Source organism: Pogona vitticeps, chromosome 5 (genome assembly GCF_051106095.1).
Source record: "Pogona vitticeps strain Pit_001003342236 chromosome 5, PviZW2.1, whole genome shotgun sequence".
NCBI classification, from domain to species: Eukaryota; Metazoa; Chordata; class Lepidosauria; order Squamata; family Agamidae; genus Pogona; species Pogona vitticeps.
This window is the reverse complement of record NC_135787.1, coordinates 176,633,782-176,877,574: the sequence shown is the minus strand read 5'-3', so window position 1 is coordinate 176,877,574 and position 243,793 is coordinate 176,633,782. Positions and strand designations below refer to the sequence as shown.

The 243,793-nt window shown below is 41.8% G+C and overlaps 3 protein-coding genes across 6 annotated transcripts; 1 reads left to right on the top strand and 2 right to left on the bottom strand.

Annotated features, from left to right (window-relative positions):
• The first annotated feature begins 397 nt into the window (after positions 1-397).
• DNM1L (dynamin 1 like) lies at positions 398-52,253 on the top strand. Of its 4 annotated transcripts, XM_078376268.1 has the most exons (20): positions 398-655; positions 13,559-13,706; positions 17,825-17,863; positions 19,677-19,723; positions 27,460-27,531; positions 27,970-28,056; positions 28,518-28,680; positions 33,423-33,543; positions 34,461-34,592; positions 37,261-37,467; positions 37,649-37,769; positions 37,966-38,121; positions 39,231-39,320; positions 41,097-41,189; positions 42,098-42,157; positions 42,361-42,438; positions 44,790-44,957; positions 46,127-46,236; positions 47,099-47,258; positions 49,369-52,253. In XM_078376268.1, exons 1-20 carry the CDS (start codon positions 554-556, stop codon positions 49,423-49,425), a joined length of 2,211 nt encoding a protein of 736 aa, XP_078232394.1. In that variant the 5' UTR covers positions 398-553; the 3' UTR covers positions 49,426-52,253. The 4 variants fall into 4 exon arrangements, with proteins under 4 accessions (XP_078232394.1, XP_078232395.1, XP_078232396.1 ...); XM_078376269.1 differs by lacking the exon at positions 17,825-17,863 and having other exon boundaries at positions 399-655; XM_078376270.1 differs by lacking the exon at positions 42,361-42,438 and having other exon boundaries at positions 399-655.
• A 4,611-nt stretch (positions 52,254-56,864) lies between these two features.
• On the bottom strand, positions 56,865-61,992 carry YARS2 (tyrosyl-tRNA synthetase 2). The gene is made up of 5 exons (XM_020792198.3): positions 61,151-61,992; positions 60,501-60,668; positions 58,994-59,149; positions 58,628-58,798; positions 56,865-57,351 (listed from the first exon to the last, which is right to left on the bottom strand). Exons 1-5 carry the CDS (start codon positions 61,966-61,968, stop codon positions 57,180-57,182), a joined length of 1,485 nt encoding a protein of 494 aa, XP_020647857.3. The 5' UTR covers positions 61,969-61,992; the 3' UTR covers positions 56,865-57,179.
• Positions 61,993-80,663: 18,671 nt separating this feature from the next.
• PKP2 (plakophilin 2) lies at positions 80,664-153,312 on the bottom strand. The gene is made up of 13 exons (XM_072999937.2): positions 153,021-153,312; positions 131,082-131,197; positions 126,642-127,330; positions 123,966-124,101; positions 115,852-116,059; positions 107,900-108,077; positions 93,069-93,186; positions 91,227-91,388; positions 90,251-90,424; positions 89,228-89,381; positions 87,932-88,121; positions 86,050-86,125; positions 80,664-84,820 (listed from the first exon to the last, which is right to left on the bottom strand). Exons 1-13 carry the CDS (start codon positions 153,226-153,228, stop codon positions 84,752-84,754), a joined length of 2,478 nt encoding a protein of 825 aa, XP_072856038.2. The 5' UTR covers positions 153,229-153,312; the 3' UTR covers positions 80,664-84,751.
• Between the last annotated feature and the right edge of the window lie 90,481 nt (positions 153,313-243,793).

Here is a 243,793-nt window from a genome sequence, read left to right as displayed (position 1 = left end):
TACCCATTTTACTTGATTATTCTTTGCTCTTCCTACTGCTTCAACAGAGATTGTCTCTTATTTCCGATTTTCTGCTGAAAAGCTGCTCTTAGATAAGGTATTCTGAATTTTAAAAAGCTCTTTGCTTTGGATCTTTCATTCACCCTTATGGCCAGCTCTCACTTCTGCCCCGGAGAAAATTAAAAAAAAACTAAATTAAAACAAAACCAAAACAGAAAATTGCAATGAAAACAAAACACTCAACCGACTGTTCCTGAAAACGCCCTAAGCAAGGCCATGCCCTGCAATATGTCCTCTCTAGGGGGAGCAGGCGAACATCAAAAAAACACCGCACTACAACTCCCGGCAAGCCTTGCGGGGAGCTTCTCTTGGGATGGCGGGCCCGCCCGCGTAGAGCCTGCTGGGAGTGAGCGGGGCCGGCGTCAATGGTCGGCGGCCGGGGAAAGGTGGGATCGCGAGCGCCCTTCCCTGCCGCCGCCTCCTCCCCCATTCATTGCCGTCACCTCCTTCTCCCTCCTTTCCCTCCCCTCAGGCCGCCGCCGCCGCCGCCGCCATGGAGGCGCTGATCCCGGTCATCAACAAGCTGCAGGACGTCTTCAACACGGTGGGCGCGGATATCATCCAGTTGCCGCAGATCGTGGTCGTGGGGACGCAGGTGAGGCGGGGAAGCCGGGCAGCGGGCGGGCGGGCGGGCAGGCGGGGCCTGAGCCAGGGTGACCTCAGCCTCGGGAGGGGGGCCAGGAAAGGCCCGCGGGGGGCGGCAAGAGGAAGAAGGGATGCCCTTGGGCCGAGTAAGGGGGGGAGAGAGGAGAAGCGGGGAGGGGGGTCCTCCAAAGTCGAAGCGTGAACTGGATTTTTAATGGTTTTTTTTGGGGGGGGGGCAGCTACCGCAGGGTGCCTGAGAGGGTCGTGAGAATATCCCTCTCACTCCTCCTTGCGAATATTCCTGGGGGTTATGAATTATTCGTTGTCCCAGCAGAGCACATGATGATTAGCGTGCAAAAGCACTTTACACCCTCCGCCTGGTTTTTCTCCTCACAACGCGTTCAGGTCATTTCCCAGATGGGCGAACTGGGGCGGAGAGCATCTGATTTGCAGGTCTTGCCCCCTCATGTCGATATTTCAATAGCAGTCCTTAGAAGGAAAAAGGATGTCTGGGTAACACCTTGAAGGCGCCGGCTGGAGTTTTTTTTTACGGTTTCGTGGTGTCACAATAAATTGCCTCCTTTAAGCCTCCCGCAGGACTCCGTCCTTCTTTGCATTTACTGTAAGGGATGTAACTGTTCCTTTGAAGGGCTTGAGTTTTAAAAAACCCGTTTATTGATACTAGGGACTAACATAACAAGCAAGTGGCTATGGCTGTGGCTCCCTGGTTGTCCGTTTTCCTAACAATATCTGAGTGGTTGTTCCATTCTTGAAAGTGGGATGTTGGGGCTTAGATAGACCTTTGTTTCAGGCACTTGGGAAGTTGTGCTCTTTTTAAAGATAAGGAGAAAATATCTCAGTTCAGTAAATGTAAAAAGAAAGAAAAGTTATTGCAAAATCTCCTGCCTTGTGAGCTTGGCCCTGTACTGATCCTCAGTAGTGTGTTAAATCTTGACCTGACAACAACCCTATAAAGTAGGTCAGTGTGCTGCCTTTTTGTAAGCTAGGGGAACCAAAGCTGTAAGAATATAGTGGTATCAGTTCCTAGACAGGAATGGATTTGAATTTGGACCTCCTAGATCCAAGCTCTCTTCAGCTGTGTGAGTTGGTTCAGGTGAAGAGAACAAAGCAGAAGGTGTGAGAAGAACTTTGAGTCCTTTCATATATAAACTGGCTCTCCTAAAGGGCAGCAGAGTTGGATAATAAGGAGGGAGTGCCGTGCCTTTTTGGAGAAAGGGCATCACTTATGAGATGTGGTCAATAAACTAAGGATGTAAAACTGGAAGCAGTAAGAGTGTGGTTAGCCCTGAAGAATAAGGAATGGGAGAAATTAGTGTATTCGCGAAGGCTGTCCTCTGAAGATGCCGGCCACAGAGACTGGCGAAACATTAGGAAGAACCACCTTCAGAACACGGACAAGAAGCCCGAAAAACCCACAACAACCAGGAGAAATTAGTGTTGCAAAGGATTAGAAGGCAGGCAGATCAAAAGATTCAGAGATATGGGTTTGATAACAGTGCTAATATGAAGAATGAGGAGTGGATCTCAGTGGTAGATTATTACTGTGAGAGTTGTACAGTATGTGCATCATACTCAAAATGTGTCAGTTACAGACAATCTAATTTGAATTGAACTGAACTGAATTCTGCAAACTCTTACATGGAATATATTTATTATCCCATATAATTTTAGGATGTATGTCTCCTTTCCTTGCTAGTCAATGCTGGGCCAAGACAGTTGGGTGCTACTTTCTTTCTTCACTAAGTAAAAATCTCATTGAGACATTTCTCTTACACTCTGAAATACCAGCAAGTGTGAAGGATAGATATTTTTGCAGCCAAAAGGGTTAGAAAAAATGACTTGAAATAGAGAAGGAAGGAAGGATGGGATTTTGAAGAAACTGAGTTCTATTTTCTGTGATGCTTCTGAGTTTATCTAAGTAACAGCATGCACATATCAGTGATCAGTGAACATATATGAAAAGTATAGACATTAATGAGGAGAAATGAGAGGATATTGGTAACAGTTTTTATCAGTTTTTTCTCTTGCTTACAAAATTCATCAATATGCTCATAAATGAAACTGTTTCTTATAATTTTGTAATCTGAGTCCTTGCTTTCCATAGCAAAAAACCAATTCAAATATACATGCTTTTAAAATGTGCAACAAAAAAGTTAGAGAATTTCTGAAATGTATTAAATTTTTCACATTATAGCAGTGGTGGGCAATTGTTACCCTCCAGATGTTGTGCTGCAATTTCATCCCTCACTGTTGGCTATGCTGATTGAAGCTGATGGAAACTGTAGTCCACCAGTATCTCCAGGGCCACAGTTGCCCATTGTTGGGCTAGAGTGACCTAGCTATGCAGAAAAGGGAGGAGGAGTCTCCAGCTTCAGAAATTACTTCAGTTTCTCTTTCATATATAAACTCCTGACCTTCCAAATGGTTTGGATTGTTAGCTTCCAAATTCAGCAACAGATTGTAGTGAGTGCAGCCATTAAGTCAAAGAGATTTCGTTTTTGGCAGGAGTACAGACTTAATCTTGTTTGGTGGTATTTGAAAGAATTAGTATTAGGGATTGACCATTACTTCTTATGTGACATATGCATCCATTGTTGATATGAAAATACAGTACAGTATTAATATACATCATGTTTGCCATGAAGGACATATATGTACACATATCACTGCTTTTTTCTTTAAAATACACGTTAGAAGGTTCCTGACCCTGTTCCTGTGCATTCTAGGTAGAAAAATTGAAGTGGTGGAAGCATGCTAGCCCTCCTTTCTCTTTGTTTTGCTCATTCTTTCCATATGGAGGACAACATTTTCAAATTGAGAGCCTCCTCTCTCCACTCGACCAACAGAAGCCAAGGCAGAAGTAGACAGGAGTAAAATTCTTCCTTTCCTCGTATGTTTACCCGGCTTGGAGAGACAACAGCTGAAAATTGCTACAGCAAATTGCTGTCTTGTTAATTCTTGTAATATATAAATATAAAACTCCTTAAACTTGAACTGCTTTGTTGATACTGCTGTTAATCAATACCTGATACCCATTTTTTAAAGAGTAAGTCTCCAATGTAGTGTATTGGATAGAGCAATGGACTACAACTCAGGCAACTTGGGTTTGAATTCTCACAGGACCATGAAGACGTTGATGGCACTTGTAAATCCCTTCCTTATGTATCACAATCATCTTGCAAGCCCTGTTAAGAGTCCCTATAAGCTGGTTCCAACTTGACAGCACGTGACAACAGCAATAAGAATTTTGTACTGTATTTTAGATTTATGGAAAAGTGCAGTTCTGTGCATTTTAATGCAGAAGTAAGCCCACCATGTCCAGTGAAGGTTATGTCTTGTTTAGTGCAGACAGGATTATTGCTCTGAAAGGTTCTAAAATGGTATACATACACTGCCTACAAAGATGAATTATCTTATCAGAAGGGAATAATTTGATTGGGACTTTATAATCTTGGTGTGATGATGCCTTCTCCAGTGCAGTACACCTAAACTCACATTTCTAGAACTGGGAGGGAGTATACAGATTGGTTAATTTAACAGATTTTTTTGTTATCATTTGCTTCTGTAAAACCCCTAGGATAGCTAACAATTAACGTGGGTACATAGTAGAACAAATGCATAAAATTAAATGTTTTAATAAAATTAAATGATCAAGGCCTTTGTGATGATGGGTTCCTCAGCCCTGCTTTGGAGGCTGTAGTTACTGTACTTAGAGACGTTGACTGAGACATTGACTGCTCTGTTCAAGGCCTGGTTTATGGGTCTTCAGTTTTCTTGATATTTTAGGAGGGTCTTCTACATCTGTCTGTCCTAGCCTTCATACTTATTTTGTTCTGTATTTTGATTTCTTTATTCTCATGTACTGATTTGCTTGAAATACCACATTTCCTTTGGATGTAGCTTAACTCAGTGCTGAATATTTTCAGTGTCCCCTGTGTTTCTTCCTCCTCCATTATCTTCCTTACTTTGTGCTTCACTGATACAACTTTTCCTTGAAAATACGCTCTGTTGAACTTCAGTGACCTAATTTTTTATTCTCTGTAGACATGGTTTAGTCCTATTTAGAATTAGTGCAGTATTACACAGATGCCTTCACCTTGCTTTTTCAGCTGTGTTTTATTGCAGATGAAAATTTAATGTTAAAATTATTTTTTTTAAGATCAAGGGACTTCCATATAGTCATTGAGTGATCTAATATTTTTATATGGACAGGGAACTACAGTAGATGAAATGTATTGTTGTTGTAACTCCCCATTCTAAACAATTGCTTTTGAGGAATTGCAATCTGGTCCTGAGGAAGGCATGAAGGTTCATATGAGGTGAGGCAACTTCATTCCCTTTAGGTATTCCCAGTCTTTGGAAAGATTGTATCTCCTATTTATATCTCCTATTCAAGTGGTGTTTCTTGTCTCTATTGGAGCCTGCTGCATCTCTCTCTCTCTTTTTTCTGTCTCCTGGAGAATTTCTACAACAGAGCCCTTAATACAACAATAAGCCATACATTGCTGTATGTAAATGTGCCATATGTATATTTAGAATATTCACTTATGAAACTGATATTTCATTCAACTTTTCACTTTGTTCCCATGTCTGATGAAGCTGACATGTCCTTGAAAGCTCACATTAAAATATTTATTTATTTAACTTATATACCACCCACTCTGCCCAAAGGTCTCTGGGCGGCTTACAACAATTATAATACAATAAAAAAGATAAAGCAATTAAAATACAATTAAAATATATACTCTAAAAATTGCCATCAGGACCCACAGTTGATATTATTTCAATTAAAAGCCTTCTGGAACAGGAACGTTTTGACCTGGCAGCAAAATGTCCTCAGTGTCGGCGCCAGACGAATCTCAGTCGGGAGGGCGTTCCATAGTCTGGGGGCAGCTGCTGAAAAGGCCCTTTGTCTCCAAGCCGTCCCTCTTACCTCCTTGAGGGACGGCTCTTTCAAAAGGGCCCCCTGGCTAGATCTTAACTGCTGGGTAGGTTCATATGGAAGGAGGTGGTCCTTCAGGTATCTAAGGCCCAAGCCGTTTGTTTGTTTGTTTGTTTGTTTGTTTGTTTGTTTGTTTGTTCGTTCGTTCGTTCGTTTATTTATTTATTTATTTATTTATTTGATTTGATTTGATTTGATTTTTATACCACCCATCTGGCTGCCAAGGCACACTGGGCGGTTTACAAACAGGACAAACAATCACTTAATAACAAGGGAAATCAACAACCTAGCAGTAGTCCTGCCAACCTAGCGGTTTGAAAGCATACCAAATGCTAGTAGATAAATAGGTACCACCACGCTGGGAAGGTAATGGCGTTCCATGGCTAGTCACGCTGGCCACACTTTATATGTCAAAACAAGCACTTTGAATTGGGCTTAGGCAACAACTGGTAGACAATGCAATTTAAATGGATATCATAGTCTTTAAGGTGCCACATGTTTTTGTTTTGTTTCTGTAGATTTGCCTGATGCGCCTGCTCAGACTAGCACGGCTACCTCTTCCACTGCTGCATCTCTGCATCAGTATTGATCATTTGGGCTAAAGGGTTCTTTTTACGGAGAAGACAGGGACAAGAATGTACAGTGACCTAGTCATCCCAAGAGCAGAGTTCACCAGATGTGATTCTTGCAGGCTGTTAAGAACATAGTTATCAAAGAGACAAGGTGGAACGAGGGCAGGACTGAGGAGTCTTTACAGAGTTATTGGCAGCCGATCGCTACAGCTGTATCTGTTGTGTTGTAGGAGAATAACTCTTTACTGGTTGCTGAAGATGGTGTGCAGTGTAGCAAACTAGGCTTGCCTATGTACAATGAGCAGAATGGCATCATTATTCGTTTCCTGCTCTGTCATTCTGTGTAGATGGTATTGGTTGCCAGGTGGGTCCTTGTGGGATGGTAGCCTCACAGTGCACAGTGGCTTCAGTTCCATGAACTCTGTCATTTTATTTATTTACTAAATTTATATACCGCCCCATGAGTGCAGATGCACTATGCTGGGTGGTTACAAAGAACTAAAAGAATATATAAAAATAAAAATGAAATACAAAATAACAATAAAAACATCAAATGGCAGGAAATATCAAATAAAATGTGGCATGGGGCTTATAAACTTTTAGAGCTGCAAGGAATGGATCGTGCAGGGTTGCAAAAAAAAAAAAAAGGCCTATCTGTAAAGTACTGTTGTCAACGATCTTTTAAAGAATGGGAGGGAGGAGGCCAGGCACAGTTCCACCAGCCGTTGATTCTGTAGTGTTGGAGCCACTGCAAAGAAGGCCCTACTTCTAGTAGGATTGGCAACCCGGAGGATCATCTGGTGGAAGTTATTTATCAGGATAGATTCGCTGTCAGCAGGGGGGAATATTTTAGTCTCACTCCTTTTCTTCTATGTTTTTCCAATCCTACATATGGATGATAATGATGAGGGAGAACAGAGCTCTCCTCCTTCAGACTCATTATCCTCAAGGGTGTTGAAACCATGGATAGAGGGCTGAGGCTAGACCATACCTAAATATAGCTTGTGTCTCTGTTCCAGTGGAAAAAGACAAATCTGGGATGACTCCTCCTTTGTGTGAAACCCCTGATTTTGCAGTGAGATCTATTCCTTTTGATAATTTCCTTGGCTCACTTACACTGTCATCCTTTGGGTTTGTAATCTTTCTGAACACATTTTGAGTGAAATCCTGTTGCTTTGCATAGTAAAGAGATGGCTGGACAGTGTCTGCGAAGCAACCAACATGAATTTGACACAACTCCGGGAGGCAGTGGAAGATAGGAGGGCCTGGCGTGCTTTGGTCCATGGGGTCACGAAGAGTCGGACATGACTAAACACACTTGCATAGTAAGTTGCTCTCTAGAGTGTCCTCATTGAATCAGTGGGGATTTGGTAAATCAACTCCTCTCTAAGAGCCATTGATTCAAATAGGCCTACTCTAGTTGCAACTTCTGCTAAAGTAAGTTGGCGCCAGAGTAGGTCTATTAGAATCAGTTGAATTTAGAGAAGAGTAATCTCACCAACTCCCCACTGCTTCAGTGGGCTTACTTTAGTCTGACTTACTATGCAAAACAACAGGATTTCCATTAATATATTATAGTAGTTTTACTTTTAAATATCCTGAGGAGGTCTCACCCTTCATTTAAAAACCAATTTCAATAATTTAAGTTTCATTTTTGTAGTTAATTATGACTTTGTTGATAAGAAATGGAAATAAATTAGATACACATGTGCAGTTTGTGATGTTTAAATGTATAAGTGCTGTTAGCCACTGTGATTTCATTCATTTAACTGATACATTTCCAAATTAACTATAGTTTGTGTAACAGTAAGGGTCAGAAAGACTTAAAAATAGAAGCTGGGTTTTCTTTGAGGCTCTGGAAATGTTATTTGTTCCCTTTAGATTTTTAATTCATCTCGTTCCTAAAAATTCTGGCTAGATTCAACTGCCTGGTGTTCAGAACCACAAAAGGAGATATAAGCTTTTACTAATGCATTATAGATGATAAAAAATACCTCTTAATCGTTCCCTCTGATTTTCAGCCCCACTGGGCTGGGCTCTGCCCCTCTTTCCACGATTGTGTCCCCCTGCAGGATTCTGTTACAGCCAGAACCAAAGACGTTGGGTGCATGGAGGATGAGAAAAGCTGTGTGGACAGGGCGGAATCATGCTCGCTTGTGCAGCCACACACCTTACAGCAGGAGTCCCCACCCCCGGTCCGCAACCCGGCACCAGTCCGTGGCCTAGGCAGGAAAGGGCTTCGGACACAGATCTCTTCCCCCCCGCGAGCGCCCCTCCCCATGAGTGCGCCCTGCGCATGCGTGTGGGTGCATGCAAGCGTGTCGTGCCCCCCAACCAGTCTGCGGTTGAGAAAAGGTTGGGGACCCCTGCCTTGGAGGGGACCTTGATTCCAGTGCATCATTAGAGGAAAACTTTTAGGTCTCTAAAGTTTGGTTCTGGCTTTATTTGGGTGAGGCATGTTCAATCCTTTGGGGGTGTGCCAAGCACATTTTCAAAATGGCCTCAGGCTTGTGTACTGCTTCTTCTTCCATACTACAGCCACTAAGGGGATTAAACCTTAACGTTGCATTCAGTAATGTCAGGAATGAGCGTGACAGGGTAGAAAAAGATACAGTGATTTTTAAAAGATGGTTTTTAAATGTTATAGTTTAAAAGACTTTACATCACATTAGCTTTTAAATAAATAATCTTAAAATAAGATTACTGTATATTGAATACAAACGTGTATGTCAGCCATCAAAGTAGTTATATTGAATACATTTTGTCTGATTTTGGGGGAATTTGTGCTTGGTGGGGGCAATTTTATTTATTTACTTATTTCCTGCACTTTTGTGCCACCTTTCTCCGGGCACTGGGACACAAGGTGCCTAGTTTTCTGCCTGGTAATAAAAAGAAAAGAAATAAAATGTGTCATGTTACTTTGTAGTGTAGCATCACAATCCACCTAGAGCATGTCCTTGAGAAACCTCCGTTCCTTCTGTTTGTGTGCTTGCAGGATAATGCCTTTCCTGTTCTGGCCTGTGTGCGAGGGAAGAGCAGCAAAGTGAAAGTGACACTAATTGCCTTCTCATCTGGTAAATTCTTGACAGCGTGCAGGAGGCTGTTGGAGACTTGATGATGGATAGCAAAGGCAAATTTCTGCTCCTTTTGTCAATTGATTTTAAACGTTTGGTGCAGAGATGCTAATTCAGGATGCATGTGGCCCAATGTGGCAGATGAGTCAATTGGTTGTAGGAGGGTGTATTGGAAAGTCTTTGTTCCTATTATTTATACTTGGCCTCCAGAGATCAAATAGTGATACATTGTCATGATGTACAACAGTACTGTAGGTGGAGCATGAGATAAATGTCATGATGATTTAGATACTGTTTATATTTTGGAGGATTAAAAAAAAATGGTCACAAGGACATAAAGTAAGCACAAGGACTTGATACCCTCTCATATATGAAGAGGAAAGCTAACTTGGTTCTTTATTTCTTTGTATTAGAGCACTGCACAATTTAAAATTATTACTATATATGAAATATAGGTAAAATTAAAACAAATTAAAATGTTAAGATAATTAGGCTGTTTTTGACCAGAAGTGGGCTACTTCTACAGTTATCTCTGCCAGTTACCATGTTTTCCCGAAAATAAGACAGAGTCTTATATTAATTTTTGCTCAAAAAAACACATTAGGGCTTATTTTCAGGGGTTGTTTTATTTTTTCCATGTACAACTATCTGGACTTATTCAGATACAATCATGTCATCTTCTTCTGGTTGCTGCACAATGGTGGAGGGTGGGGTTTCACTTAACTGGGGATTTTTTGGGGGGTAGGGCTTGTATTACGAGCATCCTGAAAAATCATACGAGGGCTTATTTTCAGGTTAGGTCTTATTTTCGGGGAAACAGGGTAGATCTTTTTGTACATATGGTGGAGTATAAACTGCACGCATGTAAGTGTTGCATTGATTGAATTTGTCAACAGTCACAGAAAAAATGGTCCTGTTTCCAAGTGGTCCAGCTAGAGTCTTGTCATGTTGGACACTCCAGCATCCATCCATTTGGCAAGCTGTACAGTGGTGCCTCGACTTATGAACTTAATCCGTTCCAGAAGAATGGTCGTAACTCAAAATGGTCGAGTTGAAGCACCAGTTCCCATTGAAATGTACTGAAAGCCCATTAATCTGTTCCAGATGGAAAAAATAATAAACAAACAAAAGGCGCATAGCCAGCCCCATCGGAACACGATGGGGCTGAAAAAAAAACCCACACACACACAGTCAGTCAGTCAATTCCATTGGAACGTATTGGAGCTGAAAATAAAATAAAAAACAAAAATAGAGCAAGCCCCATCAGAACATGATGGGGTTGGAAAAAAACACACCAAACACACCAAAAAACAGCACAGCACAGAAACATAACCCCCCCAACCCAAACCCACCCTGCAAAACCCTTTAAATGTCCTCACCCTGAAGCAGAAAGCAGCACCAGGCAGTCTGAAGCCTCCCTGCAAACGCACACTCTAACCGTTGGGGTGAAAGAGCTACAAAGAAGCTCTTCGCTGACCAACAGTTAGTACTCTAATTTGAATTCCCTGCCTTTTCCCCTTTTTTTGCATGTTGGGACAGTCGTAAATCAAGGCACCACTGTATTGTTTTTGTTCTTCATAGTTTTATATTATCCTCTTCTGGTTTACTATTTAGATCTAAAGATGTGTGCAGAAAAATTTTTCCATGAAGTGGATGGGTTTAATGCTGTATTATCTTCTTTTGTTCATTATCTGCTTACACCTCTCAGCATACTTCTGGAGGGGCAATGCCAAGCAAATAAGAGACTTTTTCTAAGGGGGGGGTAGGTTTCTGCAGCCAGTAATAATACTGTGTGACCCATTAACAGCTACATCCACTTGTTTGGAATGTGCTATTTATACTATATGACACTAGCATATTCTGCTGTGGAGTAGACCAGGGACAGAGTAGATTTTATTTAAATCAAATTGATTTAAATCACAGTTTAAATCATGATTTAAATAAAAGAAGTTTTTTTCAATTTAAATTTAAGAAGCAGATTTTTATAAATCACTAATTTTTAGCCATCCTGGGGACATATAGTTATTCTTACTATTTGTGGGTATGCACCTTAGTCGGACCCAGGCAGTTTCCTAAGTACAGTGGTGCCTCGCTTAGCGATCGCTCCGTTGAGCGACAAAATCGCTTAACGACGGACTTTAAGCGATCGCAAAAGCAATCACTTAGCGATGGTCCCTATGGGGAAAATTCACTTTGCCCCCATTTTCGGTCAGCTGATTGCCGGTTTCAAAATGGATGCCGGGTAAACAAAATGGCTGCCCGCTGTGTGTCCTCGCTTTAGAGGCACCGAAAATGGCCTCCCCTATGGAGGATCTTTGCTTTAAGGTTAGTTTTGAAGCCCATAGGACTGCATTAATGGCATTTTAATGTGTTTCTATGGACTTTTTAATTCCGTTTAGCGATGAAATCGCTTAGCAACGTTTTTTTCCTGCACGGATTAACGTTGCTAAGTGAGGCACCACTGTACGTTATTTCTGGCAGCTACTTTCTATTCAGTTATGTGACATAGCCAGGAAAGACGGCTGAGGGGCCTAACGCCAAGAGAGTAAGAAAGAACAAGAAATCGGCCCTTTTCGGCCCTTCACCAAAGCTACCAACATGAATTTGACCCAAATCTGGGAGGCAGTGGAAGACAGGAAGGCCTGGCGTGCTCTGGTCCATGGGGTCACGAAGAGTCAGACTCGACTAAACAACAACAAGGTTAAAAACAGCACTTTGAATTGTGCCCAGAAATGGATTGATAACAAGTGGAGCTTCTATACTAGGGGAGTTATATGTTCCCTGTAACTAGCTCCAGTTAGCAAGCTGGCTGTGGCATTTGCGATCTGCTGGAGTTTTCAAACACTTTCCAAAGGCAGCCCCTCATACAGCACGTTACAGTAATCCAGCTGAGATATAACTAGGGCATGTGTCACCATGGTCAGATCGGACCTCTCAAGAAATATAAAACCCTTTCACATATCAACAAGATAGTTGGGGTGTTAAAATCATTTCGTTTGCATTTTAATAACAAGTTAGCAGCAGACAATGAATGCCATTATTTATTACTAGTCCACTGGTGCAGTAAACACAAATGCTTTAGATTTTGTTTCCCAGGTAGTATTTGTAAGAGAGTATTTGAAAGTTTGCAGCTTGATCCTATGCCTATTTGGAGGTTCCAATTAGGCCAATGGAAGTGTGTTGAGGTGTGTGGGTCTTTGTCTTTCGTGTGTCTGTTACTGTCAAGTGAAAACTCAGTGAACGTGGAGAGGACCTGGAAGCTGCTCTGTGCATGTGTGCGTTTGTACAGTATATAGAGAAGAAAATGAGTTTTTGAGTGTACTGTGAGGACACTATGATAAACATCAGGAAGAACCTCCAAACTGTTAAGAGCAGTACGACAGTGGAACCAGTTACCTCAGGAGCTGGTGAGTGCTCTAATGCTGGAGGCATTCAGAAAAACTTAGATAATCACCTGACAGATATGCTTTGATTATATTCCTGCATTGAGCAGGGGGTTGGACTTGATGGCCTTGTAGACCCCTTCCAACTTCACTTTTGTATGATTCTATGGAAATGCAAACGTAAGCACCTAAATATACTTCACGAATTTAGATTGTGAACAGATAAAATACATCTCAAATAGCATGTTTTTTCCTGTGTTTCTGAAACTCAGATGTTAGGCATCTGAGGATTTCTATGAGGAAGGACTTCCACAAATGTCAGACTAGAATGGAGACTCACTTGCTTGACATTTCTCATGCTACTCCCATTTCCCTGCCTGTGGAAAGCCAGTACAGTGGACCCTCGACTTACAGACGGTTCGACTTACAGACTTTTCGAGTTACAGACTTCTCTGGCCGCAAAATTTAGATTCGACTTGCAGCCAGAGAATCGACTTACAGACCAGAAAAAAACCAAAATGGAACAAAATTAGAATAAAAACTGCCAGTTATGGGATTAATCAGTTTTCAATGCATTGTGGGTCAATGGAGATTCGACCTACAGACTTTTCGACTTGCAGCCACCATTCCAATACGGATTAATTCCCTAAGTAGAGGGTCCACTGTATGGCTTGCTTGATATCCATATGCAGGGAGTTTAACTGAAGTAAAGTGTGGTTTAAGTGGAATTTCTAAAAGAGGCAAGGCACTCTAGATACCTAGATAGTTCAGTAAAGAAATCCTCTTTTTTAGAAACTTGGTATTCTTGGGGGACATTGGTATCTATGAGGGATCTGTAATTGATCAAAACGTATTTTGCTTCAGTGTCTCTGAAACAGTGAAATGAAGAGTTGAACCCTTGGCCTCTCTGTCCATTTTCAGAGCAGTGGCAAAAGTTCTGTGCTGGAAAGTCTAGTTGGAAGGGATCTGCTCCCAAGAGGCACAGGAATCGTCACCCGGAGACCCCTCATCCTGCAGCTGGTGCATGTTTCAGCAGAAGATCGCCGGAAAACAGCTGGAGATGAAAATGGTAAGGGCTGCCATGAATGGGATTTGATTCTTAAAAGGGAATAGTTGATCATGCAGTTTTTTTTACTATTGAGTCAAGTGAAGAATCACTTAAACTTCCTTGCCTTGTGCCCCTTAGCATTTCTCTCTCTCTCTCTCCTGATGGCAAACAGTCTCTGATGTGTATTCGTTTGTTCCTATACAACAATTTTGCATGAAAATCTTACTTCTTTGCCCTTTATGTGGGTTTCTTTTAGCTTTGTTTATTCACTGTACTCAATCTGGTTTAGGTCTAAAGGAGCTCTGAGGTGTTTGTTTTCATTGCCTTGTTTTGGATTTTCTTAACATTTTAATGGGTCTCTAGGATATTCGAAGTATTCAGAATATAATATCTCATTCTACCTAAGGACAGTTTATACCTTAGAAATGGGAGATTGATTGCCCTCCTGATTTTGTTGGATTTAAGGGATGCACTCTCCATTACCAATGGCTTTTCTGGCTAGGCTTATGAGGGTTGTAGTCTGTCAACATCTGGAGAGGGCCATACATTCCTATCCCTGCTTAATATTACATTTTGGATAATATTACATTTTGGAAAGTGAGCAGCAGAAGCTGAGCTATAAGCAGCTGCATAAAGCAGTGGCAGTTAGACAGTGGATCAGGATTTGCTGAGCCATAAATTACTGTTCATGTGTGATAGTTTTGCAAGGATTTGTCGGCCACAGTTTTTGTAACAACTGCAGGATTGAAAATTGTCTTCCAAATTAGGCCATCAAATCAGTTCCCTCAAATAGACTGAGAATATATTATCTATAATGTACATAGAGCATATTAGAAAAACATATATTATTAGAGGAGGAACCATGGACCAGTGGCAGACCACATGCTTTGTATGGAGAAGATCCCAGGTTCCGTCTCTTGCATCTTCAGACTAAGACAAGGAAAAATCATGCCTGAAACCTTGAATTGCTGCCAGTCAGTACTGTCAATACTGGGCTCAATGCACCAGAGGTCTGACTCAGTGTAGGACAGCTTCCCAAATCACATCAATCTGGGTTTGTTGTATTGATTCTTCCAACTCTCTTAGTGAAATGATTACAGAGATTCCTCGCAAGACGATGTTAATTCGGTCAGTGGAAATCGCTGTTAAGCGAAAACATCGTCTTGCGAAACATGTTTTCCCATTGAAATGCATTGAAAACCTGATAATCCGTTCCAATGGGAACGGATTGTCATCGTTAAGCGAAAATTTCCATAGGAAACATTGTTAAGCGAAATGGCGTTCCCAAGCGAAGACAGCCGTCTAACGAAACAGAGACCATTAAAAGACTCGTATAGTGAAGCAAGACCAAGCTGTCAAAAACATCATAAAGCGAAAAACAGTGACCTAAAATTTAATTGTCTTGCGAGGCAAGGTCCCTAACATCGTAAAGCGAAAATCACCCATAGGAAACATTGTTAAACGAAGTGCAAGATCGCTCCAAAAACCTCATCGTAAAGCGAATTCGTCGTTAAACGAAGTAATCGTCTAGCAAGGCACCACTGTATTTTGATGTTCCATTGTCCATTTCACTTTGGTTTTTCAGGGTGGTTGTTTCTATTAATGGCCCAGAATTTATTGTTCAGGATTATGAATAGCTAAGAAATAGTTTGAGTGGTTATGACCTATAAAACCATATATGACTTAGTCCAGGTTATTGAAAAAATGGGCATTCTCCGTTATAAGTCTCCCTGTGCTCTAAGATCTATTGAAGAGCCCCTTGCTCACAGTTCCACCACCTTCAGAGGCTCATTGAGAAAAGGCGTTCTTTGCTCTGAAAGTCCTTGCCAAGAGAGGCTAGGTTTGCTTCTCCCTGCTGTTCTTTCATCAGCAAGTAAAACCTTTTTATTTAGGCAACATTTTGGCAGTTAAGAATCTCTAATTATACAGTCTCAGCAAATGTGCTAATTTTTACCGCTTTATGATACATTATTATTACTGTTTTAATTAAGTGATTCTAAATTTAATTGTGTTAGAATTACAGGACAGAATTCAAAAATTACTTTCATGTCTGTGATATTGTTGTATTGTATTTTTCGGTTTTAAATAGATCCAAAAGCAACATTGGGCCCCAATTCTAGGAGAAAGGTGGTGTATAAATGAAATAAATAAAATGTTAACACAGACTTATTTTAACACGAGGTTCTGTGGATTGCAGAAAGACCTTGTAAGATTGAAGTCTACCCAATATGACTCTAGTCAGTTCATGTATCCGAAGACTTTATGGAGAGTTAGAGAAGCATCAAGTTAGCACTGGGGATATATTGTCAAATCAAACATAACACTCGTAAATGGCTAAATTGTGGAGAAAGGACAGTAGAGCTGTACCCATAGCTATGCTCTGACTTCTGAAGCAGGGAAGCCTTTGCATACAGACATCTATGAGCAGAGGTGAACCTGGAAAGGCTGTTCATGCACACAAGCTTTCCCACATAGAGGTCAGCATAGTTGTCACACATGAAAAAGATATACAAAAATAATTATGAAATGTGAGGGGGGATGTACTCACTTCTGTGATATGCTGTAGTTGCCTATTCAGTGAGCTTAATAGGCAAGCTTAGTAGTCAGAGGTCACTTTAGTGGTTCCAGCAGTTCCAACCTATCTGATTTAATTGATCTTTTAATACTAAATTATTTATTGGTGTGTTAATGCTTCAGAGAATTTGCCAGCTGTTCCTCTACTTCACGCAGTTCCTCTGTCTTGGCCTTTGTGTGTTAGCGTCACTAATGACGAGCCCTTGCCTACTATGGAGCATAGAAAGTTGAGCAAAGTAATTGTGGTGGCACCTGATGCAGCTGCTCCTCTTGGTTCCATCACAAATTGTCTTTGTGGTGCTCTAAATAGACAAAGATCTGTTTTGGAGGGGATGTAACTCTTTTCTCTGCCCTCCCCCATACCTGCTTTTGTGTATATGGAAGTTGCTGGATAATATGATTCTACCAACTGGATAGATTTCTTGGGTGCTTAGCTGTACGTTTGGAAAGTGCTGATCCTTGAGAGAGGACAACTGTTGAACCAAAATTTGTATGAAAACAGTTTTCTGAGAAGCACTCTGATAATGTCTTTTCATTTTTAGTCTTCTGGAAATAGACTGCTTTGGATGATTTCTTCTAGTATGTCACTACCACTATTGGGGGGGGGTGTAGATGCCACCCCACCCCCCACCAAAAAGCCCCAGAATCCTGGTAGGCCCAAGACCCTGTGGAAAAAGTAAAGTGATAGCCCAGCTGTCAACACACTTGCTGATAGAGGTTGTTGTGTCTGTGTTGTCTTTTTCCCCTAGCCCAAAATAAAATTTGTATTTTGGATGCAGGCAGTGTGGTGATGCTTGGGGAGAAGGGTAGTCTCCGAGTAATTAGCAAACCCTTTGTTTGGAGTTTGCCCAGCTTAATGGGTGGTGCTCAAGACCACACTCCTTCAGTCTTGACATTTGCCACCTAAATCTGAACTCACCTCATGCAAGCAGTCACGGTACGGTCTTCTGTCATGATGATTTTTGGGGGATTCTTCTCTATAATTTTTCTGTGCCATCCGTGAAGGGCTGGTGCCCAGCTTGATGTGGTGGAATTTTCTCCACTAAAGCTGTACAAATCTGAATCTATTCTCTGTAAGTGTTTTGGCATGTAGAAACACGAATAGGACATTCCTTCCCAGTAGGGCATACAAGTGAATAGGATATGTCTTGGACAGGATTAGGGGGAGGACATTTGTCTGGCAATTTGTTCATTTTGTAAAACTGGTGATTCTTTAATAAAATTTCATTCTCAACTCATAAAAGTGTTTATTACATTTTGATAGATCATGTTTCTACAGTGTGAGGTATTTGAGGGAATGTATTGATCGCTGCAAAGTTATCAACAATTACCATGCTTCAATATTGTCGTCTTGTTACTAATACACAGCACTTAATTCTGATTGTTGTTTGAATGGAATCTAACTGATTTCTCAACCAGCCACCAGCATGAGCCTCTTTCTGTGTGTTGTGATTCCAGCAGAGCTAGTAACAAAAGAGGGTAATGCAAAATGGTGTGGAGAGAAAATAAACCAATCTCTGTAGAAGAATAACTAAACTTTTGATGCTGTTTCTTTCTGACTGCAGACCCTGCAACATGGAAACATTCAAGGCACCTTGCTAAAGGTTTCCTGTTCACTTCTTTTTCCTCTCCTACACAGAAATTGCATGCTTATATGTTCTAGCCACTAGCATTTCATGCCACTTCTATGCTGCCTGCTGTCCTTATTTGCACATTTACACACTGGCTGCTGTGTTAAATAGCTGGTTGTAGTGTGCTTGCTGGTTTTGCTCACTCTCTTTCTTCTTCCTTTATGTCAAATGGAATGAAAGAAATCAGCCTCTTTAAAATGCTGTATATAGTGCTTTGTCATAACTGTCATGGTTTCTTTTGTTATCAAATTGTATTTTTAAATATGTAGACGGATTAGGTTTTTTGGAAATACCACAAAATAGTATCAGCTAAGTAATACATAAATGAAAAGCTGCACCGTCATGTAATCTGGTGGACTGACACGTACTTTGCTGTTTAGCTGTAGCAAAGAATCTGGCTTTTGGTAGCTCTCCTGAACTGAAGATACTGCTTCCCAGGGTGATGTTTTGTAGTCATACCACCAATGCTCTTGTGATCCAGCTGGTCGACTGCTGCTGGACTGCATAGTCTTCGTAGCCTAAGGGCTAAGGATGTTCAGAAACACACCATTCCTACTTGCTGAGTGCACTTTTACTAGCAACAGTTCTGAAAAAGTTTCCAGCCAGCCTGCTTGCTAACCGTTTATTAACCAATCCTCTGAGCATAAATCACTTAAGAAATAAAGTTGTATGTCCAGAGTTGGAGACAGCTTTTCTTTCAGTTACACCTGGTCCCACGGGTATTAAAAAGAGTGCATATCCACAGTGGGCCACATCCGCTTTGTGGCTTTAGAAAATAAACCCGAATTACAACACTCAGCTGGAAAGAGCTGCCATCACACAAGCAAAGGGGAAGCAATCCAATTTAAGATTATAGGAAGGAAAAACACCTTCCTAATCCCTATCTAGACTAGGCGAAACAGGACAGAGGTATTCCACACCTGTAACAATTGACAAGAAAAGTAAGTTTTTAGCAGGCACTACTTATTGTGCAAGGTGTGTTTGCTGGAATTCTCACTTCCACTCCACTGCATAAGAAGTTCTCATTTGATCATCCCTCGTATACCCAAGCTTATAGTCATTCAGCTGGGCAAAACTGAGTTGTTGGCCTAAAGGGTATGATGTTCCTTGAACAGGATATTCTTAGATATGTATCATCTGCTTTCAGAGTTTATTTTAATGCATCTCTTAATGCATTTACTCTCTTAAGAGTGGAAGAACAACAAAAGTTTCATCTTGCACATATAGAATGAAATACTGAAAACTGTTTTTGTTCATGCCAAATTAAACAGTAACAAATCAGTATTAAAATGGAATGTTTTTGCCTAGCTAGCTCAATAATAGGCCCAGATTCAACTATGGTTTAGTCATGCTAAGGTCACATTTCAAGCCATATGATTTGAATTAGTGACTATTCATTATTTCCATTTATTTTCGTGAAAGTCCTAGGTGGATTGGCATAATTTGTAAATGATCTGGTGCTCCTCTTTGTATACCTACGTATGTAAACATTTTCTCTTATGACTACTTTAGAACTTCTGGTCTTAAAATATGGTAAGCAATATATTTTGCGCCCCAGGTTTAGAATTGTCATGTTAGCATATAAATAGAACAGAAGATATTAATCCGTATTGAGGCATTTAACTTGGAAAATTTATGTTCTCATTTTATTAATGCCACAATGTGCTTGCTTTTAGTTTTCATCTTGAGAATTTGGGAGTAGAAAAACTCAATGGAGCAACTGTATTTGAAGGTGAAAATATTTGCCTTTTACCTCACTTCTCATCTCATGAATATCTCTTTCCAGGGGTTGATGCAGAAGAATGGGGAAAATTTCTGCACACAAAAAACAAGGTAGTTTTTTTTTCCTGTGAAGCTGTTGAAGTGCATGGGTGTTGTATATGCGTGTACACAATGTGGACTGGTTTTGACAATGAGAAGGTCTTGAGCAAAGTGCACACACATTTTAGAGGTAATTTTTAAAGAACAACTGGTGAAATGTTATTAGAAGTCCAATCCTACATAATGAGTTTGACATAAATTTGTGAGGTTCAAGGAGTTTAATGTTCCTTTAACAAAAAGGTGCAGGAGTATTGCCTTTTGTGGCTTGCAGAGAGGTTGGGTCCAGAAAAAATGGGACACCACTGCGCAACTGTAGATTTGTGGGAGTCCATATTTGAAATTCAGTGGTAAGTTGCACCTACAGTAGCTGCACTGAATGAGTGGAATTTATAGAAGAGTTGACTCACCAAACCTCCACTGTGGAGGTGAGCCCAGCACAGTTATTTATTTTATTTATTGATTGATTTGATTTTTATACCACCCATCTGGCAGCCAAGGCCACTCCGGGTGGTTCACAATAAAGTAAACAATACCAGCAACAGAATAAACAAAAGTATACAACAATTACCAAATGAAATGCAAGAAACGCATAACAAATAACAATAAAGTACACTGTGAAACATCATGAGATAAAACAAAAGGAAAATAAACCAAAGTAAGAATAAAAACATGGTGGTAGGTTGAATGTTACGATATTGAGGTACTATTGTATCATGCTGTTATAAGATCCGAGAAGGCCTGTCTAAATAGCCATGTTTTTAATAGCTTTTTAAAGGTTCCCAATCAGGGGACCAGGCAGATTTTGGGCGGGAGACTGTTCCATAGTTGTGGGCCGACCGCCAAGAAGGCCCATTTTCTGGTAGTTGCTTTTGGGGCCTCTCTTGGGGTCAGAACTCTCAACTGCCCTGCCTGCGACAAGCTCACGGAATGGGCAGATCTAATCCAAAGGACAGCCCTGTTCTGACTTATGTACTGGATTTAATTGTAAAGTGGTGCCCTGCTTGACGCTTACCCCGCATGATGTCGAAATTGCTTAACGATGACTTTTTTGCGATTGCAAAACAATGGTTCCAATCAGATTTTTCGCTTGACGTTGATTAGGAGCCTGCTTCGTGAACCGTTTGTTCACTAAAAAACGATTTTTCTGGCTCCACAAAATGGCTTCCCTTCATAAAATGGCTGCCCTCCCTTCTCAAAATGGCTGCTTTCCAGACGGAAGCTTCACATTACAGCAAATTAGAACAGCTGATTGGTGATTCTCTATGGGCAATCTTCGCTGGACGATGAGGTATTTTTCCCATTGGAACGCATTGACCGGTTTTCAATGCATTCCAATGGGGATTTTTTTCTCTTGACGACGATTTCGCTTAACAGCGATTTTAACGGAACGCATTATCGTCGTCAAGTGGGGCACCACTGTAACAAAACAGAGTGTTTGCATCACTCTTGATCTTCAGTTCACAGATGCTTGTGCAGAGAGAATCTTAAAAAATAGCACTTTGTGTAACTCACCCCATTCCACCCTATTTTTCGCACCATAAGACGCACCTTTCCATAAGACGCACCAATTTTTTAAGAGAAGAAAACAGGAAAATATAATCTGTTTTCTTTGCTCCATAAGACGCACAGACTTTCCACCCCCCTGTTTTGTGGGGAAAAAGTGCGTCTTATGGTGCAAAAAATACGGTAATCCCAGAAATAGTGTAACCTTTGCAGATGAAGCAAGACTCAAACCATTTATATCACAGAATATAGTGATGTCTCTGTGACAAACCCAGACCTACTGGGATCTGCCACACAGTTACACTAAGCTGCCACCAACCATTCCCTTTAAGAAGTCACACAGACCAGGGATGGATTTTCAAACAAATAAGGAATAAGGTTTATTTAAATACACACATGGAAAAATAAAACGATCAGGTGAATAAAATAAAGTAACGTGGCTTATTCTCACTCATACAAGCATACAGTTTGGTTCACCCAGAACCCTTAACTTGAAGCACAGACCCTGAACCTATCAGTTCTGGCTAACCAACAGACACCTGAACCTATCAGGTTGGTACTCTGACACACAGAAGTACCCTGTCTGACACACAGACTCCCACAACAGCTTCTTCTTCCCAGCTGCTGCTTCGTCACATCCCAGTGTCTCCCAGCGTCTCTCTCACCACACAGGCATCACATATTTATACAGTACAGCCCCTCCTCCTGATGTCCCGCCTTCCACTCCCCATAGGATGGAACTTTCCCTCCAAACCCATGACAGACAGGTAACATCAGTGCTGTATGTAACACCTCCCCTCTTTATAAGTTGTTTTGTAGGGGGAAAGCTAACGTGCTTTTCACCAAAAAAACAACCTGAATAAAATACACAACAACAGTTATACATACCATATAATACTTACTTATCCTTACACTCTAAGTTAACCATAGCAATTAGGCATTTAAACATTTACCATATACATTACATCAATTTACCTTTATTCATACAAACCAAATTCAGAAAACAGGTACATTAACTTTTTGTTCACCAAAATATACACATAGTCCATGTTTCTTTCGCCGTCTTCATTCTTCAGGTCTTCTTGATAAGGCGTCAGCAACACAGTTCACTGACCCTCTGACCACCTTCACTTCAAAGTCATAGTCCTGTAGGTTTAAAGCCCACCTCATAAGTTTGCTATTGTGGGTTTTCATTGTCTTTAACCATTGCAATGGTGAATGGTCAGTACACAGAATAAAATGTCTTCCCCAGATGTAAGGCTTGGCCTTCTGGATCGCGTAGACTATGGCCAAACACTCCTTCTCCACGGTTGCCAAATGTCTCTCACCTTTTTGAAGTTTCCTACTCAGGTAGGACACTGGATGTTGGTCACCATTCTCCTCCTCCTGGCACAGAACTGCTCCTACCCCGCTGTTAGACGCATCGGTGTAGATGATGAACTCCCGGTCGAAGTCTGGAGCCCGCAGGACTGGATAGTTGATTAACGCCTCCTTCAACCTCTGGAACGCCGCCTCACAGTCGCTGGTCCACGGGATGCGGTCATCAGCCTTCTTCCTCGTCAGATCGGTCAGCGGAGCCGCAATCTCGCTAAACCTCGGGATGAACTTTCTGTAGTAGCCCACCAACCCAAGAAATGATTTGACCTTTTTCTTGGTGTTGGGTCGAGGCCAATCACGAACAGCTTCTATTTTGGCCTCCAGGGGTTTTATCACTCCTCCCCCTACCATGTGACCCAAGTATTTTATTTCTGGGCTACCCAGCTGACACTTGCTGGCCTTTACTGTTAGCCCTGCTGCACTTAACCTTTGCAGCACTAACTCCAGGTGTATCAGGTGATCTTCCCAGGCATTACTGAAGATCCCTATGTCGTCAATGTAGGCCACTGTAAAGTCACTGAGCCCTGCCAAGGTCTGGTCCATCAGCCTTTGGAATGTGGCTGGTGCATTTCTGAGACCAAAGCTCAGGACTCGAAACTCATAGAGACCAAAAGGGCTGCAAAAGGCAGTCTTTTCTTGATCCCTGGGATCAATTCTTAATTGCCAATATCCCTTTACCAGGTCCAATGATGAGATGAACCGACAACCCCCTATGGTTTCAATCAGGTTGTCTAGCCTGGGCATTGGGTAGGCATCAGGAGTGGTTACACGGTTTAATTTCCTGTAATCGACACAAAACCTAATGCTCCCATCAGGCTTGTCCACAAGGACTATCGGAGAGGACCAAGGACTAGAAGAGGGGACGATTATGTTCTCCCTCAGCATCTCGTCCAGCTCCTTCCGCACCTTGTCCCTATAGGGTCCCGTTACTCGGTATGGGGATACTGCCTGCGGGGGTGCATCCCCTGTGTGGATCCGATGCATCACTCCCTTCACTATCCCCGGCTTGTTGGAAAACACCTGTTGATATTTACTAAGCAGCATTTTTAGTTCTTGCTGCTGGTCTTGGGTGAGTGCAGGACTGATCTTTACCTCCTCTGGGTTGTATTTTACTTCCCCTCTACCCTCCCAGAAGGGTAATTCCGCTTCCTCACTCTCAGCTGCTTTTATCGCGAATAAAACCCTCTGTTCCCCTCTGTAGTAGGGTTTTAGGGCATTCACATGAACCACCCTCCTTGCTTGGTTCTCCTCCTGCTCTATTAGGTAATTCAGGTCTGACATCTTGGAAATGACCCTATATGGTCCTGCCCATTTGAGCTGCAGTTTATTCTCTCTGCAGGGCCTAAGCCAAAGCACTTCCTCCCCTGGGTCAAAGTGCCTCTCTCTAGCTTTGTGGTCATACCATGTTTTCTGTCTGACCTTCTGAGCTTGCAGGTTTTCTGCTGCCAGCTCTAGATTTCTCCTTAGGTCATTCATCAAGGTGTCTATGTATGTCACAACGTCTTGTGGGTCATCCTGGGTGATCTGCTCCCAATTTTGTTTGATCAAATCAAGGGGCCCTTTCACCCCTAAGTGTGCAGCAGACATGTCAGAGTGACCCCTTTGTAAGATCATGGGGCGATACTTTTCAGGTACCACCAGCTGACTTCTGATCCCATCTCCCCCTTTTGAGATATTCCTCAGGGTTTCTCTATATAAAATCCCCTTTTTCTCCAGAAATCTCACTGGGGTTTCAGGTGTTAGCTGGGCATCAGTCACCTGTTCAAAACACTTTTGGAGAGTGGCGTCTGCCTTTTGCTCCTGTCCAAATCTGCTGTCTGTGGTTAAGGTTTCCACCACAGCTTCTGAACTCCCCTCTGCTTCCGTCTCTGGCTCATCATTACCCCCCTGAACTGTCCCCGTGGTGTCTTGTGAGCGTGTAATCACTAGCACCCGTTTCACATGTTCAGCCAGGTCATTTCCCACGAGCACGGCTGCTGGCAGAGTCGATGAAATCGCTAGCCGCCAATCTCCCCTCCAGCCTTGAAAGTTGACAGGTACCTCTGCTACTGGCAGAGAGATTACCTGCCCCTCAATCCCTGCCACCTTCATGCTCTCATTTGGGATTATAAACTCCCTAGGAATAATATCTGGATGGCACAGGGTTACCTGGGAACAAGTGTCCCGCAGCCCCCTATACTGACGGTCAAGTATTCCTACGTCCACCCCTGCTGTCTCAAACAACTGAGAATCTGTTTTTATCAGCAAGCAGCGCTTTACCTCCACAAGAGGACCATTTTCCTCAGCCTGATCAGCAGAGGTAGCTGTTCCAGACTGAGTAGCCATGGCAACAGGCTCCCTCAGTGACACTGAGCCTTGCTCTTTCTGGACACAGAACACAGCTTTTGGCTTGGTCCCACTAGAATTCTGAGGCACCATTCCTTTTAGCTGCTTTAATTTCTCACACTCTGAGATTAGATGACCCTTTCCCTGACAGAAATAACATTTTCTGGTGTATTTTGATTCTCTCTCATCTTGTTTTGGTTTTCCCTCCAAAATCTGAGGTCTTGGTTTCATGTCTGAGGGCTTCCCTTCACCATGGGCCCCTCCCCCTTGCTGGCTTTTCCCTGGTCCCTGAGAGTACTTGCTGTAGGTTTCTTTGGGTTTACCTACAGATTTCCCCTCACCCAAGGGCTTTCTTATTTGGGAAATAAAATCTGCGATCTCTGCGGCTGCTGCCACAGATTTCGGTTTCCTTTCCCTCACCTGGAATTTCAATTCCCCCTGCAGGACTGAATAGAACTGTTCCAGTGCTATCAAGTCTTTAAGCTGTTCATAGGTCTCTGTCCCCTCCTGCGATAGCCATTTCTCAAGCAGCCTCACCAATTGGGCCCCCACTTGGGTAAAAGTTTGTTCTGGTTTCTTGGTGAGGGACCTGAATCTTTGTCTCAGCTGCTCCGCATTTATCCCATGTCTGGCAAACACCAGTTTTTTAAACTCTGCAAAATCTTTCATCAGTTCCTCAGGCATCTCGGCATAAACCTCAGCCAGGCTACCACTGATTAAAGATCGCATGATGGTCATCTTCTCAGTTTCCCTCACTGAGAAGTCCACAAACGCTCTTTCCACTAAGGAAAAGAACACCTCGGGACAATCTCCCTTGTGGTACACAGGGAATTTCTTCAGGTCAGCTTTAGACAGTTGGCCTCCCTCAGAATCCCTATTGTTATTATTGTTCTGGTTCATCAGTTCCAATCTCCTTAATTCAAACGCCATCCGTTCTTTTTCCAGAGCAATTTTCTCTCTAATCTTTCTTCTCTTTCCCTTTCCTCCATTTCAAATTGCCTCATCCTCAGTTCATGCTGTTGGACTATGAGCAATTTTCTGAGTTCTGGGTTCTGCTCTCCTGTGCTGTCACCCTGCACTGAGCCAAATTCATCCTCAGAACCTTGGTCAATCTGGGGGTCTTTCACTTCACTCATTTCGGCCATCTGGCTTCGAGTCAAGGGCATAATCCCCCCTCAGAACAGGCTGCTTTAAAAAGTCAAGCCTCAAAATAAAACGACCACTTTTTTTTTTCCTTTTTGCCTCAGAACCAGCTTTCTCTAGGCTGCTGTTCTTCAGCACTAACTTGCAACAGTATCGAGTCAGAGCCTACCCCCCTCTGCTGGGCCTCTCAGCTGGCAAGCTAGATCACTGTTACTACGCAGTTTTGCCTCAGCTTTTTCCCGCCAAAACTAGGCTGCCTCAGAGCACCTTAATCTAAGTCTCCCCAGTTGGCACGTTCTTCTACTAGCGCACCTCCCCGTGAGGTACACCTAGAAGATTACCTACGCGCCTCAGACTGTCCCTGACTAGACCCCCCTTGCTCTGGGCACACTTGCCAAGGCTTTGCTGGACCACTGGACAACTGGACCAGTCGTATCCCACACGCTGGACACCAATCAATGTGACAAACCCAGACCTACTGGGATCTGCCACACAGTTACACTAAGCTGCCACCAACCATTCCCTTTAAGAAGTCACACAGACCAGGGATGGATTTTCAAACAAATAAGGAATAAGGTTTATTTAAATACACACATGGAAAAATAAAACGATCAGGTGAATAAAATAAAGTAACGTGGCTTATTCTCACTCATACAAGCATACAGTTTGGTTCACCCAGAACCCTTAACTTGAAGCACAGACCCTGAACCTATCAGTTCTGGCTAACCAACAGACACCTGAACCTATCAGGTTGGTACTCTGACACACAGAAGTACCCTGTCTGACACACAGACTCCCACAACAGCTTCTTCTTCCCAGCTGCTGCTTCGTCACATCCCAGTGTCTCCCAGCGTCTCTCTCACCACACAGGCATCACATATTTATACAGTACAGCCCCTCCTCCTGATGTCCCGCCTTCCACTCCCCATAGGATGGAACTTTCCCTCCAAACCCATGACAGACAGGTAACATCAGTGCTGTATGTAACAGTCTCTACATGTGGAGTAGCTATTTTCCTGTTCCAAATAGTGTCAAGAACATTCTCTACAAGGGAAACCCTGTTGCATCTGGAGAATCTTCAGTATTATCTTTTCCACCATGCTCACTTAGGCAGAATGTCTGTGTACTTGTGCACAGAGCTTCAGGAATTGACACACACATATCTCTCCATCTCTGGTGTGCTTCCTTGGATCTTGGCACAACTTGCCTCCAAGAACGGTTGCTGCCTGAATGGTTTGTTCAAAATAAATAAAGCCATTCATGATAAATCAGCTTTCTTTCTTTCTTTCTTTCTTTCTTTCTTTCTTTCTTTCTTTCTTTCTTTCTTTCTTTCTTTCTTTCTTTCTTTCTTTCTTTCTTTCTTTCTTTCTTTCTTTCTTTCTTTCTTTCTAACATTTCAGCTCTATACAGACTTCGATGAAATTAGGCAAGAAATCGAAAATGAAACAGAAAGGATTTCAGGAAATAATAAGGTAGGCACCTGTTTGGCTAAGCCTTCAATTGCAAATTGTTTCTACACAAAATCTGGTGGGCACAGCTGGGAATTGTTCTACTGAGATATGTTAGTTTTCTGTGTACAGAGACAAAACCTTCATGTTGATGTTCATAATGTCTACCTGGAGCATATCACCCAAGCGAGTTCTGCATCTTCAGTGCATTACCTTGCTCTGTAAAGTTTTTTAAAGTCATTTTTTTTAAAAAGGGATATTTGCCGGCTGTACTTACAGAGAAATAGTTGAAGTGTTCAAATCTGAATTAATTAAGAAGGCAGATTACCCACAGATACCCAATTTCATACCAACCTAAAGTCAGAGATTCAGAGGTAGTGGCAGGTTTTTGATAGGTTCAATTAGGAAAAATAACTCAATATACTGTAAATGAGTTTTAATTACTTTTCTTTGGCTTTCTAGGGGATCAGCCCTGAACCTATTCATCTAAAGATTTTTTCACCTAATGTTGTTAACCTGACCCTTGTAGATTTGCCAGGAATGACAAAGGTAAGATAATAAATAATTTTTGCCCTATGAGTTAGTGAAACTTACATTTTGCAATTGAGTGAAGTATACATAAGATACCAATTTACAATGTAAAGCAGTAGCTTGCTGTGTTTCTTCCTATGGTTCTGGTTGATTCTCCTGTTCAATTCCCCAACACTTCCAGTGTCCCTGCCACATTGTGTTGGGGCTTCGTAATTCTGTTTTCCTCATCTGTTGCTAATTGGCTATCTCATCTTAAGTATAGCATCAGAAGCCTAGCTGAAGACCTGAGAGTCAAAAGTTCCATTTGCCCCCAAATAACCTTCACAGTTAAAGTCCCCTTCTTGTCTTACTTTATCTCCTTGCTGAGAATGACTTTCAGGTGCTCTATTTTTAAAAAGATGGCTGCAGATAATCAAGTGTTAACACATGACTTTGAAAGAAGGCACATAAAGGTTTCACTGACTTGTTTTCTGTCCTAGGTACCTGTGGGTGATCAACCAAAGGATATTGAACTTCAGATCCGAGAGCTAATCCTTAGATTCATTAGTAACCCCAATTCAATTATCCTGGCAGTTACTGCTGCCAACACAGATATGGCCACTTCTGAGGCCCTTAAAATAGCACGGGAAGTAGATCCAGATGGTAAGTAGAAAGAACACAACTTCTGTTTTGCTCCTCCCATCTCATAATATTTCCTCATAGCACAATTGAGAGGGGAAGTTCTTACCTTATAGTAGTGTACTTGTGATTGTAACTTGTCTTATTAAAATGGCAAGATGCCTTCAGTCAGTCTCCTAATTGAAATCCTTCAGGCTAAAGACAAGTTCGGGATGTATTCCATGAAGCCACTGAAAACACCCATGAAAGCTGTTGACCCAGTTCAGGATAGTTTCTGCAGGGTTTGTCAATGATGATTTCCAGAGCTTCAAAATTTTTTAGAATCTCTCACCAGTCAGTCAAAAATTTCACCAGTTCAGCATGAACAGACATAGCCTTGCAATTTATTGGGATTGGGAATCACTGATTTATACCCTCAGACGTGGTTTGCTTTATTACTTGCATCCCTCTGGGGTCATGAAGCTTGTATTTTGAATGCCTTTCTTTTGAATGTCTCCAGCAAAAATAAAACTGAAAGCAAAAGCGCCCGGCCTCTTAAGGAGCCACGGTTCCCTCCCAGCCCAGGATGTGTCCTCGTTCAGTTGAAATTGGGAGCAGGGAATCTCCCTATTCTCCAGCATGGGACTGCTCTACATTCTCCTGCAGAACTATATTTTTATGTAATGCTCAAACTCTCTTCTCATGAGAAGAGGGCAGTTTTCCTTTTGCAATGGGAGGGTGGAGGAGAGGACTGCAGGATTAGAAAGAGAGAGACAGCCGGAGGGAAAGGATGCAGGCAGGGAGGGAGCTGTGACTCGTCCAGCAGCATTTTTCACTCGTCACAGACAAGTGGATGAGTGCATTTTTCAAACCCTGATGATTTCTGAAGCTGGGAATGGGGATCAGGACCAAGAACTCCTCTCTTTCTTGGCTTGTGAACCTGCTTTAGTAACTGACAATAAAAGTTCCCAAGGTTAGGCACAGTGACTTGTATCCTGGTTTGCAGCAAGCTGGAAGTGGAGCACTAAAATGTCATGGGCAAGGGGAAGAATCAGTATGAGTAGTGCTCAGACTGATGTTTGTCCCTAGCTTCATAAACAGGCATTCATGGTGTTTCCAAGGTACTTGGAATATATTGTGTTGTTTGTATTTTGTAAGATAGCTGCTTTCGTGAAAGATTATGACAAACAAAAATGTAACCTTAATATTTAACTGTGTGGGGGGGGGCCGGGACGGAATATTTAGACAATCGTTCAGACTTTCAGGTTTTATTAATCTTTTATTTCCTGATGAAACATACCTTGGATATAAATACTCTCAGAGAATAGTGGATTTTAAAACACCTCGGTTTTTAAAGAAATATTGATACTGCTGGTTGATGAGGTGTAGTGCAGGGGTTCCCAACCCCCAGTCCGTGGCCCGCTGCCAGACTGTGGGTTTCCTGGAACTGGGCCATGGAGATGGATCTCTGCCCCCCCACATGCACGTGGGGTTGTCACGCCACAGGTGGGCATAATGTGCTCGCGGGCATGCGCACAAGTGCAACACGCCCCTGCACATGGAGCCTGACCCAACCAGTCCCAAAAAGCTTGGGAACTTCTGGTGTAGTGGATGTGGGTGTAAAAAAACTTGTTTGATAGGAGCAACTCTGTATCCTTGTTTTAACCACACAGTTAACTATAAGCCTGAGAGCAAACACACTTTTAATGGTGAATGGCTTTTCTGTTATGGCTTAGTTTTTCTTTGTGGTCTCTGGGAATACACACAAACGGGTTAAACTGCACCTGCGCAGAACTCTTTGGAATAGTCTAGAGCGCAAACAATTGACCAGTAGAACGTTTCCCCGTGGTGCGTATGCTCCGCCTGCTCATGATACCTTGGTTCCTTTTTGGTGCCGATGCAATCTTTTGCGACGCCTAGAGATGTTTTCAATTCTTTCATGTCTTCTGGTTTTGACTCTGGGCTGGTTTCTTGACTACGTTTCTGATCTTTGGAGTATTTTGACTTGGACTGTCTCGATTTACGATTTTTGGATTTTGGATTGGCTACCGTTGTGTCTGGTTTTTCTGACTGTAGGACTGGTTACCATTTGCGATTTTGATTATGGACTTTGTCGTAATAATTTTGGCCTCTTATTTTCTCAGTTTTTGATTCTGGACTGCAATCGTTGATGTTTTCCGTGAGTTCTTCCCTTTCCCCTCCATCCACCTCTTCCTGCCAAATTTTATAGCTTTGTCAGGCCCTTTCAAACGCTGTACATCATGTGCCAATAAGATCCCCTTCATGGACAGCCACAACCACTGTTGATTCTGTTTGGGGGAAAGACACCAGACCCACTGTCTGGAGTGTAAAAAGTTAACCAAGCCCGCCCATAAGCTCCACTTATAGCTGCTCCGCTCCTATCTTTGAGAGAAATCGTTAACACCTCGAGCTCGGCAGCCATGGAACCTATCGTGACTCCTGCTCCTCCCACTCCTCGTCCCAAACTCACTGCCTGGCCCGCTCCTGCTACCCCTTCTTCAAGAGCTTCTTTGAAGGCATCCAAGCTGAAGAAGTCGTTGACATCTATGTCGATATCAATGTCAAAATCAACATCTGTTAAAGACCCCAAGAAAAAGGAGGTGGTTAAGCATAAGAAGGCTAAACAGTCTTCTAAGTCTATTCAACCTAAGGAACTCCCTCCAGTTCGAGTTTCCCTGCCTTCACCGATACTTGAGGAGTCATCCAGAGAGCTTCCTGATCCTGACTCCCTTTCTGAAGGGGACGGCTCTGTACCTCTGCTGCAGTCGCAGGCTTTGGTATCGATTCCGAGGCTGTCTCCAAGTCATGGCCATTCTGAGGCTGATGCAATCTCCAGCCTGGCCTCGGCCCATTCGAGCCCTATGTCAATCAGACGGGCAACAGAGATTCAACTGTCAAACTTGGAGGTGTCGCCACAGCAATTCCCTCCGCGTAAATGTCTGGCGAAACATCGGCATGTTTCTCCAGGCCAGCAGTTTCCTCAGCATCAGGAGGTCATAGTTCTTCCACCTCCATCTCAATGTCATGCTTTTGCTGAGTATGAGGAGCCCCTTTATGTAGAATTTGATGATCGGCGTGGTGGTCGATGTCGGTACCATGGGGACGATTCTGATCCCTTATACGACACTGGTGATTATGTCAAGCCCAAGACAGTGCAATATGTCTATGCCTCTTGTCTGGATCATCTCCATCGCCCTCAGCGTCGGCATCGAGCCTAGTTCCAGCACGAGCCTATGACATCAAAGCCTGCTACTAAACACCATTTACCGCAGCAGGGTCAATAAGTATCCCATCCTGCAAGGCGTTCCCAGGCCTCATCAATACCGTCACCTTCGGTATCCCATCCAAAAGTGTCTCACACTCAGTTATGTCACACTGCGTCTTCTAGTACTGCTCATCCACTTGAAGTGGAGACGTCCGTATTGATTCCCCGAGCTTCAGCCTCCATATCAAGAAGTCATCCTCACTCATCTTCACCACCTCTGTCTTTTACTAGAGGTTCCTCGGTTTCATCGGTCTCTGTGCAAGATCCACCTTCAGAAGCATACAGGGAATCCCCTTCAAATTTACCAACACCTGATTCAGATGTTGCTGATCTTCATCCCCCATCTCCATCTGATGACTTCACATCATACTCGCAGTTAATTCTCTGCATTGCTAAATCCTTGGAACTTGATATAGAGCAACCTCCTCCTCCCAAACAGGACCTTGTTTTCGATGATATAAACCAAGATAAGTCCCCCCTGCTGAGTTTGGCTTTCATTCCAGCTATGTTGGACTTCATAAAGGAATCATGGAATCAACCGCCTATGTCTTTTCAAATCTCTAGATGTGTTGAAAATCATTACAGGACACATGGTGGCGTCACTACCTTCCTCGCTAAGCACCCTGCACTGAATTCCATTATAGTGTGATCCAATCAACCAAGGGCTGGAAATCGTTCTAAGGTCACTCCTACCTACCGCGAAGGCCGGAAACTGGATGTCTTAGGCCGTTGCCTCTATTCTCTGGCTTCATTTGTCATGAGCGTTTCAAACTACCAGGGAGCTATGGGAGCCTATCAAAGGCAATTATGGAACAAGGTTTTACCAGTTCTTGTATTGAAGGTACATTCCACTAGAGCTGTGGCTACCTCTACTGCCTGGCTACGTGGCATTGAAGTCTCTGACATTTGTTGGTCAGCTGCTTGGTCTACACCATCGACCTTTGTGACACATTATAGGCTGGATGTCAGAGCCAAAAAGGAAGCAAGTTTTGGAAGGGCTGTGCTGACTTTGGTTTTACCGTGACGGCCCTCCTTCCGGTAAGTGAGTTTGGTAGTCACCCATTCATGTGCATTCACAGAGACCTCGAAGAAGAAAGAGAGGTTACTTACCTGTAACCATGATTCTTCGAATGGTCCTCTGTGAATCCACACATTCTGCCCTACCTCCCTGCTGTCCGTCACAGGTTGTCTAGAACTTTGTAATTATCAGAGCTATGACAGCCGCGGATGTTTGGAACTGAGGTATCACGGGCGGGCGGAGCATGCGCACCACGGAGAAGCGTTCTGTTGGTCAATTCTTTAAGCTCTAGAATATGCCGACGAGTCCAGCGCAGGTACAGTTTAACCAATTTGTGTGGATTCACAGAGTACCATTCGAAGAACCATGGTAAGTAACCTCTCTTGGTGGGTGACATTTCTACTTTCCTCTTTTACTTTGGTTTGCAAATTTCATATCTGACCAGCTTAATGTAAAATGACAGTTTTCCTGCCGCTCTGATAGGGCGGCGCACCCTTGCTGTTATCACAAAGCTGGATCTCATGGATGCTGGCACTGATGCTATGGACGTACTAATGGGAAGAGTGATACCAGTTAAACTTGGCATCATTGGTGTGGTGAATAGGTGAGTCTGGGGTGGCATGAGTACTAAAAACCATTCCTCTTACTTCAAAGCAGTGTTTTCGCTCTTGTAGAGAGAGGTCAAACCACTTAATACAGTTCCTAGGTGATTATTTGGTACCAGAATTCGCTGGTGTCATTCTCTGCTTCTTCGACTGGTCCAGGAGAAGGGCATATGCCAATCATGACTTCTTAGGATGGTGACAGCATATGAAATTGGGAAAACACAAGAGTTTTGGCCCTGATCTCTTGCCAAATCTGTAATTCAGTGGTTAGGGTATCTGGCTGGAGAGCCAGAGATTGGGAGTTCAGTTCCCTACTGTGCCTCCTTGACAGGGGCTGGGCTTGATGATAGAATCCTTTCCAACTCTGTAATTGTATGATTCTAATACTATAGTTGGCTTGAGGCACCTGGCCGCATCCTCCCACCCTCTGGTTTTCCATTAACTACTAGCTACCAAGACGCCGGGGTGACCTTACAAAGGATTTGTCTAGCAGTACAGTAGAGCTCAGATGGTGCAATGCAGGAGTGGACAAGAAGGCGCATATCTGCTGATCCCGTATATTTCATCTTTGCCCTCTGGACTTACTCTGGAAAGATCAAGGCAAAGTATAGGTGCATGGAGTAGAAGTGCAGATGGGACATCATGCAACTTCAGTGTTGTGCAGATGGCTGTGTCTGTCAAGGCATCAGGCCTCGCTGCCTTTTTCCTGAGTTTGTAGAAATTGAATCCAGATGGGATTGCCAACTCTGTACTTAAACTTGCAGGTTGTTTTTAAAATAACTATATATTGAAATGGAACCCGGTTAAAAATTACAGTAATGACTTGTGTCTGGTAGCAGCCCAGAAAATAAAATACATATATAGCACTCTACTAAAAGATACATAATAATTAACTAATTCTTTCTTTTCCTATTAGGAGTCAACTAGATATTAACAATAAGAAGAGTGTGGCTGATGCAATTCGTGATGAATATGCTTTTCTCCAAAAGAAATATCCCTCTCTAGCCAACCGGAATGGAACGAAGTACCTTGCGAGAACTCTTAACAGGTAGGAGAAACTTCTTTGAATCTCATTAGCGAGTTCAGATTTTTTTCCCTCCAGTTTGCATTCTCTTTGAATTTTTTCAAAATATCTGCTGGTGGTGAAGGTATTTTCAAGAACAAAGGAATAGTAAGGACCCATCTTGAGTCTTTTTAAGGAGAAAGGCAGGATAAAAATATTTTAAATAAGTAAGTATAGATATCCTGATAGATACAGTGGTGCCTCGCTTGACGACAATAATGTGTTCCGCTAAAATCGCTGTTAAGCGAAATCGTCATCAAGTGAAATTAAAACCCCCCTTGAAATGCATTGAAAACCGTTCAGTGCATTCCAATGGGTGAAATACCTCATCGTACAGCAAAGATCCTCCATAGGGCACCATTTTCTTGTGCCTGTATAGCGAGGAATCCGTCCTTAACACAGCGGGGAGGCATTTTGCACAGCGGGGAGCCATTTTTAAACCCGACGATCAGCTGCTTTTAGATCGTCATAATGCGAAGAATCGGTTCCCAAAGCAGGGAACCGATCGTCGTGAAGCGAATTTTTCCCATAGGAACATCGTTTTGCGATGGCAATAGCGATCGCTAAAACCCCATCGTAAAGCGGATTCGCCATTTAACGAAGTAATCATTAAGCGAGGCACCACTGTATTTTCATCTTGACTCTCCCATGCAGAGTGCATGAATGGAAAGCTATTAATTATTTATGGGATATCACAATTTGTTGTCATGGAACAACATCTTCTGATGGATGGCCTGCATTTCTTTGATTTCTCCTTGCTGCCTGTTTTTAAAGAAGTCAGTTGTAAAGTGGTTGAGGACTGTCCTTGCTGGATTAGTTACAGATTAAAATTCTTAGCCTTAGAACAATCTGTGGGCTATATTTTTTGATTGTGTGCTGAGTTGTACTGTATTTGTTCAACATAGCATGTTTTAAGTGCTGTTTCATCACTTGTCATCTGACTATAATGAGGAAATCTCCAGCTCATTTGATAATAGCAATTTCCCTTTAAAATTCTTCTCTTTATTGTCTTTGAACTTCATTACTTCACAGTTTATTCAGGGTGGATTTGATTTAAATCACAATTTAAATTTAAAAATTGGAATTTTTTTGACAATTTAAGTTTTAAATCAGTTTTATTTTTTTAAAAAATCATTCATTTAATCCAACCTGGATTTATTTGTTTTAAAGTGACAGTGGCAGAAATCTGGTTCAATTTGATGTAATGTAAAGTTACACCTATGGAATTGGTACAGAGTGTTCTGCCCAGGCCGTGCCCACCACACAGTTTGATCACATGATTCATGCCATGACTGCTGTGCAACATCCCTGTGGAAGTGCTTTGTGACTAGTGCTTCTGCCTTGGCATGATTAAGGCTAACTCTTGCCTCACTTCGAGTGATGCACATGGAGCTCCACAGTGGGATTTCATCCAGTATTTTTAGTCTGTTAAAGGTTATGGATAATAGCAATAATGAGAATGAAGAAATACCAGCAAATGTATTCTTTACTCATGCTTCAAAGTATAAGAAGAAAATCAGAAAAGACAAATCAGCAATTAAAATATGCTGTAATAATTGTGATTGATTTTAAAGAATCAGCAGCTTCATCTGTTGAAGATTAGTACTCTGGGATTAGATTTTAATATTTATTCCTTATACCTAACACAAAGCATATCCCATCTCAAGCTGCTATTAGCTTTGCAGGCAGCTGCTGCTACTGTTGTTGTTTGGTGCTGTCAAGTCACTTCCGACTTATGGTGACCCTATAAATCAGTGATCTCCAAAATGTCCTGTCCTTAACAGACCTGCTCAGCTCTTGTAGACTCAAGCCTGTGGTTTCCTTTAGGGAGTCACTCCATCTCATATTTGGTCTTCTTTTCCTGCTGCCTTCCATCTTTCCCAGAATTACTGTTTTTCCCCCAGAGAATCCTGCCTTCTCATGATGTGCCCCAAAGTAGGACAGCCTTAGTTTCATTGATTTGTTCTTGCACCCACTTATTTTTCTTTCTTCCAGTCCAAGGTATCTGCAAAGCTCTCTTCCAGCATCGTATTTCAAACAAATCATTTTTCTTTTGTCAGCTTCCTTTGCTGTCCAGTTTCACATTGATGGTGATCCAGTAATACCTGTTTTTGGATAGATTGCTTAAATTTTACAAGGAGGAAAGGCATGACTACCTTGTTGCGCCTCTGTTTCTCTAAATTTCAGAGCAATGTGGTGTAGCTAATTACGGGGGGGGGGGGAACCAACTGCAGAATTCATATATTTCCTGTATTTTGATTTGAAAGCGCTGCTTCGCTGCCTGCAGCATTGTGCAGTATTATTTATTTCTGTTGTAACCTTGAATATTCATGTCTTATACATGGGTCTGGGATCCTTTTGGATCAAGGTTCATCTAGTAACTCTTTGAACAATTAATGAATGAATACAGTTTCTAAAGCGCCTACAATTTCATCCATCTGCCTTACAAACCACCCTGTATGGTAGCTATGTGGATTTTTCTGCCCAACAGCAGCAACCTAGAATCCTGATAACTGTCAGATTGATGAAATGGCAGGCTGTGAGTTTCACTTGTTTACCCCAAAATAATTTTTTGAGTCTGAAAGAATGCTCTGTAGACTCCTTTTTAACGGTGCAGCTAAAAGTATTATTTCTTCCTCCTTTCTGCTTCTAGGTTACTCATGCATCACATCAGGGACTGCTTACCGGAACTAAAAACCAGAATCAATGTTTTAGCTGCTCAGTACCAGTCTCTGCTGAATAGCTACGGGGAACCTGTAGATGACAAGAGTGCCACGTTATTGCAGCTTATTACCAAGTTTGCTACTGAATATTGCAACACCATTGAAGGGACAGCAAAATACATAGAGACTTCAGAACTGTAAGCACAAGTTCTGTGTTGGAATTTGTTGCCATATATTGTGGAGTTATTATTTTGAATATTCATGGAACTCAGAGGTAAAATTTACTACCTTTTATAAACCAAATGGGCCCAAGTACAGGAAATACAACCTCCCCATTTGTCTCCATGTGTGACAGTGATTTTTTTCCCATTCTCCCAGGTGTGGTGGAGCTAGAATTTGCTACATTTTTCATGAAACCTTTGGGCGCACCTTAGAATCTGTTGATCCATTGGGTGGCCTTAACACCATTGACATCTTAACAGCAATTAGAAATGCTACTGTAGGTATTATCCTTTAACTTTCTAGTAAGATGCTTTGTTGCCTTTTTAAAAATAATATACCATGATGTTTGATGGGTGTGGAATGTAGTCATTAGTGCTGCTTTGGGAGTGGCACAAGGGTTGGGTGAATGTGATGGGTTCTCTTAAATCTCAGAATAAAGGAAAAACTATTCCACTGTCTTGTTGCTCTACTAGGGTCCTCGGCCCGCCTTGTTTGTGCCCGAAGTTTCATTTGAGCTGCTAGTGAAGAGGCAGATCAAGCGTTTGGAAGAACCCAGTTTGCGATGTGTGGAGCTTGTTCATGAAGAAATGCAGCGGATTATTCAGCACTGTAGCAATTATAGCACACAGGTAAAAGTAGGGGCCATCTGCATTTTTTACATATGTCACAGCATGTAAATACTCCAGAAACTAGGAGAATTTGCCCTGTTAATGCATCTCCACATATGTGAGATTCATAGGCATAATGGTCCTTTTTTTGTTTAGAGGATTGAATGGAAAGCTTTGACAAAATACTTGAACACTATGTGGACACACGTGCAGAATAGTGTATATACGCACAAATGTGTTCTGGTATTACAGGTGTGCATGCAAATTGCTTAGCTTGTATTCATAATTATCCACAGATGCAGAGGTTTGTGTGTTCTGATTTATTCAGATTGGTGTGGGCTTTGCAGATTGTGGATGCAGTGTTGAAATACAAAGGAATGGGCAGTTCTTCCCATTCATTTCTACCCATTGAGGTTTTTTTGTTGGTATTCTTTGCCTTAAGAGTAAGCAAATTAGTTTTTCAGAATGGTCCATGCTTCTGATGCTGTATGAGATACTTGCATTATCTGGATTGCAAAGAACGTGCCAATGCAGTCTCCACTTCTTGGAGGCATAGCAGTGTGCAAATATTATAAATAAATAAGAAGCGAACATTTGTGTAGTGAGCAAGTCTTTCTCAAATGGGCACCTTATTGTTGACCTGTTAAGTTCTTCCTTTGATGCTGGGAGTGTACAACCAGGAGCCAGAATAGTTGCTGAAATCAGTGTTGATTATGTGGATGTTGTATAATGTATTTTGATCTCTTGGGAGTTGTGAAAACCAGTATGACTTAGAATATACATGTCTTAGTACTCTATTGCTTTTAAGTGCCTCCTGCAAGTATCTTAATTTGGCTGCCACGGACAGCAGCAGATTGAACGTTGACAGAGTATTGATCTGATGGATTAGATAGTTCTGTTTTGCCACTTTCTTTGGTTCTGTCATCGCAAATTCTTCTGATTAGTCCTTGGAAACCAGAAATGCCAAGAAACGATTCCTTATTATCTTCATTGCTGTTGTTGTTTTTGCATAGTGTGAATATTCTGCCTGTGATGTATTGTGATTCTTTCAGTTTGATAGTTAATTGGATGATACTTTAAGAGATTTGTCCCTTTAGAAAACAAACTGTTCCTTCTTTGCTTGTGTTCAGGAATTGCTGAGGTTTCCTAAGCTCCATGATGCCATTGTTGAAGTTGTGACCAGTCTTTTGCGTCGAAGGCTACCAGTGACAAATGAAATGGTAATTGTTGCAAAGGCTGTTCTGTACAGTTGTGTGCTTGTGGAAATTGCATGGTCTGGTTGGTATCTGTCAGCAGAGTACATTCCCTAGTAAGCACCCTTTGCTCCTCCAGGGGCCAATCATGAAACTCCAACAGGAAATTTTAAGCCCAAAATCTGGCTGTTCAAATAATTAGGCCCACACTGGAATGCACTGAGCAGATCATGCATGGTGTTGTGGAAATAATGGCCTAGCATAATGTAGATAGATTGATAAATTTGGGGCAGGAGTAATTGGATTCAAACCTCATCTACTTCACAGGGTGTTTGTTTTGGCAGTTTGTGAAAACTTTCCTCCAGTATCTCCTAGCTGCAGTCCTGCAAAAAATGTGTAAGTCTGAAATCTTTGACAGTTATTTTATACACATGATGTCTAACCCAGCTTACACACACACGTAATGTGAGAACCCCTTTCTTAAGGGAGCAGTAATTTTCTCACTGCCAAAATATGCTTCCAGTTAGGAGCAGTATTCTTTTCCTGCAGCTGCAGTCTTCCAGTTTCTCTTGCCCCACCTTCCTTGGCTCTGCTTGGTCAACAAGCTCTAAAATCAGGAAAGAGAACATTAATACTTGTATTCTCGAAGGCTTTCACAGCCAGGATCCGATGGTGGTTGTAGGTTTTTTAGGCTGTTTGGCCATGTTCTGAAGGTTTTTCTTCCTAACGTTTCGCTAGTCTCTGTGGCCGGCATCTTCAGAGGACAGGAGTCAGAACTCTGTCTGTGCTCTGGTGCAGTTTGTGGGATAGTTGAGTATTTATAGCTGTGGGATCAGCTTTTTGTCCTTTTCAGGAGATTGGGTGATTATGGTGATCAGTGTGTTTTTTTGTTGTGTGTAATATTGTTGTGATAAGGGGGAGAGATAATCTGTCACTGTGATTGATGGGTGTTATGCAGTACTTTTGTGTTTTGAAATACAGTATAAACCACAAAACGCATGATCCACACTAGAATCAAAGAACATGAGAGACACTGCAGACTAAAACAACCAGAAAAATTGGCAGTAGCTGAATATGCCCTGAAACAAGCTGGACATGAAATTTTATTTCAAAACACAGACGTACTGGACAAGACCAGCAATCATTATGTTAGACTGCATAGGGAAGCCATTGAAATCCACAAATACCAGCAGAGCTTCAACCAAAAAGAAGGAAGTCTAAAACTCAACAAAGCCTGGCTCCCAGCACTGAAAAACACAGTGCAAAACATCAACGAACTCTACCCAGCCACAAGGACTGGTGATCACTGCACACAAAAGACTATCTAACGACACCCCATCAATAACAGTGACAGATTATCTCTCTCCCTTGTCACAACAATACACGCACAACACTGATCACCATAATCACCCAATCTCCTGAAAAGGACAAAAAGCTGGTCCCACAGCTGTAAATGCTCATGTATCCCACAGACTGCATCAGAGCACAGACAGAGTTGTGACTCCTGTCCTCTGAAGATGCCGGCCACACAGACTGGTGAAACATTAGGAAGAAATACCTTCAGAACATGGCCAAACAGCCCAAAAAACCTACAACAACCATTAATAGTTTGTCAGAGGAGTTGCCCATAGTTATTGTTTATCTTGGAGTCTGGGGGGGGGGTTGTTGTCATGTATTGCTTAATTCCATTGTTACAGATCCCTGTGAAAAACAAGAAGTTCTAAGAGATTCTGCTGTGCACTGAACAGAATGGACACACGTCTGAACTCTGAATTACTTTGCCCCTTTACTTTTTTTTCCTAGGTTCACAATTTGGTAGCCATTGAGTTAGCCTACATTAATACCAAACATCCAGATTTTGCAGATGCCTGTGGACTAATGAACAACAACATTGAGGTAAGGGAGGAGATTCAGTTTTTCTGCTGTGCTTAGGTCCAGCTCCATGATCTGCTGAAGTTTAGTGACAAATATAGTGCTCAACTTTGCTTTTTCCTTCCCAATCCCCTTTCCATTCCTCAACACTTTTTTTCAAATCACCTGTGAGTAAGGACTGCCTGATTTCTTGTCCCAGCATGCTGCTCTTGAAGCCTTTTTATTAGAGGAGTGGGGTAAAAATGCTTAACAATATTTTATACTCCAAGAACATTATTGTCTAGAGGCTGGGTTAAAATAGAACTAGATGGCTGTAAATGACTTTGTAAAGCAAGTGCTATTGGACCAGAATTTCTGGTACCATTATCTTGTTGCATTCCTTCAAAGTAACTTGTTATCATTGTTCATTATAATTTCTGTCCAAATCATTGTGCCATTATTTGTTATTTTCCATTGATTGAAATTCTGCTGTGTAGATATGCAGGCAGAAAACAAATGGCATAATATCCACTCACTTCCAGCCAGAAATTAGATCAACTGCTGTGATTCTCCAGGGCACATATACCCATGAATCCCAGCGGGGAGTCTTTAATTGCCATCTGGAAGTGAATGAGTGGCATCTAATTTGTCTTATGCCTGTGTTTAAAACACATACATAAACACCAGAGTTTTAGTCATTGTGTATTACTTCCTTTTGGTGAGGGAATTTTTTTTTTGAAGGTCTTAAAATTTTGGGGAAAATGTGTTCAAAATAGTCCCCCGAGTTTTGTTTTTTAAAATCCCAAACAGTAATGTTATTCATTACATGAGGTTAGATGGATAACTGTCATTATATCACTAGCATCAACTGCTGCAGTGTTGATCACTGTCTCTAAGGCACTGAGACACGAATGCACCCAGAATTGATTCCTAATGCACATCTTTCTTTAAAGGAGCAGCAAAGGCGGAACAGGTTAGCTAGAGAGACACCTTCTGCTGGATCACGAGAGAAAGTAAGTGCATGCCTTAAGTTCTAAATAAAATTGCGAGTTGAGTTGAGAAATACTCTTTAAAATCAAAGCTGTCATGTAATTTCAGTAATTATCCCCAAACCTTCCTGTTTGGGAGCTCTGCTCAGAAGTTCAACTGCAAACTTCCTTTTGCAATGGAGCCATTGCAATGCTGATGTCATTTTTGCCCTTCTTGCCTTTTTTAGTCCACTAAGCCTCCTGGTGCTTTGGCACCATCCTCCCAGGAGACCTCTACTGCTGGTTCTGCTGAGGTTGATGGCAAGGTCTGTCTCTGTTTCTTCCTCTAAGCACTGCATGCTCAGTCATTATGTGGTGCATTTTGGCAGTGGTTGAAGATTCTCGTAAGCCACCGGTACTTGTCCATGACTTGTTTGAACATGATCTGTGTTGCCATGTTGTTGAGGTGTTTGATTTCTTTAGTTGCTCCAAGGAAATTTTGAATCGGTTCTGGGAAGCTTTGGGATGCTTACACACTTATCAAAGTAGTTCAATAATAGTGAAGAGACTCTCCTAGAGGATAGCTCGCTTTTTACTTGTAAATTTTCCCTGCTTTGTGTATCTATAGGAGAGGATGTTCTAGGCATAGGACCACAATGCATTTGTGCACAGTACTCTGCATGAGTTGGTTGTGTGCCTTAGGACATAATCCCCAATCTTCTGCAGATGTTTAGGGATTCCCCCGAGCAGGAAAAGCAATGTGTAAAGATTCCATCAAAGGATATTTGTAAACTGCTACTTTAGCAGGCGTGGGAATAGCGAGGTAACCTTTAATAACACACTTGTGTTGTCTATTTGCTTTCAATAAGCTAAATTATCTTTGGACAGAATCCACATGTGCATGACGCACTGCATATGCAGCTGTTTCCCTTCTGTGAATGTGCAGGCCCTGTTGTTTTCAATGGGGGATAAGTCTTTGGCTTGTGTAACTGCAAGTCAGTCATTGATGGAGAAATTGCAGAGCACTCCACCTGCAGGACAGTAATGCTTTCCTGCTGTTAATAGGTTTCTACTCCTCACCTTTCACAAAATCTCTTACTACTCTTTCATTCTCCACACAAACATGTATTTATTTGTGTTTGTGAAGCTCATGTGCTAGGGTTTTTTGACAAAAGGTACAAAACCTGGCTACAGTCGGTGGGCTATAAATCTCTATTCATTAGATTCTTGAGATTCCCAGAGTCTAGCTTTTTACCACCTTACAGAAATGTAAGTGGCTAATCCCCCATGAAAAAAATTCAGAACGTAATTTTAAAAAGTGCTTGAAGCTTATTCTGTTACGTATCACTATAAAAGTACACAAATTTACAATGCTGCATTGTGTGTGTTACTTAGCAGGTAGGCTAATCTTTGAGCTAAATTCTTATGCACTCTTAACAAGTGGCTCCTTGACAGAAGTGAAAATTTCAAAATATGGAAAAGAATGATTTATAAAATTTTTTTTGATAAGAAAGGCAGGGTTTTTCTGCAAAATATATCCCATATTCTGAAAAAAACTTAACATAGGCTTTATTTATTTAATTATGTAAACATCTAAGTCCTTCAAAGTGATATGCGGATTAAAACAAGAAAACATTGTGAAATTCATATACATTTAAAAACAGATTAAAAGTTCAGCAGGACATTTATGACAGTTGAGTCTTTGAGAAGGCACTGTATCTCAACAATGTTTAGTTCTTTAAAAGTCAAGATGTTATATTCCTATAACAGAGGCTGTCTATTAACTCAGTGGCTGAAATCCTGTTGCTTAGCATTGAGTAGCCCATTAAATCAGTTGCAATTTATCTACTCTATTTCAGAAGAGCAAAGTAGATTTAGTTGCAACCTACTCTATTTGCAACTTGTTATGCTAAGCAACAGTTCAGCTATAGAATCATAGATCTGGAAGGGACTCGCCCCAAAGAGGTATAGTCCTACTCCCTGCCAGTGCATGAAATCAACATCTCAAGTATCCCTGACAGACAGCCACCAACCTCTGTTTAAAAAACACAAAAATGTCCAGATCAGAGCACCCTTGAAGACTGCAATATGCAGCATATGTTTTGCTTGGAGAATGCGGACCATTCCTTCTTGATTCTAGATGTGCACATTAACACAAACCTAGAATAAACCTTCAGATTTTGAACAGGTGTTTCAATTTCAGCATTTTACCAGTACTTTTGTTTCATGGAATGTGGTTTTTAAAAGCTAATTTTTGAAATAATAATCTATTAATATAGTTGTGAAGATTCTAGAAACAGAAGTGGACAGAGAAGTTCTAGTGTCTTAGAAGTGGAACTTCTTATAATAAAATTTGAAGCCTTGTCTTGTGATTTACTGGGTCAATTCAGTTCAGTTCACAGTGTGATGAAATACCACATCATGAAGAAATGGTCACTTTTAGACAATCAGATCTTGGCTTGACAAATGAGCCATTTGGCTGCATGCTTATTATTTTCATTCATGTGAACAATCAGATTAACTGGTCTTGTGTTTATTATGGGCTCCTGCTCCCTAAATAACCAGTAAAGAAGTAAAGCATTTAGAACAAATGGGCAACAAGGAGGAACCATGCAAGTCATTTTGATTTGCAAGTAACTGATTTAAATTGGTAAGTTCTGTTCTTGCCTGCTATTAGGTGTCCCCTGCTCTAGGAGATGGAGCGCCAGAATCAGGAACAGGCAACTGGAGAGGAATGCTGAAAACCTCCCGAGCAGAGGAAATATTAGCGGAAGAAAAATCAAAACCAGTAACAGTACTACCTGCAAGCCCTCAAAAAGGTCATGCTGTAAATTTGCTGGATGTGGTGAGTTTCTACAAGGGCAAAACTTGTACTGCCTGAACAGATTTGGAATTGAGTACTAGAAAAAGAGCAACAATGACCATTGGGTTTTTTCCTGTTGAGATATTTTATTGTTTCTGTAAACATAGCTGCTACCTAAATAGCAGCCATGCGCATGTGTTTTTTGGTGAGACTAGGCATGTTTTCCAGCTAAATTATCTTCTGGAAATTGGCAATATGATTTCATGCACAAAGAGATAACTGATAGTGGGTAGAATTAAATTGACACATTATTATTAATGCAGAATATTTGTTAACTGCATTTCTGCCTGTTAGAGCCTCCAAAATGATGTAGTACAAAATTTTGAAATACTTAAAACACAGGTTTATTTTATTATAAAATATTCTTTACCCTGCCTTTCTCCTTAACAAGGACCCAAGGCAGCTTCCATCATTAAAAGACAATATTAAAAGCTAAAACCGTAAGTATCCAGATACTTAAAAGGACAAGGCAAATAAAATTTCGAAATGGTAGTAAACAAAGGCAACACCAATAGCATATTCAAAGTGGTAAGGCACAATCGTCCATTTATAAAACCCACCCAGGCAGGCAGTCATTAAGGGAAAAAGTAGCCTGGTCTTTGCCTGTTTGCAGAAAGAGACAGCCAAGATGGGCCAACCAGGCCTATGGGACGGATTTCCAAAGTCTGAGAGCAGCAGCAAAGAAAGCCCTCTGCCAGGTACCAACCAAATGCACCTGTGAGAATGGTGGGAGCGAGAGTAAAGCCTCTCCTGATGATCTTAACATTCAAGCAGGCTCATAAAGGGAGACGTGGTCCTTTTTAGATAGCTTGGGCCCAAGCTATTTGGGGGCTTTATAGGTTAGAACTGGCACTCTGAATTCAGCTCGGAAATGGATCAGTAGTCAGTGAAGCTGCTGTAACGGGTTTTGTGATCCCTGTGGCAGCCCAGTCAACCATTTCCAATCCCTGCCTTAAAGTGGAAAGTCTCATAGTACATCAAATGGTAAATAAAATTAAATGCCATTTGCCAGTATTGATTAGTTCATGATCTCGTTGTACTATGTGCGAAATACGAAACATCTGCACCTTTCTTTAATTTAGTTTATCTGAAATCTAATTTGAGAAAATGTTACTCCTAATATTTTTATTCTTACCTTTTCTCACCCTTAGCCTGTTCCTGTTGCACGCAAGCTTTCTGCCCGGGAACAGCGAGACTGTGAGGTGATTGAACGCCTAATCAAATCTTACTTTCTAATTGTAAGGAAGAATATTCAAGACAGGTTAGTTATGTTAGAGCCTCAGAAGCTTTACATTTTTATCCATTACTGTTGTAAGGTGCTATCTATTCATTACCAAATTAAATTTAAAGTCTAAATATGGTTGATCAGCATTGTGCAGTTAGATAAAGTCGAAGGTGTTGTGAAATCTTTGCCAGATACAAACACTGCTGTGACAGCTACAGTGGTGCCTCGCTTAACAATGTTCCAGAAAAATCGCCTTTAAGCGAAAACATCGTAAAACGAAATTAAAAACCCCATTGAAACGCATTGAAACCCGTTCAATGGGGTAAAAGTTCACAGTCCTGCGAAGATCCTCCATACGACGGCCATTTTCGCTGCCTATATAGCGAGGAATCCGTCCCTAAACACAGCAGGGAGCCATTTTAAGCACCCGGTGGCCATTTTGAAAACCCGACGATCAGCTGTTTTGATCGTCATAATGTGAGGAATCGGTTCCCGAAGCAGAGAACCGATCTTCACAAAGCAGAAAAAAACCCATTTAGACCATCGTTTTGCGATTGCGATCAGAAAAAGGTTGTCGTACAGCGATTTTGTCGTAATGTGGGGCAATCGTTAAGCGAGGCACCACTTTATTAGGCTGTAGAAATATATTTTACCATTTTTAAAAAGAAACTAAAACCTTTGCCTCCCTTCAGTTCTTCAGCAGCTGGCCAGCATCCTGTTACATACATATGCCAGCATAAGTCAAATAGTGAATTGCTGCTAGTTGTGTGGTAGATGCCAGTATTCCTTGTCATGCAACTGTATATAAGGAATACCAGCCGAAACTAGTGGTAATTCACTGTTTTATATATTTTTGAGTCTTACACAATGCACTTGAAATATTGGTGCTTGCTTGCAGTGTGCCAAAAGCAGTGATGCATTTTCTGGTGAACCACGTGAAGGATACACTTCAAAGTGAGCTAGTGGGACAGTTGTACAAATCCTTATTGCTGGATGACCTCCTGACTGAATCAGAGGACATGGCTCAGCGCAGGAAGGAGGCAGCTGACATGTTACAGGTACTGCAGATCCTTTTTTCTAATTTTAGAAAAAACTATAGAGCTAAATCCAGTTTTTAGTTCTAGCCAGAATATACTTGCTGGATGAATGAGACCGCCCTAGTTGAGAGTTAACAGAATTTGAATATAAATTATTTGTAAAATGTAAGGAAAAAATGAAAGATGTTTGCATTTTGTGATATATTGTGAGGGTTCATTAGTGAGCACCATTGGAATGTTCCATTTCTCAGTAATTACATCAGTCGTGGAGTGCTTTCTCAACCATGGAACATTTATTTCGTTGTAAAAGGTAAAGGTTTCCCTTGACAATTTTTGTCCAGTCGTGTTTGACTCTAGGGGGCGGTGCTCATCCCCGTTTCCAAGCCATAGAGCCAGTGTTTTGTCCGAAGACAATCTTCCGTGGTCACATGGCCAGTGCGACTTAGAAACGGAACACTGTTACCTTCCCACCGAGGTGGTCCCTATTTATCTACTTGCATTTGCATACTTTCGAACCGCTAGGTTGGCAGGAGCTGGAACAAGCGACGGGCACTCACTCCGTCGCGTGGATTCGATCTTACGACTGCTGGTCTTCTGACCCTGCAGCACAGGCTTCTGCTGTTTAGCCCGCAGCGCCACCACGTTGACAAATAAACCAGTGTCTAAACTCAAGAGTCTTTGTCTCCTTTCACCAATGGGGGTAGACAGGGGCTTCCAATTGTCCATAACAAAAGGGTTCCTGTAACTGGAGTTCCAAGGTCCATGCTGGTCTGGCAGGGTCCATTCTCTTAACATGGTGGTCAGTGGTACTGACAACAAGGGCACAGCCACGTCTCCAAGTAGATCCTCCCTCTTGGGACTCCCTTGCCGATCCAATGTCTCCCAGACCCTTTCAACTCCTCCATCCTCTTCATCTCCAGAACTCGCCATTCAGTTCTCCTACGTCTTTCTTCCTCTTTCTCTCTCTACTCCTCCTGCGCCACTCTCTCGCTTCTGCTTCACCCCAGTATGAAGGTTGGTCAGGAACAGTGGCTCTCTTTCTATAATCAGCTTCCTCTCTTGGTACTGTCAGCCTTTTCCATCTTTTGGTCCACGGATCTCGTGGTAATGTCTCCTCTCTCCTTATTACCTCTCCTTCGCCTACTTCTATCTCCTCCCTTTTTCTACCAGTCTTTCCCACCTTTTCTGACTGCTCTTCCTGTATTCCTGTCCCCCTCATACATTGGACCAATGACTCCTCCTCAGCCTTCTCTGTAGGCTCACTAAGGTCTTGGTCATCTGCGCTTCACTCTGCCCCTTAACAGAGGATGGACGGCACTCCAGCGAGTGATGGTTCTGACTCACCTCCTGCCTCGCATGTTTTTTCAAACATCTATTTTCAGACTGTAACACTCGGTGTTCCTGAGATAGAGACTATTTAGTATAACCAAAATTTAAGACATAGCCAATAACTGGGTCACAGAGGCCTAATTTATTTACTTTATTTTATAAGGGGTTGTGCCAGTCCTTTTTCACACATAGAAAATAGGTTTTGTGTAACAAACTGTGCTTTTGTTTTCTGGGACAAAGGATTAGAGATGGGGGTATTTGTAGATGAATATCCCTGCATAGCTGGACTTAACGACTGTCCACTCATGCATCTGGCAGCCCTGCTCAGCTGGCCACTCCAGGCAGGGGGAGGGAGGACGAGTCTCCCTGCAAGGCTGCCAAGTGGCTAGATGAGTGGAAAGAGAGCTGCACTCTGGGAGCAATTAGAAGGCTGACCAAGGCTGCTGCTGGACAACCAAGAGGACTCTTCTTAAATCCAGCCGTGCAGAAGTATTTGTATTCGTATACAAATACCCCCATCTTAACAGGACATCCCACACTATGTTATGTATTGTGATAAAAATGTCTGTTACTAGTTATGACTGAATACAAAGTTGAGCTCAAGTGCCTCGACACCACTGCTGTCATTTAAAATAATTTAAAATAGTGCTGTGCAACTGTTGGGGTGGGTGGGGGAACCCTATATGCAGGTGTTAATTGGAAGGACTGTCATATGAGGACTCACAGGCATTTGGTCTCTGCCTATGGCTTGACTTAACAAGCAGAACAATAAAGCTACATTATTTCTCTGTCCCTTCCACAGGCCTTGCAACGAGCCAGTCAGATTATTGCTGAGATTCGAGAGACACACCTTTGGTGATGGCTTTTTTTTGCTGGATGAAGAAACAGATGACTTGAAAACTGCTAGGCGTTATATACTCATGAACTCTTTAAGTGTACTGCAGTATGTATACATCTGTTCATGCAAAGACTTTTGGTTTGGCTTTTTACACAGAGGTATGCTGTACTTTGCAAAACAAGTCATATTTAATCAATATTTTCCCCACCAGTTTCCTGGTACAAAGAAGAACTCCTGTGAGGAACTGGATTGAAGTGAAAGTGGGAAAGAACCATGTTAAAAGTTCCAGTGCCTGGCTTGCTAAATGAGTTGCCTGTGGATAGGATGACCAGTGTAGTATTGTGATGTAGCTTTTTCAGCTGCTTTTGCAATATTAATTTATCAGCAATGAAGAAAGAACACGTTTTCTTTATTATTAATTAAACTGCATGCACTGAAGTCTCATGTGGATAAAATGGCACAATAGAATTACTGCCTTCATAACTTGTGTAATGTGTGGCCTCATGTTTTAGAACTTTAAAAGAATTACTTCAATAGCTTCCAAACTACAGTGGCATTTTTTTCCTTTAGCTAGATAAATCTGATGTATTTTAAACGATGGGACTCATTAAGAGACAGTGTCAGCCAAAGAACAATCAAAGTTGGCAAATATGTGTAACTCTCTCTCCTAGCCAGGACCAAGATGCCGGGACCAGCCACTGAAGAGTTCCAGGCTTAAAATTTATCAGCATTAACAGATACAACAACTGATTGTATTTCACTAAAGTAACTGTAGAAACAGTAAAGCAACAATGGTCAACTTGTAGCCCTTCAGATGTTGGATGGAAAGTCCTCATCCATGGAGCTAGCTAGGGCTGATGGAAGTTGCAGTCTAACAATATTTAGAAGGCTCATACGTTTTGCCCACCCTTGTAGTAAAGAATGTTTAAGAACTACTAAAGTAGAAGAAGCTGGCTGTTGGGTTAATGTGGATTGTCCCACAATCCTTCTATGTCCAGATTTCTTTTCTCTTCTTTGCCCTAGGTCAGCGTGAACCTAACTGCTTGACAAACTCAAGACCAATAACACACTGGTTTCTTGAGGATTCTGTTGAAAGCACACTAGGTTTCTTCACAGATAACACCATGCATGAAAAAGTTGTACTGTCAGGTCTGAAATAAATGTATTTAGCTCAGTTTGATTTACTAGAACACATAATGTCCACCTCAGCCTTTGTACTTGTGGAGTTCAAACATGATGTATAGGATTCTGTCCACTCAGTCCTTATGCAGCAGACTTTAAAAAGCAATTGGATATTCTGAAACACATGATGACAGAGAGATATGGTATTTCCTGAGAATATTTCATACTGGTTTGAAACATATTTTCCTTATTATGTTACAGTGGAATTTATTTTATTGCTTTAACATTTTTCTATAGTCTGACCTACGAAAACCTCATAGCTAGAGCCAACGTCCCATACAGAAAAATAAAGCTATGTTTAAAGATCACTTCTGAGGCTTTGGCAAATCTGTGGGGCAAGATAACTACCAAACAAACAAAATCTTTGTGACAAATATCCATCACCTTATGTACAACCCTCATGATTTTAAATTTTATCTTCCTTCCTTCCCCTTAATATAAATGGCTGAAAGATGTCTTCATCACCTGCATCTACCATATCGTAGTTTGTTATACTGTACCAGGAAATACACTTTTGGCTGGAGAGCCCAACTGCTATCTGTTAACTGTTCATGAGGTACATGCAAACCATGGTGCTAATATTTGATTATGCTTTAATCACTCTACCAAAGAGGAACCTTTTGAAGTCTGCTAATTTTTATGCTTAGAAGTCCTACAAGTACAAATCCAGCATTTTGCTGAAGACTTATGTGTGTTGGAAGTAATTTCCACTTCAGAAATTTGGTTTGCTTCACAAAACTCTGTTGCAGCTGAGTAAAACACAGAATAAATTTATAAACTCTTCTGAAGAGAAAAAGATGAAAAGTGGATTAAATATATAAAGAGCTCAAATTACTTTACTCAATCTTCCTCAGTATAATTTGCCCACCTCTGTAAATGATTCTGCTATTTATCAATTTTTAAAAAGGATCTGTGTATATGCACTTCCTGGAATTCAAATGTTTTCAACCGTTTATCCAAATTACGGTAATCATTTTAGGAGAGGTTTGCTATCTTTATTCCAGTGCCAGTAATCATGCATAAATGTTTAAGCTTAAAACTGAGTGGAGGATATGGAGTCAACAAGTGGCACTGTCTTTCTCCAGTTTGGAAATGATATGTGCTGAACAGGGATTATGAAGCACATAAGAAACTTCAAGGGCCAAGTTTAGTGTGATCATGTCTCAGAGTAGCACACATTAGAAAATGAAAATCTCAGGCTCGGACAGGTTCCTCAAATTGCTGTGGAACTTCCAAGGGGCTGGATTCAAATTTATATAATTGCAGACAGCGTGTGGATACTCCCAGCAGCTAAGAATAAACTTTACATGGCACCTCTGCAGGAGAAGGAAAGCAGGTTTTTAAAAAGTTTAATGCTGTATAAATGTTTCACATTTTGGGGGTCACAAGCGTGTGGCTTAATTTACAGTACTGTTTCTTCCTGTTATTACTAGATTTTTGCATCTAAGGCTTCGTGACTACCAAAGGCATTTATCTTTGCCATTATTTTTTAAATTGCTATTTACTGCAGTTTCCAATACCGTAAACCTGTCGAGGAGGCAGACTTTTAGCTTATACAAATGGAAGATTAAGAAATTTCTGACAACAGTACCTTCTGTAATTTTGTAAATAAAGCTGATTGTTTTAAGGTCACACAATTTTACATCAATAAACCATCTTTTAAAGTATTATTAGTTTTAAACTTCACTTATTGAGGCAACCATAAAAAATGTGCATAAAATACAAGGCCACAACTCCATTTATATAAGAGAATTTCAGAAGCTATAAAGTCAACTATTTGCATAAATATAGCGATCATAGATTTTATTCAAGTGTTTAATTTTTAACCTTTAAATTATACTTGTACATGTCTAGCAGAACTCTTCAGAATAAGATTCTGCAAATACATTAATTCTATGTTTCACTGTCTTCTTATTTTAAATGACAGGACAATCTTACACAGCACTTGTTGGTAGTGTGCTGATGAAATGAATTAAGAAATTTAAAGAGAGGAAAAAAGCTTACAAAACTCTGTGATGACTCCAAATCTGATTATTTGTTCTTGTTGCTGTGCTTTCCAGCTGTAATGGGCCTAGTGAAAACATCTAAGCCTTTTGCAAAAGCAATAATTCCAACATAGCAGAACACCCCAGCATCTTTAAAACTTTTCCTTAATGGTAGTGTTATCACTGGCATCTGAGACCAGACCAAGCCAACTGATTTGCAAAGCCAGTGGGCAACATTTATTTATTTATTTATTTATTCAATTTATATGCCGCCCAAACTACCCAGAGGTCTCTGGGCGGCTTACAATAATTAAAATTCAATATAGCAAAAGATAAAATAATTAAAATACAATTAAAATACAATTAAAATTGCCATCAGACCCACAGCTAATATAATTTCAATTAAAAGCCTTCTGGAACAGGAAGGTTTTGACCTGGCGCCGAAATGTCATCAGCGTCGGCGCCAGACGAATCTCAGTCGGGAGGGCATTCCATAGTCTGGGGGCAGCTGCCGAAAAGGCCCTTTGTCTGCAAGCCGTCCCTCTTACCTCCTTAAGGGACGGCTCTTTCAAAAGGGCCCCCTGGCTAGATCTTAACTGCCGGGTAGGTTCATATGGAAGGAGGCGGTCCTTCAGGTATCCAGGGCCCAAGCCGTTTAGGGCTTTATATGTCAAAACAAGCACTTTGAATTGGGCCCGGGCAGCAACTGGTAGCCAATGTAACTTATACAGAATCGGCTTGATATGTTCCGTGGCAGCTGCACCACTCACCAGCCGCGCAGCTCGATTCTGGACCAGTTGCAATCGCCGGACCGTCTTCAAAGGCAGCCCCACGTAAAGCGCATTGCAGTAATCTATGCGGGATGTTACCAGTGCATGTGTGACTGTCATGAGACTCTGCTCGTCCAGGTAGGGCCGTAGCTGGTATAATTTCCGCAGCTGAAGGAAGGCGCCCCTGGCCACCGAGTCCACCTGGGCTTCCAGTGTTAGACTGGGGTCCAGGAGCACCCCCAAGCTGCGGACCCTGTCCCTTAGGGGGAGTGTAACCCCATTCAGGGCGGGGAAATGGCCCTCCAGCCTGTCCGGCGAAGCACCCACTAACAGCACTTCCGTCTTGTCTGGATTGAGTTTCAATTTATTAACCCTCATCCAGTCCATTATCAGGTCCAGACACGAGTTCAGCACAGAAACTGCCTCACCTGGATTGGTGGAAAACGAGAGGTAGAGCTGAGTATCGTCAGCATATTGCTGACTCCTCAGCCCAAACCTCCTGATGACCTCTCCCAGCGGTTTCATGTAGATGTTGAACAGCATGGGGGACAGTATTGAGCCCTGAGGAACCCCATGACATAACTGCCATGGGGCAGAGCAACTGTCCCCCAGCACCACCCTCTGGACACGGTCAGCCAGGAAGGAGCGGAACCACTGTAAAACAGTGCCCCCAACTCCCAACCCAGCCAGCCTATCCAGAAGGACACCATGGTCGATGGTGTCGAAAGCCGCTGAGAGGTCCAGGAGTATCAACAGGGTCACACTCCCCCTGTCTCTCTCCCGGCAAAGGTCATCGTACAGGGCGACCAAGGCAGTCTCTGTACCAAAACCCGGCCTGAAACCCGATTGAAATGGATCCAGAAAATCCGTTTCATCCAGCAGCGCCTGGAGTTGCCCGGCCACAACCCGCTCCAACACCTTGCCCAAATAAGGGAGGTTTGCCACTGGTCGGTAGTTGACCACCAGCCTTGGGTCCAGGTTAGGCTTTTTAAGGAGTGGTCGAATCACCGCCTCTTTCAAGGCGGTAGGGACCACTCCCTCTCTCAGAGAGGCATTCACGGCCTCCTGGACCCAGGTGCGAACCCCCCTGGCTGATCTTCCAATTAGCCAGGATGGGCAAGGGTCGAGTGGAGTGGTGGTAGAACGGACAGATCCAAGCACCCTGTCCACATCATCAGGTCTCAACAATTGAAACTCATCCATTAATACTGGACCTAAGCACGGCGCACTGGACACATCCTCTGATTCTGCAGTAACTGTGGAGTCCAACCCACTGCGAATCTGAGCGATTTTTCCCTCAAAATGTATAGCAAACTCATCACAGCGAGCTGATGAGCAGTCCGGGACCTCCACCGGATTTCCCGGTTGAAGAAGATCCCGGACCACCCGAAACAGCTCTGCTGGACGACATTCTGAGGAAGCAATACGGCTGGAGAAATATTGCCGTTTCGCCAGCCGTATTGCCACGAAATAGGCCCGATAATGGGCTCTAAGTCGTGTTCGATCGGACTCCCAGCGGGATTTCCTCCACCTGCGCTCCAGCCGTCTCCCCTCTCGCTTCATCGCCCGCAGTTCAGGAGTATACCAAGGAGCTGTCTGGGCTCGGCGAGCAGGGAGAGGACGCTTAGGCGCAATCGTGTCAACTGCCCGGGTCATCTCCCTATTCCATAGGGTGACCTGAGCTTCGACAGGAGCGCCGACCATATCAGACGGATAATCCCCCAGAGCATTCAGGAATCCATCTGGATCCATTAGTCTCCAAGGGCGGATCATCTTAATAGATCCCCCACCCTTGCAGAGGGAAGAAGACGCTAATAGACTGAACTTGACCAGGAAGTGGTCTGACCATGACAATGGGGTCACGACCAGCCCCTCCACATCCAAACCACCATCTTCCAGTCCCGTTGAGAAAACCAGGTCCAAGGTGTGGCCCTTCTCATGCGTCGGACCGATGACACATTGAGACAGCCCCATGGTTGTCATGGTGGCCATGAAGTCCTGAGCCGCCCCAGTCAAGGCAGCCTCAGCATGGATGTTGAAGTCCCCCAGCACCAACAGCCTGGGAGTCCTCAACATCAGGTCCGAGACTACCTCTGTCAGCTCAGGCAGGGAGACTGTTGGTACGCAGCAGGGTGGGCGGTACACCAACAGAATCCCTAACCTGTCTCGCGAGCCCAACACACAATACAGGCCCTCGAGACCTCCTCTCAAAGGGACAGGAAGCCTGGTCAAGGAGATAGAACTCCTATAGACTATAGCAACTCCCCCTCCACGACCCTCTGAGCGACCCTGGTGCTGGACTGAGTACCCAGGCGGACATAGCTGGGAGAGGGGAACACCACCCTCCTCTCCCACCCAGGTCTCAGTAATGCACACCAGGTCAGACCCCTCATCCAGAATTACATCATGGATGAGGGCAGTTTTATTTTGTACTGACCTGGCGTTCATCAACAGCACCGTGTGGCTCGAGGGTTTGCTGATATGGTCGCCTGATACCATCTGGTTGGGGGTAGAACTAGAAGAGGGGATAGATGTAAGATATCTAACCTCTCTTCTCCTACGCGGGCATGTCCTACCCCCACCGCCATTCCTTCCCCTACCCAGCACCACCTCAATGGCTGCCCCCTCCAACACCCTCCCCCCTTCCTGTTCCATTAGATCCACTGTGGGTCTCTTCTTCATTGATGGCAATTAATAACAATTTAAAAACATTTAAAACATATATAAAATAAAACTTTTCTAAAGCCCCTTCTCTCCCTCCCAGCCATGTAGCTCATGTTGAGAGGGGGATGAGGCAGCCGGGAGCAGCAGGGCCTGATCCTGCCAGCACAGGGGAAGGTTGAGCCAGCTCCCTTGAGAAAGGGCTGGCATCCAACAGGGGCCCGACCACAGTTCCACTGCCTCTCACCCAGTGGGCTGTGGCCAGCAGATGGTCTCTTGTTCCCTCTGTCAGCAGGCACGCTCGTCTGGTCAGGTCCCAACATGTAGCCCTTCAAAGGTTGCTACACACCACCTCTCCACATCCATAGCCAGAATAGGCAATTACGGGGAATGATAGCTGTTCTAGTCCAAAAGCATCCGGAGAGCTTCAAGTTGTGCACTCCAGTTCAAAAGCTTGACTGTGCCAGTATGCAGATCTTGTCTACCTCTCATAATTAACCCTTGACCATTTAATCTGAAGAGGGATGAATTCAAACGGATTACACTAAGTGCAAAACAAAAGGAGTTCTCTGTACAACACTAAAAATAGTGTACTTTTACTGTATTTCCATTAGTGCAAGAGTAAATTAGTCTGTAAATATCATGCTTCAGTCCCAGTGACTGTTAGGTCAGTACTCTGCTTCTGTCCACAAACTAGGCTTTCAGGCCTGATCCATGGTGTACATACAATATTCCCCCATTTTTCACCATCAGCTGAATATTTTTAGTATAAATATGAAGATAAAAACCCTATGAAATAAACGGTAAGGAAGATAAGAAGCACAGTGCATTCTTACATTAATTCAGAAACAATTGTGAGTACAGTAATTGTAGAGGTTTATTTGGCTGTTTTTATTGCAGACATATATTCTATGACCAGTATCAGAAAAAACAAATTATTCAATCCAATCTTTGGATAGTATCTAAACAGTATCAGTTTTTCTATGTGTCATGATTGAAGACAAATACTCCAACCTCCGGACGATCCTACAGTAACTCTCACACAGTGAGAAAAGGCTAGTTACACCACAAGAATGTCATTATTCTTGTGAGTTAAATTACAAATTAGTTATATGCTTTGTTGAAGTCCTTGCAAAAATGTGCAGTTTCATAACATACCTGAAAAAAGTTAACTTTTTCACTCTGTGTGTGACAGCTGAAGCCATTTCACAACGTAATAATTTCTCTTTCCAATCCGAAGGAGGGATAATCCATTACTGAGAATATGTTGTCCAAGAACAAGAACGGCATCAGGATTTGTAACTTGAACATGATTTACAGAAACTCCACCATTTGTTATGGTTTCATACCTTGAAAAGAAATTGTCGTCAGATGTAATCAGCAGAGAGTTAAGAAATATGCTTCTGAGACAATTACCAAATTAGAGCAGCCTCCCCAACCTGATATTGTCCAAATGGACTTGAATTACAAATCCCAGCATGCTGAATAGATGAGAAAACTTGCAATCTGTGTAACTGGAAAGCACCAAATTGGAGAAGGTTGTGCTAAATGCTAGACAAAGACTTGCAGATTGAAAGACGGCTGGATGGCTCTCATGAGTTTTTACTAGGGCCCAAAGTTTCATAGGCATAGAAAATACTACAGCGGTGTTTTATACCAAATAGCCACCAAACTGATTTAGAAAAGTATGTTCTTTCCGTAGCTACCCCTATTACTCAAGGTGGCAGTTATGCTGATGTACAATGAATAAGCACTACAGAATGTGTCTGTTTGTGATACCTCCCCACCTCTGGAGAAGAAATCAAAAAGCACTATTACTTTAGATGCCATTTTAATCCTGGAAATCAGAAACTGAAGACATTACAACTGATAACTGTCTAGCCCAAAATAAAAGAAACTTAGTCAAGATATATTTGCGAAGGCTTTCAAAAAGGCACTCCCAAAGCCAACTACACCAGAGCGCAGAGTGCTGTCCTCTGAAGATGCAGGCCACAGAGACTGGCGAAATGTTAGGAAGAACAACCTTCAGAACACGGCCAAAGAGCCCAAAAAAACCCACAACAACCAGTAGTCAAGATACTTGTCTTGCACAAACATGAAGTGCAACATGATCCTTTGGTATCTCTGCGCATAGGCAGAACCTTTTTTTACAGGTTTTGCATCCACGTAAGATCATGCATTCTTCATATCAGCATGACATAGTTAGTCTTCTATATATAGTAAAGTTTAGCCTCTTAGAAGCACTCATTTTTGCAGGTAATTTTCTGTGTCTTTTTCTAATAGAAACAAAAAAGGTATCAACACTACTAGGGAATTTTTTTGGACATATGTTTAATGTTGCAGTTTTGGTTTTCAATCGACATGATCTCTGCAGCACTTTTTTTTCTTTTACACATTTTGGATCAAGGACTATTAATGCCTCATCTAAAAATTCAGAACATTGCTCCTGAAAAATTTGGAACTTGGTGGCCTAGATCACATATATCAGAACATTGGTTTCCTTTAAAAAAAAAAATTACACTGTAGCTTTCATTTGTGAATGAGGAAATCCACAGGTGTACCATATCAAAAAATGTAGCATGAAAAAACCAAAAGTTTGCTCTAGCAATGTAGATGCATGCTTACCCTATTGACCCATCTGCAATAGCATTAGCTTTCCGACATAAATCAAGTACTGTCATCCCAGGCTCCAGAAGCAACTCAACATACGGTGCTTCACGAAAGAGTTCCTGTAGCTCTTGGTCAGACATGCCCTCCAGTGCTCCCACATCATTTGAATACAGCACCTTTGTGCACCTAGGTTAAAAATAATCAACATTTACACTATGATCAAGATTTGAGGTGAAAGTCCTGCTTTTCATGATTTAGGCAAAAACATTTTCACTTAATTATCTTTACTTGATATTTGTGAAGCTAACTGTTTCATATCTTTTTGTATCAACAGAAGTTTGGTCCAACAGATAGTATATTAGCCATTTGATTTCTCTTTACCTCTTAGCAGATTCCAGACCTTCCTTGCCATGAACTAACTTAGTTACTTCAGCAGCAAGGCGCTTCTGTGCTCCCCGTAGCTCGCGCTCTTCAGCATGCTTTTTCATAATACAACTGATTTCCGGAAGAGGGAGGAAAGTGAAAAGCTTCAGATACCTTGGAGGAAGATAATGACATTTCATTTCAGTATAAAGCAATATTTATTTATTTAAAATATTTTTACCCTGCTTTTTTCCTTCAAAAGGACCCAAGGCAGCTTATATCATTAAAAGACAATATTTAAAGCTAAGAACAATATGCATAAAAAGGCAGCTTAAAATATTAAAACTAAAACAATAATTATACAATTATTTAAACGGAACAAATAGTAATCTGAGAGATGGTAAACACAAGCAGCACTAAACAACCAATCCGAGCAGTAATGCATAGCAATCCATCTAAAAGACACACTCATGTAGTCAGTAATTGAGGGAAAGATGGCCTGAGGAGAAAGGTCTTTGCCTGCTTGCGAAAGGACAGCAAAGACGGAGCCAGCCTGGTCTCCTGTGGGAGGGAGCTCCAATGTGTGGGAGCAGCAACAGAGACGGCTCTCTCCCGTGTCCCCATCAGACACACCTCTGAAAGTGGCAGTACCAAGAGAAAGGTCTCTCCTGATTATTTTAACACTTGAGCAGGCTCATAATGGGAGACACTTACACTTGTTTGCAGTCCTCAGTATCTCTTGTTTTATGTTAGGTACATTTTAGAAAATTTAACTAATCCAAATTTGTGAAAGGGATTAACTAAACAATTTTTTTAAATTTTTCTGTCTTGTCCAAAAGCTGATCTAAGACATGCTGCATTAGTAGTAAGTACTTAAGCAGCGATAGGACGTCATATGGAAGAATACTTTGTGAAGTAAATTCAGAGCTAGTAAGAGCCACAGGAGAATCTCAAAGCATTTGGAAATTCCTGGAAACTCTTAGGTAAGAAGTGCATAACACACTTTACATAGAAAACATAGGAAACATTATTGTTTGAAATTATTTCCTGGCAAATTCAAAACCTATGAAACATTTTAAGTGCTGCATTAATTTGTTCTAACATTTTAATTTATTGGAGTGTTTGGCTGGTTAATTACAGCCAATATGTTCTACTGGAAGTCTGACATTTTCTTCAAACCTTCACCTACTTCTCACAATTCTTTCAAGACACCCTAGGTGAATTTAAGCAAACTTGTGCCAACTCAAGTTTTTTTAGTGTATGCTTCAGGGCTGAGCAAGGACTTGAATTTTATCTCCTCAGTCCTAAACTGATACATTAACCTAGCTTTCTGATGCTCTCCAAATGCTAGAAACTGCAATTCCCACTTATCTCCAGCCTGCATAACTATGGCCAGGAATAATGAAACAGGTAAAGAGTACCAGTTGGCAAAGTCTTCACTAACCACTATACTATGCTCACCACAGTGTTATTTTGTTCTTAGCGTAGGTTTCTAGAACACCAACACAGAAAGTGCTATACTTGCCTTTCCACAGTTTTATCTGGTTGTCTTACAAAAAACTGGTATAGTTCAAAGGGAGAAGTCCTATTTCTGTTAAGCCAAACAGCATTGCCAGCAGATTTTCCAAGTTTATCTCCGGTAGTATTCGTAATAAGAGGCACGGTTATTCCAAACACATCATCACCTGTTACTCTGAACAAAGCAAGTGTTAAAGTTGTATTACATGTCAACAGAACAGAGATGTATACATCAGTAGAAGCTCAGCAGCCTACATGCTTCTATGAAAGAACTTTTCAGCATCACGTTCTCTTTTAGAAACAGGGCCCCTTTACAACCCCTTTTTTTAAAAAATTCCAATTCTCAGATTAAAATTACACCTGCAAACACTAGTTTAAAAAAAATACAAAGAGCAAAAAATAAATCTTCTTGCCACAAATAAACAGTGTGAAGGACTGACACTTCCTCCCATAGTCTCAAGCCTTCTTTTGAACACCCACCTGCAGAATGGCACCCACCCACACATTCCTTTTTTTTAAAAAAAGCAACCAACGCCTTCACATCCTCACAACAACCCTGTGAGGTAGAGGAAGCCGAAGGCGGCCCAGCGAGTTTGCGAACCCGGCGGGGCTTGGCCTCCCGAGCCGCCCCCTTTTTTTTCTTTCTCCCTCCCTTACCGGGAGACCAGCTGGTATCCGGACATGATGTTCCCGACCTGGTCGGCTCCTCCCAGCTGGACGAGGCAGCCGTGGTGCCGGCGGAGGTGCAGGAAGTCGTAGGCCTGGAGGGCCGGGTAGAGGAACTCGGCCAGGCTCATCCCCTCCGGGCTGCTCAGGCGGTCCTTGCACGCCTGCCGGCTCAGCAACGTGCTCATGCGGAGGTGCGGGCCGACCCCGCAGAGGAAGCTCACCACGGGCTCCCGCTCCAGCCAGCCGGCGTTGTCCAGGAAGGTGACCGGCCCCAGGCGCGGGTTGCTCGGCGGCCAGAAGAGCCGCCGGTGGTTCTCGAACAGCCCCTCCAGGGCCTCGCGCAGGGCCCGCGCGTGCTGGCGGACGCGCTCCTCCGGCAGCAGGGGGCGCGCTTTGGTGCGCCCGCTGGGGTCGCCCAGGCGAGCCGTGGCCCCGCCCACCAGGGCGATCACGTGGTGGCCCGCGCGCTGGAACTGCAACAAGCCCATGACCGTTAAGAGGTGCCCGACGTGAAGCGAGTCGGCGGTTGGGTCGAAGCCGCAATAGACGGTGACGGGCGGGCGGCCCGGCTGGAGCAGGTCGAGGAGCTGCTCCTCCGCTGCCTGAGGAGGGAACACCTCCTGGAACAGACCCCGCTCGCACTGAAGGGCCAAAAGGCCCTTGGCCGCCGGCTTCTCCTGGGGCTCGCTCTCCGGGCAGCGGTCATGCTGTTGCCGCGTTTTCTCGGCGGCCCAAAGTCGGGGGAAAGCCGCCCTCCCTTCTGTCAAAAGCCGGCTGCAGCCAGCTCGGAGTACGGGCGCCGCCATCTTGGTTCCCAGCAGGCACGTGGCCGCGGCCGCAAAGCATGCTGGGATTGGGTGGGGGAGTCGGAGGGCTCTGCCATGGCGAGGGCGGTGGGCGGGTGAGAATGGGAGGCGACGTCTCTCAGGACAACGGCTTTAATTGCCCCCACACTGAGGCCTAAATTGGATCAGGTTATGAGAATTAGAGGTGTCCAGGTTTCTGCTTATAGGCCATAACTCCCAGAATTCCCTGGGTGTCTCATTTGTCTGAGGGATTATAGCACGCCTGCACACCTCTGAGGGGCTGGGACGATTAAGTAATGTGACACACTGAATAACAAGGGATGCAGCAATTCAGACTTCTGCTTTAGGCATAGATGAAGAGCTAACCATCAGAAAAAGCAAGGAATTTTTTGAATGGATCTGCTCTCAAAGTACTTTGGCGACACTAGGCTTCATAGGTTGCCTTGTAATTTGCACACTATAGTACACTGTTTCCCCAGTTTCCTAGGATGTGTTGTTTAGGTTTGAGTTGTTTATTATTGTTGCTATTTTGGAAAATCAGGCAGTGAAGTTTTATTGGACAAGGATATCAGTTTGCCTTCATCTATATATCTGCCAGCAGACTATGGGTATGGTGGAGTTGAGTCAGAGCTCAGGCCTTCAAAGCCCCTGGGACTTTCTGATAAGCAGGGGCTATGGTGTCATCTGCCACTCCTTCAGACTTCACTCTGGGCATAGCTAGAAGAGAAGTGCATATTCCCAGTAGCTATATATTTATGCAGGCTATGCCTGTTGTAATCTTTGAGATTGATTTGCTCGAGTGTGGAAACAAAAGCAGCTAGACCTCATCAGTTGATAAGGTTCAGTTAAGCTGCCTGCAAATATGGATACTTTTTTCAGATTTGTCTTGGCTTAGATCTTCTAAGATAAAGTTGATCTGAGGGGGTTTATGAAAGGATAATACAGTATTTTCTGTCAACTCCTTACTGCAGTTGCCTGTGTGCTTGGAAACCTATCAAGAAGGGGGAAATGACCTGAACTGGGGTCCAGTTCAGGAGGTCATTTCCTAAACTGGAAATAAACAGTTTATCCTAAGCTGGACAGGGGTCAACCCAGTTTGGGTTAGTTGTCCTTTCTCATAACAGTTCCATATTCAAAATTGTTCAGGAGAGCCCCCAGACATCTGGAGAGACATTTCATGGGAATGATCAGTAGCAGGGTTGAGTAAAGGATGGAAAATTGTCCTTTGAGAACTTCCTTCAGGTGAATTAGCTGCAAGCCAGTGTAGTTAAGCTCAAGTAAATAAACATATTACATTAAATAAACGATTGCACCATACATTAAATAAATATATTTCAATTAAATAAATACTGACTATTATATTTGACTGATTGTGCAGAGTTGTTTCCATTTTCCAGGAGATGGCAGTATTGGATTTAACCTGTAATGCTCTGTGGTAAGCAGTCACACCTTTGTTTCAGATATTTGGTGAACTTTTAGGAAAGATTACAAGTAATTTAACACTAATATATCAATGTTTAATTACCATGCTATTGCCTTGGATAATCTGCAAGAACATGTGCCAAAGAAACAGAAGTTGGAGTGACACTATTGAACTAGACTATTTTCATTGACAATACATTTAGAAATGGAACTGTTACTAAATACTATTTCCCCATTTTCTTGGTAGTGAGGTGCTTTCCTACTGCATGGTGTTTTCATGTGTCTTGAGTATAAGCCAGATAGCAGAGCTAGTCTGGATTATACAGAAGGAGCAGTAAAGCAGAACTGCATTCCATCCACCTTTCCCCAGCTCATTATAGTTTATAGCGGTTTGATATGAATTTATTTTGCTGTTCAGTGTTGTTTTATTTTCAATTTGTTATGTGTACTTTAACATAAACTTGTTTATAATTGCAGAAAGGCCACATTTAACAAAACCAATTCATCACAAGTTTAGTTAAGAGCATGCCCACCAGTTGGAGCATGTAGCCTTTTTTGGCCCCAGGAGCCCTACAAGGCTCAGGTGTTGTCCCCCATGAATTTCTCTTTCCTTCGTGAGAAGGAGTGGTGAAACATATTTCTATTTCTTCCACCAATATGAAAGGAGTGAAATCTGTGGGGATATCAGATAGAGGGGAAGAAAAGGAGGTTGTTATTCCTCCCTTCCAGAGACTCTCATACAGATCTCTCTTTTCTTGCTGGAAAAGAATAAGGATCTTTGGCATCCTTTGAGGGAAAGGAAGCATTTCTCCCCACCCCTCCCTAGATTTCCAGATACAGCTTGAAAATTGCAGCAGCAGAGCAATTTTGTGAGGTTGGATGAGATAGCAGTTCTGTAGTCACAAGGTGCTACAGATTATGCACCTCTGACCTATGTTCCATAACAATATATTAATACTGACCCATTAATTAACTGTTACAGGCAGTTCTGGTGCAGACAGATAGCATAGGGGATCCTAATACAGCACACTATTAATGGGAGCTATGAACCCGTTTAGAAATTGCCTTCAACTAATTGTGGGTTTCAGCAGCATTAAAAACTTCTTCTTTAGAGTGAAAAGAGTTAAAGAAGAGGGAAGGTCATGGTTTTGTAATGACTAGTGATAATTTCTAGTGGAGTGGAATGATTTAGATCTCTGATTTCCAGTAACTATCTTACTGTATATTTATTCAGCTAATATTCAGGTGAGTGTAGACAGAATTCATACAGTCGTTTGGTTTTTGGAATGGTTTCACAGGATCTTAGACAAAAGCACCTGTGAATGTGGGATCACAGGATAAAAGCACCTGGGAATGTAGGATCTCGACCGCAGCTTGGAGTTCAAGAGCCCTACTCAAAACTAGTCCAGTGGATACAGTATGGCTAAATAAAGTTATTTCACCATGGATGCTTAATGCATCTGATTACATGTGCAGTCACATCAGAGCTGATTCAAGATGAAGCACTATAAGGCCTTATATTTTATAGCATTCATGCAGTAATGGTGATTTTTTTTCCTGCCAGTATTGAAAATTTAAATGGTGTTAAATTACATGGCTTTTCATACAATAAATAAAATATCAAGCACGGTATGGTCCAAATGAATTATTAATCTGGCTCAACTGGTAACGCTCAGCATTTAAACATAGGAGTCCATGGCCTGTGACTTCCTAGTTTCTCCTCCGGAAAGGTCTATATGAATTGCCTTTTCCAGGCCAGGGGGAATGGGGGAGGATGGCAACAAGGCTTCCTCAAAGAGGAAGAGATCACTGAGTTATGCAGATGTGTGCATCTGTTTTTTGTCCCTGTTTTGCACTTATATGGTGACAATCCACCCTCATCTTTTTCCAGCCACGTGATGGTATTTATGTGTTTCTGGAACTGTGTGAAAAAAAAACCTTTCCTGCAAACGATGAAAAAAAAAAACACCAAATGGCTATTATCTGGAGGGCTACAGGGGGATTTTACATCTGCCTGTGGGCATCCATCTAGCAATTACAGAAAGGCCAGCAGCCAGTGGGATTTGCACAATTACAAGGAAGAAAAACCAGAGACTGGGAAGAGCGAAGGGAGATCATAGTACACCAATTCTGACCTTTCCACTCAAAGACCATACAAGAGAAACACAGGCATTGTTCAACAATCTCACACTTGGCGCTAAAAATGAACTGCTTATTAAAATAAATTAGAAAGAAAAAATAAAACTGTAGCAAAGCATGCTGCTTATACTTTATACCACCCCATAGTGCTTAAAGCATTCTCTGGGCAGATTACAAGTTAATTATGCAGGCTACACATTGCCCCCGAGTGAACTGGGTATTCATTTTACCAACCTGGGAGGGATGGAAGGCTGAGTGACCCAGCCACCTGGGATTGAACCCCAGGTCGTGAGCAGAGTTTGGCTATCGTGCTGCAGTTTAACCACTCTGCCATGAAGGTCCCAGAATGCGAATCCTAGCTTGCAATGATGCAGGTCTTTCATTTAATCCTACACCTCAGTCTGAGTGGTTGGAATATCCAGGGGAGATCTTTGACTTTATTGTTTGGGATCAGTTATTTGCCTTTGTCGCCAGCAGCTCTGTGTGGTTTTTTTTTCCAATTTTTATTTCCTTAGTTCAGATTGCTGGGCATCTTTGATTAAAAACATTTTAATCCCACAAATGCCAGATGGAACACAAAGAATCTGTAGAGGCATTACTCTTCCCTCAATTTGCAGCTCAGCATCTTATGTTGCCCTTGAAGCCAAAAAGACTGAGTGCTCCTTTTTAACTATACAATGTTCATATTCTATAGGGAAATAAAGGCAAAACGTTCTAAAACAGTCTTGGGATCAGCACATCTCTAAACTCCTAACTCTTGGATCTGATCCTGCTGTCTTGGGCTCATTATTCTAGATGTTTTAAAGCCCCCATCTTTTGGATCCTCACAATGCCCCTGAGAACAATACTGTGGAGAATTGAATGAGGGTGACATTTTATTTCCCCACAATTCACCAGATATATATATTTTGGGGACCTTCTAAGGCAGTGGTCAGGGAACAGGGGTAAATTACACCAAAAATGAAAATCCTGGGGGTAAGGAGGATGAGAAGAGCCCCAATATTGATGCTCTCATATCCAAGATGAAGCAACATCGTAAGTTGAAGCTTTCAAAGTAATTTTGAATAGATTCAATAAGATTTTGAATTCAAATAATGAACGATTTCCTTCCTTTCAAATCAAGGGGGTAATGTCGGTGTATATAATTTTTTTTGGGGGGGGGGAAAGGTAAAAAAGTTCCCTGATCCCTGTTCTAAGGAGTTAAAACAGATTCTAAGCCACCTAATGTTGATTACAGTGGTATTGCTGTTTGCTAATTTCACTAGAACCAGATAAGCCTATTACAGCCCACTGGAATGTGTTTTTATAAGTGCGTCTTCATACCCTGGGGATGAATCCCCAAATGGCACTTTGCTCAGAGCCCCATCAAATTTATTCCAAAACGTGAAGAAGGGGTTGTCAGGCTCTTTGGCAGTTTGTTTGGGTAGTTGAGTATAGCTGTGGGATCAGCTTTTGTCCTTTTTAGGAGATGAGTGATTGTGGTGATCAGCGTGTTTTTTGTTGTGGATGTATTGTGATAAGAGGAAATTATGTCAAACTGCACCAGAGCACAAACAGAGTTCTGACTCCTGTCCTCTGAAGATGCCAGTCACGGAGACTGGCAAAACATTAGGAAGAACAACCTTCAGAACATGGCCAAAGAGCCTGAAAAACCCACAACAGCCATCACATCCTGGCTGTGAAAGCCTTCGAGAATACAGTGAAGCAGGGGCTCTGATCTCAATCCCTTTTGGCTTGATTTTGCACTTCAGCTGAATTTTCACTTGTACGTAGCTCTGTTCTTAAGTTTTAATAAAGCCCAAATTAGATTCAGTGATATGAATTCTGTGATTGCATTTTCTGTGGTTTTTAAAAGGCAACATATGCAGCTTCTGACTTCCCATTTCAGTTAAGAATGATAGTCTAGTCATCTTTTTGCATGATTTATGCTCCCATTTAGGAATAGGATTAGAGCTCATGCATGGATGGGGCAACTAGCATTACTGGATGACCTGCTCCAGTCAGTTTTGGGTCAACATACTAAGGCTGTTAAATACCAACAAATACATTGGGTGCATGTTTAAACAACTCAGATACTTTGTTTACAAGACAGGTCAAAACTAAGAGCAGTTTTCCTCTAAGAAAAAGTTCCACAGTTCTGGCCCTTGTCTGCTAAACTCTCCATCTCTTAACTGCACGTATTAGCTCTGTGCAGTCATACAAACCTCATCCTGGGCTCCTGGCAGATTTCATAAGATAAGCGGAAAGGAGCCTGGTTAGTGTTTCTGTGTTAAATTTCTACAGATGCATTCCAGAGAGATAACACAATGTGATGTATTGGGAGCTGCTGACAGTTTTGTGCACCATTTACTCCAATGTAGTGATGGTGATAAAATATCCCTTTTTCCCCCAATCTTGCAAGTATGTGGTCTCTGACCACATAAATGTAATTCTCTTCCTTACCCAATGTGCTTCTTTACATCCTTATTGAAGTTCACCTTCTGAAATGGCATAGCATAGTATGCAATGCACTATTGTAACTGATGATCTGTTTTCCTAATTCAAAATTACTGAATTTTAATCTCAGAGAGAAGACACTTCCTTCTGAAATAAGCATTAAAGCTCAAATTCAAAGCATATACATACACGGGGAGAGGTATTTAAAGAAGAATGTGTCCTCTGCTTTGGAAAAGCAAAGATAAATACATGTTTATGATAAATTGCAAAACAGCTGAGTAATTGAAAGCTATGTAGTACAGTAGAGATAATGGAATCGGAGAAGGTCAAACATACCCTCTTTTGTCTCACAGGCCTTCAGAACTGTGCTCTTCCATATCTATAGTTTACAGTGACAGATTAGAACTAGTCACATTCGATGTTTACATTTAGGTATGACTTCAAGCCTGCCAAAATACTAGTCCAAGGTACTGCCCATTATCAATTCTCAACACAGAGTTCCCATCAGAGGGGGTGCCAAAAATACTTGAAATATGGTGGAAATTATGTTAAAAATTGAACTTAACTAAGAATTCATGAACTAATAGCAAGGATACTCCTTTCAGCTAGAGGCCCATAACAAAGCCATTACAGTAGTTTGTTTTTTTGCTGCATTGGAGCAAACCCGAGTTCATGTTGAGATATAGTGAGTAGTCATGCTGCACTTCTGACATGTCTGAGCTGTGCTGTGCTGATTTTTTGAAAGGAATATGAAGATGTTCGGTCATTTACTGGCCCAGACAGATTACGGTCCAGTTAGTTGGAAAGTAGTCAAAAACTGATGTCACCACCTACCAATTAAAGCTCTGCATTTCAGACAAAAGGGGAACTTTTGCCATGTTTTCTATTACTCATTACTTCTGTGTGTTTGCAATGGAATGTGAGAATTGCTGGATGGGGGTAAACTCTGCTGGATCAAAATACAATAACATATATCTATAAGAAGTGTATATCTCTAAATGCTGTTCCTTTTGTAGCCAAAATGGCACCACCAATATCCACAAAGGGGTAGACATCAGAGGAAGCTTGTAAAAATACACATCAGATTGTTTAACTTATACTGGGAGAGCTAAATTACTATGTTTAATTAGGTAGCTACAGATGGGGCTGATACTAAAAGGGCTGCTGGGGTACACATCAAGTCGATTCTGTTTAAATTAGATTGGTTATCAGTTGCTGCCCGGGACCAATTCAAAGTGCTTGTTTTGACATATAAAACCCTAAATGGCTTGGGCCCTGGATACCTGAAGGACCACCTCCTTCCATATGAACCTACCCGGCAGTTAAGATCTAGCCAGGGGGCCCTTTCGAAAGAGCCGTCCCTTAAGGAGGTAAGAGGGACGGCTTGGAGACAAAGGGCCTTTTCGGCAGCTGCTCCCAGACTATGGAATGCCCTCCCGACTGTGGGTCCGATGGCAATTTTTATATATATTTTAATTGTATTTCAATTGTTCTAAATTTTATTGTATTTTAAATGTTGTAAGCTGCCCAGAGACCTTTGGGTAGCGTGGGCGGCATATAAAACAAACAAACAAACAAACAAACAAACAAACAAACAAACAAACAAACAAACAAACAAACAAACAAACAAACAAACAGAAGCTAGCCTGGCACTCCCAAATAAATTTATGGTTCATGTGAGATCTGACCATTGAGCTATAGCCTATTAGCGAGTTTAACCTGTGGCCTTAAGTAATTTTTGGAACATGTTGGATTTGGCTACATCAACTGGATTTATATTAGCACAGATCTCCTAAACTCAAAATTCCTCTTTTGGACTATTGTTACCATGTGCTCTCAAGTGTACAAAATGTTGTTTGTCATGGCAACAGTGTGTTTCCATGGGCAACCAAGGATTTGAACTCCCGGGCTTCCAGGTTTTGGCCCAGTGTCCTGTCCTCTATTACATTGGCTCTCTTTTCTAGGCTGCAGCCCTCATCATACTTCAGATGTCATGGCCCTGGGGCCATGCTAGCTGGGGTATTTTGAGAGCTGCAGTCCAAACCAATAACCTTGCCTTTCTCTGGCATGTTCTAAAAAGGAATCAAATTAATTCCAGAAAGTCCACAGTTCAAACACAAGTAAAACATACCATTACACATTTGTGTATTCTGCTAGACCTCAAGGTCACCGTATTTGTCTGACTGAAAAGCTAATATGTGTAAGACATTATGAGGACGCTTTGTGCCCAGAACAGTGTCCTTCCATTATTTACTTATCTTCAGCAGTAAAACAAAACAGGTCTATTAAAGTAGCCACCCTCAACCACCAAACCTTGCAGTGTAGTAAAAAATACTATGTAGTAGTCGGTAAGAAATGTGATATGAAGAAAAAGCCACACTGAACATCCTGCATTGTTCTTTGCTCTGTCTAGATCAGATAAGAGTCTGGATTCTGGATAATCCAGTTTTGCAAAAGACCTGTCACTGTCACTGTAAACTTCTTCATTTCTTCTAAGTTTCAACTGGCAGCTTTTTTTAAATTCAAGAAACTGCTCTTCAGTAAACTGCTATTACTGAAATATTTGGGGGCATTCCCCCTTTGTGAGTAACAAACGGTACCCCAAAACAAGGGTGAGTAGTACTATATGTTGGAGCTGACCGGGTGCTTCTCAGGTTATACTGCACAAGATGTGTGTCTTTGCATGAGGAGTAGATAGAGTTGACTCCTCAGGTTTTCTAGGTTGCCTTTTACATGCTGACCTTCCTTCAAGCTAGACCGGCTCTCCTCACCTATCCTGGCAATTAACATACTGTTTGGAAAGGGCCAAAAAAGCAGGACACTTTGCTTTGCCTGGGCGAGAAAGTGGTCAGTTTCTTCTGTCACGCTGAAATGTTTCCAACATCTAAATCCACATGCTCTTTTTGTAAGATGTATGAAGACCTTTTCAACTATTGAGATGCTCTTATCACAAAGCGAACCATATGAAATTATCATTATTCTGTAGGGGCCACTTAGCCAGTTACAGTACTTCTGGAAACCTTACAGCAGTGGAATTAATGTGCTTGGAGCTGCACTGATTGAATGAAGTATGATACTGCCTGTATGATTCCTTCTATACAGCCCTGGCTTGCCATATTAATTTTCTTAGTCCATTTTTACTCCACCCTTATCAATCTGGTCATATGAAGTGGTCCTCAGATGCAGCCTCAACTCACTCTGCTTTAAAGCTGCACTGCCATTTGCTGAGTTCAACGAGGTAATCTTTTTGTTCTTCCTGTTACTTTGCACTGTCAGGATTTCTGCGAATCACCAGAAGGTGTCCCACTGCGACAGTGCTAAATGTTCACCTGTGTCAAAGCTTGCGGAATGGAGCCTGTTCGTGGAGTTTATGTGGCCATCTCCAACTAACCAAATACAAAGACCTGGCAATCGAAACATCTTGCCTCTGGATGAAACACACTTCAGTGGTCCCTGTAGTCATTGGGGCTTTAGGAACAATATCAAGAAATTTCACACAGTACTATAAGCAGTTGCAGATCTCAGAAATCACACCATAGAGCTACAAAAAAACAAACAAACCCCGTAATATTAAGAACAGCACACATACTGCATCAGTATTTAACAGATACTTAGGTTTTAGGTTAAAACTTGTTATATAATACCAGTCAATGTTTTTATAGTTTTCATTGACTTTGCATCATTTTTTCTAATAATAATAAAATCACTTTACAGAAATAAAATAATCAGAGCTACAAAAAAAACCAGCAGTATTAGGAACAGCATATATACTACATCGATATTTAACAGATACTTAGGGTTTTGGTTAAAACTTGTACCTGTTATGTAATACCAGTCAATGTTTTTGCTTAATCAGATGCCAGAAGGTGAGTGGCCTTTGATTGATAGTTCCAGCATACTATCCAGAAACTACTGAACAATAGAATAAAGGAAGGAACATTTTGGAGGGTTTGATATGAAGGATGTGTGACAGAGAACAGTCAGTTACTTCAAGGACTTTCAGAAAACAGCCTCCCCCTTTTAAGGTGTCATCTACAGATATAATATTCTGAATGTGTTTAAATCACAATAATATGGTTTGGTTTATAAGGCACTGAAGCCATATATTGTACTCACATACTACAGTTAAAATTTAAAGTGGTCTGTAAAACAACACTGTAATGACAAAAGTACTGTGTTGGTGCATCTCATCAAGCTTTAGATAATCATAAACACAATGTGTTTGTTTAATTAATTAACCTCATTTATTCAGCCTTTCTGCTAAAAATATAGCACTCAAAGTGGCTAACAAACTTAAATACAAATGTGTGAACAAATTAAAATCATTAAAATAATCACCATCAAACGTGTCCTAGGCCAAAGACAAATTGGGACTCTAGAAACATGGTACTTCTGTGAAGGACAAAAAATAAATTACATTCTGATATGCATGCCCTCTCTTTGATCTCATAAGGAGGTAATTAGTTGAGTCAAATTTTCAGAAAAACGGAATGTTGTGTAGCTGCATCTATTCTGTAAAGTGTGTTGGCAAATGTTCTGAAAAAAGTCTGCCTGAGGCAAAAGCAGTTGTGAAAATGAGGCTGTCCTTTAGAATTTTGGCAGTCTTCTGCTTTCTCTCTGTCTAGGCTTTTTTTAATGCTTAAGGGGAGATAAGACATAAGACATAAGACATAAGAAATTTATTTGTCATTGCGCTCACAAGTGGGTGCAACGAAATGAGGTGCTCTTCCCCAAGGTAAAACTGGACAACACTACAAAAAAAAAGTTAAAATATACACAACTTTCACCATCCAAATATAGATACCCCGTTTTCTCTCAGCAATTAAAATTCCACCAAAAACCTATGGCCCCGCATTTAAACTCAATACTGCACTTGGGTAAAAACTGATAAAGAGCATCGTCAGGGTTCAATCTGCAGTGGTTCCCAACCTTGCGTCCCCAGAGGTTCCTGGACCAAACCCCAGAAGCCTTCACCAGTAGCTGTGCTTGCCAGGACTTCTAGGAGTTGTAGGCCAAGAACATCTGGGGACACAAGGTTGGGAACCACTGATACAGAGGGGAATTATGGTAGCTGAGATTCTATATGTGGGTGTAGGGGAGGTTTAACTTCTTTCCACTGTGTTATTTTTCCACTAGAAACTTCCCGAAGTCGTTATTCATCCTACAGGACAAAAACATTCTCAAATCCATGCCTTCTCCTTATTAAATGTCCCCATTTACCAATGTGTTTGCATTTATACATATTTAGATGAAAATATAAGATATACTTTGAAATAATGTGTGAAACAATCTTAAATTTGGAGAATATTATCCCATGACAAAACACTTATGAGCAAGCTTCTCATGTCTGCCTCTCCTTCAGTAGGGAGAATGGTCCCATAGGCTGATTAAGATACTTGCAGTCCTCGGATCTATATGTTTTCTCAAAACACATCTCCACAGGGACAATAATGCTTAAGATGTAATTTTACTTTAGAGAAGCCAGATGGCTCCATCTCTCTAGCCCCAGCCACAAATATACACACTCTCCTTTTTTCAGCTTTTGTTTTCCCACTGGAAAGAAAGTCAGGCCTTTCCTATCTTATCAGGTAATTTCCGCTTTCTATTCTTCCAACGAATAAATAATGGCCACAGTGGATGCTGTGCAAATATTTTAATGAAACTAATGCAAAACAGCTGGGTCCGATTTCAACCCCAGCCTGTGCATGGGTGCGGCTCGCCGTGTGTGAAATTCAGCCAGCCACCCCAGCAGAACCTCTCACATAAAGGTTCACGCACAACAGGCATCAGCTATTATTCATGAAGCACAGATGAATTGTTCTGTACAATTGTACTTGCCAGGGTAAAGCTGCTGACCCGATGTCCAGGAATGCCAGCTCTTTACACAAAGCTTGACTCTACGCTCCAATAGCAAACACACAGACAACAGAGTTTCGGAGTTCTCTCCAGCTAGGCTGAAGATAGATACGAGAGAGAATAACGTTAAATGCAATGGAGGTGGTCAGAATGTCCCTTCGCTGTTCTGGGGGAAAATGTATACACCTCTGCCCTTTGTGGATAAACAAATAAAGGAACAAAACACAGCTGTGCAAGCTGCCAGTGCATTAGGAGAAAGTTGGACATAACTGGATTCTGTTCTCTAGTACTTGTGACATTACCAACCTCTCCCTCTCCACCAGCCCAAGTTTTGCAGTTCTTTTGAACATTTTTTTAAAATAATGGGATAGACACTGTTCTTCTTCATGGTCTCTGTGAATGCACACGAAGGTGTTTAAATGCGCCTGCGCAGGACTCTTCGGAATATTCTAGAGCTTAATTAAATGACCAATAAAACGTTTCCCCGTGTCGCGCATGCTCCGCCCGCCTGCCGTACCTCAGTTCCTTTTTGCCGCCGCCGCAATCGGACTACTTCGAGTCACTTAGAGCTTATTAATTAAATTAATTAAAAGCAGGTAGCCAGCCTAAAGAGGAAGGGAGGAGTAAAGCTGAGAGGTAATCCGACATTCAGCTTGTAAGACACAAATGTGGGTAAGGAAAGATAGACGTCTAAGTACACTTCATGGGTGACTGATCTGTGTTGAAACCATAGTCTTTTTAAAAGCACCCAAGAGAGCCAGGTGTGCCAGGACAGATGTCAAGACTAGACCTGCTTGCACAAGGTTGCTCTGAAGTATTTACCAGGACTGTGATGCACTGGAACAAACCTTTTTTTAGTTCACAGAGCTTGAAAGGAGCACGTCTACTGAAAACCATTTAGTTCAGTGGGTCTTGCCCCTAAGTATGTTTACATAGGACCAGTGCCAAATGACTTAAGTATCTGGCTCATGCTTTTCAGAGAGGTAGCTGTGATATTGTTTCAGCAGTGCCGACCACAATAAAATCAATAATATTGCGGCACTTTTAGGATCAAAATTACATTTCAGTGGCTGAAATCCTGTTGCATAGCTGGGAGACTTATATGAAGACTCTCACTTACCTGAGAGTCAGGTGCAGCAGACAAGGAAGCCTCACGGAATCTGTGCAAATGCACAGAGGTGTTAGGCAAGGCTGCCTACTGGCACCAGCATTATTCATCTTTTATATAAATGATGTATCAAGCTGGCTAAACACCACTGATCTCCATTCCCCTAAACTTGGAGACAGAACAATGCCAGTTCTACTCTATGCTGATGACACAGTACATTCTATCCAGAACCCTCCGTAGGGTTGAGGAGGGCACTTAAGAAGCTCGCCTCATACTGTGAAAACAAATCCCTGACTATTAACTATCAGAAGACCAAGATAGTTGCCTTTGGACGTAGACCCAAGATTCAGTCCTGGCAAATAAATGGACACAGTATCGAGCAGGTGAACAACTCAAAATATCTGGGGGTATTTCTGCAGGCCTCAGGATCTAGGCTTCAGCATAGTAAATATGTGGCAAATCAGGGAGAAAGATCGGCAAATAGTATATAAAATGCCATCTCTCTCAAGGAGGGTCCTTTATACCAGCAGCCTTCAAACTCTACAAAGCTCAGCTGTTGTACGGCTCATTCATGAGGCCACCCAGCTCTCACTTTTCATCACAAGAAATAATTCAATCTAAATTTCTAAGAACTATACTCCAGGTCCCAAGATGTGTGTTAAATGCAAGGATAAGGCTAGAAATGGGATACCTCAAAGAAGAAGCCTGGATTAGGATCCAATCTCTATATATGTGGCTAAAGGGACAGTTAAACCCCAAAGACCTGTTTTCTTTGATATTTAACAATAATTATCAATCCAAGTGGATCAAATCTGTCCAGGGTTACTTGGGAAAAATTGGCCTCTCACCTCAGGCATTTATGTCTTCTGGAATAGAGCAGGGAAAACAAGTAGTCAAAGAATAGAGGACAATGAATATTAAAACAGACCTCTCTAGCATTCAAAACATGGCAGTAAGGAGTTACATCAAAAACTATGTGGAACCGGCCAAATGACATATTTGGAAATTAAAGGAACTAGCCTTTACCTTGGCAAGGTGTTTGGCCCTCCCCTCTGCTGTACTACAAGGAAAGTATAAAAATATTCCTTTTGCTGAATGGTTATGTTCCTGCCACCTGAGGGAGATTGTGACCATACAGCATACGTTTTTCACCTGCCCATTGTATGATGTAGCGCGCAAAGAGACTGTTACCCCCTTAATAGAAAGAATCCCAGGACATTCAGGGGGAAACAGGCTTGAATTCCTTCTCTTGGATGCTGATACGCAGATCACCTGTCAGGTTGCAAAATTCTGTGCAGCGACACTTTGACTGCAGAAGTCAAATTCCAACTAGATAGTAGCTCCCAGCTGTATGAATGCTAACATGTTCTAATCAAATATTGAAAGTTAGAAATTATAAGGTTTTATACATATGTGACTGGTCTAAGGACTGTAAATAAACTATTCATACAATCCTGTTGCGTAGTGTAAACCAAAGAGTAATTTTTGGTCCATTCCTCCCTGGTAAACCAACGATCCCTGCCACAGTTCTCAGGGATGTACACACATGTTGGCTTGATGTATGCACACACAGGACCCAAGTATTCAAGGACTCTTTGTTTAGCAGGAAGAAATGGACCTCCAGTTACCATTTGGCTATGCTAAACAATACAATATTGGCCAATGTGAGAGTTTGTTGATTGTAACCCACAATAATTGATAGTTAAAATTGATAGAAATAATAATTGATAGAAATTAATTTGCTAGTCTTAAAGGTACCACAGTACTTTTTGGCCAGTTTTTCTTTTTGTTGCAGCCCACATTTGTCCACAGCAAGCAAACAAGGGCTATATGGACACTGCAGCATCCAGGTGATAATCTTTGCTGCAGCTGTTTAAGTTGCTCCTGCTTAATAATAATATAATCATCTTAGAACTGCAGAGTTCTAAGATGATTATATTATTATCATAATATAATCATTATGATTCTGTTATCATTATATTATTATATATTATCCAGCTCTGCAGTTCTACGATGATTATATATAATATAATCATCTTAGAACTGCAGAGCTGGAAGGGACGCATGGACCATTATGTCAATGTGCTACAGTGGGGAATGAACTTCCAGCCTCTGGCTCTGCAGCCAGATACTTAAACCGCTGAGCTATCCAACTATCTACATTTGGCCTTTTTTCCAACCTGGTGAAAAGAGCTAATTTCTTCTTTAAGCTGCTGTTCCTACTGCTGAGCTGAAACAATTAAATAAGAATATGTGTTTGTTGAAATCCAATAGTAAGTTGCAACCAGAGTAGGCTCAATGATTCAGTTGAAATTACATAGGTGTTAACTCACCAAATCCCTGCTAATTTAATGGGCCTGCTCTAGTTGTCACATGCTATCCTGTTTCCCTGAAAATAAGACCTAACCTGAAAATAAAAATAATGATTTTTCAGGATGATCGTAATATAAGCCCTACACCCAAAATAAACCCGTTAAATGAAATCCTGCCCTCCATCATTGTGCAGCAACCAGAAGATGATGACATGACTGTATTTGAATAAACGTAGATTGTTGTTCATGAAAAAAAATAATAAAACATCCCCTGAAAATTTCATCTATTGTGTCAGGTGTACTGTACTTGGGCACAGGAAAAGAACCAAGTCTTGTATTATTAAATACAGCCAAAGCGGTACTCTTTACTTTTCTTTCTTCCATCTTTTTTCTTTGGCTTGTCAGAAGTTTTGTTAGAGTCAGATTAGATGACAAGGGGAATAAGTTCTCCACTGTTTTCCCCACTCCACTTCTTTTGAGACACGTCTCGGCATTTGGTCTTCCAAATTAAGCCCTTGTTTACCTTCTTGTAACCAATACAAAACACAAAGCTAATGAAATTCAGGATATGGGTGGGTGGGTCGGGAATCCTATGGTATGACAAATGTCACCACTGGGCAGAGCACCTCCACGAAACCCATGATAAACATACATATCTTCTAGTCTGACCTTGCTAGGCGTCCATGAAGAGCCTTACCACAGAGCTTTGAGAGGTCAGATTGGTGTTTTTCCACATATTATTAAATCAATTTTAAAAAAAGTTTCTCTCCCACTGAAACCAGTGAAAGGGAATGAACTAGACTAGCTTCAGGCCAGTTTAGAGCCTAGGATCTCATGAATCCTTGGCTTCCTCTGAACTGCTTCTTTCAGTCCTGACCACCATTGAACACCATGAGTTTTCCTGCCTCATGCCAAGAAGCCCACCATCTGTGAACCTCCTTCCCAGCCCACGATGTAGCATATCTCCAGGATCCAGTGTCAGGATTGCAACCCTAACAGACTGTTAACGATAAAATTAGAATGTCCCATGTACACCGCCTCTAACTTCTTTACAACACACACAAAAAAATAAATATGGAAAACATGTCGCTGTCCAGATGTTGTAGGACTGCCACCTTCATCAACCCTACCCCCCATAGCCCATAGTGAAAGAGGATGGGAGCCACCGACCAACACCTGAACGGTTACTCTTTCTCCACCTCTGCCTTAGAGGAAGTGTGCAATGGGATATAAGTGTAATATGTGAATAGCCATCCCATACAGATGATATACAGTACAGATTAACATGGCTGGCATATATTGCCTTACTGTCTCAGTTTACATCATGGGAGAAATTCCAGTTTGGGAGCAAAATGAAGGAGAAAAAATGTGGTTAGAATGTGGATGGGAATTTCTACTATAATTTATCTGGTTTTGCCTGTCAGTGGCTAAAATTACGATTGCAGAACACAGCAATTATCTGACCCTGAGGGCTCTTGATAGAAATGCTGGTCATATTTTGAAGGCACCAGAATACTTGTGTGCAGCTAAGAGAAATGTTGAGCCTTCTATTACTTTTGTGGGCGGATAGAAGAATCCTTTTCCTTTTCTTCCTCCTCCTCTGCATCAGCAATTGTCAAGATAAAATACACTATCCAAAATTAGTTTAATAGCAGTGATGTTGACACTGGTGGATGAGGAGAGAAAATCCGCAGCCAAAGTCTGATAGAAAAGCCCCCCCCCCTTTGTGTTTTCTCCTCAGTTCTCTCACTTCTCCACAGCCTGTGGGCTCACAGTGATGGGCACTGGGCTGTTTGGTATTTCCACTCGTACATGTGATGCAACGCTTGGAAAATACCAGGTTTTTTTTTTTAAATGTGTAATTGGTTACTGTTTCAAACATTTTTGGAAGATATTATTTTTCTCTTCACTTGCTCTTCAGGCAGGCTTTCCCTTAGTGACTGGCTGTCTGAGAGGGGTTTTTAAATTTTTCGCTCCATAAAACGCACCAAATTTTTAGGAGAAGAAAACAGGTAAAAAATAATCTGGGAATTTCGGCCTGCTGGGCCAGCGGGGATGAGGGTGGGCGAAGCCTCCAAAGGGTCCGAGTTTGCCTTTGAGGACCTTTTGGAGGCTCACCCAGACCCCCTGGGGCCCAGAGCGGGCTAAATCGCCACCTTCCGGCACTCTTCTGAAGCTTCCCAAGCCTCAAAAGAGTCCCAGAAGGTGGCGATTTCGCCCCCGCTGGCCCCATTGGGGGGGGAGCCTCCCAAGGGTCCTGGAAGGCAGACTCGGACCCTTGGGAGGCTCCCCCACCCCCACCCCACGGGTCCAATGTGGGCAAAATAGCCAGCTTTGCTCCATAAGACACACAGACGTTCTCCCACACTTTTTGGGGTGTGTGTGTGTCTTATAGAGCAAAAAATACGGTAATATAGCACTGTTATGATGCTAACCAACAACATAATGGAATTAATTAATATTCATTATAATAACATTAATTAACAGAGGTGGCATGTCGTTGGAGCAGGCTGCCTATGTTAAATTAATTTTCAAATCAACAATGACACATTAGATTTAGCACTGGTTATAAGTTCTGTCCCAAGAGAAAGCGGTGCAGAAGTCTGTTGCTGAGCTGTTCCTTCCCCTCCTCACACTATTAATACGACTACAGTCCCTATAGCCCATCTGGTCTACCCTTATTGATGTCTTCAGAAAATTGCCTGTCTGGTTACTGTGTGTATTTAATTGCCACCTACAACAGTTGTGTCACAAAGCTGACTCATAAAAACGCTGTTTCTTAGCTGAATGTTTCCCATACTCTTCCATGTTGAAAAAAAATTGAGGGCTAAATTCAGCTGCACCAATTTTAATGTGAATGTCCAAGTTACTTCCACATTGAAAACGTTGACAGCAGAAGGAAAAGGCCCTGCAAAACACCTGCCACTGAGGCCATGCAATACATTTTGCTTCCCTCCTAAACGTAGGGTCAGTCATAAATAAATAGAACGGTGCAGGGTAAGGAAGTGGAGTAATAATTTCAACAAAGTGCATTGCTCTGCAGACCAAGTAAGTCAATCAAGGCTTGGCTAAGTAAAACCTTTCTAACAGATTCATATCACAACATGATACTGTATGATGGGATAACAGCAATGGATTTACAGTTTTTACTCCTGCCTGATACTGTATTGCTCCCTGAAATATCTAAATGCACTTGAGTCTTTTTGGTTAATAATCACATGTCACTTTATAGTGTGCTTCTTCGTATTTGCTCCAGAATACTGTGGCATAGTACAGTGGTGCCTCACAAGACGAATTTAATTCGTTCCACGGTTAATGTTGTCTTGCGAAAAATTCATCTTGCGAAAAACGTTTTCCCATAGGAATGCATTGAGATCTAATTAATGCGTTCCTATGGGCAAAAAAAGTCAAAACAAAGTCAATTTTGGTTCACAAAGGGTTTATTAAGTGCTCTTTAAAGCCATACATATTGTGCAGATGATTTAAAAAATTTCAATAAAAAACTTTAACTTTTTAAACATCATAGAAAAACATTTAAAAATCAGCAAACATGAGGCAGGAGCAAACATTGGAAAACATTCGTCTTGCGAAGCACGGCCATAGGAACATTTGTCTTGCGAATCATCAACCCCTTTGCCAAAACCATTTGTCTTGTGAGTTTTTTGTCCTGCGAGGCATTTGTCTTGCGAGGCACCACTGTAAATCATTATTTTTCCAGGTAGATTATAGATTTACTATGCCACAATATTACATCATAGTCAAGAGGTTAAAAATAGCTGCTTCTGGTGATCCTTTGGTTTATTCCACATGGTCTATGAGTAACAAAGTAGTGGCAGAGGAGTGCCTGCTTTCTGACTCCCTAATGTGTTCATGGGACCTCTTGTGAATTCTCGAACATGGCTTGTGAATATACAGCTATATTCATATGCTGGATCAGATTATTTATTCATAGAGTGGGGGATTACACTCTACCTTTCTACAACAATATTCTGTCCCAGTTCTTTTAATGGCAGATGTCCGACCTTCTGTGGACTTCTATGTACCTAGAGAGGTTTGGTCTAAATGAAGGTACCTGAAACCTTTGTAGTTCCAGATTAGTGAAGTAAAGACTCCTACAGAGGAGAGATGGGCCTAGGGCTTGACATTGCTATTAAATGTTGTTCCCGGATCTGTTGGTTGGTTGGTTGGTGTGTGCGTGCATGTGCGCGTGCGTCTCTGTCTGTCTGTCTGTCTGTCTTTCTTTCTGTCTCTCTCTCTCTCTGTGTCTCTCTGTGTGTGTCTGTGTGGTCCATGTTATAATTTCTGTCTGATTGGGATCCAAACATGCATTTATCAATTTGAAAACACAGCCGTTAGGTTACTACAGGGTGCGGGCAGAATAAGCATATTGCTGTTGTTTCAGGACAGGTAAAACCAGTTGAGCTTTCTCTCCAGGTTTGTGCAAACTCGAGGCTGTGGTTTCCTTTGTGTAGTCAATTAATCTCCTCTTTGGTCTTCCTCTGTTCTTGAAGAACCCCTCCCACAAATCTTACTGCTCTTTGCTCTTTAACATTGGTATCCTTGTTCCCTCCCACTTGGAAATAGACATATAACTGGCCATCAGTTATTTACAGGTAGTGGTTAAACGGCTGCACTGCAGCCAAAACTGTGCTGACAACCAGAGTTCAATCCAAGGTAGCCAGCTCAAGGTTGACTCAGCCTTCTGAGGTTGGTAAAATGAGTGCCCACCTCGCTGGGGGGGGGGGGGAGTGGCTATGTGTGGCTTGCATAATTAACTTTTAAACTACCCAGAGAGTGCTTTAAGTGCTATGGGGTGGTGTATAAGCAGCACACTTCCCCCCCCCCAATTCACTCTTCCTCTTTTCTCTAGTGGTACAATGCCTGTGCAAGGAAATATCTCCTCTAAAAACTTTGCTGATGCATCATCTTCAAATTTTCCTGTTGTAGTTTGGAGAACATCTGCTTCATATACATGGACTAAGATAAACACAGAGTTCTTAATCTTCAACATGCAGGATCTGGATTTGCTGCCATATTAAGTGTGCAAAGCCCATTCAGTATACAAACGCACCAGAGAGGGAAATCAAGGCTGTTGTAAAACCACTAGCAGCTGCAAAGTGGATTATTAGCATTGCATGGACTGAAGACATTCTCTTGGCTCTTATAGAAAAGGAGTCAGCATAATAAAAAGATGGAACAAACAGAATTCCACAGCATGATAGAAAGAAGGTCACACCCTTTGGTGACTCTCCTAGCTTCTTTTAGAAAGAAAGCATTGTTGAGATGGGTGGAGAAAAGGCTAAATAAATATTTCTCATGCACACACTTCTATAAACAGCAACCACAGATAACTTGGATAGCTAGAAATCAACCCAATTGCCGGGCAGAGGCTGACCACTCCTTTTCTTAGCATTTACACAAAATGAGGGAGAAATATGAAGGAACAAGAAGAGAAATTGCAGATTCCAGATGAGAGATTCTTAAAGGAAATAAAATATGAAAATGTTGATCCTCTTACAAGAACCGGTAAACAAGCGGATCTGTGAAACAGTTTTAATTTTTCTTTCAGAGGAATTGGTGAAAAGTGTTGTTAAACATAAAATGATCACACATATAGAAGGGTAAAACCCCTCTATCATTCCTCTATTTGTTGGTGATGACGGATTACTTCATGGGGGGCCGATTAAGATATGCCGAGGCTAGCTATCACCTTTAGAAGGCCACATACCATCCCTCCAACAATTACGTAAAACTTTACACTTAGTTAAAAAAAATCTTTAGTACTCATTTATAATTTGAAGCCCTAAACTGTCACTCACTTAGAATGTGTATAAATCTGGTGCCAGGTCTGTGGGCAGGGAGCACGTTGGCAATGGATGTTAAACATTTGTAAGGATTTCTTGAAAGCAAGAGCTTTTGACGGTGGAAATCAACTACAGTGGGTCTTGACTTGAGAACTTAATCCGTATTGGAAGGCAGTTCTCAAGTCAAAAAGTTCTCAGGTCAAATCTGCATTTCCCATAGGAATGCATTGAGAACCATTTGATCCGTATCTGCTCTTTTCCGTCCATAGAAACTAATGGGAAGCTGCTATTCTGCCTTTGACCACTAGAGGGGGATATTTTGTTTCTTTTTTTCTTAGGTCAAGAAAGGTTCAGGGAAGGCAGGGAAAATACAGTCCAGGCAGTACAGTACCAGGCAGTCCGAAGACTGTCTCCCAATCCACTCTCTAAACGCTGGGAGGAGTGAGGAAGCAGACAGGCACCCTTTTCACTGGCCAACAGTTAACTGAAAGTTCAAATTTTGCACTTTCCCTGCCTCCCACGTGGGTTTTTTTCAGTTTGTAACTCAAATCTAAGTATGTAAGTCAAGTCAGTATTTTCCGATGAGAGTGGTTCTTAAGTCAAAATGTTCTTAACTCGAGCCATTCTTAAGTCAAGACCCCACTGTACTTCATAAAGTACTGGACTCATCTCTGTTAAAGACGGGTTGGATAGCTGTCTGTCTGGGAATGAGTTAGCTGTGCATCCTTTGCACTGAGTGGGTTGGCTAGATGACCTCTAGGGCATTTTCCAGCTCTACAATTCTAGGATTCTATGGAGCCAGGTTCCATGGCTCTCTTCACAAATTCTTGGAACACTTCATTGGTGGTGGGATCATCTGGTATGCTTTAAAACATTACAGAAAGAAGCAGGACAAAAGTGCCCCTCAAGTCCAGTAAATTGACCAACTGAAGGGGAATAAATAATCATAAGTGCATGTGTGTTTAAAATAAATACAGAAAGATACTTCCAAGTTTGTAGACATTTTAAAAATTGCTCTTTCAGTACACACCTTCAATTCCATACTGCTTGAAAATCAGGTTTTAGCAGACAGGTTTGCATGAGGTAATGACAACTGATGTGTTAAGGTGGGAAAAAAAAAATCAAAACCCAGGAAAATGTCATAATTCAAAAGGCAGTTTACAAATAATTTTTCTGCATTTTCTCAAACTTGCAAAAATCCCTGTAGACTAGATTGTTTTATATGAAGCCCTGATTAGTACTAGATTTAGCAAACAAACAAAAAAACCCCAACACCCCTCCCCCCCAAAACACACCAAAATAAGCAAAAAGAATTCAACATTAAGTCCCAAATCCAGTCTTCTTTGGCTATTAATTTATCATATAAAAAAGTAGGACATTGATGTATATTATTGTCCAAAACTGGGCTGAATTCCAGTAAAATGTGTGAAATGCTCACCAGTGTCAGATTTTGTACTAAAATTGCTTACTATATCGCCTTGACATTTACAAACAAGTCCTGAATTCAGGAAGGTAAAGAAGCAGTGATGTAAGGCAGATAATATGAAGGGAGAACACTTTTTTCCTGGTCATCTGTTAAAAATATTTAAAACTGCTATCACTTTGAGGATGATGGACAGTTCTTGCTGGTGAATCAATCTTGTTAAATATGGCAGCGTTAATCTCCATAGAGTGTCACCACGTCTCTAAGTTTCTTGTAGGCTGTTTTAGTCTTTTAGTGAATTGTAGGCTCTTAATGTCCGATTATTGATGAAATCTGTCTTCTTGTAGTTAGCCTTTCAAATAAAACACAGTAAAATATAAAAGAGATTAAACTATAATTGAGAACAAAGCTGGAACAGTTAGTCATCAAGCATATTTTAGGGTTGAAATCCATATCCTGCTGAAGATTCGGGAGGGGGGGGTAGACAGATAGATTTCTTTCTAACCATCTATCAGTCTGTTTATTTTATCTATCTTATTTATCTAGCTCTTTTTCTGCTTAGGTGCATGATGCAGCATTCAAGGAATGTGCAACTTGATGTGACCAAGGAGGTTCTGGATCAGGGCTGAACAATCTCAGTGGTCAAGAGGTTGCATAGTCACTCCTTAAACACACTGGGGGATGCGCCCCCTTCTACACTCTACCAAAGCTATTACAGCAACAAACAATTGTTCCAGTGTGGCTTTTTTTAACAGATGTCAACATGTGTGGAGAAAGGTATCAACAGGAACCTAGAATACTGATTCTGTTTGTAAGCATATGAAGCATGCCCCTCTTTAGCGTCCACCACTATGGCAGCAGCAGGGGCCCAAAGTGTGTCTGTAAAAGCTTTGTTCAACCCGATGGACACACCTGGGGCCAGTTTTGTGCCTGGCAAGTCTTTTGAGTGCAGGCTGCCAGACATCATTTTGCCAGGAATGCATGAAGAACCAGCCAATGGGAAAGAGTCTGGCTTGGAACAGGAGGGTGGGGCCATCGCTGGCAGAGAGTGAAAAGTGGTATTTTTCTCTCTGGTCCACCCAGGAGGAATAAAAGAAGACCTGCCCCCCAATCTCTGGCAGTCTTCAACTTATCTTTGCCTGCCCACCCCTCGTATATGGCATCGTATATAACATTGTTCTTGTAGTTTTTTGGAAGGCAAATGGGGGAATTGCATATATTCTGTATCTTAGTGCTTATTTTGTCATGACTTTATTGAGGTTTTGTGCATAGGAGTGGATCCCCAGTAACTTATAGAGGAGTTGATTCACCAAATCCCCATTGATTCAATGAGCCTACTTTAGTGCAATTTATTATCCTAAGCATCTAGATTTTGCCCACTGAATGAAGAAAGAGCATTGCCACCATATTTAGCTGTGTCATTGCTGAATGTCTCATAAAAGCAAATTTTTATTGATCGTCAAACTGCAAAGCCTTATGATCTGATGAACTTAAGATGCAGATGTCTAAAAGAAATATAGAAGGATAACCTCAACTTTATAGGCACTTGAAAAATAGCTCCTAGCTATTGTCCTGCCTTACCTTTTTGTAGGCGCTGTGGAGATCAGCGTGTGACCATAAAGAATACAGGAGAATCGAAGCAGCTCTACCAGCTTTGCTGAAGGATATAAGAAGAAGAGTTATCATAATATTTATTATTTATCAAGCTTCTCAAGTAGGTGCAGTACAATAACAAGGTAAAAGGGAACAACTCTGCCCACCGGCTTACAATCTCAAAGGACAAGGTGATTAAGACAGAAACACAACAGAAGTGTGGCGGGGAAGAGGCATGGCAGAAAGTACACATTTTTCATACTCTTGTCTAAATATTCCCTCAGAACAAAATCCTGCCTTCAGTGCATTTTTCACTGGAGAATGTGCATGTATGCAGACCTATAAGGCAGTCCTCCTTTGATGCTGCTCCCAATGCAGCAGTAAGCGGTGTCCTCAATTTTGAGCTACATACCATTTATACTTTTCCTTCTGAGGAGAGGGGGAAAAATCTCTGGGGTATCAAATATCCAGAAAAACATATTAATTCCCCCCCCCTCAAGTCACTGGAAACTGCTAGGCTTTAAAACACGTTCTGGATGGATTTTCTGACAAAAACAAATCCAGGGAAGCATACATGTGTCCTTTCTCCTGATGGTAAATGTACATTTGGTTTGGGACATTTTTTTTCCACAGTGAGCTACACTGGAATTTGTGGGGAGGGGAAAGCCAACAACAATATTTAAGGATTTTGTTTCTTTCTCTATTGGTGAAAGTTTGAAATACTTGAGGGATGGAGAGGCGTGCGTGTTGGGGGGAAAAGAGGGAGGAAACAGGAGCATGAAATGCAGGAGTCACCTGAGTTTCAGCCAAGAGGAAATCTTAGAAGAATCTTAGACCTGCAGAGCTGAAAGGGACCCTACGAATCATCGAGTCCAGGCCTTGTCAAGGAGGCACAGTAGGGGACTGAACCCCCCAACCTCTGGCTCCTCAGCCAGAGACCTAAACCACTCAGCTATCCAGCATTTTAAATGATGGGAAGGGAAGCAGGAGAATGAGACAGAATGTGGATTTAAAAGAAGCAGCAGTCACTTGTCCTATATATAATAAAGGAATGCAAACCAGGGGAGAGACAGTAACTAAGGAGAAAGGTGTGCAAACCTTATACAGGAAAAAAGGTCAGGTTCAATCTGAGAAAAGCTGGGATGGAAAGAAGAGAATGACAGACTAAATAGTATGTTTGCAATGCAGTGAAATTAAAAGCTTAAATTTTAAAAACTGGAAATGGCACAGTCCAGATACAAGTTACTGCCTCAGCAAGAATATGGATTTGCAGTCCTATGAGTGAAATAGAGATAGTAATTATGTCATGTAACTGTAATGAGAAACAGTAAGAAAGCAACATAAGGTTCACGTGTGTAGGACAATATTGAAAGGTCTTTGTTTTGCATGTGAAACTACTGATTGCTCTAAACTGCACATGAACACCATCCCAAGCAATTTCCTTGCCTTTGGAACAACCTACCTCCTGAGATTCGCGTGGCACCCTCGCTGGGTATCTTTAAAAATCAACTAAAAACATGGATGTTTCAGCAGGCCTTCCCTCCAGACAATTCCTGATGCCCTCTTCTTTCCTATTGTTTCCTCCCTTTCCTAAAGTTTTTTCTATTTAAAAATTTTTATACTATTTTATGCTGTTAGCCGCCTAGAGTGGTCTTAACCGACCAGATAGGCGGGATATTAAATAAATAAATAAATAAATAAATAAATAAATAAATAAATAAATAAATTTGTTGCTTAGAATGAAACATTGTAAGTGTCTTCAGACAAGGCATTTCTCTGGTATTGCTGGGATAGAAGAGTGGAATTGCAAGACCAGAGTCTAATGCTAGGATCCCTTGGAACTTGCACCTTTTCGAGTACAGTGGCTCACCTCTCACTTGAGCTGATATTCATAACCTTGGAGAGGCCATCAGAGTTCAGGAGGAGCCGAGCATTCTGGGAGTTGCTCTGAGTTAGGTTGTACAAAGCATAGCAGGCAGAAGCAGTTGTTTCGTTGGCCACATCAGATGTTTGGACAGAATCCGGAAGTATGGCAACCAAATCAGGCAAAACGTCTCTTGCTGGAAGACGAATGTGGTGTGTTTTATTCCAACTTTTCAACATAAAGCTTTTCACCTACTGTTCTAAACTATATTCACGGAACACCATTCAGAAATTACACAGCAATTTCATTTTGATATCTCTATCTATGTCTCTATTTATGCATGTTTATAGTACTAAGAACTCATGATCCTACACTGCTATTATTTCCGTGCCAATAGTTAGTTAATGTTATTTTCATTGCAATGGATCAAGACTGTCCCATCCTTCACTGAAAGGAGTCCTTCTATTAGAGGAAATGACTCAACCCAGGCTAGAAATGTAATTATTTGACTGATTCCACCTGTCAGCTTAAATTTATTTCTCCTAATGTTAAGGACTGCAATCTTACAAATGGTAGAATGCATCTCTGGTATTCAAATTCATTTTCTCAATGGATCAGGTTTTATAGGGTGAGTTCATATACACATTTATTAAATCTGTAGCCCTACAACATGTGCACTGGAGCAATTCTGATCATGCTGTCTTCCCAAGCTTTAAGTTAGGTATAATATTTTATTTATCTATTTTTTAAAATATTTTTACCCTGCCTTTCTCCTTAAAAGGACCATTATTTGCACAGAGGCTTAAACACAAATAAGTCAACGTCTATGAAGTTCTGATGTACATGACTTGCATACTGTAAAAGCCATGTGCAGAGTATATTTATAGTACACCTTGACTATATGTTGGTATAATGACATAGGTTAGGCTTACATGTATTGAATTCTGTACATTTAGGTTCTTATGCAAATATTAAATTCAGAACATAACATGACTGGCAAGGAAGACCTGCAATGGGTGACAGATTAAGCTATGCCAGAGCAATGTAATCCATGGGATTTGACCATTATAATTAGGTGAATGAAAACAGCCATCGTGGCCTGGGCAAACTGAGCTTTTATATAATCTTAATGGAAAAACAAAAAAACCTCACACAATCCATACTCTCATATCCTGTGTTTACTGAGATAATTGCTATTTGAGCTGAAAGGTGTTTATTTAATTCAAAATGGTTGATATACTGCCATGTGCTTAGCATCCACACAACACCAGGTTAATTTTGTGTCAGGCATTGCGTATTTACCTATTTCATTTTGCAAGGAGGTGTTCCGAGATAAGTTCCTAAGCAGAGAAACTGCTGTTTTGCGGACACTTGAATTGGTCACATGTAGCATGTTTCGAATACTTGGGAGGCCGTTGGCTTTCTTGACGATGATGTAGGCTACGCCAAATGGCATCTGTCAGAAAACAGCCTTGGTGAATTTCAGCATAGACAAAGCATCATTTTCTTTCATACAGATTATTATTTTTGTTATTTGTTGATCCAGAACTTGCTAAGGCACATCTACAACACAGGTTTTGAAGCCATCTTTCGTGCTGTTACCATGTGGGGTAGGAATTCTCTCTGCACCCGTATCAAGCTACAATGATCAGATCATGTGTGTGGGCAACCATGCTAGTTACATTGATGATAATAATAACCATCATCATTGAGTCCAGCCCCTGTCAAGGAGGCACAGTGGGGAAACGAACCTCTGGCTCTGCAGCCAGAAGCCTAAACCACTGAGCTATCCAGCATAACCATCATCATAATGTGCTGTCAAATCAATTCGACATGACAACTCTTTTATGGGGCTTCTATGTACAGAAAACTAGAAATGGTTTACCATTCACTTCTTCTGGAGATGCAACTTACCCAAGGCCACAATAGACTGGCTGTACTTGCAGGAGGCACAGGGAGGATTCAGACTCCCAACCTCTGGCCCCATAGCTAGATATCTCAACCACTGATCTGTCCAGTCAGTTCATTGGTCTAAAGCCAATGTACATTTATTATGTGTCTCTAAAGAATGTAGTACAGATGTAGATAAAAGCAATCCATTTTTTTTGCAAGCTGATTCTGTTGTAATGTATTTTGGCATGGCTTGGTCTTAACTGGGCAATTCAGGCCTATCAGTTTGATAAAAGACCTGCTCCTCCTGCAGATAAGAACTGCTAGAACTGGTTAACTGATGGCAGTCCATGAAAGATGGCTACCCACATTTCTGGACTCTCTTTGGGAGTGTGGCTTTGAGGACTGAAGAAAGGAGACAAATAAATGACTTACTGGACCGCTGCCCGCTGTGAGGTTCTGCAGAGCCCCCAGTGAAGCTTCTCGGGTGTAGTTCCTTGTGCTTTTCGCTATTAAGGACAGATATATCCTTATTAGTGTGGAATGCCAGAGTGTTTCAATGCCACTGGGAACACTCTTTTCCTCAGGGAGAGGCATGTCCTGTTGTTTCTAAACAGGTAAACATAATAAACAATCAGAAATAAAGCAGTTTAAGAATGCAAGAGTCAGCTCTTTGGAGCAAACCAAAAAGGGGCTCAGTGACCCTGTTATCTAGCATTGACGTTCCACTTTATAACCCTGAGACAAATGAAACTACTGACTGTCATTCTATACACTGTAAGGCATTGGAAAGCCTGGCCTTCTTGTGATCCATGTTGTGGCCACCCGACAGTTTGGGGAGTTGGACTCATAATTGTTCACATTTGCAACTGAACTGATTGTTAGTTCTTTTTGGTCAGTATATTTGACATACAAAGGACCCAAATCTTCTCCCCCAAACCAATTATCCTTTCATCTTCTTACGTACACATCACACCATAACCTCTCTCTCCTCCTATACAAACATACAAGTGTGCAGTGTCTATACGTAAAACATTTACTGCCATTTTGTCAATGCATCCATCGCCATGTCAAAAAGCAACCCACTAAGTCATCTTGTGTAACCTCCCTAGAAAAACACAGGGCAGTCCAATCAGCAGCATCTCCTGTTCAGCCAAGTGAACCCATCACTTAGTCATAGGAAGAACTGAGTTCCAGGAGATGACCTTAACCCTTTCTCCCTGGTAATAGTTTGGACTCTCCTGTTGGCTGTGGAGCAGAAGCTTCTAAGGAAATGGGCATTGACTTTCCAGGGATTCAGACAGAAGTCTTTTTCAGCTCTTCCCAGAGATCCTAAAGATAGAATCCATGACCATCTACACATGACATAAGTTCCACAAATGAACTCCAGCTCCTTCAACCCTCCGAATACCTGCTTTACTTTCCTGCTGTTTAAGCCAAAGCACCCGATGCTGTTGTTACTGGAAGGTTCATCTCTTCTTTGCATATAGATTCTTTGGGCATAACTGCTGGGGAGTTCAGACTCTAGCTGGTACGACAGATTATGAAGAATGCACACACAGTTCTCTGTGGCCTGAAAGAATGATGAAATGTATATTATTTTGTCTGCCAAAACGGGAAGAGATGATTAAACTCCTGTAATGTACTTGAGGTTCAAGAACTTAGATGTCTAGCCTCACTGTAGAACTTTTAACAGAATGCATATGATTGCACTATTGCCTTGAGCTTCTCCAGTAGTAAATGGGGTAAAATGCACCTTCGTGTGACTGATATTTCAGGTCAGGTATTTGAGTTTCTAACCAAACAAGGAGTATGGGAAGGAAAGGGTCTCTCTGTGCAATTGATTACAATGATGATTATTTTTAATATATTCTAGAAGTGTCAGATCCATTAGACTGGCCATTTTGGATCAGAACTTAAAATACTAAATTCTGAACTGAAATGTCTGTGGGTTGTTGTTGGCTTTTTTGGACAGTCACACAAATTGGATAATATAGTCCTAATGTTTTCTTTTGGAGATAACGTCTGGTGTATGTCACCTTGCTAGCTGCTAACCAATTATCATGTGAGAGGGATGTCCCTAAAGCTCTCCTTTTATCATGTGACCAAAGTGAAACTTGCCCAGTGAAGTTACAAAGGAATTGATTTTGGAATACAGGAAGGCAGAAATAATGCATGGATAAAGGAGCCAAATGTGTATAATTCACAAACTGTTCAAAGAAAATGTGCAAATTCACATATCAGTGTTGTTTCCTTAAATCACTATTGAGAAATTGACTATGGAATTTCACGTTGCCCATTTGGTTCTTAGATAATGAAAACAGATGCAAACAACACGAGTATCTGTGTGTGTCATATGATTCACCACCTCTTTCCTAATACAGAGCACTTAAGACAGAACATGGAAATGCTGTCTGATGTGCTACTTCTCAAACCACATTGATTGCAATGGTGTCTTAAACTTCATCATTATGAAATTAATGATGAAGCCTGTCACTTTCCTCTTAGTGGAAGCTCAGTTTTTTCTGATGGAAATTTGTGTTTAATTAGAATACTGTACATTGATAAGAAATTCAGTTCAGAGCCTTGTACGATGTTTTGTCTGATAATGTATTGTAACAGTTTAAAAATTTAATTCTAGATTTTTAAAAAACAGTAACATAATCTACCATATATCATGGCGGATTCCTTTAGCTTTGCAGCAGCTGATTCAACTGAAAAGTATCTAGAATCAGGCATAGTTTTTGAAATTCAAATATCGTCTCTTGCTGTATGTTCATATAGTGCCCTTTTTAAATTAAGTCCTTCATGTACTGTATGAACATTATACATATTCATTCAGTCTTTCCATCCTTTAATGATTTCATTAGGTACTGCTAATGGCAATACCTTGTGTATTCATTTTTGAAGGATATTCCAATATCTATGTGCAAATGGGGATGAAAGCAAGGCAAAGTGTTAAAAAACAGAATGGGGGGAAATATGAATTGGAGTATTCTTCCTTCTGAAGAATACTCCATTGGTAGAATAACACAAGTCCTGAAAGAGATCAGGTTCATTGACATCCTGGTAAGCCACAGTTTGGTGTAACACTGCAACACAGCCAGTTTTGGAAGTTAGTTGCAAGAAGTCCATGTTCAGCTTCCTGCTCAGCTACGATGAGTCTGTGAGATGGCCTCAGACAAGTCAGCCTAAATAATTAAATTGCCCTCATCTGAGACTCAGAAAACTCATTAAGTGGGGACCCTGTTACCTTATCATCCGGTTGGTGGTCTGCAGTAGTGCCTTGGATATAATAAACCAGGGATTCAATCAGCCCATTACATTCTCTCATCTTTTTCCTGCCTTCGGGGCCAGCAGAGCTCATGTTCCTGTTAAAAATGAATTGAAATTTGGTTACAAAAATATGCTAATTAGATTCTTAGAAATTGGTTCACACAAACCAGTTCTTTGTGTCTTTGTTTCTGCTCTTCTTCCTTGGTTGAAAATATATATATATATATAAAATAAGATGTCCCTAAGTACAGAATCACTTAATGCTGCCTATATTCAGAATCTCAGTCATTAACATTACTCAATACGCTGGGAAATTCCAAACATCTGGTTTTACAAGTAACACCCTCTGATTTCAGAGGGGCTTGCATCTTCCTTCACTAACAATAATGGAAAACTGTTTGAAGTCTGGAGTGTCATAACAATCACAAGGAAGAGCCATTTCAAGGAGACTAAGCAAGTAAGATTTATGTACAAGGCAGTCAATGGTAAACTGAGTTCATAAAATAAATTCCATATATCTAGTTATTGTAAAACGTCCACTTGGCTGATGTAGTCCAGATCACCAACTGTCCGGTGAGAATTTGCCTGTATCTCAATAGATGGCACATCTTTTTGAAGCTTTATCCACTAATAGACTACTGTTTCTTTGAAAATAGGGCACACAGCATTCTACAAGTCGTTGCCACTAATAAGAACATTTAAGATTACAACCTCATACTAAACGGAGTTGCAGACGGCTTCATTTAGTTTACAGAAAGAAAGGCAATGTGATACAAAGCCCCCATCTTTTCTTTATTGTAATCTGTGTTGCAATCCTATACACATGCAATAACAACAACAACAACAACAACAACAACAACAACAACAACAACAATAATAATAATAATAATAATAAATTGTATGCCATCAAGTCAATTCTGACTTATGGCAACCCTTTTCAGGGTGTTCTAGGTAGTGAATACTCAGAAATATATTCGCAGAGGCTTTCACAGCCGGGATCTAAAGGTTCTTGTGGGTTTTTCGGGCTCTTTGGCCGTGTTCTGAAGGTTGTTCTTCCTGACGTTTTGCCAGTATCTGTGGCCAGCATCTTCAGATGTTCCTACTCCAGTCCCCTGAAGATACTGGCCACAGAGACTGGCGAAACGTCAGGGAGAACAACCTTCAGAACACGGCCAAAGAGCCCGAAAAACCCACAACAACCATACTCAGAAATGGTTTACCATTCCCTTTGGGTAGGGTGTCCTGGGAATGTGTAGCTTGCCTAAGGCCACACATGCTGGCTTTTCTCTCGGGAGAAACAGTGGGAAATTCAACTCCCAACCCCTGGACCCGCAGCCAAAAAACCTAACTCGCTGGACTACCCAGATAGCAATTCCTATATGTGTGTGTTCTGTGCCATCTGCAAGTTGCCTAGAACAGCAGTGGCCAACATGCAACTTGCAGATTGCATGCAACCCCCTCCCCTCGAAACCAACCTTCTGGCCCCCAGCACCTCACTCTATATGGTTTTTCTGGGGGTAGGGAATTGCATTTTTAGCCACTAGTGGGGCATGAGGGTTCTTTTTCAGCCAAAAAATTTTTATAAGTATGTGTGCCTTTTAAAAATAGCAAATGGAGTATTTTGTGGGTGAAGTGTATTGTAAATGCAAAATCATCATTGGCACCACTGAGATCACACATCCCAGGTCTAGGTCTTTAAGCCCTTTCTGAAATTTCGAGTCATCTTGTTGCAAATAGTGATGAGGGGAAGGGAAGGAAAATTACCCACAGTTGCCCATAGGAGCTCCCGGCTGCATTTACAACACAGCTGGACTTTTTTATGCAAGGAAATGAATATGTAAATCTCCCTTCCTTGTACTCTGCAGTCTAATTAAAAGTTGTCACTCCCTGTTCTGTGTTAATTTAAAGAACACCCCAACACTGCTCAAAGAAATCTGTTTAATGCACCATGTATTTGGCTCTTAAAGTTTTTGACCTGTCTTCATGGACACCCAAGGATAGCTCAGTGGTTTAGGCACCTTGAAGGTTCATTTCCCCCACTGCACCTGCTTGACAGGGGTTGGACGTGATGATCCATATGATCCCTTCCAGCTCTCCAGTTAGAAGATGATTAATATTATTAATTTCTTTTCTAACACAGCAGGAGGCATTTCATTTCCTTCCCCCATCGAATCCTACATGGTTATTGACATAAACAAATTCCTTCTGCTCTGTTCTGCTGAGATATCACTACACTTGAAAGAATACATTTACCTTTTGGTTAGTTGGCAAGCTTTGTTGACCATAGGGTATTCGCGATAGCCTTGCTTATACATATTGAAATAGTTTTGTGGGTATGTAAAAGCTAAATAGAACCAGATTGATAAGGATGGCATTTCTAACACAACTGCTCGAACTGGACTAGAGAGGGGAGGATTTCCAAACTAGGTTTGTGGCTCAGATTACAGGAAACAAACATTGCTGGATATTGTACAAACATTTCTGGATCATAGTTTTGCAGCCTTGCCAGTCCATGATGTGTTGTGGCTTTGCAGTGTGGAAAATTTATATTTCTATTGCCTATGTTCTAGTTCTCCAGTGGAAATGCCTTCCTAATACCTATTTGTCTCCTTTCTCGATTTCAGAAGATATTAAAAACATGAAACATCCTTTGAGGTTCCCTTGGTAAACCCTGTTCCGTTAGCCCCCTTTCCACATTCCTTTGAGAAAATAAAGCTCTAGCCACCAGCTTACAATATGTACAGGTTCCTTGATAAAAAGGTGTGGATAGTAACAAACCACCACCAAAGCACCTCAGCATTACATGGACTTCTTTTACTGTTTAATCCCAAAATCGCAAATAATAATTTGTGCCTCCACTATACAATTAATGGAGTATGGTAAGGTATTATTTTTTTTCTGCAAGGTGGTTTGGAGATTTACAATTTGCCACGGTTTAATAATACCACTACCACCAGGCAAAATGTGGGGTATGAATGTTGTTGCAAAGGCAAGGATCAATTAAAAGAGCTATGAAAAGAACCAATATGTGCTTTCTATGGTTGGTATAATAAGAAAATATAAAAAGCTGAAGGAATAGGACATGCCTAAACGGCTTAGGGCCTCGATACTTGGTGGAACGCCTACTTCCACCAAGTTCTAGCCGTGTCACTCGCGCGAGTCAGGAGGTGAGGCTGAGGAGCCTAACGCCGAGCGAGGCCCGGAAAGAAAAGACAAGAAATCGGGCCTTCTCGGCGGTGGCTCCTCGCCTCTGGAACAACCTTCCCCAGACATTCGTGTGGCTCCCTCGCTGGGTATTTTCAAAAAACAACTAAAAAAACTGATGTTTTGGCAGGCCTTCCCCTCAGCTAAATCCTGATCTTCCCTTTTCTTCTCTCCTAGCGTTTCCCCCATCCTGTCTAACGTATTTTCCTTATTTAAAAATGTTTTAATTACAGTGGTGCCTCGCACAGCCGTCCCGGATTAACCCTCGCTGTGTGAAACATCGCTGTGCGGTAAGAAAAAAGCCATTGGAATGCATTAAACTTAGTTTAATGCGTTCCAATCGGCTGATTTAATCACCGTACAGCGATGTTCCTCTATGGCCGGCAGCCATTTTCGCGCCCTCCCCTCGCTTAACGAGGGCGTGAAAACGCTGAGATCAGCTGTCCGGCGGGTCCAAAATGGCCGCCGGAACAGCCGAAAGGGCCGGGCGCAGCGTTTTCACGCCCTTGGTAAGCAAGGGGAGGGCGCGAAAACGCTGCGCGCAGTCATTTCGGCTGTTCTGGCAGCGTTTTCGCGCCCTCCCCTCGCTTACCAAGGGCGCGAAAACGCTGCGCACGGCCCTTTCGGCTGTTCCGGCGGCCATTTTGAAGCCGCGGAACAGCTGATCGGCGGGTCGCAAAGCGAAGGTCAGTAAGCGAACCGCTTACCGACCTTCGCTCTGCGATTTTCGCCCATTGGGGCCATCGCTCTGCGATCGCATTAGTGATCGAAAAAGCGTCACCGTAGAGTGAATTCATCGCTCTGCGGTGCGCTTGTTCTGCGAGGCACCACTTTATATTGTTACATGTTGGTTGTAAGCCGCCTAGAGTAGTCCTGAGGGACTAGATAGGCGGGATATAAAATAAATAGATAGATAGATAGATAAATAAATAAATAAATAAATAAATAAATAAATAAATAAATATTATAATTACCAGTTTGGACATTTATTATTTTTGTAGCACACATTCGAGCTCTGTCCCCTGGTGGCATCCCTTCCATGCCCTCCTAGACACTAAAGGCAGAGAGCTCTATCTATCTATCTATCTATCTATCTATCTATCTATCTATCTATCTATCTATCTATCTATCTATCTATCTGTCTGTCTGTCTGTCTGTCTGTCTGTCTGTCTGTCTGTCTATCTATCTAGCCCATCTAGACCAAAGGTCTACTCTGGGTTATTTACAAATGTAAAAACAATAAAACCCCTAGGCGCTTTGTGGCACAATGCTTAAACTGCGGTGGCCCCTTGGCTGTGGAACACCCTCCCAACTGAAATTCGGCTTGCACCCTCACTGGGTGTTTTCAAAAGCCAGTTAAAAACTTGGCTATTCAAGCAGGCCTTCCCTCCAGTCAATTAAGTGATTTCTATATATTTTTTTTCCTTTTCTCCTTGAGTCATGCCATCTTGGTAGTGTGCTGTTTGGAACTAATTGTTATAACTGTACTTTGAATGATTTTATACATGTTATACTGTTGTGTTTTTATCTATGTAAGCCGCCCTGAGTAGACATTGTCTAGAGGGGCGGGGTAAAAATCTAACAAACAAACAAACAAACAAACAAACAAATACTGCAGTCAAGACTCATGACCTGAGTTCCATCCTGATGGGTTCAAGTAGCCGGTTCGAGGCTGACTCAGCCTGACAAAGTCAGTCAATTGAGTTCTCAGCTTGCGGGGGGCGGGGGGGGGCAATGTGTAGCCTGCGTAATTAAACTGTAAACTGCCCAGAGAATGTTTTAATGTATATAGGGCAGAATATAAGCACTACACTTTATCAAAAGCCTTCAAAACAATTGAAAGGTGGAATTCTGGCTCACTCAATCCTGACAGGTTTACATGGTCTAATCCCAGATTCCCAAACATCTTCAGACATGGGTAAGTGAAGGACAGGTAAGTGTTTAATTAATTAATGTACTGTCCTTCTGCCACTTACAAACTTCATCCTGATGTCAGGGTTGTGTGTGTGTTGTGTGTTTAGTCGTTTAGTCGTGTCCGACTCTTCGTGACCCCATGGACCAGAGCACGCCAGGCCCTCTTGTCTTCTACTGCCTCCCGGAGTTGTGTCAGGTTCACAATAACTGTGTTCCAGCAACTGTCAGGCACTAACTAGGTCTTTAAACAGAAAATTTGTTTACGGCTCAGGGAGAAGAAAATATGGCAAGGTGCCATGAGCTGTCATGGGGAGGTAAATCATAAGGGATATGCCTAAACACCTGGCAGAATTGACTACTGTTTATTGAGTTTGTTGACAGTTTATGTAAAATGTTCTTACCATAAACGGTGTGTCTTTACATCTTTATCATATGAAGCAGCCTTAATATTATTAGGGTAACTTTGACTAGTAGTAGTTCTAGGGAAGTGTCATAAACTGAATCCGGAGCTTTCTGAATACCAAGCATCTGCTCTACTACTGAACAATGTCTCTGTAAATTTCAGCCATAGAAAGGTCCAGCCTTAGCAAGAAACATTTCTTTCAGTTAAAAAATTCAAGAGAAAACATAATAGAGCATTATATTTTTGCAAGCGGGCTGTATTATGCATAATGTATGATATACTTAAAATACAGTCTTGTTTCTGCAACAGAGAGACAACATAAGTTTTCTCTGCCCTCTACCCTCCTACTTTTTAAATTGGGTCAATTTAAAAAGTAGAAGAGAGGCATTATTTCATGTTTTCTTTTTACCTCATGAGTAAAATATCTGAGGCAATGATGGTAATGCATTTTGCTTTTGACTGCCCATGGACTATACTGTCACTTGAAGCTATTTTGCTCAACATGGACAGCCATCTTCCTTTTTTCATTAGCGGGGGGAACCAGTTATCTTTGTTCCTAGAGATGGGCATGATCCAAACTATGAATTGGGAAAACCCACAAACCAAGCTGGTTCATGGCCCGCTTTATTCAACCCGTTTGCCGAAATGAAACAAAGCTTTTTCCGCTTGGCAGTTTGTATTGCTTTGGCAAAATGGATGCCCGCCTGCCCCCTTCCCACTGCCTCCATCGCCTTCCTACCTGGTCCTGCCTCCTCCTCCTCTGCGGCCATCTTCAGAGATAGTGGGATGGCTTCCCTCCCAACAGCTGGGTCTGTTGTCTCTGTACATGCACCCGCTTATCAACTGATCAGGGTAATCAGCTGGGGGTCAGGCACACGCACACAGGAAGCACCCAGACTCCTGGAAGGGAAGCCGGTTGCTGCCTTCTGTGCCCGCACCTGCCTCCCAGCTGATCAGAGCAATTAACTGGGAGTTGGGTGCCTGTGCAACGGCAGCACCTGCGGTTCTTTAAGGCTGTGCTACTGTGCCACCACTGCCACCACTGTTGTGCTGCCATTGCTACCAGCGCAGTGGCAACAGTAGCATAGCAGTGGCATGACAGGAGAAGGTAATCGCCCCCACTGGGCATGAACTGAAAACCAAGCCATCATTAAAAAAAACAACAACAATTTTTCAGATTTGTGTCCATCTCTGTTTGTTACTCCTTTGCCATCCTGCCTCCAAAGTGCAAACTAGTGCAGGCTAGATAATTTGCTCAAGCCTATTATATTTTTGCAAGCAAGATAACATTAGTAACCCAGATGCATAATTTATATGTAAAATATATTTTTCTTTCTGCAACAGAGGCTGCAGGCTATAGACTTTGTAAACATCTGAGCAAGGAGTGTGTCAGCTATTAGAAAAAGGAGAACTAATTAGGGCTTTGTAACCTGGCAGATGTACAAGGAGTTAAGGAAAAGTATTTGTCAGCACATTTCCTTCATATGGGTTGTCAGATGCCTCTTTAGATTTTCCTCTGCTTTGCTTAAACATGAATTGATGTAATTTTCTATACAAATGGGGCCCAAGTGAAAAAAGAAAAAGGTGGCTTTTACTGCTCCTGCAGTTAGTGGTTTCAGAAGCTCATTGTGCGCAAGCCAAGGAAATGAGGAACACATATAGTACAACAAGCCTCCTTTTTGCAGGAACTGTCTTTCTCTCTCATCATCTTCCTCCTCCTGCCAAGCTTCCTGTAACCACCTCTGTAATTCCGGGTCATCTTGCTGCCACATTGCAATTTCTTTCTTATCTATGCCTTGGATATTCTCGTTTCCTGCCAACCCTTCTGCATTAATTTGTTCTCCCATCTCTGTTAATAGTTCGATTCCTTCCCAACCCTTCCCAACAACATTTCGTGGACTAGGATCGGCATTACCCCCATTCGTAATTTCCACCTTTGTTCTTGTATAGTCACTTCTATTTCTACCCATGAACATGGTTTCACATCTCTGTGAATGCATCGCACCATCATCTGTCCTCCATGTTCCATGCTGGGATAATCTTGAATCAGTGTGTTGCTGCACCCTGTGTCTACAAGGGCTTTTACCATCCACCCCACTACTTGCGCCATCACCACCCAGCCAGGTGTTCCTTACCACCCACCTTGCCTGCTGCCATGAGTGTTGATGCCCATGCAAAGTCCACTGGGAATTCCCTTCTGAAATGCCCCTCTTGGCCACATCCGTAGCAAACCCTTTTCCATTCTTTTTCCGCAATCAGCATTGGTCCAGTTCTTTATCTCTGGATCTGGGGCCACAGTCACGAAGGGTCGCACAAACTTGGAGCCCGTTGGATTCATCGGCACTGGTCTCGTATTGCCCAAAGACATTGGGTTCCTCATCTTGGGTCATATCATGGCTGATGCCTGGTCTTTATCCTGTCTTTATTCTTCGGTTTCTCCTGCGTTACAGTTCCCCACTGATTCCCTCTCTCTTCTGCTTGGGTGTAAGCTTCCAATAACATGACCGCTTCCTCCATCATGGTTGGTTGGCTGCACAGCACCCAGCTTTTGATGTCTGCTCCACCTGGTCAGCGGTACGTATTGCCAGTCATAGCCATCTTAATGTGCTAGCCTTCATCTGTTGCAACAACGTATAGGGTGGCATACCAAATTTGTATCGTAGCCCTCAAAAGCGATGGCGATATGCTTCTTCAGAGAAGTCTAAAGTGCCCAATATTGCTGCTTTCACCTTAGCATAATCTTGCATTTCCGTCGGTTCCATTATGTGACTACTTCTTGTGCCAATCCTGTCAGGTATGGCATTAGAATCAGTGTCCATTGGTCGAGGGGCCATTTGGCTGCCGTTGCTATTCTTTCAAAGGTGTGTAAAAACGCCTCTGGGTCGTCTCACGGGCCTAACTTTGGTAACTTAATATGTGCCAAGCTATGTATTCCCAGTGGCTTTTCTGTTTGCATCGGTGGTTCAGATTTCTTTTTGTCTGCTTATTGTGGTATTTCCATCGTCTGTTCCAACATTGCTTTTTGCTGATTGATAAGATCTGTCAAAATGGTGTCTTGTCATTCTGTCGCCCACAACATCCACTTTTCTGTTGTATCCAGAGGTAGGGACAAGCCCCCACGCTGGTCGCCAGTGTGATCTTGCTGCCTGACATCTACCTCCTTTTTCTTTATCCAAAGAAGTAGTCGTCGCACTCAGTTCTTCTAATAAAACCGGTTTATTGTTTAACATGGCTTCATCAGTTTGTGAGTCCTGTTTATGATTGTCCAACTTTAACAATAAATCATAAGTCTTAACATTATTAAAACTGGGTATCTCTTCACGGGAAGTAATAGTTAACTTCATGGGACCATTTGGGTCTGGCACCCATCAACTCAGGCGTGTTCTCAGCCCACTTCAAGTTTGTGGACTGGATGTCGAACTTTCCTGGTGTTCCCCTTTTATTGAGCTATGCATCATTCTCCGACAGGGTCTGAAGGGGCTGGGTCCACAGGATTTCCCTGGACTCACTGTACATCTCTGCCTTTCTCTCCTCTGTTCTTCCCTGTTTACCCACACTTTGTACTCCTTCCTTTGCTTTCACTCCTCAGTCTCCCCCCAGTAAGGTGGCTTTCTATATATCTGTCATCTCCATTCCCTTTCAGTGTACTCACAAGGCACCTTGAATTCTACCCACTCTCCTGTCCAAGGGTCTTCTCGGACCAGTTCTACAAGTTCTTCTTTTTCATCTCCTTTCTCTTCTCTTCCCCAACATGCTTCTGCCTCCAGCCCTCCTTCTCCTTCCTTCTCCTCTTCCTTTCCCGCCTGATTTTTCTATCACTACTGTCTCTTGTGCTTCTGTCTTTATTTGAGAGTCGAACAGTACACTCTACTGATCCTGGGCGAGTTGGTTTTTCGCCTCACAGATTGCCTGATTTGGAGACCTATGGTTCTGAAAACAGTACTTAGTTGTGCCACAGGTGTGGCCATAGTGTGATTATACTCCATCCATGCAGGAAACTAGCACTGCTTAATTATTCAAAGTGCTATGTTTTTCTTGACATCTTTAGGTTGTCCTTAAATTATTGTCCGTGTAACAGCAAAACATCAAGAGAATTCAAGCAGGGATTTGCAATGGAATGCCTCACGTTTTCCTTACAGGATCTCTTGAGTCTGACCTTGCCTATAAAAGGGCAGCAGCACATTGTTTCCAATAATATGCACAATGCAGATTCCTGCTCTTTCAATTTTACAAAGCATGTATAAGAATGCCTCTTTAATTCACAGATGTCAAGGTCACTATGATACAGGGCCCAATAATTAGGACGTTGACATTTATGACACTGAAACTCCTCCATCATCATAAAACAAAGTTCCCCTCTGTTTTATTTGAGTTGATCAAAGCCAACTACCCATGTTCTCTCTGTTTACTGGTTAATTATTCTTCATTGAATGACATTGGTGGCCTTGTAGCACTGCTGCAGCTATGCAAGTCTAACTGAATATGCACCGAGCCAGCTCTCTTGCATGATACAAATTCTGTTCAAATCTTGGTGTATTCAAGCCCCAAGCAGCTAAAAAGATAACACTGAACTGCAAAATTTGAAGTGAAGGACTGCACATCCTGGCCATATCTCTTTGCCTGCACACTCTCCATTATTTTATGCTTTGTAAGAAATGCAAGATATTATGATTTGCTTTGGAAAAAAAGAATTGGAAGTTAAAATTCTGTGCATGTATGCCAGACTGTTCAATGCTCAAAATTTGAAGAAACCAACCCACTGTTATGAGTACGAGAAAATGTTTGGGATAAATAAGTCTACTTCAAGTACATATCACTTTCTTATATGTTCACCTATGATCACTACTTCCACACAATGTTCCATTAGCATACATATTTAAAAACTGCTATACAAAAATGCACATTTAAATATGCAGTGTATTTTTTCAAATTGCACATTTTAGATGGCTTTCTTTCAACACATGTTTCTCAGTGAATCTCTTCTAAAATAAAATTTACTAAACACATTTTGTTATGTTTTCCAGGGTAAGAATCATATCAGAACATATTGCAACCATAAAAGCTGGTGAATAACTTAACTGATCCACACTCTAGCCAAAGAGATGCCACATACTGTATTAGGTAAGATTAAATTACTTGATCATCCCTATAAAAGATGACACATCTGTCATAGCAATGGGCTTATCTGTGTCATTCATTATGTTGTCAAGGAGTGATTTTTTTAAAAAAAATGTATACAGTGTTAAAATAATCAAGGGATTGTAGAAAATACAATCCTGAAAACGTACATGGTGCTTTAAAAATGAGATTTGAGCAGCAGTTTACTAGAAGTCACTTTGAAATAACCAGCCACCTCTCCAAGCAAGTCCTGAAGCAAGATCAATGCACAATGACATTCTCTTGCAAAATAATCTCTTTCATGGTTGTTGTGGGTTTTTCGGGCTCTTTGGCCGTGTTCTGAAGGTTGTTCTTCCTGACGTTTCGCTAGTCTCTGTGGCCGGCATCTTCAGTGAACTGGAGTAGGAACTTTGACTGAAAAACCCACAACAACTATTAGATTCCAGTTGTGAAAGCCTTCGCGAAATCTCTTTCATGGTTGACATGAAACAACTGATAAGAAATACAAAACCATTAGGGTAAAAAAACAATAATCCTAGAGTTCTAAGGAAGAAATGGAGCAAACTGGTATCTGTCCAACTTGGTCCACCAGCACTTTACACTTTAAACAGAACCTAGGCAACTTACTATTCCCACAGGTATAGAAACCTATTTAGTCAAAATAAGGCTATTATATGCTATAGTGGCAACCAGCCTCATAAGTTATGAAAGTTCTATTTTGTCACCCCTGTAAAAGTAATAGAGATCTCCATCTCCATGAACAATTCTTACTGCAGTAGCAAAATTCAGTTATTTGTATTTGAAATGAAATACTGTATAAACAAGTGAGAGAAATATAAACGTAGGGAAGAAAGATACATACCACGCCACATCACATACACCAGATACCAACTCAGCACCAGACATCAAAGAGCAGCAGGCATGTAGCAGCATAACAGCAGACTTCAATTCCAAACGCCAGTGACACAAACATAATGGAGTTCCTACCACAGATGCAGTTGGGCACAAGGCATTATTTAATACTTGTTTGTGTAGCCATCCTTCAGTCTCGAGAGACTATGGTAACATGCTTTGAACAGAGGTCTTGGAATAGCATCTAGTGTGGCCGAGGCGGCCAATTCAAGAGTGACAATCCCTTCTACACTGAAGACAAATACAATCTGTTCCCTGTCCAGCTCCCTTATTTTGCTGGTTTCGGGACTGCCTCTTTGCCTCGGCCTGCTGGACAAGTGTCTCTTCAAAATGGGAGAGGCCATGCTGCACCGCCTGCCTCCAGGCTGTCAAGGTTTCCCATCTGTTGAGGTCCATTCCTAAGGCCTTCAGATCCCGCTTGTTGATATCCTTGAATCGCAGCTGTGGTCTCCCTCTGGGGTGCTTTCCCTGCACTAATTCGTCATACAGGGGATCATTTGGAATCCGACCATCAGCCATTCTCATGATATATCCAAGCCAACATAGACATCGCTGTTTCCTCCTCCTCCTTTTGTGTAGCCATGAGGCAGAAGGGATTGAGGAGCAGGATAATAGTCAACAAAGAACTAAGGAGCCCCATAATCATGAGCAACCCTGATACTGTCAGTTAGATATGTGAGAGATTTCTTTTATTGCTATTCAGGTCACTCTGAAGTTTTTGCATTTTAAAAATTAAGTTGTGTCAGGGAAGAAGACCTTTGAGATGATTCCACCTTAGTATTGCTTGTTTTAAATTGTGCACATTGCTTTTCCTTTAATATATAATGAAAGATAGCTTCATTTAAAATTAAGATGCTGCCTGACCAGTGCTGGCTTTGCTCTGCATACATACCAAAGACTGCCTTGGTTGATAAAGGGACCTGGGGTTTTGTTTACTGAGTCTTCTTATCATAAAGAAGGAGCCCTCTCCTGCCTGTTCTACAAAAAGAGGGAAGAGAGAATTCTGGCAGCAGCTTTCCTACTAGTCCCTGTGTGAGACAATGCCTACTTGTCAAAGGAAAAAGTGCTTATATCAGTGACAAACTAGATGTTAGTAGAAATACGTATTTCCTATTGACCTGTAAGAAATTCCACCATGAAATTTCTTCAGAGGTGTGAGCCATTAGACTTGCAAATTCAGCTTGCGTTTATCTTTCAATGACCAACCATAAAACTAAGCACACTAACGAAGATACATATGCACAGAAATTGCATTCTATGACACTCATACATCTTCATTTGCGGGACTATCTCTTCTAGAAACATGTTAAACATTATTCAAGTCTTAACCAGCTGGGCCTCTTGATCTTAGAATGCTCTGCTCTAATGCCCCTCAATATTTTACTATACAGCAGAACTGCCATGTTTAAATGGTGAATAATCTCCTACACTACATCTTTGAGGCAAGGCTCCTCAGATAATCCTTTAGAAAAAATGAGAATTAGCAAGCAAAAGCAAGAATGAGCATTCAGGGTTCCAAAGCATGTAGGGAGTCAACAGGAGCACAGCTGTTCTCTCTTGCAGATGTTCAGCCTAGACATGTAGAAGGCTGTGACATGGGAATGTAAGAAAGGGGGGAATAAACATGTTACCATTTTCTCTCTTCACTCAGTGCGGAATGCTTGAAAAGGAATGCATGGAATGGACTTAGTCCCGAAGAAAATCCCATTCAAGTTTTTTTAAAAAAAATGCCTATATCACAGCTATACTTTTCAATCACATCCATCCGTCTGTGATCCAATTATTTGCCCTCTGCTGAACTGGCATCTCAATTTCCCCAGGAAATAAGAGGTTACAAACATTTCGAAAGGTGCATGAGTCACCAAATAATAACACCACTGATGTTAAAACCTTCCTAATATGCAAACTGCAGTATTTTGTTGATCATGTTTCACACAATTTAGCATCCTTAGGAAAGAAATTTTAATCACTGTATGTAAGCTTGTATGTAGCGTCATGTAAGAATTTCATGAGATGGCTGAGCAGGATTTCTAACTCTCAAGGGATCATAACTCCATGGCACCTGAATATTATTTGCTGTTTCCACGTTTATGTATGCTTAATTTGCATGACTTATAATAGGCCAAACCCTTCAACTTTTATCTGCACAAGCGTATGAGCGTCCTTGGCAAACATACTGAATACATGGTTGTTGTGGATTTTTTCAGGCTCTTACTGAATACACTTTTTAATGTACACTGTATACACACTGTACAGACAGCCTTGCTTATAGTTAATATTAAAAATTGTCATCTAAGAGATGGAAATTTGCCTATGGGCTTTTCTTCTTAACTGGGTAGTTTTAATATAAGCTTTGGGACAGAAATAGCATAGCCGTGCGCGGCAGGACTTGTCACAGAATAGCTCGTGATTATGGTAGGAAGAGATCCTTCTTGCCTCTGTGTATGTTTCTTCAAATCACTCCCACTGGTGGCAGCACTGGTTGCCTGGACAATGATTCCCTTAAAGACCATGAACTATCAAGGATTGGCTAAGATCCTCTACGGGCAAAACATTTGTTCTGGAAAAGTGTCAATCGGAGGGAGGTATCTGAGCTGCCAGAATGCTCTGCATGGAAAAACTACAGTCTTGTGGAGTCTAAGCCAGCAGCTACAGAATTAAAACAAAACATATCCCCAGGGTCTGCACAGGATTTTGATGCCTGAGTGAGTAGCAGCAGCAAGTGGTGCCCCCTGCCCCATGTCAGCATACCTAGTACTCAGAGCCAGCCAAGCTACTTTGGCACAGGAGACACAAGATCTCTCCATCTTTAGTAGTAAAAGCTCAACAATAACAAAGGAGCTATTTGCTGCCCATTTTAACAATACTTTACTGTGACTGTGTACATGTATGTTTAAATTCTACACCAACTTGTGTTCCTTCATTGGAAAAAAGGTGGGATATAAATAAAGATGATGATGATACCATCATCCCAAATCTGTTGCCTGATGCAGCTTGGCTTACTTTTCCAGATGGTGGGATTGCCTATCTGGCAGCTCCATTCGACAATGGGCAGAACTACTGTACCTAAGCTATTTCGCAAGAGATCTTCAACGTGTAAAGAAACCAATCAGTTCTACCTCTCCAGGATGTTGCCGGGCAAGGCATTCCGCGAGGCCCAGCCACATGCCACACACTGCTGATGTACACACAGTAGAAAGAACAACATTTGCTTATGCTATGAAGAATTCAAGACCAGGTCGTCAAGTTATGCATACCTTAGGCATCCCGTAGCGTTGTAGAAAATATCAGGGTCAGGTATGATACTTGATTTGGGATAATCTCTATCCGGCCAGCCCGAGTAAGGGATGAGAACAGTTTCTGTCAGTGGCTTCAGGGCCTCTCGAATCAACACGTTCTTCAGTTGGTCGTTAGAGGAGAGGTTCCACAGTAAACCTAAAATAGACAGAAAACAGTTTCACAGGAACCAAGTCTTCCTTCACAGAGGTATCTGGTATTAACTGAAAAGGTTAAAAATCTAATTGTTAGAAAATATATGCATTTTCCCACTTACATATTTCTCAACTGTTATAGAGAGGCTCTCTGCTTCAATTATTAGGTAAAGGTAAAGGTAAAGGTTCCCCATGACATTTAGTCCAGTCATGTCCAACTCTAGGGCACGGTGCTCATCCCCATCTCCAAGCAGCCATAGAACCAGCGTTTGTCCAAAGACAGTTTCCGTGGTCATGTGGCCAGCGCAACTAGACATGGAATGCTGTTACCTTCCCACCGTGGTGGTCCCTATTTATCTACTCACATCTGCATGCTTTCGAACTGCTAGGTTGGAAGGAGCTGGGACAAGCAACGGGAGCTCACTCTGTCGTGTGGATTTGATCTTACGACTGCTGGTCTTCTGACCTTGCAGTACAGAGGCTTCTGTGGTTTAACCCACAGTGCCACCACATTCCACACTTCTATTATTAAGCACCATCAATTCAATTCAGATTTACAATGACCCTTCCCAGGATTTAGATATTACTAGCCACTCTTTCTGGTGGGGGGCTCTTGAATTGTGCAGCTTGGCCAAAGCCACACAGGTTGGCTCTTTTCCTAGTAGTCACAGTGGAGAGCTGAATAGCCAACCTCTGGCTGTGCAGCCAGGTGCTCCAACCCACTGATTCCAGCCAATTACTGCTTCTCATGCCAGAGGTATTATACAGCCATCGTGCCTACTAGCCTGCAAAGCTTTACCCTTCATGAACCTATCAGTCCCCTTTTAAAACAGATTCAGGTTGCTGGGGGCCATCATTATGGTCAACAGCAATGCATTCTACAATGTGACAGTCTTGACTTGGCGTACTGCAGTACTATTGGAGTACTGAGCCTTGTTATGTGCTACCAAGTCATTTTTGACTGATGATAGACATTACAGGGTCATCATTGCCATCCCCCACTCAGCAATTTTCCAAAGCCATGTACCCATCTGTAGTCCTACACTCCATCCACTATACCATATTGGCTCACCTTCTTTTCTTAATACTTTCCTTAATACTGTGATAAAAAAAAGCTTAGCTCCATTTTATGGAAAACTTATTTTATAATCTGGTCATGGATCTGGTTCTCAAAACTCCCCCACCCCAGCCTAACTTTTTTATTGTGTTGAGTGCCTGGGAGAAGGAAAACTTGGATCTCACTGAAGATCGGGGCATTTAAAAGAGTCTAACCACAAGAGCTTAACAGCACTATTTTTCTGTTTTTTTCCCATTTATTTGTTTATTTTAGAAAGAGGTTTTGTAAGTATCATCTGGCAATATATCATAGCACCAATGGCTCCACTCTACAAAGAGAACTATTGTTTCTTCTGCTAACTGCTCTGAATTCCAAAACACATCTTTTAAATCTTATTTCAGTGCAGATGGTATTTAAATCTCGGCACAGAAGCCCTTGGCTCGTGGATAATCATTCTTTTGTAATAAGCAGATACAGTAGATGCATTGTCATGTTAGTAAAAACGGAGAAGAACAATATTTATGATTTCGACATTACAGCCAGACCTGTGTATTACAACAGGAGAAACTTTAAAAAAGAAAAAAGGGAAAATAAATATACCCAAAACAAGCTCCCAAAAGGGTCAATGGGATGCTGTGGATATAATAGTGGGGCATGAGAAAATTGACCCTGGGAAACAAGTATTTGTTAGATCAGGGTGAGCAACTATAAAAGGCAAACTGCTGCTCCTGGAGCCATTTTTTTCCCTTGCTAAGGGAAACAATTTCTTCTTTACAGACGTAGTAGGAGAGCTGTATGGGACAAGGTGCTACAAAGACCATTTTGGGAGTAAGCACTTTCCCCACTCTTGTGTTAGACAAAAGCAGTTGTTCCCAACCTTGGGTAGCCCAGGTGTTCTTGGACTGCAACTCCCAGAAACTCCAACTCACACAGCTGGTGGTGAAGACTTCCAGGAACTGCAGACCAAGAACACCTGGGTTACCCAAGGAAACCACTGCCTTAAAAATTCAATATCCTTCTACAAACAGCAGTTTGGCATGCAAGAAGTGGCAGGTGAAGCTTGTTGAGGCACTGATAGAATAAATATAATCACCAACTAACTGCTGCAAAAGAAGCTACAGGCAGAGCCAAGGGGATTTCCAGGAAAATTAAGAGTGATGGAGACACAACTCAGCACACATTTCTTACCTCGAGGCAACATGCCTCCAAAAATCACACCACTTGCATTTACACTGGCATAGTGTGTTTTGGCTAAAATCTGGCTAGCTATATCCACAAATGTATCATAAATGGCATAATCTTTGGAGACAAGGTGCCTCAAGAAAACACTGTAGATACTGTCCTTTGGTTACTGAGTTGGCACAACTCAAGACACAACAGATTTCACTTGAGGCAATACACCTCTAAAAGCTTGCATTAAAGCAGAATCTCAGTAAGATTTTGGTCATTATTTGTTTTGTTTTTTAAATCTCTTGCAACTTTCTTCCCTAAACAAGAGTCACGGCACCTCACAACAAGACTGAATAAAAACAAAAAATGAAGACACAAACAAATTCAGTATTAAACCATAATAAATTTTAAAACATAGTATGAACCCATGTCAAACAGTACAGAAGAATAAAGCATCCATGGCTGAAGGTCCACATGAATGAAATAAAATGAAATAAAATCTTTGACTGCTAGCAGCAGGACAACAGAAAGGTGGTCAACCTGTTCCTTAGCAGGGAGCTTAGGACGCTGTGAGAAGACGCCAAGAAAGCACTCCTTGGAGTTCCCATTATGAGGTGCCCCTAAGGGTGGTGATTCTGAGAGAAAGTTCTCTTCTTAAAGTCCCAAAGCCTGACTATCTGAACCTCTGCTGTTCCTCTCCTCACAACTAGAACAAAATAGGGAGATGCAGACATTAAGATCTGTACAAAAGAATATACGTATTCCTCTCAGATAAAATGAAGGGATACGAGGGTAGAGTCCCTGGCAAGGTTTTGATATTGTCATGAGGTCAGAATTTATTAACTCAAATAGATATGTAGTGAAGGTCAAGCACAGCAGGTGCAAGTAATCAAGAAAGGTGTGAAGTCATGCCATACAAGCAGATGTTGTCAGGTGCCAGAAGCTGATGTAATATAATTTGTCATTGGCTGATAGGAATATGACTATGTATGAAGACATGTACAATTCGGTTCCGTTTGAGAGCCTGTGCTATACTGAACTAAACTGCTTTGCGAGCTCATTTTACTCAGGGGCAGAGATGCTGGCAGTTTGTCTTTTTGTCTGCATGTTTGTAAATAGACTAGTGAAGGGAACTATTTTGTCTGAGTCTTTTATTCCACTAGAACTGGAGAACATGGGTGAGAATGCTACAAATCCTGACAGTCCCTTCAAGTAAAGTGCTCTGAATATCTGAACAACAACATGAATGCTTAATATTAGCATCAGCCAGGGAAGGGGACTCGACTCATGGGATTTGCTGTCGAGTTGGACTTAAGTCACACCAGTAACTCGACCCAGGTTTCAATAACTCAGACTTGACTCACCCATTCCCTCCCTTTTTTCTGGGGGGGGGGGGGAGTTCATTTTTAATAAGGACTCAGGCATGGGGATTAGGACTTGTGGTAGAGGTAAAGGTTCCCCTTGACAATTTTTGTCCAGTCGTGTTCGACTCTAGGGGGCGGTGCTCATCCCCGTTTCCAAGCCATAGAGCCAGCGTTTTGTCCGAAGACAATCTTCCGTGGTCACATGGCCAGTGCGACTTAGACACGGAACACTGTTACCTTCCCACCGAAGTGGTCCCTATTTATCTACTTGCATTTGCATTCTTTCGAACCGCTAGGTTGGCGGGAGCTGGGACAAGCGACGGGAGCTCACTCCGTCGCGTGGATTCGATCTTACGACTGCTTGGTCTTCTGACCCTGCAGCACAGGCTTCTGCGGTTTAGCCCGCAGCGCCACCACGTCCCTTTAGGACTTGTGACTTGGTACCAAAGACTCAGCTTCAGACTTGGGACTCACTCAGACTTGGGACTCACATCCAAAGACTTGCCAACATCCCTGGAATTAACACAGTAGTACTAGGGTGGTTGCATTATTTTTTTATTTTAAAGATTGTACAAGGGACTAGAATGGTAAACACTGATTCCAGCTCATTTTCTTACCAGCTGCCATTCCCATGGGCCCCTAGCTTAAAAGAAGGTTCCCACTGAAAGACAACCTGCTGAAAGGAGATTTTAGAAGGAGCTGTACTGTACACAGATGACCTTCAGAGTAACACACTGCTGTCACTTTCCATAGTTGGGACTTGGTATAAGAGAGGTGTGACTCCTTCTTGTATTTATGCTCTTCCTCGGGACAGGTCTGCCTCCCTCCCTGCTTTATAATTCTTCCTGCACAAGGAAGGATATGCCATTGCTTAGAGGTATGTTGTATGAGACAAGTTCAAGAGGTTAGCCACACCCTGAAGGCTTTGCTGGCTCACCTTCAGAAGCTTGTTTTGACTGCCTCAGCTCTGCGCCTCTCTCTGTTGCTACTGAGCCGAGACTCTGTAATAAAGCTTCAGCTCCTATCAGTGCTAGCAGTCGTTTTCTCATAGATTCGTTCCAAGTGCTATTCAGCCCCTATAAAGCATTTACTGCTAATGGAATGGGAAACTAAGCCGACTCTCAGAACACCATCTACAACTTCGAATGACCTTGAAAATGTTGCTTAAGTAGTCCCATCAGTTAGAGATTGACGTTCTTTTATTCTGTATCTGAAAATATTTACCTTCCGTTATTTCAGCTATGCGTATATATACTGCTTAATATGTTTAATATTAAAATGGTGAAGAGTGACAGTACCATTTATGACATGTGTAAGTAACTCTAAAGTCCAAACAAATTTGCTTATTTCTCATAATTTAGTCTTCTGCTTGTTAAAAGGAAAAGTAATGAACCATTACATGCACTGAAATCTCATTTCTTTAGCACTGGACATGTGCAGTTTTGATAAGAACTTGGAGAAGTTACTTTTTGGAGATTACAATTCTCAGACATGCTGGTTGGGAAATTTTTTTAAAAGTTTTTACAAGAGCTGATTTTGGTGGGCTGAGAAACAGCCCTCCTTCAACTTTATTCCAGCATTGTCCAACAGCCCCAGCAGAAAAGTAGGCATTTGGGTGAGCAAATAGAAGGCAAGGATTTATCACACAACAAACAAAAATGGAGAGAAAACAAAGCCCATATATGTGAAAGGACTGCATTTCCCCAAGCGCTTTTGTATGTGTGTGAAACTGAGGTTGAGTTGTGCGAACATTTCTTGTTAAGAAATGTGCCCCTTGGTTTTGACCTGATGATAACGACCGGTCTAAAGGGCTTTAAAAATGACTTAGACAAATTCATAAATAGTAAATCTATCAATAGCATGTAAGTATAATAGTGACAAGCTACATGCATGATCAGAAGCAGCATCTGAGTACAAGATGCTGGGAAATAACAACCAAGGGAAGTCAAGTCCTGAAGTTGCATGCGTTTGCATGCAGAGGAGTAGACACAGAGACATGGACTTTCCTGTGTTTCCTACATTATTGTTTACCTGCTCTGATCTATGATGATTTTCTTGGCACTGCTGATGCACTTCTTTGCCTCCTCATGTTCTCTCTCTCTTTCAAGAGGAAACATGTTGGCTTTACTCCTAAGAAGCAGAGGACAGCACAGGCTTCTTGCCAAGCATCCCCACTGTTCATAAACTAGGACAAGGATAATCTTATCTCAGAGCATTTTCTGTGACTCATTAATCACCTTGGTGGCGGGAAACACAACACTGAATAGTATAGGTCCTTGTTCTGATCAAGCAAGGCTTTTATTTCATTCTGTTACTGAGATATGCAATTGTAAGCACAACAATAGGAGAGCTGTTTTCTGTGGGCGGTGGACTTTACAGTTCTGAGATGGAAAACAGTGATGCATCTCAAGAATAAACAAGCCCTGCATCGGGGTGAGAGAGACAAAACCAAGCAGGGAGATTAGATCTATGTAGATAACAAAGAACAGGTCAGTAGTATTCCCAATAGATTGTGGTCTCAGCTCCTAACAGAGTAATAAGGTTTGTAAACTACAGCAAGATATCCTGATTTTTTTTTTTATTCTGCCTTGGAAGGCAGGCAGGCAGAAAAGGAAAAGGAAAGAAAACTTAAGGAATGCAGAGTTTCCTGGATGCACTAAGAAGACACATTCCCCCCTCCCTCAACTGAAAATTTCAATTACTGAAGAAAATCTTCAATGCCTGGAATGCTAGAAATGAGGTGGCCACGTGGGCTACCAGATTCTAGGAGCCTATTCCAGAGAAGTATATTTTGCAAGTTCTGTGAGGAACGTGAGTTTTATAAGCCTCCAGAATTCCTGGCCTTTGACATAAGCACTAAGCAATCTGGAGAGGTGTTACCAGAGGAAAACTCTCACAATCACTCTCTGCAGACCTCCCCCACCAACCAACTAATCTGGGGTGATTAATCTGAAGGGAGCCTGTCAGCATTCAAGAGAGTGGGATGTTTTGGCAGAAGTTTTGGAGTCCAGCCCCTTCCTTTGTTTGTAGAAGTTACATTGCAACACCATGACGTGACACAGCCGAGTCATGGGATGCTGTTTCAGAGCTTGCCCTGGGATGGTTTAGGAAAAGAAGGGCACTGGGTGCTTGATTTAACTTCAGAAGAAGACATTCAGAAGTTTTTGGACAACTGCTAAGTAAGGCGGCCACTTGTATATTGCCAGACAAAGGGAAATGTATCACGGAGAAAGGGGACTAAAGAAAGGTCTGATGTGCATATGCTGATTTATATATATGGTTATCTATTTAGAAAGAAGGACTACAATATAAACATAAATACAATACACACATCTCACCATAATGGGGATGACTATGACCAAGTCAGCTCTGCGCCTGCTTATCCTACGTACAGTGGTGCCTTGCTTAACAACGATAATCCGTTCCAGGAAAATTGCCGTTAAGGAAAAACATTGTAAAGCGAAAATAAAAACCCCACTGAAATGCACTGAAACCCATTCAGTGCGTTCCAGTGGGGTAAAAACTCACAGTCCAGCAAAGATCCTCCATATGGCAGCCATTTTCACTGCCTCTATAGTGAGAAATCTGTCCCTAAACACAGCAGGGAGCCATTTTAATCACCTGGCGGCCATTTTGAAACTGTCGATCAGCTGTTCGAAAAACGTCGTTTTGCGAAGAATCAGTTCCCGAAGCAGGGAACCGATCATTGCAAAGCAAAATTTCCCCATTCAGACTAAGATGGTCGTTAAGCGGATTCTTCGTAATGCGGGGCAATCGTAAAGTGAGGCACCACTGTAGTAATTATTGATGGGCAACGTAAAAGCCCCACTCCAAATCAGTTGTGCAGGCAAATTGCCTCCCGCTAAGAAGTCACTGCTGACATTGTGTGGTGTGCACAGAGTTCCACATGGCGATCTTCTAACTTGAAACAATTCAACTCTGAAAATTATGCCATCTGAATTATGCTTCTGGGTAAAACCTAAAAGGATTCAAAGGATTTTTGACAACATGCATTGTGCTTATGGTACGGGCCAAAAGTTTACCAAACGCATAAAAATACTAGGAAATGTCCCGCACCAAAGAACCACCTTTAAAATCTTGGGTGTTTCCTAATAACTTAGAACATCAGTCCCTGGTGGTACGTATGCTATGAAAGTAGCAGTCCAATGGCTCGACATCTTAATTACCTGTGATCTGTTTTTTGGTCTCCACATCTCTGGTTTGCTGTAATAGCCTCAGGAGGCTGGAGATCCCTTTCTGCTCTGAAACTTCCAGTTTGTTGTCATTGTCTTCATACACCAGGTTCCTCAAAGCACCACACGCTGCCCTTTGGACATCCTCATTCTGCACATTTAGGAGTTCTAGCAGTCTGGGTATACCACCAAGTAAATACACCTGTAAAGGAAAAACAGGCCAGTGTTTAAATAAAGAAAAACATTCTTAGTTGACAGTAAACATGGAGGTCAGTAGGTGAAGATGCTGAGGACTGTAATATTTGGAAGTACCTGAGGAACTAGTTAAACCAAGACAATTCCTTTCAATACCAAAATGTTTTATCTCAGGGTTTATCGGTTTCTAAGACAAAGTCAGTCTTTCCAGAAAAAAAAAAAAGAGTGTGCAGTTCAGTTGAGAAAACAGCAGGGCTTGAAATAAGGTAGGGCAACTGACCTTTCAGTGGGAACAGGGAAGAAATTTGATTTGTATTTTAATACAAACAGAACTAAATCATATTTCCTGAATTAACATGTAAACCAGATGTAACCATCTTTCAGGTTTTGCTCTTCTCTGAATGTTGTCATGTAGTTGTCCAGTAAAAATGTTTACACCAGGGAAACGTGAAAAGGCACTTGTCAGAGGAAGTGTTTTTTCCCCAATTAAATAAATATATAATTTTAAAAATTTAACTTGGGAAAGTTACTTATTTACACAGACATTTATTTAATCATTCATTAATTCCTTTAATTTGTAACCTGTCTTTCTCCCTGTGGAGGGACTCAAGACGGCTAGCTTCCAGCTCTTATGTCTTCACGAAAGGAGTCGCTACACAATCCACAAAGCATGTCCAAGAAAAATATCAGGATTTCAACAGAAACACAGCTGATCCAATGGAGTGTTCTCATCTATCACTGTTCTAAGAAGAGTTCACTTGCTACTTTCCTCCTTTATATGAGTAATATGACCATCACCCTGTAACAGTGATGTAAATGTTATAACATAAACCATAAGTCTGTACCTTTATATTATTTGTAAATATCCCCTGTACAGTTTCACCATTACCTTTCCATAGCTGGTATAAATATTTTATTTATTTTTTAAAAAATATTTTTACCTGGCTTTTCTACCCAACGCAGCTTACAACATTGAAAGATAATATTTGAAGTTGAAAACAATTAGTATACAATAGTGGTTAACATCATGAAAATATAATATTTAAAGCTAAGAACAAAGAAGCATCTTACATCATTAAAGGGCAATATTAAAGCTAAAAACAAGTATACTATATATATGCATGCAGCGGTGCCTCGACTTACGAACTCAATCCGTCCCAGAAGAAGTTCGTAAGTCAAAATGTTCGTAAGTCGAATCAGCATTTCCCATTGAAATGCACTGAAACTCAATTAATCCGTTTCGGCTGTTTTTTGTTTGTATGTAGAGGTGCCGCTTGTAAGTCAAAGCATTAGTTTCCATAGGAACTAATGCAAAACTGGTTAATCTGTCCTCTACTACTAGGGGGAGAAATTTTTTTAACCTAAGATGACTTAGGTTGAAAAAAGGGCAGGAAAGGAAGGAGGGAATAATGGGGAAAAGAGGCTTACAAAATTCACTACACAAGATCAGAACTGAAGATTACTAGTTCAGATATGTAGCTTTAAAAAGGAACAGGTATATTTATTTATTATGTACTTGTTAATTGCATCTTTATCCTGGCTTTCTTCCAATGCACTCAAAATGGTATAAATGGCTCTTCCCACCACACCCCCATATTTATCCTCACAACAGCTTCATCAGGAAAGTCAAGCAGAGGAAGAGAATGGCTAATCCAAAGTGTCTCAGTGAGTTTCATGGCTCACTGGGGACAAGAAACATGATCCCCCCAAGTCCTATTCACATATGTTAGCCATATAGTGATAAACAAAGATGCCTTCCATGTTTATTTGATTTATATTCTACTCCCCATGCATGAATGAGATTCAACGTGGCTTACAATTTTGTTGTTGTTGTTTAGTCGTTGTGTCCGACTCTTCGTGACCCCATGGAGCAGAGCATGCCAGGCCCTCCTGTCTTCCACTGCCTCTCAGAGTTTGGTCAAATTCATGTTGGTTGCTTCGATGGCACTGCCCAACCTTGTCCTCTGTTGTCCTCTTCTCTTGCCTTCACACTTTCCCAACATCAAGGTCTTTTCCAGGGAGTCTTCTCTTCTCATGAGATGGCCAAAGTATTGAAGCTTCAGGATCTGTCCTTCCAGTGAGCACTCAGGGTTGATTTCCTTCACTATTGATAGGTTTGTTCTCCTTGCAGTCCAGGGGACTCTCAAGAGCCTCCTCCAGCACCACAATTCAAAAGCATCAATTCTTTGGAGGTCAGCCTTCTTTATGGTCCAGCTCTCACTTCCATACATCACTATAGGAAAAACCATAGCTTTGACTATGTGGACCTTTGTCAGTGATGTCTCTGCTTTTTAAGACGCTGTCTAGGTTTGTCATTGCTTTCCTCCCAAGAAGCAGGTGTCTTAATTTCGTGACTGCTGTCACCATCTGTAGTGATCACGGAGCCCAAGAAAATAAAATCTGTCACTGCCTCCATATCTTTCCCTTCTATTTGCCAGGAGCTGGTAGGACCAGTGGCCATGATCTTAGTTTTTCAGACAACTTTTTTGCACTCTCCTCTCACTCTCCTTAAGAGGTTCTTTAATTCCTCCTCACTTTCTGCCATCAGAGTGGTTACATCTGCATATCTGAGGTTGTTGATATTTCTTCCGGCAGTCTTAATTCTGGTTTGGGATTCATCCAGTCCTGCCTTCTGCATGATGTATTCTGCATATACGTTAAATAAGCATGGGGACAATATACAACTTTGTCATACTCTTTTCCCAATTTTGAACCAATCAGTTGTTCCATATCCAGTTCTAACTGCTGCTTCCTGTCCCACATATAGGTTTCTCAGGAAATAGATAAGGTGGTCAGGCACTCCCATTTCTTTAAGAACTTGCCTTAGTTTGCTGTGGTCCACATAGTCAAAGGCTTTTGTGTAGTCAATGAAACAGAAGTAGACATTTTTCTGGAACTCTCTGGCTTTCTCCATAATCCAGTGCATGTTAGCAATTTGGTCTCTAGTTCCTCTGCCCCTTTTGAATTCAGCTTGTACTTCTGGGAGTTCTCGGTCCACATACTGCTGAAGCCTACCTTGTAGGATATTGAGCATAACCTTGCTAGCGTGGGAAATGAGTGCAATTGTACAGTAGATGGAGCATTCTTTGGCACTGTCCTTCTTTGGGACTGGGATGTAGACTGACCTTTTCCAATCCTCTGGTCACTGCTGAGTTTTCCAAATTTGCTGGCATATCGAGTGTAGCACCTTAACAGCGTCATCTTTTAAGATTTTAAATAGTTCAACTGGAATGCCATCACCTGCACTGGCTTACAATAAAACAGTGCAAACAATGGAATGAATGAAAGTACAAAATCATGGATCAAGCAAATGACACTGAAATGTGAGGCTACGTGCAGAGATCAGAAGCATCCCTTTCAGGACATTCCTATCAGCTTCCTAAGCCATTTGGCTGTCAGGGTACAAATACAGATGATCCTTCAATGTGATCTTATCTTTATGAAGGGCTTGAGCGCTGTTATGTGTTATCTTGGTAATTCTAATATCCAAGCAATCACAGAGAATGGGCAAACCTTTTGGTCTTAAGAGCGGGGTGTAAATATTCCAACCATGCTACAAGGAATGGTGTTTGGCACTACATCCCCCAGGACTTTTACAAGTTGTAACGTGCCCAGAGTAGTGCTGCGACACAAATGGAAGCAGGATATAAACTGAACAAACAAACAAAAAATACAAACAAGCAAACAAACAAAGAAAAAGGAATCTACCTACCTACCTACCTACCTACCTACCTACCTACCTACCTACCTACCTACCTACCTACCTACCTACTTACTTACTCTATTTATACCCCGCCTATCTGGTCATTTCAACCACGCTAGATAGATAGTAAGTAAGTAAGTAAGTAAGTAAGTAAGTAAGTAAGTAAGTAAGTAAGTAAGTAAGTAGGTAGGTAGGTAGGTAGGTAGGTAGGTAGGTAGGTAGGTAGGTAGGTAGGTAGGTAGGTAGGTAGGTAGGTAGGTAGGTAGGTAGGTAGGTAGATAGATAGATAGATAGATAGATAGATAGATAGATAGATAGATAGATAGATAGATAGACAGACAGACAGACAGACAGACAGACAGACAGACAGACAGACAGACAGACAGACAGACAGACAGACAGAAAGAAAGAAAGAAAGAAAGAAAGAAAGAAAGAAAGAAAGACCTAAGCACCTGCATGACTAGATTTGCCCACAATGCTAGTATACCAGCATCCAAACAACAAAATAATGTTATATTACAGCAGGTTGAAGCTGGGGCTACAAAGTCTATCATGTTCTACGTAAGAGGAAGAAGAAGAGGAATACAGCAGCAAAAAATATTTAAACAACCCGAAAAGGCTTAATTTCAGAGAAAGCTATCATAGATGCTAGCCAGTTTTTGTAAAATCACACATATTAGATTTGCAAATAGCTTCTTTCTAAACAGCTGTTTATAGTAAATAAAATATATTTTAGTCAAAACTTACATATTGCAATAGCCTCTCTGGTGGACAACATCATCTTATACAGCCAGAAGTTCATGAAATTCTAGCACTAGACTTTCCTGTTATTTCTGGCCAAGTCTACAAAACTGCAAGTGCTTATTTTCTTCTGTTTTTCTCAAGATCCATCGAAAGGGGAACTCCCTCACATCTCTGTTTCCTTTAGTGCGACATCCCTAAAACCTGGTCCTCTCGTGAGGTTGAGTGAGGCAGCCGCGACAGATGGCAGGGGATGGGAGTAGGTAGGAAGATCCTGAGAGACAGAACTGGGCGTGCAATACCAGCAGCCTTTAGGCATGGTTCAGGATACTATCCTGTCACAAATGTGGAAATAAGATGCAAACGTCTAGCTTGCAGGTAGAATGGAATTGTCCTTTGTTCACCTCTACTTCCCAGGCAAGCAGAAACATGAAGGGCCAGAGGTGTTTGCCCATGATCTGTGCCCCTTTGTTTGAAGAACGGGTGTGAAATCCAATCCACAGCAGCCTGAACTGTAAGTTTAAACAACCTTCCTGCTTCCATCTAAGAAAGACTGCCTAGTGAAATCCATCTTCCTAAGAACTTTTGGAATTTACGTCTAAGAGTAACTTTCCTGGCATAATCCATCTGGCCATGAACTTTTGGAACTTTGCCTTGAAGAAGTGGGATTTACCCATGAAAATCTGCAGATCGTATTCTTTAAAAATGTTTTTTGAGTCGCCTATAAATGCCCTTGCATTTATTTTTTTCTTTCGGCCAGACGGCTCCTCCCTTTTTATTCCCTTGCATCAGGCAGCAAACTATCTCGGAATGCGCCTGAATAAAATATCTTGGGCTGGCCATATAACTCTGAGCTTGGATGAGGTACTTCTGCATACTACAGGTCCCAGTGTCCCCTCAGCCAGCAGAGGCTGGGAGATTCTGGTAACCCAGAAAAAGTAAATTTTCTGAAGTTTGCTAAAATTCCAGTTATCATCTATGTATGTAGCCTAAGCGTTAACCCATTTATAATACGTAGTAATATTTGGCCCTTTCCATCGTACTGTGTAGATTAAGCATGCTGCAAGAGAGAAAGAAATCAAGAATGAAAGCGAAGGCAGACAGAAAGAAAATGCATGCTTAACCAGAAAAGGACAACATTGATGACTAAAAATAAAAGTTCCCAGAGGGGTTGTCTCAAACATGTTACAATACCTTTGTTTTCTTTTGGTTTTTGCAACAAATAGCAGTAAAAATAGGCACAGGCCCATTATTCTACATGGAGACAAAAAGTGTATATGAAGAACTGAAGACTATTGCTGGATATGGCTTCTCTTTTAGTTTTTAATTTACCAGCAATAGGTGGAAGACTTTTACAAATCCACATGTCAGTGAATATTAACGGTTATGGAGAATAAACCTTGGTAAATCAGACCTTTGCATAGAAATGGGCTAATGGTCTCTGCTTAGCAGCATTTTTCCAGCTTAGATAAAGCATGTTCTGGCTGAAGGTGCAGATTTTAAACAAACAAACAAACAAAAGAAGACTCTTTAAAGAGCTTGCTTGGCAAATACTTAATGGTTTACTATGATCAGCATTTCCCCCTTCTTGATATGGTATAATCAGTAACTGAGATACAGAAGTGGTCTGTGTCTCATACCAAAGATATTTGATAGTGCTATCTAAATTACTTTAAGCTTTTATGCAAGCACTTCAGACATTTTCACAGGTATTAGTAAGACTAAATATAGGAGTGGAATAATAAACGGACTTATGAGGGCTGAAGTGTTTCAAAGACAATCCAGTCTAAATCTCTGGGTGAAGCGAGGACATCTTGTTTTGCACAGGAGAGCGGCCGGCCCTACCATTGGGAAGAAAGAAACAACAGCCTCAGGTGGAAGATGCAGCAACAACATCTCCTTATCTGTTTCTCCTGAACCTCCTGGCCATCTCCCTCTGTGAAAGGATACAGCTGTGCATCACAATGTATGCCTTAATTCCTCCATAAATTTCCTTGCTACTGTCATTTACAGTGGAGGTCACTGCCCCTTTGCTAAGGTCAAACACAATTCATTTCTGCAAACGGAATTGTGTGGCTGTCTGTGCGTGTGCATGCATAGGTGTCTCATCCTGTGCCCCATAGAGCAAAATACCTTGTGTTGGCCATGGAGAGAAATAGCTCGGCCTAACTATATCTCTCCTATTATGGTATACAGTAAATCCCATGAGATGAACAGTTCTAAAAACATCCATCCCTTGAATTAGACTTTATCAGATACCTGTTCAGGTACATGAAGTTTGTTCCCGCTAAAAATGCATAAACACAATAAACATTTTGGGACCACAGAATTCTTGAGCTTCAAGGCTAGCAGAGTCTTTGCTCAGCTTAATCCTTGGAGGAGGAAGCTGCCTATCCAAGAGTCCCTCTACGGCCTTTCCTCCCTCGTATCTCTATAAACTGCTCTATCCTGTGAAATGCTAAATGAATTTGTATTTATATTCCCACTTAAGTGAAACTGCTGGTGGTTTTAAACAGAACTTGGAAAAGTTTGAGGAATTATAGTCCAAAAAATAATTTTTTTCAGGTTCTGTTTCTACATACACCTGTGATGTTATCTTGTCCACTTAAAGAATTGTTATCTTGACTCTACTTAACTAGGCTGGGCACTCTGGAGCTTCCCAAGTGGTTTCCGATTAGCCCTACCTAATGGTGAGGGATGATGGGAGTTGCCATCCAACAACATCTCTAGAGGATCACAAGTTGCAATGACTGAAACAGTGTAATCAGTTTGAAGTGATTGTTTTGAAGTGTGCATGGTGTCAATTAACTCTTATCTGTGGGAGTTCTGCTGATTACAATTATGGTGAATGGATCACATGCCAAACTATGCCTTTTCAGACACTTGATACCAATCCCTGTATAAAATGTATATAATGTCCTGGCTAGCTTCACCTTTTGGGTGCCAGTTTACTTTGACAGGTTTGTGCAGAAGAAAGTCATTCCATGTTGATTTTACAGTATGGACAGAGGTATGAGTGACAGGAGTCCTTCAAGAAACTTGGATTCAAACAGGTTAGGGTTTTAAAGGCCAATAATAACAGTGTAACAAGGGGCCCAACTGAGATGGATGAATATTCACAGAGAACATGGTTCAGAATGTCCTTTCACCCTCTGTGAATCTTAGTCCCATACAGAGGGAGATCTACTATGAAGCTAATGAAGTTTAAGCTTCAAGGCCCCTAACTCCTGGAAGCAGCTTTAGTTCACATTTTTAAAAAAACAATTCTGGTAATCTGTCATGTAACAACCCCACTGAAGAAGGTAACAGTGTTTACCCAGACCTTGTTTGCTGGTTACCAAGGGGCTTTTATAATAGTTCAAGCTTCAGGGCCGCCAAAATATAGGTCTGCCACGAGTCCCATACCGGCTACATACTGCAACGCTTCCCAAGCAAACGTATTCTCCAAAATGAGAAAGCTGTATCTCACCTTCCTTCTGGCTTCTGCCCTTTGGAAGCTCTCATGCTGTATAAAAACGATTGCTGCAAGGACTCGGGGGGACATGGCGTTTTCAGTCTGCAATATATTTACTGCACGCTCCAGAGTCATCTCCTGTTCTTGATTCCTGGAGGGTTAAACATGGAACATATAGTAAGCCCAGAAATGCCACTGTGATCCATGACTAGTTCTTGTCCAGACTATATATAACTCTCTCCAACAAGATAAAAAAGGAAGAATATTGTGGCACCTTAAAGACTAATAGATATACTGGCTGAAATCCTGTTGCTCAGCATAGTAAGTCGCAACTAGAGTAGGTCCACTGAATCAGTCGAAAGGACAGAGAGGCTGACTCACCAAATCGCCACTAATTCAGAGGGCCTATTCTAGTCGTGATTTACTATGCTGAGCAACAGGATTTCAGGCAGTACACTTATTATAGTGCTTGCCAAACTTTTTTGAGTTATGGCTGCTTTTTATAGTAGCTGCAACCCCCCAGACCATATTTGCATAAAAAGGAATTTTATTGGAGATAAACTCATCCCTTCTCAGAAAGTAGAGGCTTTGTTTTTTTCCCCCCAAAGGGGGAAACTTTGACACTAACTTTAATATCCTGCTCTAAAAGGTCAAGAAAGAAATGATTTAACAAGGGCTACCACACATATGTGGTGACGCACAACCTCCCCGGAAAATGTTTTGTGACCCCCTTGGGCGTCCTGACCCCTGGCTGGAAAGACTGGTCTATTAGCCATACACTTTCAGCCACAAATTGAAATGTTCTATCTATCTATCTATCTATCTATCTATCTATCTATCTATCTATCTATCTATCTATCTATCTATCTATCTATCTATCTATCTATCTATCTATCTATCTATCTATCTATCTATCTATCTATCTATCTATCTATCTGTCTGTCTGTCTGTCTGTCTGTCTGTCTGTCTGTCTGTCTGTCTGTCTGTCTGTCTGTCTGTCTGTCTGTCTGTCTGTCTGTCTGTCACCTACCTACCTACCTACCTACCTACCTACCTACCTACCTACCTACCTACCTACCTACCTACCTACCTACCTACCTACCTACCTACCTACCTACCTACCTACCTACCTACCTACCTACCTACCTTTACACAACGCAGCTTGTGACACAGTTACAAAATGATGGTACAGGCTGACTGCATGTAATAACAGGACTCCCCCCCCCAAGGATTGCTGGTTTCATGCTAATGCATTCAGTTAACCTTTCAGAGAAGGTCTCATGCAGAGTGACTCGGGGAATGAAGGCTTCCTCTCTGTGTTGTTAAGTTGCTTGCAATTTATGGTGACTCTGTAAATTAATGACATCCCAAAGGTCCTATAATAGCTCTGCTCTGGCCTTGCAAACAAAGTGCTGCAGCTTCCTCAACTGAGTCAATTCAATAAAGTTATGCTTCCTCTTTTCCTACTATCTTCAACATTTCCTGTCTATTGCCTCTTCCAGTATGTCTTGTTCTTATCTTCTCTTATTATCTCAAATGAACATTTTAAATGTTTTCCTGTCAGCCAATAAGAGACAGCTACCAATTGGTCAGCTTCTGAACACAGAAATAAAGTGTGTGGGTGGTGGTGGTGGTGGTGAAAGGTGGTGACATCCTGATTTCATCAGGTAGCAGAATGTCTTGGGCCTGTCCCTGCCACATAGGTGAGCAAGAGGAAGAAGTTGACCTATGGGATATGTCTTAAATAATGGCAAATTACTGTTTCAAACCAAGCAGCTCTTCTCAGTCCTATCCAGTTCCCCTATAATTCCTCAGCAGTAGCAAAAATCATGATATCAGCTCAGCTGCTTCTGTCTGTACTGAGTTACCTGGAATGCATCCCCTTTTAGCAAACACTGCAGTCAACTCAATAATTCAACCGTTATGTTCAGTTCTGTGCTTATGCTTGTCATAAGCCATTCACTTCACAGGACCTGTTCTCCCTGATATCATGAATAACCCCCTTCTGTCGTCCTGATACTGTATAGCTTAACAGCTGCAAACTTAATTCCTGGGCACGCAACATCATGCAGTCAAACTCAGGGGAATGGAATGAGTCAAAAGCTCACTGTGAAAACAATACAGAGTCTCAATCACTTCTGAAATGAATGTGTATCTCTGACTTTTGGAAGACAGTGTACAATCTATAATACAGTATATAGGGGACGTGGTGGCGCTGCAGGTTAAACCGCAGAAGCCTCTGTGCTGCAGGGTCAGAAGACCAGCAGTCATAAGATCAAATCCACACGACAGAGTGAGCTCCCGTCGCTTGTCCCAGCTCCTGCCAACCTAGCAGTTTGAAAGCATGTAAATGCGAGTAGATAAATAGGTACCACCACAGTGGGAAGATAACGGTGTTCCGTGTCTATTCGCGCTGGCCACATGACCACGGAAACTGTCTACGGACAAATGCTGTCTCTACAGCCTGGAGACAGAGATGAGCACCACCCTCTAGAGTCGGACATGACTGAACTAAATGTCAAGGGGAACCTTTACCTTTACCTTTATACACAGCAGACACATAAGCCAAATTTCAGTGCTTTAGGGACTGCAAAAGCCCAATGGCCATGATGACTGGGGGATTATGGGAGCTGTAGTCCAAATAAGTAACTTTTCCTGATAATAACAGTGCACACATATGTTAAAACTCACCCTAGTTGTGATCCAGTGGGGGCTATCTTCTGTTGTTCTACGAAACCATTTCCTGCAGCTGCGGCCATAGCTGCAGTCATTGTCATCCTCTTCCCACCTGCCTCAGCTGTGGTGCTGGTGAGTGAAGTTGGCTGAGAGGCCTCTTTTGCGTTCTGTGACCTGAAGGTGCTCTGATGCCAGCTGGACTTCAGAAACTGCTTGTTCTGTGGCCCTGCTTGGAAACCGACGGAATTTCGGACTTGTCCTGTGGCAGAACCAGAAGTCAGGTAACTCTCTTTCTCCATGAGGTTGTTCATGCTCCGACTGTTCCCAATTCGCTGGTAGATGGGCATCCCCGGGCTGTTGGGGGCACTGTCAACTGCAGTTTCATTAGCCGACCCAATGTAGAAATGTCTTTGCATACTGTAGCCTCTAGGGGGAGTGTGGTTGCTTGTGTAGCCAAGTATCTCAGAGCGAGCATACCTTGGGGCCATGACACTGGATCTCTTGCTTTCTCCATGCCTTATGGTAGGCGCCCTGTTGTACAGGATGTCGTTTTGGAAGAAAGCCAGCTTGTCATGACTGCCGTCAGGTGAAATTTCTAATCTCTTCAATGGCTGCCTTTGAAACTTCTCTTCCATCGCTCTGTGGGCATTATACGATAGGATTCTAGGTCCCCAGCCATTTTCATAACTGCCTTGGGAGCCTATCTGTTTAGCAAACAAACAAGGACAAAACAAACAAAATTAATGTCCTGAAACATACATATATACATGGATGGAAATTGCATACTGTTGACTTACGTCTTAAAATATCTAGAAGTATCCTATTAAAAACAAATTCAGAGTAACACTCTGAACGTAAAGTTTGAATAACACTAGGGCGTTTTACAGAATGCTCTCCCCAGCCAAATATTTAATTCCGAATGTTTTTGGTTATGGGGAAATACATTTCAGATATTTTAAGAGGACATAAAATATATGTCCAGCAGTGTACAGTACTTCTTACTGAGACATGCATTTATGTCAGTAGAAATGTGCGAGCTGATTCCTATTTTCAGCACAGTCCTTGAGAACATGAAAGATACACTTTCTTCAATAAACAGGGCTCAGGGATTGATTCAGGCCTGGAAGCTCAAAAAGAGTTAATATGATATTGGCTGGATATGTCCCTATTTCTTGGAGACAAGCAGCCCTTTGGAGGATTTCAGCAGCAGCTTTGCAGAGAATATCAGCTGATCTAAAGCAGCAGCTCCTACCCTTAGGTCCCCAGATGTCCTTGGACTAAAACTCCCAGAAGCTTTCACCTCTAGCTGTGCTCACTCAAGATTTTTGAGAGTTGTACTCCAAGATTGTAGTTCATCTGTGGACCCAAGGTTTGGAACCACCCAAGATTTGGGACCACTGATTTAGAGACATGATTAAGGCAGGCTTTTGTCACAAACTCTCCATAACAATGGTATTCCCAGTTGTGTATAGATATGAAAACTTTACAATGAAGAAAGCTAGTAAAAAAAAGGTCTCATTTGACACGTAGTATTGGTGGAGAGTTCTGTAGATACAATCCACTGCCAGAAAAACAAATGAATGGGTTCTACATAAAATCAAGCTTGGACTCTTACCAGAAGCCACAATGGCTAAACTGAGCTTATCAAAATAAGTAGTATTAGTAACTGGAACTAGAAAAGATCCTTAAGTATAAGGATGTGCTGCTGGAAACCAAGGCCAAGTTGATCCATTTTATGATATTCCTGATTATGGCGGATAGATGTGGACATCGATAAAACCTAACAGGAAAAATTGATTATTTCAATATGTAGTGTTGGAAAAGAACGTTATGGATAGAACAGTCTGCCAGAAAGACAAATGAATGGATTCTAGATTAAATCAAACTTGAACTCTCACAAGAAACTACAATGACTAGGTAGTAGGAAAAGAGGAAGTTCTAACATAAATGAATGGACTCAATAAAGACCCAGTACTAGAGCAGGCCTGGGGGTCATTAATTCATAGGGTTAATGTAAGTCGGAAATGACTTGCAAGCATACAACAACAAGAATTTTGGAACAGATATTTCATCTGTCCAACAGATCTCTGGTGTGTCATTCACTGTGAGGGTCATTCTCATGTGGTTGGGTTACCTCTTTCCACAAGCAGTCTTTCAATTTCCATGGTATTTCAGCTGCTTTAAACAAATTTGTCCTGGCATTTCCTTATGGGTTTGTATTACGTTCTTAGTCTACCCTCTTTCTAGAATAGCTGCTTATTGCTGTAATCTGGCATGAAAGCTACATGAAATAATCTTTTATTCCGTGGTCTTGGAACACAAGTTCTGTTAAGCAGGTGCAAAATGGACTCCTGATGATGGAAAAAGGGAATGGCAAAGCAAGTAATTAGATAAATACAGACACTGTAATTAAAAGCTAGGGCGTATTTAGCTTAATCCAAACTAGATGGGCTCAGTCTACAGAGCCTGACAAACAGAGACAAAGGCGGAATTCCTCTTGGCTCCTCTACAATCAAAAGCTCCAGTGTCTGAAAGAAGGATTAGTTTTCTTCCTGGTACAACTAGATTGTATAAGGAAAAAAAATACATTTTCCCCAAAGCTTACCATTTATAAACCAATATCCTTTTCTGTCCTTATAAAATCACAGTATTTATTGAAATTAACATACAACAGTACATGCAACAAACAGTCTTGGGGCATCTTAATGGCTAACAGGTTTTTTATTTCGAATAGGTTTACGTGGCTTCATAAGATGTATTAAATCTAATGAGCTGCATTCTGCGAAACAAGCGGAATTCAGTTTGCTAGTCTTTAAGGTGCTATATGACTCTTGCTTTTGCTGAAACAAACTAGCATGACGACCCCCTGGAAATTATGCCAATACACATAGTTCATTCTTCCCAACATAAAACAATGGAATTCTTTGTCTCATGGTGGAATTTATCCAGTTATACAGTTGGAAGCTCTACTCAGTCAAATGAAGCTAAATGCTAGGTAAGTGGATAGACTTGCAGGTTAATTCAAACCAACTTCCCTCTCTCCACCCTATGAACATGATCAGGAAGTTGGTTTACAGCAGTGGTCCTCAATCTTGGGCCTCCAGATGTTCTTGGACTACAACTCCCAGAAGCCTTCACCACCATCTCTGCTGGCTAGGATTTCTGGGAGTTGAAGTCCAAGAACATCTGGAGGCCCAAGGTTGGGCACCACTGGTTTCCAGGATTATGAGACTAGTAAGAAGTCTATGTGGCCTTTGGTACCTAAAATGGGAGGAAAAAAAACAAGTAAGCATGCTCAGATGTTAAGACTGCACCTAACTAAATATAAACAAGCTCTCTTCTCTTGCAAAGAAGCAACACGTGCACATGTCTTCATATGTGCATCCAAGTGATTCAGGCTTTCCTAACCTACTGCCCTTCAGATGTAGTCGACTACAACTCTTGCACAAATGGAGGGCACCAGACTGAAGAAGGCATATATGTATATGTGTATATACTCTATACAGAGCTCATTGCAGGTGCTTGGTTGCATGATGAAAACAAAAAAATAATCTGATGTTACACTGAAGACAATATGGAAGGAATTTAATATTGACCATTTAAACTGGGAAACTGTCACTTGAGATAAAACATCTTCTGAAATGTTGTCCAACAAGAGGCTGGAAATGTTTATATAAAAACATCTCCCATGTTCTCATCTCTTCTGGGCTCCTATTGGGCTACATGCCATATTTTTAGTGTACACGATACCCCAATGTTTAAAACGACCCCCTAAATTTTGACTCTTGATGGAGGCGGAGGAGCAGTTAATGGGCAACTGCTCCTCCACCACTGTCTCCTCCTCCTGCTGCTGCCTCCGCTACCCACCTGATCACTTCCTCCAGTGCGACTGTTGGGGCTCACCTCCAGCTCATGTCGCTGCCTTGTCCCCTGCCCTAAGGAGATCATGGGAGGAGGTGGTGGCAGCAGGAAGAGGTGCCCGAGCGCGCGTAAGTGCTTGCTTGCGTCTATCTCTGCCTCCTCCTGCTTCCACCACTGGAGGGGACAAGGCGGGCAACATGAGCTAAGCCTGTCAGTCTCACTGGAGGTGGTGATTGGGCAGGTGGGGGAGGGAGCAGCAAGAGGCGCCTAAGCACGTGTGAATGCTCCTTTGCCTCCGTTTCCTCCTCCTCCTCCTGCCTCAGCCATTGGAGGGGAGAAGCCGTGAGGTGGTGGCGGTAGCAAGAGGCGCCTGAGTGCGCATGCGACTGCCTCCTTCCGTGTATAAAACAACCCTCAAATTTTCCTCTAATTATTTTAGGGAAAAGTGTCATTTTATACACAGAAAAATACCGTAGTCACCTGAATGTCCATTAATGTGATACTGTTAAAACTTAACTACTCAATTCCCGCCCTTTCTGAATGGTGACTATCATGGAAATGGTCTAAGACAAACTATAAATGAGTATTTCTCACCTGATGAGACTGGAGATAATATGAAGTTCCAAAGGAAGGCCTTGAAGCAAAATCTGTTTCAACGGCATCTAGTTTATACACATATTCTGGAACACTGTTTGTCCGATGCAGGCTTCCTGTAAAGAGACATGAGAAAGAGATCTCAACAAAGCATATTCTAAAATCTCAGCTATTGAGTTATAATAATTATGCAAGCAAAATGAGGCCAAATAGGTCTTAGAATAGCCCAAGGCTTGAGGAAACAAGGAGAAAATTTACCTTTTCAAAACAAATCTAACAGAGACTAGTCCCCCTTTCCATTCAGAACAGCAAGGATGATGGCCAAGTCTTTGGGTCTGAGTCCCAACTCCCAAGTTCTAAGTCCCAAGTCCCTTTGGTACCAGGTTCTAAGTCCCAAGTCCCTATAGAAAGCAAGCTTCTTCCCCACAGAAAAAAGGAAAGGGTGGATGGGTTCCGAGTCACAAGGCGAGCCCAAGCCATTGATAAAAAAACCCAAGTCGGTCCTGAGTTGAGTTATTGGTGAGACTCAAGTCCAACTTGACAGCGAGTCCCAGGACTCCTCATCCTTGTAGAACAGCCGACCTGACTTTAAAAAGCAAACAAAATGGAGGTGCCAAGCATCGCAAAATGTGTGAAAAACATGATTACTGATCTCTGTGGATCCCTCCTATCCCTAAAGAAACTCTGAACAGTATTTTAGTACTGTAGTAACTGCAAAATAGTACTGTAGTATTGTAGTAACTGCAAAGTAGTACTGTAGTATTGTAGTAACTGCAGAGGTCAAGGACAACACCTGTTCCCTGTGATGGTTTCTCTCTAAACATGCCATTCCTTCCAAGCACAACCAAACTTGCGAATACACCCCATGTTTAATTCCTGATGAATCAAAAAACAAAAACAAGCTAATTTGTAAAATGTTAAGTGAGTTAATCTTGCTCTAGATCTCTCACATGTCTTTTACAACTTCTGAGAGTTGTGATGCTAGTGCAATACCATCTAGTTTGGGCCTAAGTTAGGAAAGACTGAGTAACGCTACATGGTGAATTTCACATTTCAGCATAGCTTGAAAACAAGTCTTCCTACTAGGAAATGGAAAATGGGTCCATATCAGTCTTGACTGGTTCCCAACTTTTCACTAATTGTGATTCATCTTGCTTCTTCTTTAGATAGGAAATTATTATTTTTCCAGTTCACATAAACAAATATATACATCTTTGTATGTGTTTTTAAACATTTTGAGTGATTTTTAAGAATGCATTTTCCAATTGAAGAAAGTGTTTCTGCATTTTCCAGAATATATACTTTTCTGCACACTTTTTCAAATATGTGAGTCACATGACACCCCCACACACACTTTTTTGGGGGCTGCCCTGCATCACAAACTTCAGAAAAAATAAAGATTTTGTAATATAAATCTTTCCAGCTTGTGTTCAGGTTCAAGGAATGTGACTTTAGCAAAACTGCCCTGAAGCGCAAATTCATTTTTTTCTATCCAAGTCTAAAACTTTTTTCACTCCATCACATGCTGATGTTTTTCTTCAGCCGGTATACCTTTGCTGGATACTTCTGGTTTGGGTTCACCTTGCTCAAGCAATGAGAAGTCATACATAGGCTTTTTAAAGAGCCAGGTTATTCCAAAAGAAAGCACACAGAATCTCTTCAGTACTGCATTTCCCAAAGCTCTGACAGTCAAGTTAAAAATGGAGGCATTGTGCAATTAGAGAACAAAACAGCAACTAATATATTTAAGCCTTCATACATAATGAAGCCTTGGAATTCATGGTACTAATTCTTGCACATACAATTGTAATTAGAACTTGAAAACTAATAGTTGTTTTGAATTACTATCTCAGTGAGCAAGGAATATTAATTTTGTTGCTCTATAGGTTTACAATTTAATTGTGCAGGCCACACATTCCCCACCCCTACTCCATGAGCTGGGTATTAAATTTACTAATCTCATAAGGATGGAAGGCTTCAGTCAATCTTGAGCCAACTACCTGAATCTGTAGGGATCGAACTCAGGTTGTAAGCAGAGCTTTGACTGCAGTACTGCAGTTTAACCTCTGAGCCACAAGGTTAAAAAATAAGTAGTTTTCTTGAAGCATTTTAAATTCTAGTAGAGACAGCTATTAGATGCTGGAAGATGAGCCCCTCAGGTTGGAAGGCGTCCAACATGCTACTGAGGAATAGCGGAGGACAAGTGCAAGAAGCTCCAGTGCTAATGAAGCGGTTGGGCCAAAGCCAAAAGGACGCTCAGCTGCGGACATGCCTGGAAGTGAAAGGAAAGTCCAATTATGCAAAGAAAAATACTGCACAGGAACCTGGAATGTAAGATCTATGAACCTTGGTAACCTGGATGTAGTCAAACAGGAGATGGCAAGAATAAACATTGACATCCTGAGCGTCAGTGAACTAAAATGGATGGAAATGGGTGAATTCAATTCAGATGATTCTCATATCTACTATTGTGGGCAAGAATCCTGTAGAAGGAATTGAATACCCCTCATAGTAAACAAAAAAGTGGGGAAAGCTGTAATGGGATGCAATCTCAAAAATGATAGAATGATTTCATACGAATTCAAGGCAGACTTTTCAACGTCACAGTAATCCAGGTTTATACACCAACCACCAATGCTGAGGAGACTGAAATTGACCAATTTTATGAAGACTTACAACACCTTCTAGAACAGACACCAAAGAAAGATGTTCTTCTCATTCTAGGGGATTGGAATGCTAAAGTAGGGAGTCAAGAGATAAAAGGAACAACAAGGAAGTTTGGCCTTGGAGCTCAAAACGAAGCAAGGCAAAGGCTAATAGAGTTTTGTCAAGAGAACAAGCTGGTCATCACAAACACTCTTTTCCAACAACACAAGAGGCGACTCTACACATGGAAATCACCAGATGGGTAATATCATAATCAGATTGATTATATTCTCTGTAGCCAAAGATGGAGAAGCTCTATACAGTCAGCAGAAACAAGATCTGAAGCTGATTGTGGCTCGGATCATAAGCTTCTTATAGCAAAACTCCAGCTTAAACTGAAGAAAGCAGGAAAAACCACTGGGCTAGTCATGTACAATCTAACCCCAATCCCTTATGAATACACAGTGGAAGTGAAGAACAGATTTAAGGAACTAGATTTGGTGGACAGAGTGCCTGAAGAACTATGGATGGAGGCTCGTAACACGGTACAGGAGGCAGCAACAAAAACCATCCCAAAGAAAAGGAAAAGCAAGAAAGCAAAATGGCTGTCCAATGAGGCCTAATAAACAGCAGAGAAGGGAAACAAAATGCAAGGGAGATAAGGAAAGTCACAGAAAAATAAATGCAGACTTCCAAAGAACAACAAGGAGAGACAAGAGGGTCTTCTTAGATGAACAGTGCAAAGAAATAGAGAAAAATAATAGAAAGGGAAAAACTAGAGATCTGTTCAAGAAAATTGGAGATACTGTATTAAAGGAACATTTTGTGCAAAGATGGTCATGATAAAGGACAAAAATGAGAGGGACCTAACAGAAGCAGAAGACACCAAGAAGAGGTGGCAAGAATACACAGAGGAATTATACCAGAAAGTTGTGGGTTTTTCGGGCTCTTTGGCCGTGTTCTGAAGGTTGTTCTTCCTGACATTTCGCCAGTCTCTGTGGCAGGCATCTTCAGAGGACTGGAGTAGGGACTCAGTCCATGCGAAAAACACACAAAAACCATCAGATCCCGGCCCTGAAAGCCTTCGAGAATACAGTGGTGCCTCGCTTAACGGGCGCTCCATTTAATGACGAATCCGCATAGCAATTAAGTTTTGCGATCGCAAAAGCGATCGCATTGCGATGATTTAGATAGTTAAAAATCGCTTTGCGATGCTCGGTAAGCTGTTTCGCTTACCGATTTTCGCATGGCAATGTTTTTCTAACAGCTGATCAGCAGTTCCAAAATGGCCGCCAGGTTAAAAAAATGGCCGCCCACTGTGTTTTCGCGCCGATTCCTCGCTTATCGGGCAGCGAAAATGGCGGCCGTATGAAGAATTTTCGCATATCAGTGAGGTTTTTGCCCATAGGAACACATTAAATGGGTTTTAATGCATTCCTATGGGCCTTTTTATTTCACATAGCGACGAATCCGTATAGCGACAATTTTGGTGTACGGATTATCGTTGCTATGTGGGGCACCACTATACATATACAGTACCAGAAAGATTTGAATGTCCTGGACAACCCAGATAGTGTAGTTGCTGACCTTGAGCCAGACATCTTCGACAGCGAAGTCAAGTGGGCCTTAGAAAGCATGGCTAACAACAAGGCCAATAGAGGTGATGCCATTCTAGTGGAACTATTTAAAACCTTAAAAGATGACACAAGGTGCTATATTCAATATGCCAGCAAGTATGGAAAACTCAGCAGTGGCCAGAGGATTGGAAAAGATCAGTCTACATCCCAATCCCAAAGAAGGACAGTGCCAAAGAATGCTCCAACTACCGTACAATTGAACTCATTTCACCCGCTAGCAAGGTTATGCTCAAAATCCTCCAAGGTAGGCTTCAGCAGTATGTGGACCTCGAGGAGACTCTTGAGAGTCCCCTGGACTGCAAAGAGGAACAAACCTATCCATTTTGAAGGAGATCAACCCTGAGTGCTCACTGGAAGGACAGATCCTGAAGCTGATGCTCCAATACTTTAGCAATCTCATGAGAGGAGAAGACACCCTGGGAAAGACCCTGATGCTGGGAAAGTGTGAAGGCAAGAGAAGAAGGGGACGGCAGAGGACGAGATGGTTGGACAGTGTCATTGAAGCTACCAACATGAATTTGACCAATCTCTTGGAGGCAGTGGAAGACAGGAGGGCCAGGCAAGCTCTGGTCCATGGGGTCACGAAAAGTCGGACACGACTTAACGACTAAACAACAACAGACATTATACATATTTAAATTGATTTAACCCAGACCTGGACAAAGTACGGCCCAAGGGCCGCATACAGCCCGTGAGCCGCTCCTGTCCGGCCCGCAGACAGTTTTGAATATCAAAACCATTTATAGCTTTTTTGTCTAAAGTTGATCAGCTGCTTATCTTTAACTTGCCGCAAAAACCTCTTTAGTATTTGTGAAGATTAAAAAGTTTAAAATAAAAACAATCATAACATCACTGTTTCATTTTATTTTTAAGTAAAGTTTGTTCGGCCCCCGAACACAGTTCAGATTTTTCAAGTGCCCCCCCTATAGAAATTAATTGCCCACCCCGAATTTTAACCCCTTCTCTTTTTTAAAATGAAAATCACATAATCTCACATGCCACCTTTGAATTTTTCCGACTATTCCTTGGGGGCATGGATTCCAGACTGGAAACCAATGGTATACAAGATTATACTTGCTCGAGGCTATTTTATTTATTTATTTATTTATTTATTTATTTTCGTGGAGCAAATGCCCAATGGAAAAATACAGTTGTTGATTCTTGCATTGCTAGGGTTAACTTTTTCACCCTGCATTGACACACTGCTACCTGCTCCTCTGTTGCTGCTACAGTTATAGCCAATTCCTACTCCCTTCTTGCCATGCTTTGGAATTTCTCAGCAATAAACCAGAGGATTCAGTACTTCATTAATCCCCACCAGAATCAGACAGATGACTGCTTTAAAGGCCATCAGCAAATTCTTGTAGATTAGAAAGGAGACATGTGTGGGTCAGAACAGAAAGTTAATGACTTGTTCCATCCATACCTGGTAGGTTAAGTAATCCTACCGAAAAGAAAAGAACAAAGAAAAAAAAAACACTAAGCGAAAGAGATAGCACATTTTATCTCCAGTGTTCTGGAAGGTCAACTGGTTTTTAGCTGTTGTTCTATTTCCTTGGTTACAATCTGATTTCTGTTTTAATTTAGAAATAAAATTCTCCCAGGCTCTGTATATAGACATAAGGTCCCTAGCAAATCAAGTCTGTTGATTAAAATGGATTATTTGTCTACATGCAACGAAAGTAGATTTTGTGTAACTCTCTCAAGACTGCAAAGCTGTTAGCAACTGCCCTGGCAGTAGATAGAAAGCAGCAATGAAAGTGGTTATTTGGTTAAAACGTTAAGAAAATACAAAGTTAAGAATAGGCTCGGGCCTTCCCCTTACTGGATACTGTATTTTCAAATAAAAGGCTAGAAAAAGTATTTCAGTCTAACTAACTGGCTTTCCTGTTCAATAAGCAGGCGTGGCCAGTGAGGCAGGACCTGTTCACACATGCAGGGCTGGTCCTACTACTAGGCAGAATGAGACCGTTGCTTCAGGCAGCTGACTTCAGGTGTCACAAAAGGGCATAACATTCTTATCTATTTAATTTGCTATTATTAGATTTCCACTTCCAGATGAGCAAAGTGCTTGTGAGATTTTCTGCATCGTGTGCCACAGTAAGCGACATGCACTTTGACTGAAAGCACTAGGAAAATCACATGCTGTTCCACCAACAAGACGCAACAATCTATTAAATTGGTGCTGGACATAGGTGTAAATTGCCTCGTGCTGCCTATCTGCAACTGATGAGGAGGGCCTAATTCTTGACCCTGCCACCCACAGGTACCTACAACAACCTGTGCAAATTTTGATGGCATTGGTCCAATGTCAGGAAAAGCAGGAACAGCAAAACAACTGGCATTCAAACTGTAGCCCACTATTCTTTGCCATGTCACCATGTTGTTTTTAAGGGCGGAGACTTGACACTTATACTTTAGTTTTATAATGCCTGCATTCTGTGATTGCAACCACGCACTGATGTTGTGATGTTGTCTGATAGATAAGCACATCCAGTTGCCATCTTCAAAGTTGTGTCTAGGATTGATTAACTCTACCCTTTTCTGTCCATATCTATTTAGTACAAAAAAAAAAGGAGCACTGCTTATTCAGCTGCCCTCCCTCTCATGCCTCATACATTATACTACGGAGGACTTGGAAAGCGGACTCAGGAAACCATCTCAGGTTGTGGCAGCCCTCTAACTACTTACTGTGAATCATCTGGTGATTTCTTCCTGTTGGAGGATAGAGCTGTGTGGTGTGTCAGGGTGTGACGCCACAGAGGGAAAATGTGAATGGGTCTGCTGTGAAGTTGCACCCAGGAAGTTGCATTTCCCTGGGTTAATTTGCAACTGCACAAGAAAGAGCAGAGAAAGGGGAGGAAATTGGCACTCAGCCTTGTTTGCAGGTTGTTCAGGTAGCTCTGCCTTAGCCGTCCAGATCTGCAGAAAGCATGGGTGGAACAGGGCTACCTTTATCAGTCAAACAGGGTTGACTGATAACTTCCTCCTCTTTGTCTGCTGAATGTTTCCTCTTTTTTTCTCCCTTTGTGGTCACCTAATAGCCCTACCTATAGGGTGACAAGCTTTTAAAAGAAAGAAAGAAAAGAAACAGAATGGAATGGAACAGAAGAGAAAGGAAAGAAGAAAACAAACAGATTGAGGCACCAGGTTTGGGAAGAAGAGTATTTGAACTACAGCCAGTTCCTCTGGTGCATGGCTTCTCTCACTTTAACTGTGTGGAATTACTTCAGACAGAAAAGCTACAAATTACTCCAGATTGGCTCAAGCAGTCACACCATCCATATCAACACATATGCATTCACTGTCCAAAAAGGAGCCCCAGTGACAGAGGAAAAAGCTGTGGGCTGGTGGGAGGGGGGGAATTCTGGGCTGATCTGCATAGACTTGAATGTTGTGTAGTTAGTGGAAAAAACTGTGAATCTAAGTGTTCCAGTCTGAAGCATTTCCTGCCTTATATGTCAATGAAGTCACCCCCTCACATGGCCTATTCTGCACCTCCCAAAGCAGCTTGCTGCCCTCAGGGGCAGTGGAAGACAATGTCTCAATGCCAGTGTTGAAGTTAAATTCCTGGTCATGTTTGTGTCTGTGGATGGTGTTCACGTTTGTACGTCCATGCTTGCTAATTTGTCTGTATCCTTCAGGATGCAAAGGGAAGCCTGAGCAACTCTGAGGAAAAGCTGCTGGACTGCCTATACAAACTAGGTGCTGTATAGCTGATACAGCAAAATGCACTGGCCGTGTCTTCAGGCTTGCAATTTAAATAACAGACTACAGGTATAATGGAGGGCACTGGAAGGTAATGATAGAGGTGTGAGTTTAGGGTGAAGAGGTCAGCAATTTCCATAGCAGATGAATTATTGCATACCGTGCCACTGATCAGCAAACATAGGATGCCACTCAAGAACGACACATACTGCGGTCTGTTGTGATGGCATCTATGTAACTTCCAGCCTCAGATTAGATTAGAAAGTGATAATCCTTAAGAATGGTTTTCCAGATGATCAGCTGTTAACTGAGATTTCAATTTAAGCCTATACAGATTAGGGCTTAAAGCATTCATCATCTTAATCGGGGTTATGAATGAATTGGTTTCTTATCTCTTAGTGAACTAAGTCCACGATTGTTCCCTGGGAAGCTACGTTCACCTAGGGTGGAAGAGTAAAGCAGCTTCAGAGTTAGCCCCTGAAATGGAAAAAACATACAATTCCTTTTGAAATTATTGACATTGCTCTGTAATGCAGATTTGCAAGGAACTGGGGAGCAGTGACTCTGTAGGTTTCAAATATTTTATTATCCAAGAAAATGTCTAATGCCTTTTTCTGATTGCCAGGTAAATCTTAATATTAAGAAAAAAAAAAAACATGCAGGATAAGCGAGCCCTGTGGAGTTGTGGTTAAAGTGCAGCCATGCAGTCAAGCCTCTGCTCACAACGTGACTTCAATCCCAACGGGTTCAGGTAGCCAGTTCAAGCTGACTAAGTCTTGCATCCTTCCAAGATTAGAAAACTGAGTACTTGGTGGAGGAGTAAAGTGTTCCTTGATTATGTTGTAAACTGCCCAGAGAGGTTTTTTTAAGTACCATGGAATAGTATAAAAGTTGAAACAACAACAATAATAATAGTAACCCATGTGGTTTGTCTATTTCCTTCTTCTTGTGTGTCTGCCATACAGTACATGCATAGGAGCATGTTTGCATGCACCAGGAATGAAGAAAATGTCGTTCAGAGGCCATAAGCCTTTTCAGTTAACCCCATTTTTTTTAGTTAAACATTTTTTTCCAGTTACCAAAACCTGTATAATAATAATTACACAATAATAATTTTCGTTAACCACTGCATCAAATAAAAGAACAGGAAAAACAACATTAAATACCAATATTAGGGAGTAAAGCCCCTAGTAGTCCAGAAAATCTGAAAAATGGCCCTCAGTCTTGCTGAGGTTGTCCAAATCTGATCTACTGTACACTAAAAATCTCAGGCATATTCTCTTCCAAAGGCAGTTAGCTTTTCAAAAGCCTTCCTTTATTTCCCACTGCCTGGGCGAGGCGAATCCAAAATGAGAATGCTTAGCAGGGACTATAAAAACCGGCACAACCTTGAAACCGAAGTATAGCTGACAGAATAGCAGGACTCGGTGGTAACGTGTCTTAGCTTCAACATGTAGAAGGAAACCGAAGTGTTGTGGTATCTTTGAGAATGACAGATTTATTTCAGTGAGAGCCTTCAAAGATTGCAACTCACTTCTTTACAACACAGGAAAAAGGGGAAGCTGAGACACAACTTTCTGGTTTTCTTACACACACTGAAACAGGCTCTCGATTACCTCTTTGAAAACTTCACCTTTGCTCTATTTCACAGGATTTTTACAAGAACAAAAAGTTATTCTGAGATCTAGGATGAGTTTGATCCATGTTATCACTCCCACTTACAGCAAATTCAGGAGGGGAGCGCTGATAAGACTGGAGCAAAGCTAGAATTGCTGAGATATGTGCCAGCATAGATTTGAAGTTTGGAGAGGCATTAAAATTTTTTTTAAAAAACTTTTAAAAACACCACATGGGGCCATCTTCTCCACCCAACCTCCAGTACTGCAAAGGAGTTCTGAACATGTCAAGAGACAGGAGACAGTGCAACATTTCATTGCAGGACCCACTTGTGCTAAATGACCTTTACATACAGAAACTGGTTGCCAACATTCCATCCCAATCAGTTGTAACCGAGACACATTCCTGGGAAGAACTATGTAGATATAAACAAACACGTGGCCGAGTCCCCAGGGGCACTAAGGCCACTTGGCTCTCTCTGCAATCAAATGTCACAACACCCCTTTGCTTCCTCACATAGAAGTGAACCACAGCTTGTTTGGTGCGTTGTCAGTGAAAATATGATTTAAAATGTCGGCCTCAAAAGAAAAGCTTTTTCTACACTCCCTGATAGGGCTGCCTCAGCACTCATGGTTCGGAATCCTAAAAAGATAGGTGAAGCTCACACAAAGATACTCTCTACACCTTTCCCCATCTACTTCAGCATAGGATGTTAGGCAATTTGCCCGTAAAATGCAAGATATATGCTTGTGCAACTCGGGAGGTTGAAAAATCTGCCTGTGGAGCCAAGTGCCATGTCTTCAAATCTCCATTGTGCCTCTTGGGATAAGAGCCGGCCAAGATCACTCAAAACATCTGTGGCTAATGAGGTTCTGAGCTCTTAGACAAACTGCATAATCACAGAGAGCCATCAGGAGGGACTGCTAAACTATAGGAGCCTCGTTGTGCAGTGGTTACACTGCAGCATTGCAATCAAAACTCTGCTCATGACCTGAGTTTGATCCCAAGAGGTTTAGGTAGCCAGCTCAAGGTTTGCTCAGCCGTCCTTCTTTCTGAGGTTGGTAAATTGTGTACCTAGCTTGTTGCGGGGAGCAAGGTTAGCCAACATTGCTCCCCCCAGAGAGTACTTTAAGCGCTAGGAGGCAGTATAGAAGCAGCACACTTTCCATTGCTTTTACTTCCTACCTTGAAAACCCTGGGAAGGTCTCTATAAATTAGAACTGACTTGGTGGCATATTATTACTACTAGTAGTGCTACTACTATTACTATCAAGCAGAATGCAGATAATTAGACACACTCTCCAATGTGTGAAGTACAGTTCCATGTGCTTCCTGTTGGCAGCTATCAAAATACTATCAGGTAATGAGGTATACTTTCAAATGGAGTATTGTCAGAGTAATTGCTGGGAAGGTCCTGTCACTAGAGATGCCAATCTAACATTGCTGAAAGCAGGACTTGGAGCACTTTTCAAAATTGGGAGCAACAGAAAGGAAACATAAGCAAAAATCCCAAAGGGAAGTAAAGCTAATGAAAGCAGATGTTAGACATTTATTTATTCAAATAAGATTTCAGTGTCCATTAAAGACAAGTAAACAAATAATTTTCAGAAAATCTACATGCTTTATGTTTCTCCTGTTTGAAGGACAAACAGTAAACAAAGATATGAAGGCCAACCCTTGTGTCTTCAAATTTCCAAGCATTGGCACAAAATCCTTTTACTTCTCTTTATGCAACTTCTCTGCTCTGATCTGGACTAGATTAGTTTAGAAGCAAAGGGAAACCTTGTCTGTCTAGATAGAGATCTGGCAGCTGTGGTTTAGCAGCCTTTATCTCAATTCATTTGCAAATTAGTTAAGGAGTAGATCTGATCCCAATCTACCAAAAGTTGAGTTTACACAAAGTTCATCTTGCTTAGTTCATGCTACACCCATTTCCATCTGGCAAGGCGAGCTTTTGGAAGACCGTCACAAATAGCCAATTATGGGTTGTCTCAGGGTTTCCTAGAAAGCTAGCTAGTTGCAGAGGGATATCAGCCATGTTAGTCTGTTACAGCAAACATAATAGACATTAATCTTGGGGTGTTCTAAGAACACAGGCTGGCTATGCTGTCTAATAAAGTACAGTGGACCCTCGACATACAGACGGCTCGACTTACAGACTTTTCGAGTTACAGACTTCTCTGCCTGCAAAATTTAGATTCGACTTGCAGCCGGAGAATTGACTTACAGACCAGAAAAAACCCAAAATGGAACAAAAATAGAATAAAAACCGCTGGTTATGGGATTAATCGGTTTTCAATGCATTGTAGGTCAATGGAGATTCAACCTACAGACTTTTCGACTTGCAGCCACCATTCCAATACGGATTAATTCCTTAAGTAGAGGGTCCACTGTAATATTTCCATCCTCTGTAACAGACTCGTGTTTTATCATGTAGTAGTCTCTGTATTCTAACTCGAATGTCCAAGGAACTGCTGGATAACTTAGGCATCTAGCGGTGGAACCAGAAGTTGGGAGTTCAATTCCCCACTGTGCCTCCTTGAGGGGGGCTGGATTCCATGGGGTCCCTTCCTGCTCTGCAGTTCAAAGAAGTAGACTGTGTTTCATGAAAGTTTACATTAAAATATAGCAGTTACTCTTTAAGGTGCCACAATATCTTTTTGTTTTGTTTTACGTTTCTTGAAATGCTTGCACAGACTAACATGATCACATCTCTGAAAACTAAGAGTTATGAAAGTATATACATTTGGGGACTAGAGTCGGTTTCCATGAGAGGAAGGGGTTCTAATCCTTGAAGGATTAGGCCATAATAAATGTGTTAGCCTTGCAGGTGCCACAAGACGCCTTCATGTTTGTTCAAAGGGAAGAGCTATTATGTAGAACAAAGGCAAAGTAAAGAGATTAGATTTCAAAGTGAGAAGGGAAGTTTATCAGTCTTAAAGTTGCCTTCAAAGCTGAAGGTCTGGAAGGCTTGTCATTAAGATGCATGCAACTAAATCCAGCTTGTTACAGTTGCACAAATAAGGACTGGAAGTAAATTAATGGCATTTTTTTTTAAAAAATTAGCTTTTCATTTCAAGACAACAGATGTCTCCCTTCTTCAATCACTAGATAACTCTAAGGTCTCACTTTAGCACGAACACCCAGAAATCATCCTTATCTTCTTTTACTACCTTAGACAGCTTTTTGTAACTAGAACAAATTTTTCCCTTGCCTTTATCCACAATCCGTTATGGAAGAAACTCTATTTTACACTTAAATTAGCTACACCTTTTGCTTCGTATTAGCTTCACTGGCTGAAATTCTGTCAGCTACACTGTGTGCAGTTTATGACATCATCAATTTTCAGCAATTTTTCAAAAATACAGCATTTCCAATTTCCTTGCTGAATGTCCTGAGGTGTCTACAGGATCCCTTTTGTCTTCAGAAGATAGCTGATTTCCAAAAATTTCTGTCATTGATAAGAATAATTCCATACTGGTCATTTTTTTTTGGACATAAAAGATTTCTCCCTAACCTGCACCCCCTCCCTAAAGATTCCTCATGATCCTAAGGGAGATGCAATTGGAATTTTTAAAATTTCAAATAAACTGCTGCAGCTGACAATGTCATCAGCCTTACGCGGAGTGGCTGTGCAAACAGGATTTTAGCCGCTGAAATGCCAAAAAGTTGCAATAGCTTCACATTAACAGATGAGTTGATCTCCTTAGTAAACTCATAGCAAAGTCAGGGATGGCAAACATCTCTCCCTTGGAGTAGATTTGGGGCTTGGCAGTCCTAAAAATATCCCATGTGTGCCAGGAGAAACAAGCCAATTGCAATTTATAGAGAAAGGACTCCTTTTATTGTTAACATGCTTTACACAAAGATAAAGAGTGGTAGAACATACCAGATGGGCGGGATATAAATCGAACAAATCAATCAATAAATAAAATAACAGAAATTTAAAAATACAAGACTATTTCAGGGTAGATTTAATTTAAATTTAAAAATGGATGTTTTAATTATTTTAAAATAATCAAAAATTCTTTTTTCAATTTAAATAATGATTTGAATTAATTTGACTAAAAATCATTGATTTTTATCCACCCTGCTATTCATTCAGCTTTAAAAACCCAACAGAAAACTTTTCCAAAGGACAACAGAATAACTGCTGGATAGCTGAGTTAACTAATTACAGAGCCATTGTTCAGGAATTATCTGGTGGGCTCCCTTGAGAGGGGCTGGACTTGATTATCCATAGGCCTCCTTCCAGTTCCACAGTTTTGCAGGACTCTTGTGATGCAGTGGTTCACCTGCAGTATTGCAGTCAAGCCTGACAAGACTGGCTCAGGTAGCCAGCCGGCTTAAGGCTGACTCAGCCTCTCATCCTTCTGAAGTGGGTAAACTGAATACCTAGCTTGCTGGGGTGGGCGTGCAATGGGTAACCTGCTTAATATAATCATCACACTTTCTAAGATTATTATTATAATCTAATTATTATTATTTGTTCGTTCGTTCGTTCAGTCGTGTCCAACTCTTCGTGACCCCATGGACCAGAGCATGCCAGGCCCTCCTATCTTCCACTGCCTCCCATAGTTGCGTCAAATTCATGTTGGTTGCTTCAATGACACTGTCCAACCATCTCATCCTCTGTTGTCCCCTTCAGAAGTTATCTGGTGGGCTCCCTTGACAGGGGCTGGATTTTATTACCCACAAACAAACAAAAACTACACACAAAAACATACAGCAGGACTCCTGAAAGCACCATGTCTACTCCTCAGTTGACTAGTCCTCATGGAGCAATGGACAAACCTAGCCTTTATGACTGGAGAACACAGATATTCTTTCCTTGTGTTTACTGGATAAGCACGCAGCATACACAAGAACAATTGCACCTCTTGTTTGTTGCAGAGTATAATTAACCTCAAAGGTGCACTATGTCATTGGTCTTTTATAGATGCTGGAAACTATACAGGGGAAGAATTTGCCAGGTGCAAAGTTCATTTGTTGTGAAACTATCATAGTTTAATTTCCTTTAAGGTAGTTCTCGAAGCTGCCCCAGGTGCATACTGTCACATCTGCTGACCACACCCTTCATTGAATGTCCGTGTAATGGAAAGGTGTGTGCCCCCCAATAGACATATGCGCAATAAGCCACAGACATGTGCATCCACCACACCTGTCACAGAGCTTCCCCTGCTCAAAGGCTGTCTCATGTGGCAGAGTTGAGGCAATATTCTTCAGCAGCTGACATTTGGTTTCCTGAAAGTTCAGCAAATTGTTGTTGTTGTTCTTGTTAATTTCTTATTATTTTGTTTTATTTATTTTATTTTATTGAGTGATGGATTGATTGACTGACTGACTCCTTTTAGTGAAGCAGAGAGGTCTGTGGAAGGTCCCCCCCCCAAATTGCCCAAACAACTCAGCTGGCTTAAGCAATTTTTTACTTTCACTTACATACGGCATGTAGATGGAGGTTTGGCAGGATTAGGGGCCAGCCCTACTTCTGTGCAATAAATGTCCACTATGAAAGAGATTCCATATGTATAAAGCTTGCTAACATTTAAATCATGTGTTTTTGTTTAGGAAATGCAATACCTTCAAAATTCCATGGCATCTCAAAAATGCAAAATGTCCCAAAGAGCCACATATTGGAAAAATAAAAAATAACAAAACATTGCCAAAAGAAGAAGTCTATGTGATCAGAGTCCGGAAAAGTTACATTTTGGACCACAGTATTCTGGCAGGGGGTTCCAAGAGTTTGCAACCATAAAATAAACTTTTCTAAACAGCAGCTCTGCAAGTCAGACGCAAAGGCTATGTAGGAAGAGTTTCACGTTGTTGGTGTTGTTTGGCAGGTATGTGTACTCAGGCGTTGTTCCAACTTGCCATGTCTTTCCATTGGTCAGATTCAGATAAAGAAACACGTTCTATTGATTTTTGCTACGCTGTCTGCAAACAAAGCAGCCTGAGATATTGTCTAAAACACTGTCCAGAAACATCCAGCAAATTTCTTATCTCCTCCTGCTTTTATAACTTAACAACTATACACCCAGTATATGACACCACACAAGTTCAGTACATCCGAGTAGCACATTTCTCTCTGCAGAAAGCAGTATTATAGCTGTAAGGTCAAAAATGCTCTCTAATGAGTAGAGCAGCCTCCATGTAGATCAAATAATACATTGTGTGACTCACTGCTTATTGCAGAATGAAAAAGAAAATGCCTTGATTATCCCACCTATGACCAATGGTTACCTTTGTTTCCACAATATAAAGACTAGTCTCATGGATATAATAATTAGGTGCTATCAAGTAAATTCTTATTTACTGCAATATTTTCCATGGTTTTCCAGGTACAGAATACAGTGGTGCCCCGCAAGACAAATGCCTCTAAGGACAAAAAGCTCGCAAGACAAATGGTTTTGGCAATGGTGTGTGTGTGTGTGTGTGTGTGTGTGTGTGTGTGTGTGTGTGTGTGTGTGTGTGTGTGTGTGTGTGTGTGTGTGTGTGTGTGTGTGTGTGTGTGTGTGTGTGTGTGTGTGTGGGGTTGATGACTCGCAAGACAAATGTTCCTATGGTCGTGCTTCGCAAGAAGAATGTTTTCCGTTTTTTGTTCCTGCCTCATGTTTGCTGATTTTTAAATGTTTTTCCATGATGTTTAAAAAGTTAAAGTTTTTTTTGACAGAAATTTTTTAAATCATCTGCACAATATGTATGGCTTTAAAGAGCACTTAATAAACCCTTTGTAAACCAAATTCGACCTTTTTTGCCCATAGGAACACATTAATTAGATTTCAATGCATTCCTATGGGAAAACACATTTCGCAAGATGAATTTTTCGCAAGACAACATTAACTGCAGGACGAATTAAATTCGTCTTGCGAGGCACCACTATACTCGAAAGTAGTTTTATCATTGCCGTCTTCTAGCAGCCCTCTAGGGCTGGGGAGCTTTCCCAAGGCAAATCAACCCCTAACACCTCTGGTTCCATGGCCAGACACCTGACTGAGCGATCACTATGGGCCTCATCTAATCTGTGTCATGCTGATTACCAGCACTGCACAACAACTGATGGCTTCAAATATTAAAATATTTTAATAAACTTAGAACTGCAGGGCTGTAAGGGACCCTATGAATCACTGAGTCCAGCCCCTCTCAGGGAGCCACAGGGGGGAATTGAATTCCCCACTTCTGGCTTCACAACCAGCTACATGAACCACTAAGCTATCCAGCAGTTTTCTCGTAATAAATCCAGAATCCTGTAGCATCAAGAAGACAAACTGATTTTTCAAGCCATAACCCTAATAGGGCTTTCAAGGTAAATGAGGTATATAAGGAGTGGTTTTACTAGTTCCACGCCCCTAGTGAATTTCCATAGCTGAGCAAGGATTTGAACCCAGGCCACCTGAGTCCTAGTCTGTTACTCTATCTACTACACCATACTTTGTATCTCACCAGTAGAAGTCACAATCTCTTAAGTGTTGCAATCTGAAAAAAATTAACTTTTTCAAGTTCTTCACCAGTTTAGTAGTACGACAGGTTTTTTTTTCTTTTGCCCAAAACCAAGGTGGTGTAATGTCTTTTTTGGACCACTAAAATGTGAACACCAGGCAAGCTTTCAAGACTTGCAAGACTTTCTTCAGGCACTGCAGAGGTGGGGGAGGGGAAAGGATGAGGACAGAAAAGATCTACAAATCATCCAAGCCAGATTTTGAGGCTTCATGATCTGAAGTTAACGTAAAAGTTTCAGGATGGAGGTTCGAAACTTGAAAACCTCTCTGGATATATATTTTTAAGTAATAAATTTTACCTCCGCAGACGAGGAATGGATTGCCTTTGTACAGTTGTACAGAGAAAACGGCCTCTATAGCCGTTCGTCAAAGCACAGGATTTGTCCGGGAAGCGTGCGTCTCCAGATATTGCTGGGGACACCATTCCCACCATGCCTTGCCAGGACTGGGGCTCATGGAATTTTAAATCCAACAACACCTGTAAACTGACAAATTGCCTTTTCCTAATTTAAAACACTTTCCCATTCAAATGCCCAAACGTGTTACAAGATTGTGTAAGAACTGCAGAGGTGGGATATTAGAGCTAGGTAGAAAAGTTATGTCCTTGGACTACCATTCCCAGAGGTCATATTGGCTAGGAGGATACTGGGATATGTAGTCCAGAAAAAGGAAAAAAAGAGAAGATGCCTGAAGTATTTTCAAGCTCTGATACACCCTATTCAGCAGACTACAGACTATGCCTACAGTTTCATCCTTAGGAAAAATATTATTGTGTAATTAGATTGCGAATGAATGGTACAAGGTCACATCCTTTTATTTATACCTGAGAGAGGATCTCAACCTGAATGCCACCACTCCAGTTTCAGGGTTTACAATAGGCATAAAAGAGCTAAACTTTCTATTCAGAACAGTTGAAAGGGCACAAATGACAGAGTGTACTGCTCTATAGCAAAATAACCAGGCCATACAGGATCAAAATCCCAGGACTTTCTCATTAGCAGAGATGATGACATCATGTGCCACTGCCTCCCAGACTTCCCAGTTCCCTCTGAGTATAGCTGCAATCCTCACAGTACCTGAGACATTGATTTTTTTCCAGGAGCAAATGGATTGTTGCAGGCTATCCCTGTTGTAATACAAAGTATCTGAGTATGTTGTGATCTTGAATGGGCAATCAACTTGATAAAAGACCTTTTGTTGATGTGGATTGATTTACCTGCCTGTATTTCTTGACTTTCCTTATTTGGCTGGTTATGATAAATAGTCACACTTTCAAATTTACCCCTACACCACTGCAAACCATCATTTCACCTCCACAGACAACTTAAGCAATCCAGGATAAGGCCACAAAACACTAGAATCCCAGAACACTCAAAAGCCATCAAGTCAACATCCTTGCACCGTTTACCTGGGCAGGATGCACTGTGCCTCAAATCTAAACAACACACATCCAATTTAGGGAAATGTCTACAGCACAGCAACAGATGTGTAGGTAATCAACAGGAGGGAGAAAAGCAGGCCCGTTTAGGGAAGATGCCTTGAGGGGAAGCAATAAATACAATGAAAGGTATTGTGATGAATCAAACAATGAATTGTTAGAAGAGCCAGCTACATGAACAGACAGCCAATCTAGAGGTAAAATCCTATATTCTATAATGAATGGACACCAAACAGCCCCAAAAGGTTAAGGAGAAACTTTATAAAGACTCACCTGTTTAATTGAAGGGACTTAATTTTTTTTGAAATTCTATTTTTCATTTGTTTTGTTTGCCCTTTTGTTTTCAACCCAGTATTTTTCAACTTGTTGAAACTCCACAGTTAACAGTCCACAGGTGTATGTGTTTCTATTTCTGTTTACGTTTTAATTGTGGTTGAATGACCATAGTGTTGCAGTATTGTAGTGTGTTCCAGAATTTGTTTCGCCACCTGTTTTGGGTTATGATTTATGTCTGGGATAGTTTATTGTGTATATTATTATATGTATGATTAATTTGTTGTACACTGCCCAGCATGGCAGTTTGCTAGATGGGTAGAATATAAAATGAATGAATGAATGAATGAATGAATGAATGAATGAATGAATGAATGAATGAATTAATTAATTAATTAATTAATTAATTAATTAATTAATTAATATAAAGATACTGCAGATTCATCCCTTGACTTTTTTCTTTTTCCAAAATTGGGAGTCAAGGCTGCTCACAATAACAGGCAAACAGTTAAAATGTTAAAACCCATTATTAAAAGCATACAACACTCGCACATTAAAAGCTCCTTTGTCAGCTGCTGGTCGGTTTCCGAAAGCCTGCCTGAATAAAGCAGCCAGCCAGCAGAGGACCAAAGGGAGTTGCCCTAGTAGACACTCATAATGATTATTTACCAAGTGCACAACCATAGCAGGCCCAACGATGTGGGGAGCAGGCCTTTGTAAAAATCAAGTCCCATGGGTCTGATTTGTGCATTATAGGATTAAAAGTTGGCAGAGTCAGGTAGCTACTTCGGGCAAATTATTTTGGGTACCGAAAAAGTGTGGCAAATTGTTCATTATTAAATTTGTTACTATATTTTTAAAGAAAGGTAGAGTGTATTCTCGAAGGCTTTGTGGGTAGAGTGCTTTGTGGGAATATCTGGTTCACGTGTTTCCCATTTGCTGCTGTGCCTCAGGCTGCAAAAGGTCCTAGGCCACCTCCACCATAAAAATAATTGCCATTCCTTCATAGATACGTGAGGAAGGTTAACACATGGAAGGAGGATGGGACAACACAGTCATTTCTCACAATTCATGGTTTTAGGAGACTGTATGGAAAGCTAAACAAACTCATATTCTAATGGAGCCAGAACACCACAGAACAGACTTGTGGAGAAAAATAACTATATCTGAATGCAAATTGTGAATGGGGTTAATAACTGTGTTAAGATCTGGAGTGACATATTTTCTTTATTATAATTGAAGTGGCAAAATAACGTAAGAAGTTTTATTGAATGCAAATAAGCTGGTTCTCAGAACTGTATTATTAAGTGCATAATAATTACAGAGCCTGCTTTTTAATAAATCTGACTGATCTTCTCCAGATTCTTTTTATTGTTAACATTTAAAAAACGTAACTCTGGCACTTCAAATTAAACTCTGTACTGTACTGCTGCCATTTGGAGATCTATAGATAGCATTTGCTTGCTCCTCTTGGTCTCTACCGCTTCGAGTAAGTGGGGTATTTCACATGTGCACTTTGGGTGATGTGCTTCTGTATTCACTTTACAGTAAGCTAAAGTCGCAAAAGTTGGTACAGAGCAAGTATCACTTTTCCCCCATAAGAGATCAAACAAATGAGCAAGCCGAGAAGCCATAAAATCTGCCACACCATGTAAAATTATAATCGCATGTGCATCGTAATACTATCTCTGATTTGCATATATATGAAACTCTGGGTCTCTCATGAGTTTGAGAAAGCCGCCACTAGATGCAAAGAAATACTCTCATTGACCTAAAATGAAGCCTGAATATCATCTTCTCAGGAAAATGAAAGAAAAACATGTTCTCCCCCACCCTTCTGCTTCAACATGTTTGCAAAGAGAGACGTCTGCAAGCCAAAAAAATTTAGAAGAAAGGAAAATGGGTAGAAAACAGGGTAGAAAAGAGGGAAAACATGGGTAGAAAAGAGAGGAAGCTGAAAGCAAATAGCTGGAAATGTAAAGAAGGAAATGAAAATGGAGGGGGGGGAATAGAAAAAAAGCAGTCAGTGGAAAGACCTGCTGACCTCGAAAACACCTGTCATGTGTTATCCAGTCACTTCCGACTCAAGGCAACTCTATAAAGGTGTAATGCCAAAATGTATTCTCCTTTTTTAAGGTACAAACTGTAGCCTTTGCATTGCCCTCTGCCAATCCTAAAAAGCAGCTTGTGTGCCTCATTTTAGGGAAATTACAGACCTGGAAGGGAGGGCAAGCCAGCCTTTTGTCTACAGAAGGAAATGTAAATCGTTACCTTTGTCACCTTCACCTCTATCTCAGGTGTAATTTGAAACTCCATTTTGCTTTGTTAGCAGTCTGTCTTCACCAGCCCAAAAGGGCATCACTCTGGGCCAAGTTTTTGAATTATTTACCTCAACCTCTAGTTTTAGACCACTTTTTCTTGATGGCAAGGGCCCCCTCAAAGGCCTATCTTCTCTATAACGTTTGAAAGACCTAATAAAGGCACTGCCCAACTTCAGACTTTCTTTTTACGAATGGAGCACCTGGCCCTTTTTATGTGCCTTTTTTACCCTTTACTAGGGAATAAGCACCATCCTACCCTATGAATTGCACTACAGACCTTTTTACCCTATCTTAATGCCTCAGCCCCAGTTGTCTGGGTGTGGAAAGGCCAATTACTTCCGAACAACCAGAAGAGGGATTTCCTGAGTAAAAATTGTGCTAGTAACAGTAAAGGAACCCAGGCGTAACGCTCCTGAGATGACACACTTTTAAAGCTGCACGGACTTCACCGGGAGAGTATTAACTCCCCCCCCCCCACCTTTCTGATCTAGGGCTAAGAAGGGGATTTTCATGATTTTAACCCTGAATGGATCAGGTCTTTTCCCCCATCCTTCAAAGTGGGGCGAGGCAAAAGAGGAATTTTAAGGGTTTTAATTTATTATTATTATTATTATTTGGTGCTCTGCAGGTAGGATGGGAGTAAAGTCGACGTGAAAGCTTTATTTCATTTCTCTCCCCCTCCCAGTCCTTTGGTTTTATTAGAAGGGGGGTTTGCAGGAAAGCACCAGAGGGAAGTTAACCGGAAAGTTTGAAGGAGGCGGAACACACCCACCCACCCACCCACCGAGATCTCTCTCACTCACCGTGGACCGAGGAGCCTTTGCTTTTCCTGGCCAGGGTCTGCTGGACCTGCCTCTGGATGCGAAGCGATTTCTGCTCCTGCCCTCGGCCGCCCGACAGCCGAGCGGGCAAAGCCAAGCTGGAGCTGTCCAGCTCGTTCAACTTCTGCTGCCCCAAGACCGTGCGGATGTAGCCGGAGCCGGCGTCGGAGCTGACGGCAGGAACGGCCATGGCGAGCGAGCCAGCCAGCCAGCCAGCCAGCGAGAGAAGCGCCCAACTGGCCGAGCGGGCACGGCAAGCCGTCGGGGGCGCGCCCGCCGCTTGGAGCTGCCCAGGGATTTGCGGGCCGGCGGGCGGGAAGGCGAGCGGGGCAGCCGGCGTGCAGCCCACGCCCCCTGCCGGAAAGCAGCGGGAAGGCGCGGCTGGCCGGCTGGCCCGCACCGCCTTCTTACCTGGCCCGCGGGGGGGGGGGAGAAAGAAAACCCGGCAGCGCCCGGAAAACAGCCTCCGCCCCGCCCCGGCCCGGCCCGCCTGGGCGCGGCGTGTCACCTGGAATCGCCAGGCCCGGCAGCCACGCCGCGACGCTCCTTCAGCTGCCTGACCACCGCCTCAGGCTGATTGCATAGATTGGGGGGGGGGGGGGCGGAAGAATTGTTATGTTTTAAATATGTAAGCCGCCCCGAGTAGACCTTGTCTAGGGGGCCGGGGTAAAAACCAAATAAAAGTTTTTAAAAAAAGTAAACAACGTGACGTGAAGTGACCCAGGTGGGGAGCTTGAGTTGAGAGTAAATCTCAACAGGAATCGACGCCCCACCTTTTTCCCCAGCCTCCAAAGGCGAGGCGGGTTCAGTGTCGATTCACTCTTTTTCGAAGGGCGGATCCTGCCCGAGTCCGCAGGTAGGGGAGAGAGCGAGAGCACGTAGCGCCTCCCGCCCGGGTTGGTGGGTAGACAAGGGAGAGACCTGGCAATGCACACGTTAACTGTTCTAGGCACGGACGCAGCACTTACATCGCCGATCTGCAAAGGTTTCTCCTAAACTCTTGACTCGGTTAAGGAAAAATATTCTGAGCCCCCTCGAAAGCGCTTTTACCCGCCCCCCCCATTTATTTCTTAACGTTCATGAAAGCTCTCTTTTCCTTTTGTCACTCATTCCTGTGCTAAAAATTTAGTTCTTCCCCTGGGTGGAGATTTGCCTGCTCGTTGCAGGTACTCTTGTAAAGAGGAAAAAACTTCACCCCGAGTTTTGCTGGTGAGATACACCTTCTTCTTTGCCATCATTGCAACTCAAAGGTTGTGGTGGCGACATGGAGGAAAGGGGAAGAGCCTGGGAAAGTTATCCTTTGGACTGACTACAAAGCCCAGAATCCAGGGACTTGTGGAGTTGGGGTCCAAAAAAGTAAGTTTTCCTATCTCGAGGCTGTCACTGTATCTCCCATTGACTGGTGACGATGTACGGAGGCCAAAAACATCTGGACACCCCCCCCCCCGTTTTAATACAAGCATGGTACATGCACATTGTGCATGTGGAACTTTTTATAGATACAGTACTGACAGTGGCTAAAGACTGGAGAAAGATTTGCAAAGTTAATTTTCCATGTCTGCTCATAAATAGCATTTTCACTGCATTGTTGAATTTTGTTGTAGATCACCCCTCTAATCATGAATCTAAGAATGATGTAAAAGAACTTTGAGTGAGGAAACATATTTAAATGAGTTTTCAAGCCAAAACAATCATTTCAAAATGTGTTGTTTTAGGACAGAACAAAGGTTGATAGTTATTTTTGATAAATGAGAGAAAAGTAAAAGACAAACAGGACAATTCATGTACATAACTTTACATCTTTTCACTCCCAAGATTTCAGCTGCTGTTCTGTAAAAACACACCTAAGATGAAATTCTCAGCAATACTTATTCTTAATAAAGTTTATTTCTTGGGTGGACATGCAAACTATTACACTGTTTGTGTCAGTTTCATTCCTCACATTCCAAAGAGGCAGGGAACCCTTAATCTTTCCAGAGTAACGCCAACATGACCCTTAACCCATAAACTTAAATGAAAATAACAAATTTAGGTTTCCTCCCTGAGTTACTATTTTCAGCCATGTTGGGATAGCAATCTTTAGGCTCCGGCATCCTGCTTTTTGTCCGTTGACTCAGGAGGTTTCAGGTAGAAGGCAATCCATCTTTGGAAGTCTTGAAAGTTTGCTTTCTCAGCCTCAAAGGAATGTATGTTGAATCACTCAGGTCTATCCCACATTCCCTTTTCCAGCTAGCATTCTAAGAATGTTCTCTTCTCTATAGTGCATTAGTGACGCCTGAAATGGAAATTCTTTCTTGAGTAGTATTGTGAATGAACGGGCAGAGACTTGATCAAAAGGAATATCATCACGCTCCTTAATGATGATGTTTTTGTTTATAATTTTTGCATGCTTTTGAGTCCTAAAATGCTTTTAAATACTTCATACTTATACAATCTCCTGCTGTTTAATGTTTATTTATAAGCCGCCTTTCTCCCCATAGGAGGACTCAAGGTGGCTCACAAAGTTAAAACAAGGAAAATTTAAAACAATAAATAACACGTTAAAAAACAAATTAAACTACCACCATAATTAAAATATTTTAAGTAATTAAAAACATTAGCTTTAAAAACCAACACCAGTTGAAAAGCTAAAAAACCAGCACCCAGGGACTCAATTTAAAAGTCACATATTGAAGTCAAAAACCTGCCTGAAAAGGTGGGTCTTCAGCAGTTGGCAGAAGGATAGAAGAGAGGGAGCCACCAATGTCACCCAAGGGAGAACGTGCCACAGTCTGAGAGCTAGGTAAAGGTTCCCCTGGTTATTTAATCCAGTCATGTCTGACTCTAGGGCGTGGTGCTCATCCCCGTTTCCAAGCCATAGAGCCAGCGTATGTCCAGTTTCTGTGGTCACGTGGCCAGCATGACTAGACATGGAACGCCTTCCCACCGTGGTGGTACCTATTTATCTCCTTGCATTTTTTTATATGCTTTCAAACTGCTAGGTTGGCAGGAGCTCGGACAAGCGATGGTAGTTCACTCCGTCACGTGGATTCAATCTTACGACTGCTGGACCTCTGACCTTGCAGCACAGAGGCTTCTGCGGTTTAACCCGCAGCGCCACCACATCCCCAGTCTGAGAGCTGCCACACTGCAAATGCAAATAACACAAATGGTCAACATAAAATTATTTCTCAAATTTTGATCATCTGTTTTCTGACCACAAATGGGACTTGAGGCTCTTGTTGTGCGTTTTATTCTGTTTTAGACTTTTAAAAGTTCATCGTTTTCTCTCTCTTTTTTTAGTGAAAACATTCCAGAAGAGCTTGGCTCTAGGGTGGTAAATAAGCATTACAAATCAATCAATCAATCAATCAATCAATCAATCAATCAATCAATCAATCAATCAATCAATCAATCAATCATTTCTTGGGTCTGGGAATCTAGAGGATGACATGATATAAGGCTTGATGGAGGAATTGAATTTGTTGCTTGGTCAACATGGCAACCTTTTGCTTTTTAAAGATTTTGCGGACATTGAATTTAGCTGTTCAACTCAATAGGATGTGCAAGGGTGGTGGTTTGTGCTGGTGGTAGAGGGTGCCTTCTCTCTAGTGCAATAAGTAACATTGCCTAATTGGGTGCTACTTACCTTCTTACCTAATCCAGCATTTAAAATTATCCTCAGCCTCAATAATGTTTCATATCTGTTTTTCCAGCAGCTCAAACAGGGTGGAAACAGCTCTGGGTTTACAGCGGGGACTTGGATTGTCTAAGTCAGATGACCAAACTTTTGAAACTTTCCAGTTCCCCAGGAAGTCTACGCTGCTCTGAGTGAAAATCACCCTTGTGTCACCTGATGAGCCTCAATGAATTGTTTGCTTAGTCTTCCTCCTTCATCACCTCTCAAGACACCATGCAGACTAAAAGGAATCACAATCAAGCTTGTTTGCTTTTTGTAACATCTGGTGTGATGAAGTGGTCAGTATTCTTGGAAGCTTGCATTCTTTTGTGTACCTTTGAGATTGGCCAAATAGAGGTTTCACCCCAATATGGGTATTTGGAATTTGGGAGCTTACAGTCTGAATTTAGTGAGAGAAAGTTGAGAGTGAAGCTAACAAGTTTGTACGCAGGCACACTTCTCTGAAAGGACCAGTTGCTGCCTGCTCTATTTGCTCCCAATACTTACTTATATTATTTTATTCCCCCCCCCCAGCCTTTCTCCCCTGGCTCTCCCAAGGCTGTATAAACAAAAATTAAAATAAAATAAATGTAAACTGTAATATACAAATATTTAAAAACATTATTTAAAAGCTTTAAATGTTAAAAGCTGCCCTTACCTTAGTAGCCTCTGACTCTAAAGAGGTATGCTTTCAGTTGCCAGTGGAAGGCAAGAGGAAAAGGGATGAACGGCACTTCCTGGAGGCTGGAGTTCCAAAATGTTGCATTATCTTATATAATAAATGTTGCAAAGGTGCCATGTATCTCCGTTGCTTTCTTTTCCAAATGGAGAAAACGAAGCCTAGGTATGATAATAAACTAAAATTTCTGGAAAAGACTGATGGTGTAACTTGTGTTGATTAGTTCATTTTTTCCAAATGCTTTAAAATAAAAAGGGAGAGGAGATGAAGAGAGCATACTTGAGGTCATAAAACTGTTTGTTAAATAATTGTTGATGTTTAGCCATTTAGTCATGTCCGGCTCTTCGTGACCCTATGGACCAGAGCACGCCAGGCCCTCCTGTATTCCATTGTTAAATAATAGCAAAGCAAAGTATTTCTGCAAACCACAGTTGTCAGAATCCGGTCTTTGATTGACAAAGTGCCTCTCCCTGACTCTATGCAAGCAAATGGATGACCCATCATTGCATGATTGGAAACCACTTCAAGGCAAAGACTGCACTTCAAAGAGAGAAAGGCCTATTTCTAAACATTTGGGAGTAATTGTTGGGAATAGACACAATTACATAATCTGAACTCATCGGATTTCTACTGGAACCTTTGCAATTCTCAGGTTAATTTGAGTTAATTTATGGGCCCACATGGAAATGGTACTTGTGGTGGTCCATGTTTGCTGATGTTAGGAAAGTGTGAAGGCAGGAGGAGAAGGGGACGACAGAGGATGAAATGGTTGGACAGTGTCACTGAAGCTACCAACATGAATTTGACCCAACTCCGGGAGGCAGTGGATGACAGGAGGGCCTGGCGTGCTCTGGTCCATGGGGTCACGAAGAGTCGGACATGACTAAACGACTAAGCAACAACAAGCCTTTGGTTTCAGCATCTCTCCCCACCCCCACCTCTTTTGTATTGGTGGCATGTGATTTTTTTTTTCTTTCCACTGCCAGTATCGCTCTCTTTCTGTCCTTTTCATATGGTTTAACTGCTGGCTTAAGTGACTTATGCAGGGCCTTGTGCTGCTGCCTTGTGATTTTTGGTGGCATGAGGTAGATGATAGGCATGCACATTTTTGTAGCAGAAGCCAGTGGCTAAAAATTCAGATTGGAAAAAAAGTAAATACAGTTTAGGGACATCTGAGAAGCCAGAAAGTCAATAGTCTTTAGGCGTAACTATAATGGTAATGGATTTGGCTGCGAGGGGCCAATTTTTTGCCTCTCTACCACAACGAAAGCCCTGGCTTACCGATGAAGCCTGTTTTAGCTCTATTTTACAGCGTACCAATGAGAATTCTCTGAATACACTCGGCAAATTTCTGTTGGATATAATTAAAACTAACACAGCCCGAGAACCCAATTTAAAGTTTTAGTGTTTTAAGGGCTGTTCCCATAAATTGCACTCTGTACCCTTTGTATGCTCGTATGTATTTATTATGCCAATAAAGGTATTTATTATTATTATTATTATTATTATTATTATTATTATTATTATTATTATTATTATTATTATTATTATTATTATTATTATTATTATTATTATTATTATTATTATGGTAATGACTGGACTGTGAGGGTGGAATTGGAAATGTAACTACAACAAGTTGCTCTGAAAAAAAGAGCACAACGTCCAATTGAAAGGGCTTCATTGGGTGTGAGTCCTACACTTATGCCTTGAATTCTTCTTTAGGAAAGCAGAAAGAAGACAGGGCAAAAACTAGGGCTTATTTAAAGGCCACTTTGGAGCTTCAGAATCTATCCTGACTTGGTGCAAAATAGTTTTGTCCAAGCGTATTTGATTTGTGTCCTGAGTTTGAATTGATTTGCAAAAGTCAGTGCATTGGAAAATAAAACAGGTATTGGACTCCTGCGCTGAGCAAGGGGTTTGATTTGATGGCCTTACAAGCTCTTTCTAACTCAATGATTCTATAAATTTTTTTGGCACAAATATACAAGAAATTTGGAGATGTGATAAGGAAGTAAAACTGCCAAGTTTTAGATAAGTGACTTTAGTGATTTGTGTATCAGGGACTTTTAAATTTAGCTTAAACCGGTAAATTGAAGTGACATCTGATCTGGTTTGGGCTCTAGATACAAATGGATTTGTAGATTTGCTTTGTTTTACCCTGGAATTGAATCTGGACATTCCCTTTTGATCTGAATTGCAGACACATTGGTCTAGATCAGATCTCTATATAAGTATATAATTTTTTTTTTTTAGGATTTGTCCGAAGTTAATGCACAATGCTAACAGAAACATTCCAAGACAATACAAAATAATTGGCAAATTCTGGCAGGAGAGCTTTTTTCTGAAAGGTTGACAAGTGAGTAAGGACAGTGGCATTTTGAGTGAGGTAAAATATGTGCCTTTTGTGGCCAGCCTTTTGGTGGAATGCATACACAAAGCACTGGCAGCATTTTTTTCCTACAGGAAGCTGCAATTCATGTTTTGTCAGTAATATGCGTGAGGTGAAATAATTTTTTAAAAAAAAAAACATTGGTTGACAATCCTTTATTTTAAATGTCACGCAGCAAGTCCTTCACAGAAAAAAGGTACAAGATAAGTGTTGAAATGTCGTCATCGTCATGATCATCAGTTTTATTTCCCATGAAGTCAATCTTGACTTATGGCGACTGTTTCCAGGTTACTTTTAAATAGAGAGAACTCAGAAGTAGGTTACCATTCCCTTCTTTGGGATGGGGTGGGAGACATTCTATCGCTGTGAAGCTTGACCATAACTACACTGGGTGGCTGTTCTTCCAGGAGGCACACTGGAATTCCCGATTTCAGGTTCTACAGCCAGAAACTTAGCTCAGTGAACTAGCTGTCCAGCAACTTAAATGACAGCACACAAGAACCCCAGTTGGAAAGCACATTGCATATTGTGGAGGGCAACGGTTTGTGGTACAATTATGGCTGAACCTTTGGTTGAACTAGTCCTGGGCTCCATCCACCACAAGGTAGGTTTGCACACTCGTTGAACCCCAAATTCTGGCCTCTGGCTGGGGTGGCAATGCAGGGAGAATAGGACAGGGGAAAGCTAGCTAGCTGGATTTCCAAACAGAGCCTCAAGCAGGTCTATGAAGGCAGGCAGAGAGGAGCCCATAGTGTGTTTAGGGGAAATACAAAGATGCAGCCTTTCACAAAATTTGACATCTAAGGTGTGTGGCTGTAAACAACCTCCAAACACTGACTTGCCCCTTGTTTTTTTGACAAGTAGCCTAAAAACAAACAAAACACTAGACTGCATAAAGTACCCCTCAACATCACTAACCAGTGAGTAAGGGAGGGCAGTGGGGAACAGACACAGAAACCGGCATCTGTTTCTTCTTCGTGGTCTCTGTGAATGCACACTAATGGTGCAGAACATTCTAGAGCTCAAGCACCTCCCACATGCTACCCTTAACCCCGCCCCGGCACCGACTGCCTCATTCCGTTTCTGCCGCCACTGCTGCAGCTTTTGTGTTTCCAAAAAACAAAAACCTTACTTCTCTGACCTCCTGAACTCTCGACTACGGACTGTTGATGATCCTTTGAACCTGTGAGTTGGACAAAGCATTGAACTGAGTTATATTCTTATCCTTTCCGACTGCTGTGTTTTTGTTTTTGGCCGTTTCGGGCTCCTTTCAAATGTTGTACAGTTAACCCTCGACTTACGAAGGTCCCTACATGCAAACTTTTCAATTTATGAACGGCTGCGTTGGCAAAAATTGGTCGAGGCTCCGCTTGCAAGTCAATGCCATTTTTGCAAACGGAGCCATTTGTAAATGGCTCCCTGCAAAAAGGCAGGGAGAAAAGGCTGGAAATTTGAATTGAAGGGCTGGAAATTCTCCCAGGGCTTGCCCACCACCAGGCTTGTGGGGAAGACTTTAATAGCCAAAAATCAGCACTAGATTGTGGCTGCCTAGGTCAGGACTGCTAGCAGCTACGCAGCAGTGACTTTTTAAAACTCTTAATGCTCCTCTCCCCTTTGTGCTCTAAGGTTCCCAATGGCTTCCCCAGGGCAAAAGGGGGACTCTAGGAAGCCTTGAAGCCTGAAAAAGATGGGATAGGAAACTTTCTATGAGATTAAATTGAATAATCCTTTTGCTGGAGGATGACCTTGTACAGCTTCTGCAGTGTATCTTCACACCAATAGGATTACTTTTGCTTATCTTTTGAATGCAACAAGTCACTGGCCAGTTGTAGGAAACAGACTCTCCTTCCATCCACTTCATCTTCACTTCAACACCCACAACAGAGTCTGAGGCAACACTTGCACCGCGTAATAATTCTCTACTCCTCAATGAAGCTAGCCCATGTAACTATAAAAGTAACTAAACATTTCATTCATTTAAGTTTGGAAAACTCAGCAGTGGCCAGAGGATTGGAAAAGATCAGTCTACATCCCAATCCCAAAGAAGGGCAGTGCTAAAGAATGCTCCAACTACTGTACAGTTGCACTCATTTCCAACACTAGCAAGGTTATGCTCAGAATCCTACACGGTAGGCTTCAGCAGTATGTGGACCGAGAACTCCCAGAAGTACAAGCAGGATTTCGAAAGGACAGAGGAACTAGAGACCAAATTGCTAACATGTGCTGGATTATGGAGAAAGCCAGAGAGTTCCAGAAAAACGTCTACTTCTGCTTCATTGACTATGCAAAAGCCTTTGATTATGTGGACCACAGCAAACTATGGCAAGTCCTTAAAGAAATGGAAGTGCCTGACCACCTTATCTGTCTCCTGAGAAATCTATATGTGGGACAGAAAGCAACAGTTAGAACTGGATATAGAACAAATGATTGGTTCAAAATTGGGAAAGGAGTACGACAAGGCTGTATATTGTCTCTATGCTAATTCAACTTACCGTATATGCAGAATACATCATGTGAAAGGCAGGACTGGAGGAATCCCAAGACAGAATTAAGATTGCCGGAAGAAACATCAACAGCCTCAGATATGCAGATGATACTACTCTGATGGCAGAAAGTGAGGAGGAATTAAAGAACCTCTTAATAAGGGTGAAAGAGGAGAGCGCAAAAAATGGTCTGAAACTCAACATCAAAAAATGGTCTGAAACTCAGCATCAAAAACTAAGATCATGGCCACTGGCCCCATCACCTCCTGGCAAATAGAAGGGGAAGATATGGAGGCAGTGACAGATTTTACCTTCTTGGGCTCCATGATCACTGCAGATGGTGACAGCAGCCCCGAAATTAAAAGACGCCTGCTTCTTGGAAGGAAAGCTATCACAAACCTAGACAGCAACTTAAAAAGCAGAGACATCACTTTGCTAACAAAAGTTTGCATAGTCAAAGCTATGGTTTTTCCTGTAGTGATGTACGGAAGTGAGAGCTGGATCATAAAGAAGGCTGGCCGCTGAAGAATTGATGCTTCTGAATTGTGGTGCTGGAGGAGGCTCTTGAGAGTCCCCTGGACTGCAAAGAGAACAAACCTATCAATTCTAAAGGAAATCAATCCTGAGTGCTCACTGGAAGGACAAATCCTGAAGCTGAGGCTCCAATACTTTGGCCATCTCATGAGAAGAGAAGACTCCCTGGAAAAGACCCTGATGATAGGGAAGTGTGAAGGCAGGAGGAGAAGGGGACGACAGAGGCTGAGATGGTTGGACAGTGTCATTGAAGCTGCCAACATGAATTTAATCAAACTCCAGGAGTCAGTGGAGGACAGGAGGGCCTGGAGTGCTCTGGTCCATGGGGTCACGAAGAGTCAGACACGACTAAACAACTAAACAACAACAACAACAAGAATAAATAGGGTTTTCAAAGGATGTGAGGTTTCCCATTGCCACTTCTACTGAATTTCTATGGCCGACTAAGGATTTTAACCCAGTTTCTTTATTTCTAATCCAAAACTCTGTCCATTATATACACTGGTTTTTACTAGGGGGCCTCACTCCAGTAACACGTGTAATTTCCAGTGAAACCTCAGTTAAGAACAAAAAGGGACCCATACAGGGATGTAAGATACCTGGAATAAGTACAGCCATGGTTTGGGGTGGGAGGAAGTGCTTTGCCAGTGTGCCCAAGATTTGATCAAGTACCAACTAAATTCTTTGCTGTAACATAATGATTATTATTAACAGAAAAGCTACAATGACATCTTGTGGCTAATCTAAGAAACACCATCTAGTATGGCTTTCCAGCAGTTTTAAATATCTTTCCCTGTAAGATTACAGGGCACTAATGGATATTTCCAGACAGGGCTCTCATCCTGTAATCACTGGCACTCCAACGTGAATAATACAGGGGATCCAGATACTAGCACCCTCCATTTTTAATGGTTCAAATTATTTCTGAACTGCTTATTTCACCTTTTCTTCCTACTGGAAAGAGAGAGAGGTAAAGGAGGATGTGATAGAATAGATGCACAATATCCGGTGACTGTATTTCCATGTTTAGCAATCCATTATTTGGATAATGTATATTTTTAAGCAGGCATGATCTTGTGTCATCTTATTCTACTTTGATGCATTTTACATTGGCTTTTGTATTTTCTGTTTATTAATTAAAAAAGAAAAGAACCATACACACTGTGTTTGCAGTCTGGCCAAAATTCCCTCCCTCCCTCCATCTACTCTGGAACATTTGCACCTGTTAGTTCAAGATGTGCAATCCCACCTACTAAAATTCATCCTTCAATTTATGATTTTTGATTTGCACCCCATTGTATTAATGTCGCCTTTTGCTATTTTGTTACTTTGTTGTTTTTTGTTATTTGTTGTAAACCACCCGGAGTGGCCTTGGCTGCCAGATGGGTGGTATATAAATCAAATAAACAAAACAAAACAAACAAGCAAATAGCCAATAATACTTATTTGAAGTCTTTTCTGTTTTGGTTGCAACACCCATTTTAATGTTGTAGAGCAGTGGTTCTTAACCTTTTTGAAAGAAACGCCCCCTTGAGCCATTGAGGAAGTTATCATCGCCCCCCTCCCCACGGTGATGATATCTTATTTATTTATTTATTTATTTATTTATTTATTTATTTATTTTATTTATTTATTTATTACACTTAAATCCAATGACCCCTGAAAACAAAATTCAATTCCAAGAAAATGAAATGCCCCCCAAAAAGTAACATTTAATGATTTAGTTGCAAGCGAATTTTAAGACGCAAAAAGAAATATAAAAAGGGCATAAAAACAAACCACAATGCAGGAACTAAAAATTTCAAGACGAAAACTCTGAAACTAAATTAAGATTGGAGGAACAGGTTTGGCTTGCTCCAGTGCCCCCCTACCGCCCCCCTTCTGCTCCAGCGCCCCCACGCTGCCCCTTTTCGTTCTACCGCCCCCCTGAAAAATTAAATCACCCCCTGGGGGGCATTATAGCCCACGTTAAGAACCACTGTTGTAGAGCACAGAACCAAGATTTTTGTCCATTTTGTATTTAGAGCATTTGGAGTCCGCAGTGTTGAGGTACTTTCTGCTCCACAATCATTCCCTCTCCTCCATAGTTAGGAACCAACGAAAATTTGTAAAGCTGTGCCCAGGACTGTAAATCCATCAACCCTCTTATGTAACACCCTTGATAATGATAGCGACTCAGAAGTCCCCAATGTGGATCCGTACTGGATCTTTCTAATTGGCTGAGGCTAAAGAGAATTACTGCAGAATCTTTTTATGATGACTTCGAGAGGCTTGTCCTGCATTGATTCAGAACAGCCAATATCGTTACTAAATGTGGCTGTTGAAATATCTCCTACAATTCCTGCTGAGTGTAAAACAAAGTTTTAAATATGTTCATTAGACCACACTGAGTTCCCTGAAGATACCATAATGGAGATATTGCATTACATTGCAGCTTGAAAGAGATTTCAAAAATATCAGCATTTTTGCTTTCCAGAGGAGTCCCTGAATATCTGCTGACCCCCAGGAGCACCGGGTGAGACACAGTGTCTGCTGCCACCTGTTGGATGCTCTCCCTGTGGGACTCTGGCCGAGGGCTCCTACTTTTGGCAGGACTGAGGCCCTGCTGTAACTGGCTGCCTTCCCCTTTCCTTGACGCTGGCTACCTGCCTCTGGGAGAAGGAGGAGCCTCTGTAGGCAGAGTTTCTGCACCAAAGGGTGGGTTGATTTTGGGGGCCAGACACTTTGCAGATAGGGATTCATGTTTATTTCCCTGCCTTTCTTTGTAGGGTTTATGTATAATTTTTGTATTCATAAGGGTCACTGTCTGGTGTGGAAGGGATGTGTTTTTTGAATGGAGAGGGTAACAAAGAGGAGCATGGAGCTGCCATTGGTACTATGCTGGGTAGAGGAAAATAAAGAGAGAGGAGACAATTGCATTATTATAGGAGACGGGGAAGGAATCATATCCTGGTTGCTCCCAAATTGTCTCCCAAGTCAGACAGCCTGGATAGCTTTGGCAATAGTCCCGCTGGGTTAAAACTGCTGCTGCTGAATGCCAGGGTCAGTGAAAGGGAAAACGTCAGCCATCCAGGAGTGGCAACTTCAGCCACAGGGAGTGGCAAATGTCTCATTGCAGCAGTGTAGAATCCTACACTTCCTAATGGAGGAAGCAGTAATAAAACCATTGTTGAAGAAGCCTGGATCCCAATTTACTGGACAACTATTGACCAATTTCAAATGTTCCATTTCCGGGTAAGGTTTTGGAGTGTGTGGTGGTTTTTCAGCTCCAAGGATTCCTGGAGGAAGTGGATTATCTAGACCCATTTCAATCTGGTTTCAGGTCTGGCTATGGGACGGAGACAGCTTTGGTCACCTTGGTGCATGTCCTAAGTCAGGAACTGGACAGCGGGAGTTTGTCCGTGTTGGTTCTCCTTCATGGTCTCTATGAATGCACACTAATGGGTTAATCTGTGCCTGAGCAGAGCAACTTCAGAACCTTCTAGAGCTTTAAGCACATGGTCCTGTGACTTCCCACCTAGTCTATATCCATGCCCCTGGCGCCAAGTGCCTCAGTTCCATTTCCTGTCGCTGCTACAGCAGCAAAATGAACCGGAGCTTGTGCGTTTCACCCCCTGCGTGGATGTTTTTGGGTCTCCCACCAACAAGAAATGCACCCGCCATTGCTCCCAGGTGGGAGCTGGCCTACATTCGTTGGGAGATGCCTTTAGGATACCATTGATGGGGGGGGCTGCTTTACATGTTTCCCCCTATCCTGCTCATCCAAAAAGCGATCATCAAAGCATGGCAAGATCGAGCAGACATGATATTCACAGCCCCTTGGTGGCCACGCCAGCCATGGTTCTCCCTTCTACATCAGGGCTCAGTCGATCACGTTTGTCTACCATTGCTCCCACACCTCCTCTCCATTCACGAGGGCAGGACTCTACATCTGGACAGCCTGGAGGCTGGTCCATTGATAGCGGATGTCCTGCGTAGAGCTTGAAGACTGTCCACGACTGCTACTTATGCCTGCAAATGGAAGATATTTTCAGACTTTGCTGTGAGAAACAACCTACCTGTGTATCCTATTTCGCTGGATGCTCTCTTAAGGTTCATCCTCCTCCTCTTCTAGCGTGGACTTTCGCACTCTACCCTCAGAGTTTACATTTCTGCAACAGTCACCCATCAGCTTCCATCATCTGATGCGGCCAAATAATTTCAACATCCAGCATTAAAGCAGTTCTTTTTTCCTAATCCGACTACAAATTTGGAGAAATCACTTCACTCTTTAGATGTCAAGAGGGCTCTTGCCTTCTCTCTGTCCATGACAGTGTTGTTTCAGTCCTCCCAGAGACTTTTTGTCACTTTCCAGGGACTGTCTAAAGGATCTCCTCTTTCACCACAAACTTTTCTCCAGAAAAAGAAGTTACCTACCTGTAACTCTGGTTCTTCGAGTGGACGATGGTGTTCCTGCATCAATGCCCTTCCTGGACATCTCCAGAGCCTTTGATTCAGTCTCCACCCATACCCTGCTTCGCGTGGCTAAGTCCTCTGGTATTCCTCCTCCTCTAACTCTGTATCTGGATACGCTATATGCCCATCCTGTTGCCCAATTGGAGTCGAGATCTACAACATGCGGATGTGGTATGCGTCAGGGTGATCCACTCTCTCCCCTGCTCTTCATCATGACAATTGAGGACATCCTTCGAAGTGCCATCCCCAACTTGGGCTTCAATTTGGACGGTTGCAGTATCCCCGCTCTGGCCTATGCAGACGACCTGGTTCTCTTTGCTGGGAGGTCTGAGAGGTTACAAGAGAAGCTCGATGGCTTGGTTACATCCCTTTGTTCTGCTGGTATGTCATTCAACGGCAAGAAGTTGGTTGGTCTTACAATCGGCAAGGACGGGAAACACAAAACTATGGTCCTTTTTCCATCTACCTATCGTCTTGGCTCCGACAAGATCCAGCCCATTGGTCCCTCTGATACAGTCCGGTACCTTGGTCTCGAGTTCAACTGGAAAGGTCGAGTTGTGCCCAAACACACCTCAAAGCTGGAGAGTATACTACAGGACATGACTCTGAAAATTGAAAACCATTTAATCTGTAACCGTCCGTTTTTGCTCCATAGGAACTAATGGAAAGCCTGCTAATCCGTACTTTACCACTAGGGGGAAAATTTCTTCTTCTTTTGACCTAAGGTGAACATAGGTAAAAAAAAAAGTTCAGGAAAGTAGGGGGGAGGCAGGGAACAGTTTTTAAAGCACTTTTAAATTTTTTTTTCAACCAAGCTGTTTTAAAGCATGTTTAAACACTGAGACATGACTCTGAACTGCATTTTAAGCCTATTTGCAAGCCAGAATTCTTCCTCCACAGAATTCCTCAGCACAGAGACATGACTCTGAACTGCATTTTAAAGCTCTTTTTCAACCAAGCCAAGCCAAACCAAAAGGCAGGAAAGGAGGGAGGAGGGAACAATGGGGAAAGAAAGGAAGGAAGGCCGGAAGGAAGGCATATAGACCCCTCAGACAAAGGTTTGTACTTTGAAGCACAAAAAGAGAGAAGACAGAGAGAGAGAAGACAATGGGGGGAGAGTTTTTGGAGGCTAAAACACACATTTTAAACAAAACACATTTTAAGAACAACATTTTTAAAACCAGAAACTTTTAAACAAAACACATTTTAACAGGAAACAAAGCAACTTTTAAACCAACCCAACAACACCTTTTAAAACAAAAGATAGGTGACATAGTTTTCATTGTCTTCTGGAGGACATCACTGCCAGGTAGAGGTCCCCTCCTCTGGGTAATCTTCTCCAGGGGGTCCCTGTCGCCGTCTCTTCGCTGCAGGCTCCATCCTGGTGAAAAATCTGTCCAATGTTGTCTGTTGTCAGGTATTAGTTATACCTGTTGAATTGTTAATCCAGTTTGTATAAGATTGTAGAAGTGCCTCGTGGCACAGTGGTTAAACCGCTGTACTGCAGCCAAAACTGTGCTCACGACCTGGGGTTCAATCCCAGGTAGCAGCTCAAGGTTGTCTCAGCCTTCTATCCTTCTGAGGTTGGTAAAATGAGTACCCAGCTTGCGGGGGGGGGCAATGTGTAGCCTGCATAATTAACTTGTAAACCACCCAGAGAGTGCTTGAAGCACTATGGGGCGGTATATAAGCAGCACGCTTTGCTTTGCTTTTTTGTAAGTGTTTGTAAGAGTGAAATTGTAGGAAAAGTCCGTAGATATAATGATTTAGGCAATACAGCTGTGATAAGAACAAGTTAGTAAGAAGACTTAGAACAGCTGCGGAAACAGAATGCAGACAGAGTAACCTGCAGAAGCTAATCACTGATTGGCTGAAGAGAAAGATAAAGCCAACAGCTCCAGCATGATCATTTTGTGGGTTGAAAGGAGGAGGAATGTTGCTGGATGGATTTATAATTTTGGATTTACAATGGACTCTGATTTATTGACTAAGTAAATGGACTGACTCTAACTGCTACTCTGTGTATGACCAAGGACTGAACGAAAGGACTAAGCTGTATGTATAATGTTTCAGTATAAGTTTTTGATTGCAAACACTGTCTGCTTAATACTCGCACACTGTCAAAAGTTATGGGCCCAGGTGGACTCTAGACCAGGTAGATGCAGTGCCAGAAGGAAGACAACCAAAGGAAAAAGTCCAGAGAGACGAGAGTATCAAGAGTAAGTCAAAAAATTATTTGCAGTCCAAAAATGGCAAATGCAATAATGATGTCAGGATTTCCTGTAACAAGGTTAAATGGTGAGAATTATTCTATGTGGCAGCAAAAGGTCCAGTTATTCCTGCAAAAGGAATCTCTATGGGATATTGTTGAGAGCCCACCAGCTGCATTAGACAAAGAAGATAGAGAAAAGAATAAGATTCTGCTTAATATCTTCTTGGAGTGCCTTAACCTCTGGTGAAGCTATGTCCTCTAGTGCCCACTGCATCCCACATTTGCACACTGTCATCTGTTTTGTCCTGTGCTGAAGAATCTTCCTGAAGTGGCTGACCCCATTGTCATTCATCATGTCCAAAATTCTTCCTGTCACAGTCCTGGTTGGGTGGCGCCTCTCAAAGACGTTCTGGCACTTGGTCCACATCTGGCAGATGGATTTGATCTCCTTGCTGGAAGCCTGCGGTTCCTCTTCCTCAGTGGAATGCTCCTCCACAAGACCCTTGTGCTGCTCGCTTTGCAGTTCTGGAAGTTCTTCCATTGTCAGTTCCTCTTCATGTTCTTCAACGAGCTCCTCTTCGTTGACCTCCAGACCCATGCCTTCACCCATGGTGATGATGTCCCTCACCACTTGTGAACGAGTTCCCTCAGTGGCACTGTCTGCGACACATTCTGGCCACAGTTTCTTCCAGGCTGAGTTCAAGGTCCTGGTTGTGACATCCTGCCAGGCCTTGTTGATGAGTCTGACACTGTGGAGGACATTGAAATGTGTCTTCCAGAACTCTTTCAGAGTCAGGGACATCTCCTCGATGGTGTTGAAGCACCTGGTGAAGAGTGTCTTTGTGTACAGCTTCTTGAAGTTGCTGATCACTTACTGGTCCATGGGCTGCAGAAGAGGTGTTCTGTTGGGGTGAAGGAACTTGACCCTGATGAAATCCTTGTCAGTGTCCTCCACCAAGGATTGGGGTGTGTGCCAGGGCATTGTCCATCAGCAGAAGGTACCTCTCAGGAAGCTGGTTGTCTGAAAGATATCTTCTGACAGTGGGTGCAAACTCCCTATTCCAGAAACAGCTGCCTTGCCATCCAAGCTCTTGTGTTGGCCCTCCACATGACAGACAGTGTGGCCTTGTTGACTTTCTCTTGCTGGAATGCGCAAGTGGTAGATCAGCAGAGGCTTGATCTTCAGGTCGCGGGTGGCATTGGCGCAGAACAAAAGGGTCAACCTGTCCTTCATGGATTTGTGGCCCGGCAGTTTCTCTTCCTCCTGGGTGATGTAGGTTCTCCTGGCCATCTTCTTCCAGAACAGCCCTGTCTCGTCACAGCTAAAGACTTGCTGGGGGAGGTATTCTTCTTCCTTGAGGAATTCAGCAAACTCCACTTTGAAGGCTTCTACAGTATCATGGTCAGAACTTGCAGCCTCATCATGTCTTGTTATGCAGTCGATGCCACTTCTCTTTTGGAACTTTTGGAACCACCCCTTGCTGGCTTTAAATTCTTCTTGTGCTGCACTTCTGGAGGGGTTTCTTTCCATTAAATCACTGTGCAGCTTCCTCGCTTTTTCACAGATCATGGCTTCACTGATGGTGTCCTCTTTCAGTTTTTTCTCGTTGATCCACACCAATAAATTTTTTCCACTTCTTCCATCAGGAGTAGCCTGTTCTTTGTTATGATTGTGACTCCTTTTGGCACATCAATGTGTTTCAGGACATCTTTCATCTTCCGTATGGTACCAATGGTGGACTTTGCCATTTGGTATTGAGTGGCCAGTTCAGTCAAATGCACGCCATGTTCATTCTTTTTGATGATTTCCTTTTTGGTTTCAATGATGATCTTTTTTTGGGCTTGCTCTGTTCTTTCTTTGGAGACATGGCTATGGTTCAGCTCACCACAGTACACAAACCCTGCATCAACAAATCAACACAGTCCCTGATTTTAAGGGGAAAAAAGACTGTGAAGTCTGATTTAAGAAGACTTTGGAGTTTTAAACTGCATTTTGCTTGCTTCAAAAATCAGCAAGAATTAAAAATCCATTGTACACCATGCCATCCACCACAGGCCCTCACAGAAAATTTTCTGTACATTTGAAACCCACATATTTTAAAACAAAAGAGGTCTCATACAGAAACCCTAGAAGCCACAGAATGCAAAATTAACTAAATACAGTAAATTTTACATTTAAAAATTACTGTACAGTTTAATTTTCACATTTAATTTTAATTTAACATTACAGTCTACTTTCCACATTTTAAATCTACACTGCAAGACCCATCAGAGCACAGAAACATAACCCCCCACCTAGCCCTAACCCCTCCAAGTTGCAAAAAACCCAGAACAGATCAATACTCACCCAGAACAGGCAGCCTCTCTGCTTAAAAAAAGACAGTCAAAAATAATTAAAAAAAAAACAATTCAAAAAAATACAATCTGGTACCAGCCAGTACCAGTCAGACTCGCTGAAGACTCTCCCCCTAACCACTCTCTGACCGCCAGGACGAGTGAGGAAGGTCTGTAGGTCAATTCTCCGGCCACAAGTCGAAGTGAAACTTTGTGGCCAGAGAAGTCTGTAAGTTGAAAAGTTTGTAAGTGGAGCCATACATAAGTCGAGGGTCCACTGTAAAATTACTTTCTGAGGTAATTTGTTCCACTGTGAGGCAGCTTATACTATAGGATATTCTTCCGAAGATTTAGTCAAAACCTACTTTTTTGTAATTTGAATCCACAGGTTCAAGTCCTGCCTATAGTAAAACAAGCTTGTTCCATCTCAAATGACAGCCCTTTTGATATTTCAACATGGCTAACACCTCTTCGGCATCGCCCTCATCTGCTTTTCATCAGGCTTGACTTTGCCACCCTCCTCTGGATGCATTCAACCTTGCTGATATCCTTAAACTGTGATGCACAGAACTGATTTTGCATGTGAGGTCTGACCAAAGCAAAATAGAATGGTACAAGGAAAAAACCACACCCTCTGATAACAAAAAGTTAAATGAAATGGATCTTCAGAAGTGATAGAAACAAAACAAATCTTATGCAAAGAAGGATGAAAATCTCTACCTTCCGTGCACACACACACCTCTGTTGGATTTCTTCATATCCTCCAAGGGTTATACCTTCCCTCCTCCTCTGGGAGGCAGTGTGACAGAGCTCATGTTATAAGACAATACAAAAAAATGGAGATTAGATGAGAATTGGAAGGACTGGTCAGCCTTGGAGCGCTTCTTCACTAGGGTTGACCCTCTTGATTGCTTTAAGAGTACTCTCTCCCAGGAAGCCTGTTTTGACTGGAATTATTCTTTACTGATATCGCTTTGGTCCTAAGCTTAGACAAACAAAATGATACCAAGGATTTATGTGTGCCTCCTGGTCCGCTGGGGCAACCATGATCAAAGAAAGACTACACTTCAAAGGCATTTGTGAGACTTAACGCCTCTATTGAAATCTTGCATATGAATGAAATGGAGTACATGAACTCACCACTTCCTTTTGTCTTCCTTGTGGATCTGTTTGTTTTGATGAATGAATTTTGTACTAATTGTAGCTTTGTAAATATTCATATATTGTTAGATTAATGAATTACCTTAAGAAAATTGAGTCATTTTAGGAAACTTGTATTTAGTAAGATTACATGGGTTCCATTTGTTGTTTGATCACAGTACATGTTTCTTTTTTTTGAGGTGGCCATGCTTTAAAAGTACAGCAGAACATTAATTGCTGGTCTGAAATGTGTTTTTAACCAGCATCACATAGACCAAGTGGAAAGGAGTGACTGCATTGCCTTATTTGGTTGTTGGTTACATTTAAGCTGCTATGAATTGAAATAATAATGCACCATGTTGCCCTCAGAACAGAAGTGGAAGGTGTCCGTGGAAGCTCATACTGAAGTAATTCTGTTTATCTCAAAGGTGCCATTAGCCTGTATTTGTTTTTTGGTTACACTGAAACAGATGCTTTCTGCAGAAGAAACTTCATTGAGAATGGAAAAGGTGTGAAAGATTTGCATAGGTTAAAGCGAAGGGGCTCAAAGCACCTGGTACCTTGATTTGTGTATCTCTACAGTGCTGATTCTACAGTGAAAGATGTTGGTGAGATGTGCTGCATTTATTGTGCAAAACACATTTACATGTGAATGTAAATATCAATTGGTTGTAATAAAATATGTAAACAAAAGAAAGGGGAAGGGATAAGCGACTGGAAAGAACCACTTGAATGAGCTCTGCATTCCAAATGCCATGAAATGTCTCATTAGAAATTAAAGAAGTCTGGATATTTGGAGAGCTCCTTTCTCCTAATGAGACAAACAGAGAGATGAAATGTCAGGTTCTGCTCCCATATCAGTTTAAAATCTGTTTTTTTTCCCTTTCTTAAAAAAAAACCAAGCAGCAGCAGACACAAACAAAAGGAGCAAAGAAAGGGTTCTTCCATATTCATTATGGAGATTTCTAAGAAAGACAAACCCAGTTTTCAAAACCCTTCTCTCGGCATATTCTTCATGGAAATATGCAGCTGTTTGATATAAGATTATTTTTAACAAAATCAAAATGTCAAGCAATTTTTTTTAAAAAAAGGTTGAATATTTGATTTGATATAATATGGTTTTTTTAGAAACCACTAGCCATTAAAAAAAACAAGAACTGGAATTAAGGATTTTTTGTAGGTATATTTTTCATGTTAGCATTCCACACAAGGAAAGTTAAGACTCACAATTCATTGGCTAATCTTGATTCAAGAGAAGAGCTACGCAGCTTAAGAACTAACACTACTGTCCATGAATATAAGGAAGAATAGTGAGGAAGTAACTACTGGTGGATCTAGGATGTTGACAATGAGGAAAACAGTATTTTATTCATCGTATTTGTACACCGCCCTTTCCTCAAAGAGATCTAAATATTAAATCAGGAGAAGAGGTGGCTAGGCTAAATCTAACAGTATGTTGAACAAAAAACAACACACCTTGCTGAATGGATGAATGCAGAATGGTGTTTTTCACCAGGACTCTAGCTGGGCCATCTGGAAGTCACTTAATAGACTCTGAAGCAAAGTAGGAAGATAATTAAGTAAAATGGAGCTACTTGGATACAGGACAAATTTTCTGTGACTGTAGAGAAATTCAATCAATGCAGCACTTGCAGGCATGCAATTTATGTCCCACCACATATACAAAATAAGATCTAGCATCAAATGGCTGAGATAACGCTATTGAAGTAGCCTGCTTCTGTTCAAAAACAGTCTAATTATAATTATCTTAATATTTTAATTTGTTTTTTAATTTTACCTATATTTCGTACACATCCCTAATTTTAAGTTGTGAAATGCTCTGATGTGAGTACAGAAAAATTGCCCTTTCCTTTTTATTTCCAACTGCGACCTGATTAGGCAGGCAGGTTGATATTTCTTGCTACCCAGGGTTTGGTGCTGAAAATATAATGTCAGATATATGCCACCGTGCCTTGGGAGCAAGTTTCATAATGAAGGGGTCGCAAGAGGAAAATCCTTTCCACTTGTATTGCCTGATTCGATATGACGGGAGGTTTATATGAAGCAAGGCTTCAGAAGACACTTGTAGATAGACAAGTTCCTAGAGGAGAAAACAATCATTTAGCTGCCTGGGTTCCAGAGACAACTCCTGTTTTCCTTAAGCATGTTTCCTAAGCATATCACCTCATTCTGATAATTCTGAAACCATCTTTACCTTTAAACTCAGCAATATTCCACAACATATTCTTTGTAAGGGGCTCATAAGGACTCTGTGTGGGCTCAGCTGCTCAGACAGCTGTTATCAAGACATTTGATGGAGAGGCTTATATTTTTTCTCTCTCTAGAAAAGCAGCAGATGGTCCCCGATGACCTGGAAGAAGTGATAAATTGTAGCTGTGGAGACTGTTACACAGGATAGCTCCATTAGTCTGTAGCTAGAGACTGATCTCTTTATGTTAGCCGAGAGGTAGACTGTATTTTACTCCTCAGAAATGGGAGTGGAAATAATGAAGGCCCAAACTAAAACCAGAAAATTTTGCATTCATGGCCAAATGACTTCTTGGGCTTACACGCAAAGGTCTTAAGAAATTGAACTGGTGGCTCCTTTCCCTCAAAGCAGGTAAATAATTCATTTCTCCCACAGCTTGACCTCTACGGCCGGGGAAGATACCAACCTTTCGGGGGAAGAAAAAGCCTGGAAAGGAAGGAAGGACTGGCATTGGGGAAAGCAGACAAAACCAAATACATACAGAAGACAGAAATCTGGTGGAGCTTCTGGAGAAAAACGTTTAAGAAAGCGACACCCACAGTAGTGGGACAGCTGAAGGAAGGTGGCTGACATTCCCTGCCTGCCCTCTGCTGTCCCTGTGGAGGAATTTTCTGCTTACTGGGCTACAGGGAGCCAGCTGTATTCTCTGGGTTTATAACACAGAAACATCCTCTGCTCCATGACAAAGCAGCCTACTGCTCAATTTGATTGAGTAGAGATGTAAAGGTTGCTTGTACTGTATTTGGTCTGTGCTCCCTTATCAGTAGTCAGTTTACTGACAATCTAAGTAAAGGCTCTCATCATAGTAGTTGCCACAGCCATTTCCCCAGAGAGAGAAAGAGCGTGTCTAAAAATGCTGTTTTGGGTTTGTATCAACGAAGGAAGAGCAGGTCTTTTGCAAGTTAATCATTCTTAATTGCCCATTTGGGCCACACCACCTGCAATTTTTATGTGTGTGTTACAGCAGGGATAAATTGTAGAAATCTGTTATTCCTGGGGGGGGGGGGAATCAATTTTGCCACCAGCTACTCTGAGGACTGTAGCTCTGCTCAGAAGAAGCAGGGAGGCCACCCACCCTTGGCATCAGTTTTGAGGGCTTGTGCTTTGTGTTAAAAGATTCAGATGAAGGAGTGAAAACTGATGGGAGAAACATCAGTAATATAAGATATGCAGACATGTACCATCTTACTGGCAGAAAGCAGCAATGACTAGAACTATTTTTAATGAAAGTGAAAGAAGAAATTGTCCAAGCAGGATTGCAGTTGAACGTTAAGAAGACAAAATTTATGACTTCAGAAGAACTACACTAATGTTGATAATGAAGAATTTGAAATAATGAAAGATTTTGTATATCTTGGTTCTATCTTTAATCCAACTGGAGACTGCAGTCAAGAAATCAGAAGACCAAGATTCAGAAGAGTAGCAATGAAGGAATTAGAAAAGATAATCAGGAGTAAGGATGTGTCACTGGAGATCAAGACCATCCACACTCTTGTGTTCCTGATGATCATCATGTACAGGTGTGAAAGCTGGTCAGTAAAGAAAGTGGACAGGAAAAAAATTTATTTGTTTTACAAATACTACTGTAAGAAAGCTTTGTGGTTAGCCTGGACTTCCAGAAAGCCTTTCTATAGATGTGCTCATTTGGTTTATGGGTTGCAATTCCTAGCGATTTCTGGAAACTGAAATCCCATAACATGATAGATCACTCCCCTAAGGCCTAGACAGGTTGTGGCTCTCAGCCTTCTAGGTCCATGGCCAGTGGCTAGGGATTCTGGACACTGGAGAGTCAAAGACTGAGAAAAATGCTGTAGAATCCCACTGATGTATCACAAGACTGAAACAAACATATGTCACATAATAGAGATCTGAGGAGGACACTGTTCTAGAATGACAGTGTTATTATTCTTAATGACTGGGATTTAAGAAACTCATGGTTAAAAACCAACTTTGGAAGTAGCTTGCAGGCATCCAGGACACTTGCTAATCAGATCATAAACAGTAAACAGAATAATCACATTAACAATTACCTCATCCCTAAATCTAATTTTGTGACAATTAAATTAGAAATTCACTTGTTTGAAACTAACAGATGAGGTTTTGCTAACAAAGTGGAGAATCATGTGCGTTATGAACGTTCTTTCCTGAAAAGCAGAAATCAAATATTTGCAACACACACATGCAAATCTCTAAATATCACTCACGACTGCATACCAAGTTTAATGGCATACGCCCCAAAAGGCAATTATGGACAGAGTTGCTGTGTGCTGAAGTAAATTGCAGGTGATTTATTTAATTATGTTGATTAACGCTTACTTAAGTAGCCTCTTCTCGTCTTACTCGAACGAATTGAATTAAGTAATTAAATCTCAAGATATAAAGTTCTATTTTTGATAAACTTTCCACTCAAATCTAAGCCCACAAACCCAAGAAAACATTTCCAAATCCTATGTTTCTTGAAGTGACTTACAACAGATATTTAAAAAAGAGGGAACATTAATATCTATTTAAAAACCAAATAAAATACACCATTAGAATCAAAACAAGGATTATTAGATTAAACCAGAGGAAAACAGCAATGTTCAACAGTCGTGTTAATGACAGAGTATAGTGGCTCCCATCAGTGGAAACATACGTATCTTCAAGCAGGTGCATGAAGAATTCTGCTTATAAAAAAGAGAAAATCTAGAATTCCATACAGCTAATCCTGCAGTTCCCCAACTATTCTGCTGCCCTCCAGTGGGGTAGAGGACTCTGTCGTGTGGTTAGTATTCATGCAGGATTTGGCTACTACTGTGGTTAGCTTCTGTGCCTGAACTGGAAACTGTGCCATCTGTTTCTTTGCTTCAGGCAGTGAAATGCCTTGGGCAAGAGGACACTGAGAAAATGAAATGGAACGGAGAGATCATCAGAGTGAAATGCAAGAGTGAAAATCTGTAATGCTTTGCAACCCTGAAAGACACTGAAAACCTTCCGAATGTCTTATAAGACAGCACGTTAACATGTCAAAAGCAAATCCCAGAGGGAAGGAAACAAAATCTCAGAAGCAAGAAGTTTCAGAGGTGAATGTTACTACAAAAACAGGGTGATCTTATGGAGATAATATTTGTGAAATGCTTGAGAAAGCTAAAAAGGTGCTATATCAAAGGCAAAATATTATTACTTCACATGCCAACTTCAGGGGAAAAAACACACTTGCGTAATCTGATTTGAGGGGTTAAACTACACATGATAAAAAATGCATACTACCTGATAGTCATCCGCTTTTATTTCTTGCCCCGATTGCTCTTTCAGTCTGCACAGCATTTTCAACGATGTGTTAATTACAATGATTGTGTTAATTATAACGATTGATTTGACACCTTACTCTCTTTTTTTTGCAGCTTACAAAGAAAAGACTGAAGTCCAAGGAAAGAAAAGTAGCCCAGGAACAGAATGTTTTAAGAATGAATGATGCAGGAGAATGAAGGGGAAGAAGGCAAGGCTGGTGAGAAGACAAGGCAACGCTGGCTGGTGACTCCAGTTTCAGGGGTGCTATGAATCCACTCCGGAGTTTAGTCTACATTTTATGGGGGTTATCCTAGGTGCTGAACCTATTTTTGGAGATAGGATTCAGCACCTCGGACAGTTCCTATAAAGTGGAGAACAAAGTCTGGAGTGGATTTACAATAGTGGAATCCCTAGCTGCTGATGGGAGAAGGAGAGCACAGGTCAAATACAACAATAGAACTATAAATGGTCATGAGAGCTCAATTCACTCATTTCAAATAAACTAGTCATGCCTTTGGCTGTAGGTTTTCAGTGATCTTTAACTAGCAAAACATTAAGTCAGCCATTTGCCTACATTTTTTAATAATTATGGGTAGCTGTATTGCTGGAAGCCAAAGAGCATTAACGAGAGAAAAAAAGTACTTATACTCTTCCAGTTTCTCAGAACCCATAGATTACATGAAGTGGAATTAGGTCACAATAATCTCTGATAGGTTGCTTGCTTGAAAGGTAGAAAATAATCAACAACATCTTATGCTGTCATTGTGCTGATAACTAAACAGCAGTCTGAAATATCTCATGTTTGGCCTTTAGATACTGCAGAAAGGCTCGGGAAAGTGGAAATTCCATAGGTTGTGGCTGGTACTGATTGGAAGACAGGAACAAGAGTCAAAAAGATCTTGATAGGCTTGAGCACAGGGCTGAAAAGAACAAAATGAAATTTAACAGAGATAAGTGCAAAGTTCTACACTTAGGGGGAAAAACCAAATGGACAGTTATAAGATGGGGGACACTTGGCTCAGTAATACTATGAATTAGAAGGATCTTGGGACTGTTGTAGATCACAAACTGAAGATGAGCCAACAGTGCAATGTGGCTGCAAAAAAGGCAAATGCTATTTTAGGATGCACTGGTTAGGCCTCATTTAGAGTATTGTGTCCAGTTCTGGACACCACAATTTAAGAAGGATGCCAACAAACTGGAGCAAGTTCAGAGGAAGGCAACAAGAATGATTAGGGGATTGGAAACCAAGTCCTTGGAAGAAAGACTGAAATATCTGGGCATGTTTAGCCCAAGAAGACTGAGGGAAGATATGATAGTACTTTCCAAATACTTGAAAGGGAGTCATACACAAGAGGGGCAGGATCTGTTCTCGATCATCCCAGAGTTCAGGGCCTGGAGCAATGGGCTCAAGCTATAGGAAGCCAGATTTCAGTTCTACATCAGGAAATGCTTCCTAACTGTTAGAGCAGTACAATAATGGAAGAAATTTATTTGGTTTAACTTTCTGCCCAATGCATTTCCTGACTAATGCACCAGTATTTTGAACAGGTTGATTAATATTTCAAGTGACCAGTATATTTACTAAGTGTTTATATCACCATTACTTTGACAGCTTCATTAATAGTTTTGAAAAAGATTTGTGACTGGGAACTTCAAAATTATCTAAAGTACAGTCCTTGGCTGTAGGACTGTATATAGCGAGCTGTATTAGGTTTGCTGAAGCTGTGCTTAATCCTCCCAGCATAGGCATGATAGAAATTACTTTCAGTAGACCTCTCCCCACTTTGTTTTGACCTAACTTTGTGTTTTGCAATTGTGGCTGAAGGGAATTTGTATCTTGTGCAACTCCTCTCCTGCCCATTCTCTGTCCCTCACCCTCAGCTTTTCTTGTAACAGATTTTAGCCAACACAATAGATGTACAGTACAGATAGGTTGCTCTATTGTTTAGTCTTTAAGATAAGGCAACTGAAGAGGGTTTGAGGGCAAAGAATAGAATAAAATCCTAAATAACTTGAGTTCAAGGTATCTGAAAGAACTGCATCTCCCTATATTATTCTTTTAAGATCACCTAGGAATGCATCTGCTGAGGACATGAGATAAGGCCTTCTCTGCTGCTGCTCCCAAGCTCTAAAACTCCTTTCCACAGGAGGCCAGCTTGGCCCCTTCTTTGCTGATTTTTCACTAGCAGGCAAAGGCCTTTCTGTTCCAGTAACTGGCTACCAAAAAGGGGGCTTTAAATAGGAGGCTCATATGACTTTTTATTTCTTGGAATTTGTTTAAAATTGTTTTAAACTGATTTTACATACTTGCTGTAATAAGATAGTGGTTTAATTGCTTTTATCATTTATTTTAGTTTTATAGCTTGTAATATAGTCTGTTTTAATATTGTTAAGTCACTTGGGCCCTTTTGTATTATTACAAAATAATAATAATAAATAACATAATCATTGCTTGTGGAAAAAGCACAATTCAAAGTGCTGGTTTTCAAGCTATAAAGCCCTAAACCGCTTGGGTCCAAGCTGTTTAAAAGACAGTATCTCCCTTTATGAACCTAACCAGATATTGAGATCATCAGGGAGGCCTTTCTCTTGGTCCCAGAACCCTCACAGGTACATTTGGCGGGAAGATGGGAGAGGGCCTTCTCTGTTGCTGCTCCCAGATATTGGAATTCCTTCTCTTGGGAATCCACGTTGGTCCCATCTTTGCAATCCTTCTCCAAGCAAATAAAAAACTTTCTCTTCAGACAGGCTTTCCTTCAAATGACTGGTTGACCAAGGGAATATTTTAAAGGGGTCATTTCATTCTAAGTGTTTTTAATATTGCTGTTATTATGAGTTTTAATATATCTGCTTAATACTTTTAAAATATTGTAATAATGTATTATGCAGCTTTTCACTTTCTTTTAAAACTGTCATACTGCCTTGGTTCCTTTCAGAGAAAAGTACCATATAAATATTTTAAATAAATAAATAAAATAAGTAAATGATCTAGATCTATCAAATCTGTCTTGTTGTTTTATGCTAGAACTGAGCAGTCAATGTTTACTCTTTTAATGGTCACTGCAGCAGTTAGACACGTCTTGAGTTTCATCTTTGAAGTCATGCTTCATATTTTAGATTCCAAGTTTTTGCGCTTTGAAGAAGAAAAAACTTGGTAAGTGCCAAACAGGCAGAATTTGGGCAAATTTCCTTTATTTTAATTTTGTTTGCACTACTTGCTGGGGATTTTGGGAGCTGTAGTCCAAAATGTATCTCTGCCAAACTCCGCAAACATGCCATATGTTATTTAATTCTCAGAGTGTCGGAGTGTGACAGTTTTACCTGTGTGACTAAATTTAGGAACTGACATGATCCTTCTGTGTCTTCATGCTACTGTACCTATAACCTTTAACTATTTCCAAACATCTGGTTTATTGCCATATAGACCTGACTGAATATACATCTGCATCGAAATCACCCTCTCTACTGCATGCATCTATAAAGGAGGGTATTTAGGAAGCATTTCCCATCCTTACAGACATCTGTAATAATTTTATAAGGTCATGCTTCACTTCCAATTGAAATCTACTGGCCCAACATAATCCTTAAAGGAAATATCTAAAATGTCTTACTGAAGCATTAAACCATACAGGTGAAAATCTAAAAACTGATTATTAAAATGTCATGTCATTCAGTCTGGCCCCTTTTCATTATTTTCTTTAAATGGCAGTAACCTTCAGAGTTCTCAGGCCCTCAGAAAGAAGTTAATGTGACAGGCGAACAAGCACAAGCTTCTCCCCAAAGGTTTTTTTTTTTCATGAGGGCTGAAGACTGGACTTAAAGAAATGTGTTTCTTTCCTGTTGATTTTTCATCAGGACTAACAGTGAGATTTCAAAGAAGGCAATGGTGGGGAGAAGAGGATGCAGATAGCTTGGTGGCGTTTTGTTTGAAGAGATGAGAGATAAATTCCAAGATGCTGCTTGGGTAGGAGTTTCCAACCCCCCACCCCCACTACAAACTGTTTGCATACTTCTCAAGAAAGCTTATCTGACATGCCATGAAACTTTGGGATTAAGCTTGATGAAGGTGGGTTACCATTGAAAACTAGCTCTCTACTTGATTTTTTCGGTGGTTCAAAGAAGGTATTGCCAGCTTCTGCATTTCTAGTAAGATTTGAAGTAACACACTTCAGTATTTGCCAGGCTGGTAGAATTTTGAGGATGGGCTTTTCAGCACAATTTATAGAATGGAAAGAACCAGGAACAGCATTCCTGCCCTCGGAGGAGTCTTCACCATCTGCCCTCCCTCAGGCACTGAGTGAGAGATAGTGTGGCTGTGCTGCTACCACACTGTCCTGTGGCAGCAGCAAAGGACAGTGAGGGAGTTTGGCTTGGACTCCCTCAGCCTTGCAGGACTGGGCCCTTGCTGTCCTCTGGCTGCCCCACCCCATCCTCAACATCAGCCACCTGGCTTAGAGGGGAGAAGGTGCTTTAGAAGAGTTTTTTAATTGTGATTATCAGTTGCCATCAGGTTATGTACATAGAGATCCACAGTGGAGCTGAGGGAACAGGAAGGGGGAAGGGCATTGGAGGGTGCAGCCATTGAGGTGGTGCTGGGTAGCAGAAGGAATGACAGTGGGGGTAGAACATGCCCACGTAGGAGAAGAGACATTAGGTATCTTACATCTATCCCCTCTTCTAGTCCTACCCCCAACCAGATGGTATCAGGTGACCATATCAGCAAACCCTCAAGCCATAAGGTGCTGAACCTACCCGGCAGTTAAGATCTAGCCAGGGGGCCCTTTTGAAAGAGCTGTCCCTTAAGGAGGTAAGAGGGATGGCTTGTAGACAAAGGACCTTTTTGGCAGCTGCCCCCAGACTATGGAACACCATCCTGAGTCAGATTCGTCTGGCGCCGACATTGACGACATTTTGGCACTTTGTCAAAACCTTCCTATTCCAGAAGGTTTTTAATTTAAATAGTATCAACTGTGTGTCCTGATGGCAATCTTTAGAGTACATATTTTAATTGTATTTTAATTGTTTTATCTTTTTTTTACTGTACTTTAATTATTGTAAGCTGGCCAGAGACCTTTGGGTAGTGTGGGTGGTGTATAAGTTAAATAGATAAATAATAAAATCTGTTTCTCTCTAGTGGAAGAAATGTTGGAAGCTAGGAAGGGCATGAACCACTCGGAAACAGGAAGACCAGCCCTCCAACCAGGAATGGAGATTTGATTTGCAGTACTTGCTGTCGAGTTGGACTTAAGTTGCAGCTCTGACTTGACTCAGACTCGACTCTGTTTTTTTTTTTAAATCAATGACTCAGACTCAACTTGTGATTCAAGTCCCACCTACCTAACCTTTTGTTCTGGGGAAAAAGCTTATTTTTGACAGGGACTTGGACTTGGCATTTGGGAGTCAGGACTTGGTACCAAAGACTTGGGAGTGAGACTTGGGAATTGGACCCAAGGTCTTGCCAACATCCCTGCCCCCCCAACCCACCAGTCTCATGGTGAGAAAAGAATATATTGTTTATACTGCGTTTGAAACATAACTTATGTCAGTATGATCAATCTATTTCCTTTTTTAAGTTGCAGAGGTACGTATGAAAAAGCCTCAATCACCCACAGGCATTTTCAGCAAAGCACCAAAAATCTTGCATTTTGCTTCTTTTTTACTTTTCCAGTACAGTCTAGACAATACTGTCTGGAGGTTAAATAGGACTGCTTCTGATCAAATTGTTCAGAAGATCATCTGCAGAAAATGGTTTCATAATAGACAATAACATTTTAAAATTACGAGACAAGTTAAAAATCACAGGCAGATTTGGGTTAGTACCTAACAGGCTAATTTGGCTGATGGAATGACTTTAAGAGTTTAGTCCCTCAAAGGAATTCAATAATTGTGGAGTATTATCTTTTTGTCTGAGTTTTTACAGTGGGCATACTCCATCAAAAGTATTTTTCATCGTGAAGGTCCATCTCAGGATGTATCTTCATTGATTGGGTTCAGAAGAACGAGGAATGTTAAATTCTTACTCATTCTAAAAATGATTTATTTAAGGAAAATCATATTGTGATAGTATCTTTAAGCACAGTGGTTGTTTGGTATGTCTCAGTCATTGGATATTTGAGCTGCCTCAGTTTTCTATCTGAGTAATGCAAAGGATTAATGCATGCGGCAGTATGTCCTTGTGGGTTCTTATTCAATGATTCATATGATTATTCTGTTAGGCTGCATAAGCAGCTTGTGTGTGTGCTGTGGGGAGTAGAGCCAGGCTTTGCAGGGTCAAAATCCTGAGGCTTTCTGAGTAGCAGGGATATGGCATTATGAACACACACACCAGTTAGGTTGCAATCCTCACAGTAGCTGACTGGAAACAGACTTTTCCATGAATAATAAATTGTTCTAAGCTATTGTTGTTATAATTCAAAGTGTTTGGGGTGATGTAGTTTTTAAAGGGCAATTAGGAGCCATTAAGTTTGCAAAAGATGACCAAGTGGACATCTGTTAACAGGCAATTGGAGGAGAAACAATTTTCAAGTGGCATGCAGCTAAAAATCAGGGTTGTTTTTTTTTAAATTTTTATCTAATTGGTTTGGAAAAAGAGGTGGTAATTTCCATTGTCAGCGAGGGTTTGTTCCTCTCTTTAAAAACAAAACAAAAAAATCTTAAATGGGGGAGCAATTGTTTGGATTAAAATCAGACAGGAGAGAAGGTTTAATCCTTTTCAACCTGCATATATGGGTCCTGAGGTCAACTGGAGCTGTATGCACTTAACTTTAGAGGGTTTTTTAAAAAGAGAATTGTTCAGTTGCACTTTTAACTCTGTACCTTGGCCCCAAGTTGCCTTGTGACTGGGTGCCCTAGATTCTGGTCTTCAAGAACCTGGTTAAAATGGAGCTTTATAAAGAGGCATTCAGGACATTCCTCCAAGTTTGGGAAACTCCCCAACCTATTTTATGTCACCTATTCAATATAACTGTCATCATCTGGGGAATTATATTGTTTTATGTGTTTCTTTTTATTTTATTGTCATGTTCATATTATATTTTATGTTGTTTCTGTAAATTTCCCAGAGTAATAGCTTGCCACTAAGATGGGCAGGATATAAATAAAACACATACATGAGTTGTTGACAGAGACTGATCCACCTGCATAATTGGACTCTCTTCATGTCGCTGGCTATGAGGACTGTCACAATGAGGACCTGTACTTGCACTTTTATCACTGCACGATGGGTGGGGAGACTGAGAAGTCACAATCTGCCCAGAACTGAGAAACTCTGAGGAGATCAGGCCATGGAGGCAGCAGTCTGGTGGAGGAGCCAGGATCCTTGTCAAGGATGTGGTGCAAGCTGTATTGTTACCAACACACCGACAAGTTTGGGTACCTTCCGCTACTAACTCGAGAAGTGTGGCAAAGTGAAAAAATATTTATATAAATTAGCAGCCTAGTTCTCTATGTCTTTGCTCCTTCTCTTTGCCTTTTGTCAATTCAAGCCTGAACCAGAAATGTCTTTGACACAACTTCTCCTTGTGAAATGGAAAAATCTTTGAAGTCCCAGATGTTGCTTTCCCAACTTCCCAAAGAGCTAATAGCCTTCTATTGTGTTTCCCCTGGGACTACGAATAAAGCTTTTCCTTGTCTGGCAATCCAGAGAGACAAGCAGAAATCAGAATTTGAGTCCTCCTCTTTCATAGGCTGCCACTATTGCCTCCAAGTTGGCAATTTATTTCTTTGATCATCCAGGTTGAAAAAACGCACAGGGAGCTTTGTCTGACTTCATTAATCTTTCCACATGCCACAGCCTTCAAAATCTCAGCTGTGTAGAAGTGCAAAGTCTCGGAGAAGTGTTTTAGCTATTGAACACTCTGATCTTTGTTGCTTCTTTTTCTTCCTTTATCTTTTTAGAAGGTCACAGGACATTCGGCAAATTATGTGCTCTGACAGCTGTTTCCGTGAACTAAAACAACTATCCGCCATTATCACTCTGCTACAAAGGCAATTTCCGAACTGCACTCAGCCATCTGAGGAAGATCTAGGACCTATAATTTTAAAGGATCAGACTGCAACTCTGTTGATTATCTTATCTATAACTCTGGTTTTAGTTTGTTTTCTATTAGCTAATTTTGCATTTTCTAAAAATATAATCTGGGTAAGGTCTTATAATAGCAATATTTGTTTAGTTGTTTAGTTTTTATTATTGTCATTTCCTTGAATTTTTATTTGCCCTTGATTAATTGAGTTAATCTCAAAATTAGACTATTGTAATGCTCTCAATGTAAGGCTGCCCCTGAAAACAGTGTGAAGACTTAAGCAGGTCCAAAATATAGTGGCCAGACTAATTACCAGTACTAGTAAATTTGTTCACATATCCCCAGTGTTGGCTGGTGTCCTGTGAAGCCATTAACAGTTTAGTACCTCAATACTTTTCAGAACATCTGTACAGAAAGCAGGTATCCATCTCATCCACTCCTCTCAATTCTTCTTGTGAAAAGTTGATATACCAAGAGAGGCCAAAAAAGGTGAATACAAGTAATTGTGCCTTTTTTTATTGTGCCCCCAAGTCTATGGAATAGACTTTTATTGTGTGTGTGGTGTTACAGTGAAAGCAGAAATCTGGACTAGTTTTCTGTATCTGTGAGAAGGAACAAAAACCCACCAGAAAGAAGGAGAGTGAGCCATCCCCTCAAACTCACATCATGGAGGGCTACGAAACCGTGCATACTCTGCTACTGGCAATAGCTCAATTGGGGATACAAGAGAAAGAGAGCAGGAAAGGAAAGGAGGGAAAAGGCGGGAAAGCAATGGTTAGAGAGGAAACACCAATAGGAGAGGGGTATCTGATGATAGAGGTAAAGGAGGAGATAAAAGGAGAGGTAGACTGGGAGATGTTGGTAGAACAGCAGGAGGAGGAAAAGAAAAAGAGAAGGGAGGAGAAAGATGAGGATATATCCTTAGGATGGAGATGTTGAGATTTTGATATGAAAATGTATTAAATATTAATGTTGTATAGTAAAATGTAAAATGGCTGATTTTACCTGAGTCATGTATAGATTGTATTCAGGTGTGGTATCAAGGATTAAGACTTAATGTTGTGCAGTTGTGTACATGATGAAACTTGGTGTAACAGAAAATGAAGTAATGTATTTTCGGACTGGTCACAGAACTGTACATAAGTTGTGTGTAAAATGAACGTCTTTATCTGATCACTTTTTCCTATGCTGTGCGTTGCTTCATGTCATGTTATGCTGCCAGAGGAATGTCTATTCTCTATGTATATATGTAAATAGACTAAGTTGTTGGTTTTACTCTCTCAGTGTCATAGTGTCATAAGTATCTCTGCTAACCAATATCTCCTTACTCTGCTGATGTTATGAGAATGCATATTATAATCAAAATTCTCAACAAGAGGTGGCTAAAGATAGAGGATCCGTGGATTGTTTGAGTCTGTATGAAGTTGCCCCATGAAGAGATAGAGGGGAGGCAACAATATCACACTTCAACCCCGATAGAAGCTGAGAGAGGGGGGGGAGGTTCAAAAAAGGAGAAAAGGTGGAATACCTGTGCAATTAGGGAAAAAAAGAACTGTTGTGGTCACCTTTGAAGCCCCTATTCCCTTGGCCTTCACAAGGTCATCGCTCTTCCTTCTTCTTCGCTGCCACCGGATATTAAGGCTTTAATATCAATTAAATGTTGGGACGTGTGATGCCAAAACATAAGTCTTTTATTCAACAAGGGAAGATAATAATCATTAAGGACTCATAAGATAAATTACAGGTTTCAAATCACTTATATTGAATCTATTAGAACATTCCTCCTTAACTCCTTTCAACTTCTGCTTCAGTCTACACTCTTACAGTTCTCTAACTCACTCTTCAACACTCTTAAGCCCCACACAGTCTCTCTCAAGACTCTCTCCACCGGTCTTTTTATCTTGTTCCATTTCCCCCTGGCTCCGCCTTCTGTTCTCTCATTGGCTCCTGCGTCAATGTTCCGTGGTGACGGGCAGGTGAGGTCGGGGTTGTTTGCTACACACCTCCCCCCTTAAAAAGTTGTTTCATGGGGTAAAACCTATGGTGGTTTACCCTCATGAACAACGAGGAGCTTTCATCTAGGACACCAACAAATTTTACCACATTACAATTGAATCTTAATATATTGAACGTATTTAACATTTTAAAATACTTTATGCTTTCTTTACATTAAACATTGTATTTCAATTTTTCATTTAGTTACATTAATCAACACTATATTCAGTTACACATGTGCCTATTCAACAAAAATCACTTAACATTTTCCCCCCGTCCCAGCTGGGAGTGTTTGGGGGACGGATGGCAGGAAAGTCTCTCTGCACGTAGGGAAAGGGGTGGAGGATTGAGGCTCAAGATCTGTGTTCGAGGACCTCCTGCTGGAAATGATTTCTCCAGGATCAGTTGCCCAGTCAGCATCTGCACATGCTTTTAATTCAAGACAGGCCGGGCTCCTTGTTCACCGCCTGGCAGCTCAAGCCCTGTTACAGGAACTGCAGATGGCCGGAGAGATGGAAGAGGAAAAGAAGCACCTGGCACTGGAGACAAGCTTGAGTTCTGGAGTGGTGTGTTCACAGACTGCTTACATTGGGGTCAACAAGGAGCTGGGCAAGCCAATACAGGGTCCTCTGGCCTTAATGCTATGAGGGAACAGGCCAGGTAGGTGGGGCTCGTTCAGCTCTGGAAGGCAGCACATCTAGGAGAAGGAAAACTCCGATTCCAAGCCTCCACTGCTTTGTGGCTATATCCACTGATGGAAGGGGCTTCAGGAGTTAACCTCGAGGCAAAATCCAGAGTCAGAGTCCCAGAGGCAGTTTGTGTCGTTCTGTCAACTCCTGCAACATCGCTGGAACCAGTTGTATTGGCTCTTGCCTTTCCATTGGACTATTTCAGTGACGTGGAGAGGGGGGATTTGCTGGTTGGGTAACAGCCTATCCTCCATATTATTTTACCCAGGCTTCGTGACCTGGAGAGGACACTCCAGCTTCGCGTACAGTGTCAAAACACTAGACGCTGTTCCAAGTCCTCCATACAGAGCACGTTACCATAATCTCTAGAGACTGAAGGATGCCAAATAAAGTTGGGCCTTTGGTTCAGCTGTTTGCATCTGTGAATGATTCCTTGCCAGAGAATCTTAGAACCCAGGTTTGGCCAGTAACAATCTCCCCCCCCCCCAAACAAAAGCAGTGCCCCTCAATGTATTCTCTGAGGCTATCAATAAAGCCTTTTCTCACCTGGCAATCCAAACAGACCCAAAGAGAAACAATGGAGAATTAACCCATCCTCCCTCTTAAACGGCTACTATTGCCTTCACATTCGTAATGCACAATCCCAGTTGATTTGCATACATTTCAAAGAATACACTGGCTGGTCCCACTGATTTGATACAAGAGGAAGAGTAATTTGGTCTTGAAGAAGAATGTTACGCATTTGGCTATCCAGACTGAAAAGGTCTACACAAAAACTTTTCCCTTAAAAATGCTTCTGTAATATTTTCCACAATGTACAAGGAAGGAAAGCAAGCCGTTGAAAACTCGGGCTTATTCCAGGAATATTCACAACATCTTCATTTGGCACAAGAATCTGGTTTTGTTTTTGCTTTTGTTTTAAATATAGCCCTGAAGAATTCGCTTAGTGTTGCAACGCTGATGTATGTGGAGAACTTGGACTAAAAGCATCGAATTTATTCAAATCAAAGCTTGTTTTTCTAACACTCACTCTTTCAGCAGAAGTATTATATAATACAAGTACAAGAGCAGCTGAAAACCTGCTGATCAATGGCTACCACTCTTATAATAGCAGGACAATACCAGGTACAGGCCCAGGTAAGCTTAAAGGGGGTGGGGTGGGAATTAGTATCCCCCGCATTGAGGGCAAAATGTGCTTTATTACAGCCACTGAATCAACAAGCTATGTCAATATTCATTAAAGTAGGCTCTTTTGCAATATTGGTGGCAAATATACATCTCCCCACCACAACAAAGATGAATATCATAATGATGCAAGCCGACCTGGAACACTATATGGAAGATCTAATAGCAGATAATGTTGTAGAGAAGATCCCAGGTGGGCTGAAAGGACTATTTTCTTTATACTAAATATAAGATGCCTATTGTGGATAATGGAAGGAACAATCCTATACCGATTACCTTTGCTCCCTCAAAGATGGCGTGTCAAATTATGCCGGTATAAATATACCCTTGCTAGAATGTCCAAAAGACTGAACCTTTCTACCTTGAATGGATCCTCTTTAGTGGACTATCTAGGGAATTTCACATTCATGGCTGGAACAAGATGTAGTAGTATTGACCACATGTTAGCCAATGAAAATCTGCTTCCTATTTCAAGTGTTCTTAAAGTTTGTAGGAGATCATTTACCCTTCCTGCTCCATTTGGCTCCTTTAGGCTATAAGATATATCTCAAAATCCAGTCTGGGACTGATGTAACACTACTGAGCAATTGTGGTGTTGTGCTAAATGAATGGTCTTACTTGAGCAGAAGATGAAGGCAGTTTAGAGTGTAGCCATAGTGCAGCCATAGACTAGTCAGTGGGGCAGGAACCAGTGAACCCCTATAATAACTTTTTTTTTCAGTTACTAAACCCAGTACTGACTATATTGATTCTTCAGAGCACGTTCCATAGGAATAGAGACAGGGGACACTAATTTCAATTTTTAAGAAATAGAGGAGGAACGATCCAGTCAGCTATAGACCAGATAGCGTGCTCAGCATAATTGGCAAACTTTATGCCAGCCATCTGTTAGATAAATTTAAAGTATGGATAGAACAAGAAAATCTATTGTCTGAAGAGCAGGCAGGATTTAGGGAAGGTTGATCAATTCTGGGTCACAGTTTAATTATGCAGCATTTGAGAAGTACACAAGTAAAACCATGTTTTCACTATATGCAGTGTTTATTGACCAAAGACTGCATTTGACTCTATATTGAGAGAAAAATTACAGGAGAAACTTGAGGTTATATCCATTGATCAACAGTTTTTGTATTCAAGGTGAGACTTATACAATACTCCAATATATATTTGAAAGTTAGATGCAATAGGACTGGAAATCTGTAAGGGGCTGCGCATGTTGGATAGATAGCAGGCCCGCTCAAAACAGGCCACCTGTCACCCTTAAGGAGAGAGAAGGCAGAGAAGAATGTTAAAACCGAGCAGGGAAGGGAAATGCCAGGGCACCAGAGGGGACAGCTTGTTAATGAGCACCTGGCCAAGGCAGGCTGGGGGCACATAAGAGCCAGTCCTTTGAAGAACAAGAAGATGGAGATGAATCCTGTGTAGATGCAGAGGAAGAATTGCTGCTGCCGACGGGCTGATGGGGAAGAAGAGGCAGTGTATTTCTCCTGAGCCAGATGGCCAGCTGCTAATGGATAGAGGGTCTTCCACTCGTTCCTCATCCTTAACAGGCAAGGAGGAGGGGGAAGGGCTGGGCTGTTTAGCCAGAGTTTTTGCTGGGGACTGTACAAACTTTCCTTGACACATGTCTGGACTGGGCATGGAGCAGTGCCAGGCTGGTTCACAATCTAGAGTACATTGTCTGGTTGCCAGCAAATAAAGAGAACCAGATGGTGATGTCAGCATTCGAAAAAGTGGTCTAAATAAATATTTGATCACAGCCTGAATTAGCCTGAATTAAGACTTATATAACTTTTCCTATTACCGGTGTATGTCTCTAATAAATACAGGATGTGATTCCTTTACAATGCTCAGGCAATAATTTTGAATTTCAAAGGGCTGAATCCACAAGTTAATATGGTTCCTGTACCTCTGTATGCTTACTGTCCAACAACTAAATGAGCTCTAAATAAAATTAAGCCTGAACTCTCACTAGAACCTAAAATGACTATGCTGAAGGTAGTATTCTTTGGAGATATCATGAGGAGACAAGACTCACTGGAAAAGAAAGCAGTGTTAGGAAAAGTGGATGACGGTAGGAAATGTAGAAGAATAAACAACCTAAAGATTGTAAGAACTGAGCAGGGCTGTTAATGATAAGACCTTTTGATGGTTATTAATTCATTGAGCTGTCGTAAGTCAGAATAAACTTGAGGGTTTATAACAAGGAGTCATGACAGAATCAATACATATCTTTTTTATTCTCTAGTTTCCTCAACCTTGCACTTGTCCCTTGTTATACCTCTCTACTTCCCTGCTAAAACTCCATTAGTATGACCATTAACAGCAGTGAGTGGTATGTTAACCACTTCGCTGAGAGCAGAAGAACTCCTCCAGGTACACTCATTTTTAAAATATCTTATCTGACTTTTAAGATGTCTTCTCACCTCAATTTGATGTGGTTAATTTTTATTCCCCTGTTTCCCCTGCCATTTCTCAGATCCCTTTGCAGCCCTTAGTTTCCATCTGTTTCTGACACTTTTAGAAGAGAATCTAAGATGTAAACTGAAAGAGTGAAGTGTAAATGGCAATGTGGATTTGCTGAGTGTTTTTCCTTTTCACTTTTAGTAGCTCTGAGTATCTGCCTTGTTAGGATGGAGATCCATCAATGACTCCTCGGAGAATGGCACCAGCATTTTTGAAAAGGATTCAAGACCACACAACTGCCTGTTGTGAAGAATGTGCATAAGAATTCTTTCAAATGTAGATGCTTTCATTGATACAGATCCAGGTAGATATAGCTTTGGTCCTTTCGTTTCCTTTCCAGTGATAATGGAATTTTAACCTAGAATGTGCAGACAGCGTTGCTGAGTTGAACCTTTGCCTCTCTTGGCTTTTCAAAGCATCTGAGGGAAGGACTGACCAGGTAGGGAAAAGGAGGGTGAATGCTTTTTTTCAACCAGACAAGGTGTCAGTGGGCCTAAAAGAGCCACTGACAAGGAGTCTGCCTGCACTGAACCCCGCTGAACTAGATAATTCTTGGTCATTTTTTCAATATTCCATTCCTAGGCAAGACAATTGGGCTTGTGATGGCATTTCAGCAGATTCTAGACAAGATGGATGATCTAGAATCCACTTCAGTCAAGGTTTAGGCCTAGTTATGGGAGAGTGATCACTTCGGTCATGTTTGTGGATGATTTATATTTCAAACTGGGCAGGAGGTGTGTATGTCTTTTGTTAACAGATGGGAGTCCCTGCAAATTGAATCTGGTTCTAGGAACTAGAGGTTCTGAAACTGTGTTAGGCGGTTTGGGAAACTCTCTCTCATTTGGGGGGGTGACCCTTACGACAAAGAGTGGGGTTCGCAGCTTGGGGATCCATCTGGACCCAGCGCTCACCATGGAAACTCAGGTGGTGTCGGTGGTCCACCGCCTTTTTGCATCTTTGGTGGATAGCCCGGCTGTGACCCTATCTCAATGTGGGGGTGCTCACTACCTTGGTACATGCGCTCGTAATTTCAAGATCATACCACTGTAATGTGCTCTATGTGGGGCTACCTTTGAGGTTGATGCGGAAACTTGAAGTGGTGCAGAATGCGGCGGCTAGACTCCTTAGTGGAGCAAGAAAATACCATCATGTTTTTCCTATTCTGGCTGCATTACACTGGCTGCCCATTCGGTTTTGCATTGACTTCAAAGTCTTAATGCTTTCTAAATGGTTTAGGGCTTTGATACTTGGCTGTCCAAGCTGGGAATTAGTGGCCTGGTGTTCGCTTGGCTCCGATCCTTCTTGGAGGACCGTCCCCAGAGAGTACAGCTTGGGGAGAGAGTTTCGGCCCCAATGAGCCTCATCTGTGGGGTTCCACTAGGTTTGATTATCTTCCGAATGCTGTTTAATATAATGAGGCAGCTGGGTGGGGTCAACAGGGGGTGTGGGGCCTCATGCCATCAGTATACTGATGACAATCAGCTCTACATCTCCTTTTCTCCAAGTACAGTGGATGCTGTTCTGTCCCTTCAGCGCTGTCTGGAGGCTGTACTGCAATAGATGCAGGAAAATGGGCTGAGGCTGAACCTGGACAAGATGGAGGTCCTGAGGGTTGGTGGCCCCATCATTGATGGTTTGGGAAATTCCCTCTCTTTTGGGGGGTGACTCTCACCGCAAAGCGTGAGGTTCTCAGCTTGGGGATCCATCTGGACCCGGTACTCACCATGGAAATGCAGCTGGTGTCAGTGGTCTGCTCCGCCTATTTCCATTTTTGGCAGATTGCCCGGCTGCATCCCTATCTTGATGTTGGGGTGCTCACCATGCACTCGTATTCTTCAGGTTAGACCACTGTAATGTGCTCTATGTGGGGCTACCTTTGAAATTGATGCAGAAGCTTAAATGGTGCAGAATGCGGCAACCAGATTACTGACACCAGTGGATTTCCTTTATCCACAATATATAAACATCTTTAGTCAGACACTTGTCTGGTTACTGCCAACAGAACTTATTTATTGAAGTGTACTAACTTTAATCAGAGTCACAGATGTTCCTTATTCAATGCATACAATCAGATCAGTAAAATATCATATATCTTGCCACATACTTAATCACCACCTGCTCTCTCTATTAATCTTGACTAGCTTATCTCTATTAGCATCTGTTTTCACTATCTCATTGACTATTTCTCTCTCTCTGTCTGCAAATTCTCTCTCCAAATTCTCTTCCAGATCTCTCTCTCTCCTGCCAAACCTTCTTATATTTGCTGACTCCACCCCTCCACTCCTCTCATAGGATAATGCAAATGAGATCCAGACTGTGAGTGACAAGAGTGACATGGGGCAACCATCACAATGGCACCTAATAATAACTTGTTCTCTGAAGTTTATTGACAAACTTGGAAATAACAGCTATACAAGGGGACGTTTAATTCCTTGATTTGATTTATTGAAGCAGCCTTTCCATAGCAGTCAATGCCCAAAGCTGTTCATAATAAACACCAAATATCAAATTACAGCACTACAAACCTCAGTTCACCAATAACAACTCATTGCAAAATATCACACACAAATATGGATTGAATAAAGTAAACAGGTCATATTTAATATTAGACTGAGAGAATGCAATCAAATACAAAAGCCCTGGATTTGCTGTATTCTGAGAGACTGCAGCAGCTCAGCTTAAACAAATTAGGAATCTAGAGCAGACATGCCTTTTTTTTTACCTGGTAAGTTTGCAGCTGGGTCTTTAACTGTCTTCCAAGGAAATTCTGGCAGTAGCCAAGGGGAGATGTAATGAAGATTGGATAGCTCTAATGGTAATTGGAAAGTATTCACCCCCAGCATCCTGGCATTCTGGCTGATCACATCAGTAACTGTTCTTGTTATGCAGAGTGAAGGCTAATGTGTTTTCCTTTGAAATAAGGAAGGAGCATATGACCAGCAAGAGTTTCAATCCCAATTATATAAATATGGTGTTGGAATCAGCAAAATTCTGACTGTTCTGGTCTAAGATCTTCAGTGACATCTCTATTCGTCATATGGTATAGACCAGTGGTTCTTAACCTTTGTTACTTGGATGCTTTTGAACTGCAACTCCCAGAAACCCCAGTCAGGACAGCTGGTGGTGAAGACTTCTGGGAGTTGCAGTCCAAAACTCCTGAGTAACCCAAGGTTAAGAACCAGTGGTATAGACGTTTTAGAAAGTGTCTAAGACAAAAGTAGATAACAGTGGATACCCAATTGTTTTTGGACAATTGCACTCAAATGTGCCTGGCAGTACGGACGGTGGTAAAGGATTCAAGGAGTTCTAGCTCAAAGCATTTGTAGGGTAAATGTGCCCCAACGTGGTGTAAGTGTAACAGCCCTAGCTAGTATCTATGACTCATCTTTAATGATACACTACATCCTGACACTGGTAGCAGCTTTGAAGGTAGCAGTGCTCCAAAGGAAGTCCTGAGCCAGATGTGTCAGTTTCGCAAGGCAAAGAACAAGACCTTTCCTTCCATATCTGTCCCACATGCAGTCCTTGCAGCAGTCTTGGCAACAAAAAAGTTTATGGGCTCTTTAAGAGTAGCAGCTACTAATCAGCTGATGCGGAGCTTCTGAAGGAAGCGAACCAACCTACTTAAAGCCTTGGTTTCATGAAGTTCCATGTAAAGAACACAGTACAATTTTCCACAGTACCATTTTCTCCTCCAGCCATGCAGTGCCCACAGAACTCTGTCCAGGGTCCTGAACAGTTCATTCGTTCTGCTGTGCTCCAGCCAGTCCTGCAAGAGACTTTCCTTGCCAAAGAGATACTGTACTTGTCTATTCAGCTTGACATCACCCCCACTTGAAGTATTTTGTCACCAAGATGTGCTGCAATCTCCTGATCTGTTCTTCACCAACAATGGGGCACTTTACGATGCCAATGTGAACCTTTACCTTCCTGAAACTATGTAGCTGAGAATGGGCTGTTCTTCAGCAAGAGTAGAGGGTCCCTGATGTTGGCAATCTGTAACATTCTACCTACTATGGGTTAATATCTAAAAGACCTCATCTCTTCTTTGTAACCAATTAGGCCTATAAAGCCTTGTCTCCTCTACTCCCCCTTTTACACCTTCCTTCGATGGTGCTGAGTCACAGAGCAAGGCAGAAACTGTGTGTGTTTGCCTAGGTTTGTGGGCATTACCTGAGCTGCCGCCGCTTTCTTCATTTACTGTTTGGTATGTTTTTGCAATATAGTTTTTAGCACTCTGTTGTTTTCTTAGGGTGCCCCATTTACCCTTGTCCTAAGAGAACTAGATAAAGATTATATATTTTGTCTCAGTGTCTCGAAGCCTTTTTTCCAACACCTTTATCTCTGTCAACTTTAATCTCTGTCTTCTGGTATCAACACAGCTAAGAATGTATCTGAAAGCACTACAGAAGCCACCAGTGACTTACAGTAAGACAGATCCAGACTTGGGTGAGATAGTCATCCTAATGGTGAAAAATTTATACAGTTTTTTTCCACTTGAAAACAGAATTGTGAACTCAGGAAAGCAGAGAAATGGTGTGGAGTCCAGCATGTGGAAAGAGGATCCAGGAGAACTAGAGATACAATTATTTAATATTTGAGGGGGCAGTAAAAAGGAGCATACAGAAGTTTTATTGTTTTGGCTGTTTACCAAAATAAATTCAAGTTATAGTTAAGTAATGAGTATGGGTGCAGTCTCTCAGTTTTAATTTGAGAGTATTCACATCCAAATGGGAGGAAGGGTTTAGGAATTAGGCCAGACCAGTGTTCCTGCCTTTGGGGGAGTCTTCTGTATTATCTGCCATCCCTCAGGCACTGGGTGGGAGATAGAGTCCTCGGGGAGGTTGGCTTGGACTCCCTGGGCTTTGCAGGACTGGGCCCTTGCTGCTTTGGGTTGCCCCACCCCATCCTCAACATCAGCCACCTGGCTCAGAGGGGAGAAGAGGCTTTATAAGCCAGAGCCTGTGCCAGGGCCCTGCCGGACCAGTGTTCCTGCCTTTAGGGGAATCTTCTGTGTTATCTGCTGTCCCTCAGGCACTGGGTGAGAGATAGTGTCCTGGGGGAGTTTGGCCTGGACTCCCTTGACCTTGCAGGACAGGGCCCTTGCTACCTCTGGCTGCCCCACCCCATCCTCATCAGCCACCTGGCTTGGAGGGGAGAAGGGGCTTTAGAAGGGCATGTTGTTGTTGTTTTTAAATGCTATTATTAATTGCCATCAGATTGCATAGAGACCCACAGTGGATCTGAGAGAACAGGAAGGGGGGAGGGTGTTGGAGTGAGCAGCCATTGAGGTGGTGCTGGTAGGGGAAGGAATGGTGGCGGAGGTAGAACATGCCCACGTAGGAGAAGAGAGGTTAGATATCCTACCCCCAACCAGATGGTATCAGGTGACCATATCAGCAAACCGTCAAGCCACACAGTGCTGTTGATGAATGCCAGGTCAGCACAAAATAAGACTGCCCTCATCCATGATGTAATTCTGGATGAGGGTGCTGACCTGGTGTGCATTACTGAGACCTAGGTGGGAGAGGAGGGTGTTATCCCCCTCTCCCAGCTGTGTCTGCCTGGATACTTGGTGCAGCACCAATGTCGCTTGGAGGGTCAGGGAGGGGAAGTTGCTATAGCCTATAGGAGTTCTATCTCCTTGACCAGGCTTCCTATCCCTTTGAGAGGAGGTCTGGAGGGCCTGTATTGTGTGTTGGGCTTACGAGACAGATTAGGGATCCTGTTGGTGTACCGCCCACCCTGCTGCGTACCAACAGTCTCCCTGCCTGAGCTGATAGAGGTAATCTTGGACCTGGTGTTGAGGACTCCCAGGCTGTTGGTTCTGGGGGACCTCAACATCCATGCCAAGGCTGCCTTGACTGGAGTGGCTCAGGACTTCATGGCTGCTGGGACAATCATGGGGCTATCTCAATATGTCATTGGCATGACACATGAGAAGGGCCATACCTTGGACCTGGTTTTCTCAACAGGCCTGGAAGATGGTGGTTTGGATGTGGAGGGGCTGGTTGTGACCCCATTGTCATGGTCAGACCACTTCCTGGTCAAGTTCAGTCTATTAGCTTCTTCTTCCCTCTGCAAAGGTGGGGGATCTATTAAGATGATCCGGCCTTGGAGACAAATGGATGCGGATGGTTTCCTGAATGCTCTGAGGGATTTTCTGTTTGATATGGTCGGCACTCCTGTCGAAGCTCAGGTCACCCTATGGAATAGGGAGATGACCCAGGCGGCTGACATGATTGCACCTAAGCGCCCTCTCCCTGCACGCAGAGCCCAGACATCTTCTTGATATACTTCTGAACTGCGGGCGGTAAAGCAAGAGGGGAGACGGCTGGAACACAGGTGGAGGAAATCCCGCTGGGAGTCCAATCAAACACGACTTAGAGCCCATTATCAGGCCTATTTCATGGCAATATGGCTGGCGAAATGGCAATATTTTTACAGCTGTATTGCTTCCAGAATGTCGTCCAGCAGAGTTGTTTGGGTGGTCCGGGATCTTCTTCAACCGGGAAATCCGGTGGAGGTCCCGGACTGCTCATTACCTCGCTGTGATGAATTTGCCATTCATTTTGAGGGAAAAATCGCTCAGATTAGCAGTGAGTTGGACTCCGCCTTTACTGCAAAATCAGAGGATGTGTCCAGTGTGCCATGCTTAGGCCAAATTTTAATGGATGAGTTTCAATTGTTGAGACCTGAGGATGTGGACATGGTGCTTGAATCTGTCCATTCTACCACCACTCTGCACGACCCTTGCCCATCTTGGCTAATTGGAAGATCTGCCGGGGGGGGGGTCGCACCTGTGTCCAGGAGGCCATGAATGGCTCTTTGAGAAGGGAGTGGTCCCTACTACCTTGAATGAGGCGGTAATTCGACAACTCCTTAAAAAGCTTAACCAGGACCCAAGGCTGGTGGTTAACTACCGACCAGTGACAAACCTCCTTTATTTGTACAAAATGTTGGAGTGGGTTGTGGCTGGGCAACTCCAGGCACTGCTGGATGAAATGGATTTTCTGGATCCATTTCAATTGGGTTTCAGGCTGGGTTTTGGCATGGAGACTGCCTTGGTCACCCTGTACGATGACCTTTGCCGGGAGAGAGATAGGGGGAGTGTGACCCTGTTGATACTCCTGGACTCTCAGCAGTTTTCAACACCATTGACCATGGTGTCCTTATGAATAGGCTGGCTGGGTTAGGACTTGGGGGCACTGCTTTATGATGGTTCTGCTCTTTCCTGGTCATGTCCAGAGGATGGTGCTGGGGGACAGTTGCCCTGTCCCATGGTATTTATGTCAGGGGTTCCTCAGGGCTTGATACTGCCCCCATGCTGTTTAACATCTACATGAAATCGCTGGGAGAGGTCATCAGGAAGTTTGGGCTGAGGAATCAGCAATATGCTGATGACACTCAGCTTTACCTCTCATTTTCCACCAATCCAGGTAAGGCGGTTTCTGTGCTGAGCTCATGTCTGGACCTGATAATGGACTGGATGTGGGTTAATAAATTGAAACTCAATCCAGGCAAGATGGAAGTGCTGTTAGTGGGCAGGTTGGAGGGCCATTTCCCTGCCCTGAATGGGGTTACACTTCCCCTAAGGCACAGGGTCTACAGCTTGGGGGTGCTCCTGGACCACAGTCTAACTCTGGAAGCCCAGGTGGACTCGGTGGCCAGGGGCGCCTTCCTTCAGCTGCGGAAATTGTACCAGCTACGGCCCTACCTGGAGGAACGGAGTCTCTTGACAGTAACACACACACTGGTAACATCTCGTATAGATTATTGCTCTCTATGTGGGGCTGCCCTCAAAGACAGTCTGGCGACTGCAACCGTACCAGAATTGAGCTGCATGGCTGGTGAGTGGTGGGGCCGCTAGGGGACATATCAAGCCAATTCTGATTAAATTACATTGGTTACCAGTTGCTGCCCAGGTCCAATTCAAAGTGCTTGTCTTGATATATAAAGCCCTAAATGGCTTGGGCCCTGGATACCTAAAGGACCGCCTCCTTCCATATGAACCTACCCGGCAGTTAAGATCTAGCCAGGGGGCCCTTTTGAAAGAGCCATCCGTCAAGGAGGTAAGAGGGAGGGCTTGTAGAGAAAGGGCCTTTTCGGCAGCTGCCCCCAGACTATGGAATGCCCTCCCGACTGAGATTCGTCTGGTGCCGATGTTGATGACGTTTCGGCGCCAGGTCAAAAGCTTCCCATTCCAGAAAGCTTTTAATTGAAACATCAACTGTGGGTCCTGATGGCAATTTTTAGAGTATCCATTTTATTTGTATTTTATTTGTTTTATCTCTTTATTGTATTTTAATTATGTTTTAATTGTTGTAAGCCGCCCAGAGACCTTTGGGTAAGAGTGGGCGGCATATAAGTTAAATAAATAAATAAATTGCAGTTCTTTTATAGGTATCCCCCCCTTTATCAAGGGACCAAAAGCAATTGGACAAAAAGCTGTTTCATGGACAGGGGTGCATTATTCCTTCATTATTTCATCATCAATTAAGAGGTAAAAGGTCTGGAGTTGATTCCAGGTGTGGCATTCACATTTGGAAGCTGTTGCTGTGAAGCCATAACATGCATTCAAAGGAGCTCTCAGTGCAAGTGAAGCATACAGCAGTGGTGGATGACTAAAGGATCCTTTCCATGGTAAAGAAAAACCTCTTCATAACATCCAGCCAAGTGACAAACACTCTCCAGAAGCTAGGAATATCATTATCCAAGTCTATCATAAAAAGAAGATGTCATGAGAGCAAATTCTGAGGGTTCACCACAAGGTGCAAACCATTTATAAACCTCAAGAATAGAAAGGCCAGATTAGATTTTGCCAAAAAATATATTTTAAAACCAGCTCAGTTCTGGAACAGCATGCTTTGGACAGGTGAGACTAAGATCAACCTGTATCAGAATAATGGGAAGAAAAAGGTATGGAGAAGGCTTAGAAAGGCTAATGATCTGTAAAACATGACGGAGGTAGTGCAATGGCATGGGTATGCACGGATGGCACTGGGTCAATAGTGTTTATTGATGATGTGACAGAATACAAAATCAGCTGGATGAATTCTGAAGTGTCTGCTGAGATTCATCCAAATTCAATGAAATTGATTAGATGGTGCTTCACTTTACAGATGGACAGTGACCCACAACATATTGCAAAGGCAACCGACGAGTTTCTTTAAGGCAAAGAATTGGAATATTTCACAACGGCTGAATCTATCAGCTGATCTCAGCTCGATTGAGCTTGCATTTTACTCGCTGAAACTTAAGGTAGAAAGATCCACAAACAAACAACAACTGAAGACAGCAGCAGTAAAGGCCTGGCAAAGCATCTCAAAGGAAGAAACCCAGCACTGGGTGATGTCCATGTGTTTCAGACTTCAAGCAGTCATTGCAGGATTTTCAAAAAATATTATTGTATTAATTTGCCCCTGAAATAAGTGGGCAGTATATGAAAATGGTTGCAATTTCTAAATGTTTCATACAATATTTTTGTTTAATCCCTTGAATTAAAGATGAAAGTCTGCACTTCCATTGCATCTCAGTTGTTTTATTTCAGACCCATTGTGGTGGTGTAGAGAGCCAGAATTACAAAAATTGTGTCAGTGTCCAATTATCTTGGGACCTGGATAATGCTCCTGTTACAACAAGTGCTCTGGCTACCAGTCCATTCCCAGGCCCAGTTCAAAGTGCTGCTCATTACCTACAGCTTGGGGCCAGGCTAAATGAAGGACAGTATCATATGAGCCTTCTTGGCATTCAAGATAGAGGAGACTCTCCTCTTGATCCCTTTGCCGGTGCAGGAATGGCTGATGGGGGCATGCGAAAGGGCCTTCTCTGTGGCAGCTCCAGGCTATGGCATGCTCTCTCTTGGGCTGGTCCCCTCCCTTTTATCTTTCCATCCATAGCTGAAGGCCCCTCTTTTCAGGTAGGCTTTTAACAGTCATGACTAAGACCCTCAATGCCTTTAAAAAGTTAAGATAGTTGTAATGTTTACTTGCTTTTAATTATTCAGTTGTATTTTAATTAGTTTAATTGTCTTTTAATGCTTAACTTATGTTTTTAATTCTGTTCTTTTTAATATTGTGAGCTATCTTCGGTCCCCTTATCAGGAGAAAGGCAGCCTATAAAACAAACAAACAAACAAACAAACAAATATATTTACAATGAGGGAATCATGGAGGATTGCAAAGAACATGGAGGAAACAAAGACTAAAGGGCTCAAATCTATCCCTTCTCAATTTTCACAGAACACAATAGTCATATAAGTGCTAAAACAATTAGACAGAAGAATCTAATCTTAGGAAAGTGGCCAAATAACAATAAACATGGTTAGGACATAAATCTGGCAGCAACCACTCTGTGTATTAGAAGGCAAATAATGCACAGTCCTTGTAGGAGAGAGCCATGCTTCAACAGTGATATCCAAATGATCAGTATATGTACAGTATAACTACCTTACTGAAACACAGCAACTCGTTTAATTTGGCTGAAAGACATGATTTCTTTCAGCCTGTGATGCCAGATATGGTTGACAAAGCTCTTGACCACTGTCGTGCCACCACCTCTTCCATTGACCCTTGCCCGGCCTGGCTAATCAAAGCAGCCAGGCCTATAACAACTGAATGAGCCACAGTGATAATTAATGGGTCTCTCCAGGAGGGCAAGGGGGACCTCAAGGAGACACTCATTAGGCCCATCAGGAAGAAACCAAACTTGGCGGCGGACAATAGTGGAAATCATAGGCTTGTTGCCAATGTTTCCTTCCTCAGCAAAGTGGTGGAGAGGGTGGTGGCTGACCAGCTTCAGGCTCTTTTGGATGAAACCAATGCCCTGGATCTATTCCAGTTGGGCTTCAGGCCGCGCCATGGCACAGAAACAGTACTGGTCGCACTGTTGGATGACCTGTTGAGGGAGGCTGACAGGGGCAAAATGTCCCTGTTGGTCCTCCTCGACATCTCAGCCACCTTCAATACCATCGACCATGGTATCCTGGGGAGGCTCTCCAAGCTGGGAATTAGTGGCCTTGCATTGGCCTGGCTCCGTTCCTTCTTGGAGGGCCACCCTCAGAGTGTACAGCTTGGGGAGAGTGTCTCGGCCCCATGGAGTCTCAATTGCGGGGTTCCACAGGGGTCAATCATCTCCCCAATACTGTTTAATATCTATATGAGGCCGCTGGGTGGGGTCATCAGGGGGTGTGAGGCCTCATGCCATCAGATGCTGATGACACACAGCTTTACATCTCCTTTCCACCTACTTCAGTGGATGCCATTCTGTCCCTTCAGCATTGCCTGGAGGCTGTACTGCAATAGATGCAGGTGAATGGGTTGAAGCTGAACCTGAACAAGATGGAGGTCCTGAGGGTTGGCGGCCCCTCCATTGGTGGTTTGGGAAACTCCCTCTCTTTCGGGGGGGTGACTCTCACCACAAAGAGTGAGGTTTGCAGTTTGGGAGTACATCTGGATCCAGTGCTCACCATGGAAACCCAGGTGGCATCAGTGGTCTGCTCCGCTTGTTACCATCTGTGGTGGATTGCCCAGCTGCGACCCTATTTTGATGGTGGTGTCCTCACCACTCTGGTCTACGCACTTGTAATCTCGAGATTAGACCACGTGGGGCTACCTTTGAGATTGATGCAGAAGCTTCCAATGGTGCAGAAAAAAAATCGGCAGCCAGATTACTTAGTGGAACGAGAAAACACCAGCATATCTCTCCCACTCTGGCTGCCTTGCATTGGCTGCCCATTTGTTTCCACATTGATTTCAAAGTGTTAATGATGAAATATAAAACCCTAAATGGTTTAGGACCTCTTTTTCCACCAATGGGAGTGAGAGTGGTCCGATGGTGACTGACCTCGAGTCGGTTCCCTTGTCATGGTCGGATCACCACCTAATAAAATGTGACATCAAGATGGCTCTCCCCCCTCGCAGGGAGCAGGGACCTATTGTCATGGTCCGCCCTCGAAGGCTACTGGATCCGATTGGATTCCAGGATGCCATGAGAGGAGTTACGGCTGACCTGGCTGGCGCTCCTGTCGAGGCACTGGTCGACGGCTGGTTCACCGCCGCGGCTAGTGCCGTAGACACGATCGCGCCTAAACGCCCTCTCCGCCGCAGAGATCGCCCGGCGCCCTGGTTTAACCAGGATCTCCGGGCGTCGAAGCGAGTCAGGAGACGGCTAGAGCACAAATGGAGAAAGGACCCGACGGGTTTCAATCGTATAGCTGTTAAGGTCGCTACTAACCTTTACCAGGCTAAGGTAAAGGCTGCCAGTCGAACTTACCTCGCTAACCGGATAAGCGAGGCATCTAACCAGCAGGTGGAATTATTCCGTATAGTATGCGACCTATCCGGAATTGGCCCGGGTGATAGGCCTCCCCCTAGTTTTACACCGGACCAATTTGCAGCATTTTTAAAATCTAAAGTGGAGGCCATCCGCCGGGACCTCGCTCCTTTTTTGAATACAGTGAGTCGAGTTGAGATGTCCAGCGCTCCATCTTGTCCGGTGATTTTTGATACCTTTCAGCCTGTTTCGTCCGATACTGTCGCCAGGACGCTTGACCGCTGTCATGCCACCACCTCCTCCTTGGACCCTTGCCCGGCCTGGCTAATCAAAGCAGCCAGGCCTTCAACAACGGAATGGGCTTCTGTAATAATTAATCGGTCTTTCCTTGAGGGCAGATTTCCCTCTGCCCTCAAGGAAACACTCATTAGGCCCATTAGAAAGAAACCTAATTTGGCGGCGGACGAAATTGGCAATTATAGGCCCGTCGCCAATGTTTCTTTCTTAAGCAAGGTAGTTGAGAGGGTGGTGGCCGATCAGCTTCAGGTGCTCCTGGATGAAACAGATGCCCTGGATCCATTCCAGTCGGGTTTCAGGCCGCGCCACGGAACAGAAACGGCATTGGTCGCCCTGTGTGATGACCTATTGAGGGAGGCCGACAGGGGCAAAATGTCTCTGCTGGTCCTCCTCGATATCTCAGCGGCCTTTGATACCACTGACCACGGTATCCTCCTGGGGAGGCTCACCGAGTTGGGAATAGGTGGCCAGGCTTTCGCCTGGCTCCGTTCCTTCTTGGAGGACCGTCCCCAGAGAGTACAGCTTGGGGAGAATGTCTCGGCCCCGTGGAGCCTCAATTGTGGGGTCCCACAGGGGTCAATCATCTCCCCAATGCTGTTTAACATCTATATGAAGCCGCTGGGGCGGGTCATCAGGGGGGGTGGAGCGATGTGCCATCAATATGCGGATGACACGCAGCTCTACATCTCCTTTTTTCCAACTGCAGGAGATGCCGTTCTGTCCCTTCAGCGTTGCCTGGGGACCGTATTGGAATGGATGCAGGAGAACGGGCTGAGGCTGAACCCGGACAAGACGGATGTACTGAGGGTGGGCGCTCCCACAGTTGGGGACTTGGGAAACTCCCTCACTTTTGGGGGTGTGACTCTGCCCGCCAGGGATGGGGTCCGCAGCTTGGGGATCCATCTGGACCCGGCGCTCACTATGGAATCTCAGGTGGCGTCTGTGGTCCGTACCGCTTTTTTCCATCTTAGGCGGATAGCCCAGCTGCGACCCTACCTTGATGTGGGGGTGCTTACTACCTTGGTGCATGCGCTCGTAATCTCAAGATTAGACCACTGTAATGCGCTCTACGTGGGGCTACCTTTGAGGTTGCTGCGGAAACTACAGGTGGTGCAGAATGCTGCGGCCAGATTACTTAGTGGAGTGAGAAGATTCCAACATATCTCGCCCACTCTGGCCGCACTGCATTGGCTGCCCATCCGATTCCGCATCGACTTCAAAGTGTTGATGCTTACCTATAAAGCCCGAAACGGTTTAGGACCTCGATACTTGGTGGAACGCCTTCTCCCACCAAGATCTACCCGTGTCACTCGTGCGAGCCAGGAGGTGAGGCTGAGGGGCTTAACGCCGAGAGAGGCCCGGAAGGAGAAGACCAGAAATCGGGCCTTCTCGGCGGTGGCTCCTCGTCTCTGGAACAACTTACCTCCTGAGATTCGCGCGGCTCCCTCGCTGGACATTTTTAAGAAACAACTAAAAACATTGATGTATAGGCAGGCTTTCCCAACAGAAAACTCCTGACGATTTTTCCTTTCTTATATCTTTCTTTGATTTCTATCTTACTCTAGGTGCAATGTTTTAAAATTATATTGTTTCTTTTATTGTAAGCCGCCTAGAGTGGGCTAATATGTCCAGATAGGCGGGATAGAAATAAAATAAAATAAATAAATAAATAAATAAATAAATAAATAAATAAATAAATAAATAAATAGATACCTAGCGGAATGCCTTCTCCCACCTAGATCTACTCGTGTCACTTGCTATAGCCAGGGAAGACGGCTGAAGAGGCCCAGAAGGAAAGAACAAGAAACTGGGCCTTCTCGGCAGTGGCCCCTCGGCTTTGGAATAGCTTGGTGCCAGAGATCTGCCTGGCACCCTTGCTGAGTGTTTTAAAGAGCCAATTAAAGACTTGGCTCTTTAGGCAGGCCTTCCCTCCTCTCAATACTTGACTCTTACTTTTACTTAGTCTTTTGTTCTATTTTCCATCTTGATCAATACTGTCGATTTAATTCATGGTTTTAATTGTTTTATGAATAATTTTATTGTGAGCTGCCCTGAGTGGACATTTTCCTCCAGCTTGAAGTCTGAGTCACAGAAAAATCAGAGCCTTTTGATCTGAGTCAGGAAATGCACATTGCAAAACTGTCTCTATCTGGTCCATGCTCAAAAGCTCTCTCATCTTTCTACTTTGTGGATCTTGTCCGATAAGAAGCAATTGGAACTATGGTGATGGAAATGTGGTTAAAATGTTGGGATGAAAAAGTGGTGAAAAGATTCCTCCCCCTCACATTTCCAACCTAACCAATTCTTTCATTCCCAATTATTTATTTTCCTGGGGGGGGTGTGTGGAGCTCCAGAGCAGAGACAGGAGGCGTTTTTAAGAGTGCCATCGCTCCCCGCGGTTAATAGGGAAACTCAGACAACCCCATCACCCTCTCCTCCTAAGAAAGAACACCAGAGCACAGATACACAGGAGTTGGAGGAGATCAACAGAAATAAAGGTTGGAAACATCAAGGGGTAGATACTTGGGATCTGACAGTGGTAAAGAGGGGGTTAAATATAGCCATCCAGACAGATTGGGAAAGGGTGGGAAAAGATCAATGGCCAATGGTGGAGGCGGGAGTAGGGGATATAAAAGGGGCCCAGGACGAAATACCGGGTGGTTGGGAGATGATATGGGTGCAGGATCCCTGGACTGGTAAATGGGAGCAGGTCCGATTGCCTCATGAAGAGGCTGAGAAGCGGAGAAGACAAGGTGTACCCCAGAGACCATCTTACTGGGATGAGTCGGAGACCAAGGAGTGGCGGAGAAAGATAAGGGAGGAGAAGGAGAGGATTGACCATGAGCAGGAGGTTAAATGGGCATGGCATTTGGAGGAGCTGCAGAAGATGGGCTGCTTCCTGGACCGTGGCTTGAACCCCAAGGAGAGGGATCCCTGCTATGGGGGTGGACCGGAGACGAGGAGACCCTCCCCCTTCTAACTCCTGATGAAGAAGAGGCTGAAACCCATGAACCTGAAAAGTTGTTGGCTGGACCGGGGGATTTGAAAGACATTAATCCGTTTGGTAACAGTTCATGGACACCCTTGCGAGCTACGTTCCAGCCGCAAGAGAAGTTAGAAGTTCAACATGTTGATGTTTCTATACCTGTTCCAAAGTTAATAAACCAAGAACACTTGTTTGAAGTTAAACAGTCTCATGGTTTATTTTGGGAAAAGGAGAGCTTTATACCCGAACCTTCCCAGGGGGAAGTAATTTTCTAGGTGTGATGTGTAGCTAGAGCCTTGGACACTATTCAATATTGCTTTACTAAAAAGAAATCCTACTTAAAAATATAATAAAATACCTCTTTTTTTTCGGTAGGGCAGCATCACTAAAGAACATGCTGGTCTGTAGGTAGACTGCAAAGATAAATACAATTAATTGCAGTGGTGTTTGATAGCTTATATTTTCGGCTTGTTTTCTTTGAAATCCTATGACAGAAATTGGCTGGTCATATAAAGTTCGGTTGCCTTAACCTGACCAGCACCATATTCAAAGGCTAAAATATCTTGTGTTTAAGCAGCTTGCGTGGGGTGTGTTTTTCATTCTCTTTGTCATTTGACATGAAAAAGCCTCCCTCTCTCTCGCCCCCAATTAGTATCTGTGACCAGGCTCAGAAATATTTGCAACGCTTTTCAGAAGAGCAAGTCAACACACATCATTCCAACTGCCGGCCATTGTTCTGTATTCAAAGAATGTACCTGCCGGAGTGGAACTCAATAATGAATTTGGAAAAAACAGTTTGCTCTGAATCAGTCTCTCTGGTTCAGAGCCAATCAACTTGATATCCTCTAGAATGGGTTGGCCCACAGCAGCCATTAGCTTCCACCATCAACACATGGACAGACAGCTTGGTTTACTTTCTTTGCTTAAGAAAATGAACCAAATTTACTGCAAAGAAACAGGAATGTTCTTCCTCCTGGGTCTTCAGCTCATCAATCCCTGGGGAAGAATTCCTTTGCCATTTCAGACATGGTGATCAAACAACTATCCTCCATGTACTTGCTGACTATTCCCTCTTTGTCCCTTCAACTCCTTTTCCCTTTGCAGCCACCAGCCCTTTGTGCGAGACATTCAATTATGAAACCCAATAGGAGACGAACAGCTGCATGTTGTCAATCACCGAATCTCCAGACCAGGCCTCTGCTTGCCAACAGGAAGTGGAGGAAAGAAGCATTTTGGTTTAATAATGCATATTGTGCTTGCTCTCCCTTGAGTGAAAGTTATGGGCAAGATAATTGGGCTCCTGCAAATGTGACAGCTCCAGGCAGTAATCATGTCTGAGCTCTTGCTCCCATGGCAACTAGAATGTTTACATTGGGGGCTAATAATGACACACACTTCCCCTTTCTCGCTCAATATTGGGGAAAGGTGACATGATGGAACCTAAAAGAAGGAAGCCATCTGTAATGGCAGAAGCTTAACTGATGCTGTTGGAAAGAAGACGTACTTGCTTTCCAACTTAAAATCCCGAACATTTTAATAGCATGCTTCCAGATAGTGACAGACAGCCTCATTGTCCCTTGACATATATCAATGTTATCAATCATTTCTCTTGGCTTTCTAATGTGCAAAAGGCAGGTCTCATTTACCATAAACAACTTAAGGAGCAGAGCTCTAACATACTCAAGGCAGAATACATTTTGCCCAAGTAACCACATCCTCTCATTTGCTATATAGTTAGGACAGGGTTCTTCTTATTTCTTTGCCTTCTAGTTAGTACTTATGAATATGTCTATTTCCCAAAATAAATACAAGAAATCTGAATTGAAATGGAATTCTTCTGAATCCTATGTAAAAGAATCTAGGGGCAGAGTCTGCAAAAAAGAAAAAGAAAAAAGTTAAATGAAACAAAATGAATCAGTCCGAGAATGTTTGATGTATTTGTACAAACACACAGAGCAACCATATTAGCCATCACTAAAATAACACTATTTTTATAGGCATTGAACATTGAGAGCCACAATGTGAGGGTGAGCAAGGAATGAGTGGTGAGTATCTGCCCTGTGGGAGTGCTTCGCTGGCCCTTGGTGCCCCAAGAACCCTCTTAAAGGACAGGCATACAGAGGTATAAGAATCAACAGGAGAAATCCAGCAGACAGTTTTCTCCTGAAAGCTTGCACAGACTCTGGTGTAGATTATTCAGATTTAGTGTTACTGCGGATTTTGGCTGGCTGGTCGCCATATTAGATCTCCAAATGGCAGGATTTTTCTTAAGATCGGACTGTTCAGTTTGCTCCTTTTGGACTAGCTGTAGAGACGCTCTAACTCTTACCAAGGGAGGGAAAGGCCAGTGACTGAGCCATTTACATCTTGGATTTTACTCTCTCTGACATCCCTTATGCTCTCTTTTAAGACCTTTGAGGCAAACCCTGTGAATAATAACTTTACTCCAGCACCTCTATTACCATTAACATCAAGTCCAGTAAAATAAAGAACAACATCAAGACTACTATTGAGCTTGTTTGGAGGTTCTAGCAGGGGAGCGCAGCTATCGTATACCCTTGACCGAAGAACGGTACACTCCTTCTATCTGGGATGGTCGTCCTCTTCCACCGAGCGTGCAGCTTCGGGAGGGACGCACATGGAGCGGTGAGGGAGGAAGGGGACACCCGCCTAGCCAGCCAGATCAGCCGAATCAACCCTGGCGATCAATGGGGTGACAGATGTCGCAGCCAGATCGCCCTCACATCCAAGACTACTATTATTTAAAAAGACAAGGTTATGTGGAGGAGGAGGAAAGATCAGGACTATATGTGGGGGTTAAGCCCATGGGTTTTTCTTTTTAAAATTTAATTTAATTTTATATACATGGGGTTTTATAAACTGGGGTTTTTGTTTGATAATTATTGTATTGACATGCACGTATTTTGTCATTGTTTAAGTTTTTGTATTAATTGGGTAATTGTTCCTTTTTGTCTTTTTTCTTCTCTTTTTCATTTGATATGGAGTGGAGTCCCGAAGGCAGCATGTGTCGTTCTGCCAACTCCTGCAACATTGCTGGAACCAGTTGTATTGGCTCTTGCCTTTCCATTGGACCATTTCAGCAATGTGGAGAGGGGGGATCTGCTGCTTGGGTAACAGCCTATCCTCCATATTACCTTACCCGGGCTTCATGCTCTGGAGAGGACACTCCTCGATTCAGAGCATGTTACCATAGTCTCTCGAGACTGAAGGATGCCTATGTATGGAGTGGAAGGCCTGTTTGCCCAGTGAGGGGCCTTTGAACATCCCAGTGATCACAAGCAGAGGGAGATATGGCGTTGACACAGTTCCTACTCATGTTAGAAGAACGATGTACAGATGCTTGAAGGCTGTACATTGTTCTGGGACTGTGATCAACCATCAATATCGAGGTAGCCAGACCAGCCAGCCTTCCACTCTAAAACTGATGCTGTTGAATGCCAGGTCTGTATCCAAGAAGCTCCAGATAATTCACAATCTTATTCTGGAGGAGGATGTAGACCTGGCATGCATAACCGAGGATTGGTGGAGAGGGGGGGTCCTTCCCGGGCTCTCGTCTGTCCACCCGGTTATGCTGTCCAGCACCAGGGTAGACTGGAGGGGCAAGGGGGGGAGTAGCCATTGTTTATAAATCCACCTTGGAGGTTACTAGGCGCTCCTTGGTGGTAAAACCGGGTCTAGAGGCACTCCACGTGTCGATTGGGGCTAGGGATGGTATTGGGATTTTGCTGGGTTACCGTGCTTTCTGCGACCCATCCACTTCCCTTCCGGAGCTGGCTGACTTTGTCTCCGTGGTGTTGTTGGGATCCTCGAGGCTTTTGGTTTTGGGTGATTTCAACGTACACGCGGAGGCAGAGACTTCTGGGCCAGCTCTTGAGTTCCTGGAAGCCATGGCTTCCTTGAACATGTCCCAATATGTCAACGGCCCCACCCACATGGGTGGTCATCTGTTGGACCTGGTCTTTTCCACCAATTGGAATGAGTGTGGTCTGACCTTGTGTTGGTCCCCTTGTCATGGTCAGATCACCACTTAATAAAATGTAACCTCTCAATGGCTCTCCCCCCTCACAGGGAGCAGGGACCTATTCCTATGGTCAGCCTTCAAAGACTACTGGATCCTGTTGGATTCCAGGATGCCATGAGAGGGATTATGGCTGACCTGGCTGGCACTCTTGTCGAGGTTCTGGTTGACAGCTGGTCCACCGCTGCCACTAGGGCTATATACACGATTGCGCCTAAATGCCCTCTCCAGCGCAGAGCTCAGCCCGCACCCTGGTTTAACCAGGACCTTCGAGCAATGAAGTGATTTAGGAGAAGGCTAGAGCGTAGGTGGAGGAAGAACCCGACGGATTATAATTGGATAGCTGTCAGGGTCGCAACTAACCTTTACCTGTCTGAGGTAAAGGCTGCTTGTCGTACATACTTCGCTAACTGGATAAGCGAAGCTTCAAATCAGCAGGCGGAATTATTTCGTATAATGCGTGACCTATCCGGAATTGGTCTGAGTGATAGGCTTTCCTCTAGTTTTTCACTAGACCATTTTGCAGCATTTTTTAAAACTAAAGTGGGGGCCATCCGCCCCCACGTGGGGCTACCTTTGAGATTGATGCAGAAGCTTCCAATGGTGCAGAAAAAAAATCGGCAGCCAGATTACTTAGTGGAACGAGAAAACACCAGCATATCTCTCCCACTCTGGCTGCCTTGCATTGGCTGCCCATTTGTTTCCACATTGATTTCAAAGTGTTAATGATGAAATATAAAACCCTAAATGGTTTAGGACCTCGATACCTAGCGGAATGCCTTCTCCCACCTACATCTACTTGTGTCACTTGCTATAGCCAGGGAAGACGGCTGAAGAGGCCCGGAAGGAAAGAACAAGAAACTGGGTCTTCTTGGTGGTGGCTCCTCGCCTCTGGAACAACCTCCCTCCCAAGATTTGCGCGGCTCCTACGCTGGGTATCTTCAAAAACAATTAAAAACATGGATGTTTATTCAGGCGTTTCCTCCAGTCAATACTTGATTCTTTTCCTCATTTTTCTTTATTTATTTTACCTTTTTCTGATTTGTAAATTGTCATTTGAAGATTTATGTAATTCTGTTATTTTATTACTTATCTATGTTATACTGGAAGCCGCCTAGAGTGGTCGTATAGACCAGATGGGTGGGATATAAATCAAATAAATAAATAAATAAAATAAATAAATCTCCTTTTTAGGAAGAATCACAATGTATATCCTCCCCAAACTACTATTTCTCTTCCAGAATCATAGTGTAGTTGTGCTGAAAAGGCTCCAGGTGCTTGCAAACAGAGTCTATCCAGAATCACAGTGTGGATTTCGAGCTAATAGATCCACCACTGACATGGTATTCTCCCTCAGACAGTTGCAGGAGAAATGCAGGGAACAATAGCAGCCACTCTTTGTGGCCTTCATAGATCTCACAAAGGCCTTTGATTTGGTTAGCAGGGGTGGCCTTTTTAAAATACTTCCCAAGATTGGACGTTCACCTCGACTCCTTAACATCATCAGGACCTTTCATGAGGGAATGAAGGGCACCATAGTTTTTGATGGCTCAACATCAGATCCCTTTGATATCCGAAGCAGAGTGAAACAGGGTTGTGTCCTCGCACCGACCCTTTTTGGAATCTTTTTTGCTGTCATGCTGAAACACACATTTGGAACTGCAACATAAGGTGTCTATCTCCGGACTAGATTAGATGGAAAGCTTTGTGATCTCTCTAGATTGAGAGCAAAGACCAAAGTCCAACTGAAATGCATGCAGGACTTCTTCTTCGCCGATGATGCAGCCATTGTTGCCCACTCTGCTGAAGACCTCCAACAACTCAGAGTTTTTTAAGAAGGGTGAAAGAATTTGCCTGGGGAGAAATTATCCTAGGAGGAGACACAAATTGTATTTTAAACAAAATCGATACAACATCAAAAAATAGAAAGGTATCAAATGATGGTAATAAAATTAAGAAGCTAATACAGAGATCAGGTTTAATTGATGGCTGGAGGCATTTAAACCCTAAAGTGAGAGAATATACATATTTTTCTAAAAGATATAGTACCTATTCAAAAATTGATCACTTTCTTATATCAGAGACTTTGGCCTCAAATCTGGACAAAATACAGTTTGCCCCTGAGATAGCCTCTGATCATGCACCATTAAAACTTTCTTGGGTTAGTGAAGTAAAGAGTAAATCTAGAATTTGGAGATGGAGTCCTAATGTGTGTTTAAATATAGAAATTATTGGAAAAATAAAGAAAGAAATTAAAAAAATTTATGAAATAAATGATACTGCAGAAATAAAATCAGCATTGCTATGGGATGCCCTAAAAGCCTACCTAAGAGGAATTTTTATTATGGAAACCTCTAGAATAAAGAAAGAACGAAATAAGCTCCAAGAACAATTAGAAAGTAAAATAAAAAAATTAACAGAACAACTAGGAACCAAGAATATACTTAATGAATTAACAAAAACTAGAGTAGAGTTAGAAGCATTGGATACTGCAAAGGTTCATACAGCTATGAACTATTTAAAGAGAGAATATTATGAACATGGAAATAAAAACACTAAACTGCTATCACATGCAGTTAAAAAGAGGGCAGCAAAAAAAACCAATTGTTTCATTAAAAACGAAAGAAGGAATAACAGTAAATTCACAGCAACAAATACTTTCTACATTCATGGAATATTATAAAGATTTATATAAATCAGAAGTAACACTGGACATAAACACTAAAAAATTTATACAAACATTACCAATAAGTCAAATTTTAGAGGAACATAAAGACTATTTAAATAGCCCAATAACAAAAACTGAGATAAATTCAGTTATCAAAAAACTTAAGAAAGGAAAAGCACAAGGCTGTGATGGATACACAGCTGATTTCTATAAAGTATGGGAAGAGGATGTCATAGAACATCTTTTGAAGCTATTTAATTCAATTTTGGGAGGTGACAAAATACCAGAGTCATGGCATACAGCCAGAATAATAACTATATTGAAACCAGAAAAAGATCCAATGTTTCCTTCATCTTACAGACCTATAACACTGCAAAATCAAGATCAAAATTGTTTTCAACAATATTGGCACAAAGATTAAGTAGTTTTGTAACCAAATATGTTCATACAGATCAATATGGGTATATGCCAGGAAGACAAATGCGTGATGCTATCCGGAGAGTATTGAATATTATATACACAGCTAATAAAGAAAAAAAGAAGATGGCAATACTCTCACTGGCTGTCCTTAAGGCTTTTGACCGGGTGGAATGGAAATTCATGTTTGATCTGTTGGAAAAAATGAATATGGGTAAAAAATTTATTAAAGTTTTAAAGGAATTATACATAGGAGCAGGTGCTACAGTACTTATTAACGGATTAGAATCTGAAAAATTTACATTATTTAGGGGAACTAGACAAGGCGATCCCTTGTCTCCAATCCTATTTGCATTAATAATAGAACCTCTTGCGACAAAATAAGAGAAAGTGAAAACATTAGAGGACTGTCCACAAAAAATAGACAACACAAAATAAACTTATATGCAGATGATATGGTCCTTTTTTTGGAGGACCCATTACAAAGAATAGAACATTTAAAAGAAATATTAGAGGAGTATAGTCAATATACAGTTTTAAAATTAATTTCCAAAAATCTAAATTATTATGTTTAAATATCCCTATTAGGGAACAAAATGAAATTAGAAAAGCATCTCATTTAGAGTTATGTTATTCAAGTTTTAAATATTTAGGAATATGGGTAACAAAAAATCTTAATCAATTAATCTACAGAAATTATAAAAATCTATTTAAATTTGCAAAAGAAAAAATGACAAAGTGGGTCAATTTGAACTTATCAGTGCTGGGGAGAATTGCGTTGATTAAATCTTATATATTACCAAAATTTCAATTTCTATTCCAAAATATCCCATTACAGCCAGATACAAAAAAAGTAAAACTATGGCAAGGAAAGTTAGAAAATTTTATTGCAGGAAAGGGAAAGAAGATAAGATTTATAAATAGCATCAAATATAGACAGGGTCAAAAGGGGGGATTAGGGATACCACAGCTCCAAAAATATTATGAAGCCTTGCAAATAAACCAAATTATTAAAATTATACAAATTGACGAGACTTGTAAAAATTCAGATTGGGTTAAAATGGAAAGTGAAATGAAAATGGACATAGTAAACAAGTATATTTATACTACAAAAAAAATGGAAAAGGAGAACAAATACAGAACCCATTCATTTCTGAAACATTAAGGATATGGAGAAAACATAGTAAAACATTGCCCCCCCCAGTATCCCCTTTATGTCCCCTCATGGATTACCCAGATTTTAAGTCTAAAGAAAAATATGCACAATTTAAGGAATGGAAGCAAATTAGAATATACAGAATTAATGACTTATTCGAGTCAGGGAAACCACTTACTATCAGGCAAATAGAAGAGAAAACAAAGCAAATAAAAAGCAATTGGCTCCAAATAAAACAAATAAGAAGTTTCGCTACTCACTTACAACAAAAAACTGGCCTTCTAAAAACATTAACTGAATTCGAACAATATTGTATACAAAAAGATAAAAATAAAAAGAGAGGAGTGACCTCACTAATATATAAAAGCATTATTGAAAAAGAATATGGAAAAGGTGGAGGATCTAAAACAGTCTGGGAAACAAATTTAAATATTAATATACCTGAAGAAATTTGGACAGGAATCTGGAAAAAATATCCATATAAATCTATTTCAGCAAGTGCAAAAGAAATGGTTCTAAAGGTTGTGCATCGATGGCATCTATGCCCTACAAAACTGCACAGAATTAATAAAGATATATCTGATAAATGTTGGAGGAACTGCGGACAAAAGGGAACTCTGGAACATATGTGGATTTCTTGCCCCAAAATAGAAACTTTTTGGCTGGAGGTAATTAAATGGATAGAAACACTGACTAATCAAAAAATAGAGATTAATGAAACATTATTGTTATTTTCATTATTCACAGGAGGAAATGAGAAACTACAATATAAAGAATTAATTGCAAATCTCATAGGCACCGCAAGATCCGAAATAGTTAAAAATTGGAAAAAAGCCCAAGATCTCTCACTGCAAGCATTCACAAGTAAAATATGGCATACATTGCTGATGAAAAAATGACGAATAAAGTTAGAGTACATAGAGGAGAAATAAGCCATAGTAAATTCACAGAAAATTGGAAGCCATTATTAAAATATGCCGATAAAATAGAGACATGTGGTTTGAAAAGAAACTTAGATTGTTGTTCAATTTTTCTTTAAAAGTTGATGGGGAAAGGTATATATGTGAATTGGAGAAATGTGGGGAATAGTTTTGTATTTAATATTTGTAAAATGGTCGATTGTCTTTTCATTCTTTGGAAATAAATACATAAAAAAAAACTTTCCTTAAAAAAAAAAACCTCCAACAACTCATGAATCATTTTAACAAGGCCGGCCAAGACTTTGGTCTAACAATCAGCCTGAAGAAAACACAAGTCATGGGCCAGGGCGTGGACTCACCTCCCTCTATTACCATCTCCAAACAAGAATTAGAGGTTGTTCATGACTTTGTGTACCTTGGCTCAACGATTTCTGACACTCTCTCCCTAGATGTCGAGCTGGATAAATGCATTGGCAAAGCAGCTACCAAATTCTCAAGAGGCACAAAGAGAGTATGGTTGAAGCTGACAACATATACCAAGATCCAGGTCTATAGAGCCTGTGTTCTGAGCACACTCCTGTACTGCAGTGAGTCCTGGACCCTTTGTGCACAGTAGGAGAGGAAGCTGAACACTTCCATATGCATTTTTTGTATCACCTGGCAGGACAAAGTTCCAAATAGAGTAATCCTAGAACGAGTTGGAATTTTTAACATGTGTACATTACTGAAACAGCAACGCCTATGTTGGCGTAGGCATGTCGTGACAATGGCTGATGGTTGGATTCCAAAAGATCTCCTTTATGGAGAATTAGTGCAGGGACATCGTCCCAGAGGGAGACCACAGCTGCGATACAAGGATATCTGCAAGTGGGATCTGAAGGCCTTAGGAATGGACCTCAACAGATGCAAAACCTTAACATCTGAGCGTTCAGCCTGGAGGTAGGTGGGGCATCACAGCCTCTCCCAATTGAAGAGACCATTATCCAGCAGGTCAAGGCAAAGAGGCAGTCACGAAAGCAACAAAACCAGGGAGCCGGACAGGGGACAGATTGCATTTGTCTTCAGTGTGGAAGGGATTGCCACTCTCAAATTGGCCTTTTCAGCCACACTAGACGCTGTTCCAAGTCTTTGATACAGAGCACGTTACCATAGTCTCTCGAGACTGAAGGGTGCCTAAACTAAAAAACTAATTAAGCTAGAGCAAGTTTTTTGAAGAATTAAATAGACTAGTTTCAAAGTTCATATGGCAGAAGAAACTGAGAATTAAACGCAAATTACTACAAGATGCCAAAGAAAGAGGAGGATTTGGCTCTGTCACTAAATTGGAACTTAGTGACAGAGTTGCATCACTTATTTTATCAGGCAAGTGCATTAACGTGGATTAGGGAATGGATAAAACTAGAAATAAGAGTACAATACTTAGAGGGACACGATTTGCAAGAAGGATGACATGAGTTTTTATGGTACGGAAGGACTAAAACTCATAAATATTTTGAAAGAAATATAATAAGAAATTCTCTTTTAAGGATATGGGAAAAAGTTAAATCTAAAATATATGTGAAAATATCTAGATGAGTCTTACCAATGGAAGTGTTTACATACCCAAATTTGCTAAACTTCAAAAAAATAACTACTTAAAATGAACTTTTGAATTCTAAGGGACTTTTGAAAGCAAAAATTGAATTAGAGAACCAAGGATTAGTCTTTTCATGGTGGCCTCAAATGCAAATACAATCAATTTATAATCAAGATAGGAAGGCACAAGGTTTTTATAAAGAATATACATTTGACAAAATATTACTTACTATAGAAGAAAAATAAATCCAAAAACTGTATAAATTTTTACTGTGATGGGATACACAAGATGAAGAAGTTAAAGAAACAATGTTAAAATGGTTTAAAAACTTTGGCTATAATATGGACTTAGAAAAATGGCAACAACTTTGGATAAAAAAATTATAAATTAACATTAGCAACTTCCTACAAAGAAAATTTATATAATTTTTTTTATAGATGGCACTTGTCACCAACTAGACTTGCAAAAATGTTCCCAAATATGTCAAACAAGTGTTGGAAATGTAAAAAAACATGAAGGAATATATGGTGGACTTGTGATAAAGCAAAAAAAAAAAATAGTGGGCTAAATTACTGGCCATCCTAGGAATGGTGCTCCAGGGTGTGTAGTTTTCAACTTCCATGCGCATCTTTTTAAAGGCTAGAAATATCCATTTTCCTCCAAGCATCAGAAGTAACTTTCGAGTCACTTCCAGGTTTAAAAAAGTGATGGGGAATGCAGATCACAGAGGTCTAAAGAGTTACAGAAAATGGGGACATATGGCCTCTACACTTTCCCTGATGCCTCACCCTTGCTCCATTTTGGTGGCAAGCTAGTCCAGTTTAAAGAAGAAGATACGTAAGCAGAATTTGGCTTAATGTACATCAACACCACAAGTGTTCGGTGCCGATTCTAATTCTGTGCTTTGGAAAGTAGCCCAGTTCACCATGAATTAATATCCATGGGGTCATAATTGTGGTCCATAATTCATTGAAACCTTGTCACACCATAACAGAAACGGCACATTGCAGTTTGAAAAATCCCTGTTTAAGATGTTTTGTTTTGAAAATAGGCTTGCCAAGAGCTGTCAGCAGCTGTTCTTGAGACATCATCTCAGCAGGGATCTCAGACACTTGAAAAGAAACTGTTGTCTTGCTTTTTTATTATAATAATATCAAAATATAGAGCAAATGTATTGAGTGAACAACACAGATAAGCAACTGAGTATATACGTACACACCTTATCATGTTTCTCTCCTTCCAGGTATGCCAAAATAGATGTATGGCTCACATGTGGATTCTTGTCACAACCATTTGCTTTTCCTGGTTCCTGAATCTATTTCTCAGTGTATAACTATGGGAGTTTTTATTCTTTATATTTTAACTCCTTTCCCTCAATTACTCCAAGAAACTCTATGCTCCTCCTATTGTACCCTCATAACAACTACCCTGTATAATAAGTGACAGAGATACATAGCAACCGGTGCATGTTTATCCAAAATGCTTCCAAAGCTGAGTGTTGATCTAAATCAGGATCTTCCTGGCCTTAACACTCAAACCATTACCACCCATTTGCATCAACTGAAAATACAATATTAATTCATGCATCTGAAGAATGGCTATGGCTTAGGAAATCTTTGCTCCAATAAGACTCTTTGTTCATAAACTGTCCAGCATCTCAAAAGGCCGTATTGAGCTATCAAGCAGTTCTAATCTTACAACTGCAGAGCTGGAAGGGACCCTTTGGGTCACTGAGTCCAACCCAAGGAGTTACAGTAAGGAATTCAACTCCCAACCTCTGGCTCCACAGCCAAAAGCTTAAATACAGTGGGGTCTCGACTTACGAACGCTCGACATACGAACGTTTCGACTTACGAACTGCTCTCATAGGAATATATGGACTCGACTTACGAACTTAGGTTCAAGTTACGAACTCTTTTTTTCCTTTTTTAAAAAGCTAAGTCATCTTAGGTTAAAAGGTAAAAAGAAAAAAATATCCCCCTCTAGTGGCAGAAGGCGGAATAGCAGCTTCCCATTAGTTTCTATGGACGAAAAGAGCAGATACGGATTAAATGGTTTTCAATGCATTCCTATGGGAAATGCAGATTCGACTTAAGAACTTTTCGACCTGAGAACTGCCTTCTAATACGGATTAAGTTCGTAAATCGAGACCCCACTGTAACTGACATGGTACCATGGCTAAACTAGCATTTTTTTCAAGTCAGATATATAAACAAGTACCATACTAAGATTCTTTTTCAAAGACGTCATGACACAGCATTATCCTCTACACCAGGGTAGGCATCGGTCACCCTCTGGATGTTTGAGATTTACAACTCCCATCAGCCTGTGGGGATAGATTGTGGCCATTGTAGTCCAAAAATAACATGAGATATTGAACAGCAGTTCCAAACATGAATTAGATAATGGCTTATGAAACCATGTTCTTTCATTGAGATTTAACAGCCTCCTCTGAGTAGACTGTACTTATAATTGCAGACTATAAATGACAATGATAATGATTTTATTTTATTTTTCTGACTAGAAGAGGGTGTTGCTGAATACAAATAAGCCTTATTTGAACAAATGCAGACTTAGCAGGGGAAAAAACAGGGTTTATCTGGGGTGAAGAGTCTAATTCTTCTGTGCCTTTTCTCTGCAAGCTGTTATCTAATTCTTAACATTTATTTACACAAGGATACGACTCTGGGAGAACAGATATTTATGACCTAATGTTAGGTGAATGAATTGTTGCTGCACCTAACCACCTACGCTTTTAAAAATTTTTCTTTGAGCTTTTCATTTGAGCATTTTTCATTTTATTTAAGTTTTTCATTTGAGCATGAAAAAGGCTGGTGGCATTGCTTCTCTGGGTTCAAGACCAGCCCTTGTGGGTCGGTGAGGTGGTGTAAGATATTTTGTACCAAAGAGAGAGAGAGAAAGAGAGAGAGAGGCGTCTGAATCCTTCTTCTCCAAGGGTGATGCATCCTCGACTGCAATGGAGGAAGCAAACCGTAAGCAACTTATAATTTGATTGATTTATTTATTTTATTAATTATATTTCTATCCAGCCTCTCTAATGACTGGACACTACTCTGGGCAGCTAAGAAGCAAACAACTACCCACAAAGACATCAATAATGAGATCCAAACCCTAACAGGAATAACCCAAAATATGAAATAAACCTAGAGGCAAGGGAAAATTGACTATAACAGCATACACTGATGCAAATTATGGAAATGATATCATAACAAGAAGGTCTAGGGATAGATTTACAAGATCTTGGGATTTACAAGATCTAGGGATAGATTTACAAGATCCAATAACAGTGTATCGGGATAACCAAGTTGTAATTCAGATGGCAACTTCTCCAAATATAAAAAACAGGTCTGAGCACACTGATATAAGATATCAAAACGTAAAACAAAGTATTGAAAATGGAATGATTAAACTGATTTACTGTGAAACAGAAAAGAATATTGCAGACAGTTTAACTAAGCTACTGGGACCTACAAAACATGAAAGAGCTTGTAACATGTTGGGAATGAAATGAAATGAAAAAGCATGTGAATATTATATGATGTGAAATATTGAATTTTTTAAAAAAAAATGTAAATGTGTAAACAAAACTGAATTCAACAATTGGAGGAGATTGACAGGTTTAGGAGAAACCTGGAGGAATTATTAAATGCAGTTTTGTACTATGAGATAAGTATTTGTAAGGATCATTACTAAAAAAACAAGCAAAGCTAGAATTTATCCAGCTGAGTAAATTGTAACAGCTGAGAGAGCAATCCCAGGATTGGCTAACCCTGGGATAAAGCTAGCAGACCTAGCACATACACTCTGTGGTGGTGTGGGTTGATGGAGTTGGTGTCGTGTTGCTGTTGTAGTGGTGCTGTGCTGGAGAAATCCTGGAAGGAGCCGTGTCTTTGTGCTACATATTGGGAGAAGAACTCTGGCTACTGGACTGAACATATGGTATATGACTGCTGAACTAATTTACAAGGACTTTGACTCTGATTTATGCATTGAACCCTGTTGAAACTGCTGTTCACGACTTTGGACTGGAAACAAGGACTAAGTTGTACATGTATGTATATATCCTGTAAATAATACAAATATTCTGCTATCGACACTGCATTATTGCTTGGCGTCTTCATCTCTCAGGGAAGTTTTCTACTGTTAGCGCCACCTGGTGTATCCTGGTAATACCACACCTCTGTCACCCCATCACTTGTTATGGTGGAAAATATGTTTACAGATACCCCCAACAACCCCAGAAACATTGTCCTAATCTTTTGTTCTTTACTCCTCCTTTGCATGAAGGAAGAATAGGTGCATCTTGCATTTTTACCAATGTGGTTCATTATAAAACCTGTCTATGTGAGAAGAACGGCTTCTAAATAAAGGTGTCAGGGGCAAAGAACAATCTATGGCATTTCAAAAGGAAAAAGTGATGCGTTTTCTTCAGTGAAGACATGTCAGGAAACCAAGCACACTTTCTACCTCCATTTCAGCTTCTTGAAACGTTTGTTTTATGATAAACCAAAATTAATTTCTGGTGTCCAAAATAAATCGTAGGGATATTTGTTCTTCCTTAGAAAAGTAGATAGCCTTGCTATTTCTATCGCTGTCATATAAAAAAATATTCTGCTTTACCAGTACTGTTAATGCTGCCTTGTTTGATTAGGGTGAGGACTATGTGATAGGCCAGCAGCTCACAAAAATACACATTATTCCAACTGTCCTCCCCTTCTCTCTGAGATGAGTTCTTCAGAGCATAAACTCTCAGGGAAACCCTATCAATTCAACAGTCACTGGAGATATACTGTTGCTCTGAGTGCAGTGTTAACTGAATAAAGTCGGGATGCTGAATGAAGTTACTTCATCTTTACTATGAAGCAAGGTAGAGGCACATGAATGACACCTCCTTCATAGAGAATCAAGTCACACAGGCACATGAAAAGCTCAGGTGTGGTGACAGGGTGGTTAAGGCACTAGCGTCCAGTCCCATTGGATGCAGTTTCACACTGCGTGGCTGCCTCCACCCCGCCTGGAGGTTATACAATTCTTCTAGCCCCGTAGACCTTGAAGGTGTAAGGGAGGCAGAGATAAGCTTTGCCTTAACCATGCCAATCTAACAGCCTGAGTTAAGACTTGGCTGTGCCCTAAAATGCATTTATGAACAGCTTGTAGGCAGAATATATTTTAAAAGAAAGAAGAAGAAATCACATAAATTATTCCTTTTATTCATTTAAAAAATTATGTGCAAAAGGCTATCATGGAATGTATAACTTTAGGCTTAGGCTTATTCTCTCTTAATCTTCCAACCTGAGATCTTCAGCAGGGCCAGTAGAAGATGCACCAGCCCTTTGGGCCACAGAGTGACACTGGACTGCTTCTTACTCTACTCTAAATAGATAAAGGTGTGCATAACCAAGTCTTAAATGACTGAGCTACACGTTCAGTGGCAGGCATTTTTAAAGGAATCTTGGATGCCACTTCTCTGTCGAGAAGGAAAGGATGAGTTGCAGAAATAGTAAATGGAACTTAAAATTTCCCCGCCCACCACTGTCTCTTGTCCAGAGCTTGGAAATGCTACGTTGGGGGTGGGGAGGGGTGGTTATAACTTTTTGAATCCTCCAGCCATTATGAAACACACATACAAATTTCCAAGCTCTGCTTTTGTCCAAACTGGCTTATTTTAACTAAGCTGAGTCAACCAGGTGGAAATTGGGGTGGGTTAGAGACAAAATCTGCTACAGGATGTGTGTCGTCCTGCTGCTTTTCTCTTGCAAGCAATGTCCTTTCCCTGCATCAGAGAAGTGGTGGCAAGGCTTTACAGACCTATGATTGCCAACAAACATGTAATATGGCCCAAATACAACCACACAATTGCATCGTGGGAAAGTAACTTACATGCCTGTGCCCCAGAAAAGATGTGTAGGCCAAGTCATTGGGAGGGTCATGAATCCACTCTCAGAAGCATAAGACTCTTTCTTTGGCTGTACTTCTCAGCACACACATATTTGAAGACAAGTTTCACAGAAGTCAATGGGACTTGTTTTCAAAGTAATATGATTAGCATTGGGTGTTAAGTCATGCTTCTTAGGAGTCTTCAAAAAGTAACATCAGGCGCTGCCCAAAGTTGATTAACCACTAACAACAAAACAATTAAAACAACATTCTTGTTGGTGTAAAAGCAAACAGTGAATGTCATGTGCAAACTTCACAGTGCCATAATCTTGTTAACAAAAGGGAGTTTGGAAAGGGACAATTGCAGCGGTTGAGAAGAAAGCAAAACCAAGTCCTCTGTGAATATATTTGCCACGTTGCTCTGGAAATCTGTAAGAGTGCTGACATGAAGGCAGCTCCTCTCCTCAGTTTTGAAAGACCTTCCTGGAGAAGCCATGGCTTTAAACTAGAGCTATACAACATCTTTTGTGAAAAATCTTGAGGACTTCTATACAGGTCCCTTTTCTGTTTGCTAAATGGACTTAGCCGAGTGTGCACCAGACCTCCAATGCTCTTCAGTATAGGCCCGTCGCCAATGTTTCTTTCATTAGCAAAGTGGTGGAGAGGGTGGTGGCCGATCAGCTTCAGGCTTATTTGGATGAAACAGATGCCCTGGATCCATTTCAGTCAGGCTTCAGGCTGCACCACAGCACAGAAATGGCATTGGTCACCCTGTATGATATGAGTTAGGAATTGGTGTCCATGCATTGGCATGGCTCCAATCCTTCCTCAGGGACTATCCTCAGAGAGTACAGCTTGGGGAGAGGTTATCGGCCCCGTGGACCCTCAATTGTGGGGTTCTGCAGGGTTTAATCACTTCCCCAATGCTGTTTAATATCTACATGAGGCCACCGGGTGGGGTCATCAGGGGTTATAGGGCATCATGCCATCAGTACGCTGATGACAGCTCTACATATCCTTTTCACCAACTGCAGTGGATGCCGTTCTGACCCTTAAGCGCTGGAGGCTGTACTGCAATAGATGCAGGAGAATGGACTGAGGCTGAACCCGGACAAGACGGAGGTCCTCAGGGTGGGCGGAACCACCATCAGCGGTCTGGGAAACACTCTCTCATTTGGGGAGGGTTTGACTCTCACCACAAAGAGTGAGGTTCACAGCTTGGGGATCCCCCTGGACCCGGCGCTCACAATGGAAACTCAAGTGGTGTTGGTGGCCCATACCGCCTTTTTCCATCTCCGGCGGATAGCCCAGCTGCGTCCCTATCTTGATGTTGGGGCGCTCACCACTTTGGTATATGTGCTCATAATCTCAAGATTAGACCACTGTAATGCACTCTATGTGGAGCTACCTTTGAGGTTGATGCGGAAACACCAAATGGTGCAGAATGCGGTGGCCAGACTCCTTAGTGGAGTGAGAAAATATCATATCTCTCCCACTCTGGCCGCTTTGCATTGGCTACCCATTCGGTTCTGTCTTGACTTCAAAGTTTTAATGATTACATACAAAGCCCTAAACGGTTTAGGGCCTCGATACCTGGCGGAATGCCTACTCCCACCAAAATCTACCCGTACCACCCAATCGAGTCAGGAGGTGAGTCTGAGGAGCCTGACGCCGAGGGAGGTCCGGAAGGGAAAAAAACAAGAAACCGGGCCTTAGCAATAGAAATTGAACAGATATACACAAGAAAGAACTAAATTAAATATAAAAGGGTACAATATCTTCTGAGACTATAAATAAATTCCTTGCCAATTGTGTATAAAACACAAATCTATAAATTTCTCATAGGGAGTTTGTATTAGACAGAAGCCCTGTGAAGGCATTCAGGTATTCCCCAGTGGAATCTGACAAGGCTATGGACAATCTATTGGGATAACATTTTACCATATTATAAGTTTATTGATTATATCTTCATTGTATACTTTGATAGACTCACAACGGAACCAGTGGGTGAATACTCTCCATGATACCATTAAATTTTCTAGTCAGTATGATTCTCAGAATATTCCCTTTATTTGACACTATGTTACAGTGTCAAAACTCTGGTCCATGTGCTTGTAATCTTGAGATTAGACTACTGTAATGCGCTCTACGTGGGGCTGCCTTTGAGGCTGCTGCGGAAGCTTCAAATGGTGCAGAATGTGGCGGCCAGACTTCTCACCGGGGTGAGAAAATGGCAGCATATTTCCCGCACTCTGGCTGCCTTGCATTGGCTGCCCGTTCATTTCATTTCATTGATTTCAAGGTGTTAATGATGACATATAAAGCCCTAAACGGTTTAGGGCCTTGATACTTGACGGAAAGCCTACCCCCACCAAAATCTACCCGTATCACCTGATCGAGTCAGGAGGGGAGGCTGAGGAGCCTGATGCCGAGGGAGGTCTGGAAGGAAAAAACAAGAAACCGGGCCTTCTTGGCAGTAGCTCCTCGCCTCTGGAATAATCTTCCTCCTGAGATCCATGTGGCCCCTTCACTGGACATCTTTAAAACCAATTGAAAACCTGGATCTTTAGGCAGGCCTTCCCTTCAGTTATTATTTGATCTATTTTTTCTTATCTCTTTCCATCTTGAATAACTTGATTACTGATGTCTATAATGTTGTTATATTTTATATTGTTATTATATATGTTGGAAGCCGCCCAGAGTAGTCAATTGACTAGATGGGCAGGGTATAAATGCAATAAATGCAATAAATAAACAAATGCAACAAACAAACAAATAGAAATCAAGGAAGCAAAGTTCCGTTGCCACATCCACTGCTGAGACAGTTTGCTGCTCTTTCAGAACTATTTTCAGAGCTAGTGTGGTATAAGCAATTGCTTATAGACCTAAAAATTAAAGTAGATCAGGCCAGCAAAGATATTGATATTAAATATCACAATGTTAGAGAGGCAGTAGAAGAAAAACTAATTCAACTGCAGTATTGTGAAACAGAAAAGAATGTAGCAGATATTCTAACAAAACCACTGAATGTGCAAAGACACAGAGAACTAACTGAAGAAGTGGGAATATGTTCTGCTCCGGTGTAAATTAAGAGGGGTATCAAGGATAATTTCCACACTGAGGCAGAACAAGACCTATGGTAATCAGCAGTCATACTTGACAGGTGTGCAAAATGCTGAATCATGCAGTCTGGGATGATGCAATGTCCACACTGATTGGCTCTATGTAAATATGCATGTGTATAACTGTGTGGACCTGTGGAGAAGATGTACGGATCTCTTCTATGAATGTCATGCTGTTGGTTTGTAGTGCTGAACTTCTGTATATACTGTACATACACTTGGTGTTGGAAGAAGCTCTCTTTGTGTCATTCAGCTGGACTGCCTGGAATGAAACAAAAACTCTGCTAACTTACACCAACATTATACTATTAAGCATGTATTTTAATGTGGCTTAAAGAATGGTTTACATTGAGGAACAAAAGGCTGCTTTACTTAGAAGGACATAGTCTACAACTGGGGTGGCATGCATTTCTATGGTATGAAAAAGCAAAAAGGCATATATATTTTCAAAATCATTGTATCAGAAAATCACTATTAACAATATGGGAAGAGATCAAAATAAAAATGTATACAAAAATACTGGACCTGTTTATTTTAAAGCAACAGCTTTACTATGGGATTAAAGATTGGATTACATTAGAGGATTAAAGATTACTTAATTTGGAAGGACATGAGGAGGACATGGGAAAGCATAGGTAGGATATTGCTGTGTAGAAGGGTGTAACCCCACACATTTCCGTCTTCTCCAGTTGCCAAGAAGTGGGGGAAGAGAGAGAATATGCACTTTTTGCCACTGTTGCTTGGTGAAAGAAAACTTTTTCTAATAATCTGTTTTTCTATTTTCTGAACTCTAAGTGATTGGGCAGAATTTGGCAGCACTCTGAGTGGGGAACGAATGGCTCAGAATACACCAAGATCAATATTTTGTGATTTAATTGTCACCCACAAAAGCCCAACAGTTATCCATATTCTCACTCTTTTGGTGTCATTTCAGCTGTTGCTGAAAAGTCTCAAATCCTGACAATTCCTTGACAATATCCAGTATGTCAAGAGGCATTTTCACCATCCATAACTGTTCAGCTTTTTCTCAAGCACTGATACGGGAACATTCCTCCCTGAAGAGCCAAGATCTAGACAAAAGCATGTTTGAAAGGACTATTATGATAAATACTGTGAACTGAAGGAGAAAACCAAGGTAAATGTAATACTGCCTCCCATATTTAATATTTTAGTTGTCTTCTTGATCCAGAAACTATGTAGCTGGCATTCATATTTAGAGGGGGCTACTGTTGCTAAGGTATAAAGCTTTTCAAGCTTCCATTAAAGGCATATTCATGAAGAAATTAAATTTAGTAAGTGCTGCGAACAAGAAACATTTCATCAAAACTCATTGAATTACGAAGTGGGAAGAAATATAATAATTTAGAAGGACGAACTGCCTTCATGTCAGACCAGGAGGACAACAAAAAAATCAAAGGGATCTCATATAGCTGAACTAGTATTGGATCAGAGTGGTTCATCTTAAACTATTATATCAGTATCAGCAATGTACTGTGCTGCACTTAGAGATGGTCTCTAATCAATTTTGCTAAGATATTATGTAGAGTTCCCTTAACTTCAATCCCATGCTGAAGAAACAGGCTAGTTTTTGGCACTGGCGTTCACAACTGAACGCTAATTGTTTGTCTCTGCAGCAGTGCAAGAGATTCCATGAAGGACGAGAATCTCTTTTGAGTCTGTATGGTTCTTCCCATGCTTTGAGAAACCATGTCCATGGAGGGTACATATAGCAGTTTAGTTTACAATTGAAGTAAACGGCTTGGGCCCTGGATACCTGAAGGACCGCCTCGTTCCATATGAACCTACCCGGCAGTTAAGATGTAGCCAGGGGGCCCTTTTGAAAGAGCCATCCCTCAAGGAGGTAAGAGGGATGGCTTGTAGACAAAGGGCGTTTTTGGCAGCTGCCCCCAGACTATGGAACGCCCTCCCGACTGAGATTCGTCTGGCGCCGACTTTGATGACATTTCGGCGCCAGGTCAAAAACTTCCTGTTCCAGAAGGCTTTTAGTTGAAACAACATCAACTGTGGGTCCTGATGGCAATTTTAATTGTATTTTAATCATTTTATTTTTTATTGAATTTTAATTGAATTTTAATTGTTGTAAGCTGCCCAGAGACCTTTGGGTAGAGTGGGCGGCATATAAGTTAAATAAATAAGTATCCAACTGCTTCGAATTACAAATGTCAGGGAAGAAAACATGGTTGTTCTCAAACCAACAATCTTACAAACATAATTATAGAATTCATGGTCAGCAGTCAGAAACATAATTTCTGAATTAATGGTTAGCAGTTTCTTAAAGAGGAGTACATTAGTGTAGTTAGCTATTTCATGCCATTCTCTTCCTTGGTCACTATGTGTGCAGGCCACCATCTTTCAATAGTCTCATTAGCCACCTATGAGGTTTTTCAATTGGTCTGAACAAATCATCAACTTTAAAGAAACCATAAGTGATACAGAAAAACTACACAAAGCAACAATGATTCAGATGAAAGCAAGATAAATTATATACTTAGGTCGATATCCAGTTAGGGATTTCCATATGTGCAATTAAGATTACGCAGGTGGTAGTGTTTTTCAATGAGGTGACTGTCACGCAATCAGTAGCACAACTGGTTGTACAGATATCTCAACAAATTGTGCTACTGTGAAGAGACCCATCTTTGTTCTGTGGCCTAGCTTTGAGTGCTCAGCAGAAACATGACTGTGATCGTCTGGGAAGTATGTACGCATGAGAAGCACACCTGCTTGTCCATTTTGTTGCTTAGTTCAATTGGAAAGCCTCTTAATTGGGAAAGTAGTTACAGCTGTTCTTCCTTGCCAATGTTCTGGAAGGTTCTGGCCTATAAATGTTTGGAATAGTCTATACTTTCTCCTCCCTAAGGAGAAGGCAACCATACTCATAGCCCACGAGAACTAGCCCTCAGCAAGTGATTTTTAACTTTTGTACATGATTTTTCTAGATTAAACATTTTAGAAGCCATAGCCAACATAAGAGATACGTAGTTTCCGAATCTTTGTAGCTTGCTGGAGAGAAGAATGGTGGGGTAGCTGAGGAGCAGGCAGAAGTTCTGTAGTGTTTTGCTAAAGAAGTGCATTTGAGGTGGCCAAAGAAATGATTGGCTCTGTGTTTCATGCATGCTCAAGAGGTGCATTTTAATCCATGAAAGGTTGTGCAGATTGTTTGACTTTTTTTTTAGTAGTCTAATAAAGGTATCGCCTTCTCCTGCATTGGTACTGTATTTTCCAATCTTGTGAGCTTTGTCTATGGTGGAATCACGATTCCTAACTAGCAATTGGATTATGGGATTTGTAACCTAGAAAAAATACAATTGGAGAAGGCAATTTCGAAGTGACAAAAAGAGGAGTACAGTGGGGTCTTGACTTGAGAACTTAATCCGTATTGGAAGGCGGTTCTCAAGTCAAAAAGTTCTCAGGTCAAATCTGCATTTCCCATAGGAATGCATTGAAAACCATTTGATCCGTATCTGCTCTTTTCCGTCCATAGAAACTAATGGGAAGCTGCTATTCTGCCTTCGACCACTAGAGGGGGATATTTTGTTTCTTTTTTTCTTAGGTCAAGAAAGGTTCAGGGAAGGCAGGGAAAATACAGTCCAGGCAGTACCAGGCAGTCTGAAGACTCCCAATCCACTTTCTAAATGCTGGGAGGAGTGAGGAAGCAGACAGGCACCCTTTTCACTGGCCAACAGTTAACTGAAAGTTCACATTTTGCACTTTCCCCTGCCTCCCACGTGGTTTTTTTCAGTTTGTAACTCAAATCTAAGTATGTAAGTCAAGTCAATATTTTCCTATGAGAGTGGTTCTTAAGTCAAAATGTTCTTAACTCGAGCCGTTCTTAAGTCAAGACCCCACTGTACTATGTTCCAAAGGTGATAACGTACAGCTATTTTCTGGAAACCTCACTATTTTCTAATTATTTTTTAGACCAACACATCAATTAATGACTAATGGTAACTTGATGAATTGAACATTTTCATCTCCAAACTGTAACAGCAACAAATTAATCTCCCCATTTCTAATATTTAACAACAACAAACTAATTTTGAGACTAAATGTTCCAAGCGCTGTTCTTTAGGTTAGCCAGGCAAATGAAGAATCAAGGTGAACAAACTTAGACAATGCCATGAAATAGCTCTAAAGGCCTTCCCAAATAAAGAGATCATAGGATATAGAAAGGTTCCAGTTGGACATTGTCTTTTTCTTCCTAGGAATGACATTTTCCCTCATGCAGTTTATAACCTAAATGAATTGGAAACTAAATATCTTCACAAATCTGGCATTCATTTGCAAAACATTCTTTTTCCTATTGGCGTCTAACTCTGCAGAATGTTTATGTTCTCCAGGGGAGTGATGCACTTCTGTTTAGTGTCTTCAACTTGTTAATATGTAGTTCTAGCAAAGTTGCCTAGCATTTTAAGCCAAACAAGATTTTGTAAAAATCAAATGGAAAATGGAAAACAAAACCCTGTAGAATCTTTCCAGTACAAGCATTTGTTGGAAAAAGAGGTACAGAGTACGGAGTGTTTGTGATGACCAGCTTATTCTCCTGACAAAATTCTATTAGCCTTTGCCCTGCTTCATTGTGAACTCCCAGGCCAAACTTAACTGTTCCTTTTATCTCTTGACTCCCTACTTTAGCATTCCAATCCCCTATAATGAGAAGAACATTTTTCTTTGGTGTCAGTTCTAGAAGGTGTTGTAAGACTTCATAGAAATGGTCAATTTCAGCCTCTTCAGCATGGGTGGTTGGTGTATATGAGTAAACTTGGATTACTGTGATGTTGAAAGATCTGCCTTGGATTGGTATTGAAATCATTCTATCATTTTTGAAATTATATCCCAGTACAGCTTTTCCCACTCTTTTGTTGACTATGAGGACTACTCTATTTCGTCTACAGGATTCTTGCCCACAATAGTCTGAATTCAATTCACCCATTCCCGTCCATTTTAGTTCACTTATGCCCAGGATGTCAATGTTTATTCTTGCCATCTCCTGTTTGACCACATCCAGCTTACCAAGGTTCATAGATCATACATTCCAGGTTCCTATGCAGTATTTTTCTTTGCAGCATCGGACTTTCCTTTTACTTCCAGGCACGTCCGCAGCTGAGCATCCTTTCAGCTTTGGCCCAACCACTTCATTAGCTCTGGAGCTACTTATACTTGTCCTCTGCTCTTCCTCAATAGCATGTTGTATGCCTTCCGACCTGAGGGGCTAATCTTCCAGTTTCATATCTTCCAGCGTCATATAGCTGTCTCTGCTAGAATTTAAAATGCTTGGTTGATTGGTACATTAAAAAACCAGTTCCATTCTACACATTTATTAGACTATCAGCATAATTTCTATTACATTATTTTGATTATATTGATAGCATATTATAGATATTTAAATAATATGATTATTGGTATGAATATATTCATTTAAAATGCAATATATATAGGCTGTTGGAAATGCATATTACTTTAATATGTTACTTTAATACTTGAGAAACGTTAAAAACTGAAAATTATTTATTTATCAGCTGATGGATTCTGAGCTGTCCGTGACGGATCAGGAAAGAGATCTTGGTGTGCTAGTGGACAACTTGATGAAAGTGTCAACCCAGTGTGTGGCAGCAGTGAAGAAGGCCAATTCCATGCTAGGTATCATTAAAAATGGGGTTGAAAATAAATCAGCTAACATTATAATGCCATTGTACAATATGCTGGTGAGGCCGCACCAGGAGTATTGTGTACAATTCTGGTCACCGCACCTCAAAAAAAGACATGGTGGAACTGGGAAAGGTGCAGAAGAGAGCGACTAAAATGATTACTGGGCTGGGGTACTGGGCTGGGTTGGACAGATATTTGGAGGAAAAGTCCATCGCAGGTTACAAGCCATGATAGGGATGTATGTCAGAGTATCGAGAATTTTATAGGCCTGAACTGGTCCAGACTGTAATATTAATGAGCTGCCATGATGATCACCTCTGCAAGTGCTGAGTCACAGTGACTGTGAAGAAGATGATGCAACATCTGTGTATGATGCAACACCCATGTATAGAGATGATGCAACACATGATGTGATTGGACAGAAGCATCAGCTCAAGTGTATATAAGTGAACATTGTGAATGTGAATGTATCTTCTCTTTCCTCTATACTGCTATCCTCTATGCACTTTGCCTCTATTTTGCTGCCACGCTGAAGGACTGCTGCTTTATATATTTTTATATAATTTTTGTAAATACACGTGTGTTTTTGGAAGAAGAGCATGTGTGCTTTTTTTCTTCAATCAGAACTCTGCACATTACCAGCAAGAAGCTGACAATGTACAGTCTCCAGGCTTAGAAGGAAGGTACCTCCAAATGCCAGATGCAGGGGAGGGGTATCAGGAGACAGGGATCTAGTTGTATCGTGTGCTCCCAGAAGCATCTGGTGGGGCCACTGTGAGACACAGGCAGCTGGATTAGATGGGCCCTTGGCCTGATCCAGCAGGGCTCTTCTTATGTTCTTATGTAATTGTGGCAGAGCAATCCTATTGAGATCATGGATGGAAAGAAAAAGAGAAATTGTCAACTGAAAAGCCCTGCTGGCCAAGGTGAAAAATGGCACAGGCTTATTCCTCCCCTGAAGGTGGTTTTTTCTCCCACTTTCCTACTATTGACCTTCCTCAGGTGGTGTAGTAGTTCATTTGGCCTAGAGCATCATGGGAAAAATAGGGGTGTTAGGGACAAGCCGATCCAAGGACACTTTCAGTCTCCTCTAACATGGCATCCTTTATCCAGAGAAACAGTGATGATATAGGATTCTGCTTCCAGAATAGGATGCCTGGTAGAGGAACTTCTCTTTCTTCCCTCTCTGACACGAGAACAAGAGTTCTGCACTGCTGTACAGCTCAATGCGTTTCTCTCACAAGAACCACATTTAAATGTATATACTGTATTTGATTAAGCCTGACTTTTAATAATTATTAACCACCTCTACAACATTGTTACAGAAGACTTTTGCTGCCATTGTTCTAGTCCCAGTTTTCTTATGTATCTTAATGAAACTATTACGAGATGTGACAGAATTATCATGCTTGTAACATCCACAATCTTTATTTCTACATGAAGTTTGCAGTATTCTTTGATTCAGGCGGTTAACCGTCCAGCATGAGGTGATCCCAGATCACATACTGGGGCCTTCTGTTATCAATTTTTAATTTATGAAGACATAACTCCTTGCCCAATACAAATCAAAATAGGCACTACAGATTTATTTTGCTTGGGTAAGAAATTAAAAAGTCACAGAATACAAAGGAAGATGCAAGAAGATGAAAGATTAAATGGGACAGATATTTTAACCATTTGTCAATTCTAATTTATTAGCCCCCAGTAGTTGAATAAGTGTTCTTCAAATGACACTTGCACCTCAGGTTTAATTACTTGTCATAGCTGATTCTTTTAAATACACTTCAAATCATATTTCTGTATTAAAATGGTTGGCACCTTTCCTACTTTGGCATGGAATACAATAACCAAGTTCAATTAGCGTTTTGAGAAAAAATACAAGCTGCAAGAGAAGAAAATTAACTGCCCCAAATTATTTCTAAGAATTTTAGGAAGAAAATTAACTCCTTGTTGACTTAGAGCACAAGTCATTAAGATACACACTATTTTTCTAATGTACGCACACTTGCTATATGACATGGATTAACTTTCAGGGAGAAATTTAAGTGCTAGTTAAAGCATGTGTGACTAGCCAGCTCAGTGTGTTTTGTGTGTAACTGTGCACTCAGGATACAATGGCTGTGGGGAGTGTAAGGGAAGTTCCGATGTGTTTAAGAGATAACTCTGAAGAGAATAGCAAAGATATTTGGGAAGGTTGTCATTAGTATGGTGTGTTGTATGTGGCCCCCAGATTCTCCATGTGGTGCCCCTGCAAAGGGATCCACTGGTCCAGCCATAAGAGTCAGAATCTAGGCTTCTTCTTGCAACTCAACTTTAATGAACAAATTAATTAAGAAACTACAGACTGCTCCAACACTATAAACCCCCCAGTTATCTACTCCAATGAGTCCCCAATTGGGGATTTCTCAAGTCCAAAGAGGGGGAGTGGCTACTATACTTCCCATATAAGTCTTTAGGGGTTCAGAAATTTCTCCGTTTTTGTCCTCTGGAAGGAAGAGGTTATATGTAGAATAGCTCACATCTTGACCTCTAACTGCCAGAGACGATCAAATTGTTTCTGCCTCCTCCACTTCCTTAACTGGGTAGGAGAGGGTGTTCTCAGGGCCATTTCCATGGGTGGTTGCTGACATCTTTGTGTAATAATTTCCCAAGGTCAACTGAAAGTTGATACCTGCAGCACTTCCTTGGGTGGCTCCACATGGGGTCACTCTGGTGTGTCTACTCAGATATCTCCCTTTTCCTTATCTACCTTCCTCAAGAGACCTACTCCTATTGTCTTCTCCCTCTACTTTAATAACCTCTGGATCTCCTTCCTCCCTTCTAGACCCTTCTGGCACTCTTCAGGCACCAATTCGCATTCTTTCTAGAAAGTTCCACATCTTTACATAAATCTCAGGAAGAACTTCCTGACAGTCAGAGCTGGTCGACAGTGGAATGTGCTGCCTCGGGAGTGTGGTGGAGTCTCCTTCTTTGGAGGTTTTTAAGCAGAGGCTGGATGGCCATGTGTTGGGAGTGCTTTGATGGAGTTCCTGCATGGCAGGGGGTTGGACTCAGTGTTCCCTGTGGTCTCTTCCAACTCTGTGATTCTATGATTCTATGAACCGGGAATACAGCACATCCTAAGAATGCTTTATATTGTGATTGCAAACGTCTAGGATGCTACTGTGCCAGGATGTATGGGGCAGGATTTATGCATGCACTATTTCACTGGTATCTCTGTGGGTAGGGAAACGCCTGTGTAGTGCATAAATGCAAAAAATATTTCCCCCTCCCCAGTGGAACAGTCCACCTTATAAAGAGTGTCACCCTATTCTGCTAACCAGTGTTATCTCTCAGCCCTGTGACCACAGTGAATGAGGAACAGTGTTTGTCTCCTGATCCCGTCATTAAGTTAAATAACATTTGAGACATGCACCACCTTAAACTAGGGTCACATTCTGCTGTGGAGCTTCTGAATTTGGGTGCTTGTTGTTTCAAGCTACTTAGTTCCATTTTAAAGTTAAGTTCAGCTCCTGGAGAACCAGGAGACTTGATGTGAAGGAGTAATACAGTGATTTTCATGGTTATTAGTGCAGAAAATTAATTAGCGAAGGAGGGTAAGTTGTTTAGATAGGCAAGACAAGCAAAATGCTATTTACTGAGTAGCCTACTTCCTAAACTTCAGTTTCCTTGCTCAGAGGTGAAGGAACAAGCAAACTCATAGATCTGAGAGTGGATACCAACCAAGGTATATTTTAACTGTATTTTAATCATTTTGTTTTACTGCATTGAATTTTGGTTGTTGTGAGCCGCCCAGAGACCTTTGGGTAGAGTGGGCGGCATATAAATTAAATAAATAAATAAATAAATAAATAAGGTTTAAACATGGGTCCCATGGATAACATAAATCCCTCCCTTTCCACCAAACAGGAGCATTCAGTCTTCACTGTTAATTCATTAAGGTTATCACCCTGTTGGGGAAGTTTTTGTTCACTTCTAATCCATGGCACATTATGGCTGGTCCTTGTTGGCCCATATATAAAAGAGAAAACTGAAGAGGGGAGGCAGGGGAGACAGCTGGTAGGAGGGAACCTCATACAAAGGTTCTCGTGCACATGAAAGTGCTCGTATTTAATGGAGTGAAGTAGGAAGAAGTTACTATTGCAATTGTCATGTGATGCTAACTTAATTTCACCCAACAGGTAATTTTATCCATCATAAAAGTTGGTCTATGTGAACTGCTTGTTGAATCATTTCACTTATTTTTCCCAGATTATTTTCCCCCCCTCTTGTTTAATTTCCCAAAGATGTAAGTTGCTGGCAATGGCAAGGCCACCCTTGTCTGTTTTTGTGATGTCTGTGACTTGACAAAAAAAAAAAGACACTCCAGAAATCAGTACAATATAACCTGTGATCGTTAGGGGAACAGGATGAAACCCCATTTTAACATATCGTTTTTATATCAATTTATCTAGCTGTGTACGCTTACATGATACCTTCTGTAACCAATATATTCGATACCTGTTTGATTTATGATTTCTTAATACGCAAATGCATTCCAGTTAGAAACTGTATTTTTTGCTCCACTATATTGGGGCTCTCTTGATCCTTTTGACTTTGTAACTTTCAGGCAACATTCCTGCATCTCAAAGCAAATGGGCTACAGTGACCTCTGAGACCTAGGCAGGTATCACACCACATTGAGATAACATTTAGGTTTCATTTACAACAACAAGGCAGCTTTTCTTCCTTCAAGGGGAACAGCAATTTAGGAGACAAATGGCACATATGGCTACATTGGAATGTGTAAGGGAGGAAGCTGACCATCCATATTTTGACACTACCAGGGAGAGTTACTGTTTCTGAAGGCCATACACTGAGGCCCAGGAAATGCAACATAAACATCTCAATGAGATAAGGAGAATCAAAGAACATCCTCTTCAGACATGCAGGCACATCCTGGGCATAGCATGACCTTCAGTCAAGGGAGTATGGGGGCACAGTATGGATATTCAGGTATAGTCAATAGTCACGCCTAACGAACATCTTGGACCCAATAGGAAGAAGGATGCAAACTTGGGATCCAAAGAACCAATAAGGAATGGTTTGCTGTATTGCCCTTTGTGTAAGAACTTTATAAAATATCTATGCATCCTTTGTTCAGGGCCTCTTCTCTGCTTTTAAGACGAAGGGCCCAGCTTACTTTTCTAATAAAGATTGGCTTAGATATCAGCTGTCTGTGCATCTTAGCCTGTTGTCCTTGCCGGAGATCCCAACTTAAAATTCGGGGTTAACATCATAAGAAGAGGCACTTTTAAGAACCAGAGGAATAATAATATGTGGACTCATTTTCCCTCCTTTCTTTTCTTCTTCTTAGCCTATCTATTTGGTTTTGAACCAGTGGGACTTATGACAGAGAGGGAAGGATGTAGTTTTACTGCTTTCATACCTTAGGGCAACACTTGAGATTATTAATTTCCTGTATTCCTTTCTCCTTGTATTTTAAAGTATTATAACCTTCCCAAATTATCCCCTCCTATTTTAGTTTCTTATGAAATTGTTGCTAACTTAGGTCTTTGTGTGTGGGGGGGGGATGCGTTTTTATGGGAGAGAGAACAGTGAGGGTAGTTAGGGAGCAACTATTGAAATTCTTCGGGGCAGGTGGGGGACAGCAGCTACAGCATCATGTGGGAGAGAAGGGGGAAAGGGTACTGGTTGTCCCTAAGCTATTCTCAGATTTAAATACCTTGGGTAGCCTTGGTGTCAGGCCCTCTGCGTTGAGAAAATGCTGCTGCTTGATGCCAGATCAGTAAATGGGAAAACCACCACCATCCAGGATTTGATTTTGGATGAGCAGGCCAATTTGGCTTGCATTACAGAGGCCTGGTGGGATAAGGCTGGCGATGTCAACTTTACCCAGCTTTGTCCACCAGGTTTTCTGTGCAGGAGGAGGCAAGACCCGGCTGGTGGGGCTGGGGAAGTGGTTTTTGCAGTGGTTGATCATGATTCTGTCCACCTCACTAGTATCACACCACCTGTTTCCAGGATGGAATGTGTGTATTTGAAAATGGGAGCTCAAGACACGCTAGGGATTCTAGTGTGCTCAACGTCCTCTGCTTAACAGTCTCCCTTTCTGAGCTGGTCCCGGGGATGGTTCAGAGTCTTTTTGGGTTGCTGTGCTAGTGGACTTCAACATCCATGCGGAGAAACCTTTGTCAGGAGTGACTCAGAACTTCATGTCATCCATGACGACCGTGGGTCTATTCCAAATGGTATCAGTGCCCCCCCCAACATGCTGCAGCACACACTTTAGACCTGGTTTTCTGTACTGGGGTAGATGTTGGTGTTCTGGTTGTGGATGAACCTGGTATAAAATGATATTTATTCATGTTTAGATGAAGTTTTCCATGTATTAGCCTTGAAGCCGTAGTAATTATAAAAAGCAAATGCTCCCTCCTGTGGGGAGAAACATACACCCTCCCTGGATAAAGATTAAAAAACAGGGACTCAAGCTGGCGAAACTATTGGGAAGTTATCCAAACTTCTGAGAATTTATCCAAACTTGTATAACAAAGAAGCAAACAACTCTGATCACTTTTGATGAACAGATAAGCAAAATAAAAGACTGCCTTATACTATCTTTATTAAGAACTGGGCTTTCTTTATAGATTCTTACATATGTGTATGTGTATTTGATTGGGGTTAAGTAAGAAATAGTGCTGAATACAGAAACTAATGTGCTTTTATCCATGGTGTTTTCGTTAGTGACTAGCTGTATGAGAGGGTTTTTTTTTAAAAAAATACAGATTGTTGTGCTCTGTTGCTTTTACATATTTTAGTATCAATTTTATTTTCTGGTTTTAATATTATACCTGTTTAATGTTTTTTTTTTTTAAAAAAATATTTGTATACATTGTTTTTAGCTTTTAAATATTATCTTTTTAATGATGTAAGCCACCTTGGGGGGGGGTTATGAGAAAGATGGGGTAAAACATTTGAGATAGGTAGGTAGGCAGGCTGATAGGTAGATAGTATAGAGTGCCCACAGTGAAATGATAAAATTGCAGGACTGCAATGAAGGCTCACCCAATCTTTTGGACTTTCTTGCTTTTGATATTGTGCAATTGCACTCTGGGCATCCAGCCTTAGAGACAAATCCAATTTAGTGAGAATTGAGTAGGCCCATTGAATCAATGGGGAGTTAGTGAACCAACTTCTCCCCAAGTTTATTGATTCAGATAGACCCACTCTAATTGCAACTACAGTAACTACACTACACAACAGAATTTGGGCCAAGGACTAAAAAAAACCCAGAAAATTCCTCTACTTCTTGTCAGAATGGTTGAAGAAAGGGGCTAAATTTCCACCAGACATACACTGAAGTGAGATCAATTAAATGCTCATTGTATACGATGTAGTTAATGTCCTTTTATTCCCTCCCACAATTTTATTTGAAACACTGCTAGAGAGCATTTCTAAACAGTGATGAAGTTAACAGACCACATTAATATGCAGGGTTCTGAAGACATTACAGGTTGCTTGTATGTGAAGGTGAATTTCAATCAACCATTTCATCAAAGTGATGGATATTCCCTTATTTTCTTCTCCTCAAGCTTTCAGTGACCCTGCATGGACTTCCTTGTAATGAAGCGCTATGATAAACCTGAATGCTGGGATATAATTAAAAAAGAAGATATATTGGATAATTGCTCTAGGGAGAGCAAACATTAAGTCAGTACCAGTGCCGCAATCATCATCATCTTTTTTTCTTAAGTTTTGAAGTAGTTCAAGTAAAATGTTCTCACCTTGAACTGTAGAAAAGCTGCAGAATTACATGTGCCAGTATAAACCTTGTGAAGAGATTCAGTTTTTCCATTGTTCTGGCAAAAACAAAACCAATGGGGACTTTTTAAAAAAGGTAGCCTTGGATTATCACTTAACGCAACATATCCATCGGTGCTCAATGGTTGGCCAATGGCTTCCCTTTCCGTATCACATTTTAGTTTTCTTATAACGATCCAAGTATTAACCTGCATTCACTCACCTTTCGAGACAATTATATCAGTATGTATCAAATATTGGTGATGAGCAAACAGCGATGGTAATCTTCATTGCAAGCTCTCTTTTAAAAATGGTAGAGGGAAAATGGTTGCCTACGTTGGAATGTTGATTTGGGCTTGGGTGGACAATTATGCTCTACGCACATGCAAAGCCATGGGTGTGGGATCTAACTAAATCTATTGAGGTGGTTCAGCATGTTGTTGGCTAAGAGCAGAATGATGTCAAGTTCACCTCATGCTTCCAAGGAGTGTGACTATCAAGGGTCAGGTGAATTCACTGCCCAAGCTATGTCCTAATCCTCTTCCATGGGTTCCTTGCCACTCACTACGGAAAAGGGAAACAGCTTGAGAGTTTCTGCAGGAGCTGAAGATCCAAAAGAGAAGAAGATCCACACTGTTTGTTGTCCAGCCACTACCAAGACCTGGGAGGTCATGGTGCCTGCTGGACTGTATCATAAAGAACACTGTGCTGAGTCCCTATTACCAAGCAAACAGGAAATGTAAGGAAGAGTAGAGGCAGGATGCAGACTTTCTGTAACTTCTGGGCTCAACAGTGAAGGGAGATAAAACAGAGGTGGATGGGGAGATGGGGCCATTGAACCTTTGGATGTCCTAAGGGTGGGGAGATATTTCAAGCACTGACCTGGCCTTGCACAAACCTGTTTAAAGGAAGTCTAACAGGAATAGGCACATATCAAAGGAAAGAGAATTTGTGAGCAGGCAACGTATATTCCTTCTCCTACTCTCCTCCACTTACAAGGCCTTTTCACAGTGGAAAGGGCCCTATGAAATAACTAATGGACTCTAGCCACTGTGTTGTGAAGTGCCTCGTCCCAGGCCCACCTGCTAGACACAGATTTTCTGCATCAGTCTGTTGAAGACCAAGCGTGAAATGAAAAGTCTTTATGCTTCATGTGAAGAGATGGCATAGCAGGAAGATTCATCTGGGCCTGAGGCTCAGTTATGCTCGAGAAGGAGGTGATGGCAGTAGCAGAGGTCCTTGTGTTAGAAGAATTTTTCATGCCTGAGCAACTTGTTCAGGTAACATACCTGGAAAAGGGTTTTGGGGATATCTTCTCCTGCTCCTTGGGGCTTACCTGATTCTTCTGTCATTACATTACATAGTATCTGAGCTGGAGAAAATAGGTCCCAGACATGACCTCATCACCAGGAAAATATCATCAAGGCTGAGGATGGAAATTAATGTGCAGCAATGGTTAGGGCATGTTAAATATCTGGGCTTTTCAAAGGCAACTGCCAACCTCCCTCATTCCCCAGGCTGAGGAAAAAACTGCCATCACCATCCGTCATGGGCTATATCAATGATTTATGGAGGGTCAAGAACTGTACATACATGATTAACATCCTCATCTTTGACTCCCATTGGGAGGAGCAGGTAGTTTATTTAGAACCAGTGTGTACAGCCTTATGCTGCACTGGGTTGACTGGTAATCCACATGGCACATAGAAGTGCCTTGTGGCATGTCTAATAGTTCAGTACTTAGGATTTTTGGGAGAGCAGAGGTAGGATGAGATTTGTAGATGAGAAGATAGCCCAAGTATCGAAAGGAACCAAAACACATACTAGAAAGGAAGGGCGCTCATTTCTGACCTGGGAAAATTCCATTCACACTTTGTTCTTCAGTTCGAGATGATAGTGGTTGCTCTAATAGACTAAGAGAGTAACTCTGAAAAAGTCCTCTTGTGAGTCCGAGTTGAATTTTAACCTTTGAATATAATTAAATTTTTTGTGTGGTTATATTTCTTCTCTGTTGTTTGGCTGGGTAGATCATATGTATTCATCAAACATAAACTTTTTTGAACGGCTTTTCTGTCTTTTGAACAATTTTTTAAAAGTCTTATACAACAGTGAATGCTGCTAGCATTTATGCCCCTGGGTAATACTACTTTC

Bases quoted from the DNA above. Each gene is read 5' to 3' on its own strand.
- DNM1L (XM_078376268.1), top strand. From the start codon at position 554: ATGGAGGCGCTGATCCCGGTCATCAACAAGCTGCAGGACGTCTTCAAC. The intron at 28,057-28,517 runs GTAAGATAATAA...TTTCTGTCCTAG, and splicing joins ATTTGCCAGGAATGACAAAG to GTACCTGTGGGTGATCAACC. The intron at 28,681-33,422 runs GTAAGTAGAAAG...CCGCTCTGATAG, and splicing joins ACGGGAAGTAGATCCAGATG to GGCGGCGCACCCTTGCTGTT.
- YARS2 (XM_020792198.3), bottom strand. From the start codon at position 61,968: ATGGCGGCGCCCGTACTCCGAGCTGGCTGCAGCCGGCTTTTGACAGAA. The intron at 60,669-61,150 runs GTAAGGGAGGGA...TGCTTTGTTCAG, and splicing joins GGATACCAGCTGGTCTCCCG to AGTAACAGGTGATGATGTGT. The intron at 58,799-58,993 runs GTAAAGAGAAAT...TTTTTAACCTAG, and splicing joins GGTCTGGAATCTGCTAAGAG to GTGCACAAAGGTGCTGTATT.
- PKP2 (XM_072999937.2), bottom strand. From the start codon at position 153,228: ATGGCCGTTCCTGCCGTCAGCTCCGACGCCGGCTCCGGCTACATCCGC. The intron at 127,331-131,081 runs GTGAGAAATACT...TTTGCTAAACAG, and splicing joins ATTATCTCCAGTCTCATCAG to ATAGGCTCCCAAGGCAGTTA. The intron at 86,126-87,931 runs GTGAGCCACTGT...TATATCCTTCAG, and splicing joins AATATCAGCTCAAGTGAGAG to CAAAGCTGGTAGAGCTGCTT.